Source organism: Sorex fumeus, unplaced genomic scaffold (assembly GCF_029834395.1).
Source record: "Sorex fumeus unplaced genomic scaffold, SorFum_2.1 ptg000034l, whole genome shotgun sequence".
In the NCBI taxonomy this organism is placed as follows: domain Eukaryota; kingdom Metazoa; phylum Chordata; class Mammalia; order Eulipotyphla; family Soricidae; genus Sorex; species Sorex fumeus.
Window position 1 is genome coordinate 39667316 of NW_026606091.1, and position 288358 is coordinate 39955673.

Below are 288358 nucleotides of genomic sequence, written 5' to 3' on the forward strand. Positions count from 1 at the left end.
AGCAGTTAAACTCTACTGATTTAAGGCTGGGGATATTACTCAAATCCCGGGTTTAAAATCCAACATCACACAAAGCAAACGAATACTGATTTAGAATGCACTATTAAAAAGCCTACACAAAAGTCACTAAAAAGCCTACATTAAAATAACACTATTACTTCTTCAAATACAAATGACATATAACTCCAACAAATAAATTAGATCGTCCTAAGTGTAATTAAGTTCAAATATAAAATGTGGATCAGGCAACTTGGAGTAATTACTCAAACAAATCAACAGTAACAGAACCTGGAAAGAAAAAAAAAACTGGAGAATCGCATGCATAGTTTTTTAACCACCAGTATAGAATCGCTACCAATTAATTTTGAGAAAGAATAAATTTATATGTTTGTAACTCTGGAACAAAAGTACGGTATGTCACAGAAAGTATATTCTACATCCAAATTCCATCTACATTTCCAGCTATCAGTGTAGGTAAAGGAGATTACAGCAAATAATAAGAAAAGATCCATGCTTTAATGAAGTTTACTGTGGAAGAAATAGGAAAAAAAAATTAAGCACATTATGTTTTTTAGAATAATACACATTTTTTTTGTTTGGTTTGGTTGGTTTTTTTTTTTCTTTTTGGGTCACACCAAGCGATGCACAGGATTTATTTATTCCTGACTTTGCACTCAGGAATTACTCCTGGCAGTGCTCGGGGAACCATATAGGATGCTGGAAATCGAACCGGGGTTGGCCAAGTGCAAGGCAAACACCCTACCCATTGTACTATTGCTCCAGCCCCTACTAGACGTTTTAAAATTCTGAAGGCAGATAAAGAGAGAAAATGTTTTTAAACAGAGAGAAAGAGAAAACAGTGGGTGAAGGATTTTTCTTGCATTCAGCTGACCTGAGTTCAATCCCCAGCAACACTATGGTCTCTACCAGGAGTGATCCTTGAGCACTGATATGCCTGGGTTTGGCCCAAACTCCACCAGAAAAAAAAATGGAAAGAAAACTTAAATAAGCTCAGAAAATAAGATGAAAGTAAAAAGATCACACAATCGTGAATATTATCCTTTTCATTTTTATTTTTAAACTATGCCTACTTTAGTTCCACTAGTTCAATTACATTAGTTCAACTAGTCTTAAGGAAAATATAGATAAGCCACACAACTTATTAGTTCTTAATATGTATGCTATCAATTTAGACCTGAGGTCAAGACTCAATAGATCCAATTCATAAAGCTACAAGTGCAACGCCTGGCACTGTCCCACATACTAAATGCAATCCCAGCAGCACTGCCATTTGGGTCTTTAAGCAACATGTGCAATCACCAAATTGTGTGAGTACTGCAACCAAAGTGCACAACTCCAGCAAGCACTGCAACTCAGAAGGCAAGAACCACATATTAATGTGGGAACCCTGGACATTCTGCAAAAGAGCACAACCCAGTGAGTACTGATAGTAAAGTACACAAGATAGCCAGCGCCATGGTAACAGAAAGCTGGGTGTTTGTCTTGCACGGGAATGATCCGGGTTTAATCCCAGGAACCTTATATGGTATCCTTAGCCAGGAGTAATTTCTTAGTGCAGAGCCAAGAGTTAGGAGTTATACCTGAGCACCGCCAGGTATATTCCAAAATTTTTTTAAAAGGCAAAAAAGCCCTACCGAGGTCACCAGTTGCCCCCCACGAGCGGCTCTCCGGCACGGCCATGGCTCCAGAAGCACAAGGACTTAATGCAGAGCCCAGCAGCTTGCAGCAGAAAAGTGAATGAACTATGTGTTAATCCACGCCACCACGCCTGCCCGGAGGGGAAAGGGTGTTGGTCCCTTCCACCTTCTGCCCTCTGGAAAGAAAGATGGCAGCCGCATGGGAGCCTTGTGGAAAGCCAGGTACGAGCCGGTGGTGATGGAGCAACTAAAACCTCATGGGAAGGAGGACATTCCCGGCTCGTCCTTCATGCCTTACCAAGGTCACCAGTTGCCCCCCACGAGCGGCTCTCTGGCACGGCCATGGCTCCAGAGCACGGAAACCAATCTCTTAATTATCTGACTCTCAGTAGAAATACTTTCAGGGTTAATAAGTAAAATAACAGAAATCCAAAACTACGTGGCCACGATAGCGACCATGCGACATCATTTAATTCTTGAACACAGCTGTAGAAAGCAAATCACTTCACAATGCTTTCTCAACATGTCTGATTTGGGGGTGTAAAATCTAAATAATAATGATGCATCTTTTATCGAAACAATGAATCTAGTCAAAGTAGATAGAGTGTTAACTAGAATTCATCTGCCTCACAGGCATTGGGAGGGGTGAGGGGTGGCGGTTTATTGGGGTTCTTCGTGGTGAAAAATAAGTATTGGTAAAGGGAAATGTGTTTGATATTTGCATGACCGAGACCTAAACCTGAAAGCTTTGTAACTTTTCCCACAGTGATTCAATAAATAAATAAATTATAAAAACATAAAAAATAAATAAATAAATACATAAATAAAAAGGCAAAAAATAAAACAAGGCGTGCACAAGCACCACAACTAAAATATGTAAGCACTTGCAACCAAGTATATTTAATCCCCTTATCAATGCAACAATAACAAAGGGAAAGGAGAAAGGACAAAATTAAGAGGCCATTTCTGAAGTTCTAATGAATCAAAATATAAAGCAATGTTTGACAGTATACTAATATCTTTCATCACTTATCTTTAAAGGCAATTCAAAAGAAATGGCAAGGGAAAGAGATAGCTGTTTTCTAATATACAATAGTTAAATGTGAAAAATCAGACTAGGATTTGAAATAGATAAAGAAATATTATGTTAGTTTCCCACATTTATGGTTTTTGGCCCAAAGGAAGTCAGTGTTGCATAAGATAAAACTGATTTAAAAAATCTGCTCTCTTTCTGATCTGAAGGAATAGTGCACACAGATTGGGACAAGTACAATCAATCTTAAATGACAGGCAAACAATAAAAATGATACTTAGAAGAAAACAACTGAAAGCTTTTGCTCTAAGATCTGAAGCCAGATAGGGACATCAATTGTCACCAATTCTATTCTACACATGAAAAGACCTCCCTGGCCACAGTAAATAGGTGAGAAAAAAAAAGAATCAAGAGTTACCTAAATCAAAAGGAAGGAAGACAAGAAGTATCTATCTGCATATGACATAATGTAAAATCCTCAAGATTCACAACAATACTACAAAATTAATTCAGCAAGGTTGAAGGATAAAATCAATGTCAAAATTTCTATGGTGGCAATAAATAATCTAAAATGAAATAAAAACAAATTCATTCAGGATAACAACAAATATTAAAAGGCTTGTAAACACACTGAACAGAGAAAGACTATAAATCACAGATGAAAGAAACAGACAACAAAAGAGGAAGAGATCTGATGTTCATGAATTGAAGAAACTTTTAAAATAATCATGCTCTATAATACTATAAGTTCAGATAAATCACTGAAAAGGGAAAAATACTGTTTCATAATCAAAAATATAAGGTACTATATATAACCTAAGGCTATTTGAGTCAATATATCTATAAAAAAGATAAATATTATAGAAAAACTAGAAAAAAACACCTAAAATGCACATGGAAACAAAAACTTTGAATAGTCACCACAATCATAAAAAGTACAACAAAGATGAATATGCAAAAACCTCTGAAAAATATGAAAGGACTTAAGGTATGCAACGTTCTTGTGTGGAACTAGAGCAGATCTTTCTATTCACAGATGAAACCTCAGAACTGAATATTGAGGGAACGTGTTTGCTAAAAAGGATGAACATTATTTTCAGCACAGATGCTCATTTAAACCACTTGAACAGTGCATGGCCTCCAGAGTTTTGCTAAATGCAGCTCTGCCACTGTGTCTCCTATTGGGTATATAACTTTTCCTTAACATGAATCTCTATTCTCTTTGCTTCCTCCTTTCTTTTACCTTATTCCAGCTTCCTTTTTCTTATTACTTCCTTTCTTCTCCATTTCTTTTTCCTCCTTGTCCTTTCTTCCTGCATTTACTTCCTTTCTTTTCTTCTTTCCTTCTGTCCAGAGACCTCTTTAACAGCCCTTTTGAATTGCATGTCTATGGCTGTTGTCTTGTCCAGCAGACCCTTCTCTGATAAAAGAATGTGATTTTCTTTCAACAATTCAACATTTCCTTCCTTGTGAGTCCATGTGCTGTAGAGGAGGCCAACCCTATTATCTGGAAATAGAAAATATGGGAGAGGGATTTAAAGACGTGAATCTGGTCACCATCACTTCTTTCAGCACAAGTGAGTTGGCCACGCTAAAGAACTGGATCCAAGAATATTCTCAGTATGAGAACAGAGGCACTCACTCTTCCAGGGTTGCTAAACAATTAAACTGTGAATCCAGAATCTATATATGCTGTTAAGTCGGAAAAAGCTCGTTGGAGACACAAAGCAAAAAAAGGTGGGGGACTGTGTTTGATAACTGTATTTTCACTGATCTGTTCTTATCACAAATCACACAAATCACAAATCATCCTGTTATTCGTCGATTGCCTCGAGCAGGCCCCAGTAACGTCTCCTTCATCCTAGCCCTGAGATTATATTCAAGGCTCTTTAGGAGAATGAGCCCCATCATTGTTACTGGTATTTGGCATATTGGGTACGCCACGGGGAGTTTGCCAGACTCTGCCGTGTGGGCAGGCTACATTCGATAGCCTGCAAGTTTGTCCAAAGTAGGAATGAGATAATAAGATGTCATAATAAAGTTCCGGGAGCTGGTTTTTATAGTCTCTGAGTCTTGGCCACTGATAGGATTACACAGCGCCAGGGGGCCAGTTGGTGGGTGTGACCCCCGCCTACTGGAATTTGGAGGATCTGGGTGGAGGATGCTCGGCCCCAATCCGAGTAGGCTTGGAGATCTCGGCCCCGGAACCCGCATGGCTTTGTCCCTCTGTTCCTATCAAATGCATAATTATTCACTTTAAATTATATGAGTCAATAACTTACTTACTTATGTGTCGTTGTGTTGGTTTGGGTGAACACATCCAGCATGGATCAGGTTTTATTCCAGGTTCTGTGCTCAAAGATCACTCCTGATGGTAGTACGTGAAGGACCATATGCAGTGCCCAAGATCAAAGGAGTTCGCTGAATGCAGGGCAAGCACCTAAAGCCCTCTATGAACTCTCTAGCCTGATAAGTTATTTATTTTTTTTTAAAAAACTAATATTCAGTTGGACTTTTATTATTTAAAATACAAGAGCCCTGACTACAGTATACCTTTGAACGCTTTCTTCTCAGAACTTATATTTTTAGGCTTGCTCTTCAAGTTCATGTTCTCCCTTAAATATGTATTTTGCTTATATGTCTCAGTGTTTCTCTGCTTGCCTATTTCCAATCTGAAAAAGTCTGTGTTCTCTCTCCAGCAGGTACTTCTCTCTTTTTCTCCCCTCACATCTTTCTAAGTAAGTTTCAATTAAAAACTATCTTGCTTCACCCAATTAAAAAAAAACATCTTTTTAGGGAAAAAATTATAAATACTGTTGGGATCGGGAGTTCCCTGGCCCTGGGAGGCGCGGAGAGACCAGATAGACACAATTCCTGCAGGAGTAAAAACGGGGTTTATTTAGACCAGCATGCTGGGGCTCCGCAGCATACCCCAAAAATGGGCAGTGGCTGAGAGCCCCGAACTTCTTCAAAGGGGATCTTATATAGGCCTTCACTGGCCGTTACAGCAAAGCCCGCGCATTTCATAGCCAATAGATTTGTAACATATACTTTCTTAACCAATCCATTTAAAAGTACCTCACTCCTTAGCCTATAGATTCAAAGATCAGCATTTACGTACATCGATTGTCAGCACAAGCAAGGTTATAGCTGGAATCATTAAGCCTTAGGTAATCTCCCTTGACCATCCTCGTTTTGTGTTACCCAAGTCTGCAGGGTGCTTTAGTGAGACAATACATTCCAGGAAAGGGCAATTTCCCCCAACCACCAGCATCCTGAGTTAGCCTTTACCCAAATCTGCAGGGTGCTTTACTGAGACAATACATTTCAGGGACAGTAAATACACCTGAATCTTGTAGAAAGAAGTTATGCCCTGTTCACTTTGCAAGTCCCCTCTCCCCCAGGTGCAAAGCAGCCAAGCAGTTTTACAGAAAGCAATGTTGCAAGTTAGCTAAAGTACACAAAAATTTGATGCCCTAATATGGATTCTTTCAGTTACAGATAAACAAAATAATGGGAATGACTCGGTAGCACTGTGATGGATGCAACCTGATAAACCTGAATGCCTTGTACTCCAACAATAGAGGAACTATAATCAGTCATTAAAAAATAAAAATTAAATTCCACTGCTCATGGTATCTACTAACTCTGTCACTTCACATGGACCCTCCTGCATCCTTTTTTTCTGTTTATTTCTTGTCCGGCTATCAGAATGAGATTGTTTACCCATTTGATAAGAAAAAAAGATTTCTTCCCAGTGCACCCCCATCTCCTGCACCAAAATAGTGGATGCCTAACTTAAAGCCTTCCTCAGCATGGTCCCTTCCCAAATGGAGGGTGACTTTAACCCCCAAAGAGACTGCAATCTCTACTCTTAGATCTACAAGAAAGGAATTCAGGGAGTTTTCAGAGAAAAATACTTCCTCATCAGCGATGATTTAAAAATATTTCTAAATCACAATCTACAATCACCTTAAGCAATGTGTTCTCTTCATGAAAATGCATCAAGTTGTATACTTTCAATGAGCAATCAAAGTACAAAAGAATTCAACCTAGGGTTTGTCTTAAAGTTGCAACAAATTAGAAAATTAGAAACTGCTATTCAGTTTTCAAAAGAGAACGGTAGTCCAACAATCATAAAAAAGTACATTTGTAAAAATAAAATGTACTTTTTTTACATTGTCTACTTAAATGTCTTCCAAACTGAATACCAAAATAATTCTAAAATTTCCACTAGTCTTAGAGCACACAGTTGCTCTTAAGCATCTCCCACTACTACTTCCAAATATACAATCTTCCTACTGTGTTCTCTCTAGTTGGTCTCCCCATGCCACGTTTCCTTGATCCACGTAAACACCTATAAGCAGTGTAAGAATCAATTCTCTGACAGCAAAATGTTCAGAGAAAAACTCATTTAAAAATATTGAGAGTGAGGTTTGGAGATCTAGCACACCAAGAAGGGCACTTGCCTTGCACACAGCTGACCTGGCACTCAGGTGGTCTCCAAGTTCCCCAGGAGTGATCCAGGAGTGCAGAGTCATGAATAAGCCCCGAGCAGAGCTGGATACAACCCCACCCCCCGCCAAAAAGGAAAAAAAAATCAGAGAGAGTATTAAAGTGTGTTTTAACCTAAAAAGGAGATACAAGTTTTATGCTAGAAAATGCTATATTATTGATAATGCTTATATTAGAGATAGTGCATTAATAAGTAAAAGATTATATTAAAAATCTCCATAGACTCAAAAATCACCTTGAATGGGCATAGAACATTCAATAAAAATGAAACATTAATTCAATTTTGAAAAATTATAAAATCCCTTAGCAAGCTAGAAACTTACAAGCCATTCTAAATCTTATAGATGGCAACCCTAAGCTCTATGCGCATATTTCATACTCAATGACAGGTTGCTGAGAATTTATATTTTATAGGCCTATTTAGATTTTCCCTTAAATTTCTTCTATTTTTTTTATTGGTTTGGGGGTTTGCCACATCCAGTGCTGCTCAGGTTGGTCGCACGCAAGGCAAACTCAGGGCTTACTCCTGGCTCTGCACACAGGGGTCACAATAGAGATGTTACTGGGCCCGCTCGAGCAAATTGATGAACAACGGGAGAACAGTGCTACAGTGCTTCTAGCATAAAATCATTCACACTATTTTAAACTTATATACCTACAGCGGGTAGGGCATTTGCCTTGCACACAGCCTACATAGCCAACCTGAGTTCGATTCCTCCGCCCCTCTCAGAGAGCCCGGCAAGCTACCGAGAGTATCTCGCCCGCACAGCAAAGCCTGGCAAGCTACCCATGATGTATTCAATATGCCAAACACAGTAACAACAAAGTCTCACAAAGGAGACGTTACTGGGCCCGCTCGAGACAATCGATGAACAACAGGAGGACAGTGACAGTGACAGTGACATACCTACAAAAAAGAGAACAATATTAGTTTAGAAAGAAAATATTTTTCAACCTATCATTGATTTGCAATTTTGTAGGCTTACAGGAGTTTAATCATCTATATGGGTGTAGGTGTTACCAATGCCACTGTGGAATTTACACAGAAAGGAAATAACAAATGGTCAAAGTTACAAATATCAAAAAAGTCAAAAAATACTTTGTCTACAGAACTGAGTTTAGTCTAGGGTCGTGACTGAGAGGGGTTCTTGGTGGAGGGGAGCTGGTACTCTGGAAAAGAGTGTGGTATTAGAATGATATATGTATATATGGGGAAGTATAATTAACAGTAGTGTAAATCCTGGTACTTTAATTAAAATGGCAAAAAAATTTAACAAAGTGTAAAAGAGAACTAGGAAGAAAATATAGAATAATGTATGGGAAAAGTGCTATTAAAATTTTTTAAGTCCAAATTATTATCTTACAACATTGTTTGCCAAGTTATATGTCACTTTTATATATCTGAAAGGTTAATACTACAACATTATTTTTCAAGTTATATTGCTATCTCTCAAAGAGGAATCGAAAGAACTATGCTTGGAATAATATCACGATTCACTCAAATGAGAGATAGAATCCGGAATTCTGATCTTCGTCAACGCTCAAGAATCAGGGACGCTGTCTCATTTGCCAAGACATCAAAAATCAGATGGGCTGGACACGTAATGAGGTTTACAGACAACCGCTGGACTAGAGCCATTACTGATTGGATTCCACGGAACATCAAAAGATCACGTGGACGCCCACCTATAAGATGGTCAGACTTCTTCGTCAAGACCCTAAATGATCGGTTTGAGGCTCTGCATGTTCCTAGAATGAACAGATACCATTGGGCTACACTAGCACGCAACCGGGATGAATGGAGACGTTACTGGCACCCGCTCGAATAAATCGATGAATAACGGGGATTAAGTGATTAAGTGATTGCTATTACATGTCACAAATGTCACCTCTTCACTACTCTATAGTCCACTCCAGGAAGAACTTTTTTAGTGTGTCTCTGTTATACTTATTATATAGCATTACATTTATTCAATATAGAATAGTTAAAAGCAAACAAAAACTTCTACAAACTGTAATTTTTCATTATTGTTGTAGTTTAGGTAACATTGTAACAATAGTGTTAATATGATTTTGACAGACAGCTACTGAAACTCCATCAAGAAAGTACCCCAGCGCCTCCACTAAAGTCCTTAGATAATTTCTAGTATGCCTCTTCTTTTTGTCCCTGCCCTCCCCACTGCTTGGTAATTTTCCTTTGGGGAAAGGGAGATGGTTGGGGCCACACCCAGCCATACTCAGGACTTACTCCTGGTTTTGCATTCAGGGATTACTACTGGTGGTGTTCAGAGGGACACATGGGGCGTTGGGAACTGAACCAGTCCAGTCGCATGCAAGGCAAGTACCCTACCTGCTGTAGTATCACTCTGGCTCCTCTGCTTGGTAATTATCAGTTTTGCAATCAAAGGCCAAGGGCTTATTATCGTTTGATAGTCTATTCCCTTGTTCTACTTCCCTCTATACCACGGACAACAAGATCATAATTTTTGCTTTACTTAACTGTGAACTCTGTTAGAATATACATTTTTCCGGACATCAAATGGGAACTTCTTTGTACATGTGTACTATTTATTTCAGGGTCCTTCTAAGTATCAGAAGAAGAGAGGCATTTATTTCAAAGTATGTCAAAGAAATCCATGAATAGTATTTTCTATTTTATGCTGAAGCTAATAAACCTATCTTTTTAAGTAAATGCAGGTAGGGCGTTTGCCTTGCACTCAGCCAACCTGGGTCCGATTCCTCTGTCCCTCTCAGAGAGCCCGGCAATCTACCAAGAGTATCCCGCCCGCACAGTAGAGCCTGGCAAGCTCCCCTTGTCATATTCAATATGACAAAAACAGTAACAACAACTCTCACAATGGAGACATTACTGGTGCCCACTTGAGCAAACTGATGAAAGATGAAGGGAAGAACAGTGTTACAGTGCTTTAAGTAAATAAACTTACATTGCCTAAATAAACCTTGTCATTACAGAGTCTGCATTTTTCCTAATATCATTCCCTCCATCTAAAATTGTCCTCTATAATCTACATTAAAAATTTATAAGGTATATCTTGAGAAATATTCTTCTTATTTAAACCTTTTATTATCATCCTAACAAGATTCCACTTAATCATCCAGCAAGTCAAATTTCTATAGCAATCTATTTGAGATTGGTGGTATTAACTTTTAGAAGACTTGTTCTCTAGTTATATGCACAATATGTCTCATGTTTCATTTGAAGATTATTTCGAGATTATTTGGATTATTCATTATTTGTAAATTTCATGCAAATTCAAATAAAAATAAAAACTATATGGGCCAAGTGCAATAACACAGCGGGTAAGGCATTTGCCTTGCATGTGGCAGACCCGTGTTCAATTTCCAGCATCCCATGTGGTCCCCCAAGCACCGCCAGGAGTGATTCCTGAGTGCAGAGCATGGAATAACCCCCGAGCATTGCTGGATGTGACCCAAAAAGCAAATAAATAAATAAATCACAATCACGACCATACTGTTGTTCATCGATTGCCTCAAGCAGGCCCCAGTAACATCTCCTTCGTCCTAGCCCTGAGATTTTTTTAAAAAGTGCCATATTCAAGGACCTTTCAGGGTTAGGAGAATGAGACCCATCGTTGTTACTGGTATTCGGCATATTGGTTAAGCCACGGGGAGTTTGCCAGACTCTGCTGTGTGGGCAGGTTACATTAGGTAGCCTGCCAGGATGTCCAAAACAAGAATGAGATAATAAGCTTCCGGGATCTGGGTTTTATAGTCTCTGGGTCTTGGCCATTGATGGGATTACACGGCGCCAGGGGGCCAGTTGGTGGGTGTGACCCCTGCCTACTGGAATATGGAGGATCTGGGTGAAGGATGCTCAGCCCCGATCCGAGCAGGCTTGGAAATAAATAAATAAATAATAAAAACTGTAACCAAATAGTTTTAAACTAGCTAAGACACATAAAGCATTTGGGGGGGGGGGATAAAAATGTCTACAATTTACTTCAGAATCATAAAAATAACATGGATATAATAGAGGACTATATAGATAAGTAAACACATCTACATGAGGTGAATAACTGTAGTAAAATATAAGTTTGGGGCCAGAGCCATAAAATAGCAGGTGGAGCATTTTTCTTGCATATAGTCTACTCAGGTTCAATGCCAGGCACTCCACATGGTCCCTGAGGCTGCCAGGGTTGATCCCTGAGGCAGGAGTAACTCTTTTTTTTTTTTTATTAGTGAAGCACCATGAGGTACAGTTGTAGATTTGCAAATCTTTGTGCTTGGATTTCGGTCATACAATGATCAAATACCCATCCCTCCACCAGTGCCCATTTCCCCCCACCCCCCCTCCCACCCTGCCTCTGTGGCAGGGCATTCCCCTTTGTTCTCTCTCTCCTTTGGGGTGTTGTGGTCTGCAAAAGAGGCATTGAGTGGCAATCATGTTCAGTCCATAGTCTACTTTCAACATGCATTTCCCCTCCTGGGAGGATCCTCCAAACACCCTTTATTTGGTGTTCCCTTCTCTATCTGAACTGCCCTTTCCCCTAGAATACCTGGCTGGCCTCTAAGCTATGGAGTAATCCAGGCAGGAGTAACTCTTAAGCACCACCAGGTATGGCCCAAAACCCAAAAATAAATACATAGGATGTTTTAAAAATAAAGTGTTAGTCGTAGAAGTGTTATGGATAAAAAAACAAATGTAAAATTGTTTCAATTTTTTTCTATGTTTAAAATATTTTATAATAAAGGCCCGATCAAAACCCATCAAGAATATAGTTCTTGAAAAAATATTTTATCTAATATTTAAATTGTATCAAGGATATATATTTGATCCAATAAAAGTAGCATTATAAACTCTCTGAAACTTTTAGAAAAAAAAAGTTTCACTACTTTAAAAAAGCAAAACTTTTTAATAGGTTATTTACCTCTGTTAGAAGAGAGAAAATGAAAATAAATGTTAATGGTCCCTGTGAAACTTAATCTTCTACCCCAGTCTCTTATCAGGGCTTCAGCTGCTATTCCTAGGGGATAGGAGCGAGGGGAGGATTAAGAAAGTAGATAAAAGAAATATTCCTGAAGATTCTCTAGCACTAACAGTGAGGCAATGAGGAAAAAACATTTTTTTTTGACAAAGTGTATTTGCCATGGCCTTTTCCATGTTTTTTTTCCCACTATTTTTTTAGGGTCCTACTAATTCTAAATTAATGTGAAAAGTATATAGCTCTCAACAGAGACATTCAGTTCTTCCTATAACATGTACTCTGGAATTTCACATCTTCAATCTTATTGTTCAGCACAGCGGGTAGGGCGTTCGCCTTACAAGCGGCCAACATGGCTGACCCGAGTTCGATTCCTCCGCCCCTCTCGGAGAGCCTGGCAAGCTACCGAGAGTATTCGATATGCCAGACACAGTAACAACAAAGTCTCCAATGGAGACGTTACTGGGCCCGCTCGAGCAAATCGACGATCAACGGGAGGGCCTTTACCTTACCTTACCTAATCTTATTGTTCATTAATTTTATGTTATTTCTACATAATTTATATGACAATTACTAATGTAACTTGGAACATTATTATCTAAAATAATGAAGTTTAATAAATACTCACATTTTCTAAGGTCATTTTTATATGTGGGGCTTTAGTAAACATTAAGAAGTTGAAGTTTATTCATATAACCTATAAATTGACCGAATTACCTTCATTCTATGTTACTCAAAATCACACATGAGGGGCTGGAGTGATAGCACAGCGGGTAGGGCGTTTGCCTTGCACGTGGCCGACCCGGGTTCGATTCTCAGCATCCCATATGGTCCCCCAAGCACGGCCAGGAGTAAGTCCTGAGTGCATGAACCAGTAGTAGCCCCTGTGCATCGCTGGGTGTGACCCAAAAAGCAAAAAAAAAATCACACATTAAATGGAATACAAATAATAATTATTAAGGCTCTATACATTGAGGAAAATATGAGTTTTGTATTATAATTATGATTCAGGTGCTTAAAGAATATAAGAATTACGTTATTATGGAAAAACTGCTTTAAAATGAAGAATGAGAAACTCACTTTAATAAAGACTTTTATTATGTTTTATTATTTATTTATTTAAATGTTTTATTTATTACTTATGTTTTTATTATGTTTTTTATTTTGTTACTGAGTGTTGAAATTATAGTGTACAACTCTTCAGTGTTCCAATATATAGATGACATTAGTGTTTATCTTAAAACAATTTTCCAAGATGTTAATTTATAAAACAAAAATTGTAAATATATATTTTTAAATATAAAAATGATAATTGAGTAAAATTATTTGCACCGATATTCACAAATAGTGTCCTCTTTATTCTTTGTATGTATAATCCATTTACATCATAAAGTATGATTTCTCAGGAACACTGAAATTCGGGGCTGGAAAGAGAGAACAGTGAGTAAGGCACTTGTCTTGCACACATGCTGACACTCATTCGATCCCCGGCATCCCATAAGGTCTCCAAGCAATACCACCAGAAGTGATTCATGAATACAGAGCCAGGAATAATTCCTGAGCATCACCAAGTGTGCCCCCCAAAATAAAAAAAAAAGCAGGTGCTGGAGTGATAGCACAGCAGGTAGGGCCTTGCACGTGGCCTAACCCAGGTTCAATTCCCAGCATCCCATATGGTCCCCCAAGCATGGCCAGGAGTAATTTCTGAGTGCATGAACCAGGAGTAATCCCTGTGCATCGCTGGTGTGACCCAAAAAGCAAAAAGATTAAAAAATTTAAAAAAAAACAAAAAGAAACTCTGAAATTCAGACTCTAAAACTTATAAAAAGTGACTATGAAGTTATTTTTAAAACAACATCTTAAAAGCACACTGATGCATAAAATAAAGGAAGCAATGTTTTTAATTATATAAGTAAATAAACAAGTTTTAAGTTAGGCAACATAATGAAATACAGTACAAAGTAAGTTAATGGTAAAATGAATGCCTTGAGGGAATGTGCAAATTGGTCTAAAAACACCATGTATTTTAAAAAAGTGAAGTCTAGAAATTTCCCCCTCTGCTCCCACCCACCTCTCTCCTTCTCTCCCCTAGCCCCCCTTTTTCCCTTCCTTCCTCTCCTACTCTCTTTCAATGAAGCTATATTTATTCAGTTAAACAAACAAACAAAAAAAGCAAAACCCAGGAGTCAGAGTCATAGTAGAGCAGGTAAGATACTTGTTCTGCATGCAGCCAACCCAGGTTCCATCCCTGATACCACCACATACAGTCATTCAGTCTGACCAAGAGTGATTCCTGAGCACAGAACCAGAAGTAAGCTCTGAGTACAAGCTAGGTATAACCCAAGAAAACAATACTAAACCTGAAATGTGAAGTCCCGTCTATTTTTTAATAATGACTGCACATATTAAACATAATAAACATATGTTTATTAAACATAATGTTTATTAAACATAAACATATGTTTATTAAACATATTATGTTTAATAAAATATGTTTATTAAACATAATAAACATATAAATTATATAGTATTTAATTTTCTCAAATTCTTCAAAATTAAGAACAAAGTAAAATGACATCAGTGATAGAAGAGTTCTAAAGTCTAATTGCTCTTAGAAAATATATACAATCATAGAATTATGTGCCAAGCCAAACTTGCAATAGAGAAAGCAAAATAAAGACATCTTTAGGAAAAAAATCTAAGGACAATTTTTCGATGCAAAAAGCTCTAGAAATGTTCTATAATTAACAAAATGGAATATAAATTAAATTGTAAACAATGAAACTAGAAAAAAAGTGAATTAATCAAAGCTATCACTACAAAGGGTCAGAGCCATAGCACAGCAGGTAAGGCATTTGCCTAGCACACAATGGACCTGTGTTTGATTCCTCCATCCATCTTAGAGAGCCTGGCAAGCTACCAAGAGTTTCCTGCCTGCACAGCAGAGCCTGGCAAGCTCCCTGTGGCGTATTCAATATGCCAAAACCAGTAACAACAAGTCTCACAATGGAGACATTACTAGTGCCCGTTTGAGCAAATCAATGAACAATGGGAGGACAACGCTACAGTGATATCACTAGAAAGAGAACAACCTTGCAATTGGAGTATTTCAATATTATTTAAATAAAATCTTAGTACAGATAATATCCATGATATTATCAATAAAGGGTTGGAAACAACTGACTTTTTAAGGTACTTGGAACTCGGGGGGTGGGGGGGTTAGAGGTAACTAGAGTCAAAACAGTTAAAAACACATGGCAATTGCGTGTATGTGCGACTTTTCACATAAATAATAGAGAACTTAAATCAAACAAAATTGTTTATAAAATGATGATGTACAAGGAAAGGAAGCAAATGGTAAGAAATACCAATGAATATAATCCAATTAAATTGCCATAATTTAATATTAGATGTCAATATTGAAAAACAATAATCAAAATCATCTTCTACAAGTTGAATTTCTAAAACTCTTCATCAGTAGTTAAAATTTCATGATGAAAATTTCTAAATACAATTGATAATATAATGACTATTAAATTAACACACAAAAGAATTACAGAACCAAGTAGCTCGCTGCAGAGATGTCTCCAGACCTTGCAATAGATTGATTTCACTCAGATGGGAGCAGGTGCTGTCCCTCCGCCTGCCCCCTAGGAATCCCAGTGGCCACCAACTTCCAGAACCCAAAGAGAAACCTAGGTACACGGGAGCAGTAATGGCAAATGCCAGGCCTCACAGGATGTGGAGTTGGTTGCTCTCATCCCCTCCCCCACACCCCCCAGAACCGATGACACCCACAAACTGCCTCCTGCCGCTATTTAAGTTCCTTAATGGCCATGTTCCAGAGACACACAAAAGAAACTCCAAACTGAGCAGCTCGCTGCAGAGATCTCTCCAGACCCTGATTACCTAAAATTTTAGAATTCCAGGAGCACATGCATAATTGCCGTAATTTAATATTATGCACATCTTATCCCATTCACAACAAGCAATGCAAAATAAATTATCTAGCATTGTCTTTTCGGCAAGTATGAGAGGTGGCAGGAAAATTCCAAATAATAATGGTGGGACCTGTGTTGAAATATTGAATGCAATTAAAGTAGAGAGAAAGTATTGTGGAAATTGTCTCCCACAGAGGATTGGGAAGGGTTGAGATGGAGAGGGATACTGGGGATTTTAGTGGTGGCAAATGTGCACTGGTGAAGGGATAGGTGTTTGATCGTTGTGTGATGGAAACTCAAACATGAAAGCTTTGTAACTATATCTCACGGCGAACCAATCAATCAATCAATCAATCAATTAATAAAATTAGTGACATAAGAAAAGTTTAGACTTAAATATATATTCGAGCGATAGCACAGCGGGTAGGGCGTTTGCCTTGCACGCAGCCAACAGGGCCGACCCGAGTTCGATTCCGCCGCCCCTCTCAGAGAGCCCGGCAAACTACCGAGAGTATTCCATATGCCAGACACAGTAACAACAAAGTCTCCAATGGAGACTTTACTGGGCCCGCTCGAGCAAATCGACGATCAACGGGAAGGCCTTTACCTTTGCCTTTTTACCTTTTAATAAACTAATAATCAAATTAGCTACAAAATTTTAAAAATCCCAAAATAAGTAAATATGGAATCGATAGTTTAGCATTTTACAAGTACAAACTATATATTGCATTGTTAATATATTTTCTAAGACTATATAACCCTCAAACATATAAATGTTTCATTAAATGTAAACAGTTTGAAAAGTTTCTTTAACTGTTTTTATAAGCCTGACATAGAACTGAACCAAAACTTGAACAGGAACCATATGAGTGTAGGATAACACTGATTTGTCCTTTCTACTTTGCCACGGGGAGCTTAGGTTTATTGGGCTACTCCCATGACAGTGCTCCCATTCCTCTGTGTTTATCTGTAACTTCTTTCTTTGTGCTCTGCTTCCTCAACTGCTCAATTACCTGTATCTCCTAATCAGACTCTATTAACTTGTAAATATTGCTTTTCGCTTCCTCTTAAGTCCTTTGCATAGTTAATTCAGAACAATGTCCTTTTTGTATAGACACAAGAAGACAGTTAATGCTATGCTTTTGTAACTTGGGAGTTAATGGACTCTGAATGATATTCACTCCTGCGCATCTGTTCTCTCGACTTAAGCCTCGGTTTCCCTTACTTCCTAAATCCCTCAAATCAGGGTCCCGATGAGGGACGAGATAGACCCAGGGCAAGCTGTGAGCTGCCCTGGCATCAAAATGGGCCAGGCCAAAGCACCATAATACTTAACTATAAGTTAAGAGCATGATCATGGACAAATTCTGTCATGATCTAAAAAGTATAACTAGATTAGGACTCTGCTAGGGTTAGGAAAGATTAATCTGGCCTGAGTACTGTAATCTGAGATCTATAGTGAGACACCCCCAGGAGAGCCACCCTACAAGCTTAATGTATTTCTTACTGTGTCCACACAAAATAACTAATATTAACAAGTAGAATTAAGGGGCTGGAGCAATAGCACAGCGGGTAGGGCGTTTGCCTTGCACACAGCCGACACAGGGGTCAATCCCAGCATCCCATATTGTCCCCTGAGCACCACCAGGAGTAATTTCTGAGTGCAGAGCCAGGAGTAACCCCTGTCCTGCGGATTGCCGGGTGTGACCCAAAAAGAAAAAAAAAGAAGAAGAAGAAGAAATAGAATTAAAGTAGAATTAAGATGTCAATTAAGTTGTTGGACTAATCACTTAATCACTTAACTTCCCGATAGTTGTCGATTTGCTCGAGCGGGCACCAGTAACATCTCCATTTGTCCCTGTCGCATGCTCGTGTAGCCCAATGGCATCTGTTCGCTCTGGGAACATGAAGAGCCTCAAACCGATCATTCATGATCTTGACGAAGAAGTCTGACCATCTGGTAGGTGGGCAGCCACGCAGTCTTTTGACATCCCATGGGATCCAGTCGGTAACAGCCCTAGTCCAGCGGTCGTCTTTAAATCTCATTACGTGAGCAGCTCATCTGATTTTTGAAGTTGTTGGACTAAGGAGAGGAGAAACACCCCTAAGTGGTATTTAGCCCCTTGAGCAGAAGAAGGGCTTCCATATGTTAATTGTGCTACCGGATAGGGTGTGGTGACTACCCCCAATGCAGGAGATGGGGAGAGACTAGAGAGAGACCATGGTGGGGAGTGGGAACGCAGAGCGATGAGTGAGTGAGACAAGAGGAGGCGGGAATGAAGGGTTTAGTGAAATTGAATAAATGGCAACCCATCACTAACCAGCTTCACTCTCGTTTCCTCCTTCGTCTACCCACAGCATCAGCCGTCCTGGGTGGGGGAGTAGCTTGAGACCCCCAAAAGAGAGCTGGGAGTTCCCTAGCTACATGGATATTACACATATGAGAAAAAAATTAAGCATTATAAGTCATTTATAAACTCAGATAGAAAATTTACATGTAAAATACTAGCCATACAATGTAAGGAGTTACAAAATAATAATGGCTAACATCAAGGTTAACACCCTTTCCAATTCTTTCCATCACAGAAGGATGCAAAGAATTTTTTAATTTTTTTAAGTTTTGGGTCAGGGGTTACTTCTGGCTTTTTGACTCAGGAATTACTCCTGGCAGTGCTCAGGGGACTATATGGGCTGCTGGGAATTGAACCCAGGTCGGTCGCATGCAAAGCAAATGCCCTACTCACTGTACTATCACTCCAGCCCAAGGATGCAAAGAAATCTTAACGTTAGAAAATATATTAATATAACTTACCATAGTAACAATCAAAGGAGAAAAGAAAATGATCATTTCACTAACTGTAGAAAAAAATCTGACGGAATTAAAAGGCATTCAAAAATTAATTTAGCAAACTAGAAACAAAAGAATACTTCTTTAACTTATCAACTTATTAAAAGGTATTTTTAATTAACAAATTTCTTAAATTTTTTTTTTAATTTTTATTAGTGAAACACCATGAGGTACAGTTGTAGACTTACAAATTTTTGTGCTTGGGTTTCAGTTATACAATGACTTTAAAAATTTTGAAAAAATTTAATACTGCACAGAAATCCTTCCCAGCAAGTAGAGAAAATGGGAGTATGATAAATGAAAGAGAAGGAAAAGAGGAAGAAAAAGGAAAGAAGAAAAGGGGAAAATAGGCAGAAAGAGGGGAAACAGGAAAGTGAGGTAGAAGAGATCTTAAAAACTGGAAAACAAGAAACAAAGTAGCACTATTGCCTGAAAATAAGACTTTCTATGCTATGGGTTCACCTCTGGCAGTGCTCAAGAAATCAGTAAATGGAATGGTGGGACACACAAGTACAAACAGGCAAGCAGCCTACCCAACGTACTACTTCTCCAGTCCTGAAAATAAGATTTTCTGTGTAGGAAGAGTTTAAAATAATGCAAGGTAAAGGTAAAGGCCCTCCCGTTGTTCATCGATTTGCTCGAGCGGGCCCAGTAACGTCTCCATTGGAGACTTTGTTGTTACTGTGTTTGGAGTATCTCACCCGCACGGCAGAGCCTGGCAAGCTCCCCGTGACGTATTCGATATGCTAAAATAATGTAACTTAAAGAAATCTTTGATTTTAAGATAAAAGGATCTAGCAAGACTGCTAAAAAGAAGGTCGATAGAAAAAATTCAATAGAATTTTTGCAGCAGTTACAAATGGTTAGAAAACATACTTACAAAACACCTCAGAAGCATAAAGTTTGGCTCGTCCTGGAAAACATCTCGGTATATATCTCAGACTATGGTCCTCAGGCCAGGTTGGTCTTTTCTAACCCCAACATGGTCCTTATTCAGTAATCTTTATTGGGTCAAGACATAGTTTGTTCCATGACCGTGCTCTTAACTTAATACTTCTTATGGCACCTAGTTTGTCCCTCTCCAATGTCATGCTAGCTTACAGCTTGCCCTGGGTCCATCCAGTCCCTTCATCAGGACCCTGCTTTTGGAGTGCTAGAAACTAAGGGCAACTGAGGCTTAAGTAAAGTAAATATGATGGATGGCCCAGGAGTAAATAGTATTTCAGAGCAATTAGCCCCCCGCTACAAAAGCATTGCATCAACTGTCTTCCTGTGTCTATACAAAAAGGATATTGTTAAACCATGCAAGTGACATAAGGAAAGAGAAAAAGCAGTATAAGATTATTAGTGCTTGATGGAATTGGGTGTTTCTCAGGGGCACTGTTGTGGGAGTAATTCAATAAACCTAAGCTTCCTATGGAAGGAGCAGGGACAACCCAATGCTATCCAACACACAATAACAATAAAAGCGTAAAATACCCATGAATAAATCTATAAAAGCTGCATAAGAAATTTGTGAAGAAAATGATAAATCTTTATTAAATCATGCAGAAGAAAACCTGTCACAAACTGAAGAGCTGTATTTGTTCATGCTAGGAAACTCAAAAACAGAAATGTTATTTCACTGCAAATATGTCAATAACTTTAGTATAATTCCAATTAAAAGTGGGATTGTTTCAATACCTAAAGTTTATCTCATAAATCAAATTGAATAGTAAAGATCAAGAATAGATAAGACAATGTTAGAATATGAACCACTTATTTATTGCACCGAATGTCAAGTCATGAATAAAATTACAATAATTCAGATAGCATAATATCAGTACAGCTAAACATGAATCTATTAATGAAACAGAGAACTCAAAAATGACCTGGTTGCATATTAAAACATATCACAGCTAAATGAAATGTAGTATTAGTATCGCAAATTAGTAGGGCATGGATAAAATATGTAAGAAATTGTATTTTGGTATGGACCACTAATGTAAAAAAAGATCAGCTAAACCACAACCCTATACTGTAACCAAAATAAGTTTGGTACAGTTTAAATGCCTAAATGCCAAAAACTAAACTGTGAAACACCTCCATTCACAAGAACAGAAAAGCATGTCTCAAACAAGCATACACCAAAAAAGCATAGCACAGCACTGTCTGTAGCACTGTCCTCCCGTTGTCCATCAATTTGCTCGAGCAGGCACCAGTAATGTCTTCATTGTGAGACTTGTTACTGCTTTTGGCATATTGAATATGCCACAGGGAGCTTGCCAGGCTCTGCTGTGCAGGCAGGATATTCTCAGTAGTTTGCTGGGCTCTCCGAGAGGGATGGAGGAATCAAACCTGGGTCAGTCATGTGCAAGGCAAATGCCCTACCCGCTGTGCTAGCACTCCAGCCCTCCAAATTAGCATACACCATAAAAATTAATGATTCAAATTTAGAAGCATCTCTATATCAAAATGCTAAAAAAATTGAACAGTATCATAAATAAAATACTATATAAAGAACAAACACCACACCCACGAAAGTATTTGTATCTAGAATTTGGGAAGGATCCTCCCAAGCAGTGTTCAGGGGATCTAAAGGTCATGTCCAGCAATATTCAGCAAACCAGGCAGATGGTTTAATGTTCTGGACCGAGCAATGTGGTGCCATTCAGGCCCAGAGGTGTTGGGATCTCCAGGGCTATACCCAAGGATGTTGGGAAGCTTGGGGAGAAGGAGGAAGGGAAGGCAGGTAGGAGGGACATCTGGTGCCACAGATCAAAGTCAGATGCCTGGGCATGCAATGCATGCACACTCTCACCACTAACCTGTGAAATCCCAAGCCCTGCGAATATTTTTATATCTATCAAATTAATAAGGATAAAAAGATAAGTGACAGAACTGGAGAGACAATATAGGAGATAAAGGCACTAGCCTGAGGGGCTGGAGTGGGCATTTGCCTTGCATTCAGCTGACCCAAGTTCAATATCTGACATCCCATATGATCCCCTGGAGCCCTCCAGGAGTGATTCCTGAGCACAGAGCCAGGAGTAAGCCCAGGGTATAACTCTGTGTGGTTCCAAAACAAAACAAAACAAAAGGCACTAGCCTTGCATGCAGCTGGTCTTGTTATGAATCCCTGGCGTTGCATTTGGTCCCCCAAACACTGCCAAGACTGGTCCCCGAGCCAGGAGTATACCCTGAGCATCTGTGATGTGACCCCAAAAAACAAACACAGAAGGAAAAAAATGTCAAATGATATAACAGAAAATTGGGCAAAGGAATCTCAAATAAAAGAAAAACAGCATGATTTCTAAAATTATTTAAAGATAAATCACATAAAATCAGAAAAATTTAATTAAATGAATGCCATTTTTCAGCTAAAATATCTGTAAATACTAAACTCTTATAAGCGTCATAAGAATGCCATAGAAGAGGTCACAGTGATAGTACAGTAGGTGGGGCATTTACCTTGCAGGAGGCCAACCAAAGTTCAATCCCCAGCATCCATACGATCCCCCTACTACGACCGCTAGTAATTCCTGAACGCAAAGCCAGGAGTAATGTATGAACAGTCCCCTGAGCATCGCCAGGAGTAATTCCTGAGTGCAGAGCTTGAGCATCACTGTGTGACCCAAAATGAAATAATCAAAAAATAGAATACCATGGAAACCTTGGGGGCTGGAGATAAAACAGTGGATGATGCTCACGTTTTGCATGAACCCCACCTGCATTCAATTTCTGGCACCACATGGTCTTCAGCATCCTGGGTGCAGACTGGAGGCATTGCCAGAGTGGTCTGGGGTATCCCCAGGACTGGAACCCCGGGGTCTGACCTGCACTGTGTCTCAGACCCTGCTTTATGCCTCTGGCCCCTGCAGTGAATGGCCAGCGCAGTTGCCTGCAATAATTGGTAGGATCCTGGGCTTCCTGAGATCACTTGAGAGGTCCCCTAAAAAGGAGGAAATTCAAGGCACTGCGATTGAAATTCTAAGTCAACTATATAAAAAGTATGGAGTTGATTCATTAAGTCTGCATGCAGGTGTATTCCCAAGGATACATGTAGAAAGTTATTCTTTGATACCTTATTTATAAACACAGTGGAAGATTTGAATATCAATATTGCAGGCCAGAGAAACAGTACAAAGGGTATTGTTTTGTTTTGAAACTAAACAAAACATTTTAAATGAAAAGAAAAACGAAACATGGAAACAACAAAACTGAGTTCTGTGTGTCTACAAAGCTATTCTGAGCACCACTATTTCTAGAAGTTGAGCGTGCTTGGCCTGCACACATGTAACTTGGGGTTTGAACCCAGCTCCCATATGGTCACCTGAGTCCAGCCAAAAGTGAACCCTGAGCTCAGTGCCAGGAGTAAGTCCTGAGTCCAAGCACCAGAAAAATAAAACCAACAACAACAACACAAACAAAGTCTTTCCTAGTATTATAGTGCAGCTATACCTCAGCCACCTAGCCTGATCATGGCTTCAGTCCTGGAAGAGCCAGGGAAAGATCTAGAAGAAGTGAAGGTACTGACAGAATAGATCCCAAGGAAAAGAGTATGTGTTGCCTTGAGAACCGAAACAGAAACCAGAAGCAAGATGCATCAGGAACTACAGAAGAAAACTGGTGACAATGAAGAACCTGCTGGCCTGGGTGCTCCTATGACAACAGGGGACCCATGAAAATCAATAATTATGGATGTGATTGGTCAAACAAATTTGTGAGATCAATATCATCTTCACTGGAGTATACCAGGCCACCCCTAAAGCATGGAGATGTCATTTGCTCTCTGGTAAAGAACCTAAGTGGGAAGAATCACTTGCTGCTTGTGAACATACTCTTAAAAACCATCTCTGTGGAAGGCAGTTCCAAAAAAGTCAAGACAGACACAGTTCTTATCTTATGTAGAAAGAAAGCAGAAAACACACCGGTGGTGGCTGACTCAAGAAAAGAAAGAAGAGCCCACCTATGTCACCAAGACAGATTCTAGTGAGGGACTGATGAACGTTCTGAAGAAAACTGATAAAGAGATATGAAACAAACCATTAATAAGGTCTGAGTGGAATTGGGAAAGAAGCAAGTCAAAAGTGACACAGAATTCGGAGGCTAAAAAGTCCAAATCTGGGGACGTGTAATGTGGAAATATTGATGTTTTCAATAAAGATGTTGCTGAGTATCACCACAATACATATGACAAAAATGTGCATAGTCTTCTAAGTTAAAACAATACAATTTTCCTTTCCTTTAGAGCTTATTTAACATGTTTTTCGAAAACTTCACCCAAAGGTGGTTTCCAAAGTACATAATTTTGTTCAAAGAATGATATTGCATTCTCATGGAAAATTCAAATAAACAAGTCTTACAGTTAAAAAATAGTATGAAAAAGTATAATTTAACTATATGACAGTCAACCAGGATCAAATTAAATTATTGCACCATATCTAAACTTCTCATTTTGTTACTTTTTGAGAATCTATTTTTTTCTGTTTTAATCTGTAAAATAGAAATAATCAACTTCAAAGTAAAGTGAAAATAGTAAAAATTAAAGCAAAATTTATATCTCACAGTTTTCTGTGTCAAGCACATCTGATGTTCTCTTGGCTAGAAGGAGATATCAGTGACATTTTCTAAAATAGGGATTAGAACATGATATAGGACTTGAAGTAAATATTTATTAAAATCTCTTTAAAAATAAGAAAGGCAGCTGACTAGTAATGAGGAAAGAACTAACCAGTCAAATGGGCAAGAGGATCCTAGCTCCCTTTAAAGAGTCCATTTAGTAGGAGACTAACACCCAAGAGTGGCCGAGATTAGTACCAGGAGGGTACCAGGAGGTTTGCTCCATGGCTTGGAGTCCAGCCACACATGCTAGGAGAAAAGGCAGATCAGATAGAGAAGGGAGCACCAAATAAAGGGTGTTGGGAGGATCCTCCGAGGATGGGAGATGCATGCTCAAAGTGGACTATAGACCAAACATGATTGCCACTCAATGCCTCTCTTGCAAACCACAGGACCCAAAGGGAGAGAGAGAACAAAAGGGAATGCCCTGCCACAGAGGCAGGGTGGGATGGGAGGGATGGGGCGTGGGAAGGATACTGGGACCCATGGTGGTGGAAAATGGGCACTGGTGGAGAGATGGGTATTTGATCATTGTATAATTGAAACCGAAGCACAAAAATTTGTAAGTCTACAACTGTACCTCATGGTGTTTCACTAATAAAAATAAAAAAATTTAAAAAAACATAGTAACAAGTATACCACATTTTAAGTAATAAATAAATAAATAAATAAATAATAAAGAGTCCATTTAGAATATGGCTGGAGTAACATGGCTGGAGCAATAGCACAGCGGATAGTGTATTTTCCTTGCATGCGGCCAGCCCAGGTTCAATTCCTTCGTCCCTCTTGGAGAGCCCGGCAAGCTACCAAGAGTATCTCGCCCACACAGCAAAGCCTGGCAAGCTCCCTTGGTGTATTCGATATGCCAAAAACAGTAACAACAAGTCTCACGATGGAGCCCACTCGAGAGCCCACTGGTGCCCACTCGAGTAAATCGATGAACAACAGGAGGAAAGTGTTACAGTGATAGTAACATGGATCCATCAATATGCCTCACTCCAAAAATTGTATAGGCTCCAAGGTAGGGAACTAGCCAGAGGGCTCTGCATTCCGGAGCCCCAGGTTTTATCTCTGGGACTAAATGGTCACCTGAGTAACAATGGGAGAGAGTCCCAATAACCAAACTAGGATTAGCCCCTGGGTGCCCTCAAGTGTGCCTCCCCTCATCACCATTCCTCCTAAATGGCTCCATACCAACTGAAATTAAATTCTAAATACTCTAAAAAAGGTAATTCGATGGAGGTTGCCTCTAAAGTTACTATTTTTCATTACTTTTTAACTTCTATTTTTAGGTTTCATTCTCTGCCAAGAAGTAGCTTCAGATGACTTTAAGTACAAAAATTGAATATCTTTTTGCAATATTCAGGATCTTTACACATAAAATCATCTCCAATGTGGGCTCTACTTAGAGGAACATTGTTAAGTTACTTGAGAAGACAATTTAGAATAGGTTTTCAGAAATTTAACCTGAGTAATGTTGATTTCCTAAGAGCTCTTTTTAAAGTATAAGGATATTTGAACATAGATAATAAAGCATGTTTAAAAAAATCCAGAAGTGTCTGTAAAAGGACAAAAGAGATAACAGAGCCTCTTATTAAACACAATGCTGAAAACAGGTAATAAATTATGAAGATACTACAAAAGCAATTGATGACACACAAGTAAAACTAAAATATAAGCAAGTAAATCAACAACTAAATTAAGACCTATTTCATATAGCTGGAGAGATAGTACAGCAGTAGGGCATTTGCCTGCGCACAGCCAGCCTGGCCGAGCCGGGTTCGATTCCTCTGCCCCTCTGAGAGAGCCCGGCAAGCTACTGAGAGTATCTCGCCCGCGCGGCAAAGCCTGGCAAGCTACCCGTGACATATTCAATATCCCAAACACAGTAACAACAAGTCTCAAAATGAAGATGCTACTGGGCCCACTCGAGCAAATCAACGAACAACAGGAGGACAGTGTTTGTGGACAGTGTTTCGTATAGCTGTGGAGGTGAAGAAAAATATACTGGACAACACTGAGAGACAATGGGTTTTCATTTGAATGAAGACCTTCATGGAAAAATTTACAATCTAAGTATGAGTCCTAAAGCTGAAAGATGCTTCCGAAGCAAAGAAATCAATCATATTTAGCACTGGAAATCTGAAATACCAGAAGTCCAGAAATACCTTCGCCTAAACATTTGTCCAAAATTCCAGGTGTATCTGGGTGGAGGGGGCCCCAGTCCCAATCCGAGCAGGCTTGGAGATCTATGTCCCGGGTTCCACACACCTGGGTTCCTCTGCCAGTTCCTTCATGCGTGAGGCTCGTCCGAACATGTGGAGAGTGGTCTTAAGCATGACTGTGGCTGGAACCGGAGGTCTTCAGCTGTCGAGGCTCTGCTCGCGGTGAGGGGGAAACTCAACCCACCCTTCTCCAAGGAAGGAACCGGCAGAGGAACCCAGGTGTGCGGAACCTGGGGCGTAGATCTCCAAGCCTGCTCAGATTGGGACTGGGGCCTCCTGCACCCAGATCCCCCATCTTCCAGGTGTTACCGACCAACTGCCCCGGTGCTGTGTAATCCCAACAATGGCCAAGACCCAGAGACTATAAAACTCTGCTCCCAGAAGCATGCGGCCGCACTTATTTTCTAGGTCTGACTCTGGAGAACCTGGCAGGTTACCAAAAGTATCCTGCCCACACGGCAGAGTCTGGCAAACTCCCCGTCGTGTATTCAATATGCCAAAAACCAGTAAAATGATGGGTCTCATTCTCCTGACCCTGAAAGAGCCTCAAATGTGGCACTTTTTCAAATCTCAGGGCTAGATGTTACTGGAGCCTGCTCGAGGCAATCAATGACCAACAGGATGACAGTGATACAGTTGTGTCTAAGGATTGAGCAAAGAAAATAGACTTTCAAAGCCTACATTAACAATTGAATGTAAAGGGCGTGGCTTTGTACTACAAGCATAGTCTCTGGTTCTCATGTGCCTAGTGAACGTTGTTGATGTTCTGACTAACTGTCCTCTGTCTGTCAACTTAAACAATGGCTCACATGTTGGGAATCAGGGTGGGGAGTGAATTAATGGCCAGTCCATGAGCTCACTGATGGCTGCCCAGGCAATCATAAAACTTGAAAATAACAATGATAACAAATGAATTTATTGAAGAGAGATTTAACGATACCATTGGAACTAACTTTTTTTTTTAATGCAAAACATACAGAAAGACAATTTTCATTGGAAATTTAAAAGAAATATACTGCGAAAAATATCAAGCTGTTGCTTAATTTTATAATAAAATAATGTAATTAATATCATGAACAATGAATCTGTAATAGATTTAATACTTAAATAGTCACCTGCCTGTCCCCCTGCTTGTTAATTCTGGGACTTAAAATGGCCGTTCAAGAAATATTGAGGGACTGGAGGGATAGCACAGCGGGTAGGGCGTTTGCCTTGGGCGCAGCTGACCCAGGTTCTATTCCCAGCATCCCATATGGTCCTCTGAGCACCGCCAGGAGTAATTCCTGAGTGCAGAACCAGGAGTAATCCCTGTGCAACATCGGGTGTGACCCAAAAAGCAGAAAAGAAAAGAAAAGAAAAAGAAAAAAGAACAAAAGAAATATTGAAAAGCTGAAGAAGCATCAATTTTTTCCTTACTCAAAGCACTTACTTCAGTGCTCAACATACAATAGGTGCTTAACACACACTTACAGATATCATTAAAATCGAGAAATTAGTTCCAAGAACAACAGACAAAAGATTATTTTATTGCCATTTCCATTAGTAAAACAACTAATAAAATACCTAATATTTCATATTTAGTTTTTCTATAATATATAATCTGCTATAACAACCCCCCCAAAATTTTAAGTTAGCCCCATTCTGAATACCTCATGTGCTTATTCGAATTCAAAAAAATAAAAGTCAAGGACCTGCTGAAACCAAAGGAATAAAAACTAGTCTATAGCACCACCTAGTGGCTGACAGAGTAAAGTGCTTCAGAGCCGCTTTCCCTATGAACAAGGAATACTGCCTCCAGCAGGCTGAGCCCCACTGGCTACAAACCGTCTTCCATATGCCCATGGGCATGAGCCAAACCTTTGAAGCAATCCCTGATCACCGCCAGGTGTGGTCCAACAAACACAAACAAGCAGCAAAAATAAAATAGTCAAGAAATTGCGACACACCCAGAATAAAACTAAGGGTGGGGGGGAGGAGGGGGGAAAAGAGGATCAAAATATGGCATAAGTTTGAGGAACAAGATATCCAGAGATATAGTGTAAGAATAAGGTAAAGGTAAAGGCCCTCCCGTTGATCGTCGATTTGCTCGAGCGGGCCCAGTAACGTCTCCATTGGAGACTTTGTTGTTACTGTGTCTGGCATATCGAATACGTCATGGGGAGCTTGCCAGGCTCATATTTTTCACAAACTAAAGACCTTCCATGTTGAGACAATCTTCTGAGACAAAATGGGTGAAAAGACCCACTCCAAAGAATGTCCCTGTGAAATTTCAGAAAAATCAGACCCAGGAAACATAACGAGCATTTTCAGAGAAGGAAGGAGATCACATACCAGGATTCTGAATGGCATGAACTGTTCGCCACAAGCTGCAATGTTGGGCCAGAGAGGGATCTCAATGGGCAGAGGATCAGGCTCAAACCCTGGTAACCCCTGGAAGGGATCCCCCAAACACACTTATAACAGGACGGGGCACCAAGGTGTAGATGTGGTTCATATCTGACCCTTATCCCTCTCCCCCCCCCCCCAAAAAAAACACACACAAAAACACCGAAACAGACATAACAAGACACAATTTGGAATTTGAAGGTGATTGGTAATTATGGGGACTAGAAATCAGGGAGATAGACTACAGCACAGATTTTTTTTAAGCTTAAGGTATTATCTGGCTTTAACTCGGTGTGTTTTCTTTTTTACTTGATTGGGGTTTTCTTTTCTTTTCTTCTTTTTTCTTTTTTACACTTTGGCATTTTCACATCTCACTTGATGTCCCCATTACTCTGAGAGCCTGCCAGGTAAGTATGAGTCCCCCTTAGAAAAGGGGAAGGCTCCCGATTTTTGTCATATTGTCCATCACATGGGGCATGGGAAGGATCCCGGGCAATGGGGTCCTACAAATTCCTGTTATTCCACAGACACGCTCAGGTGATGCCATAGAATGCCACGTTCGTTTTCTGCATATAATCACCCCGAGCACTGCAACCGCGTGCACGAGCAGCTGAGCAGAACACGCTCAGAAAGTTGAACCGGGGCCCATCTCCGCCTTCAAATAGTTGCAACAGTAGCTCTGAGGCCTGCTGAGAACCTGTGAGATATCAAAAGGGAGCAAGGGGTCTGGGGGGTGGGGGGAGGAAGAGGAGGTGGGGGGGGGGTCCAGAGCACAGCGCACTGCGACGGGCAGGGGGCCAAGCCTAAGCGGGTCCAGGCACCAGGGACGGAGCTGCTCCTCTGGCCCTGCCCCGAGCTGTGCCCTATCCGTGGGGGACAGTAGCAGCCGGGTACCCGAGGCTGCACGTCTTTCTCATGCCCATCCTCTGAAACAGCCGCCAGGAGGATGGGTCTCCAGTACAACCTGCCGGGTGACGCGCGCGACGCGGTGCGCAGGCGCGAACTAGGACCTGTCACTCAACGTCCCGGTCAAAGTCCTGGTGCAAGTTTTCACTCCCTGCAAATGGCATGGGGCAAAAATCAATGCTCGGGGAAGATTCCCTTACCAGTGACTCTTTGCAACCGGCTGGCAGATTGCCCTGGACTTTTCCGAGAGCTGGATGCCAAGTGGCCAGAAAGAAGCCTCAGGTGGGGTCGAGTGTGGACCCCAAACCAAACAAACAAACAAATTTGGTTTCTCTGTTTTTTACTACAGAGCTAACATATATTAAATCGTGATCATTAAAAAAATAAATAAAAGAGATTCAAAATATCATTCATTTCTCTGTATTTTATAAAATATTAAAATATTTGATTGCCTCGAGCAGGCCCCAGTAACGTCTCCTTCATCCTAGCCCTGAGATTATATTCAAGGCTCTTCAGGAGAATGAGACCCATCATTGTTGCTGGTATTTGGCATATTGGGTACGCCACGAGGAGTTTGCCAGACTATTCAAAATAATCGAATTGGTTATTAAGAGGCTGGATAAAATGTTTTAGACGGATGAGAAATCCATCAAGCCATTTAAGATTAACGTTATTGACAAAGAAATATACATTGTTTATTTTTAAATGTTATTAATATACCATAATATGATAGTATAAACCTAATTTGATTTTTGTTTGGGGCCACAGTTTGGGGTGCTCCGGGCTTACTCCTGGCTCTTCGCTCAGATGATCACAACTGGCAGGGTTGCTGGGGGGGGGGGGAATGGCGTAGAGGGTGTTAGAAACAGAACCTGGGTGGGTTCCATGGAAGGCAAGCGTCTGGCCTGCTGTATATTGCTCTGGCCCCTTTCTGCAGTTTCTGTTCTTGGGCTGCATGAGGGTGCAGACTGTAACGCTGCTGGGAGACATTATCTCCGAATCCTGGAGTAGTCGCATCAGGTAAGCTACTTCGTGATTTTGAGAACAAATAATATTCAGTCAACAGCTTTACCCGCCTTCTTAAGACATGTTTCTTTTTTTACTTCTGGAAAACATTAACTTCATCAGTTCTCGGCAGACTATGCTCTGGTACCTTACATCAATGTCATCTTTAAAATATCCCCATGGACATAGAAGGCATTTCATTAAGTGCTACTGATATGCTTACTAAGAGCACTTAATTTCTCCCAGGAGTTTCACATTTGTATGTGAAAGAGGTGGGGAGTTCATTTTCTCTGTTTCTTGAATTCTCGAAAGCCAGTTCTGCCCATCATTGCCCAACATTAGAATACAGGATACAGTGAACTTCCTCCAGGGCATTTCAATATTAGATATCTACTAAAAATAGTTGGTATTACTACATTTCATTTCATTTCATTTCATCATCCTGTTATTCGTCGATTGCCTCGAGCAGGCCCCAGTAACGTCTCTTTCATCCTAGCCCTGAGATTATATTCAAGGCTCTTTAGGAGAATGAGACCCATCATTGTTGCTGGTATTTGGCATATTTGGTACGCCACGGGGAGTTTGCCAGACTCTGCCCTGTGGGCAGGCTACATTCGATAGTCTGCAAGTTTAATACTAATAATAAAACACTGGTATTACTACATGATCTTTCTAATTGCTTTCAGAACATCTTATTCTCTCTTTTTGATAACCCTTTGTTTTTGTAACATCTTCGAGTCAACTAATTTATATTTCCAGTCTATGATAACATTTTTCAATTATTTATATGTTATCAAACATTCCCTGTGTTTGTTTTCTGAGGTTTTGGATCCTTTTGTCAAATAAAGTTTATTTTTTAATAACAAATGAGATCTACAGAGTTTTCACTAGGTTTTTGCTATGGAAAGGTAGCCTGTCACCTATATCATTTTTATTTATTATGTTTGTCGCAGTAATTCTTAACAATTTACTTTGAAAATACTTGTTTTGGATCCTGGCATTAAAAAATCATTGAAATCTCTCTGCTTTGTATGCTGAAATGTCGTCGTTTACTAATTTTGCTATTTTAAGTCTTCATTTTGAATCACAAACAAAGATACTAGGAATATCTGCTTGGATTGTGGTGGTTTCTTCCCCTCTTTTTTGTTTTTGGGCCACACCAAGTGATGCTCAGTGCTTATTCTGGCTCTGTGGTCAGGGACCCTTACTAGTGGTGCTCAGGGAACCATGTACAAAGTCTACACTAGAACAAGTGTCAGCCACATGCAGGTCAGGCACCGTAATTCCTGTACTATCTCTCTCCCACCCAGAACATTTGTTTTAGTGAGATATGTATGGTTAATAAATGTTTGCTTTAATAAAATATCACACATATACAATGAATGTACATACTGTGTTTTAATTTTTTGTCCACTAGAATCACTGCTGTGTTGCCAAAAGGTAGTAAGATAGCAATAATGCACTCTTTACAGTAAACATTATTATATTTTCTCAAGTAAGCAGCATGTTAAAAACCGCACAAGGATAATTTCCTCACTACAGTCATCACAGATGCGCTAGGACTTTTTATAATCACTTTTAGTCATGTGCCTCATTCTTCTTAAACCCAATCTGGTACTCTCAGCTCTCACTGTAATTATATTTACAGCTATAAATTTTTGCAGCTATATTTTTATATAATGTATATATTGGAATACAACACAGTAAATTATGAATTAGCTATCTCAGAAAAACTGTTAAATGCTAATCAGAATCGCAATCAGTTCATTTAACATGTCTTTAGATATTCAAGGAACAGATAAGAATGGGGAAAAAACACCCTAACCCTTGGGACAGAAATCTACCAGACAAGCTGGGGCAATGGCTTTCAGTTTTGACAAACTCTTCCATCTCGTGTTTCTCTGAAAAGCTATCACTTGGGAAATTCAGTGGTAGTGGTATTAATTGCAAGCAGTATGGTGTGAGATTAGCTCTATATTTAACACTGTGTGTGAAGAAACTGAACAACTGCTTCTGATTTTCCCTTTTCATTCCTCTTTAGATGAGCTTTTAGCAGAGGCAGATGCTCTTCAATTCACTCTGTAGCCCTGATGGAGATTTATAAAGCAGTAGAAGAACAGACATATCTCAGATTAAACCAGGTCCCAGACAAAACTGGAGAATAAGAGAGAACAGGCTTTACGCCAGGGATGAACTGCAGATGTTTTACTTCGCTCATCAACTTTCAGATTCGGGACATAAGAAAAGTGATCAAAACTAAGAACACTGCAAACAGGAAACAGATATGCTCTTCTCAAAAAGAGAGTCAGTAAGGATCAAGGAATGATCAAAGCAACTGATAATCCAGTAGAAAACATACAAACATAAATATCAGGTATGTAGCCTGGGGAGAGGGGATGTCTTTTTAGAAACTGATTTTATTCAAAGTTGAAAAATTATCATTTTCAAGTAAAAAACAACATGAAAAATCAGGACTGGATTCTATAGAGGGTAGGGTGCTTGCCTTGCATACAAATGCCTTGGATTCAATTCCTGGCACCACATATGGTCGCCCTAGTCCCACCAGGAATGGTCCTTGAGCACAGACCCAGGTAGAAGCCCTGAACACAGCCAGGTGTGGCCTCAAAACAAGATAAAACAAAACCCTGAATGTTCAAATGTAAAACTGATTTCACTGAGTTACAAAAAATAATAATCACCCAATATCAAAATAAAGGACTGGAGCGATAGCACAGCGGGTAGGGCGTTTGCCTTGCACACAGTCGACATGGCCAACCCGAGTTTGATTCCTCCGCCCCTCTCGGAGAGCCCGGCAAGCTACTGAGAGTATCTCACCGGCACGGCAGAGCCTGGCAAGCTACCCGTGACATATTTAATATGCCAAACACAGTAACAACAAGTCTCACAAAGGAGACATTACTGGGCCCGCTCGAGCAAATCGATGAACAATGGGAGGATCATGACCGTGACTGTGACCAAAATAAAATTGTTCAAATTGCTCAAAGAGTGGCCTAATGGCTATTTTGGTGCACTGCACTGTTCTGGACCTTAAGGGTTAACACGTTACAATTTTTTATTCTTTTTTTTAAGGGTGCTAGAATTGGTGAGGGTTGTGGTGAGGCTTATGCACAATTGCAAATGTGAAGTTATACTTTTTTGAGTTTAATTTAATTTAATTTTACAAAGCTGTTCATGGTTGGATTTCCATCATACAGTATTTCATACCCATCCCTCCACCAGTGTGCATTTTCCAGTACCAGTGTCCCCAGTTTCCCTCCCATCACCCCCCACCCACACCTCCTGACCCCCTGCCTGTCTCTATGGAAGGCACTTTTCTCTTCTCTCTCTCTCTCTCTCTCTCTCTCTCTCTCTCTCTCTCTGCCCCTCTGTCTCTGTCTCTGTCTCTCTGTCTCTCTCTCTCCCCACTCCCTCCTTTTGGGCACTGTGGTTTGCAATATTAATCCTGAAAGGTTATCCAGAATATGCCTTACCTACTTTTAACCCTCAGCTCTTGCCCAGCATGATCATTCCCAGTTATCATTGTCATAGTGGTCTCTTACTTATCTTACCTACCCTCAGCCCCAATAACATGTTATAATTTACATACAGGAAGGACTGAAGTGGCTTAATACATGTGGAAATGTTAATCTGGAAATTACTCAAACAAGTTATTTTGGCTGATGAATCATCTAAAAAATTCCAAGCACATGATTTTATCTGGAGCTGCCATAAAAGCCCACTACACAAGGCCTTATGCAGAACCCCCATGACTGATATCAGTAACCTGTGTGAGATAAGCAGAAATAACTATTATATTCCATATAAATGATCCACCCTTTCCAAGTATATACTAAGTAGCTCGGTCTTGGCTGGCCAAGATCACTACTGCCAGTTATGGTTTTGCATTAAAAACAATTAAAGAATAAACTAAGTGATCGGATATATCACTAGCTACTTCAATGTACTATCAAGTCTGTACCTCTTAGTCACATTCCTTAGTCATGTCTTAGGAAAGATAGGCTACTTCAAGCATTTCTTGAATACTTCAAGTGTTTTTGCTTGCTTTATTGGCATCTTCGGCTTTGATTCACAAGAAGAGACTGGGAATGACAATCACCTGAGGAAAACCTATCATCCTTAAAAGAATAGCCTGATATTAAAACAGACTGTGTAAATGAATGGATAAAGAAACGATGGCATATCTACACAATGGAATACTATGCAGCTGTCAGGAAAATGACGTCATGAAATATTCCTATAAATGGATGGACATGGAGAGTATCATGCTGAGTGAAATGAGTCAGAAGGAAAGGAAGGACAGATATAGAATGACTGCATTTATTTGTGATATATCTGTGTGTGTGTGTGTGTGTGTGTGTGTGTGAAGAAGAATATCCATGGCCAGGGTAAACAGGAATTAGGAGGACTGGTCAATGATGGGAACAAACCACAAGTGTGTGTGGGACTGAGGGTATGTAAGATAGAGAAGAGACTACTATGACAATAATAGCTGGGAATGATCACGCTGGACAAGATCTGAGGGTTAAAAGTAGGTAAGGAATATTTTTCATAACCTTTCCAATATCAACATTGCAAACTACAACGCACAAAACGAGAGAGAGGGAATAGGAGGGGGAGAGAGAAAGAGAGAGAGAGAGGAGGAGGAGGAGGAGGAGGAGGAGGAGGAGGAGGAGGAGGAGGAGGAGGAGGAGAAGGAGAAGAAGAAGAAGAAGAAGAAGAAGAAGAAGAAGAAGAAGAAGAAGAAGAAGAAGAAGAAGAAGAAGAAGAAGAAGAAGAAGAAGAAGAAGAAGAAGAAGAGTGCCTACAAAGAGGCAGGAAAGGGTGGGGGTTTTGGGGTGGCGGGAGGGAATCTAGGGATACCAGTGCTGGGAAATGTACCCTGGTGGAGGGATGGGTGTTAGAATACTGCATGACTGAAATCCAATCATGAACAGTTTTGTAATGCTCTAAGAACAAACAAACACAGACTGTGTCATATGCAGTCACCCAGCACCATACCCCAGAGAAGTGTCTACATTCTTCATTTAGATGAATTTCCTCTTCAAAAGAGTTTCCAAATTAGACTTGGAGAAGTGTACAACTTGTCTTCCTCTAACGAATTCTGGCAATCTTTTAATGCAAGAACTCTGCCTATAGGCCTAATAGAAATTAAGGAGGGAATGGAAGAGACCTAAATCTAATTATATACAAAATAAGACATGAAGGAAAGAACATTGGTAGAGTAAATATTATCCTCCATCCCACAAGGCTTATGCTGAATGATGTCAATTCAGTCCACCAGTAAAATCATCCACCCATGTGTTCACTCAATGAATATTCCCCACGGATCTATTATGTGCCAGACACTGTTCTGTATGTTTGAGGGTCTAGGGTTTAAAAGTTTTTTAAAAAGACCAAATTGCTGCCTTAGTGGAGTTTCATTCTTATAGAGAAATTTGATAATAACTGTATCTTAGCCAGAAATAAAGAATTTAATAAAGAAACAGTAAGTGGGGAGAAGCGTACAACTCTTTTCTGAGATGATACTTCTTCCAAGGCATAAATGATTAGAAAGATTTGGGGAAATATTTGGGAAGAAATAATAATACAAGCAAATTCAGTAGGAAGTGTAAACACAAAATCCCTCAGAAGAAATGTGCTTTCAGCGTTTAAGGAACAACAGGAAGTAGTGTGGCTGGAGTGTGATGAATGAAGGGGATGAAAGGATAGAGAGGCAGAAGCCAGATGACAGATTTGAGAAAAAGTCTGGATTCAATGCTCATGCACTGGAAATGGCAGCAAGCAGCAAGATTCAATGAACATTTAAAATGAGTATGAGACAAATAAATCTCAGAAGAGAGCAAAAGCTGCAGAGATGCCTCCAGACTCTATGCCAGGCTGAGTCTCATCCAGGGCACCCTGTAGGGGGACAGGTAAACCCACCACCTCCCCCCAATAGAGCCCTGGGAGCCAAAAACCTCTGGAACTCAATTGTCTCCTGGCTCACAGCCAATCTCCACAGGTTCAGGACAAATCTCACGCATGAGAATGAATCTACCGAAAAACTCAGGTATGAGAGTTTTATGACCAAAATCTCCAGGCTCTCACAGAGTAGGGAATGGGTGACCTCCCCTATCTCCCTGTTTTTCTGGGAGCCTAGTAGTCACACCCACAAACTGCCTCTGGTGCCATATAAGCTCATTAATGACCATGATCCAAAAACTCACAAATAAATCTTGGAAGAGAGCAACAAGCCACAGAAATGCCTCTGAATCCCAAAATCACAATTGAGTTAAAAATTTATTCCAGCTCTATCACCCTATTTAAAATTTTAGAATTCCTGGAGTTCGCGGCCATGCAATATCTTATACTCTACACCTCTGATGTATCAAGAATAGCACTCCACATTTGATAGGGTAGAAGGTAACCAATCTTGATTAAAATATATTTAAATATTAGCACTCAAAGCTCAATCTGTAACAGTAAAGGCCCTTGTTGGCTGCCTGCAAGGCAAACGCCCTACCGCTGTGCTGTCGCTCCAGCCCCCAAGTAAAGGCCCTCCCGTTGATCATTGATTTGCTCAAGCGGGCCCAGTAATGTCTCCATTGGAGACTTTTTATTGTTACTGTGTTTGGCATATCGAATACGTCACGGGGAGCTTGCCAGGCTCTGCCGTGCAGGTGAGATACTCTCGGTAGCTTGCCCGGCTCTCCGAGAGGGGCGGAGGAATCGAACTCGGGTCGGCCAAATCTGTAACAACATGTTAATAATCTCTTATATAAGGGCTTAATGGCTCCCGGGTGAGATACAACAATCTTCACATGATTTTTCTAAGGAAACTTTTTTTGGATCATTTTTAGTGGATTATTCAAGCAAGCAATACAAAATAAATTATTTAGGATCTGCTTTGGGGCAGGCTTTAGCAGTTGTGGGAAAATTCAAAATAATGGTGGTGGGTAGATGTAATGGTGGAACTGGTGTTAGAATACTGAATGAAATACATTATTGTGAACAACTTTGTACAAATAAAAAACTTAATAAAAAATAATAAAATGAGTAAGAACGGGAGGGGGTGGTGAAAGTGAAATGCAAGGAGTCCAAGGTCCTTGGCAGAGCCCCAAGGTGACTGTGAGATCATCACCAAGTCATGCCACAAAAATTAATGAGGTTGAGCACAAGATGGTTGTGGGTAACAATAGTAAGAACAGAAATGCTAAATGTGACAAATGTTGGTTTTAACTAGCGTTTAAGAATGGGTAATACTATTCTTTGCAATTAATGTTTGTGTAGAGTTTTAAGTCACGGAGAGAAAAATCCTTTCCACTGTGAGATTCTTGAGCACACCTTCCCTTGTTCCCTTGCATACTAAACACTCTTAGTCTGCCCGGCCTTTCTTTTCTCCTAGGGCACAAAAGGCAAACACATACCTGGAAAATGTGAACCATTCACTATACAGTTCCAGGGCTGAGGTTCCACGCTGGACTAATTGTCAAAGGGTGGTAAGATCACAGCTGAATACCAGGGCAATACAGATAAACACAGCTGACAGGACAATCATAACCAGAAAATTTCTGTAAGTTAAGAAAAAGGAAAGGAAGCATTAGAAGAAACAGCTCATAGAGCATCAGTGAAAGTATTCTGGAAGAAAATAACTAGGGGAAGTAGATCAGGGTCGTTATTTTGCTTTTTTTAGTCTTACAAAACGATTTAAATTCCAACTGTATGTTTAAATTTAATTTTTTTCATATTATTTGGGGGGAAAAGCACCTCAAGCTGTGCTCAGGTGACCCGGTTGAGGCTCTGTGTGCCCCAGGGTCACCCAAGATGCTGGGACCTCATGTGGTACCCGGATTCTAAAGGGGCCAAAGTAGGTCAGCAGCCCATAAAACTTTCACAAACTCTGTTATAACTGTCAGTCCCTAACTTTTCCCTATCTCAGGGGCCCCACTTCTACAAGCTCCTAAGAAGTGCAATCCAAATCATGATTGGGGATATCATAAAATCGAAACGTGGGTAACAGAAAGCAAATGTTAAAAAAAAAAAAAAAGGGAAGGCTCTCTGGGCTCCAGCGCTGCTTAAACCACACCAACTAAAAACCCTGGGGGTAGGGAAAAAAAAAAAAAAGACATGCATGAGTTTTGAAGCACTTCCGTCTACGTGCACTTCCACACTCGCCTCTCCAGGGACACGCACCAATGGCATTGCCCACACGTCTTGACAACACACAACGCAGCTCTGCACGGCAGTCGAGGAGGGGGGATGGGCTCCGAGGTGGGCCGGGAAGTTAGCACCGGGTACTCGGATCATCCTAAAGTCGCTTCTGGAGTTTGGGGGTGGGGGGTGGGGGGTTAGAGCTAGGGGCAAGCGCGGGGACGCACGGTTCAGTCCAGCGCTCCAGCAACGCGCCTGGCGCCAGAGCCCGCGCTGACCCCGCGGCCTCCCGGGGCGGAGCCGCTGCCACGCCCCGAGCCCGAGTCCACAGGTTCACGCGCGGCCCGTCCGTGGCACCCAAGACCCCCACCGCGACGCCCCGACGGCCGCGTCATGCTCGCCCTGCGACGCAGCCTGGCGAGGGCTCTGGCTGCCCGCACGCCCCCGACCCCACAGGTAGGGAGGGAGCGCGGGTGGGCACGGGGCTCGGGCACCAGGCAGGGGCAGGGCGCGGCGTGCCACGCGGTGCAGGCGCCTCTGCCTCCCGGTCCGCCCCGGGAGCGCTGATCGCGGCTAAGAACACTGGAGGGCACGCAGATGCTGCTCCTCGGAGACCTCCCTAACCAGCCGACCACGTGGCCAAAGAACAGAAGGTCTCGCAGGCGGCACGGCGCTCCGGCACAGCTTTCATTGTTAGCCCGGCCTCTCCCCAAAACACAGTGCCGTGCTCGGCCGCTCTATCACTCATCTGCAGCCACCAGGGCGCTCGGCAGCGCTGCTGGGCCAGCTAGAGGCGCAGGACGGCTCCTTCTGGGCCTCCCCGCATGCCAGCCTACACCTAGCCAGCACCCTGCCCCCGCTGCTGGACTTCTTGTCCAGTACCGTGGCGCTTCCCGAAAGGGACCTGTGCCAGAGCTCCTCTTGCCCTCTCCAGCCTGGGCTGGAAGGTCAGCAGAGTTGTGCCAGCTCAGGGATCAGTCCTGGTCGGCCTCTGGCAGGGCAACTCATGGGGTGCCCAGGATAGAACCTGGATCCACGCGTGTTAAGGTTTGAGCTGTGCCGGCTGTACTCTCTCACCAGGCCGTGAAATGAGGCACTTTTGGGCATTTTGCAGTTTCCATTAACAGACTCAGTGAGAGTCAGGCTTTGCCCAAGTCAGGCAGGATGTGGATCTTCCTAAGCCAAGATGATAGATAACAGACAAACGTTAACTGATTTAACGTTAAACGTTAAATCTACAAAACTGGTTGGTGGTGATTCAGCCTAACCTAGGGAATTGGCCCTTGCTGTGCATTTAAACCTAGAGGTTATTTTTCCTTCTGCGTTCAGGCTTTTCATTTATTTTCAAGAGACAAGGAAGGTAGCTTTTTCTAGAGAGGAGGAACTCACTGGTAAGAAGAACTCAGGAAGAGCCATAAATGTCCCTTTCCCCCAACGTTAGCAATGTAGTGTTTGTTCTTCTGATCTACAGGGGGAGGGTCAATAATTGTTCCTTACATCTTTATTCTGTACTTTGACTTTATTAAACGTGGACCAGTATGTGAATTGGACCTGCTGTTTACCATGAGCCCAAGGGGAGGATAAGAGAGCTTGGAGCACTCATGATTCAGTTCCCTAGTTAAATTCCCTGTTAACTTAAAATGCAATTATCACAATTATCTCGCGATCTCATGAGCCATTTCCTGATTTCTGCTTTAGATAAAATATTCTTAAACTATAGAAGCTGGGCAATTTTATGACATAATATTCTATCTTAGAATTTGGTAAATCTCACAAGAGAGAATGTCTACCAAACATAGGGGCTGTTGTACCCAATTTTGATGGCAAGCTTAGTCAGTTGGGCAGTAAAAATGTAATTCAATGAGCTCAAGATACAAAAATTATAAATGATCCCTATAAACAATGAAATGTATGTGAGTGCACGGGGAAGATAGTTCAAGGGGTTTATGCACATGCCTTTCACATGGCCAACCCCAGTTTGATCCAAGGCTCATCACATAGTGCTCCCGAGCACTTTCAGGGAGAGTTTCTGAGCACAGAGCCAGGATAAGCCCTGAAAACAGCTGGGTGTGACTCCAAACCTAAACCCTCATGCTCAAAAATAAGATATATGTTAAAGAAAGATGCCTACCTCTTTTCTTCAACTTACCAGAGTATTTTCAGTCGCTATTGATCAAAATTCATCCATAGCCTAGAAAGTACTAAAACTGTTTTAATCGATCATTCCTGTGTAATCAACTTTAGGAAACACGCACAGGCTAATGACGTTAGAATTAACTTAATGAGCATATGACTATTACAAAAGGAACTAATAGTTATTCAGGGATATTTTCATCAACCTGGTATAATTGGGCGCCTTAAATACCCTTCAGATTGCATTTGTAATTAAAAACTAATGATTCAGACCATCCTATTGATTTTTCCTTTTTCTAGCATTCTCACAGTATATTGCCACATTACTATACAATGGATCGGCCATAGTTTTCTATTACCTATTACATTAATTGCCTCGTCCAGTTCTGTTTTAGCCATTGTCAGCTTCACTGAATTTAGGACATGCCCCGCAATTCCTATTATCTTATGAATCAAAGAATAAGAATTTCCTGATAGTAGGCAATTTCCTGATAGTAGGCATTTTTCAAACATGCCAACCACATACCAGTATATTTTGTCAATTTCTTTTATCTTGTTTCTCTTTTTTCACTTTTTTTTTTTTTTGCTTTTTGGGTCACATCCGGCGATGTACAGGGGTCACTACTGGCTTTGCACCCAGGAATAACTCCTGGCGGTGCTCAGAGGACCTTATGGGATGCTGGGAATCGAACCGGGGTCGGCCACATGCAAGGCAAACACCCTACCCACTGTACTATCACTCCAGCCTCTCTGTTTTCACTTTTTAGGACTCCCATTTGGTGACGCTTGGGGAGGAACAACCCCCATCCCAGTGCTCAGGGGTCACTCCTGTGATGCCATGGATCAAACCTGGCCTCCTACATGCAAAGCATGTGCCCTACCTGTTGAGTTATTTCTGTGCCTCCTAAAATTCTTTTTAGATGCTTAACTTTTACACACAAACTATTGACTGAAGAGGCAATGTTGACAAAATTTTTTAAAAGACTATAAAATCCTAGTTCTTAGTTTATAACTGAAACCCAAGCACAAAATTTGTAAGCCTATAACTGTACCTCATGGTGTTTCACTAATAAAAAAAGAAAAAAACAACAACAACAACAAGAAGAATAAACAATATCTACCAGACCTTCTTATGAAGTGACTATGGTGATCCTCTGATAAGCTACTTAATATCTGTTGAATACATACAAGTACTTACCTTTATTGCCATATGTCAAATATCTATGGAAAGAGACAATGAATGTAAGAACTTAGATTGTGAGTATACTGTGTCCTTTATTTCTGGACTTAAGAGTTGGTTGTAGTAAGCCATCAGAAACCCTAACTTCCCCCAATATTTAAACTTACTTATCTTTCTTCAGGTACGCTCACCTTTTGCTACAGGCCCCAGACAGTGTGATGGAACATGCTATGAATTCCGTACCTATTATATTAAACCCCAAAAGATGAATGAGTTCTTGGAAAATTTTAAGAATAATGTTCATCTTCGGACTGCTCACTCTGAATTGGTTGGATATTGGACTGTTGAATTTGGAGGCAGACTGAATAAAGTATTTCATATTTGGAAATATGGTATGAGTCATCAGATTAAGTATTCACTATAAATGTTCATCGAGCCTGATGTTATGTAACACTTAGGTTTTTGGATCTATGCTGCTATAATTACGCACAAATTTAATAAAAGTTTAAAAAGCAATTTAAAAATAATTCAGTGATTAATTCTTTGTAGTAGACATTAAAAGTCCATGATTGGAGCCTTTAATTATCATATAGAAATGTGATACTGGGAAAAATATACCTCAAACTTCACATCTGAAAAATATGAATGAGGTTATATTCTCAGAAATATTTTAGTGTTGCTTTTTGTGGGCTGGAGCGATAGCACAGCGGGTAGGGCGTTCGCCTTACAAGCGGCCAACATGGCCGACCCAAGTTCGATTCCTCCGCCCCTCTCGGAGAGCCCGGCAAGCTACTGAGAGTATTCGATATGCCAGACACAGTAACAACAAAGTCTCCAATGGAGACGTTACTGGGCCCGCTCGAGCAAATCGACGATCAACGGGAGGGCCTTTACCTTTTTGTGTAAGTGGCTTATTAAAAAATTTAAAGCCGTGATTACACACACCTAAGCCAGTTAAGATGGTTAAGGAAAGCAGAACTTTTTCTGTATCCTGGGGGGTGTCCTGGGGACACTCCTTGCAGTACTTGACACAACAATGTGGACCATCAGTGCAGTGCTGTGACCCAGCTGTGTGGTCTTGCTGGGGCAAAGTAACATTGTAGATGACTATAACTACACCTGGCAATGCTTAGATGTCGAAATGTATGAGAATCAACATTATTTCTCTGAAATAAGATATTTATACAAAGAGGAATCTATGAAAGTACCACCTCATTTCATGATGTAAAATTTAATTTAAAGTGTGACTTGACCACTCATCACCAGCACTGGAGAAAAATTTTTTTCTAAACTGGTACCATAACTTAAGTGGCTCAATTAAATTAATAAGGGCATACACTGAGTTAACTTTTTGCTTCTTTTATGTACAAAGCCATTTAGTTCAAAACAATCCTGGAGGCCGATGCTACAGGTGCTAGTCACCTCCATTTTACAGAGTAAGAAACAGGACCAGAAGAAATTCAGTAGCTCATTAAATCACACAAATGCCTGCTAAGTGGCAGACCTCTAAAGCCCTTTTTATGACACTGTCATTAATTTACGTTTCAGTTCCTCTTTGTACCATGAGCAGCTTGGAGACAGATGTACAGACGTGTATGAAGAGCACAAACACGTACATGTTGCTATCTCCAGTGGTGTATATCAGTGTCTTTATATGGACTTAATGCATATATGAATGAAACAAAACCTAGAAAAATTGCAAGAGCTTTAAATTGAATCTCTCTCTTACACACGCTTCTTTCCTTCTTCCTTCCTTCTTTATCCCTCCCTCTCTTTCTCTCCCTCCCTCCCTCCCTTCCTTCTTTCCTTCCTTCTCTCTTTCTTTCTTCCTCCTTCCTTCTCCTTTTTCTTTCCCCTAGATAATTTTGCTCATCGAACTGAAGTTAGGAAGGCATTGGCCAAAGATAAGAAATGGCAGGAGCAGTTTCTCATTCCAAATTTGGCTCTAATGGACAAACAAGAGAGTGAAATCACATACCTGGTACCATGGTGCAAACTAGAAAGACCTCCCAAAGAAGGTAAGACATCTTTTCCTGTCACAGTGAATCTTGATGGAAAAATGCTAGAGATTTTAAGCTAAAAAATCTGAAGTTCTCAATGTAAAAAGAGGAAATTTAATCCTTTTTTAAAATATATGAACATGGGTTGATTGGTTAGGTAACAGAAAATTGAATCCCTTAGATTGTCCTTTAAAAATAATCATTAAATCATGCAGTGTAATTTCTAACCTTTAGAAAATCATGAAAATGTTCATTTATTCAATAAAGATTGAGAAGGTGGAACTTAGGAGCAGAGAAAAGATATGTGGACAGGTAAGGGATGATGTGTGATTTCTGTCATAATTAAAAATAATATATGGGGCTGGAGCAATAGCACAGTGGGTAGGGCATTTGCTGTGCACGCGGCCGACCCAAGTTCAATTCCCAGCATCCCATATGGTCCCCTGAGCACCACCAGTGGTAATTCCTGAGTGTAGAGCCAGGAGTAATCCCTGTGCATCGCCAGGTGTGACCCAAAAGGCAATATATATATTGTTCATATATACATATATGAACTTTTAAAGGTAAAATTATTTGCCTTAAATCTCAGCTAATTTTAGACCATGAAGTATGTCTTTGCTTATAAAATTGACTGCTGGGCAAGTATGTTAACTGAAGTTGCCAAGCTGTATTAGTGCAGTCTAACTTTTGTGTCTTCCTCTTTTTGTTTCTCCGTTTGAAAATAATTCCTAAAAATTTGACTTTTCACTACTTTTACTTTTTGCTGATTTAAACAAATTATTGTCTCAATCCAGTAAGTAAACAAAGGTCAGTTAGGAAAAAGGATATGCTAATTTAAATTTAATCTTCTGTGTACATGATTTCCAACACTGTTTATGACATTTTGAATGACAACAGATTCGAAAAGTCTTTTTTTACCTTTTAGTTGGGGCAATGTCTAAATGAACTAGTTGAAACTGTGTTAGAACTAGCTAGACTGTGTTAAATCCTTGTTCTGTTTCTTCATATTGTTCATAATTTTTGATAAATTTGTATTTTGTGCTCTGAAAAATGAGGATTATGTTATACTGTCTAACTCCAGGATTGTTTTTAGATTAAGTTAGCACATGAAAGATGATTGAGACTATTGACTATTATCGATATATGCTTTTATGTAATTGAGGTATTTACTTACAGTGCCAATTTAGAAAAAGACTACTTTGGAGATCGTGGCGGGGGGGGGGGGGGTGATGGTCAAGTATATAAGGGAAATTGATATTTTTTTACTAACTCCTCCTTGAATCAAAAGTTTCCTTCTACTTCTCAAATCTTCTCCATCACCAGTTCTCTCTACCATCCCATATTTCTGTCAAGAAGTTAAAGTATTTCTTTATGAAAGAAATTTATTCAGGTGTTTGGGAACAACAAAGCTCTCTCCTTTCTTCTCTCATTTTTTAAAATTTTTCCCATAAACTCCACTCTCCCATCAAGTTCATGATTTGTTTCCTGTTCCTGCAAGAAATGGAAAGTTATGGGGGAAACAATGCAGATAAGCATTTTCTCCCTACTTTTGAAAGAAAGGAACAGGGAAGATGGGGACATATTCTTCTTACACATTCGTTTTTGCAGGGAGCCACTCCCAGTGGTGCTCAGGGGACCATGCACTGTCCGGGATCACACTTGAGGCTCTCATATGCAGAGATTGCCCTCCAGTCCTCTGACCCCTTTCCCTGGCACCTCTTATTCATTTACTACCTAAAATTTTAGATGGAAGTATCTCAAATGCTTCCTACTCCTGTTACAGATTCTCAATGCTTGTTTTATGGAAACATTTTATGGATTTAAAATATTTCAGGACCTAAAAAGTTAGTACTGTACTGTAAGTAAGATGTGCCAGCAGATTTGATCCCCAGCAACCCATTATGATATTCTAATCCCTGATGAGTGTGATCCTTGAGCACAGAAACAGGAGTAAGCCCTGAGCGCCACAGGTGTGGCATGAAAAAAAATTTTAAGAACAGTTTATCAAGCTTCCGGTCCTATATATTTGTTTCTATAAAAATAAGCCTAACAGTGAACCATTAAAATAGGACAAGGACTATTTAACCATACAAGCAAAATATCAACTAATATAAAAATTGATAAATAAAACTACATAAAAATTTTGTATGATTCCAGAAATTTATTTCTGTAGATTAGCCTTCACTAGAAGCAGATTAACTTGGTTAAAAAATGCCCTTATTGATGTCTTTTGTAAATTTTTGTTCTTATTCTAGGAGTTTATGAATTGGTTACTTTTCAGATGAAACCAGGTGGGCCAGCTCTCTGGGGTGATCCATTTAAACGGGCAGTCAATGCCCATGTCAATCTAGGCTACTCAAAACTAGTTGGTGTTTTCCATGCAGAATATGGATCACTTAACCGAGGTACGATTGTTTGTTCCTTTTCTGAAATTATCAAGTATATTGCTGTCTTGGTGATCTGCTAAGTTCTTTGAGTTTGTTCTTTGAGTTCTTTGAATTTGTTTTATATCCACTGAGATGACTAAGTGTCTACTTTTCTGTGACATCACAATCAATCAATCACAACCATCCTGTTATTCGTCGATTGCCTCGAGCAGGCCCCGGTAACGTCTCCTTCATTCTAGCCCTGAGATTTTTTTTTAAAAAGTGCCATATTCAAGGCTCTTTCAGAGTTAGGAGAATGAGACCCTTTATTGTTACTGGTATTTGGCATATTGGGTACGCCACGGGGAGTTTACCAGACTCTGCCGTGAGGGTAGGTTACATTTGGTAGCCTGCCAGGTTGTCCAAAGTAGGAAACTTTTCTGTGACATATGTTCTAATTTTTTTTCTCAAATGTTTAACTTTTCTGTTGATGTAAGGGCCAGAAAAACTTGTTTCACATCTTATATATTTATAATGTAAGCACTTTATGAAGTCTTTTTCAAGTACTGCTTTGGTAACACATCAAATTTTAGAAATTAAAAAAAAATTCAAGGAACCTCAAGAATCTGCCTGTTATTTTCTTCTTTGTTGCCGCTAAATATATTTGTGTGTCTTATTAACAAATATAGGCAGTGCTTGAATGATTATGAATTTAATAACTCATAAATACTAAGGGCTGGAGCGATAGCACAGCGGGTAGGGCGTTCGCCTTACAAGCGGCCAACATGGCCGACCCGAGTTCGATTCCTCCGCCCCTCTCGGAGAGCCCGGCAAGCTACCGAGAGTATTCGATATGCCAGACACAGTAACACCAAAGTCTCCAATGGAGACGTTACTGGGCCCGCTCGAGCAAATCGACGATCAACGGGAGGGCCTTTACCTTTACCTTTTATAAATACTAAAAGCTCAAAGAAAAGAAAAACATTACCCACTAACCTATAGGCAATATTGTTAACTTTTACTTTTTTTTGTGCTGGAGCGATGGCACAGCGGTAGGGCGTTTGCCTTGCATGCAGCCAGCCCAGCCGAGCTGGGTTTGATTACTCTGCCCCTCTCGGAGAGCCGGGTAAGCTACTGCGAGTATCTCACCCATGTGACAAAGCCTGAAAAGCCACCTGTGGTATATTCAATATGCCAAACACAGTAACAACAAGTCTCAAAATGGAGACGTTACCGGGCCTCTTGAGCAGATCGATGAACAACGGGGTGACAGTGACAGTGACAGTCCCTTGGCGTTTATTTTTTTGTAAATTGTGATATATTTCAAAGTTTGGTGTATCCTCACTATTTTAAAAAGTTAATAGTTTTGCATAACAGTAATACACATAATGGGAAAGTGCTTAAATTGTGAATATTTTCAAATAGTCACTGAGATGACTAGGTATATTTATTCCTATTGCTAAGATGTTTTATTTTTTTTTTTAATTATATTGAGGTGACATAGCACAGCGGGTAGGGCGTTCGCCTTACAAGCGGCCAACATGGCCGACCCGAGTTCGATTCCTCCGCCCCTCTCGGAGAGCCCGGCAAGCTACCGAGAGTATTCGATATGCCAGACACAGTAACAACAAAGTCTCCAATGGAGACGTTACTGGGCCCGCTCGAGCAAATCGACGATCAACGGGAGGGCCTTTACCTTACCTTACCTGAGGTGACATGACTTCAACAATGTACTTGCAATGCTACTTATGTCCACCACCAGTGTCAGTAATCCTCCACTGTCATCTTAAGTTCCCATGTTCCCTTTCTTTTTTACATTTTGATTGTCTAATTTCTATATTTAATAGGCATATGTAACAGAAATTATACATGAATATATAGCATAGAAATAAGGAGCTTGAAATGTGATTCACATTTATGCAAGGAGTAATGTATATGCACAGCTAATTAATTCCTAACATATCAGATAAACATAAATATTTTAATTATATAACGAACTCTTAATTGGGGGCATCAGGGATCAAAGCCAGGGATTCATATTTGCAAAGTATCTGAATTTTCTTTTTGCTACTGAAATAAATCCCAGCTCCAAATTCATTTTACTTATAAAGCTCAAATCCCCTGAAGTCAGAATTTCAGAGAGCTTTTTGTGGCAAACCCTTAAGAAATATGTGGAAAGTTTATCTGGAAGAATAAATGACTAAAAACAACTAATGCGGTACTTGAAAGACTTATATACATTTCCCTCCAACATAAACAACTCAAGCTTCTGATCTTTACCCAGAAACTTAATTTCTGGTGATGTATACCAAGAAAATTATTAGAAAATAGAGAAAAATGTGTCTTCAAGTTGGACTATATATATGAACATGAAATTATGAAAATTATTTTATGACTAAATCATACCATAGGCCAAAATGACAATGAAAAGAATAATGGATTGCAATGTAGAAAAGAAGCATTCATAAAATTGCTAAATAACATTGCAATGAATTTGATTATATGGATGAGGACTAACATAGAGATTTATTTATTTGGCTATGTGGATGAAAATATTATTTCTAAGCCAAATAGAAAATGTAGAGTTGAAGGAAAAAAATGTCAACAAAGAGTTTTATTTAAAGTCCAAAACATGTGCCTTAACCCCTGCAATATCTTTATCCCCACCTTCTGAAAATTTATCACTTATTAGTTTCATCTTTTTGATACTCACTATTTTGAATAAAATATAAGACAATATTTCTGATTCACTTTTCTTCATTTCTTTTGTATGGTACAGTAAAAACTACCCTTATTCAACTAGCTACATTCAAGACCCCAGTAGATGCCTGGGTCTTCAACAGCACCAAACCCTATATATATAGTTTTATCCAAACCTACCCAGAATAAAGTGTCACTTACAAATTAGGCATAATAAGAGATAAACAACAATATAGCACTGTCCTCCCATTGTTCATCAATTAGCTCGAGCGAGCCCAGTAATGTCTCCATTTTGAAACTTGTTGTTACTGTGTTTGGCATATTGAATACCTCACGGGTACCTTGCCAGGCTTTGCCGTGCTGGCGAGATACTCTCAGTAACTTGCCAGGCTCTCCGAGAGGGGTGGAGGAATCGAACGCGGCTCAGCCGGGCTGGCTGTTGGCAAGGCAAACGCCCTACCGCTATGCTATCGCTCCAGCCCAAACAACAATATAATAATTTAAAAAAATAGTTATCCTGTAATAAAAGGTACGTGAATGTGGTCTCTCTCCAAACATCTGGTAGTATTGTCAGACTATGGTTGGTCACAGGTTACTGAAACCATAGGTGCTGGGCTGCAGTGGTCTTTAAAATCCGTTTTTGCATTCTTTTTGCAGTTCATGTTCTTTGGTGGAATGAGAGCGCAGATAGTCGTGCCGCGGGGAGACATCAGTCTCATGAGGACCCCAGAGTGGTGGCAGCTGGTAAGCAACTTCATGAGGCATGAATTATTCTTAGAATAAATTTGGTTTAGTCAATAACTTTGTATGCCTTCTTGTGACTCTTTTTCAGTTCGGGAAAGTGTCAATTACCTAGTGTCTCAGGAGAATATGCTTCTGATCCCCACATCATTTTCACCGTTGAAATAGTTTTCCACAGAAACACAAAGCATTTCATTCACTGCCGTAAAATGTGTCTGCTAATAGTGCTTAAATTTTCCAAGCGATTCTTTTATTTGAAGAAAGTGGTAAGTTAATTCACTGTCGCTGCATTTTTAAAGTCACCTCTTTCCAATGTTATTACCACCTGAGGAAATAGTTATATTCATTTTCATTCTGATAACATATTTCTCATTTTGAAATGATTTTGTGCGTGCAGTATTTTAAAATTGCTCCTGTGGGGAAAAAAATGCGCCTATGTATCTACTCATCTTGTCTGCTTTTCCTGAAATTTAAAATTTTGCCCTTTAAAGTTTATTTTGTGATGCCGCTGGAATTTATTAAATAGCAACTCAGATATATTTATCTCGAGACAGGATAATATCATCTGTGTTGCTTGTATTAATTCTGGCCTTCAAATTATTTGTCACTCTAATTTGGAAAATAATATAATTATACCTAAGTTTGAAACAACTTTAGGAAACTTGCCTTATATGCTGAAATGTATGAACTATAGTTACATTTGTTGATTTTATTTTGTATCACTAACAAAGACTCGACTCATGTTTTTAAGATTTTTATGGCCTTGGGAATGATTGCCCTAATAAAAACATATACCTATTTAGGTTTTTTAAATTTAATTTGTGTTCTATTTTTATATTATCTTCTGTGGAATTTTCACTACTCTGTGGGTAAAGACACAGTTATGATTTGTCAGCTTTATTATAGATACTGTTATATCAAGAAAATAGCATAGTAGGAATTCCATGCAGGGCATGCCAAATTGGGCTACAGGCCTGGAATAGAGTTGGTAGTGGCCAAGTGTGTGTGTGTGTGTGTGCGTGTGTGTGCGTGTGTGTGTGTGTGTGTGTGTGTTGGGGGTGGGGAGGAAGGGTTTACTTGTGTTTTTAAAACAAGGTGAATTTCCCAGCTACATTGAGTGACTAGATTTTCCGAAAAGAGGGCAGTTGGTGAAATTACTTTGGTAATCACTGCCACAGACATGCTAGTTTTCCTTGAAAAACCTTTAATTTCTATTTTAATTGAGTGCCTCTGCCTTCTGTTAGTCAATTTTTATAGCTATGTTATTTTTATATTTCTAAAACGCTTTGTAAATGTTGACTTCTATATTATAAATTTATCAAGTGGAATTTGGAAAACAGAAAGTGCAGTGTATAATCTTCCTAATTGAAGATATATCTGTAGCACTGTAGCACTGTCATCCCATTGTTCACCGATTTGCTTGAATAGGCACCAGTAATGTCTCATTGTAAAACTTGTTACTGTTTTTGGTATATTGAATATGCCACGGGTAGCTTACCAGGCTCTGCCATGCGGGCTAGGTACTCCCGGTAACTTGCCAGCCTCTCTGAGAGGGACAGAGAAATCGAACCTGGGTTGGCCACGTGCAAGGCAAACACCCTCCCTGCTGTGCTATGGCTCCGGTCGGAAGATATATCTAAGGGATTAAAAAAAATTAAAACATTTGAAAAGAGTGATGAGATTGTGCTGAATGTAGCTTCTGCTATTAATGCACCAGAAAAGAACCCACAAATTTTGTAAACCAACTGCAACTTCAAAGCAGAATCTTCTCTAGAACTACTTCCTTTCTAAGAAGACTTCTTCAGCACTACTTCCTTTCCTTACTCTGATTCTTCCCTGAACTCAATCCGTTTAGACCTTATCCTTATCAGTCTGCTGAAATTACCTTCTAAAGATCACCATCAGTCTGCTTTAGAAATGACCCCTTTAAAGGTCTCTTGTCTAGTCAAATCAAATGATCATTTGCTGTCTTTATTTTGCTCATCTCGCTGATGCTGGGCACAGTTGACTACATCTGCCTTCCTGAAATCATTCTGACTTTCACTGTGTTTTTCATACTCACGGAAGATCTCACTCGTTTAGTTATGAGGTTCCTGCACATTCTGGTTATAGTACTTGCCAATAGTCATGCTACTGCACTCAAAATTTGCATATCTTTTTAGTTTGAGTGTCTATTGTGGTCCCAGACTGTTGTGGTGCTTGGGGTCCCAAAGAGCAGAGCCACCTGGACCACCCAGCATGTGTGGGTGGCACTGGGGACCCAACTTGAAGCTTCATACTTACACAGGAGCCTCTCTTTCCCAATGATCTGACCCATGCCCACCCACCCCCCAGCTGTGTGACTTTGAGCAAGTTCCTAACCCATATATTCATGTGAAATGGTACCACGTATGACACAGAGGAGAGATTAGTTGAAGATTAAATGAAGTGCCTGATTACACAGCAAATTCTTGAGCAAGATAGCTTTTTTTTTTTAACTTTTGCATATTGATCCTGAGGCCAGGAATTTGGGAAGTATAAATGTTTATATAGACACTTCCCTAGAACTGAAGAATACTTTGATCAAGATTCATGGGTAATTTATATTTTTTTTATAATTTTTTTTATTGAATCATCGTGACAGCTGTTACAGAGCTTTTGGGTTTAAGTCTTGGTCATACAATGAAACATCCATACCTTCACCAGTGCCCATTTTCCACCATCAAAAACCCCATATACCCCCATTCCCACACCCTCCCCCTACCTGTGGGGCAGATGATTTCCACATTACTCTCTCTCTACATTACTCTCTCTCTACTTTGATTACATTCAATATTTCGACACCAGAACCACCATTATTATTTGGGATTTTACCCCAACACTCAGATCTGCCGAAAAGGTAACAGTAGACAATTTGCTTTCTATTGCTGGTTATGAATAACATATGATGTTGTGCGGCCACAGTAGTGGCCACGTAATTTTGAAATTTCAAAATTCCAACAATCAAATCTGGAGGGATTTCTGCCCAAACCTGCTGGGTTCCTAGATTTGTCCCTGAGTCCCTGGGATCATGGGCATTAAGCAGCTTGAACAGGAGTCAGAGAGGCCATTTGTGGGCGGCGACTCAGGGTCTCATGTGTGGGGGGGAGGAAAGGGCTGGCTCCACACCCATCCCGTGAGACCTTATTGCGAACCTAAACGTGACCGTCCAATGGCCTCTGGAGGATGGTGGCCACCGAGCCGCCAGGGGGAACAGGCCAAGGCACAAAACCTATTCCTACCTGGGATGGCCTCGCATCTGTAACCTACTTTAGGGACCGGATGCATTTCTGCCAAAAGCTGCTAGGTTCTGGGATTTGTTTCTGAGTCTTAGGGATAATGTCCATTAAGAAGCTTGATCAGGAGCCAGAGAAGTCGTTCATGGGCAGCAACTTGGGGTCTCATTGGGTTGGGGAGGAAAGGGCCGGCTCCACCCCCATCCCATGAGGGCCTGCGTGTCTTGTCACTGCGGGCCCAAACCTATTCCTACCTGGGATGGCCTTGCATCTGTAACCTACTGTAGGGACCAGATACATTTCTGCCAAAAGCCGCTGGGGTCTGAGATTTGTTTCTGAGTCTCTGGGATCATGGCCTTTAAGTAGCTTGATCAGGAGCCAGAGAAGCCGTTCATGGGCGGCAACTTGGGGTCTCATTGGGTTGGGGAGGAAAGGGCCGGCTCCACTCCCATCCCATGAGGCCCCACGTGTCTTATCACTGCGGTCCCAAACCTGACTGTCCAGTGGCCTCTGAAGGATGGCATCCATTGAGCCACCAAGGAGGAACAGGCGGAGGGACAGCACCCTTTCTCCCCTGGGGTGGCCTGGCTACAGTAACCTACTGTGGGATCCAGAAGCATTTCTGTCAAAAGCCGCTGGATTTTGAGATTTGTTTCTGAGTCTCTGGCATCATGGCAGATTGATCAGGATCCTGTTCTTGGGTGGTGACTGGGGTCTCATCGAGGTGGGGAGGAAAGGGCCTGCTCCACCCCATCCCATGAGGTCCCGCATGTCTCATCACTGTGACCCCAAACCTGACCAACCAGTGGCCTCTGAGCCGCAAGGGGGGAGCAGGCAGAGGGACAATACCCTTCCCCCCTTCGTGGCCTGGCACCGGTAACCCATTGAGGGGACCGGATACATATCTGCCAAAAGCCGCTGGGTTCTGAGATTTCTCTCTGAGTCTCTGGGATCATGGCCGTTAAGCAGTTCAGGAACCAAAGTCCTTGTCTCCAATTACATAGCTGAGCCAGAGGTGGTTTGTGGGTGTGTCTCCCACATACCTGACTTTTGGCCATTTACTTTCTTGCTAAACTTTGCCCCAAGTTTTTGGGGTCTGGCCAAAGGTACAGCAGCAATTTGGGGGTATCTGGAAGTCTGAAGGTGCCATCAGGCTGCTGATGCACTCGCCTCACAGGTACAGATTGACCTGCTGGTGGCACCATACCCCCTTACCCCGGGTAATTTATATTTTAAACTAACTGCCTCTTCATTTTTCACAAAGAAACAATTTTCTTACATAACACTGCAGTCACTGTAATATGAACTTTACTGGGACAGACAAATAGTGACCCTAATGCACAAGGTCAGGCAAGCTCTCACTCAAGTCGAGATCCTTCCGCAAACCACAGGTCAAAGTCTTAACCTCCACAGCAGACAGCTCAGTGCACAATAACCTTCCAGAAGAGTTCATGAGTGAAGCCAGACTTCTGCCCCGAATAGGGGCTGTTTGATGAGAGTTTTTCAGGTACCAATGTAAGGAGTTACCATTTCTGAAACTATTCACTGGTAATGAAAACTATACCTATGTGTCTGATCATAGTACCACCCATCATTTTTTGGGGGGTGAGAGGTTGTGGGGAGTCATACCCCAAAATACTCAGCAGTTACTCTTGGCTTTGTGCTCAGGGATTGTTCCTGGCAGTGCTCAGGGGATCATATGGGATGCTTGGGAACAAACCCAGATTGAGTGCTTGCAACACAAGTAGCTTACCTGCTGTACTATTTCGCCAACCCCTAGTACAACCAATTTTGAGCGTGGCCCTTACCATACTATTTTCAGAAGAGAAGATGCCTCCAATGTTAGTCTCATCTCTCTGCCCACAGCTTTCTATTTTTTCTGTCCACTCTCCCGTGGCTACCAAGTCCAGCACCTTGCAATAATGTCCTTGTATTTGGGGTTGAGTAAACTCAAGAGCCCTGAAACTTGACTTTTTAGTTCCACCAAAACATAGTGCAATAGCCTTTTTATGAAGCTGAGAGACAGTATTTTTAGAGACCTCTGCAGCTTCTAAGTCATTAAGCAAATTAAGTTTATCTAAATACTTCTAATATAAGGATGGTGGCGATAGGTCTAGGGCACCTTGGTGATGTAGGTGGTGCAGTAACATTGTACATCAAAACCATAATTGTCAACACTATTGGAACCATATTGCTTACATTTTAAAATAACAATAAAAACAAACCAAACTCCCCCTCTCAAACTTACAGTTTCAAATATTATCTTAATTAAATCTTGGGGCTGGAGCGATAGCACAGCGGGTAGGGCGTTCGCCTTGCACGCGGCCAACATGGCCGACCCGAGTTCGATTCCTCCGCCCCTCTCGGAGAGCCCGGCAAGCTACCGAGAGTATTCGATATGCCAGACACAGTAACAACAAAGTCTCCAATGGAGACGTTACTGGGCCCGCTCGAGCAAATCGACGATCAACGGGAGGGCCTTTACTTTACTTTACTTTTACTTTAATTAAATCTTGAGAGTGAAATATAAGTCTTATTTTCAAGTAGCTCCCAATTCTTCTGTGCTTAGCAGGACATTTAACTTCTTCTAAATGTCTATGTTTAATCCAAATAGCCTCCCTTTCCCAGTCATTTCTTACTCTCGTAATGGCTTTATAACACTTTAACAGTAGATGGTGCTACGAATGCATGAAAATAAATTGAGATAGACCAAGGACTGTCACAGCTTTATTTCGTGACTCATTACAACATAGAAATATGCCTTTTAATACTTCATATAAAGTTATTAACAATACAAATTTTTTTCTTATTTTTTTGTTTTTTAATGAAAATGATTTAACTTAGAAATCTACTGTGAAACTTTTGTCTAGTTTTGCAATTCTCAGATATTCCAGTGCAAAAATAGATCCCATTACAGCCAGCATAAAGTGCTTGGAATGAAGGGCCAAAGAAAAAGCACAAAAACATAGCTTCAACCTAGGATATAAGAAGAGAGAATAGAATATTTAACCCTGTGGAAATATAAACATTCTATAAAAAGGGATGCAATTTCGAAAAGAATTAGAGCTAAAGTACTATATTACTACAAGCAAATAGTTACAACAATATGAATTAATATCTCAATATCAAAGTGGTTCAACATTATATAACACATGGCTCTTTGGAAAAGTTTTTTACCTGATATATACAACATACGAAGAAAACACAGATAAATCCCTTTAGTTAACAACTACTCTACAGTGAATGATGTGCAACATTTAACAGTCACAATGAATACACTTCCACTACAGATATTGAAATACAGTAGTCTGAGGTTTGATTGTTTTTTTTTTAAACAATGAACTGTGCTGGGTGTTTATGTATAGAGGACTATTTTGTGGTTTTATTTTAAACTTTTCATATTCACAGTTGTTAATAAGTTTTTCAAGGTATCCAAAAAGAAGCAAAAGCAGAAATCTGAACACTGACATATTTTGAAACCCACATAGCTGCATTTCCACAGGGAATACACAGAAATTTCGCTAGACTGAAAACAGATGGTAAAATCTTCTACTGTCATTAGGTTCACACAGGACATGTAAAAGATTAGTTGGATAATCTAATAGGTAACACCATAAAGTCAATGTGATTGTTTCTAGCATCATGAGACCCTTTTAAATATATGACGTTGTGTCTTTTCCAAAAAGAAATCATAGTGCCTTTAGATTTTTTTTTTAAATATGGCCTTGAAGTAAAGATTAATTTAAGCAGGGAGCGATTCATTTTTAATGTAATGGAAATTAGAACATATTCTAGTGAAACAGAAAAACTAAGAGGTTGGATTTTGAAATACAGTAAAGAGGGAAAGACCAAATAATTTGAGGACTTTTAAATCATTAAATATAATTATCTCATGCCAACAGTTATTGGAAATTTGCCTCCTTATAATTTTAGAAAATGTAATTCCATCCATCTCTAAATGTTTTTTTCAAAACAATAAGTTTCTTGGAAACATTCTATACATTTTAGAAGAAAAGATACATATTAATCTAAAATAAGTCAATATTTAAATTTTAGAAAAAGGAGAAAAAACTAGAAATAAAGCCTAAAGATCACTTAAACTTCATAGATGGTGGTGCTCTCATATTTCTCGACACATGACAATTAAACACTAATTTTTTTTAAGTGTTTACTGACTGAAAAACTAAGGTTGGGTTAGAAAAAAAGATATGTTGGGGGCAGAATGGTAATATAGCAGATAGGGCATTTGCCTTACATGCCACTGATATGGATTCGATCCCCAGCATCCCTAATGGTCCTCTGAGCCCACCAGGAGTGACTCCTGAGCTCAGGGCCAGGAGTAAATCCCTGGGCACTGCCAGGTGTGACAAAATAAGAGATGTACTTCATGTGGCAGCATTTGCTGCTTTTTTGTCCAAAACAGTTTAGTGATTAAAGACATAAAGATTTTAAAGTTGTCAGGATGATGTGTCTAAGACCTTCAAAACCAATTATTAAAAGGTACTAAGTGCTATAAATACAAGTTGTATTGTTCAACAAATTTTTAAGCTAGCTATGTGAAAGAATTCATCGTTTACTGCTGTGACAATTAAATACTCTTGGGGTATTGCATTGTTGCTATTTTTCAAAGAGTGGGCTGCCCACCATTCTTTCCATGGGCTTCCATAATCACAGTCACAAAACAACCTGTTTTTGTAAACCAGTTAGCTCAATAGCATGGCACAGGAAGAGACTTCATTCCCACCCCACCCCCACACATACATAACACATTCAGCTAGAACATACACTCCAAAAGTACTTAATTAATGAACCAAAAAAAGTATCTCAAATGCTTTTAAACTCAAACATAATGCTGTCATTATCTAGGCCATCACATTGTTTTCTAGTGCCTATTTCGATGATCCATATGCACACAGAGATAAGAAAATAAAGCTAGTGAGACAGGTCACTCATACTCCTCCATGCCATGGAGAAGCCATTCTAAGGTATCAGAAATCACTGACAGACCTTAAAATCCCAAATAGCAATAAAAGCACAAAGATTTTTGCCAACATACAACTTCAACTTTTCAGATCCTAGATGAACTCAACAGAAAGAAACCCAGAAAATAATACTATATTTGTGTCAAACAAGATCTTGAGATGCAGTGTACCGTGTTAGTAGACAGGAAAAATGGACACAGGCCTCCCTAGGTTTGAACACGCAATCTCCTTAATCCTCCCACCTGGTCTCAGCAGCATGAAGTCCCCACAATGTTAGCTGCTGGCTCTTTGCATCGCCCCCAGCATCTAAGTACATTTCAAGAGTGACTTTATACGAATATGAAAGATAACTCTGAGGACCCACAGCTCCCAGAAAGAGACTGTGGAGTCAAGTCACACTTGTCTAGAGCCCCTTACATTTTGCACGTTACCACCACCAATGCAGCTCAACATAGAGGGAATGAAAGCAGAATTTTCCCCCACATGGCACCATTTTTTTTTTCACTTGATATTTGCTGACATTGATAAACTGGGCAGAGCAGCTTCACGAAAGTGTGCGGGACACACCAGGGTCCTTAGGTTTCATGAGCAACTTGGCACCAGTGATTGTGGTGCCAACTCTGCCAGCCATGGTTGTCATCAAAGAGAAGTTAGTCTCTCAGCCTGGCATGGGTCATACATGGCGCTGCACACACCTTCTGAGTCTGATCATCACTGACCGCGATTCCTTCACGACTTGTTGCAACCCCCGTGAGAACACAAATAATAAAATATGATTTCAAACCCAAAGGTCCGCCAGGTTCCATACAGAGTTTCACATAGGTACAAGGTAATACACTAAATTCAAGTCTTTTTTCACCGAGAGCCATACAACACATTGGCTACAAAGGCACTGCCCGTGTAATGGAATTTTGTTTTCATTGCATTGAATTGCATTGCATTGAAGAGTATCAGTACAGTTTCCAGTTTACTTCTTCACACAAAATAAAAACTTCCAGCTCTTTCCTTTGGAACAGTTTCACATGGCACAAAGGTAGCTCAAAGTTCCTTCTTTCTTTCAGCCAACTGTATGAACAAGATTCTTCATACATAACTTTCCTTCACTTTCTCATCCTGTAGAAAAGACGTGAGAACTGCAACATCCACAACTGTCTGGTTTTTGTGTAATGACAGGTCCTTTAAGTGGTCATCATCACTTTGGTCCTTGGCAAAGTTTACAAATACCTGTCAAAAGGAAAAATGGACTTTGGTAAATAACTCTTGACTTGCTCTTTCTTCAGTAGCACTTTTCTGATGTGGAAACTAAGTCAGGGAAGAAAAGACAATATGACATTAACAGATTAACTAGAAAACACCATGAGAGGAAGAGGGTAATTCTTGGCGGGGTCTGGGGGGCAGAGGGGATATTAACTATGTAAAAGTTTATAAACAGCAGACCAGAGATGTGAATCAGCTCAAAGAGTATTTGCTGAGCATGCATAAGTCCCTGGGTTTGATTCCTGGTGCCACCAAAAATTAATATAAAAACCTGTATTGTCAGGTTAAACCCCAAATGGTCAAATGCTCAATCATGTATTTACATTGGCCTAAAGAGGTTTGATTAAAGGGACAAAGAATAAAAATAACTTTTCCTAAATACCTCCTAAGTGCCAGAATCTAGTTTCTATTTAAGACTTTGTAATTTAAATGGGGTAAGTTATGTGGCAAAATGTCTAGTCCATGATAAATACTGAATAAATGGCAGTTGTTATCCATTTCTTTATTATATATTCTCCAAAACTCTCACAAAGTAGGGTTTCCATCTCAGTTTTCAGAGCGTGAGAGGCTCAGTATAAAAGCACAATTAGTAGAAGAATAAGATACTCAAAATCAAATATTCTGCACTGCTGTGGGGCCCAAAATGGGGTTGGAAGAAAGCAACAATCCTCCTCTTGAAAAACAAATATAATTTTGGTCTGGAAAGCTTACTTGGTCAAGTGTTGTCTGAGAAACAGAGTAATCTTCTATGTGGAGTCTCTTTTTACTCTGGGAAAGGATGCTGAAAATCCTTGCCAAGGAAGATAATGAGGATGGAAGCTGGTACTGGAGCATGTTCCGGTGCTTCTCTTTTAAGACACTTCCTGGAAAAGCAAGTCCAAAGAACTCCTGGACAGGCTTCAGATCAGGGTTGGATCCTGCTATTCGTACAACTATCGTATAGCCATCTCCAAACCTGAAAGCGGAAATACAAAGAGGGGATCTCTAATGAAGGACCTACAGGAAACTCTTCAAAACATCATGAAGCCTGAGAACCCAATTTGTGCCATGAAAACCAGAAGTTTTTGATAGAACCAAACACTCATTTTTGGAATTAGTTGTCATTTACTGAATGTAGTGATGAATGTATTCTCACAGAGAATACCTCTGTGAGGTGCCATACGGGGTGTTTCTAAATTCTAGAGCTCATATACCAACTCTCCATCCCAAACTTGATTCTGTGGTCGTAGTTACATGCAACTAATGCCTCTTTGTCCATGTCTTCTTTTTGGTTATTCAGACCTACAAGAGGCCCAATGGCTTTCATCCCTGCCTATATTCCTGCTCATTTATCTTATATGCATATGATTACATCTGAACTCTCGAATATGACAATGTTAGAAAGGGAAGCCCTTGGTGCAGAGCTCATGGTAAGGCCAGTTATTTGTAGTTAATTCCAGAGCCATGCTCTGACCACACTAGCATGAATACAGTTTTGGTTTTTTACCTGTGTAACAAAGCAAGAGGGTAGATACTCTGAGGAAACTAATTCTCAGAGAGGTTCAGTTACTCGCTCAAAAGTATGCAATCAGTAAAGAGTGATATTAAATGCGGCTCTGCTTGACTTCATTCTTTCCACTGTACCATTCCGTTCAGTTTATTTCCTTTTATTTTGGAGCCATCATTTTATACCCTCACAAAAGAATAAACACAAATGTTTGTGGTTTTTCTGGGGGGTGTTGCGTTGTTGTTATTGTTGTTTGGTTTGGGAGTCACACCCAGCAATGTTCAGGGGTTGCTCCTGGCTCTGCACTCAGGAACTGTATGGGATGGTCCCCCAAGAACTGGTGATCAGACCAGGAATCAAAACCGGGTTGGCTATGTGCAAGGCGAGTTCTCTACCCACTGTACTTTCACTCTGGCCCCACACAAATTCTTCTTAGGCAACATTCTGATTAAATGATTGTTGTTACCTATTTTTCAGATGTTGAACACTACCAAGACATCTGAACCTCCCATTGACCATAATTGCCATCCGGGTGCAAAGAGCTTCACATTCTTCCATACTGTGGGAAAACAGAAGGAGATTTACTTTAGAGAGATGCTCTCTAACTATCCTTATGACATCTAGCATTTCAAACAGATTCTTGGCTTTCTAGGGCATAACTGCATTCTGTTGCAAATACATGAAGAATGACTTTATTACTGCAATGCAATGGCAAAAACTAAAACTGGAAAGAATCCAAATTTATTTTTTATAAAGGGTGGATGTTAAATAAATTAGGATATAATATGATTAGGGCTGGAGCGATAGCACAGCGGGTAGGGCGTTCGCCTTACAAGCGGCCAACATGGCCGACCCGAGTTCGATTCCTCCGCCCCTCTCGGAGAGCCCGGCAAGCTACCGAGAGTATTCGATATGCCAGACACAGTAACAACAAAGTCTCCGATGGAGACGTTACTGGGCCCGCTCGAGCAAATCGATGAACAACGGGAGGGCCTTTACCTTTACCTTTTATAATATGATTGGAATACCATCTGGTGTGAGAAATCATAACTGACTTGGAATAATCTTGACAGTGTATTAATAAATGTTAAAGATATAGCAAGAAAAGATAGAAAGTCAAAATGCTATCAGTAGTTGTCTTCCAATAACGCAGGCTCAGGAGATTATAAGTGTTTGCTTGCCTTTTTGAAATTTTCTAAGTTTTACACAATAATCACATAAACATTTGGAAAACTAAACAATGGAGAACATAGGCCAGGTGCTCACTACAGACCTATGAGATGTAAGCACCACTGATCTCCCCTCCTTGACCACACTGAGGGCACAATTCCACAGGAACCGCCGGGCTTTGGGATCCATGCCTGTAGTGGGTTCATCCTGTAATAAGAACAAAATAACAATTCCTCTATATGGAAAGCATTTGATATGCAGGCTAATATATAAGTACATGAGCATCTTTGATATAGTCTAAACATACATTTCTCTAGGTTGTTTGTTGGCCCAAAGAACCAGACTTTACATGCAAGAGTAAATTTTATAGTTATTTATAAGTGGTATCTCACTTTATTTTGTTTGAGGGCCGTGCCTGGATGTGCTTCAGGCCATTACTGATTCTGTGTTGAGGGGTCATTTCTGTGGTACTTGGAAGAACATGCAGTTCTGGTGATCAAACTCAGGCTTCCCACCTGGAAAGCTTTTGCTCCTTACTGCTAACCTATCTCCCCAACCCTATTAGTAACTCATTTTTTTAAAAAACGTCTCACTGGGGCCATCTTATCTTTTCATAAAATTAAATTTCTCCAAATAAACAGAAAGAGAAGCAGGAAAAGTCATTTACTTTCAATCATCTTTTTATGACTGACAAGTATATATTAAAATTTTTATGTGACAGCTTTTCTGAAGTCAGTATAAAGTTTGGGTAAAATTAATTTCTCTTTTTATTGTAGCTCATTCTAACTTAGCTTGTTATCTTATCCTTGCTAGACTTAGAGAAATAATTTCCAGCTCTACATGATCTGAACTACATAAAAGGCTCGATCCAAGGTTCCTTCATGCAATAATTCCAGTGCTCTTCTGCTCTAGAAAAATGGTCAGAGGCCACTGTCCAATCTACTTTTCCATCTTCTGTCTGGATCAATAAACAACTGCCCAGATGCTACTTTTGGAAACTTGAAACTCTCACTATTTCAGACAGTAAACAGAAAGATAATCTCTTCGAAAATTTCAGAGAACAAGTCATATATCTAGCCTCAGCCATTCTTATTGGGATTTTCCATGCCAGAGAAACAGGGAACCTAGGGTGAATTCCTTTGACACTGAGAGAACAGCGCGGCCATCCCAATATGTGTCAAAGAGAGGAACAAAAGTCTTCCCTCCAGGGATTAGAGCGATAGTACAGCCTGTAGGGCATTTGCCTTGCATGTGGAAGACCCTGGTTCTATCCCTGGCATCCCATATGGTCTCCCAAGCACCATTCCTGAATGATTCCTGAGTGCCGCATAGTCAGGAGTCACCCCTGAGCATTACCGGGTGTGACACCCCCACCCCATCACGCAAAATCAAAGAATGTTCTCTCTGATTCTGAGGATGCTTTGATGTTCCTGAAAGGGGGGGAGGGGCTTGCCTCTGTCAGGTTAGTTGTGCAATGTCCCTGCAAATCCAGAACTTTAGAAAAAGTATGTTTTGCATTTAGGCCGGAATTCATCATTTTTCCACTCACGGCCCACTCACCAGGAACACCACAGGCGGTCCGCCGATCAAAGCCATGGCTGTCGAGAGCTTGCGCTTGTTACCTCCACTGTAGTTACCAGCATATTTTTCTCCGTATTTCACAAGGCCCAGTTTCCGAATTGCCCACTCACCAACCTAGAGTGATAGGAAGTTTTGGTCACTTTTTTTACACTTACCTATTAAAAAGTCTCTCACTGAATAAGACCAGATTCTGTCATTCTAACCCAGCAAATTCCAGGAGACAAAAGCAATTGGAAAGGGATCTTGTGAGTGAGAGCAACAATCCTTCCCTCTCTGTACCACCACCACCACCACCACCCCACCATCCCTAAAACCACTGCCACCACCCCCATGGATAGCACCCTGGAAGCAGATGTCAGGAGCCAGCAGTTCAAATTGCTCCCTCATGAAAAGAAACACCTCATGCATCAAAGGCAAAGTGTGAGGCCTTGTATCAGGATGTCAGAGCAAGCAGGCAAGACTTATAGGGCCCATGGTACCTTGCCGACTTCCTTCTCCGGGACTCCCCTCAAGAGGGCAAAGAACTCCACATGTTCTCTCCCAGTTAGCAGCTCTGTGATAGCATCAAATTGAGGGCAATATCCCATGTTCTGATGTACTTCGTGGATGTTTGATAAGATACTTCGAAGAAGAACAAAATTGGTCAGACTTTAAACATTAAGAGCTATTCCTGTCAGATAGTCTTTCTTGGCATTCCTATAAAATTTATTTGTTCATAATAGAAATATCAGTGAACACTTGCTGGGAGTGGAAGGAGGCTTTCCCATTGGATGCCAGCCCCTTCTGACAGGGTGTTTCTAAATTCTAGAGCTCACACACTAACTCTCCATCCCAAACTTGATTATGTGGTTGTGGTTACATGCAACTAATGCCTTTTTACTCCAATGTCTTCTTCATGGTTATTCAGACCTACAAGAGGACCAGTGGCTTTCATTCCTGCATATATAAAAAGTACTCTCAGGTACATCATTTTTCACAACAACTATGATTCATGTGTTCAAGGAAACTGTATCTGGCCTTTACAGTTATACTACCAAAGTTAACTCTTCCAAAGTCACTGACTGTGACAACCTTAGTTTCGGCAATTTATATTGTCTTCATTACTCTTGGTTCCAAGAGTCTATTGCTAGAAATAAGCATGAGGAAGCAGGTAGCTATAATTCTAAGATTTCTGGTGTCTGATGAAGGCAAATGCCTAAGTCCCTGTACTGTCGAGGCCCTCAAGCAGTATTTTTAATGATATGGTAGAGAAGAACAAAAAAAAAATCAGAGTCTAACACAAATAATAAGAGTGGGTATTGTTTTAAGAAATTTCAAGTTATATGAATGTTTATTAAGTCTTTGTTTTTATTGGGTTGATATGTGTGTGTGTGTGTGTGTACACACACACACACACATATATATATATATACATACATACATACATATGTATATAAGGTATGTGTAGCTCATATCAGAAAAATCAAAGACACTGATGCCTTGTAGCATTTTCTTATTAAAAATGAAAAACAGCCCCATGTTGAGGACTCAAGAGCAATACTGCCTGATTGCTCTCTAAAGTGTAGGTGTACTCCAAAAGATCAGACAGCACAGAGCCCTGTGTGTTCTAGGAGTGTGACAGTGATCTCACCAATTGGGAGAGAAAATTTACAAAAACACAATCTTACATCATATAGGAATTTTTCAAGATGATATAAAAAGGTATAAAGGACATATTTACATTGTGAAAAAACTTATCAATAAATGTTTGATAATAAGGGATTAGTAAAATTATAGGTACATGTACATAAAAGAATTATAGATAGCAATGTAAAACTCTACCTCTTAACCCATTGGGAAATTTTATCATACAGTCAAGTAACAAAAATTTTCTTTTTCCTTTTTTCGGTCACATCTGGCAGTGCTTACGGACCATGTGGTACAGGTGCTGAGGACCAGATCTGGGACTTATGCATAGCCCTTTGATTATCTCCCCAGTCCCCCCAAATTATATTTATACTAGATACCATATTATTTTATAATATATGTACATATATGCACACATGTACACAAAAGATTTGGGTAATAAAAATGTTCTAAAATTGAATTGTGGTGATAGTCACACAACTCTATAAAACCCACTGAATTCTCAAAATAATCTATGGTATATTAAATTATAATAAAGCTGTGAAAATATATAATCAAACTAAGTATAAATAGTGGTTCTCTTTAGATAGTAGGATAATGAATATTTGAGTTTATTTTTTTGTATTTCAACATTTTAATAAACTCTATAGTACTGCTGTAATGAGAAAGATTGAAATACAGTTTATTGAAATACAGTTCTTAAAAAGTCTTTGGGGCAAAATATAAGTCACTTTCCTCACCTGTTTTTGTTAAGGAAAGCATCTCCTCTTGTAACAGAAGTATCTCCAGTTAACATCTTGAAAGTTGATGATTTACCTGCCCCATTCACTCCCAGAAGCCCAAAACACTGAAAGTATAAGATAGCACAAGTCACATAAGCAAATTACTAAAGATCTGAATGTAACTGACCACTACATAATAGTCACCTCAGCTTCGTTTTATATATTAATGATTTATAAACCATGATTTTCATAAACCAGTCAAAAGAGAAATATTTTCTTGGTATTAAGAAATTACAGGTAAAGGTAAAGGCCCTCTCGTTGATCGTCGATTTGCTCAAGCGGGCCCAGTAACGTCTCTATTGGAGACTTTGTTGTTGTTACTGTGTCTGGCATATCGCTGGAGCGATAGCACAGCGGGTAGGGCGTTCGCCTTACAAGCAGCCAACATGGCCGACCCGAGTTCGATTCCTCCACCCCTCTCGGAGAGCCCGGCAAGCTACCGAGAGTATTCCATATGCCAGACACAGTAACAACAAAGTCTCCAATGGAGACGTTACTGGGCCCGCTCGAGCAAATCGACGATCAATGGGAGGGCCTTTACCTTACCTTAAGAAATTACAGATGCTTAAGCAGATGTTCTATAATGGGATCAATTTAATGTGGGTATACTGATAAACAGAGAGGCCAAAGTTAATATGTATAAAAAACAGAAATGAAAGCCAACAAGTGAAATTTATCATTCAATCTGACTAAAGGGCATGAAAGAACACAAACATGGATTAAAAAAGAGAGAGAGAAACATCTATTTTTTTTAATCTAATTGAATTTTATCATCATTCTGAGAAGATCACAGAAACTGCATTTTGGATATGCGTGCTTTTCTTAAGCTGCTTGGCATTTTCCAAAATCATTCTATTTTGACAGATGAGGTCCCTATCTTCTCGATGACTGATTGTTCCACATCAGCATAAATAGAGAAGCCTTTAAATGACACTTCTATCCCCAACAGACACTGCTGTCTGATTGGGTAGACAGAGTCTGAATAAATGGGAGCAAATGCAATATAATGTGCCTTTACCTCTCCAGGAGGAATGCCAACACAAATTCTGTCAACAGCAGGCTTCCTCTTCCTTCTATATATCTGCAGTAAACAAAAGGTAAAAATTTACAACCCCGGTGGCTTCCCAAGCAACTGTAGAAGAGAAAATGAGAATCCAAACACACATGAACTAACACTTATGGCTAAGTAGAAATCACCTCATTGATGCGCTAAGTGCCTTGAATTGTTTCTGGGACAATTCTGTGACTAAGAATGAATGACTGAAGCTCAACATAAAAGTAAATGTGTCTTGAGTTTTAATATAATCAACCTTAAAATTTACATTGGTCAATATTAACATTTTCTGCTTACCTAATATAAAAAGTGTCTTGTTAAAAAAAAAGAAATTCTATTGGGTTGCAATGTTTTGTAGTGTGAGTATTGCACACAAGGGCAAGGAAGATGACACAGTGACTCAAAAGGCTAACTCACATGCTTTGCATGCAGGAGCCTTAGGCTGACTCTTCACAGCAGGTGGTCTCCCCAGCACTCAGGCAGCAGTAGCTGCACAACCCCCAAACAAAACCCAGGAAAAAAAAGACAGGTTTAAAAACTGCAAACCTAGGGGCTGGAGAGATAGCACAGCGGGTAGGGCATTTGCCTTGCACGCTGCCGACCTGAATTCGATTCCCAGCATCCCATATGGTCCCCTGAGCACCACCAGGAGTAACTCCTGAGTGCATGAACCAGGAGTAATTCCTGTGCATCGCCAGGTGTGACCCAAAAAGCAAAAAAAATAAAAAAATAAAAATTGCAAACCTATTGAAAAGTACTGGAGTGATAGCACAGTGGGTAGGGCGTTTGCTTTGCATGCGGCTGACCCGGATTCCTCTGTCCCTCTGGGAGAGCCCGGCAAGCTACCGAGAGTATTCCGCCCAAAAGGCAGAGCCTGGCATACTCCCCGTGGCGAATTCAATATGCCAAAAACAGTAACAACAAGTCTCACAATGGAAACGTTACTGGTGCCCACTCGAGCAAATCGATGAACAATGGGAGGACAGTTCTACAATTCTACTATTAAAAGAGAAAATTATTGTGATTCTGGAACCCAGAGAAAGCTGGATATACATCTGCTACTGAACAATGTGCAGTCATCAGCTTTCAAGACTTATTAAAAGGAAAAATGGACCCGATATTCTCCCTACTTTAGTTTTACCTAAATACGCAATACTGTAACTTTAATAATGAACTTATAGATTTAAGGATGAGAAGCAATTAAGCAAATATACTTGAGAATTCAAGTATGAGTTCACATCATAAAAATATTCTCCACAGATGTCTTTAATTAAGAAGTCTCCATGGTGTATGAGAAATAGAACTGAGGATAGATACACATTTAGGGACACTCTTCCTCCAAAAAAAAAAACAGCAAAATATAAATATCCAACATAGGAAGCTGAAAAAAACAACTCTAGGTCTTCTAGTCTGTCTTTGTTGTCTCACCTTGGTCAGCTCCTTGATTTCCAAGATGTCATTCTGTCCTCCTCCATCGAGAATTCTCTGCCTTTCCCGCCTGACATCTTCATCTTCATCATTCAGAGGTAGAAGCTTTGTATTTACAGATCTTAGGGATAAAAAAATATTACAAAAAAAATCAAGCTTTCAAGCTATTTTTCAAATGATCAAGTTCCAAAAGTAGTTCTTTCAAACCGAGCCCCATAGTTTGCCGAAGGAGCAGTGGTGGGGGGTGGGATGCCCGTATTAGAAAAGGCAGTGTCATTACCGGCTTTGAGTTTAAGCCGATCCAACTACCACTTAATCAGAAGGGCTTGCTTGTGTTCTCAGAGACCCACCAAACAGGTAAATTCTGAGAAAACTCTCACCTGGGTCTGATGAAGAATCTGTACTGGATGAGAACAGTGATGAGGAAGAACACCACCCCTTCCACAGCCATGGCGAAAAGGTTTCGACCCACCAAGTCCCAAGACAGAGGTGAGACAAAGCGATTCTCTCCTGGAAGACACAAGGTCGGGATCCAGTTAGAATGGAATTACCGTCCTCAAATTCGGGCTCAAATTTATCTCCTTTCCTGGGGCCAGTACAGCACATAGGGTGTTTGCCTTGCACACAGCTGACCCGGGTTTGATCCCTGGCATCCTATTTGGTCCCCAGAGCAATGCCAGGAGAATTCCTGAGTGCAGACCCAGGAGTAAAGCCTGAGCATCACTAGGTGTGACTCAAAAAGTCAGTTGGGGGGGGGGGGGAGAAACAGTGACAACTAGTTAAAAAAAAATTATTTCCGCTCCTGAAAAGACCAATGGTAGCAAAAAGACTATTTTTAAGTGTGTGTGTGTGTGTGTGTGTGTGTGGGTGTGTGTAGGGTGAGGTGGGTGTGGGAAGTGCAAAGTGACCATTATTTTAGAGAAAGAATTTAGGAGAACATGAGCGATAGCACAGCGGTAGGGCGTTTGCCTTCCTTACACGCAGCCAACATGGCCCACCCGAGTTCGATTCCTCCGCCCCTCTCGGCAAGCTACCGAGAGTATCTCGCCCGCACAGCAGAGCCTGGCAAGCTACCTGTGACGTATTCGATATGCCAAACAAATAAGAAGTCTCACGATGGAGACGTTACTGGGCCCGCTCGAGCAAATCGATGGTCAACGGGAGGGCCTTTTAACAGCAATATAGTACCATGAAAATTTCAGAGTCAACAGCTATTAGATCTCTATCACTTTATCTAAGCTGTTAATGTTTCCATTTTAATAAGACATGCCAACAATCTTCTTTAAAAAAACAAAAAAACAAAAACAATCCATGGGAGTTCTTAGGATAAAATACTTTCACAACTTATTTCACTAGGGAAAATGCAAGAGTGCTTTTTGAGTCTCTTGGTAGCAACCCAATGTAATCTGTGACTCAGTTAAATTACTCACTTTCATGTTAATATTAATTAAGTTCCGTATACATCTCTTGAACCTCCAAGTTGAAAAAAAAAAAGGAAAACCACATGCTCTTCTATGTCCATTAAATACCATGGCCCATCTAACTATATGAGCCAGTGGATAAAGAATAGTTATATGGTCATAGGAGAAATATTTTCAAAGATTATAAAGGAAAAAGAGCTACAGTAAATTGCCTTTTCATAGACTGTAAAAGTAATATATGGCCTTTGCAGGTCATGGTTTTCCTAACAGTTCCAAAGTTCCTCCGCCCCTCTCGGAGAGCCCAGCAAGCTACCGAGAGTATCTCTCCCACACAGCAAAGCCTGGCAAGCTACCCGTGACATATTCAATATGCCAAAAATAGCAACAGTAAGTCTGACAATTTGTTGTGAGATGCTACTGGTGCCTGCTCGAGCAAATTGATGAACAACGGGAGGACAGTGCTTCCGTGCTACCAAAGTTTACCTCTTTCCTTCTCATTTCCTGGCTTGCATCTAATTCTAAAAGCCATAGCTTGAGTTTTTCAGTGACTTTGACAAACCCAATCAGTGGCATTGGGCCTTGGGTCCAAGTTAAAGCCAACATTCTTACCTTCAAAATGATACCCTCATTTTTCTCAACTCTATCAGAGTTGTATCACAAAACCCATACCAGCTACATATGAGAGTCTCATGCCCAATGACCAGCCAAAATGAAGGCCAGAGTACCAAGTCCCGTGCAAATTGCATCTCTTGAAAGCATCTTGAGGCCACTGCTATTTACTCACCAAATCTTTCCAAGGCATCCGCCATTGCCTGGTTCTTCACCATGTCAATGAGCCCCCGTCCCAAACAGAAGTGTGGGAAGATCAGGAACACAGACTTCAGGATATCATTGATGTTATTCAGCTTCTACAAAAATCAGACGGAGAGAATGAGCCAGAAACAGAGAGAGATTGAATGTCATTTGTGATTTAGACTGAAAATGTATCAAAGTCTGAAGTTATGGCAGCGAAGGAAAAATTCGATTCCCTAGAGTCAAACCGAAACTTTGAATTCAGGTAACAATGAATAGCAGCAGTCACAGCTGATGATATATAACATAATACAATTTTGCTCTTTAAAAAATTTCTAATAATGCTATGAGTGTGGGGACGTATAAGTGAAGTTTAGAAGCACAGCCATGTTTAATCATAAGAAAACCCACAATAAAATATTTGCTTAGCATTTCAAAAGCAAATTGTTCGTGTCTAGGTCAATATTTCAGCTTCAGGATTTTGCTGGAATTTTAAAAAATTCATCTCAAATACAAGAAGTCAGAGCCAACTGAATATCCAGCACTTGTGTAAATGGCAATGCACTAAATGCAGTGATGGGTAGGGCACAGGAGAGGCAACAGTCAATAAAGAGTCTCTACTCTGAGGAAGAGACATGACATTGGGAATTGGTACATGATTAGATATGTGTCAGATTGGAGGCATGAACTGAGGGCTTGCAAAATAGGGAAAATAGCACCTCCAAGGAACAGGTTACAAAAAAACTTCACGATTCTTGAGGAACAAGTAAAATGCTACTGTACTCTGATGGAGAAAGGATACCGGAAAGTTACGGGGTAAAATGGAACATCTCAGCTTACATTTTTAAAGTCTTGGAAAGAGGTGTGACCTAAACTGGCCAGGATAGAATTATATTATACCTCTAAAAGGCCTGGTACTCTTTAACTACAATGTTTAGGCAAAAACAATACAACATAAAGAGAGATAAATAGAGATTATTTAGATCTTTAATTGGGGGAACTAAGAAAGTAACCTGTTGATTATGGGACGAAATCAAAAGAAATTCCGTTTTTTTTTTATTTTTTATTGAATCATTGTGAATAGTTAACAATTCTATGTTTTGAATCTTACCCCGTTTGGGTGACTGGATAGACAGTAATGTCAACCACTGTGACTGAAATGGCAAAAGAACTAATAGGTTCTCAGGCGGAAAAGGTTATAAGGCCGAATCTCGGGTATCTATAAATTATCTAAATGAAACCAACCATGATAGGGGTTAAGAATGTGAAACTAGAGTTCACAGTACAATAAGGGTTACAGACAAAAGGCCGGAGGATCTAGAGAGAACTGCCTTAAAAGACACTGAGGTAGAGGTGGGTAGTGGCAGCATCCAATACAAATGGCATCACCCAGCCAAAGCAACTTGACAGGAAAGCAAATATGGCTGAAAACCAACTGCTAGAGGAAACTAACACTTAGTGAGACGTATAAAACATGTTCAAGATAACTGCAAGTTTTGGGAAATACAAGGGAAAGGAGCAGAAGGAGATGCATCGTAACATCAAGCAAAAGAGAACGGCAAAAATGGACAGAGCGATTAGTGGCATCAATACCATAGACAAGTGAAAGGAGATCACGATTGAACACTGTCCTCTGGCTCCCAGGGACACCTAACCCAGGAGGCAGTGCTCTCTTGGCAGAACTCACATTGTTGGTGAAGAGCTCCAGCACAAAAGTAGCCACGCTGCCATTGATGCCAATGAAGAGGTTCACGCTGGTCAGGACCACATAGGCTGTGCTGGGGATCTTGAACACGAAGGAGGCAGGGTACATGAGCGGGGTGATCGACCACCTGGTGAGGCACAAAGACAAATGTTTACTGGGTGTCCTCTGCCTTCCTTTCGCTCTGAGACTGGGTACCATATGTCTCTGCCACCCAGCCACCCCTAGGGTCCCTTACCCATACAGCAGAAGGAGAAGGGCTAGCACAGGCAGGTTAGTGGAGGACACATAGGATTTTTGCTGGAAGCAGATGAAGATGATAATGACCAGCGTGGCAGGAACCACATAGTTGCACTGAAAGGGAAACAGAGAAATTAAGTTCACTCCTACATCAAAGACACAGTGACATATCCGAAGTCTTCAACATCATCGGACAAGAAAGGGCAGATAAACATATTGGAGAATAATTCTGAATTAATGAAGGCACATAAACTATTAATCAAAATACCGGACAATACATTTTGACAAGCATTTTACCCTTGGCTGATTTTATAAACTGCATGCCCTTTCTGTCTTTCCAACAGCTAAGCCAAGGTGTCACGCTCAGTAAACTTACTGAACGATGGATTCCCAGTCAGAGTAATTTCAATTTCACAGGCAGAAAATAAGCTTCCATTATTCTTCCCGAAAATGATTGTGTCTGTCTCATCATTAATGCTATATTATAGTCTGCCCAAGTTCAATCTCACATGTAATCTATTTATGAGGTAAGTGCTTATAACATGAATGCCAGAACTGTTTCATCACACTGAGAATAATTTTAAAGTCTACACTGATGGTGTATCAAGCATTAAAATGCAGAAATAAAGACCTGACCATAGGACAATTATGAGAATTCATAGCGGGAGAGTAAAGCCTAGGCAGGAAGATAATAGAGGGCTTGTCAACTCTTAGAAGAAGTTAAAGCTTCACAAGGCTCTGCCTGAGTCCCATCCTGTTCGATGTATTTATCAACATCTTCAATGAAGACATGCTTATAGTCTATTGCAGAGGCTTTACAGCAGAGAGGAGCATCTAACATATAGGCAGATAAGTTATGCTACTCAGTCCCAGGACTTGATCTTTCATCTCTGATTCTCCCATGCTTCACAGAATCAGGCAATAATGAGCGCTCAGTATGTTTTAACTGAATGAGGTAATTACTGAATCAAGCTAAAAGCAAAGCAAGTGGATACTAAACAAGATGCAATTTAACAGGAATGGATTTAAAGTTTCGATTCTGAAAAGCCAGTGGCATCAATATGAAATCAGAAAGTCTCCATAAACAAGCCTTTGTATGGGTGGAGATTGGGCTCCCTACCAATTCTCCAGCAAGTGAGCTAAAGAATTTTCCAACAGGTAATACCCTTAGCTGAGTAACAGAAGTATGGGAAAAAGAGCAAGTCCCTCTAGATTCATAGCCATTCAGACCACAGCCTGAATACAAGGCTAATTCTGGAATTTGATTTTCAAATGGGGCATTAACAATATGGAGCATGGCCACATGAAAGCAATCAGACCAAAACAATGACATGTCGCAGAAGCTTTAGTGTAATCAACCCCCACATCACCATCCTCATGATCACTTACACTTGCTACAAAGTATGTTTTCATGTATCATATGGGGGTGACTTCAGATACTACAAAGTATGTTTTCATGTATCATATGGGGGTGACTCAGGTTAAATAAAAATTGTTCCCAAATATACAAGGGTATGTGCATTGGGAGAAAAATTAAATCTGCTCTGTGTGATTTAAGAGAAGTCATGCGGAGATATATTACCATCCATGTTATGAAAATTCTTCATAATTCTCTGAACTCCTTCACATTGGTCTAAATAGAGGAGGCGTATGTGAGCTGGAATAAAACCATATTGGCAACTGGTAGAAAGTTTATATATATATGTATATACACATATATATATATAGCTTTCAAATGAGAAATAGATTTTCTAATAAGGCAAGAAGACCACCCTTGAATCTCAAGGTTAAAATCCACTAAACAAGAGACATTTGTGTTTCACTAAGAGTGTTTCACCTCAGTCTTCAAAAAGGCTTCACCTAGGAAATGCATGGCGGTGGTGGTGGTGGTGGTAGTGCTATTAACTATTATATGCTGGGGACTAACTTTTCTCTCTGGTGTGAGGTTAGCTCTGTGTATAATAATATATTTGGTCTCATGAAAGTAAATAGCTGCCTCTGCCTTTTCCTTTTTCATTCATCTTTAGCCTGGCTAGAACATTTCCCACTGATAGCCAGCGGCTCTTTCATCCAACACTCGGACTGATGGAGATTTATAAAGCAGCAGTCCGGGGTTCTTACCATGTCCCAGACAAAATTAGAGAGCCAATAGATGACGGGCTTCACTCCACTGATGAACTGCAGGTGCTTAGCTTTGCTGACCCGCTCCTGGATCAGGAATACAACAAAGCTGGCTGGGACAAAGGACATCGCAAAGATGACACAGATGGACACAAGGACATCCACTGATGTGGTCATCCTGAGAGAGAGAAGGAGAGGATTAAGTGGAATCACTGATGCAACTGATGATCCATTTGAGGACACACACACACACACATACACACACGAGTTTCTCCTATATAGGGAGAAAACTCAATTTGATGAGTATGTTTTATGTCAATTTAGAGATAATCATTTTTAAGTTTAATGGGGAAAAAACCCCGATAATTCAAATTCAAAATTAGTTTCAGGGAGGCCTCGGAGTCTCTTGCCTGGGTCTGGGAAATGGCTCAGGGGCTTAGTGTGCCTGTTTGTGAAGAATAAGGCTCAGTCCCAGTGCCACAATCCTGATGGCTCTGCTATTTGTGCCTGGCAGCTCTGTTGTCTGTGATCCCTGATGCTGCAGGTGATTTATGGGCACATCATATCCAGACATGTGCAAGCACCTTAACTAAAGGATGCTACTCCCGGCATGGGCTGGAGTGATAGCACAGCAGGTAGGGCGTTTGCCTTGCACACAGCCATCCCAGGTTCGATTCCTCCATCCCTCTCAGAGAGCCCAGCAAGCTACCAAGAGTATCCCGCCCACATGGCAGAGCCTGGCAAGCTCCCCATGGTGTATTAAATATGCCAAAACCAGTAACTACAAGTCTCACAATGGAGACGTTACTGGTGTCCACGCGAGCAAATTGATGAACAACAGGAGGACAGTGCTACAGTGCTACTCCCGACAAACACAACTAAAATAAAATGAGAAAGTGCCATGGTCAGCAATGAGACTCCAGCAAACACTTTAACTAGTTACGCCTGAGCGCAACTTAAAGAGTGTAACCTGCAACCGGCACCACAATTAATGTGCAAGGCACAACCAAGCGCGTGAGCCACCTCCAGTTATCCCAACATCATCAACGGAGAGAAGGGACGTGGGGGAAAGTCCACTGCCATAACCAAACTTTCTACGGACATCTAAGATTTGCTTCGTGACATTCACTGTTGTTCACTATTCCTCACATCCTATGAGCAATAGGCTGCAACTTTCACATGAATAGTTTTACAGTAAAATAAAGTAGAAATATCAATGTGAAGCAATTCAAATAGGCTTACTTGGGGTCATAAATAAATCTGAAAACAAAGCAATAATGTGTTACATGTCAATCTAACACATACAAAATTAGATCAGATTTTTAATGTTATAGTTTAATAAGCTTAAGTAAAGGTTCTCCCGTTGTTCATCAATTTGCTCGAGCGGGCCCAGAAATGTCTCCATTGGAAATTTTGTTGTTACTGTGTTTGGCATATCGAATACATCACGGGTGTCTTGCCAGGCTCTGCCGTGTGGGCGAGATACTCTATGTAGCTTGCCGGGCTCTCCGAGAGGGGCAGAGGAATCGAACTCGGGTCGGCCATGTTGGTTGCATGCAAGGCAAACGCCCTACCGCTGTGCTAAGCTTAATAAATTGTATATACTATAATGTATATACAGATATATGCATACACACATATATGTGACTTTATAAAATAGCCTGGTGATATATATTGCATTTTATGTGAGTAAAGTAGAAGTGATAATTGTGCTGTGCTCCATTCACAAAAAAGGATCTGCTGTTGATAGCTTTCAACAATGTGCTAAGAGCTGGACTTAGCAATTTTCCGAAGATTCCTCGTTTAACATGACACATCTAAAAATTCAGAGTATGACTCAATCACAGATTTCTACCCCTTCTAATGGCTTGAAAATCAGATCATATTGGTTTTAGACACACACACACACACACACACACACACACACACACACACACACACACAAACACACTATTTCAAATTAGAAATTAAAAATACAAGCTGCTAAAACACCAAGCCTAAAGCCAGTTGTTCTAAAACTGAACTGATTTTTATTAAATATTGGGTTAACAGCATGTATAATTAGTTTAGGATTTTATTAATATATTTTCACTTTAGAAACTCACTAAATACAATGTTCTTAACATAACAGAGTTATTTATCTTCCACAATTTTAATCTGTCAGCCAATTTATAAACTGATCATTTTCTGCCTAGAGCCTTATCAATCCAGACATACCATAATATAACTGTCTCCCCAGCTGTTACTCTACAACCAGATTCCCCTGCTTTAAGATTTTCCCAGGCCCCTCACTTCCCCTCCTCTCCTCATCCCACTACTCAGCCCAGTCACACTTACAGAGCCACTTCCGAGAGCTGCTGTTTGGTGAGGTTCAGCGGGTGGTTGAAAGCAGTGATGCCATATTGGCCAGGCTTCTCTCCCTTCTGCAGGTTGGCCCGGAGAATTGCATTGTTGATGACGTTCAAGAAAGAGCTGATGGCATGCCAGCCCTTGTTATTGAACCACACCTGAAATAAAATATACCAGGGTAAAAAGTAATGCTCCCAAACCCTACTCTTGGAAGTAGACACACACACACACACACACACACACACACACACAGTCACTGCAGCACTGTTCTCCTATTGTTCATCGATTTGCTTGAGCGGGCCCAGTAACATTTCCATTGTGAGACTTGTTGTTACTGTTTTTGGCATATCGAATATGTCACGGGTAGCTTGCCAGGCTCGGCCGGGCTAACTGTGAGGAAGGCAAATGCCCTACCACTGTGCTATCGCTCCAGCCCACACACACGCGCACACACACACACATACACACACACACACACACACACATATACACACAAACTCACTCACATAAATTTCATATAGAACTATCCTCCTGTTGTTCATCGATTTGTTCGAGCAGGCCCAGTAACGTCTCCATTGTGAAACTTTGTTGTTACTGTGTTTGGCATATCGAATATGTCATGGGTAGCTTGCCAGGATTTGCCGTGCGGGCGAGATACTCTCGGAAGCTTGCCGGGCTCTCCGAGAAGGGTGAAGGAATCAAACTCGGGTCAGCCGGGCCAGCCACAAGCAAGGCAAATGCCCTACTGCTGTGCTATATATAAATTTTGTAAATTCTACTCATATGCCATGATAAAACATTATAGTCAGAAAACAAAGAAGTGAGTGACAACAGCCGGAGAATGTTGAGAATTGACCAAGTACTATGCTGACTTCCTTCAGCAAGCTCAAAGACTGACATGACCACTCCATTACATTCATTAGGAAACTGAGGCTTTGGTAAATTAAAAATCTTGGTCAAGGTCACAATGATTCACTTGTATATGGTAGTAAAGCAAATGTTCCTGGGCATTATATAGCATGTGCCCTAACTGAAACTATTACTAGTTTTCTTGGACACGAATACCCCTCCCAAAGTTGCCATGAGCTGAAACTACTTGAGTATTGATATATAAAGAGTATAATAAATAATATAAAGAGAATGGTTCACTAGAGATTTTACCTTGACGTTATTTTTGGTGTCCAATCCTGTCATGAACCTTCCCAAGCTGCTGAGAAACCGATCTGCCGAACTGTCCTGTGAACAACAAAAACTTGACTCACTGGGGGTGATTCACCAGAAATATGTCTTCCTCACAAGAAACAGGACAACTCTGTGAAGAGCAACACTCTGCCCACCTCACACATGGGAATGGCGCTGGAAGCCACGGACTCCTAACAAAGAAACCAGAACCAGAAAAAGCACAGTCGCTGCCATAAGCCACAAGTCTTGCAGGACACCTCACTTGGGGGTGTCCCACTTGGGGGATGTCTGGCTCTCCATGTTGGTGATGAGGATTTTTCAAAGTACTCTCCTGGGTCTTAACTGTAGGAGTTAAGGCACTTGCATGTGTATGACCCTGGTTCACTCCCTAGCAAACAACAACGGGAGTGATCCCTGAGCACAGAATCAAAAATAGTCTCTGAGCCCCACAGGGTGTGGCTCAAAACAAAACTGTCTGTAGCACTGTCCTCCCGTTGTTCATCAATTTGCTCGAGTGGGCACCAGTAACGTCTCCATGATGAGACTTGTTGTTACTGTTTTGGCATATCGAATACAGCACTGGGAGCTTGCCAGGCTCTGCCATGCAGTCGGGATACTGTCAGTAGCCTGCCGGGCTCTCGAAGAGGGACAGAGGAATCAAACCCAGGTCGGCTGCATGCAAGGCAAATGCCCTGCCTGCTGTGCTATGGTTCCAGCTCAAAACAAAACATGAAGAAAAAAATCTCTACTACACTCAGAGAGCAAATGAATCAGACCCACGGGCCATAATATTTCCAGAGACACAGACCCTAAGATTAAACTGTCATGATTCTAGAGTTCATGACATCTGATGGTCTTGACTCTCATTTAAAAACAGAAGATCTGATACACAGGGAAATGAAGTGACTACTTCTCTGGTCCTGAAGCATGCCACCACCTTAAAGAAAATGATTAACACTTTCTGTCTAACCAATAATGTTCTTAAAAAGCATATTTGAAGCCCAGTTTATTTACCCCACTGGCTAAATATATTAACAGGAGTTATTTTGAGAGCTTTGAAATTCCTGAGCTTGTTTCTGGTCTACACCTCAAATAATAAATATATACTCAGTAGTTCGACCTTGGCTGGTGCACAATCACTAAATACAAATAATAGCTTTGCAACTAAAAATCTAAATCCAGAAAAAGGTAAGTAAGGGCTTACATTGACCTACCAACTACTCTCAATACCAGAAACTCTCACTGCCTTTGGCTGATGTGTGCTAATGAGATGGATACTATACCTTGGCCACCTTTAAGTGTTTCTTCACTTGCTTGATGGCATCATTAACTTCTTGACTTGGAGGAAGTGACTGGGAATTACTGGCACCCAGAGAAAATCCACCATACCTAAAAGAACAGTTCACTATTAAAATAAAGCATAACAGACTATAACTGTCTACAGCAGACTTGACTGTGTGCATGTTTCATTGAAATGACTTGCATATTCAAAAGAGAACCGAATAAGCCTCAGAGAAAAATTATGTCTTGAGCTTCCCACAGGGGATTCTGCATCTCTTTTTTGTTTGTTTGTTTGTTTGGGGCAACACCCAGCAATGCTCAGAGCTAACTCCTAGCTCTGTGTCCGGGGACCACTGCTGTCCACAGGCTCAGGAGGCCACATGGGACGATGGGTATTGAACCCTGGTCAGCTGCATGCCGTGCAAGTGACTTATCCTCTGTACTATATCACTCAAGTCCTGGGTTCTGCATCTCGTAATGCTAATGGTTTCTGCCCCAGTGGAAGGGAACTGAATCTGATTATGCACAGAGTAAAGTGTCTAAAACATTAGGAAAAACATGCTCATCACCTCCCAGATGCTCTCCACCCTAGGAGGGTGAGGTTCTAAATGAGAAGCTTCTCAAAGCAAACAGATGGGGCCTCGGGATGAGGAGTGAGGAATAATGGCCAAGGCAGTTATTAGGGCTTTTAGACAGGTCACAGTTCTTTTCGAGCATGAGGGTCATCATCTCTGCTGTCTACTGATTTTATCTCTGCTGTCTACTGAATGCAGTGGGCACTGACCCTTGGGGAAAAGTCAAAGAGGGAAGCAGGGAAGCCAAGAGAGATAGCTAAATTTGAGGTAGCCATACAAAGTCTCTCATTTTTAATAAAGTAAAATTTGGCTTCATGGCTTCTTCCTTCCTTTCCTCTCCTGTTCTGTTTTTTCAAAACGTAGAGGGAAACATTAATTTGAATCCAGTGGAAATGGGACGAGAACTCTTATTTGATCCAAAACCCTCTGATCTCCAAATTAAAAAAAAATGGAGTCCTTGGAAATCTGACTTCATGGGGAGATGGGTGGGGGTGTGTAACTGGTCCAAGTATTCTCCACACCGCATTGTGCTTCCTATTAAACACTTAGAGACTGCTAAGAACCAGCTAAGTCTGGGGCCAGAGAGGTAGTTCAACGGGCTAAATGTATGCTTTGTCTGCAGGAGGTCCAGGTTCTATCTCCATGTAGTATGACTGAGAGTCAACCCCCGCTAGCAGTATGCTTTGAGTAGCCCCGGCTCAGCAAGTATGGCCCCAAAACCAAAATAAATAAACAAAAATGGAAACAACCGAATTTCCTCAAGGAAGTCAGTGTGTCCCAAATGCCAAAGGCCTCTAAAAAGCAGCTGGGTACTTAGCAGAAACATTCAGAGCAAAACAATTCCCACACTAACAACTTCCTGGAATCCAAGATACCTACAACACAATCATCGGCTTTAACTACAGGACTCAAGGGAAACCAAAATAAATTCCACTTTAAGGTCCACTTACCTAAATTCATTCACCCAAAATTTGTTCTTTAGGCTGCGAAAGATAAAGACAAAGAAATCAAAGATCATTACGAGAAATTAAAAATCAGTTCAAGGAACTTTGTTTCTATTCTTGATGGAAAAAAAAAGTCAAAATCTATTTGAAGATACAACATGGAAAGAGAAATAATGCTGTGATCAGGGTGAAAACATCATAAGAGGGATTTATCACTGGAGAGAAATCCTAAACAGTATACCCTATCTTCCCTCTTAAAACTAATTTTTTATGAAAATAAAATTTCAGTTATTAAGCCAATCCCCAAATCACCTTACACACAAAGATTAGACTGAATTAGAAACTCATGGAAAATGCCTCTTTCCTCAGAAACTCACAATAATTATTCTTGTCACAGGCATATTCTTGGCATTTAAAGGGGCTAAGAATCCCTACCTAAGAGGCACAACTAACCAAAAGAAATCAGAACAAACATGCCCCCAGCGTCCACTAAGTTTTCAATGCTGTTGAAACTTAGTGTTGCCACAGGAAGTTCCATGGCTCTGCAGTTAGGCAGGTGATTCAGGGTTGGTTCAGAGTTCTTCTAGTGTCACATAAGATCATGTATTCTACCATGAGAAGCACTTCCAAGACATGTTATTTCACCCTCCCAACAAACTAATTAAGGGCACCACTGATACCATGAGGGCTAGAGCGACAGCACAGTGGTAGGACGTTTGCCTTGCAAGCTACCAGCCCAAACGAGCCAGGTTCGATTCCTTCACCCATCTCGGAGAGCGTGGCAAGCTACCAAGAATATCTCACCCGCACGGCAAAGCCTGGCAAGCTACCTGTGACGTATTCGATATGCCAAACACAGTAACAACAAAGTCTCACAATGGAGATGTTACTGGGCCCACTCAAGCAAACTGATGAACAACGGGAGGACAGTGCTACAGTGCTACTGATATCATATTTGATACCAGCTAGGCCTTCAAGGATAACCAGCTGACCCCCAAGCAGCAACTCAAAAAGTGGAAAAATTTAAATATAATTCAAGTTAAAATTTGAATCCAGAGTTCTTATTGCGATATATCTGACACACAGCATTGTTTAAGGTATAAAAGATGTGGATTTGATATATTTATATTACAATATGATTACCATGGTAGTGTTAATGAATACCTCCTTCATATCCCATAATTATCACTTCTTTTGTGTGTGGTAAGGATATTTAAAATCTAATTGCTTAGTGACTTTGAATTATAAAACTGCTATGTTATTTATAGTTACGATGATGTGCACTAGATCTCACCACACCATGACTATACACCAGGCAACCTCAACCTTGAACTTAACAACCAAATGTCCATAATTCTTATCTTTTCAAATCTGGTAGATGCTTCAACTTCCAAGACGACATAAGACAAAAAAAAATAGTGCCCCCTCCTCGTCCTCCCCCACTGTTCTGGCTAATACTTTTAGACCTTCAATTCCTCTAATAAATATGGATAAAGCAAGAGCCAAGATGAGCAAATAATGACCTTTTGGCTATGATCTGCACATAAGTCTTCACCAGATAATCTGAAATGTTTCTCCCGGATAGGTTCTGAAGAATGTCCGCTGTGTTCTGTCTTCTCTGTTAGCACAGAAAAAGCAAGCGTAAGTCTTCAGTGTCATAAGTCACAGACCAGGTGCAGCAAATAAAACAAGGACTATCATGACACATGTCCCTTGAACAAGCCCTACCGTGTAACTGGACACTGCCCACGGGCAAGGCATTGGCATCTGCCAACCCCTGAGCTCTGCCTTCAGCAGTCATCACTCATTTACATCCAATCTAAAGAGTTTTCCAGAAAATTGCAACACTTTGGCCAATTAGATATTAGTAAATTAGATGTGTATAAATGATTATATCTATCATATACAAATGATTATACATATATTGTACAACATTAATCATATTATACATATGATTATACATATCATATACAAAACCATTTACATATGATTAGATATGTATAAATCTGGGTGTTCCTGGCCTGACATATCTCTGCGTGCTCTGGATCCTTTCGTGCTGGCACTAGGATTAGAGGCAGGGGAAGCATGCAGAAATCAGGTGCTTTATCAACTGAGCAATCTCCCAAGCTCTAAAATACAATTCTCTGTAGTCAATAAAAAAAGGCTTTTTAAGGAGCAACTTCATTGCCTACACTTGGTGAAATATGTGATTCACGGGAGTTATACTGCCAATATGTCTTGGTATTCTAAAGCAAGGTGATCAGGACTTCTTTATCCTCACTGCAGTGAAACCGCTTACCCTCGCCCTGCAAACTAGATGTTGGTAAAGCAACAGAGATATCCCCAGCAAATCTTTTCCTGACACTGTTCTCAGAAAGGATGAAAAAAAAAAAACCACAGACTCAGAACTGCTCCCACTGTTGGAGGTTCAGAGAAGGTGAGTTAGAAGCTCTCAGAGGTCTGTCTTTTGGGAGAAAAGAGACACTGTTTAAAGAAGTCACCAGGTGGCCTGTAGCAGAGTCGGAAATGCAGCTGGGCCTGCCTTTCTGTGCTGCCAGCACCTCTGTGGAGAGACCACAGAACATCTCCCACAGCTTGAGGACTGGGCAGAGAGAACTGGGCTCCGGTTCTACCTCATACAAGTCTGTGAGCAAGGATGATTTTTTTTCTTTTCCTTTTTGGGTCACACTCAGCAATGCTCAGGGGTTCCTCCTGGATCTGCACTCAGGAATTACTCTTAGCGGTGCTCGGGGGACCATATGGGATGCTGGGAATCAAACCTAGGTTGGCCACATGCAAGGCAAATGCCTTACCCATTGTACCATCGCTCCAGCCCCAGCAAGGCTGAATTTTGGAAGACAGAATCCGACACACTCTACTTCCTCCCTCAGAACCCACATGTCTCTCCCTGTGAGAAGAATAAAGCTAGGAATCAGAAGGGATGCTCCTGACATGGCGTGCTTCTTCCCAATCCTTCTTCCCAAGCAGAAGCTCTAGGCCTACCCCGCACTCCTGTCTGTCCATTTGCTCTGCTGCCCCGCCGCCCAGGCAGAGTGACTCACCTGTGGAGGAGGCAGCCCCCCTGCTCCCAGCGGACACACGGGCAGCATCTTCTTGATTCTGTCATTACTACACTGGCAGGCGGGGGAAGGGTTGTCCATGGTCCAGTTCCCATCTTGGAAGAGGTCCATAATAGTCTGGGGAACTGGGGCAGTCGTCCACTCCTCCTCCCCTACCAAGCAGGGCGTGTCTCTGGGAAGGGAGAACATCAAGGGTTACATTCCCCCGGCCAAGGCCTCCAGCACAGGATCAATCCATGACAAGCACAAATATGGACCCATCCCGTCACCATTTTGGAAAGCACAAAACATGATCTCGTAACTGCTGGATGCCTCCTGGCCTCGCCAAAGCCTCCTGAGCTGCAAACCTGTTTTATAGAAAACGATGATGGGACCTGAAAGCTCTAACTGCTCTGCTGCTGAGGGCAAGAGAGGAAGACAGCAGCCAGAGGAGACTAATGTGGAGAAAAGATCTGAATTTTATGCTAACAGGCTGAAAAGGGTGGAGAGCCAAGGTTCCGTTTATGTTTTAAACAAGTAGAAAACCTTAAGGTGCTTGGAGGGCCAGAGTGACAATAAAGTGGGAAGGGCATTTGCCTGGCTCTAGGCTGACCCAGGGCTCAATCCCCGGCACTCCATATGGTCCCTGAGCGCAGCAGGTGTGATACTAAGTGTAGAGCCAGGAATAAGTTCTGAGTACTGCTAGATGTGGCCCAAAGGCAAAAATATATATATATATATATATTGTTCGGTGCTTGGGGTGGTGGTGAGAATGTATGGTACTTAATCCGGTAAGAAATGCAGTCTTAATGCTTGACTTGAGTTCTAAATTAAACAAACCCATATCTGCCATCACTGAACATGCCCAGGTCTCACCTCTTTTCCCTGCCTTTGCCCATGAAGCTCTCCAAACACAAGCACGTACCCTAACCCTCTCAGAGTCATCTGTGCATGCATTGGATTTGTTTACGTACTGTCTGATTTTTTTAAAAGAAGTCTTGCAAAAGAAATTTTGAAGCAAATGTTAAAATAAACACACAACTCTAAAAGGACAGAAATTTATATGTATTGTGATAGGAAACTGATACATCATCTTTTCGGGTGATGAGAAGCCAGACTGCAAATGGTATGTAATAAAGGCCTATCTCTGTCTGTAGGAGCAGCAGATGGGAGGAAGAGAAGACAAAAGCATTTGATCAGTATAAAGTATCACTTAAATATTAATTCCACAGGAGTAAACAAACATCTGCAGTGATCCGCTTTGCAGAGTCCTAGGGAATCTCCCTCCTCTGCTATGTTTTTCCTTGAAGATCTCGTAAGATTACTATATCAGCTTTTTAACGTTAAAGCAGGTTCATAGGGCAAATAACAACATTCATAATGTGTAAAGTATTCTGCTGATAAATGAAAAGTATTACGAGATAGCACAGCGGTAGGGCGTTTGCCTTGCACGCAGCCAACATGGCCGACCCGAGTTCGATTCCTCCGCCCCTCTCGGAGAGCCCGGCAAGCTACCGAGAGTATTCGATATGCCAGACACAGTAACAACAAAGTCTCCAATGGAGATGTTACTGGGCCCGCTCGAGCAAATCGATGATCAACGGGAGGGCCTTTACTTTACTTTTACGAGATAAACTAATGACAAAACAAGTAGACATCATGGTAGTTCTGATAACCCAAGGGGCACTCACGGGATTGGGTGTCCGTCCATACAGCGAGTTCCAAAGCCAGGTTCTCTGGTGAGGGCATTCAAGAGTTCCTGGGTGGCCATGTCTTCCGGAGCATCATTACTGTGGAATAGGAGGAGAAGCCAGTTCAGCAATTCACTGAAACCAGGAATCAGGAGGACAAAATATTTTTTTTCTAATTTAAACACTCTACTAGTGTTTAAATTAGTAGATGTTACGCTATTAAAATGCAAATGAATTATATACATAATCAAACATAAATGAGCTCAAAAATCTGACCACATATATGGCATCAAGGGATAGCACTCCAGGGTGGAACTTAGGTATATAAGTTACTCACGTGAAGTGTGTGCAAGTATATACATGAGCTTGTACAAGTATTTCTACAGTCACATACAATTAAAAGTATATTTCAATATTAAGTAATCTTTAAGGATTAGTGTTTCAAAAGTACTTTCATGATTATCTCTTAGACACAGTAAACCACAATTTTCTAAGAAAGGGCAGTCAGATTTTGTTGGCTGAATGTATGCACAGACAACTAGAAAACATAATAAGCACAGGTTATAAGCGCAAAACAAACTTATGGTCTACTGTCTAGCGTTAACAACTGGTAAAGAAAAGATAAAGTGAGACGGAATAGGATGGAAGCTGTGGTTATAGAAAAGAGACCAAGTGACATATTTATTAATTTTTTTGCTTTTTTGTTTTATGTCACTGGCATACTTCCTCCATCTAAAGGTCTACAAATTCAAGCACTGAAGAAAACTTATGTATCAAGACAAAGTCTTCTTCACTTTCTTTTGAAGCATTGGATACATTCGCTGCTGTTTTCATCTGAAGAACACAAGTTAAGGTCTATAACTAATGAACATGTTAGTGTCTATAACTAATCAACCTGTGAATTTTATTTTGTAAACCCAAGAACCTAGTAATGCAATACTTTCACAGTATATAGAAACTACAAAATTAAAAAGACAGCTAACATTCAAATATAGTATGGCTTCATGCAAGGTCATATTGTTCATGCAGAACACATGACTGACAAGAGCAGTTGAGTGGGGACAGTTCAGAGGCAGCAACAGGGGTGTTGGCCACTGGCTTTTAAACACTAATCCATGAACTGTAATCAGTCCACTTATGTAACAGGTTGAACACCCTCACTCAACCACTCCTTGCTATTCACTGCTGGCTCATAGATCAGTGCTCAGGAAGTAGCCAGGCCTTAGGCATAAAAAATTTTGAAAATTACTGGACTATGCTATTATTCCAGGTTTTGCTCCCTGCTGTCTTTTGTTTTGCAATAAACATGAGCTTGTTTTTAATAAATATAGAACTGTACATTATAGAATTATATATTAAAGAATTATATATTATAAATTATGGGATTAGCTATTAGGAGTAATAACAACCAATAGAGAAGTTATCTTTTCTCCATGGATGATAATAAGATAAATATCCAAGGACCAGTTGGATATTTATCACATCACTTGCAGGCCATATAAAACAGGTAGAGGGGCTGCAGGCAGCTGACAACAAGCATCCGAATCTGTCCGATCATGAGCCAGGGCCAGACCACATGATTTTGAGAGCCTTGAACAGGCCACAGGCCAGACCTCTCCTACTCTTATAGGAGTTTGAGTGACAGAGAATAAAACCCATTCCACTGTGAGACTGTTGAGTCCTCTTCCCTCTGGCCTCCACATACTGAACATCCTTGACCTACCCAGGCTTTCCTCTTCTTTTGGCATAGAAAGCAAGTATCTACCTGAAAAATGTATACTGTTCATTGTACATCCAGGGCTGAAGTTCCAGGCTGGGGTACTTGCCAAAGGGTGGCACGATCAAGCTGAATACCAAGGCAATGCAGACGAACACAGCTGGCAGGACAATCTATAACCAGAAGTTATGGGGGAGTGAGAGGGGGGACTGCAGGGGAAAGAGCAAGCTTCATAAATAAAAAGAAGGGGGAAGGCCTCCCTGGGTTCAGTCAGCTCCCTACCTTGCTAGCACACAAATGAGTACAGAGCTCAAGGCCAAGCTCTACCAAGACTCTTGGTGGGTGAGAAGCAGTAAAACCTTTTCCCCACCCCCTCTCTGGAAACTGGCAGTACGAAGGGAAGGGTCATGGCAGTAAGGCAAATGAGACCTTCACAGAGTAAACAGTGGAACATATCAGGAGGACTCGGGGGACCTTTAAAATTCCCGCTAAAGCCTGATTCTGCCTTGGCTACAAGCATACCCTTAAGAATTCATTCCATCATGGTTTCTCTTCTCATTTGTAGTGGGTGAACTGACACTAGATGACCTGCTCAGGTTCCACACTCAAAAACAAACCCCAGCAATGGTGCCAGTGTAAAGTGACAGCCATCACTGTCTCTCCCTGGATGTCCCCAAGAAGCATAATGGTCTAAGTCCTTCTTGAGCCACCTCACTCTTAATACGCATACTTTCTCTGAGTGCAGAAACTCTAAACTCGTATTTGTTGCTGGGAAATTTATCCTTAAAATAACAAAGATTCAAAATTAGGTCCCTGGTTCTAATGCTCTGGAGTTATAGAGAGAACATACCGAAAGGGAACTGAAATATGGCAAAGTACTGTAATGAAAATTAAATCATTTCAGTATTATTAAGGCATTCCCTCCCTCCCTCCCTCCCTCCATCCCTCCCTCCCTCCCTCCCTTCCTTTCTCTCTTCCTGTATCCCTCCTTCCCTCCTCTCCCTCTCTCCCTCCCCCAACACCGGTTTTAGTTGTTATGGTTTTTCTTGCCATTTTTTAACCAGGTCTTTTTGTTATACTTTTTCTCTGTTTGCAGGTAAACATCTAGTTCCACGAAATTCTTTTGTCAGATTCTCCTGCACATACTGTTTCTCACGCCTTGAAAGTATAATTTACCCAGTTTTTCTAAACTTTGCCCTTTTATGTTCTCCTCTACGGTCACGGTCACGGTCATGGTCCTCCCGTTGTTCATCGATTTGCTCGAGCGGGCCCAGTAACGTCTCCATCATGAGACTTGTTGTTACTGTGTTTGGCATATCGAACACGTCACGGGGAGCTTGCCAGGCTCTGCCATGTGGGCGAGATACTCTCGGTAGCTTGCTGGGCTCTCCGAGAGGGGCGGAGGAATATTCTCCTCTTCAATAAAACTAATACCCCCCCACACACCCACACAAAAAAAAACCCTCAGAGTAATTACTACTACAAGGCCTCTTCTAAGACCCACTTCAATTCTCATAACAACCCTGTCATGGGTATTATTCCCCACAATTTACAGATGAGAAGACTGAGCTACAGAGAGGTAGAAATGTGCTGTGCCAGAAAGCAGAGCTGGGAATGAAATGCTAACAATCTGGTCTCAGCCTCCTTCTCATAACCATGCCATCCTGCCCCATAGTCAGAGAGTCGCACCCACAAAGCCTGCGCTCGTGGCCCGGAATAGCATTTTCACCTGAGCGAAGAATCCCTTCCGGCTCCTTCGGGCGATGAGCAATCTCTTCCACAACAGGGCCACAAACTGCTGCTGTGTGAGCTTCCAGCCCTTCACCTGATAGGAGCCTTTGCCGTCCATCCCACTGAGCAGGTCTGTCTCTCTGGATTCTGCAAGAAGTCAGCACTGAAGGTTACCTATCTCAAACGCTTTTGACCTGCTTGCGCTCCTCCCAATGGAATCTTCAGCTTCCTGGAAGCTTGCTTTTGAGATGGAAGGACCTTAGAAGTAACGGGGTTGACAACAAAGCCATGTCTAAGGAAAAGTCCAACTCAAAATGTCCCAAAGACACAGAACTGTCTTTCCGTTCTTATCTGATAAATGCAGATGGTTTGAAACAACTAAGGGCAGAAGTTCACATCTGAGCAATTTCAGATCATCCAGATGAATAGAGCCATCCTCAATTTCCTGTCATCAATGAAACACGACATATATCTATAGACTGATACATCTATATATCGCAAAGGAATTTTGTCTGCCATCTATCCATTCTAATTTTCGCAAGTTAGATGTGATGATCCAAGTACCAACAATGTCTGATGTCGGGGAAACAAGCAGCTCACACTCACACAAGCAGCTTCCCGGAGACAGAAAGGTCTAGATAGTTTACAAAAATCCTTGTCTCTTAAAGTCAAAGATTCCTAACTACAAAAGACATGAGGTGCTTTGACAACTCACTAATATTTGACAATATATAGTCTCTCTTCTCCATCCCAAATACACAGACACACACAGACACACACACAGACACACACACAAATACACTCTCTCTCTCTCTCTCTCTCTCTCTCTATATATATATATATATGTATATATATCGTTCTCTCTTCAGACAAAGAGAAAAACCTAGGGGAACTATTAATTTTAAAAGCAAATCCACCTAATTCTTTCAAAATCATCAAAAGAATGTTTAGTCATCAATTACAATCCTAATGAAAGTTAGACATAGAACTGAGAAAAAAAATGAATTTAAAGAATTTCTCAGCTAAATGAGGACTGGCTCTGGTTTGACAAGATACACAAGAAAAGGGAAGGTGGTTTTTCACGTATTCCCACTCTCCCTGGGGTCTGAGAGGCATTGATCACCCTGGCTCCAGGCCATCGAGAGAAAACACTAGGGGAAAATGTGAACGAGAGTCTATTTCAAAGAGAGATTCATTGCAGATCTTGCCCAAACTGACCTGGGTCTATGTCGGAATCATTGGGATCCATCACATCATCTTCAGTGAATGGGCGAAGACAGCTCTGCTTGTCCCCAAAGGCCCGTCTATTTCGTCTTGCTGGCAAGGTTCCATCTGAAGGCAAAGGGAAGAAATCCACATTTCATCTGTTACAAAACAAACCCTTGACATCTAGTACACTCTAAAGACACAAAAAGAAGAATGTGATGAAACAATTCAAAAGCAAGGGCACCACATTGCTGAGCTAAGACAGCCTACAGGGGGGCGAGGGGGCCAGGACGGCCAAAGGGTTACCTGAGGTCTCTGCATCCACTCCACTTTCTTCAGCCACTTTGAGAAATATCTGAAATATAAAAGTAAGAGTACCATCAGCCAGTGTTACCAGAATGACAAACCCTTCCAGGATTATTACATTAGCCCCCAAAGACAAAAATGTAGAAACCTCATTTATTAATAACACTTTGTCAGACCCAGTTGCTAGTGAAGCATTTTTTAACCAGAGGACATTTCCTCAGAGGTGAGAGAAATCAATCCAGATAATTATTTTCAAATAAAAGCTACGATGTGGAGGGCACTGCAGTAGGGGTGAAGGGGTGTGTGTGTCAGATGGGGGGGGGCAACTTATCCAGTACCCAGAGGGAAAGAATTCAGTGAACTCAGTGGCTCCTTCCACATCAATTGCCCTAAATCTCTGAATAGGCTAGCACTATGATCAATTATCCAGGACAGAATGAGTAAGGGCCAACGGGTTCCCCACCAGTAGAAATATTAAGGATTCAAATATCAGAAGATCATATGAACTAGACCCAGCATTTCCATGATGGCCATTTTTCCTGCTTGGCCAGGTCACCGTTACACCCGGGAGCAATCTTAATTCCTCTCGGGCTGGCCATTAAGGGTTCACTGGGGCCAGCCTGACCCAAAAGTCAATGCCGGGAGGGCTCCATGGCAATCCTCTTCCCGGTGGAAATGTTGGACGGCTGGCTGGCCTTAGAATTTTAGGTCCTGCATTATTCTGAGTCTGCCACCGAGCTTACTTCTTCTAGGGTGGTCTCTGAGATGCCATAACTTGAGATGCCCAGATCTGATAGCCTGTCATCGATCTCATGGAAGAGCTCCACAAAGGCCCCCTCTTTGGCAGCTTCATAGGGTAGCACGTATGTCAGCTCATGCCCAATGTCCTCTACCAGCCGGGCCTCGGTCACATGCTTCCTGATGAGGTTGGAGATAGCAGAGACATCTGTACGGACCGAAGCACAAAGACAAGATGGTTCAGCCGAATCAGAGGTCCCACGTTCAGGGCTGGCCACCTTTCACGTTCTCCCTTCACCTACTCTGCAGCAGACTCTGCTCACAAGATGGTCCTGATGGTTAACACATTCTACATGCCCCTCTCTCTCTAACTGGGAAGCTCCAGGGGCAAGGATTAGATCTTATTCCCCTTCCTATCACCCATTCTCAACACACTGCAAGCTCCCAGGGCACAGAGGTAAGGCCAGATGAAGAGGTGGGTGGATGGAGGGGTAGATAATCCTAGGATAAGAAAGTGGAAATAAGGGAAAAGGAGGGAAAAGCCTGATATCTACCACATAAATTTAAGAGTTCCTCTATGGAAAATGTTAGTAAAGGAATTTAAATTTCTCCTAGTTCCCTAATCTTAAATTAAAAAAAAAAACAAGCACCTTCCATTGATATTACTAATTGCTAATCACTCCACAGAAAGAGAAATCTTCCTGGGAACAGAGAGTTGTTAGGGCAGGGCAGATTATTCTTGGGTAAAGGTTCCAATTCTGTATTGTAACTGGTGACACCGGCCTTCTAGACACACCTCTTGAGGAAACGCAGCAGACTGTTTCTAAACTCCCTGATGAGAGCCTCCTTGGACACTGAAATCCAAGCCCTAACCATTGGCACGGCCTCCCACTCCTCACCCCTGGACTCCTGTACCCTCAGCCATCGCCCCATCCTGTCCACTCTCTGCCAGCTGCACCGCCAGCCCCCACACCAAGCCCCCGCTCCCCAGCAAGCGTCTGCCACCAAGCTGCCCCTCCGCCAGCCTCCCAGCCCCAGCCCCGTAGCAAACCTTGAGTCAGCGCCACCAGCCTCTGCACCTCTCCTCCTCTGCCTCCACTCTGCCCAGCTGGGAGAAGCTCAGGCACCACCTGAATAAGAAACCCCAGAATGCTTACCGATGGTCAGCGTGTCACTTTCATGGTCGCTGCCCAGGCCAGCATCAGAACTGCTCTGAGAAACACTGTCCTCCTAATGGCAAAGAAGGAGGTGAGAACGGGTCAGGCACCGAGCGAGGCACAGCCACCACCACCTGCCTTCGCCTGTGGAGGACTTGCAAGAGGCCTCGAGTGGGTGCCAACTGGAGCAAGAAGCTGTCCTGGAGACAGGCACCCAGTGGCCGCCGTGGCTTTCAAGGCTGCTCCGTACACGCGTGCCAGGTGGGCTGCAGTGGTGAACAGAACTGTGGCCTGCCCAGGAGAGCCACTCTGTGGATGACCAGCCATCGTGGGCATAGATTTACCATAGCTCTCTGTCGTTTTAGTGCTCTTCAGGTGTTAATGTGTGTTGAATCACCCACACCCGTGGCAAAACAGCAGCTTCTGATGTGCAAACTCTATGCTGGGCCAGGGGTCAACACTTCTCACCTGCCCTCCAGTAATCCTAATGCCACAGAACATGCTAAGAGTGGCTGGTAGAGAGATACATACATGCACATGGTATCTAGACTGGAATTTAAATAGTTCATATGTTCATCAAAATAAGTCCCCAGGCATGCCCTGGGGTAGAGGAAAAAATGTACCTGGTGACTATTATTTATTTATTTTTATTTACCCACTTGCTGATCTTGGGTAAAAGATCAAATCAACCTCACCTCACTCATCTGGTATAACAATTAGAGTACGACTGTGCATGGTTCCTAGCACTTTTTTGAGATTTTAGATAGATTGATAGATGTTAAAATCTACAAAGAATTTTCTATTATTATTAATTATTGTTATGCCCGGAAGCTGCTAGAATGAATGTCTAGCAAGAAGCCAGAGCTCGGTGGTCGGTATCTGCTACTGACCAGATCAGTTAGAGTTAAAGGTTATGAGCAGAAATAACAGGGCAGGGCCATGGAGACTGGTCACAGGGCTGGAACGTAGGTCTGGCATGTATGAATGGTGTGATCCCCCAAATACCACCAGGAATAGCCTGGGTGACTCCCAATACAGCTGGGTCCGAGCAGCACGGCATCACCAGACTCAAGAACTGAACTATGGGGATTGGGGCAATAGCACAGTGGGTAGGGCGTTTGCCTTGCACACAGCTGACCCGGGTTCGATTCTCAGGATCCCATATGGTCCCCTGAGTACTGCCAGGAGTAATTCCTGAATGCAAAGCCAAGAGTAACCTCTGAGCATCACCAGGTGTGATCCAAAAAGAAGAAGGGAAAAAAAAGGAATTGAACTATGGTCAACACGAATGCTTTGAGAGTCGCTGAAGTGGCCCCCAGACCCTGTGAGCATTGCTGGAAAGGCCCCTCACAAATCAGCAGGGCAGCAGCCAGGCTTCTTCACAAATCTCTTTCCTTCATCCTGAGTCTTGCAAGGATCTTCACCAGGAGCCTCCGTAGGAGATGAGGCTCAACAGAGCAGCACAATGGAAACAGGGATCTACCGAGCTTGAAACAATCGCAGTTTGCTCTGATTGTGCAGCGACCAAAGAGTGAGGAGATGCTGACCTCCGGTAGCAAAGAGGGGACAGGGGCAAGGGACAGAGGTGGAGATGCCATCCTGGTCAAGAGTCCTGACTCCCTACACCCAGCATGACCCCAGACCTGGGATGGCGACTCACCTTTTTCAGGTATGACACAGTACTGCTGCTATTTCTGCAGGAGCTGAGCGAGGAGTCCACGTCCTTCTTGACCAAGGTCAGGTAGTAGCCTGTTCCCAGCTGGTTCTTTAGAAAGAGGGAGGAGCCCACACAGCACAGCTTCCCGTGGGAGATGATGGCGATCCGGTCCCCTAGGATGTCTGCTTCGTCCATGTGGTGGGTGGAGAGAATGATGGTGCGACCTGCCCGTCACAAACACAAGAAAGGGGGCAGGACAGGCCCGTTAGTTCTCATTAGCTTAGTCTTCTAAGAGGCAGGTACCACTATGTGACGCCAAGAAACAGGCAAATTAAGTTAAATGACTTCCCCAGATCTTGTGCCTGGCAAAGTTCTGAAACCATAAAGTGGTAACCTCAATCCTTTCTGTAGCTCTGCTTTTTTTTTTTTTTGGCAGGGAGAGAAGGGGCTGGGGTGGAAGGTGCATGCTCAGTGTACTTAGGGATCACCCCTGGCTCTGTGCTCAGGAATCACTCCTGGTGGCGTTCAGGGAGTCATAAACGTGTCGCTTCTGCATCTGTCAGCAGGAAGTCGACCATGCATCTCAGTCTCCATCCATTCATTCATCACTTTTGCCCATGACTTAAAAAGTTAGTGCATGCCGCTGGGGACAGAGGTAAACAATGACCCGGCCTCTGTTCTCAAGAAGCTCAGTCTATAGGGAACACGGTTCCCCAACATGTGTCCTTTATCATTTCTCTTCGTGCAGGCCCCTAGAGGAAACATGAGCTTTCCCTTGTAAATCAGGCGTTCTGTCTCCAGACGATGGGTGAACAGAGTTTTGAGGAAAAAACTTCTGCATTTTCTCTAAGAACCAGTTCTAATAAGAACAGTCATGGGACCCGTTCGCCTACTCAAGAGGCTCTCAGTTAGCAAGCTTATAGTCCAGAATCCGCACCCAGCAGTTACCTTGCCGATACTTAAGGAGCAGCTCCCATATTCCCCTGCGGGAGTAGGGGTCCACGCCAGCTGTGGGCTCATCCAGAATGACAACTTTGGATCCCCCGACAAAGGCCAAAGCGACAGACAGCTTCCTCTGCATTCCACCTGCAAGGACAAGAAAGGTTGCCAAGGGTTGGGGACAGAACAGTTCCCTCCAGACTGCTAAAAGCAAAGGTGGTGAGAAACATCTGGGGCAGAGGTGAGGCTGGGGGGGGGGGGGGGCGCATCATGCCACAGCTGCATTTCTAACCCACTCAACCCAGATGGAGGTCCTGGGGTGATTTCCGGTGTGTGTGTATGTGTGTGTGTGTGTGTGTGTGTGTGTGTGTGTGTGTGTGTGTGTTAGGTAGGGGCATGGGGATGGAGAAAGAGGGGAGTAGGAACATCTCTGGGCCTCACCTGACAATTGGCTTGTCTTGCTTTTCAGTTTGCTGGGGGGCAAACCCACATCCAGGGCCATCTGCTCCATCTCCGCCTTCACGTGCTTCTCTGAGAGCCCTTTCAGGCGAGCATAGAACCAGATGTGTTCCTCAACAGTCAGCCTAGGGACAGGGGCACATCAGCTCTGGGCCAGGGGCCCTAGGCCCTGCAGAATATCCCAAAGTATGATAACTCTTGACCCAGATCAGAAGAGAACAGGCACACTGCCCCTACCCTTTAAAAGAAACTTCACTAACTTAGGTGGGGGGTGGGGGGAATAACACCCAGGAAGAATTCCACAGCAACATATGATTCTCTCAAGAAGCCCCAAGTTGAAATGCAAGGAGGCGCCTTCAACCAATTCCTGGCAGCTTTTAGTACCAGGCATCAGCTGATCCAATTTTGAAACTACAGGTCCTCCAAGGGACCTCTCACCCATCAGTCAAGAAGCTGGTGAGGAAATAACCTGGCCTGGTCCTAGAGGACCACTGAGGATCCCTGTTGGAACCTGAGAGAAGGGAGGCCCCTGTGAGACCAGGAGCCCAAGATGCTCAGGTGATGGAAACGAGGGTCCCAAAGGGGCTAGTTCTTGCCCAAGATCTTAGCGCTCAGGTCTTCCTCGGGTACCTGGTTTGGGTATGTGAGAGGGGATGGCAGCAGAAAGAGGACGAGCAAACGTGCCCTACAGAATGACAATATCGGAATGTCCCACTTCCCAAGCCCTTACAAGGCTGCTGGACTGAGGTCACAGTCTACCGCTACAGAATTCACCTTCTGTTTATCCTTATGTCAAAGGACATCAGGGACTCAACACGGCCAGGTGGCCTGACCTGCCTAGCCCAAGAAAGGCAAAAGCTCGAGTCCCATTGATAGCACCCACAGCCCCAAGAAGTCAACTCTGGACTTACATGTCAAACAGCACGTTGTGCTGGGGACAGACACCCAGGTTCTGCCGGATCGTGCTCATCTCCGAGCGAATGTCTTTTCCCAGGATGTAGGCAGTGCCTGAGGTGGGCGGGAACAACCCGGTCAGGATTGACCTGAGGAGGAGAGTTTAAGACAGCGGGAGTTTAGCATTCATGGCTTCTTCACCAAATAACACAAAGTGACTGAGCCTGAGCTGAATGCAGATTTCACAGTTGCCACGGAGAGGAAACTTTCAAGCACACATTATATATCCTCACATCCTGGTTGCTGGGATAAAATGAACGTGAACAATCTATTTCAAAATAAATATTTTTTTCATGGGTTAGGTAGAACGAATTTTGTGAGTTTTTTAAAAATTACTAACACAATGCTCATAAACAATAATTTTGCATTGATAACAACAAAAGTGATGGAGGGAAAAAATGTAGAAGGTCACAACTCCAAATATATATCCTGTGCAGTAACTGAAAGGCACCCAGGCTAGCCGGGCTCCTATGGCCCAGACTCTTTTTTAGAAACCACCCATTTGAAGGGTATCTATGGGTCTGGGACAGGATGATCAAAGAGTCAGTGTCCAGCAGCTTCAAAGATCTGCTGAGGGACAGAGGTCCTAGAAATTGCTACCACCGTGAACAGATCTAGCCTGCTACATTCCTGCTTCAAGCTTCTGCCCAAACCAGCTGGCTCAGAGCTGTTCCGACCAGAGATTCCAAAACCCGGGGGAAATTCTAAAATCTACATGGAAAAGGTCACTATAAGACCCCCGCCTGGGCTGGAGTGATAGCACAGTGTGTAGGGCGTTTGCCTTTCACGTGGCTGACCAGGGTTCAAATCCCAGCATCCCATATGGTCCCCTGAGTACTGCCAGGAGTAATTCCTGAGTGCATAAGCCAGGAGTAACCCCTGAGCATCTCTGGGTGTGACCCAAAAAGAAAAAAAAGACCCCAGCCTGTTTTGAGCTAAAGAAATAAAACCTAACAAAAATGACCACTGGAAAAGCATTCTTGTGATTAGAAAGTATATTTCTTATTAATGTATTTTTTTATAAGGAGCCACCAGGACCATAGCCAGCAGTGCTCAGGGTGTGGTACTGGGGGTCGAAACCAGAACCTTGCACATGCTACAAACATACTCTCTCACTCAAGCTGTATGTCCTCTCCCTACGCTCATCATCTAACTGTGCTACAGAAGCATCCTGCGGCTGAATCCTGACAGGGTCACACCCTCTTCTTACATGGTGGTGGTCTTCCCGGCTCCATTGTGGCCCAGGAAGGAGGTGATCTGTCCCTCGTAAAAGTTCAGGGCCAGACCATCCACAGCCACCTTCATGCCATCTCGATAAACCTTCATCAGATTCTGGATGGACACGCCCAGCTTCAGGTGTGTGGGCTCCTCCTCCATGCAGACTATGAAGAGAACAGACAGAAGACAGCAATGAAGCCAGGAAAAAACAGGAAGTGCAGGGTCACGGACAGGAGCCCATGTCTGCACTTTGAATATCGCCCCCTCTCTGTGGTCCCTTCAAGTTTCTTGGGAATAGAGGCAGGGTGTGAACATTTCTTTCGTTAGGGTCAGTTAGGCAGCAGAGTCACTGATGGGAATGCAACAATAAAAAAGAGCATTCAAGGTAGATTGGAGGCAGGGTGGGAGAGACTTGGGAAGCAATTAAAATATAGGATGCTCACAGATGTTTAGAAAACAGGTCGAGAAAGATGCCACGGAACTGTGGTATACTACCTAGTTATGAAAAAGGCATGAGCAATTGCTACAAAACACAGTTGGGGTGATCTCAAAGGAAATATATTGAGTGGGCTTCATTTAAATCACATTCTGGAAAGAATGTCGAAGTGGAGGACAGATTGATTTGTCGGCAGGTGTCAGGGATGGGAAGGAATAGAGGTGAATTGAGTATCTGGGAGGAGCAGAGGAGGTTTTTGGTGATGAAATAATTCTGCACCTTGGCTGAGGTAGTGAGTTATATGGATCTACAGATGTGAGAAAAAGACTGACCACAAACATGAATGAGTGGGTGTAGCACTGTGAAAGTTGAAGGATGTCTGTGAAATGTATCAAGGTCATGATGTTGGTTTTTTCTGTTACAGTAGGATTTCATGCAAGGTGCTAACATCTGGGATAACAGAGTGAAAGATAATCTAGCCCAATCCATTTTGCAAATTCCTGAGTGCAATCATTTTTGAATAAAAGGGGTTTGTTTTTCAATGGTGTCAAGGAATTTCAGAGAGAGAGAGAGAGACCGCCTGGAACGCAAGGAGGTAAGGGATGTGGGACTAGATCTTGAAGAGTAGGAATGTAGATGGCAGGAGTGTTGGAGAAAGGGCCCGAGGAGGACAGGTCACATACACACAAAGACAGAGAAGAATGGAAAAACATGTATGTTTCGGCAGCTGTGAGCAGTTCTAGGTGAGTGCTAGAAAAATGAAGTGAGAAAAGGCAGCTGTGGAAGAAGAGGAACATAGGACAGGCGAGGGCTGTTATAAGACGCCGAATGCCCCGGCTAAGGAAGATCGCGCTGCTGACGGCGGGAGGCAGAGAGTAGCAGAAAGGGGTCTTACCACTCAGAAGGCGCCACTGCACTGTTTCTCTCCCAGAACCTTAGCAAACAGCCCAGAAGGCTTGTGAGCTGTGGGCATCGTGACCAGCAGCGAGAAGTCAGAAGACCAGAACTCAGGGTAATGAAGTGGGGGTGGTGGGGGGCACTAAGAAGCACAGGGCTGAGCTCTGGTTGCCACTGGCAACACCTACACAGGTGCCAGCAGCCACCATAATGAGGCAGGCGATGAAGGGATGGTACCGCGGGCAAGATAGTCCTGCCTCTTCCTTCTGTTAGGAGAGGATAAAAAGTGTGTGTGTGTGTGTGTGTGTGTGTGTGTGTGTGTGTGTGTGCGTGCACGCATGTACAGGGGAACAGGAGGAGGGACGGTCTGCCAAATAAAAACCTACCCTCCTAGAGGCCAAGAAATCAAAGTAAATGGCCCTCAGTGGAAAAAAAAAAACTGTCCTTCTGTGATTCCCCAGTTAGTGATTAGTGAGCAGTGCTGGATACAACAGCATGTAAGCATCTGTAAAGGGACATCACTTACTATTTCTCAGTCACTCAATGCTATCAAAGGACAAGACCCAGCCCTTGGCCCCAGGGGGGTTGATGGCACTTACTTTCTGTTGCTCCCTTCTGGCTGGAACCAGGGGGGCTCTTCTCAGCACATTCCTCCCCAAACCAGTAGGACTTGGTGCAGGGAAAATACCAGGGCCTGGGAATCCCGTACTGGCCTGGAAGCAAAGCACATGTGTGAGCCAAGCTGACCAACATCCCAGTATTCCCCAGGTATCCAAGCCAGACCCACTTCCTCCTTGACACAGTCTCTGGAGATGAAATGGACTGGAATGGAGGAGGGGCAAAAGGAGGGTGCATGCTTGTTGAGACTTTCTAAATAGAGCATATACTTTGCATCTCATGGACTCCAACAATGACACCCAGAGGCAGGCAGCATGCCCCTTTTAGAGAAGAGGATAAAAAGAAGTAGTCTGCCAAAGCTCATATGGGCAGTCACGACTCAGAATCTGAATCCAGATCTGCAATCTGGATCTTCAGAGATCCAAATTGCATCTCTAAAGCAGCGAGTTCAGGTAAAGATAATAAACCTTTCATGTACACTACACTGGAGGATACACAGAAGGCACACCAGAAAGTGTTAAATCTTCATCTCTAGAATTTGATCTGAATGGAAATGTACTCAAGGTAGGTACTGGCCAAAGAGATTTATTAAGGGAAGCATCAAAACAAGACTCTAGGAATCCTGATTTGATTAAGTCACAGGCAAAGGCTTAGAGTCAATGAAACTGATTATGTACAGCTACACTCTACACTCAGGAAACAGAACCTCTGCTTATGCTACTTAGGGGGATACAGAATTAGGAAATTGGATCAGCCCCGGGATAACTGACTTAGTATGACCCAGTAGATTCATGTTTGAACACCAACACTCCTAGGAAACTTACTTCTTTGAGTTCTCTCACTGGCAAATGAATGATACCATAACTCATGCCAAGTAATGTTAGGAGGAATGAAGGCACCAAAACATCAAACCCTGGATGCAGTGCCAGGAAAATGGGACTCATGAATAAAGGATTATAGCCATACAAATATTTGTATTTTGACCATCAGCTGCATCTCCTTGAATTATTTGTTTTCTATGGGCCTAAAGTCTGAATCTTTCCCAGGAATGCCCCTGGTCCTGCAGAAATTTCAGCACCCAAATAGGAGAGATCTGCCCTTTCCAATGCACATGGAAGCTCCGTGTACCTGGAAAGACGGCCTCGATGTACCAAGTCATCACCCCATACAGGAAGGTGTCGAACAGCATCATGGTGACTGAGGTGGTGAGGTTGAAGCCATCTCCCTCCACGGGGCTCTCAAAGAGGTTATCCCACTGCACCCCAATGCCCTGCTCCTCAAAGAGGGCAAAGTATTCGCAGCCAAACCCAAAAGCTACAGGAGACAGCAGGCTCTGTGAGAAAGAGGTGAAAGTCATTCATCCAAATCCTCATCACTCCCATTTTTCTATCGTTTTTCAATATAAATTCCACCTGGAGAAATTCTAATTTGCAAAATGGATCAATTATAAGATAGGGAAGTGTTCGCCTACAGAGTCCCTGGAGGAGCCTGGGCTCCTGGCAGCTCAGAAACTGGTTCTATTTATAACTGCTCATTTCAGAAACACATGTACATGGGTGGGGTTGGGGGGGTGAGCTTTTAGAATGTTAGACTTCCAAAGATGCTCAAGGACTTAAAATCCGGCACTCCGCACACACAGGTAACATTCGTAACTTTCATCAAAGTTCTCTCTGTGGGATTGCTGATGGCTCCGGGTCAGAGGATGCTGTTGTCAAACGCATACAGGCTGAAGCCTCTCGGAGGATAGTGTGTCTGGCACTTATAGAGCCTTGCACACCTTCGAAACTACTCCTCCATCTTTAATTAGTTCAGAAACATATTACTCAGAGAAAACTTCACACTGGAGTAAGACTAGAGTTAAGATTCTATCTGACCTCAGAAGGTTTTCCTTCTATCTGTAATTTGTGTCTTGGTCACAGGCTGACCTTGGCCCAACGGAGCTGGAAATTCTACTGTAAAGGTGGCACCCCAAAGGCTACCTATCTCTACCAGGCTAGCTCAAGGGTGAAATCTGGCTCTTTGAACAATTCCCAATCCGTGAGACCTGCCTTCATGGAGAAGACTATGGACAAACAGTGGAAAACACAATGCCAGCCTTCGCGTTGTCGCAAGTTTAGAGCCCAGCAGAAAGTTCCCGGGGGCATCTGTGCTCCATCGGACTACAGAGGGGAGGGGAGGGGAAGCAACAGGGCGGCTGGAACTGCAGCTCCTGCCCAGTGGCCAGAGCTACGTACCACAAAGATCTTGAGCATGAAGCCCACGTGGTCTTGCCAGGCCGAGCACAGGACATAGGGCAGGTACAGTGTGAAGTAGATGATGCCCCCGCAGGCAGCTGCCAGGTTGGCTCTGGAGAAGAAGGTGCTGATAAAGAAGCACTGCAGGATGGTCACCACGGCAAACATGGACAGGAAGACGAACACCACGCTCGGGTCGCTATACGGCAGCAGGTTCCCCAACTGCAAAGAGAGAGACCCATCACCTGTGGTACCTCGACCAGCAGGCATGCTCCTGCACGCTCCCCGGAAGGGGCCCGTTCATCCTCATCTCAGAGATAATGCAGCAGGAGCATGCCGTTCATTCCTCTGAGGAAGAAATCCACATCAAGATCGGGGGTCTAACTGTCCAGGTGCCAACACTGTAGTGGCAGGGGGTCAAGGAAAGAATAGCATCCAGGCAAGATTGATAGTACGGTGGCCAGGGGGCTTGCCTTGCATACAGTTGACCTGAGTTCAATCCCTGGCACTCCATGTTATCCTCTGAGTCCTTCCAGAAGTGATTCCTGAGCACGGAGCTTGGAGAAAGCCCTGAGCACCACCCCCACCAAAAAAGTAAAGAACAGTGTCCAAATTTGATATTAACTATGGTTTAGTTTTGCTGTCATTTCTCCAAGGAATAAATTTTATTTTTAATTTTATTTTTAATTTTTTTAATTTTTAAAAAAAATTTTATTACTGAAACACCATGAGGTACCGTTGTAGACTTATAAATTTTTGTGCTTGGGTTTCAGCTATACAATGATCCAGTACCCATCCCTCCACCAGTGCCCATTTCCCACCACCAATGATCCCAGAATCCCTCCCACCCCCCACCCACCTCCATCCCACCCGCCTCTGTGGCAGGGCATTCCCTTTTGTTCTCTCTCTCCTTTTGGGTACTGTGGTTTGCAAAAGTGGCACTGAGTGGCAATCATGTTCGGTCTATAGTCTACTCTCAGCATGCATCTCTTATCCTTGGAGGATCTTCCCAATACTCTTTACTTGGTGCTCCCTTCTCTATCTGAGCTGCCTTTAAGGAATAAATTTTAAACTATTTCGTTTTTAATAAGGACTATGGATCTTGGCACCAATAAGAGATTTCTCCGTGACTTCTCCCTCCTGAAGTCAATAAAAACAGGCAGGAAATCTTAATGTTCCCTTGAAAACCTGCCATGGGTTCAGCACATCCACAAGGTTGTAGCCCCCTGAGGACCTTACAGGTAGCTCTATACTCAGTTTACACAGTGTAATCTGGGTCTATTGGGAATGGCAGCATGCAGTTTTCTTATCATGATTCTCACCAACCCAACACGGAAGCAACTCCTGACCACAGAACTCGGTCAGGAATCGAGCAGAATCTACTGTCAGATGACCTCAGTGAAGTCTTTAAGTTTCACTATATTTAATGGCCACTTAGTGAGGATCTGATATGACAATACATGTGACCTACTTTGGACAGTTCATGGATATCCGTCAGTGCTCATCTGTCACCAACAGTGACTAGTACTAAGTTAAATATAACTTCCAGCCCTTTGCACCCACCTCCACTCTTTGCTCATTAAAAGCACTTCTTCTTCACAAGACAGATCCTTAAACAAAGTGAGGGTAGAGAAGGAATTTGGCATGAACCTACGAATGTTTAAGGTGGATACAGGCCCACAATGCCAAGGAATCCCTTCAAGAGGGATCTGCTCTCCAGCTATGGGAAGGTGGGTGTCAATTCCTCTGGATTTGTCACAGTTGCCTAGAGCCTCGGCTCAGAGACACACCCTTCACTGATTAATGGGCCTGCAACAGCAGGGAGGAAGGCCTGGGAGGATTTAAAGGGCTGAACATGTTGACTCACTGAGGAGCAACTCAGACAAGCTATCTACACTCCAGTACACCCATGGGGTTGGTCTTGGGGAGAAATTCTGTGGTGAACTTCCTGCAGCCCAGGCTTGCATCTCCCCATCAGTCCCACAGATGCTGACCCTAAAATACCCAGGGGTCAAATCTTTTCTCAACCTCTGCTTCCAGCAGAACCTAGCCCACAATAGCACTGTAGCACTGTCCTCCCATTTTTGATCAATTTGCTCAAATGGGCACCAGAAACGTCTCACAACAAATTGTGAGACTTGTTGTTATTGTTTTTGGCATACTGAATACGTCATGGGGAGCTTGCCAGGCTTTTCCATGTGGGCGAGATACTCTTGTTAGCTTGCCAAGCCCTCCGAAAGGGGCAGAGGAATCAAACCCAGGTTGGCCATGTTGGTCACGTGCAAGTCAAATGCCCTACCCGCTGTGCTATCGCTCCAGCCCATATGTGCATGTGTGTGTGTGTGTGTGTGTGTGTGTGTGTGTGTGTGTATCTGTAAAAAAAATATTTCCTTCTAAGATTGGTTGCCTCCTACTTTAAACCCCATCAAATGTGGTGCAGTAGTCTTGAAATATGGGTGGTTCAAAGTATACGCGGTCATGTAGTTCAGGAATAGGTTCACTATGGGTGAGGCTGGGCCCAAGTGTGTGGAGAGCAGCCCCACAATAACATATTATTTTTCTGATTATGCCTTTTAAAAATTCTGACAGAGAAACTGTGACCTTTTAGAGCTAAAGAGATAGCACAACACACAAGGCATTTGTCTTACACGTGTCTGGACCAAGTTTGATCCCTGCTATCCTATATGGTCCCCTGAGCTTCATGAGGAGTGATCCCTAAGTGGAGAGCCTTGAAGAAGCCCTTCTGGGTGTGGTCCAATGCCTCCAAATTTTGGGGAGCAGAAGTCCCATTAGTAAACCAAAATCACTCTTGGATGTTGCCACGAGTCCCTACCAGACGTTATGGTATAACTGAGGATGTGTTCACCTGAAGCCAGATCCCAGGTTCCTGGTACTTAGTGCCTAGCCAGCTGAGATGACTCTGGCAAATCAGGGTCCCCCTCTGAATCTCCCCTTCATTGACTATAAAATTAGATCGCAAAAAAATAACATGCATAATCCCTTCCCACTTCAAGCCTTTTTTCTTTTCTTCTCACATCGCCTGTGTCGAGCTATTTCCAAGTTCCCTGGCCAGGAGGATCAGAGAGGGAGCCTTACTTTCAGGATGACCACCAGCAGGCCGGCGCTCACAAGCAGGGGGATGAGGCTGCTGATGAACCAGCTGAACCACAGGATGCCATTGTCCAGGCCCATAATGCGCATGGTCTCCTTCAGCCGCGCCTCCTTCTCATACACAATGCCCTTGATGATCACAGCCACGGAGTAGATCCAGGCCAGGGTCATAAAGAGAGGCATTGACCGGCTCACCACTCTCAGGAAGCTGGAAGACCCCGAGAATGGGGGTGGGGAGAATTAAAGGCAAGCATGAGCAAGAGCTTTCCTCCCCGCCCCGACCAGGGCTCCGGCAGCCGAAGACCTCCAGGACCAGCCACCACCATGCTGAGACCACTCTCCGCACACATGAAGGTACTGGCAGAGGGACAAAGCCACGCGGGTTCCGGGGCCGAGACCTCCAAGCCTACTCGAATTGGAGTCGAGCATCTTCCACCCAGATCCTCCAAATTCCAGTAGGCGGGGGTCACACCCACCACCTGGCCCCCTGGCGCCGTGTAATCCCATCAGCGGCCAAGACTCAGAGACTATAAAATCCAGATCCCGGAACATCTTATCAGAATATTATCTCATTCCTACTTTGGACAAACTTGCAGGCTATTGAATGTAGCCTGCCCACAGGGCAGAGTCTGGCAAACTCCCCGTGGCGTACCAAATATGCCAAATACAAGTAACAATGATGGGTCTCATTCTCCTAAAGAGCCGTGAATATAATCTCAGGGCTAGGATGAAAGAGACGTTACTGGGGCCTGCTCGAGGCAATCGACGATTAACAGGATGATGAAATGAAATGAAATGAAATGAAATGAAATGAAATGAGCAAGATGCACGTGCTCAGGTCTCAGAATGAGATACCAAACACCAACAGAAATGAGCCAGCGGTGGGCAGACACTCTGGACTCTGAAACATCGGGGTGAGCAAACGCTTCATAGACAGTGCGCCACAGTGGCAAATGTTTAACTATCTATGTTATCCATGTTATCAAGTCAAAATTCTTTGGACATCTCCATTAGTATCTAGTTATCTTGATATGCCATTAAGTTAAATGTGGCTTATTTTTATGTCCGATATCAAAAGATCAACCCTGTCTTTCATGAGAGTTCAACACCTCCACTACTGACTTAGCTCACCTAACTCCCATCATAGATAAGGCACACCTATAGTCTAGAAAGCTCTTTTTTTTTTCTTACTCCTATCTAGAGTAAATGTTGGTTTAGGAGGATCTTTGGGAAAGTCCTCCTTAAGGGGGAAAAATAATTTATTTCCAGGCGACCTGAAAGAGCTAAAGTGAGCCAAGCAAAGAATTGGCTGCTGAGGGCAAAACGAGAGAGCAAATATTAGGAAAGAAGCACTGTGCTGTCTGCTCTCTGATCTTTACATACCACACACACTCACACACACGGACACACACACATATACACACACATGTACACACACAAATGCACGCACCACCACAACAGAGAGGAAGAGTGTGTGAAAAGTTTGGAAGACATTACAGAATTCAGTAACTATACCTTTGCCCTTTCTGTCTTACAAGGCATTATCAGTGACAATGGTACAGCCATCACAATAAAAATTGGGCAGCTGAGTGACTCAGTGATAACAGTTAGGTAAAAAGTGTAAGGTAAGAAGATCCTGTTCAATTTTATTTGTATTATTGCAAATGCAATATCAGGTTTTTTGGAACTCCTGGTGTGTGTGTGTGTGTGTGTGTGTGTGTGTAAAATGTACTTGCTGCTAGCCATGGGACTACAAAAGAGAAACGACTGCCTTGTGTACGCATGTGTGCATTTCTGTCATGCAGATAACACTGTCAACTGCCTACTTCTGACTTATTTCCAAAAATCTTCAGGGAGTATCAAAAGCAGTATCTGACCAATATCATCATGTAAACTCAAATCATCATAGATAAAGCACAAATATAGTCCAGGAACCTCTTGTGAGTAATCCTTCAGATAACAAACTAGCACAGGAAATTCTGTGATGTTAAAGGGACACAGATAAACCCTAATGTCCCTGAGTGTCTGTGTGATTGTGTATGTTTGTGCATAATCGATCAGGTAAAGAAGGCTGGTGGCATCCTGGAAACTTACATGTCATCAACGTAGCAAGGGTACGGCATCTGCTGCACGTAGACCCCAGTTTTCTTCTCAGTGCCAGTGAGTACCCTGATGATCGCCTGTTCCACTATGTCCTGCAAGTAAGCAAAGCCACCCCAGACGTACCGCATATCTTCAAAGGGGTCAGCTCGAGGACCAGGGTCCCAGTACCTAAATCCAAATCACAGGTGTTCAAGCATTTCAAAAATTCAAATCACCCACAACCCTAGCAATAGAGAACTCACAATTTGATTTTTGGATTTCACTTTCTAGTTGTGTACACATGTATTTTTATATAGATACCATCAGAATAAGCATGTAATTTACCAGTTTAATTTTATCCTCTTCATGGTCTACCTAACATTGCACCAGATATACAAAAATTTATTTAATCATTCCCTTTTTATAATGATGGGTTGCTGATTCGTGTAAAAATAAATAGTGATAACATGAGGAGCTTACAGCCAATTTCTTTTAAACTTTTGTTTTATGGTTGACTTAATTCCTTACAATGAACGCCCTTAAGTAAAATGCTGAATCAAAAGAAAATGACAGTTTATGAACTTTGAGATAATAGTTTTCTACACTGAGCATTCCAGTTTCAAAATCAGGCCACCAATTTACTTTCTGCTGAAATTCCTACCAAGTTATTAGATAAAACAGTGTCTCTAGTCCTATTATCTTAACTGCTCTTGACTTCCCCACGTCTGACTTGAGTGATGGGATTCCACTTACGCATCTTTGATCTTATTTGTCCTCTCCACATTGTCAATGTCCATTCGGATCTTATATTTGACATGATGAGGCAGCTCTGCACTGCCGGGAGTAATTCCGGTAAACACAATACCAGCCCAGAACTTCCTCTCATCCAGCAACTCCATGGACTTATTGATGAGTCGAACTTCTGTTGCTGTTGCTTCCAGCTTGTTCAAGTTGACACACTGATGGAAAAACAGCCTTCATTAAGTACCCTGGTAGCCAGGGAAACAGACAGCCGCCAAAGTAGACTCTATCCTCAGTGGAAAGGGCTCCCACATGGAGTCATCCTCAGGGCTACTGTCCTTTTCTAATACTCCACTGAGAAGAGACCATTTTGTTCTGTGACTGATTTAATGATAGGTAAATTACACCTGTCATTAGGGAAAGGATTCAATCCTTTCACTGATTTTTGTGAAGGGAAAGAGGTTGAGGCAATGATCGTGCCTAATTTTCTTCTATTTTCTGAGCAATTTTGAGTCCTAAAAACAAACAAGGAACCCACACACATATATATGTTATATTTTTTATGTATGTATATAACATATATAATGTATACATATGTGTATACATATCTAACACATATATGTGTGTTATATGGCTGGAGCGATAGCACAGCGGGTAGGGCGTTCGCCTTACAAGCGGCCAACATGGCCGACCCGAGTTCGATTCCTCCGCCCCTCTCGGTGAGCCCGGCAAGCTACCGAGAGTATTCGATATGCCAGACACAGTAACAACAAAGTCTCCAATGGAGACGTTACTGGGCCCGCTTGAGCAAATCGACGATCAACGGGAGGGCCTTTACCTTACCTTTACCTATGCTATATATAACTGATGCATGGTATATATGTTGTATATTATACATATATATTATACATATATGTGTTATATATGCATATACACATATATGTATGTGTATACCTGTGTATTTCAGTGCCAAGAATTGATTCCAGGGCTTCACTGCCTCTATGACTGAGCCACATCTCTGGTCCTATTTGTTCCCTATTAAATCACACAATTTTTCTATGAACTTCTCTTTTGAGGGAAGGGGATTGTTGAGCCAAACTTGGCTGTGTGCAAGGGCTACTCCTGGCTCTGCTCAAGAGTAATTCCTGGTAGTGCGCAGGGGACCGTATGTGGCACCAGAGAGCAAACCAAAGTCAACCGCATAGAAGACCTTAACTTTTCTACTCTCTCTCCAGCCTGTGTTTAGTACTAGATTCTTATGATGCAACTTGTTCTATTATAACTTTTAAAGTTTGGGGCTGGAGAGATGGTACAGTTGGTAGCGAGCACTTGCCTTGCATGCAACTGACCTGGATTCAATCCCTGACACACCATATGGTTCCCCCAAGCCCCCTCAGGAGTGATCATTGAGCACCTCACCATGTGTGGCCTAAAACGCAAAATAATAATAATAATGATTTTTTTTTAAGTTTCTTATCAATGCCTTTTCCAGTGAATGCTTCGTTCCTATTAGGGACTGGAATGTCTAAACAGGTAAAATCGAAAGGACAATGGAGAGATACACTTTTGAGCTAAATCAAATAAAGCTGGTGTTAGGTCCTATTTATTCATACACTCATTCAACTGACACTTAGTACATACCTTTCGCACATCAATCCCCATGTTAGTTTTGAGGGACATCACGCTGTAAATAAAACGATATGATATTTCTAAGCTTTCCTCCAATCTGAACCTTATTGCACAACCTCAGGGAGAGCATCACAAGCCTTTTCTCAGGATGAAGAAACCACTCTCACCTCCATGAAGCGGGATATGGTCTGCACTGCTCGGTTGGTCTCATTGAAGGCTTCTCTCCAAGTATACACAGAGCCATTAGTGGACTGGACATCTTCTGGGTGCTTGGCCAGAAATGTCACAATGTCTTTGGCTGTCCAGCCTACACCATCCAAACGCTGTTCCCAGAAGTGCTCGTTGCCTCTGCTGTCCAACAGAGTCTGCCGGGGCAATGAGAAAAAAGGCCAATGACTAAATACCAGTTACACCCTGAGCACGCTCTGACTTACAAGACCCTTCCACATAGGTCTTTTTTCAAATCTTCACATAAGACTTTGAGGTTGTTGATAATGGTCCCATTTTAAGACTGAAATACAAAGGTTGGGAGAAAATGATTATTTTAACCCGGACTGAGTAGCCCCAGATCGAGTCAGAAAGCTAATAGGCATGGAGCTGAGTCAAAGAATCAGACTATTTGAATCCAGAGTCCCTGTTTTCTCCTATGTCAAACAGCCTCGCCGAACATTATTAACCTCACATATAACAACTACCATGCCTACACTCTACAATACGATACTGGAGGGCCGATCTGCTGCAACTCACACAACCCCATGAAAACAGTTACCTTTAATAGATATTCTTATTTTTTCCTACGGGAAAGAAGATTCAGAGAGTTCAAGTCCCCTGACACCAGGTCACAGAACTAATAAGAAGATAATTTCCCCTAAACTCTCTCTCTCTAAGCTAAACACACTCACTTTTGTTACTTAACTAAAGACAGTAATGCTGTTATCAAAGCAAGTAAAAGATTAAATTTTCCAAAGGCTGAACACATGGCGTCCGAAGCAAAGGAATCCTCTCCCCTATGCTGTGTTCCCCACTTGGGTCAGTGTGAAAGAGAAAAACAAACACTCTGGTCCTCAGGTCAGATGGATGTGGGCTGAGAAACGTCTCCAGCAAGATGGTCAGCTTCAAACCCAACCCAGAGCAAAGAAACAGCTGCCGTTGAGGGATAAAAAGCTGACTCTACTGAAATGGAATCCCAAGGGACCAAACACTGTTAGTTTTTATATTGGTCTTCTTTCTACTAAGAGTATAAGCTTTCATCCCCCACGTGGCTTTCTATTTATTATTTTAATGATAACATAATGGTTCTATAGAGCATACAGACTCTAATTTTATTAACTATTCCCATACTGCTAAGCACCAAAGTCACTTTCTACTCTCTCACTATGGCAATTATTAGAGCAATAACGTTTCTTCTCAGATAGTATCACTTCACTGTAGCACTGTCATCCCATTGCTCATCAATTTGCTCGAGCGGGCACCAGTAACATCTCCATTGTGAGACTTGTTGTTACTGTTTTTGGCATATTGAATATGCCACAGGGAGCTTACCAGGCTCTGTCATGTGGGCGGGATATTCTTGGTAGCTTGTCAGGCTCTCAGAGAGGGACAGAGGAATCGAACCCACATCGGCCGCATGCAAGGCAAACGCCCTACCCGCTGTGCAAGTTTTTAAAAATTATTTCTGTTGAGGATGGACTGATAGTAGAGTGAGTAGGATATCTGCCCTGCATGCGGTGCTTGTAGCTTACCTGGGTTTGAGTCCCTGCATCTCATATGGTCCCCTGAGCCCCCAGTAGGAGTTATCCCAGAGTATAGAACCAGGAGAAAGCTCTGAGTACTATTGGGTGTCACCCAAAAAATATAAACAAATAAAATTTATTTCAGTAGGATACATTTCTGATGGGGGATGGAATGAAGGTATATAAGACAGCACTTTTTAATGACTCATACCATTTTCATTTCATTTTACTTTTAAATAAGGACTAACAATTGACATGGTCATTGGGAAGATGTATGTGTTTCTATTAACGTATAAACTGACCCTCACCAAAGTTCACAAGGGTATTGTTTAGCAGTTCTGGAATGGTTTGTTTGGAGACTTGAACCAAACAACATAAAAAGAGCCAAGTGAAGATAAGAGGTATTTGGGGTAAGGCCTCCCCTGCTGACGTTGACTGCTGGGCAGTAAGGTCAAGGATGGCAGCAAGGCCATGAGAAGTTGCCCATGAGACCACTCACAAAGGAGTAACTGAGGGACCCGAGGGACTCAAGATCAGGCTTCGGAATATGAACCAGAGAGAAAATGCCTTGAGAACATTTGATTTTGTGACTAAACAGAGAAGTATCTCAAGGTTTATGGGCTAGTGTAATGGATGTGGCCAGAGGCAGAGACAGCAGAAACATAAAAAATGATGCAGAGCAGAACAGCAGCTTTGAGAGTAAGGGAAGGTCAAAGAATACAGTTTCAGTTATGCCTGATGAGAAGATTCTAGAGACCTAATGTGTAGCATGGTGACTCTAACAATACTGTAGAGTATACCTGAAATTTGCTAAGAAGCAACTATATAAGGTATGAGGTATACTAATGAGCTTAACCATGATTATTTCTTAATTGTATGTATAGCAAAACATCAAATTGTATGCCTTAAAGACATTTTATTTATATTTGTTAGTTATGGCTCAATAAATGTGGTAAAAAAAAAAAGAAAACATGAAGGCGAGGGAGAGAGCTCGGAGGGCTGGGAGGCGGGGTTTGCAAACAGGATCCCAGGCAGGGTTCCATCCCTGGCATTGCGTGGTTCCTACCAAGTACCTCCAGGAGTGATCCCTAAGCATTGCTGATGTGTACCTCCAAAATAAATCATTAAATGCGTGATACAAGCAACCTCCACAAAAAACAGAAACTCTAGACATAGCCCCAAGCACCAGACACAAGGCTGTGGGGAGGGGGCGGGGATGTTACAGAGAACCCCATGTTGTGGAGCTCACCCCCTTTAGAAATAAATACAATGGAGGAGGGGTCTTCAAGATCCTCCTGCCAACTAATCGCTACTCAGTATCTGCAATCTACCGTCTCCTGCCCTCCTGGTTCTGGTACCCACTAGTCCATGGGAGAGCCTCACCATCTACCCGTCAGAGGAACCATGCTGATGCTTCTCTCTCTTCCAGCCTCCACAGTCAAGCCCTTACCAATGTTTCCCACCCACCAGATTCCTTGGCCCTTCACTGAACAGGTTTCTGCCTTCCACCTTTCTGCTCTACAATCCACCTGACATATTGGGCTTTGTATCTTTACAGTTTCCTTTTGCTAGAAACCTTAGCATGTCCCCCAGAGTTGAGAGCAAAAGTCCTTGACTCGACATACAAGGCCCTCCACACCATGTCACATCTTCCTTCTCAGTCGCAGCACATCTGTGTTGCCCCAGGAGAATTCTTTATGACATGCCTTGCTTGTGTTCACAAGAGCCTTTTCCTGTAAGATCTAGAAGACTATAAACTGCTAGGGCAACCAAGTCAAATTCTCCACTTCACCATAGGTATAAGCATCTCTCTTGCTACAAATCAACTTAGAGGGGGCACCTTCCCCAGGGTCCACCATCATCCTATGAGGAGCAGCAGGCAAGAAGCCCAACATGTAGAAATGTAGACTCCATGGAGAAGACCAGGAAGAAGAGGCTTCCTGCAATCACAACTAGACTTGGGGTGCAGTCTGTGCCCAGACCAGGTGAATACGTCATAGAGGAACTTCTAGAGCCTGAAAAATCCCATATATTAGATCACGGGATGTGATGACTCTTAGTCACCGCACTAATTACTATAACTATGTTTTTCTCACTAAAGTCCCTTGGTTTTTAAAGGCTCAAATTTAAACATTCTGCAGATGTAATTAAACAAATGCAACAAAGGTGACTTTAGCTGCCTCATCATACAAAGGACTCCTGGATATTGTCCTTCCTTTGGTATCAGGGGGCAGTTCTAAACCTGACAGTTCCTTCTAGGTAGGTACTCCCTCTATTCTCCTTCTGGATCAGTAAAGACTGAGACAAGAAATCTGACAAAAATCCATTCCTGCTTCTTAACGGGAACAGAAACAAAAAAGAAGGGGCCTCCCTCACTACCGTAGAGATAGGAAATAGTCTAATGATTCTGTGATTCAGCCCAAGGCAGAAATGACGTGATTAAAATGGCATGCAGGCTGCGGCAAGGGAGACAATCTGTTCCTGCTCTGACTCCTCCGCTTTTGAATCCAATTTTCTGTAGAGCACTTATCCCTTTCAAGCGCTTCTGAGACACTAAGTGCAATTCCCCTCCACATAGTAATGGGGTATCTGCAACTCAGAGCCTTGGGTACGAGTATTTCAGACCAAACTACAGATCAGATAAGGCCTTTATGCCCACATATCTGCCCACGATCTACCAAGACATAGGAAAGGCTACATAAGATTTATGCCGAGCTCTAGAGTCAGAAATGAAAATAATTAGGGGGGCTGGAGTGATAGCACAATGGGTAGGGTGTTTGCCTTGCACGTGGTCAACCCGGGTTCAATCCCCAGCATCCCATATGGTCCCCCAAGCACCGCCAGGAGTTATTCCTGAGTTCAGAGCCAGGACGAACCCCTGTCATCACCAGGTGTGACCCAAAAAGCAAAATAAATAAATAAAATAATGAGGGCCCTACGATCACCAAACCCTTCCTCAAAATATCAGCCCTTACCAAGTTTCTTAGAAAACTGATCTGTCTCTCAGGTACACTGTTGTGCAGGAAATGGTTATCTGCCTTATCACCTACAAGGTGATAGCTCTGAGCTTCAGTCATGCACAACATGTCTACCCTGCATTCACATAGATTCTTATGGCATCGTTTCTGAGACAGTGACCAGAATACCCCTCTTGAGAATCAAACAGGTGCTTGGCAATCCAAGGGGGACTCACCCGGACAAGGTCCATTTCTGAGCTGCTTTCCATGAAGGTCCAAATCTTGGGGCTAAGCTCTTCCCACATGCCTTCCAGATCATGGAACACAGCCAATTCCTGGAAAGTCTTATTCACCTGAGTCAAGTAAGCAGAGACAAAAAAGAATTCATTATCTTCTGAAAAAGATGCTCCAGTATCCACTCCTCCTCTTCTCCAAGAATGTTTGCTTACTGTTATGATTCAAGTACCCAAAGCCCATCATAATCCACTCTGGCCTGGCTCAAACTTGAGCTTCTCGCTCTTAGGAAATCCCCAAAGCGCCATAAGAAGCCTCAATATACTTCCCCAGAGCCATTTTTACTTTCCTCACCCATCAATCTAGGAGGATGCTATAGAGGAGTTCCTGGGGCCAGGAAACTTACCTCAGCCATCACCTGCCTGGTGGCTGGAGTGTCAGGTGTATACAGGATCTTCCCGACTAGCAGAGGCTTGAGAGCTTTCCAGATGATCCGAGAAAGAGGACTGGACTCCAGATTTTTCATCAGATCGTTGCAGTGAGGAGCTATAAAGGTGAAAGTTAAGTATTTAGACGTACGATCATAGGTTTGGAGAAAGACAAGAACTTTGCAGCCAGCCTGCCTGCACTGGGTTCAAATCACAGCTTTCCCTCTTAGGAGCTACGTAACATATAATGATTTATCTGTTCCTCAATTTGCTCTCTGTGAAAATGGAGCTAATAGCACCTTGGTGGCAGAGATGTGAAGAAAATGAACTGAGATGCTATCTGTAGAACCCCTAAAATGATGGCTAATAAACACCAGAGTTTCTTGCAATGATGGAAAACTAACAACTGAGGCAACCTAGAAAAAATGTTATACTTTGCAAAAACCTGTGTAATTGGACTCATACTCCTATTCCCACCACTTTGTTTTCAGAGAAAACAGAAGGCTGAATTCAGGCTTCAGTGTTCAAGCCAAAAAAAAAAAAAGTCTCACTAATTAATAGGCCTCGTCACAGCATCTATATTCAATGCACTAAAAATCAAAATCAGAAAAATCCACAAGCCGAAGCTATAGTACTGTGGATAGGGTGCTTGCCTTTCACATGACTGACCCGGGTTAGATTCATGGCACCCCATATAGTCCCACAGGCCAGCCAGGAGTGATCCCTGAGCATGGAGCCAGGAGTAAGCCCTAACCATCATGAGGTGTGCTCCCCCACCCCATTCCTCCCCAAAGAATGTCTAGACCATCTCTGGGCCAGAGAAATGGTACAGCAGGTAGGATGTTTGCCTTGCACATGGCCAACCCAAATTCAGTCCCCATCATCCCATACAGGTTGCCCAAGCACCTCCAGGAGTAGTTCATGAGAACAGAGCCTGGAGTCATCCCTGAGCATCCTGGGTATGCCACCCCCCCCAAAAAAAATGAACAAAAGACAATACAAAAATTGAAGTGATAACAAATAATCTTGTACACTTATGCAGAAGGATTCCTGCATTGTTTTTAAATTTCCTTTTATGCTCTCAGTAGCCCCTGCAAGCAGCACAGATAACATTTTTAAAAGGAGGACTTGAGCACATTTCTATTGGCTGTAGAAAGGTTTGGGGATTGATTTGCAAAGCAAGGGAGCAGAGAGAATGGCATTTCCTATTACCAGCTCTAATGCTATCCCCTCAGGCTAGCAAAGAAATCTGCCATGTCTGGAGTGCTTTCCTCCAGAGAAGAATAAAAAGTTCTTGTGTTACAGGAACGCACAGGAAGCTGTCCTAAAGACATACCTGTGGTTGCAAATGGAGAAAACTCCCTTGCATCGTGTTTTCAAGGGAAAAAAAGGGCATTGTCTCAGACCTGTAACAGTGGCTGTTCCACTGCCACCAGGCACAGGATATAGATCCCCAGAAAACACTCCTCGTGTGGGAGCAGGTATGAAGTTACAAGGCTCTTTAGCACTGCCTTGAAGCGCTGAGCCACAGACAAATGGCAGATCAAAGGCACAGGTCTACGGGCGCACATGCAACCATGAGCAGGTAGCTTCTGGGTGGGCAGTGTGATTCACAGACAAAAGGCTGACAGCAGGCCTGGCTTCATCTCAGCTCTTGAGGGTAAGAGACTTGGTCACTGAGCCTCTCTGAACCTAGAAGCCTATAAAATGTGAAGTTATGAAGCCTTAGCAACAAGGTTCAATATAAAAATAGTTTCAGGGGCTGGAGCGATAGCACAGTGGGTAGGACGTTTGCTTTGCACCCAGCCAACCCGGGTTCAATTCCTAGCATCCCATATGGTCCCCCAAGCACAGCCAGGAGTGGTTCCTGAGTGCAGAGTCAGGAGTAACCCCTGAGCATCGCCAGGTATGACCCAAAAAGCAATAATAATAATAACAATAATAATAATGGGCTGGAGTGATAGCACAGCGGTAGGGCGTTTGCCTTGCACACAGCCAACATGGCTGACCCGAGTTCGATTCCTCCGCCCCTCTCGGAGAGCCCGGCAAGCTACCGAGAGTATCTCGCCCGCACGGCAGAGCCTGGCAAGCTCCCCGTGACGTATTCGATGTGCCAAACACAGTAACAACAAGTCTCATGATGGAGACGTTACTGGGCCCGCTCGAGCAAATCGATGAACAACGGGAGGACCGTGACCGTGAATAATAATAATAATAATAATAATAATAATAATAATAATAATAGCTTCAGTAGAGCTGGGGATGTGGCTCAAGTGGCCAAAGTATAAGTGACTGCTTATCCGAGGGGTCGGGTTCCACCCCCAGCACCACATGACCACAGGCCCCACAGTCACTGGGAGGTGGCCACACCTGACAGTGCTCATGGGTTATTCCTGGCTTATGAATGGCTCCTAGAGGTGCTTGGGGGATCATATGGAATACACAGTACATTTAGGTTCCCTAAATGTTAGTTTTCATTACAAATGGTTTTAAGGCTTTGAAAAAAAAAGCATACACTACAGGGTGCAGGAAAGGAGAAGAAGCTACTAGACGAATCTGGAAACTACTCTCCTACATCCTCAGTCCCATCTCCCCAAGGAAAACTGGTTTTGAATCACTCATTCATCTTTTCTGCTGAGACATGCTAGAGTGGGGACTGACTGCTGACTAGAAAACCTTAGTCTCTGTGTGAGCACACAGACATGCCACCATCCAGAGCTGCTACCAGGGGAGAAGAGCGAGAAGGGCAACAGGGCACAGCCGAGACTCAGGGCTTCCGGCGCCCACTCACTGGTGGAGTTGTCATAGAAGGCGCCGGCCTCGTCCTCGGTGCTGTTGCCTCCGAACAGGGCCTTGTAATTGTTGTCCTCATACCAATTGAGCGACTTGATCTTCAGGCCTCCCCCCTCGGGGTGGCCACAGACGATGCGGGACACAGCCTGGTATATCTGCGTGGAGGTCCTGGAGCTGTTCACATCGGTCAGGAACAGCACTTCTTGGCGCATGTCACTCCAGCTCCTCATGCTGAACAGCTGGTGTCAGGAAACAGGAGGCCCAGGAGAAGGTGAGAGCAAAAGGGGGAGAGGGCAGAGAAGAGAAAGGCACATTCTAGTGTCTTGATCATCCCATTTCAGAACATAGCTGATCAGGCATCAACGTGCCTCCCTGGCTATCCCGCAGAAGCCTGAAACACATATTCTGACCTGTCAACCTACAGTTTAATCGGAGAACTCAGAAGATGCTCAGGAGAGCATGATGATGGACATAAAAATAAATACATAAATAAATACATAAATACATAAATAAATAAATAAATAAAACCAAACCAAACAAACAAAAAACCACATCTCAAAGCTCCCAGGGCCCTGGCCGTGGGATTTCTCTCCTGTGGATTCTCTCCCCATAGACAGGAGAGGTTGCTCTGGGAGCTGTGCGTGCATCCACACAGACATCCAGAACTGCCCACATGCTGCACTGCTGCCTCCTTTCTAAAACAAGTTTTGAGTTGTTCCTTGCAAGAAAAAGTCCTAGATGAGGCGTTCATCCTGGTCTTGGGTAGAGTTGGGTAATGGAGAAAATGTAAGAAGGTCCCAATCCATGTCTCAGCTAGGCCTCTTACAAAATTCCCTCTCCTGGGGGTGCTCCTTCTTCTTGAACTGCTGAAGCTAAGGCAGAGTATGATGAGAAATAAATGTCCCCAGCACTGAGAGGGCAGTGCACAGAGCCAAGCCGCATGCAGGAAGTCACCCTGGGCACGTGTGACAAATGGGTACACTTTTCCTGATGGGTGGCTCCTCCACTCCTCCTGGAGCTGTTTTCGGTGCAGCTTGTTATGCATTCTTCAATCCTGCCCAGATGCCCTCAGTCAAGTCCCTGACACAGGAAGTCTGGTTGTGCATCCTCCAGACTCAGTTTTTACTCATGGTAAAAACGACATGAACCAGAGGAGCAATTAAGAAAATATTCACTCCTCCCTCAAAAGGATTGTGCTTTGGTGAGGACAATCAACTGTCTTTCCAAACACTGAATGGATAAACAAATGCATTTACTTATTATCTTCCCCTATTCGTCCCAGATAAATAGCAAGTTAGACAATCAGTAACTCGTGATCAAAGAGACCTCAAGAAATTCTATCTGGAGGAGTGGGTGACCCTTGCTTGCTCTGGACTAGGGAGCAGGCAGGGCCCAATGACAAGGACACAGCTGCCAAGAGAGCAGGGAGCATTTCTGCCACATCAGTGATGGAAGCATCCCATGCTTTCAATTACTTTTTTCACCCCAGAAAGGCAGGCAGGCAGGCGAGTGATGTAAGAGTGAACAGCTGTAACCAGACCCTGAGTTTAGAGACCACCCACCTCCCATGTCTTGGCCTCTGCTTGGCTTTCTCCAAGCCTGCGAGGGGATCTGCAAGAGTGCAGGCAGGCCGGTGTGAGCTCTCCGATACCCTCGAGAATGAGCCCTGGATGTTCAGGGCAATTTGTTTCTTCTGCCTCTAAGAGGAACCCTGGCTGACCTAGCTTCTCCGTCTCCAGAAAGGTCACAAGCATTCCGAGTCAGTCACACAGGGCAGGCTGGAAGAGGACTCAGCCCTGAAGGCCCACACTCTGCAGACACTAGCAAGCAAAGTTTGAAAGGAAGGAGAAAAGAGAGTCATAGCATGGCAGCATTCTGCCAGAGGGTTAGCCATGTTTAATCTCCACATTTTCTCTGCTTTCCACGTGTTCTTCAGTTTGCACAACAAACATACCGATGTTTTTATTTTCAGAAAATGCAACATTTCTACATTTCTGTATTTGAGAGCATGATCCAAACACCAACAAATGAGTTCGAGATGCCACTCAAAAATCTGTACCCGGTCCAACAAAACTCTCCCGCTCATCACTGTATGCCTGTATCCTGACATGAAGTCAGCATCAGTTCTGTCCTCTGCTCCCAGGCTCCCAACAATTCCTGCTTTCGGAGTGTGTTATGGAACAAGGCTGGAGGTCCCAAAACTGACCCACGTTAATTAGGAGGCAGGAGAAATGTAAAACTGCTTTTTGCAAGTGTCTATAAGCCATCTGATTCTATAACAGAAGAGGTCATCCTGATACATTCCTCAACCTAGAGACCCCAAAGGCAAACTCAACTCAATATTCATCGAGAGATGACACTGCAAAAGCTAAAGTCTCAAAGGTCAGATATTTTGCAAGGTAAATAATTGAATGAAGGACGCCATGCTTTTCTTTTAGTTAGAAAACAGCTATCTTGGTAAAATGCTTATCTAGTCTTGCTAATGGAAAAGAAAAAACTAAAGTTTCTGGTAAGATAGAAGCAGCATGGGAGGGCTGCAGGCAAGGACGTAGCGGGGGATTATATACTTTAAAATGTATTAGAAACTTGCAAGAAAAAGTAAAATATGGAAGAAAGTTCCCTTGGATTAACTAATTGTCTCTGAGACATCTATGTATCTTAGTTTCTCCATCAGTAAAGCATGGTCCTACTGATATCTTCCCCTTTGGTCCCAAAGAAATAACAACTTTATATAATACATATATATATATATACACACACATATAGAAAGTTATATATGTATGTTTATAACCTATATGTATATATAACTTGCTATATATGTGTATAAGTATATATATATATACTTGCGAGCTATAAAGATATATAGATACCTTTATATTGGTTTGATATAAAGATATCAAACCTACAATTTTTAAGATCTTTGATGCTTAAAAACCTGGTTTTATATTTAATATAATAGAAACTCAGCATTTAAAAACAAACAAAAATAATAGTGGATCATCTGCCTTCTGATCATGAGAAGACAACCTACCTCTTGGGCGAGAGTTCCAAGGCTATCCAGCAAAGTTTTGGTGGCTTCAGCCAGCTCGTTGGTGGGAATGGGAGATGTGGAGTTTAGTTTTACCTGAAATGAAAAAAGCTTTGCTTTTAAGCTCAAATATAAACCTGGATTTTCTACTGAAAATAAACAAGTTAATGAAGAGCATTCAAAAATCTTGATTTTAAAATGCAAGGAAAATACTCCTAACCAAAATAAGACACTAAAATTACTCTAAGTCTATGTTTCTATGTTTCTTATTTTAGATAAGAATTACTAACTTCTGGGGGACAGAGAGCTAGCTCAAAGGGTTGGTGACCATGCGTTGAACACATGAGATTCCAAGTAGGATCCCTGGAAATGTGTGACCTCCTGATCAGTGCTGGGTGCAGCCCAGCTGGACCAAGTACCATATCCTCAGACCTGTACCACCAGGCCAAGCATCACCAGAAGTGACCTCAAACACCATTGGAGAGGTTCCATCTGAGAAAAAATTATTTAATGGCTCCTTCTAAATGATGTAGGAATTTATGTTTTAAACTGGTTGATATTCAACAGATAAAAGATATCTCAAGTAGGGAGTGCCTGGGTTTAATGCAATGCTGATCAGATTCCTAACCTTATTTTTGCAAAGCGGGCAGCATGGGCATGGCCTTGAGAAATTAAAAAAAAAATAAAGAAAGGTAAATTGTAAAGCTGCTAAAAGCATGAAAGAAAAAAATTGGTCTCCCATTCTGTTTAGGTCACCAATATTTCTAAGACTGGAAATAAAGATACAAAATAAGCCCGGCAAGCTACCGAGAGTATCTTGCCCGCACAGCAGAGCCTGGCAAGCTCCCCGTGACGTATTCGATATGCCAGACACAGTAGTTATATCCAGTTTTAATAAAATGTTTGCATTCATTCATTTATATATTTAAATGTTACATGTCACCAAATTACAGAACAAAAATGTTAGGTAAAGGAAAAATATAAATTCGAATAGAAAGCTAGAGAAAAAAGGAAGAAGAAAGTGAAAACACTGAGATCAGAATTGCTACTGCTGAGGAGTTTCCGTTTGTTCTGAGTTTTCAGATTCCCAAGAGAAAAAAGAGGGTCCATTTCATCATTTTTATTGCCTAATGGCAGTGGGGGGTGGTGAGTCCGCAGAGAAAACCTATGTTTGCTTGGCACTTAAGTGCGTATCATTTTATTCAGTATCATCCAACTTTAAAACCTAGACAAGGTTAGACTTGTGGGTATTTGCCTTATACCAGACTGCCATGAAATCATAACACAGACTGCACGAGAGACGATTGAGAGTGTGAGGAGCTCATCGTTGAAGCAGTAGCAGTTTGTGACGTTTCCATTTAAAGGGAAAAAAATCATGCAATTTGCAGCAACATGGATGGAACTAGAGGATATCATGCTGAATGGAAACAGTCAGAGGGAAAGGGAAATACAGAATGATCCTCTCAAATAATGAAACTTAACAACACATGGCAAGGTAGCAGCAAAGGTCCAAAGGCAACATAAGGGGAGAACAAATGCTTACAGATGAGTTGGATGGGGGTTGGGGGGAGTTTGAGATGGAGGAGTGTTGGGATCCTTCAGAGAGGGAGGTGGACACACTAGTAATGGGTGTGGTGCACGAGCAAACACCATTACTAGCGTTATAAACCACAGAATCTCAATCAACAAAATTCTGTTTGTTTTGGGTCACACCCAGGGGTGCTCAGAGCTTACTCCTGGCTCTGCTCTCAGGATTTATTCCTGGAAGTGCTTGGGAAACCTTATGGGTTTCAGGGATTGAACCTGGGTCAACCACATGCAAGGAAAGTGGCCTGCCCACAGTCCTATTTCTCCAGTCCCTATATTTTTTTAAAGAGAACTCCAAATACAGATTAAGTTCATCATTGTTGCCATCATCATCATCAAAAATATTTTTTTTGGCTTTTTGGATCACACCTGGCAATGCAGAGGGGTTACTCCTGGCTCTGCACTCAGTAATTACCCCTCCCGGTGCTCAGGGAAACATATGGGATGCTGGGAATTGAACCCGAGTTGGCCACGTGCAAGGCAAATGCCCTACCCGCTGTGCTATTGCTCCAGCCCCATCAAAAATATTAAGCAAAACACCGAATATATATCTTATAAGATTTTTTCGTGTTCTATGAAACAGTTTGCCAAGCTATCTGTGTGTTCTTCTGAAATGCCTCGTTCACCATACCAGCTGTGGGAGCTCCTGCTCTCCCAGAACTCTGATGGACTCATGGTTTCCATTCAACAACAACCTCAGGGAAGTCTTTCTGTTACAACTCAGAGGATGTGCTGACAACCATGAGTCAATTCATGAGCAAAATTAGGTAGGATGGTTTGGGGTCTTTCCCTTTGCTTCAAACTCACATTGCCTTCGAAGTTGAACCTCGAGAGCACTTGTAATCAGGAAAATGTTTTCCCACATGAAGTCTTTACTGGAATACATGGAGATAATGGACTGCGTGTCTACCAGGAGACTCACAAGAGGACACAGGATTGATGAGCAACATCAAAAAGGCCAGGATAACTTAATGCACATTTTTAAAACTTGAAACTTGGTACTGCGGCCATTTCTTTCATAAAGTTAGAGTAGAAGTAAGATCACCATCCCTGTCACACAACCCCGTCTTCTCTGGCTACTTAGGTCTGAGGCAACTACAGAGCCCTGGGCCATTGGCTCATTTCCCCAACCCGTACTTCCTGAGCTATTCCAGAGAGAACAAAATGTGCACGAGTCACCGTGATTTCATCAGCAATTCCAGGACACATCAACACGCACTGCAGTGTAGGATGTACAGAAGATCCCCACAACTGTAAACAATTTCATCTCTGTCTATCTCTTCCACTAAAGAGACTAACACCCAAGGACAGTAGAAACAAGGGTCAGGATTGGTCCATAGTTGGAATCCTGCCTCAAGGGCTGGGGTAGAAGGCAGTTGGGATAGAGAAGAGACCACTAATGACAATGATGGTTGGAAGGGATCACTTTGGATGCGAGATGTATGCTGAGAGTGGGTGAAGGAACAAACGTGATGGCCTCTCAGTATCCGTATTGCAAGCCCAAATGCCCAGAAGGAAGGAGGGAGGGAGTGAGAGAGAGGAAGAGAGAGATAGAGTGAGAGAGGGGGGAGAGAGAGAGAGAGAGAGAGAAGGAAAGTCCCTTCCATAGAGACAGGCTGGGGGAAATAGGAGATGGCAGGAGAAATACGGGGGATATTGGTGGTGAAAAATGTACACTGGTAGAGGATGGGTGTCATAACATTGTATGACTGATACCCAATCAAGAAAGCTTTGCAACTATATCTCACAGTGATTCAATAAATGAAAATAAATTAAAATAAATTTTAAAAAAACTAAAGGGGCTTCCATTGCAAATATTTCTCCAGTTCTTAAAATGACATATTGCTCTCCCGCTTTTTCCAGGCTCTTAATTCCCTTTCTCTCCTGCTGACTCGCCCTTCCCCCACAGGGCGGAGAGCTAGCATTGTCACCTCAGAGCATAACAGTCACACTCCAGGGTGCTGTTTCTAAAGCTGTAAATACCTCTCAGTGCAAGACTAAGACAGTCTCATTCCTCAAGTCTGAAGATAAATCCTTCTCATAATATTGCAATACTTTCCCTTTCCTCTTGTTTGCAAAGAACAAAAGATAATTTTAAGAAAATGCAACATATATACCATATGTAAATAGTGTTAAAGGATAAATAAAAATAAGTAAATAGAGGCTGGAGGGATAACACCACGGATAGGGCACTTGCCTTGCATACAGCTAATCTGGGTTCAATTCCCAGCACCCGGATGGTGTCCTGAGCCCCACCAGAGTGTCCCCGAAATTTAGCCAGGAATAAGCCCTGCACACCTCTGGATATGGCTCAAAAGCCAAAAACATAAAATAAAATACGTGAATAATTATTATTCACACAACATGCCCCAATGTTGACATTGAAACTTAAAAAAAATTCACTACTTGAGATTATGTATATATATAACAAGTTATATATATAGTATGTATATGACTTGTATGTATATATAACTTCCTTATACACATACACACATATATAGCAGGATTGATTATGTATACGTGCACATATACATGCAGAGAGACATGTGTACATAAACACACAAATATTTATATATATATTCATGGATCATCTTACTTTACTTTTATAGTAGTAATAAAGTGAGTCAACTCCATGGAAGTATTCAACTAAAAAACTGAAATGGACATTGCCAATGGCATCCAGAAGGCACCTGTGTCCGACACTCCCCCACCAGCACTCCAGCAGCACTTACACAAAACCAAAATGATGCCAGAAGCATACTGATGGCGAGTTTCACAAGAGAGGTGCGTCCAGGAGTTCTTGCACCAGAACCACCGTGGTGCTTGTTTACCATGCCGTTTCTCAGCAAAGACTAAGCCAAAATCAAGGCATGTGACCCTGGAATATTAGGGGAGGTCTTGGACACTGAGGTTTTGAAACAGGATATTTAGTTAATCTCCACGCCACTTTTCACAGTGTTCTTTGCAAGAAGGTGGGTGTCCTTTCTCTCTCTGATCCACACAATGTAGCCTGCTTCAGATTGTGAAGCACTAAGAAGGAGCAATCGGTCCTGAGTAGTCTCCAAGATGGTGCAGTCTATGTCACATTAATGGTAGACATAAGACACCAAATGCAAAGCAAAGCTCTGGCCCTTTGGCCCCATTGGCAGTCATCTTGCCCCTGAAGGTTACAAATCAATGAACAATTCACCTTTTTGGACTATGTCTTCCCCATCAAAATGAATTTAAATTTAGATAGTGATTTTGTTTTTCCTTCAGGATTTTCATCTGAATTTCTTAGTATTGAGACAGGCTTACTGGTCTTGCTTTAAAAGCAACACAAAAATCAGCAAAGCTTCATGGACCTAATGCATGATTATTCACCCCACAAACAAATGGTCACAGACATAAGCATCAGGAACTCATTACATCTGCTATATCTGACTTTTACATATTCAAGCACCATTCAGTTCAATATCTTAGCACAGGACTTCAACATCACAGTCTGAGCTTGTTCTTGGTTAACTGACTGACCAACGCTTTGGTCTCTAAGAGAAACACTGGCTAAATGTTTCAAATGAATCTATATCATCCATAAATAATAGGCCAATGCCATCATAAGGATACACAATGTTAAACACACACACACATACACACACTCATGTTTGGCCTTGAACTTATAGACTGGATATTCTGCTAAAACTTCCTTTTACTTTTCTGTATTTGAATATTTATAAATATCAAGGAAAGTAACATAAATCTGTGAACTATTTTAATAGCACAAAATACAGGAGTCAAAAAGGGGCAATTCAACTACTAATACTTGGACACATAACTATTCATGTAAGAAAAATGAATGAATGATTCATATCAAACCACTATATGTAATGAATTTCTTGGGATATTTAAGAGTTATGAACTCAGATGTTTAAAACATAGAAGAGAGAACATACTTATTGACTAGCAGTAGAGAATGGCTTCTTAAAATATAAACTATCAAAATGGCAAAAAAACCTCCAACTATTAAAAGCAAAAATTTTGCATCAAAATACATAATAAACAACATGAAAAAAACAAAATTTTAATAATTAACTCTTTCAGGGTCAGGGGAATGAGGACTATCATTGTTACTGTTTTGGGCAAATCGAGTATGCCACTGGTAGCTTGCCAGGATCTACCAGGCTCTGCCGTGTGGATGGGATACTTTCGGTAGCTTGCCAGGCTCTCTGAGAGGGATGGAGGCTTTGCCAGTGGGCTATACTAGCATGTGACAGGGACGAATGGAGATGTTACTGGTGCCAGCTCGAGCAAATCAATGAACAATGGGATGACAGTGATACAGTGATACAGTGATAATAATTAGTATAAAAAATATACTGCAGCTAAAATATGACAGATTCAACATATATAACATTGGCATCAAAACTTAATGAGTGAAAAAGATAAGTTAAAAATTTATTTGCATATTTATACAATGTGAGCTGCAAACTAATACACCATGCTATTATTAACAGAATCAAATATAACTGGTATAAGGCATAAAAACATGCAATCCCCCAGAGGTGGGTATCTTTGAAGAAGGCAAAAGAAACACAGAGGTGATATCAAGTGTAGTTATAATGTTTTATTTTCTCTTGTTTTTTATTATTTAGAGGCTACCCCTAACAGTGGTTAGGGCCATCCTGGCTCTGTGCTCAGAGGTCACTCTGGGCAGTGCACAAGAGACCACGCACTCCTAGGGACCAAACAGCAATAGGCAATATTCAAGGCAAGAGCTTTATCTGTATGATCTCTTTGGCCTAGTGTTTTGTTTCCTACAAGAATGTGAAGTAAGCATGGCAAAATGATAAGTAATGACACATGAGTGCTCTTCATGCAATTTTCTGTCCCATTTTGTGTGTTTTGACAATTTCCTAATTTTCTTTTTGCTTCAGTGAACGAAAGGTAAGCAGAGCAAAAAGGAGGAAAAGATGGTAAAAATGATATAAGGCAAAAGCATAAGAGATGGCAGGAGAACATATGACATCTGAAAGATGTCTGAATTCTATGAATTTAAAATCCAGAAAAATGCCTTGAAACTAGGCCCCCAAATTAAGTCTGAAAATCACATGCCTGTACTTACTATTAACTATACTGTACTGTTCATACATCCTTGACAAGGGCAGGCAAAGCTTGCCAAATCCTGTTTCCAAAGATCTGTAAACAGTTCAGCCTGGAATTCCTACTATCATTTTTCCTAACTAAAAACATGCCCATAGCAATGAACTCAAACAGGTCCCTGCAGACCACAGGAGACAAATACTTTTCTTGTATAAAATAAGAAAAATGGGGGATGGGAGTGAATAAAACCTTTGGTGAGAGACTCTGTGATCTGTGTTAAACTAACAGAATCCATGTATTATTCAATACTTTTAGGTCATAACTAAATACTGTAGTATCATTAAAGGAAGAATGTACAAGTGCTTCTTGTATTACTAAAACTTTCCCACCTACTTCTACAAAATGTATTCATCACAACATAGCAACACTTCCCAAATGAATGACATTACAAGGTACCCCATGTGACAAAGGTCTTTTTGTCCCATCTTTTCTAGGTCTAATAATAAATGACTTCATTATAGCCTCACTGATTCAATACTGAAATTATTTTTAATTAAAAAATTCAAAGGCATTAACCAATCAAAATCAACTGCAATTCCAAAGTACGGTGCTTTATTTCAGCTCCAGATGTAGCACCATTGCTGACACATTAAAAAATAAACACCCAGAAAATATTCAAGGAAGGAAAATCAAAGGGAAAGGAGAACAAAATGTGGAGGATGAAAAATGCATTGTTATGGCTCCTGCATCAGAGGTCAAACTCTGTTTTGTGTTCATAGAATCAAGTCACTCCCCCTCTGGAGTCTTTAGGTAACTCTCCTGCTCTAAGACGGAGACCTCTGTCAGTCACATATTCAGTCATACACAGTTCCCTTAAATGTCACCTCATCTCTCTACCTTTTCGTCTTCCCCAACTGCAGCTGCTCTAGGCACATGCCATATAGACTATTAATGATGTTCCTTTATATATTTATGTAGCTACCTTCTATTATTTAGGTCCTAACTTAAAGAATACTTTTCTCCCAGTGACTGTCTTAGGAAGCCCCATCTGTTGGCTGTGAAGCACCCAACAGAGTCTATCAACCTCATATCAGTGGCTCCTTTCCTAGTCTATTCCACCCACTCCCCCACCAACAAGGAAATTTGAAGAAGAAATCTATGCCTTGATCACCACTGCCTACCCTGTCCAAGATTTGCATTGATTGGAGCTCAATACATATGTGCTGAATTAATTTACATGTTTGTTTATAGATGATCGCTATCAGAAGTGAAGATGAGGAGATAATACTAATGATGCACTCAAAGCCCCGGACAAATAAAAGTAGAATACAGAACACTTTTAAAGTTAAAATGCAATTGAAAACCTTCAATTTAGAAAAGAATTATCTAAGTTTTTCAAAGACTCTGCTTCTAAATAAAATGAATGTTAGTATACAGATATTTGAATTGTTTGCGTGCAATACACAATGTTTTTTTTTCTTCCTGCAAATACATGTTACAATATACTCATTGGGGCATTTCATACCTCTCTTAAATGCTTCCATAAGTTTAAGTCTCTACTTTGCCCATAAGCAGGAAATACTACTCAGGGCTAGGATTTATGTTTCAGTTTAAATTAAAAAATAAGAAAGTCACATGCGACATACGAGTACTATCACAACCCAGGAGCAACCGCTGTCCCTTTCCAATGACTTATGTGGAATCAAGTTTTCCTTTGGGGAACAATCTAATTTTTAACTGAAACAGGGAATAGATGAACTCATGTTCAAGAATGGTACTAGCTTCTGAAAATAATTTAACTATCTAAATATTAAACTTAAAAGGATTTCATACACTCAAATATTTTTTTTCTGTTACCAAGCAGTTGAATACACCACTAACACACAATTTGGGACAAAAATAAAACTGATTTTAAAATGGTAGCACTTTTCAAGGATGACACAGTAGAACTACATAGCAAATGCATGTACAGATGGAGTTGAGTAGTCATATTAATTAGACTTTAGCACAGTGCTAAATTTATTAATTTAATCCCTCAGTTTTATGCTTCAATTTTCCTACAGAAATCAGGTTAACATAGAATCTGAAGAGTAAATCTGTGAGGTATGTCATCCTCCCGAATATCAAAAGATGAGGAGTGCAATTACTTGCCAAGTGAAAGCATATGCTGTAAACAGGTGGGCATTAAAATCAAACAAAGCCAAACAAAGTATGATACTTCCTACAAATTTGCGATTTCAGGCAGGAGAGGAAAAGCGAGTATTTTTTTCTACCACACACAAACACACACACACACACACACACACACACACACACACACACACTTAAGGACTACAAGTCCCAATAAGCAATGACAAGCCTCATCTATATTCTGTGTCCTTATTAAAGGGTCAAAGAGATTGCAAAGACCCCTCAAGACAAGGATGATTTTGTTCACTCTTCTCCATCTGGTCCTTCCATTTTACACAGCCCTCTGAGCTCACTGATCTTCTGGAAACTTCAGGGCATCCTCACTTCACCGCCTTTGTCCCTTGAATTGAGTTTTGCCTTTGCAAGAATGTGCTGCAAGCATCAAAACACATGTGAACAGAACTCTTTGTTCCAGAGAAACAGAACTTTCCCTTTTAGGATGAAGGTATCAACCGAGGTCAAGACAATCTACCACATGGCTGTACAGTATCCAAGTTCTACTAATTCAAGAATTAGATCGCATTTTTCCCACCTCAAGGATCAAACATGATCTTCACAATCCCGGGACAATGGTGGAACAGTACTAGAACCCAAGATTAGTGACCCTTCCCCAACACATTTTTTCCACTACTGCTCAAAGGGCCCCTTATTGGCCAATGTTGTTGTCACGAATCTGTGTTTTCAGTGAAACTGGGATGGATGGGAGGTTAGCCGTAAATCCACAGACACAGAACCTGAAAGAAGCCCCTTAATTTCAATCTCAAACTTAAACTGGTTCTCTGTGCACACGTGACGCAGAACTTTGTCATTCTTTATTAATGAATATCTCATGTCTCATGCCTTGTTCAGAGATGATGTGTTTTCCTAGGGGTAACGTTTGTTGGGCCTTGAGAGTTCCTCTTAAAAAGTTCCACAGGGTCAAAGAGGGAATAACAAAAGTGAGGGGTACTGAAAAACACTTCAAAGACATGACGAGATACCTGCCATTCGGAAGACGGTAATGGCTTAAACTGCAGGTATGTGGCAATAGAAACCTAAAATAAACATCAAAAACTTTGACAATAGAAGTAACTACACTCCCCCAGCCCAACTTTGCTTGTCTACAATTATGAATTCTTCATTCACATTCCAAAGCAGATTTGAGGTTATTGTAGAATGGTCGAGAGACTTTCATAGAACCCTCTGAGAAAGGTGCGTGCTGTTTCAGAGATATCTGCCAGGAAGTGTAGGAAAGGTTAATATGCCCAGCCAGCCAGTAGAGCCAAATCCTGCTGAGCAGTAAACAAAAGGTGTTACTGCCACATGGCCCTGAACTCCTCCTAGAGGTTACTAGCTCAGTAGTACAAATACTATGAGCACTGAGTAACATCCGATCTCTGTCATAATTCAGTGCACTGGTCCTAAGAGGTAACATTTTACATGTCATCCCATCACTGTACTCATGAGGAAGCCATCTTTGTGAGAATAAGGCAAGGGATGCCAGCCTATCTGTGCTCAAGGTTTACTCTTTACACACTCTTTGTGCTCAGGTATCACTCCTGATGGTATTTGGGGGACCATATACATTTCAGAGGATCAAACTGAGCTCAGTCATGGTTAAATGCAGTACTTTTACCACTGTATTATCTCTCTGGCACCTCAAATCTGATTTTTTTTTTGCTTTTTTGGGTCACACCCAGCAATGCACAGGGTTTACTCCTGGCGGTGCTTGGGGGGACCATATGGGATGCTGCGAATCAATCCCGGGTCGGCCGTGTGCAAGGCAAATGCCCTACCCTCTGTGCTACCGCTCCAGCTTCTCAACTCTGATTTTTAACTGAGTCTTCAAAATTTGTTTGTGAGGAACTAGAGAAATAGCATAGTGGGTAGGATGCTTGCCTGTACACTGCCAGCCCAGGTTCTATCCCTATTAGCACTTATGATCCCCAAGCACTACCTGAGCATAGAGCCAGGCAAGCCCTGACCATAGGTAGGTGTGCCCCCACTGCCCAAAAAAAAAAAAAAGAATTTATTTGCTTGGTGTGATTATTATTCCTCTTCAGAGGAAAATTTCTCTCTCTCCAGCATTTATTTTCCATATACAATTTTTATAAAACAAAGAGATACCATTGGGCTACGCTAGCACGCAACCGGGATGAATGGAGACGTTACTGGCACCCGCTCGAATAAATCGATGAATAACGGGGATTAAGTGATTAAGTGATTAAGTGATACAATTTTTATTACTTGCATTAATTAGGCTATTAACATTTATTTATTGAGCACATGTGTACCAAATCCCATGCCAGGTTTTTCCTATGTTTGGTAACATAATCACAACAAAGGGTCCACTATGCTACCTCTATACAGAAAACAGAATTTGGGTTTACTGGAGCTAATTAAATTTCAAGAGCATGCAACTGGTAAGATGATGAAATAATAACTGAATCCAAGGGTCCCATGTCCAAGCCCTTTCTACTCTGCCACATTTTCTTCCACGTTGTAAAAACACTATTGTTTTCAGAGTCATCAGAAGACTCTAAAGAAGGTATAGGAGAAAAGACCTTGATACCAATTTTAAGGTAAGGTTTGGAGGTGGAAAGTGAGAGAAGGGGAGAGAGATGTTTCCAAGCATGTTTATATCGATAATGTTCTTTTAATCTGGAAACACATATGGGAGGAACAGCTTCTTTCCCCCACAGAGCTGAGCCTGGCATCTGGTCACTGCTACTGTTAGCATTCTTTGGCACACAATTAACTGCCCAAGTACAATAACCTTGCCCATCACACCCATAAGCCATCACAAATGCTGAAATTCCAAATAAATGGTAGGAGTAAAAGGCTGTTGATGTAAATAGAATGATAACTGCCAGTGTTTCAATTAGGCTCTGCTAAGTTAAAAAAAATAAGAATTGCATTTCAAAATGTACAGGCTTCAAAAGATAGCCTCCCAAAATCATCATATATATATAGATGACCACTTGCTATTTTTAATTCAGGAACTTCATTACCTGACTGTATGGAGAAGCACTTTGCAGCAACAGCAGAGAGAGAGAAGTAGATCATCACTTGGTTGTGAACCAACTGATTCACAAGAAACCACACAATAGAATTAGCTATAATGCAGCAGAAGGGGTTAACAGACCAATTTCATATACCCTACAATGCTAGTAAGAGCCTCTGAAGTTGAAATCTAAACTATTCCCATATTATAAAAGCTCTCCCATTTTTCAGGCCTTACCTAAGTGGGGGATTTTACTGCGTGTGCACACAGAACAGGTGTTTTAATGATAAACAGAAATAAAACAACAGATAAAACATCAGTATTAACATTACTTTGTCTCCTAAAGGCACCAAATCTTTACCAGAATCAATCATCTTGACTTGAAAGAGTGAACAATTCTCTCCTATAATGAAGGAAAGCTAAACAAACCAAAGGTTCAAAGAAAACTAGATACTACTTGTAAATACCTTCCATTCTCTATCCCTCCTAATGCAAAAGAAGCTCTTAAAAAAATCTTTGCATAAATGAATCTTCCTAGCTATTTTGAACAACTATCCAGGGCTATACTCATCTCCATGCAGACACTTATCTTACATTATACTATGAAAACACTAACTAGTAGATCACAAGCCACTAAACAGAGCAACTCTGTGTTTTTTTAAAAATAAGGAAACAAAACATTTCTAGTATAAAATTTCTAGTATAAAATACTCTTGTTCTATAATTATACACAATACTCCAGTGACCAAAATATTCAGGCTCATCTGCATTCTTCAATGAAGAATGGATGTGTTTTCAGGAAGCATTTTTATGAACTATTGATTCGCAAAACTGATTCAGACTTTGGCTTTTTTTTCTCTTTGCCTAGGTAATTTTGTCACCAATTTAGCTAATTATTGAATGTGCTACCAACCAATTCCAGGGATTTTCCCACTGTGACAATCAATCCATAGTATCTTCTTTCTGATTTTTAAAAATAACCATATATCTATCATTCCATTCATAGTCCTGAGGTTGTTTTTTTTTAATGATCAAGCCTTCCGTTAAATAAACTCTTATAATCTCAAATGAGAATTTTTTTTAAAACCACACATTTGAAAACTAGGCGCTCCCAGACTGAAATAAGCATAAGGAGCCTTATGCTTGGAACCAGAACCACACCCATTTACGCTTTGGAAAATAATCTGAAAGTTTAAAAGAAAAATTCAAATGCCACTGAGCTAAACTAAAGCCCTAACTCCCAGCAAGCCCTACATTTTTACAAAAACAAAGTCACCTTGCTCAACGGAAAATTTCACATTCCAAAAGCATGGGTATAAAATATCTCCATGTAGCAAGTCCACTCACCACAACTGGCTTCAGGATGTCCATGTTGGCACGAAGGACTCGCTCTGTTGCATCCAGTTTCTCCTGAGGCAGGACACACAGTCTGGAAATATCCTGCTCACCAAGCTTAATCACCTCTTCTAATTTGGATCCATTGCAAAGGTTGGTCAAATGTAACTGGTAGCCATGCAAAAACACCTAAATGTAATTTGTGTAAAAAAAAAAAGACACACAAATGGGTTACCAATAGAGACTGAAAAGCTAACACAGCAGGTAGGACATTTGCTTTACACACACCTGACCCAGATTTGATCCCCAGCACCACGTATGGTCCCCCAAGCCCTGCCAAGAGTGATCCCTGAGCACAGAGCCAGGAGAATGCCCTCAGCACTGCTGGGGGTGGCCTATAAGCACAAAACAAAACAAATAAAGTGATTTTAAAAATATTAAGGTCTTTGATATCACTGGGAGGTCCCAGATGGGGTAGGTGCTGTCTCCCCGCCTTCTCCCAATGGAATCCTTGTGACCATGAGCTTCTACATGGCTCTGGCATGTGGGCACCAGGACTATTTTTCCAAACCGCAATCCCTAAAACGCAAAGTGATCAATGGAAAGTAAATGATCTAGCGTTTGTCCCTGAAAAACAGGCTTGAATGGTGGTGGGAAAATCTGAGCAAAATATAATGCCCAACCGAAATGCATCTGGACTGTCCATTTAACTATGGTGCTATGCTGCCTTGGGAGGGGAAGGGTGTTAGTCCCTCCACCTGTCCCCCTGTGGCGGCGACACAGTGGCCTGCATCATTTAGAGTCTAATGAACAGCCAGGTATGAGACTGCATTGACAAGGCACGAGGGGCCTCGTGGGATGGGGGGTGGAATCGGCCCTGCTCCCTGCCATGACAATGCTCCGGGTTGCCACCCTCAAATGCCTCCTCTGGCTTCTGAACAACCATTGGACCAGAGGCACACAAACCAATCTCGGAACCCAGGGGCTTTTGATAGTAATACCTCTAGGTTTATTACTAAAATATCAGAAATCCAAATTCACGTGGCCACTATTGTGGCCACACGACATCATATGCTCTTCATAATCAGCAACAAAAAACAAATTATCTAATGATGTCTTTTTGGCAGGTCTGAATGTTGGGAAAAATTCCAAATAACAATGTGGGACCTTTTGTCGTAATATTGAATATGATCAATGTAGAGAGAGGAGAGTAAAGTGGAAATCTGTCACACAGGTGGGGGGGTGGGTGGAGAGGGGGTATACTGGGGTTCTTGGTGGTGGAAAATGTGCACTGATGAAGGGAGGGGTGTTTGATCATTGTATGGCCGACCAAGGCTTGAACTGAAAGGCTTTGTGACTGTTCTCACGGTGATTCAATAAATAAATTAAAAAAAAATATTGAGGCCTTCGCAAGAACTACACATCTATTTAGCTTTGAAGAATGGGCACCACTGAACTAGGGCGATGCACTGCATATCCTTACTGAATCTAAGAATGTAGCAAGGTACAATCTAACAGCCTATTTCAAACCTGAGTGCTGTGTTTAACTTCATTCTCTCATCCTTCCTGCAAAAATAAGTCTTGAATCCACTTTTTTTCCCCACAAAGTGGGATGTGTGATTTAGCAAAGAGAAATCCAGAGTCGAAACTCTTGAAGAAACTTTTATTAGCAAGAAAAAAAAATTAAAAAATTCTCATGGGATTGTGGGGAACATTTATATAGTTTATTTTTAGGAACAAATATGTAATTGCTGCTGAGAATTGTGCCCAAGCAATTTTGAAATTTGGGACTCATTGTTCTTGCCCTAGAGCCAGAAAGTCAAACCTTTCATTTTTTCATTGATGAGACTAATGCAGAAGTGGCCTATCTATTTATGATAACATACCTCCTAGAGAACCTCTCTTTGGCCAAAGGTTTTTTAATTCATCATTTGGGAGACTATCTTCTTCTCCTATAGCTTCTCATAAGCTTAATAAGAGAAGAGGCCTTGCTTTTCTTGCTCTCTCTGAACTCAGGGTACTAGAACACACTAGATAAATGATAGTAAATATTATGTAACACTGTAGCACTGTCCTCCCGTTGTTCATTGATTTGCTCGAGGGTGCACCAGTAACGTCTCCATCGTGAGACTTGTTGTTACTGTTTTTGGCATATCGAATATGTCACGGGGAGCTTTGCCAGCGGGCGGGATACTCTTGGTAGCTTGCCAGGCTCTCCGAGAGGGGCGGGGAAATCAAACCCAGGTCAGCCGTGTGCAAGGCAAACACTCTACCCGCTGGCTATCTCTCCAGTCCAAATATTATGTAGACATGAAAATGTAAATACCAGTGGAATAATAGAAAAAATCAGTAAAGGTGATAGTAAATACCAGTGGAATAAATGGATGATGTGTTTTTTTATTACACCGTTTTGAGTTCTCCTGTTTGTCTAACAGGAGCAGCCTGACCTGCTTGTAGTATGACCTAATGGAAGATATGCAAACAAACTTCAGCTATATGTGTTATTCTAACTAGTTAGTTCTTGCTGCTGAGCTGTCAGCCTACCTCTCTAGTTTTGTTAAGAAACTGACACCAGGCTGTCGAGACAGTACAGTGGGTAAGGAATTTGCTTTTTTGGGCAGCCAACCTGGTTTTAATCCCCTGGAATGTATGACTGCATATGGTTCCCTGAGCACCACCAGGCATGATCCATGAGCACAGCTTGGTGTGTCTCCCCTTCCACCAAAAAACGGGGTGGGGGAAGAGGAAGGGAGAGAGGGAAGGAGGGAGGGAGGGAAGTAGGAAGGAAGGAAGGAAGGAAGGAAGGAAGGAAGGAAGGAAGGAAGGAAGGAAGGAAGGAAGGAAGGAGGAGAAGGAGGAGGAGGGAGAGGGGAGGGAGGGAGGGAGGGAGGGAGGGGAGAGGAAGGGAAGGAGGGAGAAAGGAAGGGAAGGAAAGGAAGGAAGGAAGGAAGGAAGGAGGAGGAGGGAGAGGGGAGGGAGGGAGGGAGGGAGGGAGAGAGGGAGGGAGGGAGAGGAGAGGAAGGGAAGGAGGGAGGAAGGAAGGGAAGGAAAGGAAGGAAGGAAGGAAGGAAGGAAGGAAGGAAGGAAGGAAGGAAGGAGAGAAAAGATACTATATAGACTAATTACTCTGCAAGGACTAAACTAAGGATACCCATTATTTTAAACTAATCAGATGTGACAGATATAAAATTGGCTGAGGGCAATGGAAATCAAGCTAAATGCGTATTTTCATAAGCCTGCTGCCTTTGGCTGATAGCCCAACCACACAATTGGTAAACACGAAGCATATTTTTCTAGTTTCGTAAGAACAAGCAGTAAGCACATTTTTCTAATTTTAAAAAACTCTTGATCCTGTAAAGCAAAGATCTTACGTTTGAGCAAAAGCATTTCTACTATTTATGTTTATTGTAAAGATGTGTTAACACACTGATATGAGGTAGCATAAAATAAGGAGCCCCCCTTTCTGCCAGAGAAGAAACTTGAAAAACTTCTCAGATGCACAATAACCACACAATCTGATCTGCTGTCCCAGACAGGAGAGGATGGTACCTAATGATGCCAGATGAAGTTTTCTAAGAACCTCTGGTCAAAATGCCATTAAAAATACTGAGGTTACCTCCTGCTTCTTTTTAATTAACTATTTTTTCTTCCTTAGGCATTTTTTCTCATCTCTCTTTACAGAAATTTTAAGTATTTTAAAATAGACTTTATAAACAGAGCTGCTCCAGATCAATAATATTCAACCAAGCTATTGCCTCAGAAGTAAATGGTTTTTTTTTAATTGTTAAGTGCCTAATTCATCCTAATTCATCCTCTTTAAAGAGAGATTATCTACAAATTCCAGTTGACAGGCAGGATTTGAAATCTGTGTGATTTCAACCAGCTGGCCCATGATGCCAGGTTGCATATTCCTGCATATTCCACTAAGGATGATTTGGCAATGCCCGTCTGCGCAGAGAAATAAACACAGGTGAAGCCGGTTTTAAACTATAAATAGTTTATAACCTCCTTTGGTGCCATTACAAAGACATTACTTCCTTGCAGGCACTCTGGAACACTAGTTGCCATCAGCCCCACTGAGGAAGCCCAAAGGAGAGGCTTACCTTCCGGAGACTAACATCAGCGCCCAGCAGTCTGTCCACAGTAGGCCTTGGCAGAGAGAGGTTGTGATTCAGGAACACAGAGAAGGTTTCATTGTCCCGAAGGAAATCCCGAAGCTTCAGGTCTGTTGAGAAAAAGTATTATATTTTCAAGTAGCTAAAAAAAAATGGGGGCACAAAAGGACAGGTAGAGAAAAATAACTAGTTATTGACTGTCTCGTTCTAAACCAATTGATAACCACAGGTGTTTGACTGCAGCACACATAGAAGAGAGGTTTGGGGAGCCTCACTTTATCAGGAATAGCATGAAATGAATGTTCGCTGAAGGCATGTAGGACCACACGTAGTGTGTCATCTGAACTCAAACAGTGTGAGACACACACTCACACAGTTTGTATCTCTCTCTCCCCTCTCTTCTTTCTCCTCTCTCTTCTTCTCTCTTCTCTCTCTCTCTCTCTCTCTCTCTCTCTCTCACACACACACACACACACACACACACACACACACTGAGTCTCCCCTTGATTCTCAATGGGGGAAAAATAGTAATCTCTCCGATGATCTTCCCATCCTCCCAGAAATGTGACGAGCAGAACATCATAATAAGACCTGCTGGGGTCTGATTCACTTTTCTAGAGATCAGAGTCTTTGGCTATACCACATTTAGCTGATGTTTATTTATCCTCCAATCACCTTCAAGAAACTCTTTCTAAGGCAGGGCTGTGGATTACAAGGGAGCACACATCTCTTCCATATGAGAGGCTGTGAACTAATCCTCATCAAGGCATGATTCATAGAGATGGCATGGAAGGCCCCAGCCTCCAAGCACCAGCAGATATGGGCCCTGAGCACAGAAACAACGACAATAAGAAGCTGTTCCAGGGCCTGGAATGATAGTACAGCAGGTATGGTATTTGCCTTGCATGTGGCCGACTCAGGTGGCCAACTCAGGTTCAATTCCCAGCATCCCATATGGTCCCCTGAGCACCGCCAGGAGTAATTCCTGAGTGCAGAGCCAGGAGTAACCCCTGTGCATTGCCAGGTGTGACCAAAAAAGCAAAAAATAAATAAATAAATAAATAATCAAAACTGTTCCAGATCTGGTTAATGTCTCTCCTCAAGACAATGCCCCCTTCACACTGCCACCTTCCATGCTCCCTGCCATACAGTTCCCTATACTGTCACCCTGGGGTCCACTTCTATAACTCTTGGGGCTCAGAGACCCTAAGCTTTACTTTCAGGAGCATGCTAAGACACGGTCTCGGGGGCGCAGTCCATGAAACATTCATTTCACGCTATTCCTGATAAAGTGAGGCTCCCCAAACCTCTCTTCTGTGTGTGCTGCAGTCAAACACCTGTGGTTATCAATTGGTTTAGAAGGAGACAGTCAATAGCCAGTTATTTTTCTCTACCTGTCCTTTTGTGTCCTTTTGAGTTTTAAAGAGTGGACCTAGAGCAGGACCTCGGAGTTGATATTTCAGACCGTTCTGCTTCTAAAGCAGAGAGCCTGGAAATCATACTTCCAGGATATTGTTTTATGTGCATATTATCTCTACTGGGCTGGAGCAATAGCACGGGAGGTAGAGCATTTGCCTTGCACGCAGTCGACAAGGTTCAATTCCTCCATCCCTCTCAGAGAGCCCGGCAAGCTACTGAGAGTATCCCACCCACACGGCAGGGCCTGGCAAGCTATCCATGACGTATTCGATATGCCAAACACAGTAACAACAAGTCTCACAATGGAGACGTTACTGGGCCCGCTCGAGCAAACTGATTATCTCTACTTACAGTGTCTCTTGGACACGGTATGTGTTTCATCGCCGTATCCTAGCGTTTGCGTCAGGGCTTTGCCAAGATTTACTGATCAGTAAATGGCAACTGAATAATAAATAACAGAAGATGAGAACATTCCAGAAGTATCTGCTCATCCTCTCTAGGGATTTCCTTACAGCTAAGCAGGTCCAAAAGAGGCCCAGGAATGGTCGGATGAGTTCTAGTCCACATTCCAAGCGTAAACAGGACCCCTAGTGGCTGGACTCCAGGGATGGACAGAAATGATATCTAAGGTGTTCCAGTATCTCGGGTCGACTAGAGGATATAAACAGGAAGTAGGAAAATCAGTGACTTCCTCTGAGGCCAGACACAGACCAGAATGCAAACAGAGGAACGCAGGACACCAAGAGTCGGAGAAGCCTGGGCTGTGGATCCGTTTATTTGTCAAGTCACCAGTGGCCTCTCTTTACTGCCTCACCTGTAAAGTGAGGAGTAAACAAAAAAGACCTCTCAGAGTCCTGAAGGTAACAAAACCTACCCAGGTGCTGAGCCTCGCTGACCCGGTGTGTCACAGTTCCTCGCATGAATGGAAGCGGGAGCAGCCAGCACAGCCCACAGGCATTGTGCTGGGGAGTTTTAGCGCCGCCTCCTCGTTCTTGGCAGGGCCGCTAAGTGTGGGAGGCCAACCTAGGCTGCACTTGCCTTGGGTCTAGGTCATGAGCAACACTCTTGAGACCAGCGAGTATGCTCAGCATGTTTATAAGGCTCTCCTGCTACATCAACAGGCGTGGAGGATGGAAACAGCTGGATGCTATCAAACTCCAACCGCCTATCAGCGGATCCCCCTGGATGTGACACAAGAACCAAGGAGCTGAATAATCAGTCAACAGCAACGCTTGGCGGTGCACGGGATGGTGAGGGTGCTGGCTGGGAGGCCGCAGGGAGGACTCAAGAATCTGCCTACAGAGATGCTCAAAGATCTTGCATGCTAGTCACGTGGGCCACACACATACCGACTAAGAGCCACACACCACCTACAAAGGCTGCAGTGAGCATGGGCCCATGACGGCATGATGGAGCAGGTTCCTAGTTCTCCATCACGGACTCCCATCAGACACCCATGGCGAGCTTTCCAAAGTCCCCATGCCGAGACCACAACTGCCATCAACTCATCAGAGACTCTGGGGACCAAGATCCAAGCAGCAGAATTTTATTAAAAAAAAAAAAAAAGTTCCCAGGAGGGTTGGAAATATACACCTGTGGAGCAGGAATTGATGAGCACTGTCCTCTTATTAGGTGCTCAATAAACAGTCATCATTTTGCGATTGTTAGAAAGGGTTTGGGAGGAGTGATATAGCACAGTGGATAGGGCATTTGCCTTACACACGGCCGACCCAGTTTCGGTTCCTCCATCCCTCTCGGAGAGTCTGGCAAGCTACCAAGAGTATTGCACCCGCAAGGCAAAGCCTGGCAAGCTGCCTGTGGCGTATTCGATATGCCAAAATCAGTAACAAGTTCTCACAATGGAGATGTTACTGGTGCCTGCTTGAGCAAATCAATAAACAACAGGAGGACAGTAACAGTGACAGTGTAAAGGACTTTCCTCCCCACACACAGTCTCTTCGCTTTACCAGTGTACAGTGATAATATACAGGATGAAAAGTCAAGGATACAGTTCCTCTCCTTGAGGAAAGCAGATGGATGCCTGAGAAACCCAGTGGAAGACAGTTCATAGAGGGGTGGGATCAAGAAGAAGTTTATCTGCAAGTGTTTCATGGTTGAGAGAGCAGGGAAGGAGAGAAAAAGCCCCACAAAGCCTAATTCTAGGGGGAAAAGAAGAGAGAAAGTAAAAAATTCTCTAGAAGCCTCTTGTGTTGATTGAGATGGTGACACCGTCGAGTCATAGGGCTATGCATTCAGTGGGTCTCAATATTTTGAGGGGGGTGTTGTTCTTTGGGGTCACATCCAAAGATGCTCAGAGCTTACCCTTGTCCCTGGCAAGGCTCAGGGAACCATAAGCAGAGCTGGGGATCAAAGCTGCATTGTTCATGTGCAAGACAAGTGCCCTACCCGCTGTACTATCTCTCTGGCTCTCAATAATGTTTTCAATGAAAATATAAATCAAGATAGGGTCGGAGCAACAGTACAGCAGGTAGGGCATTTGCCTTGCACAAGGCCGACCTGGGCTTAATCCTCGGCATCCCATATGGTTCCCCGAGCACCGCCAGGAGTAATTCCTGAGTGCAGAGCCAGGAGTAACCCCTGTGCATCACCAGGTGTGACCCAAAAAGCAAAAAATAAAAAAAAAAAAGAGAAGAAAATATAAATCAAGAAACACAATAAACAGAGAGACAAAACATTCTTGATGAAGCAAACAAACTAATCTTCAGGAAGGAAGACAGGAGGAAGAGGAAGGAGTGTGGTGTGTGGTCAGAGGTGGGTGGCCTTCTACCCCCATTCTGTTTTCTCTATCCTGCTGTTGGCACAACAGTGAGTAGGGAAGCCAATCAAATGAAGAAGAAGAGCTCTCAGAAGCAGCCCTTCTCTTAGCTGAGCTAACCCAACCTTTTTTCTTTCTGACTTGGCCCTTGAGTCATCTTCAAGCAGCCTGCCCTGAATAATCTGAGTGAGATGCTCCTCTTCCATGCCCTGGTGGCCTCCGATGTATCCCTCAAGTAGCACACGGTTCTCTCTGCACATATCCTTCCTCCCAGAAGACCTGTAGTGCTTTGAGGGTTGGGGTTTTCTAACTGCTAAGCTCAGCAGTGACTATTGATGAGGGCATGTGTGGGATGTGGATACTGCGATGGAACCTGGCCTTCCATCGGGAACCCACTAAGTAAACCATTCACCCATGCTCTCTGCAGAGAAAACCGAAAGTCACCAGCATGCAAAAGGCCAGGAGAGCTTCGTGGCCACACTATATTCTAATAAGGATCAAAATACTTCACTGGCTGAGCTTACTTCGCCTGGGTGTTGCCTGGAGGAGCGAAGCGTGGCTGATGCAGTTCCTGCGAATACTGCATTGAGTGTAGTGAGGGAAGGCAAAGAGGAGAGAAGGGAAAAAAATAAAAATAAAAACCAATTCAGAAGCCCGGAGCCAAAGAAGAAAACAAGTGCAACGTGTGCTTGCGGGCTGGAGAGGAACAACACAGCTCAGAGTCCTCCATTTCTTGCCAATCCTTCTTGCCAGCCTTTCTGAGCAAGCAAAGCATCACTTCCACACTGGGTGGAGGGTGTGGTGGGAGAGGCCAGCCCACAGGGGATGCTTTCACACCATTGCAGTTCCTCTGGCTTCTCTGCAGCCTGAGAGCTTGGTGAGCTCAGCGGAGGACAGAAAGAAGGAGGGGAGAAGAGGGATCGAAGGGGGAGGAGGAGGGAAGCCCTCAGCCACCCAGAAACTGAGAACCCTCTGGGGTTACTCCCGGTCAGTGCCCTCCAGTCCCCAGCTCCGGTTTCAAAATCGCTGTAGCCTTCTTTGTTCAATGTGAAAAGGAATCACAGCAATTGGCTTCTTGAGAAGTGGGTGGAGGAGGCAAATGGACAAAAAGCAATGGAAAGAGAGTTCAGGGCAGCATCCAAGACCCAGATACTCTTCCCCAGCCAATCCAGGGAGGGTCTCCCAGCCCTCACCCCTCTCAGAGGGGGAAGCCTGGGAAGCCTCTCCTTTTTTGTCTCTACTTGGTCTAAGTTTGTCCATCCATATAAACAAGCCCTTAAAACATTTTTCTCCTACAGAAGGACATGTATCATGCACATCCCTTTCAGTGAACTGCATTGCAAACCACAGTGCCTAAAAGGAAAAAGGGAAGAGAGAGAGAGGAGAGAGAAGAAAAGTGTCTGTCATAGAGGCAGGCTGTTGGGGTCGGGGGTGGGAAACTAGGGACACTTGTGTCTGGAAACATGCACAGGTGAAGGGATGGATATTGGGAGACTGTATGACTGAAACTCAATCATAAACAACTTTTTGCAACTGTATATCAATAACTCAATTAAAAAACATTTTAAAGTTCTTTTTTCTTTTCCAGGAAAGGACAGTTAACAAACAGACCCAAGTATCTTTGGGGGTATATTTTGTTGTTTCATCTTGTTTTTTTTTAGTAGGGAGCACTTCAGCCTGGCCTCGGGAGGCCTAAACCCTCTCTGGAAACACTATGTCTTCTCTGGGAAGCTCATAGCTCTGGGGAAGGTGGGCAAGGCTGGGTGATCGCTGCTCCAAGACGTGGTTCTAAGGGCAAGTGAGAGGACTCCCAGAAGCTAGGGGCCTCAGATCCTCAAGATCTCACTGTTGTTCTTGGTGTCTTGGATTTCCTGATCAGTGTGAGTCCTTATTGATGTAAACCAAAAAGCAAACAAACAAAAAAATCCTCCACCAGATAATAAGATATAACCAGAAAAGCTCAGATTCTAGGATCTGGCTAATCTGGTTCCTCTCACTTCCAGAATGTTCCAGCTTGCTCATCTTGGTGAGGTCAGCTAGGTTCTTTGAATGTCCATTTTCCCATATGTAGCAATCTACCTTCAAGGGCATTTTTAGGTAAGCATAAATAATACCAAGCATGTAAATATCTGGATACTCTTACATGCTACAAGAAAAAAACACAAGAGTAAACCCATTCAACCTAAATGTTAGTGTGATCACCGATGGCAATTATGGAGAGCGTTCTCAAGAGAAAGTAGAATATTTAGGGTCATGCTCACTGAACCCTTTGAGGAAGTACCAAAGAGGTCTGAATTCTTTCACAACCACTGGAAATACTGTAACTTTAGGAAATACGTGTTTCTTAAAGGTAAAATGATCTTGCATTTATTCTGTAACTTCTGAATGTTGACTGAACCAAAAGACTAGTGTTATGGTTCAAAGCAGCAATAGTTTGGGATGCCCACTGAAGGCAGGAATCTGTTACAGAACATATGTGGTATAAAAACCATCCCTGTAGCCACAGAGATAGCACAGGGATTAAGATACTGCCTTGCATGGGCAACCCTCAAGTCCTGGCACTCATATGGTCCCAAGACCATAGGACCCCTGAGCACAGATCCAAGAGTACTCCCTGAACACTGATGAGTATAGCCCCCCAAAAATACTACAACGAATTTTTTTGATTAAAGTCAAAACTATTCTAGCACAAGCCTTCCAAAAAGAAAGGATGAAGAGACTTGTAAGCCTTTAGGCCACTCTACTACCTACTGCAGAACAAGTCATCATTGAAACGAGGGGAGAGAAAGGTCCACTACACCTCTATATCCAGTTCTACCTACTAAGGCAAAGCATCCCAGTAGCCTTACTGAGAAGTGGACAGATGAGATGCAGAGGTTGTAGGCGCTGGAAGAGGACTGATTCAGCTGACAGGAAGCTGACCAGCAGCCAGGCCCTGACATTACCAGTGAAGACTGTGACCCCGGAGGAAACGGTGTTTGTACTGGATGGAAGCTCTCCTGTGGCAGGGAGGAGGCCCAGAGTTTGACTGACTTTGAAAGTTCAGAAACAAACAAAAGGTAACACAGCGGAGGCACCACTGGACCGTGTGAATTCTGAACAGAGAGAGGAGAAGAGAAAACAAGGCGCCAACAAGCAAGAAAAGCTTTGAGAGAAATTCATGTGGGCGCCCCGCTGGAAGGACAGAGAGGTAGGCAGATGGGACAGATGCACACAAGATGCAGGGAAGGAAGAGAAGCTAAGAACGTAAAAAGAAAACCCAAGTCCTGAAAAGGGAAAGGCTGAACCATATAAAAAGCAAAGAGGAAACATAAAAGGTGGGCAAGAAAGAAAGGCGAATTTGAGGCACTCGAGGTTTAGTGAGGGGGATGGAGTCTGACCGAAAGTCACACTTTCAACTCCACGGGATGTGAGATTAGAACACGCTGAGGGCCCTGAGATACCTGGAAACATGGAGAGGAAAGGGAGGAGAGTTGGGGAAGTTCCAAGATGGTGGCTAAGAAGATCCTCTCCAGGACTGGACAAAGGGATAACTGCTAAAATAACATGGGCCAGAGCGACAGTGTTGTGTAGGGCACTTGCCTTGCAAATGGCCAGCTGGGGTTTAATCTCTAGCATCCCATATGGTCCTCTGAATAATGACAGGAGGAGCCCGGAGTGCAGAGCCATGAGTAAGCCCTGAGCACTACTGGGTGTGCCTCTCCCTCCCAAATAATGTATAACTAGCTTACTTTTTTTTCTTTTAAAAAACCAAATGTAGGGGTATGGTGCCGCCAGCAGGTCAATCTGTCCCTAAAATAACTTTGGCCAGGGCGAGTGCATCAGCAGCCTGATGGCAACGTCAGGCTTTCAGATACCCCAAAATTGCTGCTGTGCCTTTGGCCAGACCCTGGAAACTTGGGGCAAAGTTTACCAAGAAAGTAAATGGTCAAAAGTTAGGTATGTGGGAGACATACCCACAAACCACCTCCGGCTCAGCTATATAATTGGAGGTATGGCCTCTCTGGTTCCTGATCAAACTGCTTAATGGCCAGGATCCCAGAGACTCAGAAACGAATCTCGGAACCCAAAGGCTTTTGGCAGAAAAGCGTCTTGTTCCTGCAGTAGGTTACTGGCGCTGGGCCACTCCAGGTGGGAATAGGTTTCGTGTCTTGGCCTGTTCCCCTTGGCGGCCCAGTGACCACCATCCTCTAGAGGCCTCTGGACAGTCAGGTTTGGGCCTGCAGTGACAAGACACGCAGGACCTCACCAGATGGGGGTGGAACTGGCCCTTTCCTTCCCATCCCAGCGAGACCCCGAGTCGCCACCTACAAATGGCCTCTCTGGCTCCTGATCAATCTGCTTAATGGCCATGAACCCAGAGACTCAGAAACAAATCTCAAAACCCAGCGGCTTTTGGCAGAAATGCATCTGGACCGCATATAAGGTGACCGCCGCCTCAGAGCTTATTGGAAAGCCTGGTATGAGCCGGTGACAATGGGGCAACTGCAGTCTCATGGGAAGGGGGGACGGTACCGGCTCGTCCTTCACGCCCTACCGAGGTCACTAGTTGCCCCCCACGAGCAGCTCTCTGGCCCAACCATGGCTCCAGAGGCAAAAGGACTTAGTCCAGAGCCCAGCAGCTTGCGGCAGAAAAGTGAATGGACCATGCGTTAAACTACGGTGCCATGCCTCCCCGGAAGGGAAAGGGTGTTGCTCCCTTCCGACTTTCTCCCCGCCCACCCCCCACCTGCAGCAAGGTGGCCACTGCCTCAGAGCTTATTAGAAAGCCAGGTATGAGCCAGCAGTGACGGGTCAACTGCAGTCTCATGGGAAGGGGGATGGTACTGGCTCATCCTTTACACCCTACTGAGGTCATGAGTTGCCCCCCACGAGCAGCTCTCTGGCCCAGCCATGGCTCCAGAGACAAAAGGACTTAGTCCAGAGCCCGGCAGCTTGCAGCAGAAAAGTGAATGGACCATGCATTAAACTCCAGCTCCAAGCCTCCCCGGGAGGGAAAGGGTGTTGCTCCCTTCTGCCTTGCTGCCCCCGGGGCAGCAAGTGGCCACCACCTCAGAGCTTATAGGAAAGCCAGGTATGAGCCAGCGGTGATGGGGCAACTGCAGTCTCATGGGAAGGGGGGCAGTACCGGCTCATCCTTCACGCCCTACTGAGGTCACAAATTGCCCGCGGCTCTCCAGCACAGCCATAACACCAGACGTACAGAAACCAATCTCGTAAATTATCTGGCTCTTTGCAGAAATCCAAAATCATTATATGATTCTCATAACCAGCTATAGAAAACATAGTATTTCACAATGCCTTTTCAGCAGTTCTGATTGTTGGGGTGGAGGGGGGGAATTCTAAACAATAATGGTGCATCTTTTGTTGAAATAATGAATGTAATCAATGTAGAGAAGAGTTAAGTAGAAATCATCTGCCTCACAGGAATTAGGAGGGGTGGGAGGGGGGTATATTGGGGTTCTTGGTGGTGAAAAATGAGTACTGGTGAAGGGAAAGGTATTTGATCATTGTGTGACCGAGACTTAGACCTGAAAGCTTAGTAACTTTTCCCACAGTGATTCAATAAATAAATATAAGAAGAAAAATAAATAAATAAATAAATAAAACTATGAAAAAAAAGTAAGGTGGAGTTCATGCCCAAATCAATCAGCTAATCAGTGGCTGAATAAATAGCAGTACTCCTACATAAAAAAAACAAAAACACCCAAATGTAGGGTGGGGGTTAGCTCTAAGGGCTAAAGGACATGCCTTGCATTCATGAGACCCCTGAGCACTATTGGGTGTGGCCTGCTGGCCCACAGCCCTGAGGCCCCAGTAGCACCTCATCAGCAGCCCCACACAGTGAACATCCAAATCCAGTGAGCTAAGCTTTTCTGAGAGTAATCCAGCCTTCACTGAGCACTGCTTGTGAGCCCTCCTCCCTGCCATATTAATAAAATATACTAAGGAACATGGTACTGCTTTGTGCACAGAGAAAACTGATTGATATTTATCAAGTGTTATGCAGCACACTGTTATTTTCTTAAATCCCTCAGACAGGATTAAGAAAAGGCTATTATTCTTCTCTGTTTTTTTTTTTAATTTTATTTATTTTATTTTTTTAAAAAAAAAAGCAGAAACAACCCCGGGAGGTAAATTTCTTCCTTCGGGTCACAGTACAAGCAAGTGGCAAATTTGATCCCAATCAGCTAAAGATAGAAAAGTAGTCTCTTTCCACTTTGTTTGAATTGAATGAATCAACTAGAAAATAGTTCATCATGATTTGGGCATCAGAAGCTGGTGATGCCGCCCATGCTTACTGGCTGTGGGGTGAGACTCTGCATGGCAGTGTGGTTCAGTGGGCAGACACTAGGCCTGGAGGTCAGACAGATCTGAATGCAACGCAGTTTTACTGTGTGACCTCAGAACAGACATGACTCTTTTCAGCATTAACTTACTCATCAATAAAATGGGCAGGATGATGCCAAACAGCTGGTGCTGTTGCAAGATAAGCCCTCAACTGAACACTGTTGAAATGAAGTGGCATCATTATTTGGGGCAACCAAGTCTGCTGGCAGCGTATGAGAAGACTGCTCTCTTTTGTTTTATGGTTTCAGTTCAGCATAACCAGGGGTTCTCAGGGTTTACTGCTAGTGTTGCAGTCAGGGAACACTCTTGGTGGGGCCCAAGGACCATCTGGGATGCTGGGAATAGAACCCAGGTCAGCCGCATGCAAGACAAGCGCCATATCTGCTGTACCCTCTCTTTGACCCCCAAGACTGCTCTTTCGTGCCTCACTAACAGTGAGTGAGAAGAGGGCCGGAAACAGGGGGTTTATGAATAAAAGCAAACTGGACTGCCAAACTTTGCCGCTCAGGAGGTAAAGAAATCTTACACTAAAAGGCAAGTGTCTTCAGGAAACATGATAACATGATGCTAATAATCCAAACTTTTTGGGGGGGGGGGGCGGGTAACACCTGCTGGTATTCAGGGTTACTCCTGCCTCTGTTCTCAGGGAGGGTGCCTGAGATCGAACCTGAGTTGGTCACGTGCAAGGCAAGTTCCCTACCCATGTTATTATATGGTTCCAGCCCTGAAATTCTTTAAAGTTTGATATTCTGAGGTTTGATATTCTGTGGTACACACTGTCCTGTGAGTGAGTACAATTCTGTTTTCTATTCCTGTCTGAGCAAAGTTGACCTTTGATTCGATTTAGTTCCAGCAATATTTCAACACAGCAGTACAGAGTTGCAACCCCCTGATAGAGCCCAGTTGGGGCCAGGCCCCTACTGGGATGAAAACCAAAGGCTTAACTTTGACAGGTCTGGGAAAACTTTCAAAATGCTGTATGAAACTCGAAGGCCCCAAATGAGAACTTTTGACAAATACGCATGGAGCGTGACTTGCAATCACTCAAAGATTTCAAGGAATTTGCAGTTTGATGACAGAATGTTGACACATATGGTTTCCCAGTAAGAGGGTGCTATATGGTAATGGGGGGGAGGCAGGAATGGGGAAAGGGAGTAAAGACAGAAAGTGAAATTCAGGGTTGTACCCTCTACTTCACCAGCCTTGCCCAAGTATTAGGAGGGGCTCAGGCAGAGAAGAAGTAGCCATGAGTCACAGGATGTTCTTTCTGGACAGGCATTGGGGAAGGCTCCAATACTCATACTCATGGAGCTAGGGATTATGGGAACTCTGGCATTTCCGGAAGAGGCCCTTTTGTCTCTACTGATCTATCCATACCCATTGCTCTATCCATCCATAAACTGCTCTCTCTAGGATACAATGACAGCAGATACGAAAGAGAGAAGTACTAGTGCGATTCCTGCCCCTGCCAGCTATGCATCCTTAGGGAGGTGACTTAGCCTCTCTGAACTTCAGTTCCTTCATATGCAGAAAAAGGAACAAAATTCCCAGCCTCACATGATGTTTATGCAGTGAACTTAAGTACATCTCATTGTGTGCTAGTGACTGTACAAAAGGCTTTACTCTTACTAGCTCATTAATATCTCCCTCTTACACAAACACACACACACATACACACACACACACACACACACACACAGCCCTAAGAAAGAATGACTGTCTCCAATTTGAGGAAACAGAAACACATAGTTGTTATGAAATCATCCAAGGTCACGTAACTGGTTAGCAGCAGAGCTGGAATTTGAACCAATGCAAGCTGACTGCCAAGTGTGTTCTCCGGACGGTCAACTGTACTGCCTGCTGGATGTTTACCAGGTGATAATTTTACAGCCCCTTCTCTCAGCTCCCTGCCACAGTCAACTACCTTACCATGTCACCAAAACCTACCCCACCCTCTTGGGACCATAGCTTTTTTTGGTTTCGTTTTACTTTCAGGCCACACCCAGTAGAACTCAAGGCTCTGATCTCAGGGATCATTTCTGGAGGGCTTGGGGGGGCGGGGCATATGGGATGCTGATATCGAAACCAGGTCAGCCAGGTGTAAGGCAAACACCCCACCCACTGTACTATTGCTCCAGGCCCCCTGGGGACTGTCTTTTTTACTTTCAAAGATCAAAGCAAAATCAAAGGTCCATAGAGTGAACTCAGACTTTCAGCAGCAAGTCCTCCGACAAACAAAAGGCTATGGACCTTTTCTTAAAGTGTGTGTGCTAGTGATTGTACAAAAGGCTTTGCTGTACAAAAAGCATGAATCACACTCCCTGCCCAGGGCTTACTTCACATTCTGGTCAAAACCACATCAAAAAGGCCAAACAGATGTATTTGGAAAACAACAACCATGCTTTGAAAGACAGAAAGCTAACTGAAGGGCTAGCAATGTTCCAGATCCAGGTCACGATGTCTGGACATGGGCTGCCTTGATACTTCCTCCAGTTTCCCCCATTCTCATCCATAGATCTCAACTGGTGGACATCTTTCACTGGTCATCATCCATTGGTGTCATCCACTGGACATCTTCCAAGTCAGAGACGAAATGCTGAAATTTCTCACTGGCTCTTTCCTGACAAAGTTCTGATACACTTCAAAGTTCTACATCCTAGAAAGGAGGCGTTTCAAGTGCCTGAATTAGGGCTTCAGTATGTCTTTCTTAATCTAGTCTTCCCAGAAAGAGCTGAGATGAGGTACTCGGACCACAGCAAGCAGCCGTGATACTGGGCACCATCCAGCTCCAGGAAGCACAATTCTATGAAGGGCCCTTCACGGGAATTGTGTTGTATGTGGCCTCACCACAACTGTGTGATTTGGCAGCCCTCGGTCCAGCCTGAAAGCCATCCTTCAACTGTCCCAACCACCTGGCTTGGTCCAATTCAGCAGGTTCAGAAATTGACCCTTTAAAGTTCCACAGAGCAGCCCTGGGCTTCTGGTTCAAGGCACTGGGGTAGCTATAATTCCACATCACCTACACCAAGGCCTGATCCATTGGGCCAACTACAGCTTATGAACAGTGAGAACCTCCACAAGGCACCACCATAACTCAAGATGAGTTCCACAGAACAGCATGCACAATGGCGATTTGAGAGGGTGTATTCATGGGCTACAACAATGGACAGACACCAGCTAACTGTGGAAAGCCAGGTGTTTGGAAGTTGGGAAACTTCTCACCAGGAATGTAAAGATGGCTTGCCCCAAGTAAAAGCTTTACCACAAAATGTGCATTTCTCAACTTCCACCCAACTGGGAAGCCAGGATCAATGCTAGAAGCAGCACAAATTTGAGAGATGCCTGGGTGCAGGATGATCCCAAATAATGAAGAAGATTGTAACCGAAAGTTCCATCTTCAGGAGAGGAATTAGGTGTGGGGGCAAAGATGATGTCTGCTCATCCTCAATGGGGAAAAACTGAGAGCCTTCCCCCTAAGAACAGGGATGAGACAAGGATACTCACTCTCTCCACTACTGTTCAATATAGTACTGGAAGTACTTGCAATAGCGAATAGGCAAGAAAAAGATATTAAAGGCATCCAGGTAGGAAAGGAAGAAATCAAGCTCTCTCTATTTACAGATGATATGATACTATACTTAGAGAACCCTAAAACCTCTATCAAGAAACTCCTAGAAACAATAGACTTGTATAGTAAAGTTGCAGGCTATAAAAACAATACCCAAAACTCCATGGCTTTCCTATATGCAAACAGTGAGAGAGAAGAAAGTGACATGAAAAAAACAATCCCATTCACAATTGTGCCCCAGAAAATCAACTACCTAGGAATTAGCTTAACTAAGGAAGTAAAGGACCTGTACAAAGAAAACTACGAAACACTACTTCAGGAAATAAAAGAGAACACGAGGAAATAAAAAAAACCTCCTGCTCATGGATCAGGAGAATTAACATTGTCAAAATGGCAATACTTCCCAAATCACTGTACAAATTCAATGTGATCCCTATTATGATACCCATGACATTCTTCAAAGAAATGGAGCAAACACTCCTGAAATTTATATGGAACAATAAATACCCACTAATAGCTAAAGCAATTCTTGGGAAAAAGAAAATGGGAGGAATCAACCTCCCTAACTTCAAACTCTCTACAAAGCAGTAATAATTAAAACAGCTCGGTACTGGAAAAAAGGCAGAGCTGCAGACCAATGGAACAGGGTTGAACATACTGACATTTCCCCCCAAGCTTATGATCATCTAATCTTCCATAAGGGGGCAAGAAAAGTGAAGTGGAGCAAGGAAAGCCTCTTTAACAAATTGTGCTGGCAAAACTGGACGGCTACATACAAAAAAGTAGGCTCAGATCTCTGACTAACACGATGTACAAAAGTAAGATCAAAATGGATTAAAGACCTCAACATCAGACCAGAATCCATAAGGTACATTGAAGACAAAATTGGCAAAACCCTCCATGATACTGAAGCTAATGGTATCTTCAAAGATGTCATGCCACTGGCCAAGCAAGTGAAAACAGAGATAGACAAATGGAACTATCTTAAACTAAGAAGCTTCTGCACCTCCAAAGAAACAGTGACCAAAATACAAAGACAGTCTACAGAATGGGAAAGGATATTCGCTGAATACACATCCGACAAGGGGTTGATGTTAAGGATATACAAGGTACTGGTTGAACTCCACAAAAAGAAAACATTCAACCCCATCAAAAAATGGGGCGACAAAATGAACAGAAACTTTCTCAAAGAAGAAATCTGAATGGCAAAAAGGCACAGGAGAAAATGCTCTACATCATTAATCATCAGGGAGATGCAGATCAAAACAACAATGAGATATCATTTCACACCACAGAGGCTGGCCCACATCCAAAAGAACAAAAGCAACTGGTGTTGGCGCGGATATGGCGAAAAAGGGACCTTCCTGCACTGCTGGTGGGAATGCCGATTGGTTCAGCCCTTTTGGAAAACAGTATGGACGATTCTCAAAAAATTAAAAATTGAGCTCCCATTTGACCCAGCAATACTACTCCTGGGAATATATCCCAGAGAGGCAAATAAGTATAGTTGAAGTGACATCTGCATTTGTTTGTTCATTGCAGCACTGTTTACAATATTGAGAATCTGGAAAAAAAAACCTGAGTACCCGAGAATGGATGACTGGTTAAAGAAACTTTGGTACATCTATACAATGCAGTACTATGTAGCTGTTAGAAAGGATGAAGTCATGAAATTTACGTACAAGTGGTACTACATGGAAAGCATCATGCTAAACGAAATGAGTCAGAAAGAGAGGGACAGACATAGAAAGATTGCATTCATCTGGGGAACATAAAGTAACAAAATAGGAGACTAACACCCAAGAATAGCCGAGATAAATACCAGGAGGTTTACTCCATGGCTTGGAGGCCAGCCACACACTCTAAGATAAAGGCAGCTCAGATAGAGAAGGGAGCACCAAATAAAAGGTGTCGGGAAGATCCGTCCAGGATGGGAGATGCATGCTGTAAGTAGACTATAGACCGAACATGATTGCCACTCAATTCCTCTTTTGCAAACCACAGCACCCAAAAGGAAAGAGAGAACAAAAGGAAGTGCCCTGCCACAGAGGCAGGGTGGGATGGGGGGATTGGAGGGTGGGAGGGATACTGGGACTAGTGGTGGTGGAGAATGGGCACTGGTGGAGGGATGGGTACTCCATCATAACTGAAACCCAAGCACAAAAATTTGTAAGTCTACAACTGTACCTCATGGTGTTTCACTAATAAAATTTTTTTTAAAAAAAGATAATGTCTGCATAAATATGTGGAGCAGGAAGGGGGATAACCAGAAAAGGTCAGTCAGCGAGGAGCAAAAGGGGAAGGAAACCTCGCAGATTTATTGTGTCAACCATGTATTGTGATCCCGCTGTCAGTCATCGCAGATGTCACCACCTACAGTAATGCTCCACCCCCTGACGGTCATCACCTCCATCTCTCAGATAAACTGAGGGTCAAAATGAAAAAAGGACCCATGGGTCACACATCATGGTGAGGAGAGACACAATTTCTTCCAGAAATGAATCTTGATTTAAAGCCTTACACTTTTCCTTTTGTGCCGGTACTTTCCAATCTTCTGCAATGTGTAAACTACTCTCACAGATTTTACCATCTCCATATTAAAAGTACTTTATGAATATTCCCCTGGGCCCAAGACAAAATTGCGACTTAAAAAGAATTAACGTGGGGCTAGAGAGATAGCTCAGCAGTCAGGGTGGCTAATTTTGCAAGTAGCAGACCTGAGGTTGAATCCCAGCACGACATGGTCCACCCCCCCACCCCCCGCCACCCAAGCACCTTTATGCACCACTGTGTGTGTTTCTGGAGGCCCCCTGTGCACTTCTGGGAGGCCTTAGTAGATCCCACATAGTTGGAGAAGCTCTACATCCTCACGCCTAAGCACTGCCCAACCCAGCTGGCTACTGAGAGTGGTCACTGGGGCCCCTGAGATCTAACTGAGAGACACCTCTCAAAAAAAAAAAAAAGAGGAGCAAATGCTTCTCCATGAGCTCTCAGAAATTACATTGTCATCACTCAAGCTGTGCAGGTATAGATTTAGGAAGAAAAAAACATATCCAAAAATTTCTAGTGATGCGAAACTGGGTTATATCCCTTCCCAGGGCTTCCTACATGGCCGGGTTTCTCACAGGATAGTTTCAAGGATAATTGCACTTGTCCATGACTTAATTTTTAAAACTGGAGGCCTTCCCAGTTGTATTATTATTAAGAAGGCATAAGACGGGAAAGAAAGATGGCGGCCGCACGGGAGCCTTGTGGAAAGCAGGTTTGAGCCGGGCTTGGGGGAGCGGCGGGGACCTCATGGGAAGGGGGGCTTTGTGGGCCGTCCCCCACGCCCCACCGAGGTCTCCAGCTGCCCCCCACGAGCGGCTCTCCGGCACGGCCACGACTCCAGGGCACAGAAACCAATCTCTTAACTAGCTAACTTTTAATAGAAATTCTTCCAGGGTCAATAAGTAAAATAGCAGAAATTCAAAACCACGCGGCCGCATTTTATTCTTAAACCAAGTTGTAGAAAGCAAATCATTTCACAACGCTGTTTCAGCATGTCTGATTGTGGGGGGTGGGTCGTAAACTCTAAACAATAATTGTGCAACTTCTATCGAAATAATCTATCTAGTCAAAGTATATAGAGTATTAACTAGAACTCATCTGCCTCACAAGAATTGGGAGGGGTGGGAGGTGGGGGTCTATTGGGGTTCGGGGCTAAAAATGAGTATTGGTAAAGGGAAATGTGTTTGGTATCTACATGACTGAGAACTAAACCCGAAAGCTCTGTAACTTTTCCCACAGTGATTCAATAAATAAATAAATTATTTTAAAAAAAAAAAGGCATAAGACAAGTCCACAGAAAGAGAACTGCATGAAACACAGATGTTCAGCTCTGTTTCATTTCCTTTGGGGTGATACACCCTTGGGAAAGTCACTTCTCCCTTCCAGATCAGAATCTTGTCACTGTCACTATTCACTGTCACTGTTCTCCCGTTGTTCATCAATTTGCTCGAGCGGGCCCAGTAACGTCTCCATTGGAGACTTTGTTGTTACTGTGTTTGGCATATCGAATACATCATGGGTAGCTTGCCAGGCTCTGCCATGCTGGCGAGATACTCTCGGTAGCTTGCCGGGCTCTCCGAGAAGGGCAGAGGAATCGAACTTGGGTCGGCCATGTTGGCTGCGTGCAACGCAAACACCCTACCGCTGTGCTATCACTCCAGCCCCAGAATCTTGTCCAGAGTAAAAATTTTATATGCATAAGGGCCATATTTCTTTGATACCCGTCTGTGTCACAACACTTAGACCAGTAGTAGACACGTATTAGGTGCCCAATAAAGACTGGCTTAAGGATTTGAATTAATGAACTCATTTATTTATAAGAGAAATAAACAGCATCTAAGATTTCAGTAAATACGTGGAAGCCATACAACGCCCAAGTTCAAGGAACAATGAATTTGAGGAGAGTATTTGAATAAAAGACTCCATATTTGCAAATTCCCAACAAATATTCCAATTACTAGTTGAAGAAAGGAACATGATGAATCCTCCCACTAGATCACAGAAGCAAAAGTCCAACAGTCTGGCACTAGTAACAAGCTAAGTTGCTGGCTATCTAAGGAGCTGGAGTCCAAAAGGGTTGTTCATTTATAAAAATTAATCCAAACCTTAGGCCTTGATCCTATAGTCATCAATGGCTTGAATGATAATAATTATTTATCAAATTTCTAGACAACAGAAAATGGCAAGCAGCAGTGTGACCCTATTAGAATCTACAACGGTTTTCGTAGGATGCCAAAAATGTAAAATAGACCGGGTGGTCCTGGCCCTTCAGGGCTGGAGTAACACCACATTCTCTGACCTCACACTGAACCACTGACCCTGCTTTACCGAAAGTCACTGGGCCTCTGGCCCCAAGCACTACTTGGAAAGTCCCCGCCAAAAATGAAAGAGAGAAAAAAGATATTTTATCTTTCAGCTAAAAAAAAAAGTACATTTAATAAATGGAGAACAAATACAGTACAATACTGTGTATTCAGGAGACAGTCAGCTGTTTGACTCAACCTGGAATATAAATTCACAGAGTGACATGGATGCCAAAAGCCTAATGCAATCTCAGCTCTCAGCAACAGAAAGTCAGTGCTGACCAGGGAGGCAAAAGTCCCCTTCTACTCAGTGCTAAAACTCAGTTGTAGTTTCTGGTAAAGTTCAAGAAAGCCACAGACACACTGAAATACAACAGGAAAAATAGAACTTGGGAAGAAACATTCCAGAAGAAGTATGGAGAACAACTGCCCCTGAAAAAACAAAGACTTTAGGAAGGGAGGTAGAAACCCAAGTGCTGTCTTCCAATATCACACAGGAAATAGCATTAGCCTTCTTGCTACAAAGAGTGGCAGGGCGGTGGATGTTTTCTGGTCATGATGGCTGTCCATCCCCAAAATGAGCCGCTGTGAGCAAGAGGGCCCCATCTCAGGAAAGAGGATATGACAGAGGAAACTGCAATGGGCAGGGTTCCAGACTTCACCAGATCTAACATCCTTCCAACCCAGTGTTCTATACCTACAGACCAAGCCCATCATGATGTCAGGAAGGCTATGGATATGGATAATGGGATGCTAAGTCAGATGTCTCCACAGAGAGACCCCAGCCTCTGAAATCTGTGCAACCATTCAAATTCAGTAGAAAGCCACTGACTGCTTCAGGAGCAGCAACATTTTTTGTGCATTTCCTCTAGACAGAGGCCTGGCTCTGTGGTACAGAGCAAAGAGAAGGGAAGTGACTGGATTTGGTGGCTGCAGAACAGTACAGGAGCACTGGGTGCAAGAAGAATGTGAACTAAGCATGGAGAGACTACAATGAAACCAAGCACAAGTTCTCTTCAAAGATTTGCTAACATTTTTGAATGCAGGTCTGGCCAGTTTTCTCCCCACAAAGTCTTATTTCCAGTGGCTTAAAGGCAAAAAAAAATAGTGCTGTGTGTTTGGGGCAGCTGCCACTAATTTCTGAAATTACTGAACACCTTGGTCACATCAGATTGTCTCTTTCTCAAGCCAAGAAAGTTGAGAGACAGAATAGTTGAGAGACTGAAGCTCAGAATGCTTCACGGACCCCTAAGAACAAATCTGGCTCCCATCGAGTGAATAACGTACTGGGTACGAGACACTGTATTTTACATTTGATACTGCAAGTGACCTATTGTTTTATAGCTGAGGAAATTTAAGATTCTGGGAAGTTAAATGGTTGGATGAGTTAAACGGTTGGTCACCACTCCAAAGAAACCATAGCTCTTATTCAGTGTAGTTTTTCGGAGATGTCAGATACTGGAAGCAATAGAATCGGGTTTTGCTTTGGTTTGAGACTCATATCCCTTGGTGTTCAGGGGAACACTGTCATATCCCTGACAGTCTTCAGGGGATTATGCAGTTTCAGGGAGTAAACCCAAGTATCCTCAGGGGGCAGGGGGCAGGGGGCACACACAGAACGATAATACAGCGGGTAGAACACTTGCCTTGCACACAGCAAACCTGAGTTCAATCCCCGTGTGGCACCCCATATGGTCCCCCCAAGCCCACCAGAAGTAGTGATCCCTACGCCAAAAGACAGGAGTAAGCCCTGAGCACCGCTGGATGTGGCCCCCAAACCAAAACAAAAATAACATTAAAAACAAAACAAAAAAAACACAGGTATCCTTATGCAAAACATGCACGGCAGCCCACTGAATTGTGTCTTCAGCCCTAAATAGGTTTTGTTTCTTTATTTTACGTCATTTATCCCTCAGAACAAAGTTTTGAGACAGGCTCCTGTATTACCCCCATCTTAAATATGAGAAGTGTGCACCAGAAGTCACTTCATGACTTATTCACTCAGTCATAAGGTCACAAGGTTCTAAGGGCTATCTCCTGGCCCTGTCTTCTCCGGGTCACCTGTCAGCCCCCTGGAGCATAAAAATCAGCCCAAACTCTGCCTCTGAGCTACCAGGCTGGGTACTTCAGTAGATCAGAAAGAACAACTTTATCACGCTTGCTTCCTTTCTGTTCTGCACTGGGACAGCCACTGGGACCACCAGAGGTCTACAGTACAAGGACACAACAGCCAGTTGGCTGAACCACGCAGCCAGGAGCAGGGAGCTCCAAGAACGGCCACACCCGTCCCTTCAGTGGACAGTGACACCTTGTCCGTGTCATGGACTTTCAGTTCCTAAGCCATCAGCTCCTCCTCCTCTGCCGCCTCTTTTCCTGCCCAAAGCACAGGTCGAGAGAAAGCGACAAGTCTGCTTCAAGCTCAAGCGCTGGACACCAATTCCTTAGTCAAGAAGGTCACAGACTGGGAGGCCCTCAGCCAAGGCCAACCCACCTGCAACACTCTGCCTAGTCAAAGCACTTTCTCGGGAGCAGTGGCAGCAGCTGGCCTGCGAAGGCGAGTCATTTATCACTGACATTGTTTAGAACCACTGGTGCATGGTGATAATAAAAGCAGATCGACTTTTAGTCAGCTTCATTACTGCTTTTCAAATTCTCCACAGCCCCTGCACGCCATCCTAGCCTCTGCCCAGCGGACTGCTCCACCACCACCCCTGCCCCCCTGTGCGGCCACTGGTGGGAGGCTGATCTGTGAGTCCTCTAGCGGGTGCCTGATGCCATGGCTGGCACCCTGCCCGCCCCTCGCACACTCCCTCAATGGCACGCGACAAAGCACCCGGGCGCTCACCAGGTCAAAGGTAGAGCTTTCTTTTTTAAAAGATCACAGTTCAAATGTCCGCGAGACAAAACCAAATGATTAGGGGAAAGATGAATTGCCCTTTCCTTTTAGAAAGAATGTTTGCCTTTTACTTACCCGCTCTGTTACAACTGTGATTGCTTTAATAGGGGCTGACGTAGCCTCTGTCAATGAATTTACCCACTCACTGCTAATCGGCAGTCAACTCCAAAAAAATCTGAAGTTGGCAGCACACCACAGCCCTCACTAACCCTAACTTGCAGCTACTGCTCTTTGGAGATAGGGCTCATCTCGCCGGAATGGGCCATTTTTTTCTGGGTGGCATTCAAGTTGTGCTCAGGGATGCTCGGAACCATCAGAGATGGTCTCAGGGGTCCGTACTGTGCCAGAGACTGAACTCACGCCCTGTCTGACAGAGACCCATAGCTTCCTTCGTTTCTCTTCAATGCCCCACTAAGGAGGAAAGCCCGGTGGCCAGGGGGAAAGACATGGCACAGAACTCTCTGGTGCAGGACAACTTCCGGTCACACCCCACATACAGAAGGCGCTCGCTTACTTGAGCTGGAATTCTCGATCCGCTGTAATGTTCGCAGAACTTTACGGATGTCCTTCATGCTGGTGTCTCTCTGGCTATACAAAAGAAGCCGCTGCGCATCGGAGAAGAGGCGGGACACACTACAGAGGGTGCGAGAGAAACAGAAAAGCCCTTGTTAGGCTAACTGCCTCTCCCACCTGAAGGAATTCCTGCCTGGTCCAAGGGCTCCACCCCCACCACTCTCCACATTCAGCTTTAGTGCTACCCTCATGTCCCCTGCCCACCTTCCTGCACCCAATGTTCTTCCCCATATCTCTATAAAACCAAATCCTACCACCCTCCTTCAACTGAGGTCCCACCCTTGCACCATCTCTCCAGAAGGCCCCCTACGAACATGCATGCACCTCATCCCCCAGACTGACTAATCCCAGAGACACCACAGGCACAGTGCTTAGGGCCCAGCATACTCTTAGGAGGTCCACAAAATTGTTTGAATTTTTGGGCAGAAAAAAAATGAGCACACGCTTTGCACATGAGAGACTTGGGTTCAATCCCCAACACCATGTGGTCCCCCAGACAACACCAGGAGCAACGCTCAAGCAGAGAGAGGAAAGTTACTCATGAGCTGACAATTTCTACCTGCTATGAGACAATTTTTTTTGGTAATTTTTAATTTCCTCTAAAATCAAAATTTATAAACGGAGAATATATATATAATCTGGCTACATTCCTTTTTAGACTAACATGGTTATGAATTAAACATGTTCATGTCTTTGCATTAAAGAAGCTACAAAGTCTAGGGTTTCAGAGCATGCTAATTGGCCCCACATAGCCCAGCTGCAGTTTCCTAAAAGTGTCTAGATACATCTTCAATCGTTCATCCATCAGAACTCACATCATGGTTCTGCGAATTCAGAGAATCTCCATGCTCAGTAGACACTCAGGACAAAAACTCAGTACTCAGTACAGTACAATTCTACAGTCTTGGATTGAAGTCAGGAACCAGGGATACCAAAGCAAGAAAGCAGCATCCTTGCCCTCAAGAAGCATACGCAGTGCCCTGTAGGTAGCGTTATGCACTAGGGTAAGGCAGTCACAGGGATAAGAGTTGATGGCTAGCAAAGAGGACACAACCTGCCATTTGGGCCAGGGCCCCTCCAGGGAAGCCTCATCCGGTGCACAGCTCTGCCTCCCCTGCCTCCAGCTCTTCCAGTCTCATATGCAGTGCCAAACTGGTCTCACTGAATGGAAAATCATCACTTGGGGCGGCTTTGCTAGCTCTCCACAGCCACTTTAAGAGGAATGCCCCCAAACATGTAGTTTAAGGATACATGACTTATTACTCCAAAAATGTACCCAAACAAGAACCCACAGTCTCAAAACTTAGAGGCAATCCTCCTCTCCCTTATTCTGCAGGCTGTGTAACATGCAAAACTTTTACAAAAGTGACCTCACTCAAGTCCATCCATTCAAAATTCTCTGGGGACTGAAAAGGGAAAGAAAAATAACCAAGTATGAGAATGAAAGTCGGACCCAGTCATCTGGTACTTACATGGATTTGTTAAAGTTTCCAACAACCCCAGGAGCCTCACCAGGAGTTGGGTAACGGAAGCAGGGGTTGTTGGCATTACAGATAATCCCCTGAATCCAAGGCAGCGTTCCTGCAGAGGGCATGGCTTTGTTTGGAAAGTGGCCTGTTGAAATTGAGAAGAAAATCACAGGGAGAATCATTAATGCTTTGAAGTGATTTGAGGACTTCATAGGAACCTTTATCTCTTAGTTGCAACCATACCTCTAGACTCCATCCCAAATCCATGAGTTCTATACCCCCCTTCCAGAGAACTACCACCTCTAAAATGAGAAACCTGACATCAGAGTCTGGTCCCCAACCTTTGTGATATCATCTGTAGAAGGAGAACCATGATACAATCTTGGAAATGCCAAGAGTACAGATTAGATCATGTGCAGACAGTGTCCTGTGTGCAGTAAGAACTCAATCATCATGTTCATCTTTAATTCATCTAGAGCTTTCCTGGAGATGACCTAATCCAATTTCTTCCCATTTGAAACTACAGCTCGATGAGCCTCGGGGAAACCATGGACAAGACTAGGAGGACCCCCATCTCTAGGATCCCAACTCCAGCATCTTCCCTGGTACCTGCAGTCCCCTGGATTTCTCAGTTCTTCTCAGACCCCTCTGGCTCTATCCTCTGTTGATCAAACATGTGTTTGCTTCACCTCCTCTATGGGCTCACCACTTTCTCCAGGACATCTAATCAATACACTGATACGGGGTTAGCAAAGCATCTGCAAAGCTATACTGGTGCAAGTGTCTTGCCTCCCTTTTCTCTCCTTCCTCCCTTATGAAGGAGGTTCTGACACAGGCTGACAGGTAGATTGAGGTCTGGTCCCCAGTGTCACAGGCAATTTGGGTATGTGGCAGTCAGATGTTGGGGAGGAAGATAAATGTGTCTAGGAGGCAGAGACTCAACCTGCGGACCAAGCACGTATGAATTCCTCTGGAGAGAAAGGCCAAGGCTTCTGTCTAGTTGTGAGCCCCAACACAAGCCAGTAAGCACTAAGAACTAAGGCTCCAGGAAGCAAAGGGCCAAACAGCTTATGGGACATGTTCAATTCCTGCAGCTCATGAAACTGCACCTTTGGCCAAGTCACTGAATCCTGAACCCTCAGTTTCCTCGCCTAAAAAAATGGGTACAAAAAGGCGATCTACTTCACATTGTTGTAGTGTGCATCTTAGGAATTCTTGGGGGGTTTTACTATTTTAATTTTTTTTAATTTTTTTACTTGTTGGTTTGGGGGGTGATACCCAGCAGTGATCAACGCTTATTCCTGAGTCTCTACTCAGAGATCACTCCTGGTGGACCCAGGGGACCATATAGGATGCCAGGAATCAAATCCAGGTCAGCCACATGCAAGGCAAGTGCCCTATATACTGTACTTTCTCTTCAGACCTACATCTTAGGAATTCCTATGGGTAAATCAGGCAGCAGAGTGAGGTAAACGTCACCTGAGGTAAAGCTCAATGAATGGGTCTATGGCAATGACGTGCCACAAGAGTGGTGAGCCTACAAAAGTAATAATTCTATTCTTACCTAGTCAGTAACAAGCCTTCCAACTTAGAACTTTCCTCCAAAGCAGAAACTTCCACTCATCAGTTTACTTCCATGCATACTGCTACCAGATTCTCCTCTGAAGTTAACTACAGGCAGAACTTGCAAAGCTTATATTTCAGTATGGAAGTCCTTTTATCTCCATCTTTCTGTTCTACCCATATTCCAACCAGAGAGACAACTTGTTACATCCTTGCTTTACAGTAGAAAAAGGATGCAACAAGATCAGATACCCTCTGCAGGGACTCTGACCTTTTGAACATTTGCTTAGTTAACCTCTTTATCTCCCAGTTAAGAGTTCAAGGAAAACCAAACAAGGTCCCTTGCCTAAACAGCTGCTCTTCTTTCAGAGGAGATTTATGCAATCCAACCAAATACTTCAAGGACAAAGGGATTCTCTCTTTATACCTCCTGGGGAGATTGGCACCAACAACTGAGTGGTACTGGTCCAGGAAACAATGAACAGTGGTGGGTTAAGTGAAGATCTTTCCAGATGGATTTTGTCCCCGCTTACTAACCAACAAAAGCATGGTGAGAACTTTTGGTGTGCAGGAAGATAATCAAATAGCACAATGGTGACCCAGGATCCAGGGATCTTATCAGGACCTTGATGGCTCTGGCAAATATTGAGAAAGATTAGTGGCTAAAAATTAGCCACCAATCTTTGTTTCCAAAGACAAGACACTCAGAAAGCTTCACTTGAGCACTGTGTCCTTTCAGCTAGATGGCTGGAAGGTGGTAAGAATAGAGAGCAATTCTGAAAGAAGTGCATAAATTGAGGGTTAAACTTTTATCTGCCTTTTATAGCTATAGGAATTTTACACCTCTGAGAATCTATGATCTGTGTCAAAGGAATCTAGATTCAACAGTTTGACCAATTTGACCTAGATCACAATCTTGGCAACTGACAGAGAAAACCCCAGTTTGTCTGATGCCAACATCTAAGCAGTTTTTCATACCCATCTTGCAAGTCTGTGACGCCTCTACAAAGAGAACAGCCATCAGACTGTAAAGTTGATTTTTCTCTCAAATGTGTTCTTTGGTGGTGCTTAGAGTAATACCTAAGTAAAATTTGAGTCACGGTCACGGTCCTCCCGTTGTTCATCGGTTTGCTTAAGCGGGCCCAGTAACGTCTCCATCGTGAGACTTGTTACTGTGTTTGGCTATCGAATACGTCACGGGTAGCTTTCCATTTACTCAGCTATCAGCTAAATCTCTTTGGGTTCCAAAAGAGAAGACAGAATTACCTTCTAAGCCCACAAACTGAGTGCAAGTTTCATTTCATATTCTTCTTAATTTTCGGTGAAACTAGAAGATAATGTCTAGGAAAGTACCCATAGAGTTCTTTTTTAAACTTAGTACAAGCAGATAATGGGCAAATAACTGTTACTGTGTGATACGAGAGAGACAGGGGTTAAAAGGTGACCCTAGGGCCAAAGACATGAGTCAAAGGGATTCAGCATATGCCTAGCACATGTGAGGCCCTAAATTCTATCCAAGGTACGATGAGCCCCCTTCCTAAGCCCCACTGGGTACAGGACAGGTAGCTCTAAGCAACACCCAGTGATTCCAAGCACTACAGTGCAAAATCGAGCTCTGATTTGTCAGCAGAAAGATGGCTAGGAGTGGCTCTGGGTGCCTACCTCCAGCAGCCAAATACTGACTCGATGGACTCAAAAAAGGGGAGAGGTGATTCTCCTCCCCATCTCTTTCCTGAAGATCTATATCCCACGTGCCTCAGGGGCTAAGGGTGTGGGCAGTGTTGATTCATGACAAGAAATGTCACAGGGACAAAGCAACAGCTAAACCGCCTACGCGATGTTCCTTCGGACTGAAGCGATTCTGCAGTGTCCAGCAGAAAGTCATCCAGTGATTGTGACATGACACTCACGACATCTATAAAAGGGAGCTATTACCCCTCCCCACTTAGAGAGATGATGAAACTCAGGCACCGGGATGCTAAGTCAAGATGGCAGTGGAGCAGTTCTCCCAAAATGACAGAATTAGTAATTGATGAAGCCAGGATTTAAGCCAAGCCAACTTGACCTCTAAAGTGTGAGTCTGTGGCCACATCTCACTGTAGGCTCCATCCTGTGGTCAGTTTAAAGGCCACAGCAAAACAAAGAATTTAGATTCCGATAACTTAAGCTTTTTTTTTTTTAATCTGTCACTTACTGAATATGTGACTGTAGACAAACCCATGCATTATTCTAGAGTCCCAATTTACTTCTCATAAAATCAAAGCAAGTTTATTTAGTTATTAAAGTTTATTAAAGTTTATTTAAAAGTCCCTAAGAGATAGAGAAGGGAGCACCAAATAAAGGATGTTGGGAGGATCCTCCCAGGAGGGGAGATGCATGTCGAAAGTAGACTATGGACTGAACATGTTTGCCACTCAATGCCTCTTTTGCAGACCACAACACCCAAAAGGAGAGAGAGAACACAGGGGATTGCCCTGCCACAGAGACAGGGGGGATGGGGGGATGGGGGTGGGAGGGATATTATCCATGGTGGTGGAAAATGGGCACTGGTGGAGGGATGGGTATCTGATCATTGTATAATTGAAACCAAAACACAAAAAATTGTAAATCTACAACTTTAAAAAAATAAAATACAATAAAGGGGAAAAAAAAAAAGAAGAGGCCACAAAAATAAAAATAAATAAATAAATAAATAAAAAAGTCCCTAAGAAAGTTGACTGAACACGTCTGTTATAAACATCAAAGGAAGTGTCGGGCAACCTGATTTCTACACATATGTTGCTTTAAGTGATATGGTCCGTGATGTGCAACTAGGCAGAAAGGTACAGTGCATATGAAAAAGAAACTAGCAGGGACCACAAGACAGCAGTATTAAGACTCTGACTTCCAGCAGTTTGAATCACCAACCTTCTGTACTATCAGTAAGATTATTTTACCTTCAAGGCTTCAAACATATAAAACAGTGACGACAGTGATCACTGCCATTATCATCATTCTCTAAGACTAAACACTGTTTCCTGAGTTCATAAAGCCTTGTCAGTAAAGTTTAAAAACCTTTCCTGTGTTAAGCCATTTTCACTTATGGTGTTTCCTAAAGATACCAGGTACGGGGAACAGGAGAGGCATGGCAGGGGTGTAGCTCAATGGCACAGCTTTTGCCGTTTGTGTGGGGGACACAGGTTTGATCCCTGTACTACAAAAGAAAGGAAAAAAAGATCTTTGGGGGGGAAAAAGTCAAAGATAGCCCTTGCCCTTTTCTCTCTTCTATTTTTGCATATAGAAAAGCCATGCAGGGGCTGGAGCGATAGCACAGCGGGCAGGGCGTTTGCCGTGCACGCAGCCGACATGCGTAGGATTCCCAGCATCCCATATGGTCCCCCCGAGCACCGCCAGGGGTAATTCCTGAGTGCATGAGCCAGGAGTAACCCCTGTGCATCACCAGGTGTGACCAAAAAAGAAAAAAAAAGATAAGCCATGCATTTCAGTGAGTTGATTTTTTTCAATTCTTTTGTTTCTAAGGAGCCTCTTCTTTAGCATTTTCTAAGAATAGTGTGTCATTTGCAGAGAGTGAGATTTTGATTTCTTTGGTGATCTGGATGCCCTTAATATCCTTCTTGAATGATTTGCTGTGACAAGACTTCCAATACTATATTAAATAGTTGTAGTAAAAGAATATAAGTGATAAGAGTTGTGAGTTTTAAATCTTAGTGAGTTTACTTTTAAAAAAGGGAAAAAGGAAAAAAAAAAAAGTATAGACACGCATCTAGTACCCCCCAGCCCCCAGCCACCCAAAATTAGTCCGTGTCTATTGCCGACATTTTGCTTAACAATGGTGAGTCTCAAGCAGTACACCCCAGATACTCACATTCATGCTGCTCATAGGGTGGGTAGCTCAACCGGACAGAGATCAAGATGAAGAAGATAAACAAAGGCCAGGCCACTTCCAGCAGTAGTTGAAGCTGAGTGAGAAATAAGACAGGGCACTGTGAATATAGAAATAAGATGGCTGCACGAGGTCTCGAGGCATCTGACATGCCACAGAAAAATTAGACTCATCAACTTCTCCAGTCTCTGCTAACATTCTGATTTTAGAACGTTTGCAGTTCTCTCACATTAAAATACACTCCACTCCATGCCTCCATGTTCTCCTTAAAAACGGGAAGATACTTCCTACTCTGTCTCATCTGACTTACTTCTATTCCTTCTTCAAGACTAAACCAGGCATGATCCCCTTCATTAAAATCTCAGGATGAATTAGAAGTTCTCCTCCTGTACATATCACTGTTAGATACTCCTGCCAAAAGCATTATCTTCTTCAGAACCCAAGTTCACACATTTTCTCACCACTGAATTATTAGCACCTTGAAGACGGGTACTGGGTAGAAGTCAGTTTTGCCCACCAGCCTTAGCATATATAAAACTGTTGATCTTTGTTGAATGCAAAGGACCTGGGCAACCTGAAAACCTAAATACACATCACCTCCACTCCTTTATTAGTAAGTTTTAATTAAGATAAGATTAGTTTAGGACATTCAATAGGTTTCAGCAAACATGACATCAACAAACATGACATTGTTATCGTGAATGAAGTCTAGCATCCACCCTCCACTCAGTTCTTTTCCCAATCTCCCAGATTTCTTTCTCCCTTTCCTTTCTGTTTTATTAAAGGTACCTAAAAGCATGCCTTCCCCATGGGGACAAGAAGAGGGTACAGAAAGTAATGGAAATTTACACAGAGATCCACACTGACTTGTATGTACCCAAAAGTGGAAAGACTGGGGGTGACAGCCAGTGTCCTTCTAATCAGGCCTGGCCACCATCGTCTCAGTGGGATAGAAGGCATTTGAACTTAAGCATCATCTACTGGTTTAGGCAAGAAGGTTTCTCTGAGGGAAAAATCTCACCTCAGTGAGTAACAAATGAGCAGAGGGGAAAAAATCTCACCTCAGTGAGGACAAATGAGCAGAGAGACAGAATTGTAAGACATCTCTTAAGTCAACTATTGGTGTTGACAAACCACACGTTATAATGCCCAAAGCCCCTCTCCTCTTACATTCCATTCATTGCTATACCCTGATGTTCTAGTTAACTTGACCAACAAAGAATCTGGGGAGAGAACCAGGATTCTAGTTGTAACGGGTATCAGTGTAGCCTCAGAGAGATAAATCCAAAACATGACTGCTTATGAAATCCTCCCTTTCCTTTAAACTGAATTTTTTCTTGAGCCTCAAATTCATGCATTTTTATTATGGAAACTTTTAAATGAAATAAGATACAGAAAAGAAATAAAAGGTAAGTAAAAGTCCCCTTTAATCCTACCTCCCAGACGTAATTCCTAGTAAATTGAGTTCACGGTGTTTCTGTTAATACTTTTGTCTTTTTTATGAATAATATTATTTCCTTTAAAAATGAGATTATTCAGAATATGAATTTGCATTTTTCTTTTTCTTTTAACATAACACAAGGAGCATTTTTTAAAAATATTCTCTTAATAAAAAATTAGTCACTTGGTTTTCCGATCAAAATTGAATCTTTCTGCTCTTGCTGTTATTTCAGATTATTGTTTGCTTTTACTTTCTTCCTCATTTTTGTTTTTCCCCCCACTATTTTAAGTAATCCATTTTTAATTTCGAAGGTATTTTGACCAAGTCCCACAATAAACTCTTCTTTAATAATAAAACTGCCCTCCCGTTGTTCATCGATTTGCTCGAGCGGGCCCAGTAACGTCTCCATTGTGAGACTTCTTGTTACTGTGTTTGGCATATTGAATACTCTTGGTAGCTTGCCAGGCTCTCCAAGAGGGGCGGAGGAATCGAACCCGGCTCGGCCGGGCTGGCTGCGTGCAAGGCAAATGCCCTACCGCTGTGCTATCACTCCGGAGCGATAGCACAGCGGCAGGGTGTTTGCCTTGCATGCAGCCAAACTCTTCTTTAAGTCGTTTTATCTTTTCTTATTTGAGGGGGTGTGGGGGTACAACTGGGAGTGCTCCAGTTTCATTCCTGGCTCTACATTCAGCACTCTTATCTGGCTGGGCTCGGAGGGCCATATGGGGTAGAGTCTGATGTGTGAAAGGCAAACGCTCTACCCACTGTACTACCTTTCTGGTCCTGTATTCATTCTTTTTAGAAGGAAACATAAAGATGACAGTGGAGGATGTCCTGGGTTGATAAGAACATGGGACATTTTTGAAATACTTTCCTCTGTTTTCAAAATTTTCCCAGAATGAGTATGTATTACTTATCTAATGCAACCACAATAACAACAAAGGGGAAATCTCTGTTGCCATCTAATTACAAAAATTGTTTGTCTTAAATACAAAGCACAGCAGGGTCTCTTCAGGAAGGAAACGTGTTGATAATGGGGTCTCCACAACGAAAGGCAGGACTCCTTCTGCTATTTACTTCTGTAAATAATCCCAAAGAGTCAACACATACTGAAATTTTCCAAACCTCATCTAGCAGCTAAGTTGGAAGTCCCTCTGAGGAACATCCAAGAAATACTGTGTTTTTATCAGCCCTTCTCGCCCCAGAACTTCTCGTCTGAGGGCAATTTTTCCCAACTGAGTCTGTCACGTGATAAGGGTTTAAAAAAAACTGTTCACCAAGAGAATGAACTAAAGTTGCTAGATAAAGATGGAAAAATCTCAGTTGAGTCCTTTAGTAAAGCAATCTGATCATATGTATTCAAAAAGTCATGTATATTCCCACTGACCAAGTAATAATCCCTACAGTTCTTTCTACGGAACTAAATGTAAAATATTTCAAAACTACATACATGAAGTTATTCATTCCAAAATATTGGAAACAACTGCATAACAACAGAAAAATTAAACAACATATTGTGCAGTCATGACAACAATGTTTATACAATATAAGGACAATTAACCATATAATAGTAAACAATATATGTGTGTGTGTGTGTGTGTGTGTGTGTGTGTGTTAACTAAATAAAGCACTGTAGCACAGTAGCACTGTCCTCCCATTGTTCATTGATTTGCTCAAGCGGGCCCAGTAATGTCTCCATCATTGTGAGACTTGTTGTTACTGTGTTTGGCATACCAAATGCGTCACAGGTAGCTTGCCAGGCTTTGCTGTGCAGGCGAGATACTCTCGGTAGCTTGCCAGGCTCTCCAAGAGGGGTGGAGGAATCGAACCTGGGTTGGCCAGGTCTGCGCGTGCAAGGCAAATGCCCTACCCACTGGGCTATCGCTCCAGCCCAACTAAATAAAAATATTTACAAATGTACTTTTAGTTGCTTAATAGAGTTGCGGTCACAATCCAAACTAGTGTCAATTCTTACAGTTTTATACACATATAGTTACCTCACTCTACGGCACTGACGTGTCTAAGACTTTTGACTAATGTCCTTATGCTATTGTCAGTTTGCCTCTTCATTATTCCCTGCCATTTTGTAGAGATATTAACTGAGAGGAATAAAGGTTTTAAAATATAGCTTGATCATAAATAAATTTGGAAACAATAATCAACCCAGAAAAAAAAACAAAAGCATAATTTAAAAATATAAATACGGAAGCTGAAGCAATAGCACAGCATGTCGGGTATTTGCCTTGCACACAGCTGACTTGGGTTCGATTCCCAGCATCCCATATGGTTCCCTGAGCACTGCAAGGAGTAATTCCTGAATGCAGAGTCAGGAGTAGCCCCTGTGCATCACCAGGTGTGACCCCCCCCACACACACAAAAAAAGAATAAGGTAGTCATCAACTTTGAAATACTAAAGCTACCATTTGAACTTTTTATTTATATTGTGGGGGCCACACCCAGCAGTGCTCAAAGCAAACTCCTAGCTCTGCCCAGGGATGACACTTGCTGCTGTTAAAGAGACTATATATAGTTCTGGGTATCAAAATTAGGTTGGCCATGTGCAAGGCAAGCATCCTACCTGCTGTACCATCTCTCTATCCTTCCCTTGTACTTTAAAGATAAACAATAGCTACCATTTTGTTTTGAGTTTGGATACAGTAAGCATATTATATACGGATAATTTCATTTCATTCTCATAACAACTCTGTCATGAATAATTATTGCATCCACTGTATCTATGGCAAGGCTAGAACTTATGGAAAGAGTAAATCACAGGACTAGTCAGTGGCAGGGATGAGATTAGCAGCAGTTCTGCCCAACCTTGGAAGCCAGGTGACGAGAAATTCTACGTGACACAATACATGATTCTGGTAAGAAATATCTCTAATGAGATGACATGGTCCCAAACCATTAACCAATCCTAAGGGATAAAATAAACTCACAGCCTATAGATTTAGGCTGTTATAATCAATTCGGAGCACCTACTACAAGTTTTATATATCTCATCTCTAATATTTAATTCTCACAATAATGCTGTAAGGTTGGCTGAGTCACTGCCACTTAAGAAATGAACTAAAGGGGCCAGAGAAATAGTACAGTGGGTAGGGCACTTGCTTTGCACGTGGCCAACCCTGGTTCGATCCCCAGAACCATAAGGTCTGTGAGCCTGACCAGTTGTGGTCCCTAAGCACAGAGCCTGAAATAAGCCCTGAGCACCTCCAGGTGTAGCTCCAAAACAAACTCCTTCTCCCCCCACCCCCAAAAAAGAAGTGAACTAAGAATCTGTTAATTGGGGAAAGTGAATCACAGGACTAGTCAGTGCAAGGTTGATATTAGCAACTAGTTCTGCCCAAAAGGCATCTCATCTGTGGCACAGATAGCAAAGGAGAAAAAATGAATCGTATCATTTGGGGATGTAGTAGGTATAAGCAGATAATAAATAGATAAGAAAAAAAGAATAATAATGATTAACTCTTTCTGTGGGCTGGAGCGATAGCACAGCAGTAAGGTGTTTGCCTTACATGCAGCCAACATGACCGACCCGAGTTCGATTCCTCTGGCCCTCTCGAAGAGCCCGGCAAGCTACTGAGAGTATCATGCTCGCACGGCAAAGCCTGGCAAGGCTACCCATGACATATTCGATATGCCAAACACAGTAACAACAGTCTCAAAAAATGGAGACGTTACTGGGCCCGCTCGAGCAAATCGATGAACAATGAGAGGACAGTGTTCCATTCTGGAACTCTTTCTATTTTAGGAAACATTCATGTTCTGTTTCATACATATACCTAATCTTTAAATAATCCCATTAGTACCATTATATCCATTACAAATAAGAATCCAAAATAAGACCCATTGTATAGATAACTGAGATTCAGAGTTAATACAAGGTTGGCCAATGGCAGAGCCAGAATTCAGAATCAGTTCAACTAAATCAGTTCCTGCTGTTGGGTGCATTAGACACCATTCACCCAATCTCCTCCCTTCCTGTGTGCTATTACCACAGGATCTAAATTCCTAAGCCTTGCACAGCCCTGGCTGAGTTAAGACACTCACATATGTGAGGGCATGAATGCACTCATCCCATGCCAACAGAAAATTTGTGAGGAAACAAAATTTAATCCCTGCTCTTTTACTCAGTACCTCTAAAGTACCTCTGGTTTTGAACCTAGAATTCACCTTCCAAATTCAAGGGGGATGTCCCAGGTACTTCTCTTCCATAACTCTTCCTTGCCCTCCCCGAAACCTAATTGTCTTCTCCTTGCTGGCTTCACTCCATCATCAAATCAGATTCTTGCCCCATCTCTAAATTTAGACTTTTCCTTCGCAAAGCTCTCTTAAATAGCTTGGAAGTTAGACTAATGTGTTCCTGCTGTAATCTCCTCTAGAAAAATCTTCAAGTCTTACTTTGGCAAATTGTCATCCACCTCCACAGCTCACCCCCCTCAACCCCACTTCCCTCAAGTGGTGAGGCAGATGGAGAGGAACATATTTATTTATGTTTTAATTTTGGGGTCACACCCGGCGATGCACAGGGGTTACTCCTGGCTCATGCACTCAGGAATCACTCCTGGCGGTGCTCGGGAGACCATATGGGATGCTGGGAATCGAACCCAAGTCGGCCTTGTGCAAGGCAGACGCCCTACCCACTGTGCTATCGCTCCAGCCCTGGAGAGGAACATACTTTAAAAGGTATTTCTCACCCAAGTAAAAATTTCAGAAGCTTTCTCTTTTAATAAAGGATATTAAAAATAATAATTCCAGTGTTCACATGGATAGCTACACTGAATTTGTCTGGTACACCCCAAACATCATTTTTCATTTTCCTTTAGATAATATGAGCGAGCACTTTCCAAGCAGGATTTCTTTTTTATTTTTTTAATTTTTATTAGTGAAATACCAGTTGTAGATTTACAAATTTTTGTGCTTGGGTTTCGATTATACAATGATCAAATACCCATCCCTCCACCAGTGCCCATTTTCCACCACCATGGATAATATCCCCCCACCCCCCCTCCCACCCTGCCTCTGTGGCAGGGCATTCCCCTTTGTTCTCTCTCTCCTTTTGGGTGTTGTGGTCTGCAAAAGAGACATTGAGTGGCAAACATGTTCAGTCCATAGTCTACTTTCAATATGCATCTCCCCTCCTGGGAGCATCCTCCAAACACCCTTTATTTGGTGCTCCCTTCTCTATCTGAGCTGCCCTTCCAAGCAGGATTTCTTAAAAACAGCACCATTGACATTTTCGACCAGATCATTCTGAGGGGTTTTCCTGTGAACTATAAGATGTTTGTCCTCCCTCTGTCCTCTGGACCGTACATCCTCACCCAGCCAAAACATGTATCCACATATGATCAACCCTCCCTGGGGCACTTTATGGGTACTAACATACCCAGAAATACCTAATACTTATATTGAAATACCCAGACATCTAAAGACACTGTGATACATACACTACATGAAACAGTTTACCATTAAAAAAATTTAATCAACTCAATTTAAAAATCACTGTCACTGTCACTATCCTCCCATTGTTTATCAATTTTGCTCAAGCAGGCCCAGTAACATTGTGAGACTTGTTACTATGTTCGGCATATTGAATACGTCACAGGTAGCTTGCAAGGCTATAACAGTTTTAATTGAAATGATAAAGTCATGTCTTTTACAAAAAAGGTTTGAATTCTGAGATGATTATGCCAGGTAAAATAAGTAAGGGAGTATTCGCCCTCTCCTCTCTGGAAAGAAAGATGGCGGCCACATGGGAGCCTTGTGGACAGCAGGTATGAGCCGGGGGAGTGGGGGCGACTAAAACCTCATGGGTCGGGGGGCGTTCCGGTCCGTCCTTCATGCCCTACCGAGGTCACCGGTTGCCCCCCACGAGCGGCTCTCCAGCACGGCCATGGCCCCAGAAGCACAAGGACTTAATGCAGAACCCAGCAGCTTGGAGCAGAAAAGTGAATGGACTATGCGTTGATCCAGCCCATCAAGTCTGCCGGAGGGGAAAGGGTGTTGCCCCATTCGCCCTCTCCTCTCTGGAAAGAAAGATGGCGGCCACATGGGAGCCTTGTGGACAGCAGGTATGAGCCGGGAGTGTGGGGGCGACTAAAACCTCATGGGAAGGGGGGCGTTTCGCTCCGCCCTTCACGCCCTACCGAGGCCACCAGTTGCCCCCCACGAGCGGCTCTCCAGCACGGCCACGACTCCAGAACACAGAAACCAATTTCTTGACTATCTGACTTTCAGTGGAAATACTTCCAGGGTCAATAAGTAAAATAGCAGAAATCCAAAACCAACATTTAATTCTTGAGCCCAGCTGGAGAAAGCAAATCACTTCACAATGCTTTTTCAGCATGTCTGATTTGGGGGGGGGGGGTGAACTCTAAATAATAGTGGTGAATCTTTTATTGAAACAATCTAATCAAAGCGGATAGAGTGTTAACTGGAGTTCATCTGCCTCACAGGGACGGGGAGGGGTGGGGGGTGGGGTTTTATTGGGGTTCTTCATGGGAAAGAATGGGTGTTGGTAAAGGGAAATGTGTTTGATGTTTGCATGACTGAGACATGGACCTGGAGGCTTTGTGGCCTTTCCCACGGTGATTCGGTGAATAAAAAAAAAAAAAATAAATAAGTAAGGGAGTTAAAGACAGTTACGGGACGTTTTCATTCATAAGCAGAATATGATTAACTAAAGCAAACAGTCCAGCAAGAGACAATAAAACTCAACTCTAGATTCAGTGCAAACTATGGCGGTTACCAGAGGGAAATTAGAATGGAGTGGGAGGAATGAGCAGAGGTATATTTTAGGTAGTGAAATTACATTGAAACTTAAGTGGAGGAAATGGTGACAATTACATATAGATGTGGAAGTAAATGCTGGAAAAATTCCATAATACTGTAAAGCAATGAGAAAACAATAAAAAAATAAAAATTCTGTATTTCACCACATAATCATCATAGATTTTATGTTCAAAATAAAATTATTTTTGATTTGGGGGCCACCCTCAGCGGAGCTCAGGGAACTACTCCCTACTTGGTGCTCAATTATGTTCCCAGCAGTGTTAGAAGGACTGTGTGGTGCCAGGGGTCAAACCTAGACCTCCCAACCATCCAAATGTTTATATTTTTTTTCCAAAAGAGTGAGATGTGAACATTATGTGAAGGCTTTAAAAAAAATTGTGCTAGTATTATTGAAAAAACAGGGTGTATCAATTATGCAGTGGTAAAGATTATACAGTGAAATGTGGTCATGAGACAGTATTTTTTGGTAACTTAAAAGGTACCTAGATTTAATATGGAGAAAACAGATGAAAAATATCAAAGGCTATTCTGACAGATGAAAGGGAAGGGACAAAGAGCTTCTCCAGATCTCAGAATGCTCATCAAAGTAACAGCAGTCTGGGCTATAGCAACATCACAATAAAAAATGCTTATCAAATGATCAAACAGATTCTCTTGAAACAGCCCCCTACACAAGCAAGATTTGCTAAATGTCCCAAGAATAGCTGGAAATGAATCACGGTTTAATAAAAAGCTGTATGGATAAGAATTGAATGTAAAGAAAAAGTAATTTTTGGATTTACTAATAACTATACATCCCACTTAGGTTTGGGAAAATTAGGGGTCAGAGCAATAGTACAGAGGTCTGGATGTATGTGGACAAACTGGATTTGACCCCTGGCATCCCATATGGTCCCCTGAGTAACACCAGGAGTAATTTCTTAGTGCAGAGCCAGGAGAAACTTCTAAGCATGCCAGTGTAACCCAAAAAAAGTAAAAAAAAAAAAGTGTGGGGAAATTAAAGTGAAATCTTAAGGTATAAATCTGACAAATGCTAAAGGACAAAACAATTTTTAGAATCTGGGCCTGCCCTTACACAATGGAAAATGCTCGCATGCACTGCTGGCGGCTTTTGTAACTGGCTTGATCCTTTGCAAGGACTTGTGATCAGACACTTCAAGAGTCATTTGCCTTTGACCTAGTAATCCTAGCCATGAGGTTTGGGTCTATGGAAATATTATAAAAGCAAGAAAAAGATACATATATATATACATATATGTGTGTGTATATATATATATACACACACACACTTATAACATTTTATTTATAACAGCAAGCACTAGAAACAACTTAAAGGTTGGTATGAGTTTATAAAATATAAAGTGCATTCATGTAAAGGTATCAGAAATGCCAATGGCATCCATGATAGATCTGCGGATAAAAGACTCGGTCCCTTCCCTTACTAACTCCCTAACTTAGCATACATTCTTTTAACAATGAAACATAAGTCATAATTCTGAAAGAACTGCAAAAGACAATGGACACTGAAGTATTCCTAAAATTTAAAATTTGGGCCTACATATCAAGAATCATTATTGTAAATAGGATCAATATTTGAAAACATACATATCAAGTAATGTTAGTGAAAGAAAAAAATGTAAAAGGTTCACCCATGTGTGTAATGATGACAGCTGTGTCCTTTAGCTGTCATCCTTCCAACACTGACGATCAGGGCAGGAACTCTTTATACAGGAAATACTTTACTCTTCCCAATCTGTAAGACCCTGCATGGTCTGGCCCTCCAATTCCCAGCTCACGCTTAACCTGTCTTCATTGTCTCCACCAGAGTCTTTGGCTTTTCTGAGCCTTGACTCAGGAACATGTGTCAGCTTTGGGGTCTTCACACCCTCTGCTTCCACCTAGAATACAGCCAGCTCTGAGCACCAGCTATTCCCTGGCTAACTGCAGGACCTTCTGCTTAAATATTATAACTTTCCATGCTAAACTAAATTACTCTCATCAGTTTGGTAATAACAGTAATAATAGTTTGGGGGTTTTCTTCTTTACAGTACTTATCAGTTTGGAGTCACATTTGTACTTATGTCATAATGGGTTTCATATTTGCTCTCCTCCTCAAACCATCAGCTCAGGATGTGGACATCTGATTTACCACTGTATATCCACACACCATCCCACATATATATTCAACAAACACTCAGTCTAAGTGAAATACTGAATATCTGTGTATTTTAGCAGTCTTTTCCATAGAATGGTGCATTAAACCTCAGGAGAAATTACCTCTCCCTATCCATTGAGGCATATAGTGGCCAAGGAGGAAAAAGAAGTTAATTAGAAAATATTTAGAATTATTATCTATATTTGAACCACCACTGCCAGGCCAGGGCTAAAGCCAGAGAAGAAAAAAAGTTAGGATAAAGCTGTAAGTATAAAGGGTTTGCAAAATTTCAATCCACCCTACTTTTATTTAAAATAAATCTTTTATTTTTTTACTCTTAAAAGTCTCATAGAGGCCTGAAAATGAGGAGTTTTCATTGGCATTAACTTGATAGGTTTGTCTCTTGTCACAAAAACATGCCCAAATTCTGATAGTCAATTGATACAAATATTGGAATATTTTCCAAGCCACACATATAGTCAGATGTAACTGAGAAAGTTCACAATAAAGGCAAAATTACAAAGAAAAGGTCATATGAGCACGTGGCACCCTCTATTCCATGAGATGCTGGCCTCTGGCTCAACCAAAAAGCAGAGGAGGATCTGAAAATCTCTGAAGCTCCTCGCCCTTCCTGTTCCAGGGCCTGTTTGCGCTAATTGACTACCACAAGTTACCTGTTACTTTGGACCCAAACAGAGCTTTGGCCCCAGCTTTCGCAACGTGGCTTCCATGAGCTCTTTACCAAACAAGAACAGTGTGAGTCGAGTCCTAAGCCTAGCAATGGGCTGATGAGTGTGTACAATGCGGGCACCAACAAGGTCCCCAAGATGCATCAGCAAACAAGAACTCTGAGGGAAAAGGGCAAACGCCCACTCCCTTTCAGCACGGTTGCTGTGAGCAGCACGCTTCTTTTCCTGGATCCCCCAAAGTCTTTCTTCCCAGCACACAAGGCCCCGAGAGTGGGAACCACCTGGAAACCTGTCCAGTTAAAGCTGCCTAATACAACAGATCTACAGATACTCATTCCTGAAACACTTAGGAAGCATATCTGAGATCTTCGTCTCTGGGACCAAGTGTGTAAAGATTACGATTATTTGCTTCAGCTGTCATTCTAAAAGTCATCATTCAAGTCCCCTCAGAACCCAGGACCACAAATCCCAGTGTGGTATTATAGCCTCTCTACCTCAGGGACTCTTCTGACATATAAAATACAATTTTTTCCCCCTCTCTCACCTACAAGATCTGGTCTTTCGATTCTAAACCTGGTCTTAAGAGTCCCCAACTAGTCTTCATTCATTCCAATGGCACCACTGTCTTTTCTGTTCCTTCATTCAAGAACCTATGTTAGGTTCATGGAGTTCACAACTCTTAACTCTGTCTAGAATACAATATTCTTGATCTCTGAGCTCTTGATAGTTTTCAGGAGCTCAGAAGTTAAACCATGACTTTCCCTACTTTGTGCGTGGGAAATATGAATGAGCTACTAATTTCATCCCCTGACCTATGAGCAGGGCTGTTTCTGAAGTCGTGAACCAACAATGTGGCACTAGAACCAATGCAGTTTTCATTCTCCCTAAATTATGCACGCTATAAACCCAAGTCAGGTAGACTGGAAAGAAACTACCAGTCCACACGTAAGACACAGGGAAATTAAACTTTAGTGTAGCTACAGTAAGCCCGTTTTTAAAAGATCTATATCTGAACATCAGTAGGATCCATCCATAACTGAGGTGCTCTCACCCCGCCCCCATCCCTGCCCCCAGTTCCATCGACTATACAGGCACAGACCAGATCTTTCCTTCTCCAACAATCCAGGTCTCTACAGTCTATTCAGAAAATGCTGATTTCTTTTTAAATCAGAAAGGAAATAAAAGAGACAAGAAATCAGGTAGTGTTAATTCATCTAAAAATACCCCTTTTTGTCAAGATGTCATGCCCCTACTTACTCCTTCCACAAGAACTCTGCCACACATGCCTACCTAATTGCCTTTGACTAAGGCTTTCACTCTTTTGGTGGGGTGGGGATGAGGGGGTAGTCACACCCAGAAGTGCTCTGGGCTTACTACTGGCTCCGCACTCAGATCATTCCTGGAATCCTTGGGGACTATATGGCATGCCAGGGATAGAACCTAGGGTGGCCATGTGTGAGGCAAACACCTTACCCTTTGTACTATCACTCCAGTCTTCTCTCTTATCTTAACTACTTTTCGAACCCTAAGCAAAATCCTTAAAATAAGTAGAGATTGGCCCAACTGGAAGAACCAACCCCATCTCCTCCTGTTCCAGGAGATTTATCCCTTCGCTGATCTTGGTAAATTCCTTCCCTGCTTTCTGCCTCAGTATTCTCATCAGAAAAATTAGATTTGGACTAGACTACCACTGAGAATTCCTCTCATTGCAATAAGAATATAATCTTCGTATTACTCACTGGCTAATGGACAATCCCATGGCAGAGTAATCCATCACTCAGGCTGCCTCCATCAGCATTAAAAGAGGCAGGGCCCCTGCATCACACAGTGGCTAAGAGCAAAGAAAGGAATAAACAGGCCTTGAATACACCAGGATCTGAGAACAGTGATGGGTATTGGGCAGGAAAGGAGAGGAAGAGGTCAAAAACTTCAAGACTGTGAGGCAAAAGACAGAATAAAATAATGGTACTTCTGAAGAGCAACCTAACATAGTGGTTTAGTAGAGTATCAACTCTGGAATCCAAGATTATCTGGATTTCAACTGTACATCACTTCTGACTTCAAGTTTTGACCTCAGACAACTTACTTCACCTCTTCTGCGCTTCAAGTTCCAGAATTGTAACATCAGGAAATAACATCATTTTATGAGGTCTTACAAGGATTAATCCAGTTAAGGTACCTCAACGTCTTGCATAGGGAAGCTATTTCTAAGTGTTTGCTTTTATTCTATTATACTCTCTTGATATTCTAACATATACAGGATGCGTAAATTCTAATTCCTACTCTCACTGGCAATCTTGAACTTCAAGTTCACATTTATAACTTGAGGAGCTAAGATTCAGAGATCAACTATGAAAGCAAGCTGTGAAACCCAGAAGACCAGAGAGGAACTACAAGAGTATTAAGAAAGGAAAGTAAGGGCTGACATCTGAACTTCAACATGCACACCAGACCTTTCAGATTTTACTTCCACTGTGGCCAAATACCATTCTTCTGTGTATGGGAGGAGCATTTCCCATCCAGGAACCATCTGGGAAGTCCTGGGGTATTCCAAAATGGTAATAGATGAAAACTGTGTAAGTGGGGGTCACTACATGAGCCTAGAGGGCCAACCAGTAGGACAGGGTGGCACAGAAAGGAAACAAAGACGGAAGTAAGCCAAGATGGATAAATGTTGCGAATCACTATGATAGAGATTATTGAGGAATTATTGGCCTGTCTGAAAGTAGACAACTTCAAATGCCTTGCAGAAATAAAATAACCTGCAATACCTCCCAATTTTCAGTGTTGACTGAAGGAAAGTATCCACCAGGACACTAAGAGTTTCGGGCACTGGCCTCTAAGAGCTGGGCCATTAACTCAACTTCCTTTCTACCTCCCCGATATACAGAGGTCTATCTGGTGCCTTTGGACAGTAGGTGGTCCCCAGGGCTGTGGCAGAAACCAAAGACTAGGATGTAGCATTGTAGCACTGTCAAGCGGGACACCAGTAACATCTCCATTGTGAGACTTGTTGTTACTGTTTTTAGCATATCAAATACACAACGGGGAGTTTTCCGGGTTCTGCCTGGAAAATATTGTAGTTTGCTGGGCTCTCCGAGAGGGACAGAGAAATCAAACCCAGGTCGGCCGCATGTAAGGCATATGCCTTACTCGTTGTGCTATCGCTCCACCCACAGACTAGGACAGTCAAGGGTTTTTGTGCCAGATTCCAGAAGTCAGAACTGAGTATCTGAACAAAAACCAGAGCTAAATTTCCCATCTGGTTCCAAATCTGCACTGTATGATAAGGGACGGGACCATTTCAGGACTAACAGTCAAGGCCAGAGGTATTCGAACACTTTGGAAAAAATAGGGAGACTCCTGTTCCCGTCTCCCTGACTCCAAATCGAAACCCAGCAGAAAAGGATGGAGGACGCCTCCGAGAGACCCACACTTACTGTTTGTCTTCTTCGAAAAGTGAGATTCTTCCACAGCAACAACCTTAGCTGAGGCCAACAAGCCATGTTACCTCAGCTGGCACCCACGACAACTGGTGTGCTTGGAGTCCGGGGAGCAGTGGCCGGAACTCACAGCAGGGAAGCTGTAGCTGGTCATTAACTGAAAGATAAAGAAGGAGAGAGCGCTGTGAGTTGGAGCTGCAGAGTCCAACGCCAGGGAGGGCTGTGCTTCCAGGAATCTGGCCTGCAAACTCTACACCCAGCTCTGCGTCACGACTGCTCCTCCTGGCTCATAGATGCAGACCTTCCGTGGGGAACTCCAGTCCACCAACATTCTTGAGGTTTTTCTGGAAGTAGCCTGTGAGCTAGTCATTAGAGTCGTAATCATTTCAGCTCTACTGGTGGAACCATTGGGGAAGAGGGGGGGAAAAATGCACTTAAGTAAATAGACTTAAGTAAGCAGTCTTGAGGCCAAAACACTGAGGCTGCAAACAGATGATGGAACTCCCGATGACTCTCCTTCTTTCTTCGGGCAAAATGCCTGCCTACCCATAAATTGTCAACCGCATTAATAAAGTCAGCCTCAACCCTGGAGTGACTTATGAGATTCCCTGAAAGCCGCTGTGACTACATTCTCACCTGGCCACAAAGTGGAGTTATCCAAAAAATAAATGGCAATGTCAACCACCCCCCAATGCGGGAAGCCACAGTGTGTTTGGGATGACTGTGAGTGAATAAACACCAAAGAAATTCCACCAATACCTGGCTCCCAGGTGCTGGGGCCAACCACAGGGCTGTGTGTGTCTGTGGAAAGAAAACAATCCTGTGGAGGAACAGGTCTGCTAAGACAGGTGGAAGAGCATCGCCTGTGGAACTGACAAGCTCCCACTGTCTGGACATATGCATAGTCTGGCGTGGCTCCAGGCTGCTGCTGATCAGGTGGCCCAGCTGCCTTCTTGCCACATCTGCCATGCTGCGGGATGGGGAGCGTCTCACAAGCGGGGGGAGGGGAGATAACAGTCTCCAGGTCCCAGCAAGCGACGCAATAACTAAGTATTTCATGCTGAATGAATTCCAAGTAATCATACAGAATTTAAGAGTGGCAAGGGGTAGAAACTGAAAACGGAGAAGAAAGTGATGCACAGGGTTAACTCAAGGCACTGCTGACACTTTGGAGACAGAGGGCGCCAGCAGGGCCAGAAGCCAGATTTCCTTCCCAAACGGCGGCGCCGTTCAGGGCCAGGGAGATGGCTCACATGCTTTGCAGGCAGAAGCCCGAGTGTGATTCCCATCACCACTCAGTCCAAAGAGCACTGCCCAAGATGCAGCTCAGAAGCCCCAAATAAATAATAAAATAGTTCAGTTGCTATGTGGCATAGAGAGAGAAGGATTAATTCCTGAGTGCAGAGCCAGGAGTAACACCTGAGCATCTCTGGGTGTGACCGGAAAAGTCAAAATAATAAGTAAAGTAAAGTAAAGTAAAGGCCCTCCCGTTGATCATCGATTTGCTCGAGCGGGCCCAGTAACGTCACCATTGGAGACTTTGTTGTTACTGTGTCTGGCATATCCAATACTCTCGGTAGCTTGCCGGGCTCTTCGAGAGGGGCGGAGGAATCGAACTCGGGTCGGCCATGTTGGCTATATGCAAGGCAGACGCCCTACCCGCTGTGCTATCAATGATACAGGCTTTTAGACTAAAAGGATGGAGGAAAAAGTGGACAAATAAATTAAAAGAGAAGAGTATAGTGAACAAGATCATTGGATCCTTACTGGTGAATTTAATGCAGTATAGACAGATATAGACAATTTATAATGACTCATGCCTGTAACTTATGTTATAATAGGATGCTATTCAATAAAAATATTTTTTAAAAATCAGATAGAATAAGTTCTATTAATCATCCAGGCCTCAAGCAGAATGAAGGAGGGATATTAGAGATATAGAGCAAATAGCAAAAGAAGAGTCGCAAATGTAATGGCCACTTGTGGATACACAACCAATTGCTGAACTGAAACTCCTGAATGAAAAAGGAGACTGCAAAGCAAAGGCCAACTTTTGGTAGGATTTTACCCTTTTGTCCTCCACCCCAGAAAGGACTTGCTTTAAAACTTCCAGAAAAGAGAGTGGAAGAAGTCTGCAGTGTCAGAGAAGGAATGACCCTAGTATTGTGTGTCTGAATTCATTCATTGATAATCCAACAAAGCAGGAATTCTTCTGAAATATTCAAGTCTTAAGACCTACTTTTCATTATCACTCACTCAGCAAACTTCTAGAAGGGCACAGATCTCCAGTTTCTCACTCCAAAAAAGAGAAAGAATTAATACAGCTCTGTACCCACTTCTCATGTGTTGTCTAAAGATACTACCTGGGCTCTCATGGGGAAAGCCAGAAAACCAATGGGAGGGTCCTGGGTGTAATCACAAGTTTGTTTTCTAAGTGCATCTTAGAAACACTGAAATAAACAGCTAGACTTTTCTCACGCAAAAGTGTTCTCCAGGAATCACTTAATTTGTTTGGAAACTACGTGAACCTTTTCAGGTCTCCAAAGTTACAAGGGGAGGTTGGGACACAAGTTTATCATTAAAACAGGGAAGGAGTTAAATGAGTGGAAAGAACTGGGTATGAATTAACCCCAGTTTCACAACCATGTGCTCTAAGCCAAGACTTTTAAGCTCTCTGGGTATCCATTTCCTCATTATAAAATGAGAATGGCAATGTCTACTCTACACAGATGCTTTAAGAATTCAATGGGGGAGGGGTGGAGTGATAGCACAGCGGATAGGGTGTTTGCCTTGCACGTGGCTAACCCAGGTTCGATTCCAGCATCCCATATGGTCCCCTGAGCACCACCAGGAGTAATTCCTGAGTGCATGAGCCAGGAGTAACCCCTGTTCATCGCTGAGCATGACCCAAAAAGCAAAAAAAAAAAAAAAAAGAAATTCAATGAGATGATAGAAGTAATACAGAATATGGCAAACTGCTTCAACTGTTCCTTTCTTTGTTTTTTTCTGGACTGTGGGTAACTTCAGAGAAACGGTTATGCCATGACCAAAAACCCTTTCTTTATTATTTCTAGCAAAGCCACTGTGGATTTCTAGGAAGGAAGGAAGGGAACAGTAGGAGTGAGGAATCTGAAAAGGCTCATGCTGGAGATCTGAGGGAGCAACCAGAGCTCGGAATTCCCTAAGCCTGAGTGGAATATCTCAGCAGAAAAGAAAACACATCTCTATAGAATGTGTGCAAGGAGAAAAAGGCCAAGTGAGAGGGTTTGGGGAGAGTTTCCACGTATGGGTTTTAGTCCCCGGAACCCCCACCCTAAGACACACTGGGAGGGAAAGCAAGAAGCAGCCCTGAATTCTGCTGGGTAGAGGTGGGAACCAATTTTCCCACCCACCTCGGTGCCAGATTCCTGCTAACTCCCTCCTCCCACCGCAGAAAACAATGATTACTGCTGGGAGAGATCCTGTCCAAAGAGGAGAGTTTGGCAATGTGCAAACCCCTCTGTTCAGGTATCTGAAGCCAAAGGAACATTTCTTCATCAGTTTTTCAAGGAAGTGCACAAACAAACCAAAACCAAAAAGGAGGTACTACGGACTGGATTTCCCAACGTTTCAAAGCTAGTAGCGTGTTCACTGCTGCCCTTCTGCACATTTCCAGTTACTGGCTGGAAAGGGTCCCACTTCCCAACCGTGGCCAGTCAATAAGTCACTCTCATCCCACTCCTGGCTGACCACAAGAGCCGTTTCCCAACTTTCTTCTTGCCCCCAGCCCATCCATTTATCACGAGAGCAACTAAACATACTCAATTAAACCAAACAGCCAGGGAACCACTCCCCCACTTAAAACACTTTGCCAGCTCCCCACAACCCTCAAAATAAAGGTCAGTCCTCACAGCACTTTATCAGGTCTCCCTGCTGCGTCCAGCCTCTCATCATTCCCCACCCACTGACTGATGCCCTGAAGAGCTGTTTAGGGCTCTGAGGAAGATGCCTTGAGACCACCTGCTGTCTTGAAACACTTCCAAGCTGCTTGATTAACTCTTCCTCTGCCTTAGAGATCCACACAGGATCCTGCCCTGCCTTGCCACTGGCTTGCGAGACTCTCTGGGGACTCCCACAGAGGCTACTTTGCTCCCTTGCAGAGTTTTGCTCTAATTCTGAGCCCGACCTAAAGCCCTTACTATTTCCTTCATCTCTGGCTCCCCTAATATGCAAAATGGTGCGTGGTCTCTGCCCAGGGACTCCGGGCTTAAATTAATCAACTAAGAGATGGACATGAGAAGCAGGGGTTCAGAATGGAAGGGGGTGGCATTCATGGTCCTGTGGTAACCGATTTCTCAAGCTTGATTAACTGATTCAAGCAAAGTGTCCCCAGAGAGAGCTCTGAGCCTCCTACACTTATTACTGATGGCCATAGAGGACTTCTGAGCTTCCCAGGTGACTCTCGGGCCATCTGGGAAATGTAATTGAATCTACGTTGGTTTTCCATAAATACCAGGCTTATACTTGGAGGCCAAGAGTCATGAAGTCTGCTTTCCACCAATTTTCAAGCTCAAGGGCCAGATGTTCAAGTCTACACCAAGCCTCAGCATAAGCCATCCAGGTGGGTTGCCCTTGGCCAAAACTTAAGTTTCTAGGCCTGAGAGACAGAACAAGAGATAAGGCCTTCCTTACATGTGGCTTTGGCCATGACTCTAATTCAAATCCCTGGAACCACATATGGTCCTCTGAGCACCACCCAGGGTTACGCCTGAGTATAGAGTCAGGAATAGCCTCTGAGCATTTCCAGGTTTGACACAAAATAATGATTATTAAATTTTTTGTAATGTGACTGTTTCCACACCTAAACCTTCTGCTCTCCAATGATTCTAAAAGAAATGACTTAAAGAGATCTTTTTTTAAAAAAATTCACTTTCAATACCAATACTAAGGGGTATTTTATTTGCTCCTAGCTCTGTTCAGGGATCACTCCTGATAGGCTAAAGGGACTATAGGGGACATAGGGGATAGAACCGAGATTGACTGCATGCAAGGCAAGCACCCTATCTGCTATACTATGACTCCGGCCTCTGTCACAGGGTGTTTTAAAGTTCTTAATCTCTAACAGAGTCAACAGAATGCTTAAATGTAACTTTCTCAAACATAATAAAATCTATCTCAAACAAGAAAAAAATCCAACATCACCATTTGTAGAATCTCAGTAACAGCAGAAAGGCAAATTAAACCCCCCAACAACCAACAACATTAAGGTATTAGCAATTGTATGGAGTAGCTCTAATACTCACAGACTACAAAATGGGACGGACCCTTTTTGTAAAAAAAACAATGGAAGGAGCCATAGCACAGCAGGTAAGGCACTTGCCTTGTGTGCAGCCAATCCAGGTTCAAACACTGGCATCCCATATGGTCCCCCCAGCCAGGAGTGATTCCGAGGGAAGAGCCAGGAGTAACCCCTGAGCACCACCAGGTGTGCCCCTCCCCCTCCAAAAAAAGGAAATGGTTCTGTGGTTTCTTATAAGGTCTAGTCAGCTTGTTCTCAGCTCTCCGTGAAAATGAGAACCTAGGCTCACACAAAGCTCTGTACATGGGTGTTATAGAAGCTCGATGCAGAATAGCCCCAAAATGACAAAAGACAAGAAAGTTAAGACAGGAAACCACTCATCAATAAAGAGGAATAAATTATAAGTAGATGCAGAGATAAATCTAAAAAGTCTTAAAAGACAGAAGTCAGACACAAATGACTACACACTGTATGAGTCCAAGAATATGACATTTTGGGAAGGAGAAATAATACGGACAAAGTCAGATGAGTGGCTACTAGTGGCTATGAGTGGGAGAGAAGACAAAGGAGCAAAGGCAGGGGTGCCTGGAGTGACCAAATTAGGATATGCCATGACTGTAGTCATGTTTATACAACTTTATACATGTATACATTCAAACCATCCACTTGAGAAATATTTTTCATGCAGATTATATATTCTAAACCTTCCCCTAAAACTGTTATTTTTAGCATATCTCCCAAGTCCAACCATACATTGGAAGGCCTAGGATGTTCCATAAAGCTTGAGTATGACCCTGACAGAAGTTAAACAGTGGAAGTTCACCACTTATTTGAGCAACCTCCACGGCAGCCTTCACTCTACCATGCTCCTCTAAGCCACAAAAAATACAAATTGAGGGGCCCGTTATGTACCAGGTACTGTTCTAAACGCTAGACAAAAATAAGTGTGAATAAAAGGGACACAGTTCATATGCTCAAGGGACTTTTGCTCCATCAAGCAGGTAGCAAACAAATGGCCAAGGGTTGTGGAGGCATGGGATGGTGAGCATGCTGAAGAAAAAGGACACAAAGTAAAGGAGCAGAGAGCAATATTGGGGTAATGAGTAACACTTGGGGATAATGAAGTGAGGAAGTGGACACACACTACTCATCAAAAGTCAAGCGATAAAATCAGTGATACTCGCAAGCAGGGAGAAACGAAAAGGTTTGCGTCAAGCTTGGGGCAAGGGTCAATGATGATCCCATCATCAACTACCACCCAGCTCTCCAAGCCCCCTTCCTCCCCAAAATGGCCCCCCTGAACTTCACCTGGAAGTTTCAAAGAGAAACATGAACTATAAAGGCGAAATAAAGAGACAAGAGAAGGTACAAGAGTTTGGGTGGTTTTTTGGTTTGTTTGGTTTTTTTTTTTTCCTGTACTTGGCAAAGCAAGAAGGAAAATAGGAAGTACTGCTCGTGACTGCGGTCTACCCTTCCAAAGCATTAAATCTGCCAACAGAAACGTGATGAGGGAAAAACTGCTCATGCTTGCATTACTACCAGAAACTCCTAGCTTGAGCAGCAACAAAGCGGATTGACGGCCTCTTCCATCCCGCAAGAACAATGCTGGCACTTCAGGTTCTGTCCTCCAGCTTCTGAGGCTGTGAGTCACCCCTAACGCAACACTAGTTGCCTCCGAAGACACTAGTATCTGGATAGCAACATTGCACACTGGGGAGGGACCCAGCACCTCCACATAGAAACAGTGGTTTACTCTCCACAGGACCATCTTCCAGCTGATGGTAGATTAGTAGATAGGAGAGTAATATATAGGATTTTCAAGACACAACTCCCCTCCCACCTCCCACCCACCCAATCTAGTGAAGCTGAGGCTCCAATGAAGTAAATGTCTTGCCCACAGTTGCGCCCTAGAGATAGATTCGAAGCCCAATTTTTCCAACAACTATCATGTACCCGTCCCGACAAGTCTCCTAAGATTCCGCTTCTTCTTTTAAACACATTTTCTCTTGCAACTTCTAGTGGAAGAGTTCACAAACCCAGATGTGCAGTCAGCAACTTGTTTTTCTGCTTCAAAGACGGTGGCTTATGACTTCCGTTTCTCCAAATGTTAAAATAAATGTGTATGCATAAGGTCTGCTATGCTGGGCAAATTCCAGTGGTTAACATAGGTGAGAGAGTGGGTGAAATTTGTGATCAGACTCTCTCCTGCTGATATTGCGGCTATATGTTTTATAGCAATAAACAGCCAGTCAGTAATCTTCAAAGAGAGAGATTTAAGACAACATTTAACCATGAATTGAATGCACTGGCCCTAAAGTTTAACTGATTGCCTATTCATGAGATGTGGATGCAAAAAGCAAGAATCAAAGAAGTTTATGCATTCCAGATCCAGCAAAAGGCGAAAGGTCCTGTAAAGTGAGGATGTGACTCTTGTAAGCCTGACACAGCATGCTTGCTTTGGGAAAGACCTATTCTTAAACTGCCTCTCCCAGTGTGTGTGTGTGTGTGTGTGTGTGTGTGTGTGTGTGTGTGTGTGCGTGTATGTGTAGGTGTGAGCACACACACCAGAGCCATCTTTAGGGAAAAGGCTAATGAGGTGATTGACAGGCTGAAGCAGGTTCCCTATAGGACTCAAGATGGGACACGATGCTATGGAGGAAAGAGGGCAGTTATTGTCTCCCATGATTTTTTTTCTAGGCCCTTCCATCAACACTATTAAGCCTGAAGCTAATTTAACTCTGTGTAATGGTCATCCTTGCTAGGCCCAGACTTCCACCTCTCATTCTCCTACTATCCTGTTATCCACAATTTCAGTGAAATCACTCTTATTGCCACAAAGTCCTTACAGCATATAGAAAAGTTATGCCTAAATCTACTGAAACCATAACATTTTTTTATTAAAAAATTTTTTTAATAGTCAGACATCATGAGGTACAGTTGCAGACTTACACATTTTTGTGCTTGGGTTTCAATTATACAATGATCAAATACCCATCCCTCCAACAGTGCCCATTTCCCACCACCACGGATCCCAGTATCCCTCCCACCCCCCATCCCCTCCAGCCCACCCTGTCTCTGTGGCAGGGCATTCCCCTCTGTTCTCTCTCTCCTTTTGGGTGTTGTGAGAAACCATAACATTTTCATATTGAAACTTAAGGAGACAAAAAAGTATAAGACATCTTTCAAAGCCAAGAATTCCCAAAAGAAATTTTGTCATTCTAGAAGCTATGCTAACATACTACCTATTTTAAAAATATAGATCAAAATAGAGAGACAGATAGATTCACTGATTTCATTCACTCTAAGGCAGGAAGACTTTTTTAAAATACCAAATCAAGCATTACACTTAGTTGATTACTACTGATAATAACTTTAGTGACAAACATAAATTCTTTCCCCTGAAATACATATTCAATTTCTTATAAAAATTATTGACTAACAGCAGAGTTTCTAAATGAGAGCTATGAAGTGAAAATAAAGTCAAAGAGATCCACGAATAATATACAAATCTGTACCTAGCTTTTGATAAGAATCATTCTTCATGCTGTCAGCAATTCTATTTTCAGAGAGCTTCAAAATATTTAAGTCAATTTCTATCATGTCACTGTTGGATAACGAAACATACTATTTTTCATTATCGATATTCTTGATTCTACCATCTGCAAGTCTCGGGACTATGAAAATCACTGAGAGTCAGGATTACTGAAAGCAAATCTTTCCTCTACCCAAATTCTGTTTCATCTTTATAGAATTAAGAGAAATTCTAACACAATGCTAAGAGATTGCCCTTGTACCCCTGCTGATTTCCACTAAACACAGTAACCTTCAAAGGAAGACTTCAGCAAACAATACCGCTATTTGCTTTCTTCCTAGTTGGGGGCTATGTAATACATGGCGGGGAGAAAACCTTTCCCCTCGAAAAGAAAACAGCCTGTCAACATTGTATTGCATAGAAAAATAATCAAATGTTTTCAACTGTAAATCATCACGCCAAAATAGGAGGGACTGGATGGAAGAAACCATTTTGGTCATAAATACCCTAAGCTGTAGAAACACAAACAAGCAAGGATGCAGGAACAGTCAGTTATTTGCAGCAAAATGTGACTGGACAGATAATGTTCCCTGTTGTAGGAGAGTTTTCTAAGAGCATATATTTTGTTTGGTTTGGGGACCATGCCCAGCTGCACTCAGGGATCACTCCTGGTGGGGCTCGTGAAATCATATGGGGTGCTGGGGATCAAACCTGGATGGTCTGCTGCCAGGCAAGAGCTTTACCAGCTGTCTTATCATTCCAACCCCCAAGTCAATATATTTTTTTATTTCCCATACCCCCTTCACTATTCATGGGCTGGAGGGATAGCACAGCGGTAGGGCGTTCACCTTGCAAGCGGCCAACACGGCCGACCCGAGTTCGATTCCTCCGCCCCTCTTGGAGAGCCCGGCAAGCTACCGAGAGTATTCGATATGCCAGACACAGTAACAACAAAGTCTTCAATGGAGACGTTACTGGGCCCGCTCGAGCAAATCGACAATCAACGGGAGGGCCTTTACCTTTACCTTTACCCCCTTCACAGCCATTGAAGTTGTGACTGCAATGACTGGGGTTTCTCACATCCACCTGGCTAGGCCTTATAGCAGTCACGCATCAGGGTGCATGGCTCACACACTCAGTCAAGGGGCTGCCTGGGGATCAAAGGTCACAGTGCTCTCATTGTGGTGTTCACTTGCCTGCTCTCAGGCGTTGTGCTGGAGCTGTGATACCCCTGTTCATTCTGGCTGTCAGGCTCTCTAGAGGGCAGCTGGAGTGCTCACACCTCCTGGCTGTAGCATCAACCCATCTTGCAGCTGCAATGCTCACCAGCAGTCACGCCCCCTTGCGTGTGGTTTATGGGGCCAGCATTCACAGGCAAGCACAGGACATGTGGTGGACTGGGGACTGACCTTGCGACCTTATGACCTTACTCTAGCACAGCAGGCGCTCTAAACCCCAGAGCTGTCCCGATGGTTTCTTCCCGAGAGAATTTTCAAGGAAATAGTTTCATGGCTGTATTTATAAAAACTAAATTGACCTCCATCTCAGAAAGGGCATCATCAGTGTTTGACCTATCCCCCAGCCTAAGGGGTTGATTTTTCTGAGTGTTCAAAGCCCTTGGAAAACAATGAAACTCAAATCCCATCACTGCCTTCCTCTTCCTTTGGCCCTCCTCTACTAGGCTATAAACACCTTCCAGAAGTCATGACTCCTTTTTTTCCCTAGAAATTAGTTGAATTAGTAGAAAAGGGAGATTGTGGAGTCAGAGGAAACTAGGATTGAGTCCTGAGCTACTCCCCAGCTCTAGTATCCTAGAGAAACTACATCCCTATGTCCTTTCCATAATATAGAGTGACTGGTGGATATATAAAACATTGAGCCAGTTCCTGGAATAAAGTAAGTGTCCAGTAAACAGTGGTCATTATGATGACTAATGCTGCTGACTTCATGGAGTAAAAGCATTCATCAAGCAGGGGACACAGAGGGGCAATTTATGAAAAGGATCTCTCTTCTTTGTCCAAAGGAGGCAGAGCACCCCTATCATGCCCCCCCCGCCCCCGCCAAGACCTTTCCAAACTAAGCCCAAGTTCTCTCTGATGCCTGACTCAGCAAAAGAGGCAAAGTGGTAACCTACTATCTTGTGCCACTTCTGCCACTGTGTCACCACCATAAAACACCATTCAGAGCTTGGAAGATAGTTCAAATGATAGAGTCATATCCAGAGCCGCTGGATATGACTCTGGTGGCCCCCGGCACTGCTAAGCCTGTGAATCCAACAATCAGGCCTGCAGAGCCAGACCAAGTGGCCCCTGAGCCCTTGAGAATTGCTTGGGAGACCCCAACATTTTTTTAAACCCTTTGGAGAACACACCTCCCCGCTCCAACGCTTCCATCACTTCACTATCCTCTTCACCCTCTCCACAGTTAGCTCCTGTTTTCTCAGATAGATGCACTGTGCTTTCCTCTTGGCCAGCACCTGGTTGAGTCTTCCCCTCCAACCCACTCCCCCTCTTCCTGAAGCTCTATGCCAATCAACTACATGCCATCGGGGCACCTCTATAATCTCCCCCAGGGCACCAATGTAGCAGGTGGTCCCAGCTAACTTGAGCAGCAAGCTACTGTGTCGCACCTCAAGTTCTCCCCTCTACTGAGAGTCCAGAGTTCAGGACGACTTGTACATCAACCTGTGTGGAATAAAGGGAGACTTTCAGAACAAGCGAATATCCTCCAAGTAGGTGCACTACCGTAACAAATCGGATATTTCATTGACAGTAAAGGGTGGACCAAAACCAGGACAGATTTCCAGCTGTGTTCAAAGAAACACAAGTTCAAGACTCTGTGAGTTCAATTTGGTTTCTCTCGTATTCAGTTGGCTGGGAAGAACGTTCATTTTTCTTGACCTCATGTAAGCAAAGAAGTATCTTGAGGCTATAAGATGAAGCTGGGGAACCCCTGTGAACATATCAGATATTAGGGAGATTCCCCCTATGTACCTGAATAAACGATGTCACCTTTGACCAGGAGCCTAAGATCTCCAAAATCACAGGCTTAAGTTTTAACTCTTAAGTCCAGAAATTGTTCAAGGATGCAAAATTCACCCCTAGATACGTAATCCCCACCTCAACACTCTATTTCCTTTATTTCTGTCCAAAGGAGGCATCTAATATGCAGGTGTTAGTCCAAGTCCAACCCAGAGAGTATGTAACCAAGCCCACAGACTTTTCGAGAATGACCCCTTGCATGAGTCGGTCCCCAGCAGGGCCAGATTGCACCATGGCCCCAGACACTTCTGTTTCTGCCTTGTGAGGGCCAGCCAACTGGTAGGTGAGAATTCAGGGGAGAAGATGTGGATCTCCCAGGCAGTATCAGGAGACCAAGCTGGGCAATATTCAGCCTGGTAGTCCTTAGGCCCCTCGGTGCTAATGGCCGCCGGGGCTGCCCTGAGGTGCTCAGGGGACTCTTGAGATGCTAGGAATCAAGCCCAGGGCCTCCACATGCCAGACAGGCATTCCAATGCTTTGAATTAACTCCCCAGTCCATGATCCCCTTTTTCTGAAATTTTAGAGGAAAATAATAATACAGATATTCCAAGACTATTTTCCCAGAGGAAAAATTTCTATATTATTCTGAGGTTATCATGATTCTGAGTATTTCTTCTAGAATGCATTACTGTCATCAAGTTTTTCACAAACTAGGGGTAAGAGAGAGACAACTCAACAGGCTGGTACACAGACTTTTACATATAGTTGGCCTGGTTTGATTCTAGCACTGCATGGTCCCCTAGGTATAGCCTCTGGTGACCCCTGAACACAGAACTGGAAATAACTCCTAAGTACTCCTGGTTTAGGGAGAAAGAGAGAGAGAGAGAGCGAGAGAGAGAGAGAGAGAGAGAGAGAGATACAAATTATGTATTTTACATCCCAGAGAAAAAATGTGAAAATGTGTTCAGAGAAAGATCAAACCAATAAACTAGAGGGTGAAACATCAACTAGTCTGGTTTTCACAACTGTGGTTTTCTAATGGCATTTTAAAATTCACACAGTACAATCTGCCCAAGTGACTGTGTGCTAAGTACTACATCAGGGGAGTAGTGGAGTTCCCAAATAAAGCTCCCCCCAAAACAGAGTGCCTAGCTGGTCTCTGCAGCCCCCAGGGGTTCAACCATTCCCCTTAATGGAGAACAGCAATTTGGACGCAATGTCTGACAACCCTTCATTTACCCTCAGCAGAGGAGAAAGCCACACTGTGATCATATGTGAAAGGTGACTGGAAGCGGAAACTGGCAAATGGCATTAATTCCACTAAATTTGCAAGTCCTGTGACAGGACTGACAACTGAATAAACACCACTTGACCAAAGACTTTCCTTAGCTCACACTCAAGGTCCTTACTGCAATTAACACAATGATTAAAGTAAATAAATAAATAAATAAATAAAAGACCCCCTGCCTGGAACCTCAATTAATTTTAACTAGCCAAAATCATCATAGAGTTTGTGTATTTTGTATAGCGGATACAATTCCTAAAGAAGCCTCCATACTCATAAAGTCTGTAAGATTTTCCTCCTAGTTGAACAAAGAACAATTTGTGAGAGAAGAATCCAGTTGAAAAACCTCTTTAAGTTGTATACACAGGATCAACAGAATAAATAAATAAGGCCAGTTCAATATTCAAGGATTCATCATCCATTTTGCACTGGAAAGGACTTGACTTTTATAGAAACAATTTCTCTTTCTCTCTCTTAGAGGACCTTGTAAATATTACCCTAAATTCTGATACAGCAGCAAAAAGCCTGGATTAAAGAGGCAAGATGTCAAGATATTAATTCGCAGTCAATGATAGCTGGGGAGTAAATTCTAATTTTTTAAGCCACAGAACATAGAATAAGACTTTATGATGAAGAGGCTCATTGTAGATGATCTTCTTAGTCTAAGAAAATGGTCTTAGAGATTGGCAGCAGGTGAACTGACCCCAGCTCTGCAGGAACAGATTTACATAGAACTGGACAAGTGAAATCTCTTAGGAACATCCTCCAAAAAGGAGGAACAACCATAACCTTTACCAAAATGTGGAAAAGTTTTAAGGAGAAAACTGGGGAGGTACTTATAAGATTTTAGCAGATGAACCGATATGAGTACTAAATATTAAAACACTGAATCACATAATGAGAGAATTTTGCTCTTTTTAGCCTTTATAAAAATTTGATGGCATTAAGAAGAAAAGTTTCTGGTCTTCAGAGCATGCTAATTTCCTTTTCTAACAAAGTGAGAGCAAGCCTTAGAACCAGCTAGTGTCTTCAGAAAACAAGATTACAGAGAAGAATGTGAAAAAAAATTTTTTTATCCGTATCTTAAAAAATTTTTTGTGACAACTGATGCCAATTTTCAACTTAGAGGATTAGTAGATGATTGATTTAAAATATATATATGTATATATATTGATACTTACCAAAAAAGTAAGATAATTTTTTTTCTTTTTGGGTAACACCCAACAATGCACAGGGGTTACTCCTGGCTTTGCACTCAGGAATTACTCCTGGTGTTGTTCGGGGGACGACATGGGATGCTGGGAATCAAACCCGGGTTGGCTGCTTGCAAGGCAAATGCCCAACCCACTGTACTATCGCTCCAGCCCCAAAGTAAGACAATTTAAAAATGAACAGCAGCAGAGAACTGTCTAAGCAAAGGGTACAGGAAAGACTATCTTACAGTGGGAGAAATGCTGGCTCCCACCAGACACTCATCTACCTGTGGTCAAGGGGCAGAACGTCAGTTACTGAGGAATTTGAGTAGGACACAGAGCAAGCAAAAGCAAACACAGCAGAGATGTGAGACTGCAGAGCAGTGAGGAACCAAAACAGAGCAAGAGATTCTAAAAAACAGAAGTCAGAGAAAAGAGGAAAGTCTGTAGCAGGAGAACATTGAACTAATAGCTGAACTAATCACTGAGCTAATCTGTGTTGTGCTGAGCACTGGTGAGAAAGCAGGTGTTATTCCTGGAATAGTTCCCCTTAATCTGGGAAAAAAGCTATAAAAATAAAGCCAGTATGATGTCAACAGTCTTGAACTCCAAAGCTCAAGATCACTGATGGCAGCAGATCCTTAAAGTATTTTGACATTTAGTCTAGCAGACAGAATTCTCATCAAGTGTTTGATAATTAGTTGCTACGCAAATAAATTTAAGTGTAGTGGCAGTTTTCTGTATTGACATATTTAACTCATGCATAAACATATTTTTTAAGATATACTTCCGCCTCCCCTTCCTATTAGAGTGAGAGATCACATCTCACCTATGCAAAGGTAAACACATACCTTCATCCCAAACTCCTGTATCTGGAGAAAGGGCTACAGGTCACTCTAAACTCACTGCCTAGGGCTTCACTTTCGGCCTTTCCAAGGGAAAGCGGTTGCTTCCAGCACTATAGACTTCCCATCTAGTGAGATCGCAGAAAGGCAAGATCCTATTGGTTTTGAGCTGCCTCAGACATTTCTTCAAGAAAAGAAGTTTGGCTTTACTCTTGGCAAAAGAGCATCACTCCAACCTGCCATCCAACAGAAAATTTGCAAAATAAGTATAGAGAGGGAGCAGAAATACTTCTTCGAAACTATTTCTCCTCTTCCTAGGCTCTTCCCTTCATCTGCAAATAACTGGACCCTTCAGCCCCCCTCCGCTCCCTTCTAGTCCCCTGTCTATTATGCTTCAGAAAGCTTTTGCGTCTTGTCTACCTACCCCCAATGACAGTCTTCCTCTTGGAAGGTGAGTACCATTCTCATCAGCATATGAACAGTGGCCCTCTTCTTGAAGGATGAATCTCAGGAGTCAGCAAACTTTATCTCTTACCAAATTTGGTTTATAGGGCTGTAACGTAAGTGAAAAGAAGCAAAAATCTATATCCAAAAAGGAAATGTCCAGGATAGACATCCCAACAAGTATTTTTTTTTCAGGGAGATTTTTTTCAGATGATAAGAAAATGAGAAATGTGTTTCATTGTGAAGAACTAAATTAAATTTGCCCCACTAAAATGTGCTGAGCTGAAACAACTTCTTAACATTTCAGGTAAGAATTCATTTTTGACTGTGATTCACCTCTTTGTCTCAATTTCTCCAGTTTTAACTCCCCTACCAGCCTTTCCTCCCATCATCTTTCTTTCCTTAATCACCATCCTTATCAGGCACAAGATCATGAACTTCCTTAGTGCTTCCCCTCCATCTTTCATAACCTACATACTCTGTTACACTAAGCACATTCCTCTGGACATATCTTTGGGCAGCTTCAATGAGCCATCTTTTTCAATCCTAACTAGAGATCTACAGTTAGAGGACTTACCAGCTCAAAACTCTCTTTAAAAGTTATGTAACTTCAGGCTTTCTGCACCTTGGAGATTTGCCCACAAATCAATTCAAGATGTATATTCTAGGTTTTCACCCTTGGAGAAATCCATGCTCTTTTTTGAACATAGATAGATAGATAGATAGATAGATAGATAGATAGATAGATAGAGCTTTTTTATTTCAAAAAATAAAGATCATGTAACTCCAATCTCTTATACTTTGAAAAATAAGATCCTAAATTTTAGAACAGCAAAATGACTTTCCCAAAATCACCAGGTTTCTTTGTAGCTTTTTGTAATTAATTATACATAAAATTCTATGTAAAACACAGCACTGTAGCACTGTTCTCCCATTGTTCATTGATTTGCTCGAGCGGGCACCAGTAACGTCTCCATTGTGAGACTTGTTGTTACTGTTTTTGGCATATCAAATACGCCACGGGGAACTTGCCAGGCTCTCCTGTGCGGTCAGAATACTCTCAGTAGCTTGCCAGGCTCTCCAAGATGGATTGAGGAATCGAACCCGGTTCTACCGCATGCAAGTCAAACACCCTTCCCACTGTGCTATCACTCCAGCCCTTGTAAAACACAATCATAACGAAATATAGTTACATAGATAATCATATGCAAAGTCTAAAGAATCCGTAGTTTGTATCCTATTCTCAAGGTAGTAACAGTCCTTTCTACACATACACAAAATATATGCATTAAATATACATATTAAAGTTCCCCTAAAAAACTCAACAACTGTCTGTTATCCTAAAACATTTTGACTTCAAAACTAGCCATATAAAATGCTCTTCCTTCCAAATACTTTTTGAAAGTTGGATGTGGCACAGAAAATATTGCAGATTCTGAAATACGTACAAAGAATGAATAAAAGTATAAGACTTGCAAATAAAAGGTTATTTGTTTAAAAGTAAATCTCTAAACCGCCTAGTTAATTATCTCATTCTCACTAATAAAAATAAGTTAATGTGCAAATCAAAGTACTTGACTGTGAAATGTCACAGACCATAGCAGTTTCTCCAACCACAGCTGCCTCAAAAACGGAAATGAAACTAAATGGAACCGAAATTGTTTATCCTACAAAAAAGCTGGCCTAAATAATTTAAGTAGGCACTAAAATTTCACAATCTATCATAAGCCTAACCTTAAGTACAGTTATTTCTCACACAATTTCTATTTTGAAAGTGTCTCTGTGATTATCCCATTATTTTAGACTTTTAGGCTATCTGAAACAAATAGGAGGTTCTCCTTTCTTCTCTTTGTCTGACTTGTTCAAGTCAGCATTTATTGACCCCCTTTATGGTCAAAGGAGCGTGGAAAGAGTTAAAGGACAGAAGAGAACAAATCCTAGATCTCCTCCTAGGGAAACATACACTAGGGAGGATGACAGATGCCAACTATACCAAAAGACACAATTAGAGACATGATGTAACAGAAGTCTTGTATGCAGTATACCCCAATCAGACCCCTGGCACTATGAGCCCTGGAAGCCCTGAGGACCCCTGGGAATGACCTACATCATTCCTGGCCACATCCTGCATTGAACAGACAACAAGCTGGCCCTAGGAGGGGTTCCTCTATGTCCTGTACACCCACCCACCCCCAATCCCCACCAAATTCAGGTCCGAGAGTAGGTTTTCAAAGACTAGAAGAGTTTTGTACCAAAATTCTTTTTGAAAATGGAAAAAGATGGGACGTCAAGCTTCATTTTGTTTCAGGAACTAAGTCTGAGGCACCTACACTTTTAATGAATGTTCTCTGCATTAATAGTTCGTGGTCTCAACAGGAAGCAAACAACTCGAGGCTCTATCTGAAAGCAATTTTTACATTTACAGAGATTTTCGTTTTTTGGCTTTGCATATTTCTAAAACGCTTCTTCTAAACAGCATCTAAGCTGGCTACTTATCCAGGGAATTTTTTTCGGTGGAAAATTTTCCAATGAAATGGGGGGATCATTCGATTTATTGCTAGTATTTCATTTGTCAAAACTTTGATAATGCGACCTAGTCCTTACCCTGTTATTGGAAAAATCCACGGAAACCAAATTGCCCTGCATGCATCCTCATATGATTAATTCCATGATTGTGTTACTCTCTATACCTTAGTTTCCCCTTCTTTAAAACAAAACTGATTATTACCCATTTCATAAAAATCATTACAGGTAAAAAGCTCCAGGCAAAAAGAAACATATAAACAACAAACAAGAAGTGTTCTGGCACTAGAGTTATAGTACAGCATGCAGGGCGCTGCGTTTTCTTTGCACATGGCCGACTCAGGTTCAATCCCAAGCACTCCCTCAGGTGCCCCAAGCCTCATCAGGAGTGATCCCTGAGCACAGAGACACCAGACGCAAGTAAGCCCTGAGTATTGCAGGGGTGGCCCAAAAATAAATTAATTAATTAAATGTTTTCCAAAACTTTGTTCCTAATCTGATACACTAATTTAATAGCTTGTCATGCTATTTTATTTTCTTAAGGCAGGTCTGGAAACTTGATTTCAGAGAATGATACCTTTGAAAAAAAAGGCAAAATTAGATTCCTAGACCATAAAGTCTTTACAGAGAAACTTAATTTTAAAAGTCCCACAACATAATTATGAAAGGAATAGAGATCCTATTGCATCCAAAAAAATGAAGAAACAAATCACCAAAGTTTGGATTGACAATTAAACTCATAGTTTAGGAATGAAACTAAATTATTGGGTTTAATCCCCCTTTTTCTTTTGTTCCTTATACTTTTACAGTCAAATACTCTCTCATCCTATTTTCTCTGTGACACACAGGAAATTAACAACCTACTTACAAATACTTAGCTGAAGCAAAAGGAAAGTTAACCCCTTCAATCCAGCTGAGTTCAGTAAATCTGTCTATTCTGTCTACGGTGTTGCAGTCCCACAGCAAGCAAGGTCGCACTGAGCTAAAGAGAATTTGGCAGTCCAAAACAACTGGGAACCATGACACAGGCTACAGGTTCTGATAAGGATTATTGCCCATAAATGTACCGGGACACAGTGAGCATCCTTGGAAAGTCCTCTGCTCTCAGCAGCTAAAACTGTACCACTTCCTGCTTCGTAGCAGAGTTCAAGTTAATTCTGTAGCCTGCTGGCTGGGTTCAAATCATAGCTGGGTTACTCGCAAAGTACCTGGTCAGGACAAGTTATTTAGCCCCTCAGTTTTCCTAATCTGTAAAATGGGAATAATGAGAGTTTGTCACAAAGATGAATTCATATTTGGAATAGCACATGGCACACGGTACAATTCAGATGTTATCTGTTAAATATTGCCAAAATGTAGGTATTTATGATTACTTCCATATGCTAATATAAAGAGGGTCAGAGATTTTTAGCCGAGACCCTCCTTCAGAATAGGTAAATAAAACATTTTTTCAAAAAGAACTTTTAAAACTAAATGCTGGTATAGCTGATCATAGAAGCATTATACTTGTGTTTGGCCTTAAAACCCAAATAACAAAAACTATATCTGGATTTCAGAGGAGTTTAGAAATGCAAAAACTGTCTACTGGAATATATAAAGGGTCCATAATTAAATATTCTAAACCATGTCCATTGAATTATTTTAGGAGCTAAAAGTTAAAACAGTGAATATACTAACAACTGGGTCTCTGTAAAGCAGGATAAGCAGAGAAGTATATGGAAGGGAAGATCCTTGAAACAAACAGTACTGGAAAAATAGTCCAACTGCTTTCCATATAAGGTAAAAACTACAGAGAAGAATTTTTAAAAAAGCTGTATCACAGAGTTCCACTCAGTTTCATTCATTTTTAATAGTATTTCCACCTTGCACTGAGACTTTCTTGAACAGAGATTCAAAACAACCAAGCCCTAATCACCCTTTTAAGTTTCTAATCATGGTCTCATGTGGCCTATAAATACCTGCTAAGTCAAAATGTGCAGTTGTCTGTAGCAAGCCTCTATTTAGATGTAAATCGAAGTACTTGGAAGAGTTGTAATTTCTAATGCTCTTGTGGAAGGGAGACACTTAGTACGGGATCCCTAGCACACTCAGATGTAAGTCATTCTGAAACATTGGGCAGCCCTTCAAGAGTGAACAGTAAATAATTCACAGGATAGTGAATTGCTGTGACTATACTAGCAACTATTATCCCCAAAATGAACTGAGTATCCTAACCCTGATTGTTATGATTCTACAGTTCTTGCATAAATAGTGTCCTGTTCAACTGTAAGCAACATTTTCCCAAAACTCCCAATGGTGAATTATTTCCATGCTTTTTAGGGGCACTTAGGGGAAGGATAAGATGGCAATGGAGACTATGTACTTGAAAATTATAACTACATGAAGACGGCTTTCATACTTCCTCAAATTTGGGGGAAAAAGTGTCTGAGAAAATAATATGAACAGCATATAATCTATTATTTTTTTTTGCGGCAGGCATAAGAAAAATAGGAAGAAATAAAAGAGGAGCTGAAAAAAAAAAGTTTGGGGGGAGCTGATACTTAGGTTCTGTTTTAAACTAAGATCAAAAGTTAAATTTGGATTTCGAACTATTGTTAAAAAAATCATTAAAATTTCTCTTTTGAACTTGGAAAGTTCTGTGCAGTTGTTCTTTGGGTCTGGGTACTGTAGAGTGGGGGAAATCCAGCCTTTAAAAAAAAATGATCTGCTAATCTTCATTATCGAGGAAGTTTTCTTTTTTAAAAAAATATATGTCCTCTACTACATGAATGTATATATACCGCCCACTCTGGGAGGCGCCAATGGATTTTAAGAGCTGATGCTTATCAGTGCTGCAAAACACCAAAGCTAATGACTTCCAATGCCAGATGCTTTTGTTTTTTTTCTTGCTTTTCTATTTCCTTGTGTTCTCCTTTCTGATACATGCTGAGAAAGAGGCTCTGACCCAGAACCCTGGCCCCCACCCACGCCCCCAAAACTCTGGGGATTAGCAAAACTCTAGGACTGGAGAAAGAGACTAACAGAAAACAACCGGTTGGGCTTTCTCCGGATCCCCCCACCCCCAACCCCGTTTCCCTCCCAGTTCTGCAAGGACCAGTCGGCCCGGGATCTCGGTCGCAACCGGCGAGCTCAGGGCTTGCAACGCCTTGGGAGGCTCCGGCCACGCTCCGGCCACGGGGCGATTCCCTGGCCACTCGGCCAGGAGGCGCTGCGGGCCAGTCCCTCGGGGCCACCGGCGGCCGGCGCCCAGCCCTCCCCACCCCCGCGGCGGAGCCCAGCTCAGCGCCGGAGCTGCGAGCTCTGCACCGCCCGCCGGGGTTACTCGCGGTCATTCCGACCCGCCGTCCGCGCCCAGCCCGGGGCTGCCCAAAATGACCGGCCGCCTAAAGGGCAGGAAGATGCGGTGGGAGGGGGGGCAAGAGCGTGCGAGAAACTGCATCTCAGGTCCCCAGGCGCTCCCGTTTTTAAAAACGAACACGACTTGTCTGCTCCCCCCCCCCCCCGCCGCTCTCTCTTTCTCTCTCTCTCTCTTCTTTCCTCTTTCCTCTCTTCTTTCCTCTCTCTCTTCTCTTCTCTCCTCTCCTCCCCTTCTCTTTCTCTCTCTCTCTCTTCTTTCCTCTTTTCTCTCTTCTCTCCTCCCCTCCCCTCTCCTCTCCTCTCCTCCTCTCTTCCTCTTCTCTTCTCTTCTCTCTCTCTCTCTCTCTCTCTCTCTCTCTCTCTCTCTCTCTCTCTCTCTCTCTCTCTTTTTCTCTCTCTCTCATCCCTCCTACACACCCCGCTACTCCAGGGACCAGCCCTTCGGTCAGCTCAGGGCGAAGCACAGGCGAGACCCCCCCCCACCCCAACCCTCCCCCGGGGTCCAACAAAGCCCCCGGGGTCTCAAAGCTGCTGCAACTGCGCCACGAAGCCCAACTGGGATACCCCATGCTAAGAGTTTGGGGGGGTCCCACAAGCACGGACCGATTCCCAGGTCAAAACACAAGCCGGCTTCTCACCAGCGGAGCTGGGACACGGGGCCGGCACAGTCCGGGGGGAGTGGGGGGAGAAGGGGTTGCAGTTCCTGCCTGCAAGGGGGTCTTGCAGCCGCTCGGGGTGCTTCAGCACAAAGGGAAGAACCGAGTGCCCGGACCTACCGTTCTCTGCACTCCTGCGGCGGCGCCCCCAGCAAGCGCAGCCTCAGCCCCGCTGCGCCCCAGGTCCTGCGTCCCGGTCCCCACGCCCGGAGATGCTCCCGGGACGCCCGCGGCGCCGCCGGGGCTTCGGGGAGGACCAGACTCGCCTTCAAGGGGCAGCCCCTCCCCGCGCCCACCCTTGGGTGTCCTCGAGCCCCTCTTCCCGCCTGCCTCGATCTGCGTTGCCGGAGGTGACAAGGGGGTTTGGGAGTCGCACCGACGTCTCCCGAAACCCCCAGAGCTTCCCAAACACTCCTGCACCCCGAAACGAAACAATTACCAAAAAAAAAGCCACAGCCTCTTACCTGCTTTCCACTTTTGTATTTGCGTCTTTTTTCCCCCCCCACCAACAACCCTTGAGAAAGCAACAACAACAAAAAACAAAAAACCCTTCCGGAGAAGGGGGTGGGGAAGAAAGGATGGGACAGTTTGGGGGCGGGGGGCAAAGGGCAATGCACCCCGAGAAAGTGGCTTCGGCGGGCGCGGGACCCGCGGCGCCCCCTGTCCTGCCCACCTGCCCACCTGCCCCCCGAGCAGAGGCGTCGGTCCGGCTCGGCCGCTCGCCGCCCCTCGCACGCTCCCTCGGAATTACCGGGGTTTCGCGGCGACCGGTTCCTTTTATAGATTCGGCTGCGCCGGGCGCCGGGGTTACTCTCGGTCAAAGCCTGTTCTCTCCCTCCTCCCCGCCCCCGTCCCCAGCCTCTGTTTATGTAGTTCAGTCACTCCGCAGAAAGCACGTGGAGCCCAGGCCCGCCCCTTAAACGGGCGACGGCCCGCAGCTCCCTGCAGCGCCGGGTCGCAGCGGCCCAGAGGCCCCGGGGGACCCCCGGGAGCGCGCCCTCTGCCCCACCCCCCACCCCACCCCGGTTTGCCTATTCTGAGCCGGGAACTGGCATGTGCAGTTGTGCCCGGAGACCCTCGCGCAGATCCACCCTCTCTCTGGGCAGCGCTCAGGGAAACGGCTTCCTCCCAAACTCCTGCAGTCAGCAGCGCTGGTTCCCCCCAAACCCACACTCCACCCCACCCCCCCACCCTCATCCCCTTTTGCTGGTTTACTGGGAGGCACGAAGGGAAGGGAAGGAAGGAGTAGTCTGGGGCCGAACCCCCCTCGGCACGTCAGGTCTTTTTTAGGCTGACCGATCCACGGCTCAGGGTGCTGCATGCAGAAGGAGAAGTGCCCTGGGAGAATGGGCTGGAAGTATTTTCCACTGCGAACGCTGACTTAGGGATTTGGTGGGTGACCCTCTCACTGGCTTGGGGACTTGCTGCCGCCGCTGGCCGTGGCGCCTTGCAAAGCCAGGACCAAGCATTTTGCTCCTTCTCTCTGTAACCTGGGGGGAGATGGGGTGGCAGAGAGGTCACAAAAACCAAATAATAGACCTAAAACCAGAAAAATGCCGGCCAGCCCTCTTCTTATTTTCATTATATCCCCTGTGATAAACCTAGAGGGCTTCTATAGATGTGCAAAGTGAATGAACAAATAAAAACTAATCCAGTGCTCCAAGCACCTCCTCTAACTGACTTGGAGAGTCAGGGGGAAAATGGTTTCTTGAGTTTTGAGACCAGATACCAAAAAGCCTAAAGAATTAAGTCTGTGTAAATAAAACCCCAAATGGCTCTAGCCTTGACAAAATAGCTTTGGAGCAAGGCTGAAAGGCAGGCTCACATGGAAACTACTTAGTGTTTGCTGGGAGTCTTAGCAAGAAAGGGGAGGGGAGAGGTGTCTCCAGACTGCATGTGGACCCCTGCTGTACAGACCCTCTCAGCAATGCAGTCGTTAGGCACTTTTGGGCAACACTTGAGCCCAGGGGCACATGTCAATAGTTCTCTCAACACTCGGAACAGAAGAGACCCATGTAGGCCCTGGAATGCACTTAGGGGCACCAGGCAAGGACTTCTGGGGTCCCAGATATGCACAGCTCAAGGAAGTGTGACCCTTTAGCCCCAAAGACTGTTTATTCTTATGATGACCAAAGGCTGGGGGAGGGCTAAGGGTAAATCTTCTGAAGTCCAGAGCCTATAAGAGAGGTTCCTCTTGCCTAGGACTGGCCAAGGAACTGGGTGTTGGGGCTAACGTCTGACTCACATGATCTACAACTTTCTGCCTCCATTTCTTCTTCTGTAAAGTGGAGATCTGGGGACCAAGTGAGTACCCCTTTGTGGTTCGGGGCACCTGCCTTACCATGCCTGATCACAGGCTTCGATGGCTGATGGTCCCACATATATTGATCATTATCCTCCTGAGCCTCTCCCTGTGATTCCTGGGGTCACACGTGGTTTCCAGCAAACCATAGCCAGGTGTGTATAAGCACCACCTCTAAAAAGGAGTGGAACTCCCTGTCCCCACCCACCCCCCTTTGCACAGAGTTGTACAAATACCACCCACCGCCAGGAAGTGTAAATTCTGCTGAGTATGTGTATGAGCACCACACAGCTCTTTTGTCAACCTTAACCTCTGTACTGGATGAAAAGTGCAGTTCCTGGCGAGAACGTGTGTACAAGCAGCAGAACCCTGCTGAGTTCTGTGCCCTGCAACCTCATGTGTGACCCCAGCAAACACCACCACTCAGGGTGTAGACTCCAGGCATGTGTGGAGCTTTCGGTCATCCCAGCATCCATTCCAACAATCATGAAGAAATGGGGGAGGAAAGAAAGAATGAAAAATTATTTTTCAAATGGAAAGACTATGTACGGTGTCACTGGCTTCTAGGGGTTTTCTGAACATTTGTTTGAGTTCCTTGGGAAAGTAGCCCTATAAACAAAGAAGGTATTATTAGCTGATGATTAATGTTATTTTCAGAAACCAGCTACGGCCTATAAAAATTTCCACATACCACACTTTTAAAACTCCAGGTCCAGCCAAGTGATCTTGACCAGAGAGATAACTCAATGCATGCTTTGCATGGAGGAGACTCCAGCACCCCAAATACCTCTTTAACCACTGCATCAGGAGTAGCCTTTATGCACGGCTGGGTTTGATGCCAAGAACAAACAAAAAAATGACCTCTCTACCAATAAGAAACCCACAAAAAAGGTTAAGTGTTTTGACGAGTGACACGTGGACAGAATTCTGCTCACACCAAACTCATACTTCGCATGTGTGACAGATTCCTATGATATAAAATTACTGAATTCTAAGAAGACATACGAGAATATTTCTGAAAAAAAAATGACAAGAATTTGTTTCCTTCCAGACCTTGAAGGTCAGAGGTTAATTTGCACCTGAACATGTATCTCTGAGCTTTTCCCCGTGTCTTTAAAAAAAAATGTTATTAAAGAACAGTGATCTACCAAAAAATGTGATTAAAGAACAGTGATCTACAAAGTTATTGATAACTGAGTTTTAGATACACAATGTTCTAGCACCAATCTCTCACCAAGATCACTTCCCTCTATGAGGGTTAGCATATTCCCTCCTACCCCCACCCCCCCAGTCTCTTTGATTCCTGTTTAGAGGAACACCAAAACCCCAAGTGTGACCCTTTCCAAGTAAGCAGAAAGAGTCTTCTTTGTCGCGTCTGCTCCTGAGAAGCAGTTTCTGTAAACGTAGCCCGGGTGGCTGGAGATTCTATTCTGAGATGACCCTGGCATCATCTAATTACAAAATCACCCTTCAGGCAGCTGTGGCCTTCAGGACCCTGCTAAAGGTCAGGAAGCTACAGAGAAGCTGCATTTTTAGCCTTTCACGGAGACTTTTAAATTGGGGATTACCGAAAGGGCTTTGCTTGGAGGTTCCTTTGATGATATAGAAAATCTGCTAACTACTCTACATAAATGTTCAGCATGCTTTGTTGAAAATATAAATTATCCCCACACACGCTTCTTTGTAGTGGATGTGTGTGTTCTTTGGTTTTTGACAACAGAAAAAAAAAATTGAGGATTACCAGAGTCAAAAAAAATTAATGTTCAAAAAAAGAAAACTGTTTCAAGTTGAATTGAAACTATAACTAAGAAAATCCAATAGCTGGATTTTTTCGAGGATTCCTGAAAAATGATAGGTACCTTGAATTTTTTAAATATGTTTTAATCAATCTATAAAAAGGAATAACAAGATCTGCAGGCACATTTTGTGTCAATTTAATTCCAATACATTGTTAGACAAAGAAGCAAATCAAAGAGTCAATGCTCATATTAAAAAATATAAGGCATCATCTTTGTGTAATAGAACATGTATAGAGCAATCTCTCAATACCTACAAATTCAATATAATTGGATCACTGTATCCTCCTTTAGAGTAACTGTGACTTCTACTGACATATGAACAAGATCTCAGACCACTACTGCTTCTGGAATTGAGAACGACATTTGTTCTACTTGTCACTGAGATTAACAAATTAGGTGGGTTATGGACAGATACAATACCCTGAAATAGTGATTGATCATTGAGTCATAATTCTTTTTTAAAAGCCATTTTTCCAAGGTGTCTCTCTTTGAGTTCTCCTTTCCCTTAAAAGACAAACTGCTAGAGAGATTTAATCTCTACTACTGTTTTCTTTTCCCTTTCAGTTCAGACCTTTACCCGACTTCTATATGTCTCATGTCAAATTCATTAATGGTTTGCCTTGTGGGGAGAGAGAGAAAAGTAGAATATGTGTTTTCTTGCTGCCATAATTTTTTTAATGTAGAACACCAGCAAGAAAAAACATCTCAAGTACAGAAAGACTGCTTGATTGGCAATGCTGGTGACCTCCTTTAAGTCCTTAGGCTACCTTATCTCTGGTATTTGACACTACTGGCCACTCCTTCCCCTCCAAAAACCAGTTCTTCTCTTGTATTTCATGAATCTCACTCTCTTTTGATTCTCCTATCTCTTTAAACTCTCTCTCTCTCTTTATCCCGTGTGTGTGTGTGTGTGTGTGTGCTTGTCTGTGTGAGTATACAAGTTTGTACAAGAATGTATATGTGTATGTATATATGTGCATGTATGTATATATCATCCTTATACATGTATCACTGTCATCCTGTTGGTCATCGATTGCGTTGAGCAGGCCCCAGTAACATCTCCTTCGTCCTAGCCCTGAGATTTTAAACATTCGAGGCTCTTTCAGGGTCAGAAGAATGAGATCCATCATTGTTACTGGTGTTTGGCATATTGAATACTCCACGGGGAGTTTGCCAGACTCTGCCGTGTGGGCAGGATACTTTGGGTAGCCCACCAGGTTCTCCAGAGTAATACATGTACATGTACATAGATGTACAAGTACATATATGTGTACACATACACGTATATGTATGTATATGTGTATATATAGATGTGTATACATACATACATATGTGAGTGTGTATACACACACACACACACACACACACACACACGTGCCCTGGCTTCACTTAAACCCTGTTTCTTCAGCTCCCATCTCTCTTGACCCCCCTAGATGGAGTTTCTAAGGAACCCTACATAAACTCCAGCAGGACTAGTGGCATGCTAGAGTCTGTTCACATTGGCTCAGAAAAGCAGATTTCTATATATTTCTTCCCAACGCCCACAATAAGTGATTTCCATAGTCCTTGTGTAAAATTCTTGGTGGTGGAAAGAGTTACGCCATTTAAAGTTGGACCAAAGAATAGGGCTTTCTTGTCTTTCCTTTTTTTGGAAAGTCAGCTGTTAACATTTACTAGTACAACGCTGAACAGGACATTCTGCAAGTAAACCTCAAACCAGTGTTCTTATCTCCTCTTTAAATCTCCCTCCTCCATCTGCACTTTATTTTTCTTATTTTATTTAATGACATCATCCACACACTGACTTGGGGAAATCGCAGTCTCGCTTGCTTAGCTATTCATTTCTCTGTTCCCATCTTTCTTTTATTATAAAAATCACCAAGGCTGGGTCAAAGGAGCCTCCTAATTATCTCTCTGTCCCTTCCCTTCCTTTCCCACTGCTTAAATCCAAGCCAACGTTCTGAGTTTCTGCATTCACTACACTCCTGCCCTTTCAGAGTCTCCCCTTCCCCTAATTATTTTGTTCTCCCTACCAGTAAAAATGGAGTCATTTTTACAGGGGGGATGGGAGGAGGAGGAAATTAAGCAACCAACGAAAAACCAAAAATTATTTAATCATATCAAAGAAGACATACCCTTAAGTTCTTTAAGAATACATAAAGAGCTTTGTAAGCATAACATTTGAAGGCCTTTGAAGCCTAATTGCATGTCCTGCATCTCTTCCAGTCTTTCCATCCCTACATCCCCCCCTACTGGCCCCACCTCCAGCCCTATTCTACAAACTCCTCAAGGCTCTGCCAACATAATTTTCCATTACTTGGAAATCCTACCCCTCATCTCCACCCCTATCCCCCGTCCCGTGTTCCCCTGCGTTAAAGAGCCTTGACTAATGTAGGAGAATGAACTGCATCTTTAGAAACTTCTTTAGTCTATGTATTAAAGAAGTTAGATGGGATTAAATAACTAACTCTGTTCTGTGCTATTATTTGAAAAATAGAGGGCAAGGACAGAAAAGTGAAAAGATACAGAAAATTCTTCCCTTCATTTCATGCAAAGTGTGAGGTAGATGAGAGAGCTGCGGGAGGGGTATCTTTTAAGTATCCCAAATAAATAGTACCTTTAGTTCAGCTTCATTAGTAAGTGCCAATTGATTCCACTGACAGTACCTTTAAGCTTGAAAAGAAAATAATTGGACTCTGGGGATTAAGAGAAATCAAGCATTTATTATAAAAAAATGATGTGTCTGCATTCTTCTCTCCTTATTCAGTGTGTGTTTTTGACACTTGTTAAAAATCTGCATTCCTGGCTATGATTTCAGGAATGAAGGAATGCTTTGTCTGTTGGCCAGAATTTCCTTTCCCTCTGACATATTAATAAGAGAATATATCATTAAAGAACAAGGCAATCGAGACAATGTTCCACATTCCCCTGGTAGGCCTCCTACACAGACTAGCCTCCCTTCTTCCCGTTGGTATTTCAAGAATGAGTCCTTCAGAAGCCCATGGTCCTCTCTTTGTAGCTTGAATCAGTGGGAGCGAGCTGGTTGGTCCAGTCTCACAATATTTCCTTCCATGTCTTCTGCAATTGTCTAGACAGAACAAAATGCTTTTTGCCTCCTCGATGGTTAAATAGCCAGATGTTGTGCTGGGAGGAAACTTTTGTTTCCTATCTTTGTTGCCATACTTCTGGTGACTGATTCTGTCTAATGAAATCAAAGAAATTTCTTAGTTGGTACTTGTCCCAGAAACCTACACCAGCACATCCACCCGTGGGAATGTAAATTAGCAGGGATGCCTCCCTCTTCACAGATCACCTCCGTAGCTGAGCTTAAAACTGAACTCCACAAGAGGGTGTATAACCCTGGCCTCACTACTAGAATGAGAAAAGAAAGCTAAGGGTCTAGCACTTTGACATTACAGAAAATAAACATTGAAGGTTAAGAGAGGACGAAAAGTAGGTGGAAAGATAGTACAGGGGTAAGGTGTTTGCCTTGCACACAGACAACCTGGGTACAATTTCCCCAGTATCCCATGTGGTCCCCTGAACCAACAAAGAGTGATTCCTGAGCACTGCCATGTATGGTCCAAAATCAAAAGAAGAGAACAGAAAATTCTGTGAAAATAAAGATCATAAAAACCTAAGGAGTGTTATGCCATGCAATTTAGCTTTTATTACTTGCAAGTGTGAATATTTACAAACATTTCATCATCACAGAGCCAGAGAGATAGTACAGGTATAAGGTACCTGCTATGTACCTGACTCAACTAGCTTGATTCTCAGGACCACATGTAGTCCCTGAAGCACCACTAGGAGTGAACCTTGAACCATTTGTAGGCCTCAGCAGCACCTCAGGGTGCAGCCTAACTGCCCTCACTTCAATTTAATCATATAATGACAAGAAAAATCTAAAATAAACTATAGTAAACTCATAGACTTGCATATTGTCATTAAAAAAATTAAAATATTCCTAGGGTTTTGGGGAAATTGTGTGATAACTGTTTATTGATAAAGTTATAGTTATATGCATATATCATTTATCTTTAGTAAAAGTATTCATTAGTATAGTTTAAATAATTTTTATTTAATATGTACGTATTAAAGAACGTATATATTAAATAAAAATGAACAAGAATTGTTGTTCAAGAACAACAGCAAGAACACAAGAATCCTTCTTAAAAGTATGTTGTTTTCTATGGAGACTGGGATTAAAAGTAATTTTTTCATATGCCAAAGTTTATAAAATTTCTAGGATAAACATCATTTTTAGCTCAAAAATATCTTCATACAGAGACTGTATATAAGAAGTGGGAAGAGATAGTTTATAACTGCAGAAAAGCAAACCATAAATTACAGTACAAAAACAGTAAACCCTAGTATATTTAAGGAGATTGTTGCAAACAAAAAGAGCAAACAAGAAGAGTTGAAAATGGTTAAGAGAGAAGTCTGGGAAAAGTAGACATATAAATTGTAAGAATTAATGAGATTTAAAAGAACAAAACCAACCAATGTTGGTATGTTGAATGTGAGGGGCAGAGATTAATAGAAACTTCCTCAAAGTAAACATACAGATGATCAAAAGGTACATGAATAAATACTCTAATATCACTTATAATCAGAGAAATGTATATCAAAACAACAATGAAATAGCATCTCACACCAGTGAGACTATCACATATCACAAAGAATGAAAACAACCAGTCTTGGCGTGGATGAAGGGGGAAAGGGACCTTATCCACTTGTGGGAATGTTGACTGGTCTGGCCTTTTGGGAAAACAGTCTGGACACTTCTCAAAAAAACTAGGAATTGAGCTTTCATATGACACAGTAATTTCCTCTCCTGGCATCTACACCAAGGGCCCAAAAACTTTATTCAGAAAAGTCATTTGTACTAATAGTCCATTGCAGTACTTATTTACAAGGACCAAAATCTAGAAACACCCCATGCATCCAATAACAGATGGTTGGATAAAAGAAATCACAGTCCATATATACAATGGAATACTACTTGTATCACTTGTATCCCTTGTTATTCCGTTGATCATTGATTTGCGCAAACGGACGCCAGTAAAGTCTCTATTCGTCCCTGTCGTGTGCTAGTGTAGCCCAATGGCATCCGCTCGTTCTAGGAACACGAAAGTCTCCATTCGTCCTTGTTGCGTAGTAGTAGCTAGTGTAGCCCAATGGCATATGATCATTCTAGGAACACGAAGAGCCTCAAATCAATCGTTCAGGGTCTTGACAAAGAAGTCTGACCATCTCATAGGTGGGCGGCCACGTGATCTTTTGAAGCCCCGTGGAATCCGGTCGGTAATGGCTCTAGTCCAGTGATTGCCTCCAAATCTCATTATGCGTCCAGCCCATCTGATTTTCGACACCTTGGCAAACGAAGCAGTGTCCCTGATTCTTGACTGTTGATGGAGGTTGAAACTCCGGATTCTTTCTCTCATTTGAGTGAAGTGTGATACTCCAAGCATAGCTCCTTCCATTTCTCTTTGGAAGACCCGAATAGCGTTCTCACCCTGTTTTCGTAGGGCCCAGGTCTCTGAGGTGTATGTTAATGCAGGAAGAATGGTGGAGTCGAAGAGATGTGCCCTGAGCCGGAGGTTCTTCATCCTCTTAGCTATTTCTTTAATGTTCTTGAAGGCATTCCATGCCGCTCTCTTCCTCCTGCTCAACTCAGGTGCCAGGCCATTTATCATGTTGACTTCTAGACCTAGGTACACATAACTGCTGCATTCAGAGATGTTCGTTCCGCTGAGAGCAAATGGAACGTCAGGAACGAGTCCATTTCTCATGAACATTGATTGTCCTCATGAGATTCAGCTGAAGTCTTCAGCTGTACCTTCCCACACTCACAGTAGAAGTCGGCCAGCATTTGTGCCACTTGACTAATGTTTGGTGTTATTATAACGATGCCATCAGCGAAGCAGAGGTGGATAGTTGCCGACCGTCTATCTTCACCCCCATTCCTTCCCATTCCAGTCATCGCATGATGTTCTCGAGGGTGGCACTGAAGAATTTTGGTGAAATGACATCACCCTGCCGAACTCCTCTCTTGATGTCAGTGATCACTTCCTTGTAGAATGGTGAGATCCTGGCAGTGAATCCGTAATACAGCTCGTGGAGGATCCTGATGTATTGAGTTTGAATGCCCTTTTTGACTAGGGTTTTGATGACTGCTTCAGTCTTAACAGAATCAAAGGCCTTCTTTAAATCAATGAACATTAGACAGAGAGGCATCTTGAACTCCCAAGAAACCTCAATGACCTTGGATACCTTATGGATATGGTCAAACGTGTTAAATACTTTGTCACTAACTGTCACTGTCCTCCTGTTGTTCATCTATTTGCTCAAGCGGGCCCAGTAACGTCTCCATTTTTTGAGACTTGTTGTTACTGTGTTTGGCATATTGAATACGTCACAGGTAGCTTGCAGGTTTTGCCGTGCAGGCAGAATACTCTTGGTAGCTTGCCGGGCCCTCCAAGATGGGCAGAGGAATCAAACCCAGCTCGGGCGGGCTGGCTGCGCGCAAGGCAAATGCCCTACGGCTGTGCTATCACTCCAGCCCAAATCCTCCTATGACTAATTTCACTCAGCATGATACTCTCCAGATAGATCCGCATAGCAGCAAATTGTGTTAAAATTCTTCAGTGCCACCCTCAAGAATGTCATGTGACGACTGGAATGGGAAGGAATGACAGTCAAGATAGACAGTCGGCAACTGCACTACCTCCACTTTGCTGATGACATCGTTTTAATAACACCAAACATCAGCCAAGCATCACAGATGCTGGCCGACTTCGACCGTGAGTGTGGAAAGGTCAGACTCCAGCTGAATCTCACAAAGACAATGTTTATGAGAAACAGTCTTGTTCCTGACGTTCCATTCGGTCTCGACAGAACGAACATCTCCAAATGCAACAGTTATGTGTACCTAGGTCTAGAAGTCAACATGACGAATGACCTTCCACCTGAGTTGAGCAGGAGGAAGAGAGTGGCATGGAACGCCTTCAAGAATGTCAAAGAAATAGCTAAGAGGATGAAGAACCTCCGGCTCAGGGCACATCTCTTCGATTCCACTGTTCTTCCTGCATTAACATACACCTCAGAAACCTGGGCCCTACGAAAACATGGTGAGAACGCTATTCGAGACTCCCAAAGAGGAATGGAAAGAGCTATGCTTGCAGTATCACACTTCACTCAAATGAGAGAAAGAATTCGGATTTTCGACCTCCATCGACATTCAAGAATCAGGGACGCTGTTTCGTTTGCCAAGGAGTCAAAAATCAGATGGGCTGGACACATAATGAGATTTGAAGACAACTGCTGGACTAGAGCCATTACCAACCAGATTCCACAGGACGTCAAAAGATCACGTGGCCACCCACCTACGAGATGGTCAGACTTCTTTGTCAAGACTCTGAACGATCGATTTGAGGCTCTTCGTGTTCCTAGAATGATCATATGCCATTGGGCTACACTAGCTACTACTACGCAACAAGGACGAATGGAGACTTTACTGGCACCCGCTTGAGCAAATCGATGAGTAACAGGATATCAAGTGATCAATGATATTTTAAACTATTCCTAGGCACCTACTGCGAATCAAAAATTCTTGCTTGTAAGTTCTTAGTCATTTTACTCTACTTCTCTTTTCCTCAAATAGAGATAATGGTAGAATCTCTCTTACAGGAAAACTATGGGTATTAGATGAATTAGTACATGTGGTTTTCTGTATCCCAACATTCCCAGGGGGAGGTTAGTTCTCCCCGCTGACATACCTGGGGCCTTTTTGGAATTAAGGCAGAATTTCCTCCCTTCTGGCTAGGTCCTGGCAACCTCCAGGCCTGAACTCCTCCACATCAACAGGCCCAGCTCCACATCTTTTTTTGAGTTGCATCTACTCATCAAATCTCACATTGCTCAAAGTTATACTTTTTGTCACTAGGAGAAGATAAGCATGGAAGGAAAAGATCCATTCCCAGTTTAATCGTTAGAGGCTTTGAAGAGGCAGTGGGGAGGGAGGCCTAACTACAAAGACTGCCCTCAACACAGCAGGATTGAAAAGAGTAACATGAAAGGTTCAGCCAGCACCAACCTGCTATGCAAATTCTCAGAGAATGACTAGTAACACCACCACGTTGGGGAATTTTAATGAGCTTAAAGTAACAATGCCACAAATAGAAAATCACAGGAAAGTGTGAGAGCTGAAATAAGGAAACTGCAATCAGAAATGACAGAAATGAAAAGTATGATAGGTTCAGGAAGTTCTGAGCTGTAGGACTACAGCAGCTGAGAAAAAGATCAAGGAGCTCCAAGATGAGATACAGGAAACCACTAGACAACAAGATGGGGAAAAATCTGAAAAAAAAAAAAAAAACTTGTTTCCATACACGTACAAAGCTTGTCATCCTGACATGACTTATTTCCCCAGTCCCTCTAATTTCTTTTTTTTTTTTGAGAAAGTAAAAGCACACCATAGTGCTTACTCGTTATATTTTACATACGTCTTTCTAATAAATTACTTATATTATCAGAATTAGACCATGTGGAGGGTCTGCATTGTGTCTGGCAGATAGTAAATGCTCAATAAATGAAAGTCATTACTATTATGACTTACTATTGTTACTATGATTATTAGCCCAAGTAATAATACAATTGTTCATCAATGCCCAGAAACTCAATAAATGTGACTCTTCCAAAAGTCCAATTTGTGAGGTGCAAACTTTTATTTGTTTTATGAGGGGAGAGTGTTGAACCACATACTCAGTGGTACTCAGGAACCATTCCTGGATTTGTGCTCAGATCAAGGTCTTTTGCATGCATGACAAGTGCCTTAACCTCCTTCCTATCTCTCTTAATCAGATTTTTAATTTTATATTTTCAAACATAGTAAATGGTTAACATATATATATCTATATTATATATATATCACTTCACTAGGCCATATATTTTAAATTAAAAAAAAATCATTCAGTCCCCACTTGCCCATTAGCCAGAATAAGTCTTTCTTGATATCTGCCTCCCTCTAGCTCTCACCACAATTGCCTGAGAGTCCTGGAACTTTTAAAGACCTAGAAAGGCCAAAGAGACTCTAATTGGTAGCAGCCAATTACTCTGTCACTAGCACAGAGCTCCACCACTGCACTGGTGTCTTTAAAGTCCATGTGCCTTTGTTTCCTGCTGGAATTATGTCCAGTCTAGTTTTGACCTATACTACCTGCCCCATTCCTTTCTATTTCTGAGACTTTGCCCCCAAATTCCTCACCCCTTAGCCTGGAAGTTTGTAAGGGAGAGTAAAAAAAGACACTGGTGCATTATACACCCATATAAAGTGCTGATGAAATGACTAAGCATATGAGTAGAGTACACTGAGGCAGAAAATAACCTTAATTTTGATGAAATTCAACCTAGCTGGAAGTCCTTTTATGATTTAGCAGAACTCTAATTTTTACATCAGTGAGAATCCCATCTTCTCTTGAAGATTATAACTCTAAGTTACTACTTTTGCTATTTTGAATTGGATATTTCTAAGACACACTTTTATAATTGTAACTGAACACAGTGTGAGTCACAAAGCAATAAAAGGCATTACCACCTCTAACAAAAGCAACACCATGTCCTCCTGAAGCTCACCCTTGACTAGTATCAAAGGCCCAGTAAATCAGCAGGGGAGAGTCAAAGAGGTCAGAAACAACACTCTCTTTGGGTAACTAAAAATGAGACCAAAGACTTATCCAAAGCCATAAAGTACAAAGTTTGTTCCAAGCCTCTTTGTTTAGTGAATTAAACTCTGGCTATAATAAAGGAAGGAAGATGAAAAACAGCCAGCACTTCTCTGGAGGTGGACAATAAGACAAAGCCAGAGAAGAAAAACATGTGGGCAGCTGGAAGAAAAAGGATTCCCAATGACTGTTCCATGTGTGGGAGAGAGTTTTGAATGACCTAGATTGGCTGTGATAAGAGCAATTATTTCTTTTGCAGACACATGATTTGCCGCCTTATATTTCTATGGAACGACCTGTGTGCCATAAAAAAAATATGATACAATGAAGACTGAATAGGCAGTTTCACACTTTTTTTTTCTTAAAACCACGCAAAGGCGAATAGAAATATGAGACATGAGACTTTAAGAAATCTGTAGAGTCATAGTAATTTGACTCTAAAAGCAGATCCCTGACAAGAAGTTATATTTAAGTCAACCATCAATCAGGACTCAACTTCTGAATTGAGTCAGAGATAATTTTTTATTTTATCCTTTCAATCATTATGTGCATAGAACAATGCTTTATATCAAAGTAGGTAAATTATTTGACTTTTAACCTTGTGTTTGTCCATTCTCTAAGAATTACATTTTAAGCATCAAAGATAACTCCTCAAAATCAAACTAGAAGTTAGTAACCCACACATATTGGAGGAGGGAATTAAACAGGAAATGATATTGCTGGCCTGAATAGTCCTATAAATATCACTGTCACTGTCCTCCTGTTGTTCATCAATTTGCTTGAGTGGGCCCAGTAACACTGTGAGACTTGTTACTGTGTTTGGCATATTGAATACGTCATGGGTAGTTTGCCAGGCTTTGCTGTGTGGGCAATATATTCGGTAGCTTGCCAGGCTCTCCAAGAGGGGCGGAGAAATCAAATGCGGGTCGGCCCAGTTGGCCACGTGCAAGGCAAATGCCCTACCTGTTGCTCCCAACATGGCCTATAAATATGTTGCTGAACAATGTTTTTTTGTTATATATTTGGGCAGGATACTTTTGTGAGGTGCATAATACACAAATTGACCTACAAAATAATGTTCAAATTCTCAAAATCTAAGTTTGTGTGAAAATAAAAATAAGTTTTCAAACAAAATCAGAAAATTATGATCATAGTCAAATGTTAGACTGTCTGTAGCACTGTCCTCCCATTGTTCATCAGTTCGCTCAAGCCGGCACCAGTAACATCTCCATTATGAGCCTTGTTGTTACTCTTTTTGGCATATTGAATATGCCACAGGGAGCTTGCCAGGCTCTGCCGTGCAGGTGGGATACTCTTGGTAGCTTGCCGGGCTCTCTGAGAGGGATGGAGGAATCGAACCCGGGTTGGCCATGTGCAAGGCAAATACCCTACCCACTGTACTATTGCTCCAGCCCTGAATGTTAGACTATGCGAAGGTATATAAAGAAGTCTGAAAAAGGTAGAAAGAAGAAAATGGGAACCATTTTAAGCCCACTTTTCAAAGAAGTTTTTGGCCAATGTATCTGTTGAACATTCTTTCAAAATAATTTTCTATGAATTACTACACATTTAGAAATATATTTTCCATTAAAAAAGTAAAACCAAGTCCATGATAATGACTTCAGAAGCATCTTCACCGATCCAATACCATTAGTGAAGAAAGAAGGAGCAAAATAAACAAATGGGACTACATGAAATTAAAAAGTTTCGGCCCTGTGAAAGAAATTATGGCTAGAATTAAAAGGCACCCGATTGAGCAGAAGAATATATTCACTCTGACAAAGAACTAATGTCTAAGATTTAGAAAGCACCCACAAAACATAAGAACAGAAAGAAAAGTAAACTTCAAAAAATGAGGAGATATGAAAGAACAGGACGGAAGAGCTAAATATAATATTTCCTCAAAAATGGCAATAGGTATATGAGAAACGCTCTTCATCACTGATCAGGGAAATGCAAGTCAACAGTAAGATATTACCTCAATAAGATATTACCTCATACCAACGCGAATGGCACACATCAAAAGGATGTAGCAAAAAGGAACCTCATTCACTGTTGATGGAAATGTTATCTGGTTCAGCCACTCTGTCAATCAGTATGGAGATTTCAAAATATAAAAAGTTGAGCTTCCATATGATCCAGTGAATCAACTTTTTGGCATATTCCCGAGAACATAAAGATATTAATTTAAAAAGACATTTATATACTTATGCTTATTGCAGCATTATTCACAACAAATAAGATCTAGAAACAATACAAATGTCAACAATAGATAAGTGGATAAAAGCACTGTGATATATATCCATATATAAACACATAAACGTGTGTTTATATATGGATGTATATGTTTATATATGGATAAATATACATATTTATGCACAGTTGAATACTACTCAGCTATAAGATAAAAGTTAAAAAATCCTACAATTTACTGCAACATGATGGAACTGGATGGTATCATCGTAAGCAAAGTGAGCTAGAGGGAGGACCAATACCAAATAAGTTCTCTCATATATGTAATGTAAAGAAACATAGTTGAGAGTAAACACTATCCAATGATAATAGATAGAGTTGGTCAATTTAAATGAGTTTTTTAAGCCAGAAGTGGGAATGAGAAGGAGCCTAGAGACAGTGATAGAAGAACACTGATACTCTGGTGGTGAGTCTGTCTAGCAACGTTATATTCCTGAAACATTATTGTAAATTGTTAACATTATTGTAAATCATGGTAGCCAAATGTCTAAAAATCAACATTTTTAAATTAAAATAACAAGTTTAAGCCATAGAAGCAGTCTGCAAACTACTATTTTTGCAATATAACATATTATGGGATATAGTCTCATGCAAACAAATATAAATTTATCATTTTCAATTAATATGTGATCATCCATATAAAATGTATATACATATTATAACTATAAATTATCTCCCACAGATAGAGTTTGCTTCTTTTTATAACTTTTTCTTTCTTCCTTTGTGGTGCTGTGAATCAACTCAGATCTTATGTATGCAAGATACATGCTCTTCCAAAAAGCCACATCCCCGACCCTGTACCTTTTTTAAAACCATAAAGTAAAAACAGCAAGGAACATCTTTGCACTGCCTTTGTACACATGTCCAAGGACTCCTTAGAACATTTTCGCAAAAGTGGGATTATGATACTTTTCTAACTAATATGACAGACTAATATGACAGACTTAACACTTTAATAGATATAGGTAAATTATTCTCAATAAAGTTACTATCAATGCATACTCTCATAAGACGAGTATCAAAATGCCAAAATTTGTTGTTGCTTTAATCATTATAGAGTCACTGTCACTGTCCTTCCATTGTTCATTGATTTGCTCGAGTGGGCCCAGTAATGTCTCTATTGTGAGACTTGTTACTGTGTTTGGCATATTGAATATGTCACGGGGAGCTTGCCAGGCTTTGCCATGCGGGTGAGATACTCTCACTAGCTTGCCGGGCTCTCGGAGCGTGGCGGAGGAATTGAACCCGGGTCAGTAGGGTCAGCTGCACACAAGGCAAACGCCCTACCGCTGTGCTAACACACTATAGAGTAAAATTCATTTTTTTTCGTACATTGTACTGTTAACCTTAACACACACACACAAACATGCACACACAGTTTACTGTTGCCATAATCAGAACCAGAATATTTTTTCTTCCCAACTTTTCCTGGATCTAACCCTTTATAGACAAAACCTTCCTCCCCCATCCCCCACAGATAAACCCTTGGCAATCACTGATCCTTTCTCTGTACTTACACAGTTTTTAATCTTTTTAAGAAGGTCCTATGAACAGAGTAATACAGTACGAAATTTTAAAAGGTTGACTTCCCTCACTGCAATGTTTTTGATACTCTTTTAGACTCATATTTGTATCAATAACTCCTGTGTCTTTTTCATTTATAAGTAGTATTTATTTTATGTATGCTACCACAGTTTTTTTTTAATCATTCACTCACTAAAGAACCTTTTCCAAGTTTTTTGGCAATATGAATAACTATAAACATTCTCACACAATCTTCTTGTGTATTTGTGAATAGAAGCTTTCATTTCTTCAATACAAATACACAGGAACAAGATTTCCTGATCATGTGGTTGTTGTGCCTTCAACTCTACAAAAAACTGTTTTCCAGACTGAATGTATAATACCCAACTACTCCACATTCTTGTCAGGGATGTGTTGTCAGTATTTTTCACTTTAGACATTTTACAGATGTTCACTGGTATGCCTTAGTATTCACCCTTTTATCAAAATTCTTATCAGTATGTAAATCATGTTTATTCTTATTATTGTCCTGAGTTTTGTTTTCTTGGATTTCCAATATTAGCAGACATATTTTCATAATTTAATTTCATTTTTATATAACTGTTGGTCTCTTTTCTTATTTATTTGTTAAGAAAAACTCCCACCTGAAGTCAGAGAGATAGTAGAGGAGTTAAGGCACTAGGCTTAAATGCAGCAGATCCTGGTTCCATCTCCAGCACCATATATAGACCCTTAAACAACATCATGAAATAAACTGTAAATACTGGAAGGAATGACCCAGTGCCAGCCCCCCACATTGTAAGCCCAAAAAAGCCAATCATATGTTTCAAGAACTTGTATAAAATATTAAAATTTATTTTTAATTTAATTTTATGATTAGCTAACACCTTGATTCAACTTGATGGGACAAGGTTTTGGAATAGTCATCATTGTTTAAAAATTAAAATGATTTCCCAAAAATGTTTCTCCTAGGAACAAGTTTTATACAACTTTGTCAAAATATTATGTTAAGCATTCTACTGAGTTTTAAAGTTAAATGTTAAGGGATTTTATAGGTGGGGACATTTCTCTATTTTTTTTTGTGGGAAGAAGAAAGGTGAAGTTAAACAGAGGTGATTACTGATGTAACTTTGCCAAGAATCTCATTTTTTTAACCCCAAAAAGCAAAAAATTAGTCAATTACCAGAATTGTAGATTTAGACCCAAAGGACAATTTTAGTGAATAAAAAAGATTATTACTGACAAAAAAAATAGGTAATCCTACCAATTATATGAAGGGTTAAGGTAGATGCAGAGGGTTCTAGGACAAGGATATAAGGTTGAGAAGACCGGGGAAATAGGGCAGAAGAAAAAAAGAACCAATCTTCATAAGCAAAACTGCATCAGGGAAGAAAACAGAATAAAGAGAAACATGATAGAGAACGGTGTCTATGCGGATCTGGAGCAAAGAGATGGGATATTGGTGCATTTACCGTTAGAGGTGGCAAGCTCCAAGGCAATACAAAAGAAAAGAGAAAAGAAATTATCACCTGAACCACAATGACCCACGTTTTGTGGACAAGGGATTGAGAGAAAGAGTAGAGATAGCTGCAGTGAAGGCAGAATTTATAATCCACTGTCACTGTAATACTTTGGTAAAATTATTTCTATTTCGTAAATAATTTTCAAAGTAATCCCACTTGCTAAGATCATTTAAGACCCTCATATGCTTATTAGTTATGCTGGAAATTTCAACCTCTTGTCATGTCTAAGATAGAAACAATTTGTCCTCCTGTGCTGCACACCTGTCTACTTGGTAGCATGAAAAAGGAGGGTTTACATGATTGGCTGAGAAAATACAGGTGTTTCCTGTATATATTTTTATTGCCAACATATCATCATCATCATTAGAGCGGTTGCTGAATTTATATTTTAGTATCATATCAAATAGTAAAATATTTATAAGTTTTCAACAATTCGTGCAAACAAGTCAAAATAAGTGAAAGACTTGAACAAAGTTATCAAGGTCACCAGAACCCAAAATATAATTCTTAATATAAGAAGATCGAATCCCCCAAATGCTTCTAAATATCAAATGATGGTAACACCTGCTTCAAGAATTTTTACCAGTAAACATTTGTGGAGCACCAGCTATGTGCCAGATGCACAATGCTTTGCAGGAGCTCACAGCTGAGTGACAAGGGACCAGGAAAACAATTTCAATAGTACCTGAAATTAAGTCACATTGAAAGGGAAAGCCAGGTGTGGAGGAAGCATGAACAAGCAACAACCCAGCCTGAGAGGTCTGACAAAGTTTCAGAGAGGAGCTGACATTTGAGCTGAGTCTAAATAGAAGAGGATTTTTTCCAAGCTTAAATAAAGAAGGGTTTTCTCAGATAGTGTGGAAAGACACGAAGAACCGGGAGCTGGGAGCTGAGGTTAGAGTAGAGTGTATGTAGGCCCTAGTCTTGCACACGGCCAGTTCAAGTTCAGTCCGCCGATAATGGTTGCCAGAGCCCTATCAGAAGTGATCCTTGAGCATGGCTGGGGTTTAATAATATAAAAGTTGAATTTAAAAACAGGAATGGGAGTTGAGTAGATAAAGGTGGGTACCGCATTGCCTATATGTCTAAAGCATATTGGTAAGGCACTCTGGGATGAGGTGGACAAGGAAGAAATGTGCCATCAGAAAGGGCTGCATGCTATGGAGAAGAACCCGGACCTTCATTCTGGGCATGTTTTGGCTTGAAATAAGCTATAAGTAACAACCCTCCTTTCTTCGTGTACCATGTGGACTTTTAAAGTGACTGTGAACTAAACCAAATAGTCTCATTTCAGATTCCACACCTGACTAGTTCAGTGACTTTGGTCAGGTTACTTACACCTGTGTGACTCAGTTTTCTCTTCTATAAAGTGAAGATAATAAAAGTACTTGCCTTGGAGCCAGAGAAATAATACTGAGGTTAAGGCAGACGTCTGCCTTGCTTGCAGTCAACCGACTTCAGTTCAATGCCTGACACCAATGTTCTTAAATTAATGATGTACTTTAAAAAAAAATCTTATTTTATTTATTTAGTTTTTTGGGTCACACCCAGTAATGCTCAGGGGTTACTCCTGGCTCTGCACTTAGGAATTACTCCTGGCGGTGTTCAGGGGACCATATGGGGTGCCTGGGGATTGAACCCAGATCGGATACATGCAAGGCAAATGCCCTCCCCGCTGTGCTATTGCTCCAGCCCCTAATGATGTACTTTTTTAAAGTTTTTTTTTCCATCAAATGTTTTTCCACAGACCCTCTGATTAGATCCCACCTGGCTCTTGTTTTCTTTAAACAAACCAGCTGGGCAACACAGACCCCTCACCACCAGCCCCCACCCCTCACCCAGGACAACATCATCGCTTAGAAATCATTTCTGCAGTGGAGGAGCTGCAGGTGGCTGTTGTCAGGCTGCTCGGAGGGGATCCCTATCTGGCCTGGAACTAATCAGAAATGAATGGGCAGTTCACAGCCAGTTCAGCTGTGCCACTCTTGAGAGCAGCCCTGGCGGGGCTGTTAACCGGAGAAGCCGCAAGTGGAGGCTCCAGAGTCAGGGCCGGTGGGGTGGGATTTTCCCCTCTAGAAAGCAAGGACACGGTGAATCACCCCGCCTCAGGAGGCCCTGCACTTAGCCTCTGGACCAGCAATCTGCCAACTCTGGGAAGAAGCACAAATAATAAAAAGGTGTCAGTTATAAAAGTGCAGGAGGTGAAATCCGAGGCTAGCCAAGGGAGACTTGCGACCGCAGGCATTTTGAGATTTGTTCCAAACTAACCACAAATGGATGCAGTCGGTCGCCAGTTTCACAAACTGTTTCACAAACTGGTACAGTGGGTGGTCAGTGGACAAACTGTGCCTCAAGTCCCAAGGGAATACCTGCAACAGAGTCCACAAAGGCATGGTGACTTGAGGACCCAGAATCATCAATGGAAGAGTCTCTCAAGCATTTAAAAGAGAGCCCCCGGGTGGGTATACCTGCAGAATCAGCAAGAACAGCACTTCCTTTCAGTTCCAGAATCTGGCCATGACTTGGAATGTTCCTCCTAAAAAAATCAGAAGAAAAAGAGGTTCTCGAGCCCAGAGGCTACTTCTCAACTCCAAAATGGAAACCAAGTGACAGATGGCCCAGTCTTTGGGCCTTAGTGTGTCCCACAAAACTTTTCGAAGAAAGAATTCTGGTTACTTTAATTTTAAATAAACTTTCTCTTTCATCACCATCCAAGGAAAGAAATGGAGGTCCCGAGAAGTCAAGTGGTTTGCCCATGATTCTCACTGGTCACTGCTCTGGAATTTTTGATCCATGGCAACCAAGATTTTTGCTACTAGTTGATTCAATTGCGTGGACACCAACCCAGCTTCCAGTGCCTCCATGTACAAAGTAGGTCACTTGACAAGATCTCCTCAGCACTGGCAGCTGTGTCTCTCCTGTTCCTTCAGGAATGTGACTCTCGCCGAAAGACTTCCTCTATCCGGGGTCTTTTGATTCTCTGCCTTGCTCAGGATCAGCCTACAGTCCATCAGCTCCTCCTGGGGTCCAAGATGGAATGGAGGGCTCAGAGGATGTGTCCTCTATGTGAGCAACCTTTGGCCAGCTTGATCCTGAAGCAATTCTATGTCCCTCCTCCTCCATCACCCCATGTCTTCCTACACTTTCACAAACGTAGACTCTCTTTCACTTGCCCTGGCATAATTTCCACAGAGGCTCACATGAGGGAATGAGCCCAGGGAGGGAAAAGTTCCAGGTGGTTACCTAGATACTTCTGGTCTCCTTATCTTTCCTGGTCTTTGTTGTTCTTTACACCTCCTCACATGACTCTTTACCAAAAACAACAACAACAACACACACAAACCCAGCAGGTGCAAAAACAACTAATACCTCCCTCCTCAACCACGCCAAAAAAAAAAAAAGGTGTCCATGTGTATGTGTTTGTACTCATACAAAGAGGTCTTTGGATGGAAGTGATTGCCTAAGCAAAAACACTAGAACCATCCAAGTCTCATCTCTGTTTCAGAGATCTGACACCTGTCAGAATCCTATCAGAAACCAACCACATGCTTAAATTCCTCAAAAGTTTCTAAGCAAGACCTACTTTCACTTGGGTTGCCTCGGAAGTAAAAGCTGAGAAAGAATTGGGCAAAAGGGCTGTGTTACTTTAAGACAAGCCCAGAATGTACCAATGAGAAGGCCAAAAAGCAAGAGAAGGAGGGAAGCATCACTAAAGGGATGTGAATGGGCAGGGATAACTATGAATGGCTGGGCCTCCATCTTGCTGCAGACACTCTACGGCACTTCTCTCTAAATCAGACAGGACTAAAGAGTAGTGAGTGAGCATGGGAAGGGGGGCGTTCCAGTCCGTCCTTCACGCCCTACCGAGGTCACCAGTTGCCCCCCACGAGCGGCTCTCCAGCACGGCCACAGCCCCAGAAGCACAAGGACTTAATGCAGAACCCAGCAGCTTGGAGCAGAAAAGTGAAAGGACTATGCGTTAATCCAGGCCATCATGTCTGCCCGGAGGGGAAAGGGTGTTGGTCCCTTCCGCCCTTCTCCCTCTGGAAAGAAAGATGGCGGCCACATGGGAGCCTTGTGGACAGCAGGTATGAGCCAGGGGTGTGGGGGCGACTAAAACCTCATGGGAAAGGGGGCGTTCCGGTCCATCCTTCACGCCCTACCGAAGTCACCAGTTGCCCCCCGCGAGCAGCTCTCCAGCACGGCCATGGCCCCAGAAGCACAAGGACTTAATGCAGAACCCGGCAGCTTGGAGCAGAAAAGTGAACAGACTATGCGTTAATCCAGGCCATCAGGTCTGTCCGGAGGGGAAAGGGTGTTGCCCCAGTCGCCTTCTCCTCTCTGGAAAGAAAGATGGCGGCCGCATGGGAGCCTTGTGGACAGCAGGTATGAGCCGGGAGAGTGGGGGCGACTAAAACCTCATGGGAAGGGGGGCGTTTCGGTCCGCTCTTCACGCCCTACCGAGGCCACCAGTTGCCCCCAACTAGCAGCTCTCCAGCATGGCCACGACTCCAGAGCACAGAAACCAATTTCTTAACTATCTGACTTTCAGTAGAAATACTTCCAGGGTCAATAAGTAAAATAGCAGAACTCCAAAACCAACATTTAATTCTTGAACCCAGCTGTAAAAAGCAAATCACTTCACAATGCTTTATCAGCATGTCTGATTGGGGGGGGGGGGGGGTAAACTCTAAATAATAGTGGTGAATCTTTTATTGAAACAATGAATCTAATCAAAGCAGATAGAGTGTTAATTAGAATTCATCTGCCCCACAGGGACTGGGAGGGGTGGGGGGTGGAGTTTTATTGGGGTTCTTCATGGTAAAAAATAAGTTTTGGTAGAGGGAAATGTGCTTGATATTTGCATGACTGAGACCTAAACCTGAAAGCTTTGTAACCTTTCCCATGGTGATTCAATAAATAAATAAATTAATTAAAAAAAAAGAGTAGTGAGTGAGATGAAAAAAATACAAATATATACTCAATATCAATGTCTGCCAAGATCAAATGGTTCATTTGTTTGTTTTGTTTTGTTTGTTTTCAGCAGGCAGGGAGACCAAACCCAGGGTATGATGTGTCGCACATGCAAGGTAAACGTGAGACCAAGCTAATGCTTGCCCAAGGTAGTCATTTAAAAGCAGAGTGACACCACTTCTCCCATTCTTAATCTATCTAAAAAGTATTAGCTTCCATTTTCTTTCCAAGACTTATTCCCTGAAAAAGTTCGTAGTTGTGTGTGTGTGTGTGTGCACTTACTGGTGGCAGCTTTATATGTTAACACTTTCGGTGAAACTGGAAAAGCTCTCTCTTCAAATACTATTTTGGAATTTGTTTGTTGGTCGGTTTGGGTTTGTTTTAACTTTTTGGTCTAGGCCTGACAGTACATAGGATTTACTCCTAGCTCTGTGCCCAGGGATCACTCCTAGAAGGGTTTGGGGGACCCTATGGTGTGCTGGGGATTGAATCCAGGTCAGCCACATGCAAAGCAAGCACCCTACCTAGTATACTGTTTCTCTATGTCCTGATTTGCTTCTGGACCACACCTGGCAATGGTTAGGGGCTACTCCTGGTGGTGCTTACATGTCCATATATGGGGTCAAACTGAGCTCAGCTGTCTGTGAAGCTAATGCTTAACCCCATATACCTCTTTCTGGCCCTCTAGATGTATCACACACCTAAAGGTGCCTTCTCTGAGAAGAACCATAATGTCCAGGTTTCAGTCTGGCCAAGTCCAGGGTCACAGTTATGGATCTGTTGATTACTTCATGCCTCTACAGACAGCCCTCATTAAGAGACTGCCACAGTAATCCTGAAGATCCTAGAAATATTTTGTCTGAAAGTCTAATCAGAAAGAATAAGAAATGTTGCTAACTGGAATTCACAAGGGTAGCTCTTTAGTAAGTCAGCACATCACATAAAGAGAAGCAATATAGCCCTCCTCAGAGAAACACATTTGGCAGAATTCTTTCATTATCCATAGCTTAGATTCCCCGCTTCATCAAGAAGAGTCGGGAGACTGGGTGTTCACAGATGGAAAAACGAACTCTGCTTCAGAGCCAAATGTTCAGCAATTCTTTGACACCAATCAATACGTAATTGAATTGCCACTGTCATTATCACTCATGCATTATAATGAACATATTAAAAATATGTGTGGATGGATATACTCAGCTTAATAGTTAATGAGAATTTAATATTTTTTAAATCCCCTCCCCCTTCTCTTCCTATTTGCTGTTGCTGTTGTAATGATCAGACGTTGCACGCATGCCTGGTACACCTTGTTTTTTGGCTTTCCTGTGGTGCTCACCAGAACATTGCACATCCAGCAGTGATACCTGCACACTTGGCCAAGGTGATCACCAAAGCTGAATAGCTTAGTTATGGTGCTGAAAGGGGAGGTCAGAGTCTTATGAATCAAGGCACTCATGAGTCAAGGCACAAAGTTACTGTTGTGGCACTTGTCAGAGGTCTCAGAGGTATTCTCATATATTTGACACGGGTTATACTTCCTAGCTGCAGTGCTCAGACATCTTTTTGGTTGTGATATTTTCCAGAGGTTATAATCCTTTTGCACTGCTTATACATATCCGGCCAAATTGTGGCTAGAAATCATTTGCAGCATTTGGGGTCACAGACAGCAACAGTGCTAGGAGCATGCTCTGTAGATATGGCTCACCCAGGATTTGGACTCATAACCATATGCCTGCAAGGCAGGTTTTCTAAGCTATTGTTCTATTCTTCCAGGCCTTATTTTGTTTGTCATAAGAGCTGTTCTGGGACTAGTCAATAAAATATTTTGATTCCTTTTTCACATATTCAGCAAACATAAGAGCCCCCTTATGTGTGGTACTTGAGAAATAAGAATGAGTAGCTCAAAGTTTTTACTCTTGGGGAATGAAAGTAATAGGACAGAGCTAAACTGTTGAGGGAACATCTTAGGGTGATTGTTAGAAGCAAAGGGAATCTATGCTCATTCAGTATTTCAATAACTCATTGAATTAATAGATTTTATATTCTTTATAAGCACCTATGGATGAAAATACAAGAAAAAGTTTTTTAATTTACCAAGCAGTTTTTTGGCCACTATTTTCATCTTCATGGACTTGGAGCATGTAAGTGGCCATACTTGAAGCAGGAGACATACCCTCCCTTCAAGTTACATACAATAAACAAATAAAACAAATAGGAGGACCAACTCCCAGAGTGAGTAGGAAAGACCCCGACGTAACTGTAAATCTATCTCCCTCCCACACACTGGAAGAAGAGCTTTGAGGGGAAGAGGAAAAATCCTTAGAATTCCCCAAGTCATTGTGAAAATCATGACCGAGTCACTGTTCCAAGTCCCCTCCAGCTCTAAAAGTCTGTGTGGATGAGATTTAGTCGCTTCCCTGATAGCTGAGTGACTCTAGACCATGACTTCACCTCTCAGGCTCCCTGGAGACTGACTTGCAGACACAATACCCATTTGTTTTTTCTGTGCTGTGAGTTCCTTTGCATAGAAACTGGGTGTATTCAACTGCACGTCTCCGATTCCTACTACCAGGTCTGGCACAAAGAAAGTGACAGGACTGGACATGGCATGAAGGCATGATGTACCCGAAGATGAATATCATTTCCCTGGGGGATGGCACTTGGGAAGTAGAAGTGTACAGTTATGGGACTGGACATTTGTATTCTCCCCCGCCCCCCCCAAAAAAATGCTTGTGTTGAAAGCCTAACTCCGAAAGTGATGATATTAGGAGGTGGGGCTCTGAATGAAAACTGGTTCACAAGTAACCCTTGTGGATGAGACTCACACCCTTACAAAGGGAACCTCAAAGAGTTCTCTAATCCTCTCTCTGTCAAGTCAGATATAATAAGAAGACCACTGTTTCCAACCCAAAAGAAGGCTGTCAGCAGAACCTGGCGGTATGATCAAGCCACACTAATCTCAAATTTATAGTTCCAGAATTGTGAAAAATGCATTCCTGTTGTTCATAATCCATCTATTCTGTGGCATTTTGTTGGAGCAGCCCAAACTGACTAAGCTATTGGTTTCATAACCTCTCAGCGACCTCCTTGTCTGGATGTATACACACTGACACGTGCACACATGCACAAACATGCAAGCAGCCACATGCAAGCACACATGCATGAACACAAGTCTTACAACGCTCCCGGGCACAAGAACCATTCTGGAAGGCTCTGATGGGGTCCTTTTCTATCCTCGGTAACTTCTGCTCTGTTGTTCCTTACTATACCTTTCTATTTGCTGTTGAAGTCTCCAGGAAGCTGACCTATTCACAATCCCTCCCTTTTACTTCCAGCCTTTTCTCCTTCTTTCTTGTGCTCTAAGCAGGCACCCCGCACATGTTGGCATTTCCCTCTATTCATTCAAGCTTTGATGGATCTGCTCCAGTGTGACGATGTCATTCCTGAAATCAGGCACATGGGTCTAGATGCAGTACTAGTGATGAATGGGACCAACAGAAAGGCCAGGGAGAGGGAAAGTTCCTATAATAAAGAGGCTACTCATCTACTATTTAGCAACTCTTTTATATAGTTGACTCATATTACATTAAGCTGTGAATCGCTTGACTAACAAGCCTGGAACTTCTTTCCATGGACTTAAAAGAAGTCACTTCTCTAATATCTTTTTTTCTTCTAATTTTAAAAATTACAAGCAGAACTTTACATTTGTCCTCATTAATAATTTTCCTTATTAATAATTTTTCCTCTTTAATAATTGTTCTCATTATTTCTTAGTTTGAGGTGTTGTTCCACCTTGTTTTATTTTTCTTTAAAAGTAAAGAAAGGGTTGGGGTTGGCGTGATAGCGCAGCGGGTAGGGCGTTTGCCCTGCACGTGGCCGATCCGGGTTCGATCCCCAGCATCCATATGGTCCCCTGAGCACTTCCAGAAGTAATTCCTGAGTGCATGAATCAGGAGTAGCCCTGTGCATCACCAGGTGTGACCCAAAAAAGAAAAAAATAAAGTAAAAAGGGTTGTCTGGGGAGATGGCTCCAGGGCTAGGGCATATAACTTGGCTATTTGCAATGTGGGAGTCCCAGGTTTGAACCCATAGTACCACCTGGTCCTTCAGCGCTGCCAGAAAAAAAAAATCCCAGGATGACATGCTGGGAGTCATCCCCGAGGTCCACCAGGTATGGCACAAACAAGTCTACCTCTGTCCTTTCCTACACCGCTGGATGCCTCCCTTTACCTATTTGGCTCTTACTTAAGTAGCAACAAATCTGTCATGTTAACATTCTGCTGTGTTTGGGGCAGCTTGTCTTTTAATCTTACTTTAATTACTTCAATCTTGCTAAAATCAAGATAGACAGGTTTTAAGGAACTTTTTTCTATTACTATCAGCCCTATTACAAAAGGGAACAAGGTTAGTGCAGCCTGACTTGCTTTCAGTAATCTCACGCTGTTTTCTTTGCTCTGTGCTTACACACCATCTGTTTCACCATCTGATACTTGGGATCGAACATCAAGCCCACCACTTCCTGAATTTACTTTTCCTTATATTAAAGGTTAAATTTATTATGTGCAAAACTGAATTGTGTTTTGTTTTCATTAAAAAAGCAGAACCCATCTGGGTCAGACTTTGAATATAATGAATTTATAAATAAAAACATATGAGAATATCTTGCCAAACCAGCTGATTTTTATCATAACATGAGAGTTGAGAAACATGGCATCGAAAGCATGCATTACCCTCCTCGGTCAATAGGCCACTCTTCCCATCATAACGTTTATATAACACAACTTGGTGTCCTTCACTATGTCTCAGACCCGACAAGGTCCAAACATATTATGGGGCATAAATGGTTTTGGAAAGTGAGATAATAGAGGAAAAAGTCATTCCACTAAGAAGCTACCAGTCAACCAATAATAATCGAGGGAACAGAGATATGGCTCAACAGGCTGAGTATCTGCTTTGTATGCAGGAGGCTTATGTTCGATCCCTGCACAGTCTACTCTAAACCCACTGGTGAGATTCCTGAGCATAGAACTGGAAATAGGGCTTGAGCACCACAAGGTATAGCCTCCCCCCCCACACAAAAAAAACCCAGCGATTATCTAGTCCAGTATGATGACATATCGGGCACCTCCAATGAAGATGAAGAAAACAGAGAAGATGATGGTTTACTCCATCTTGACCCCCAATATGTAGTGCTGACCATTCTATACTTCATCAGATGAAACACAATAACCTTAGCCCCCAAAACTTAAAAATGCTGTCTATATGTGTGTGTATATATGTGTGTCTGTGTATATATACACATATATGTATACATATTATACAGAAAAATGATTGATACAATAACTTAACATCTATCATTATGAAAAGAACAAAATTTCAAAGTTAGAAAGATAATTTTTTTTAGCATATGTGCTGCCGGAACAGCAGTTTCTAAGGGTTCTCGGTGAGAACCAATACAGCAAAGGCACAGAGGCACAGGTGTGCCTTTTTACAGTGATGGGAATATATTCTACCTTAATTTTTGGAAATGGTTGTCTAAGGGCATTTTCAAAAACCCTAAAAATACACAGTACACATTTCTTCTGTATACAAATTTTCAAATGAATAAGGTGACATCGAAGGAAAAAGGATAGACCAGGATTCAGGTGAATTATGTTCCATTCCTGCTAAAGCCATTCCCCTTTGAAGCACTAAAGACAAAAGATATTCTTGCTTTGCCTCTTATCACTTGAAACCTTTTAAAAATAACTCTAGATGAACCAGCCTCACAAAGTAGAAGATACAAGACAGAAATGTCCATTTTCTTTGACATGTGTCTGTCTTGGGGACTATCTTTGTATCATTTGGGGGCCCAGCATGGCACCACAGCCTCTCCCAGATAAATACATTCACATCCCTGTCCTCTGCTGGTGTTTTACACCTCCACAAACCACCGCATGTTAGTAAATTTTACCAAAGAACTAATGTACATACTTATTCATACATTTCATTATAAGCAAAGTTAACAATTATGTTCTTCCATGCAACTAAGGAGTGCGAATCATCATGTTCCTGAGAGTGACATATGCGTGCTTGTGGTTAGATTCAGCAATATACATATCTATGCTGAGTTATCCTCCTGTGCACATGCTACACGCCTGTGTCTCCTGTTAACAACTCTTATGGCTAAGTAGGAGCAAGGATAACTTTCCTATCATGATTGTTTCTCATGCAGAGTTTGAACTCCTGTGTAGAATGCTCTCCGTAATAACAAGTATTTTTGTTATTATTTATAGATTTGTAAATAATTTTTCTTCGGCATTTGTATCTGATTATTCCCAGGACATGTTTGTGTCCCATTTACAATATCTTTTCTCTTGCTACTTACTTAGTTAAAGTACAGTTGTGTACGTTGGTACACAAATGATAGATGGTAACATACTGATTGACTGTGGTTTTCAAGTAAAAACCTAATTCTCCAGAACCTTAGGTGTCTAAGCATGATAAACATAGAGATAAGATTGCAATACTTGTGTTTTTTTAATGTGGTACCCAAGCTCCAGAATTTCTGGCAAAATAAACTATATCCATCCACAAAATGATGATGGGAAGCTAGAGAAGGAAGTTATCCTTGACCTCACTGTCATCTTTCTCCGCTTATTGAATTTTGTGTCTTTTCAACTCCCTCCATTTTCTGCCCTGCTCTTTATTTCCACGGTTTTTATCCCTGGACATGACTCCACTCTTTAGTATTCTGAGACCCTAGCCATTGATCTTAGACAGAACTTCTGAAACTTTTTCCACTCACAATTCCGTTTTCCCCCCAAGAAATGCAACAGGGCCAAACACTGCACAGATTCATTACTTGTTCATATCAATTTAATTTTTGAACATTGCATGTTCATAAATCTTTTACTGTTGGCCAAGTTTTTCACAACCCCCACATTTAATTCCCCATATGGGGTCCCCATGGTTTAAGAAGCTAGAATCAAAGGAACTTGGTCAGTGTGGTGGCAGTTATACAATGCACTAAAGTAAAACTTGATAGAAAGTTTTTGATAATTATTGGATGATGAATGTATGGAGTATGGATAAATGGACAGATGAATGGATGAATAGATGGATGGGAGGAATAAGGGTGGGAATGAAAAAGGGCAGCAGAGCAGAAAGATAGAAAGGGAAAAAGAAGGTACTTTTTTGTCTTTTAGATAAATACTTGCAAATCAGAAATGACCATGCTGTGGAGTACACTTAATTTCCTTCAGCTGGGAGAATAAACCCCTCACCCCTGTAATAAATTCTTCCCTTCCCTATTCCCAAGGGTTTCAGTGTGTATATGAATAATTAGCATTTGAGGATCACTTTAAAAGTTTATCAGCAGAAGTTAGAGAAACAAAACACTCTCTCACGGGAGCATGAGGGAAGGAGACGCAGCAGCTGGTAGCTCTGGCTGGCAGTCTTCCTGCACTCCCTGTACATGGGGCTCCATATGCCACCTGCACACAGTCTCGTTGCTGCAGGACTCACTGTGACCTCAGTGAATTGCCTAGTGCCCCTGAGTTCAGGTCAAAAAGTCCCACCATATGCCTTCCCTGGTCCTTCTCTGGTATGTGGTTCCTTTTCCTGACTGCTTGGAGGTCTGAAACCCTGGATCTACACAGCCTTGCTAGCCAAGAGAGAAACAGCTTCAGTGATGAAATGATAAACTCAAGAAACAAAATGGAAAGCAGAAATGCACTCTTAAGGACATATCTCTCTCTTTTTCTCTCTTTCTTTCTCTCTCTCTCTCTCTTTCTCTCTCTCTCTCTCTCTCTCTCTCTCTCTCTGGATAGGAATGAACTCCTAGCATTCAACAGGGTCAATCCCATCTCTGTTGATGAAAAAATGGCTTTTTATAAACTGGTATTTCTTTTGGTTATATGATAAAACTTTATCATGTTTATACAGGTGAGTAGTTTTTAACTTTACAGTGTACGGGGAAAAAACCATAAAATGAATTCCAGTGTGTAAGTGGGTGGATATTATTGGCTGTGGGTCCTGCCTTGGTGATTGTGGCTTGGTGAAGTTCTGTGCAATGGATCTAAGCAAGAATGACCCTACCTGCTTTTGTGTGATTCTTTGAAACAAGCTATGTCCATCTTATTCCCATTAAAACAAAAACAACACCACATGTTGAATATTAGCTGAACATGCTTTGCATGCAGAAGGCCCAGGTTCAATGCCTGACACTGAAATTGAATACCCGAGCCCCAAGCAAAGAATGGCACCACAAAATATAACCAACCTCAATAAAAATACATTCAAATTAATATTCCAATTTAAATTTAGTCTTGTCTGCCCCTTTAAAATGTGTATCTCTTACTAAGTTGCTTGACCCCACAACATAATAGCAAAAGTAAACAAAAGATTTTCTTTTATTGACTGAGGTACTATGATTTACAATATTGTTAATGATGGTTTCCCATGTGTGTAATTCCAAGACCACACCCATCACCAGTGTACCCACCTCCCTTCCCCAAGAACCCCAACACCCCTCCGTTTCGAGCCCATCCCTAAACTCAGTTGTGTGGATCTGTTCTCTTATGTTGCCTTTGGTCCTTTGTTGCTACTTTGCTGTATACCTTTATGTCCTATATATGAAAGATCATTATGTATCTATTCTTTTCCCTCTGACTGGATTCACTTTTTTAGCAGGATATTCTCTAGTTCCATTCATGTTGCAGAAAATTTCATGATTTCATTTTTTTCTTAGAGTAGTACAGTATTCTACTGTGTATATATACCACAACCTCTTGATCCATTCATCCACAGTTGAGCGTTTGGGTTGTTTCCATATATTGGTTATTAAACTAAGTGATGTGATGAACATTATTGTCTATATATCACTTCAAAATAATGTTTTGTGTTGGGAGTAGTAAACGTCAAAAAAGTGTTATTGCTAGGTCATATGGGAGTTCTATACCTTTTTTTTTTTTTGGAGGGAGGTGGTTTTTGGGTCACAACGGGTAGTACTCAAGGATTACTCTTGACTCTCTGCTCAGGATCGCTCCTGAAGAGACTCAGGGAACCATAAAAGGGGACAGGGATACAACCTCAGTTTGACTGTATGCAAGGCAAGAGCCCTACTCACTCTAGTCTCTCCAGCCCAAGCCCTATTTCTTTGATAGATCTCCAAGTTGCTTTCCTCAGAGACTGAATCAAACAATTTTCCACCAACATTGGACAAGTCCTTTCTCACCACAACCCTGCCAACACTGATTCAAATAACAACAAAAATTTTTCAAAGATCAGCTAAGAAAGTAAAACAGCATGAAAGAGAGCTTTCCTACTTTCAGCCAGACCATGTACTAAGGTTCTGCTACATTGGTGGTCCAAAGCCCTGAATTCAAACATGCTCAACAATCTAGGGGTTACAAAAGCAAGACCAATAAAGCTGGACCAAAGAGAAAGACTGATCAACCTGAACAACTGGTATTACTTTATGAGCTCTATTAGACAAAGACAACATCTATATAAAACTCATTTATTAGACATGCAATAGAGCACTGTGAAAATATTAGTACCTAATTAATATACTTTGCTGACAAATGAATGGGCACACACATCACTTGAGAATCTCAGAGGATCTGTGTGATTCAAGGTATGAAGGCGAAAGCAGTGAAGAGCCAATGTGTTTTATAAAGGGTTAACTCCAAGTGCTATTGTCAATTGTGATTGTAATGTGCTACAAAACTTATAAGGAAAGGGGACTAAAACTTTTCAACCAAACTGAATTTTCACAATGAAGTATATACAATAAAGCAAGATATAATATGTTTGCTGCAGCTAAATTTCTTACTATTTTAATTTTTTAATCATCCATACCTTTCTATTTTTTTAAATTCAGATATAATATTACAAATAGAACAGGTGTATAACAGCATAATGATTATATATATATGTATTGCTGAATGATCACCAGTTATTCTAGTTAATAATACCTATCACCTTACAGTTATATAAATTTTTACTTTGAAGAGAACTTTAAAATAAATCATCTTAGAAGCTTTTAAAAATACAATATAGTAGTTATTAAATATAGTTTCCCAGAACTTTTTTCCTTTGTGGGGGGGGGCCATAGGTGGTGGTAACTGGGGCAGTCATATACAAGGCAAACTCTTTAACCAACGCCTGTATGATCTCTCTAGCTCAGGACTTTTAAAAAATAACAAAAAGATAATACCATTTGACCCCCTTTATATATATTCCTTACCCCCAGAAGCACGTTTCCCAAAATTGAAGTTATGGCAGAGGAGCAAAAGAGACAGTTATTTGAGAATTTAGCTTAGCGACCACTGCACTAGTATCTAGGATTAAAATTGAGTAATTTGCCCATTTTGATTGGAAGGCACCTACAGAGAGATGAGATGCGTTAGTGCTTAAAATTGCAGCTGCTCAAAGCAGAGAGAGAACACAGGGGATTGCCCTGCCACAGAGACAGGGGGGATGGGGGGATGGGGGTGGGAGGGATATTATCCATGGTGGTGGAAAATGGGCACTGGTGGAGGGATGGGTATCTGATCATTGTATAATTGAAACCAAAGCCCAAAAAATTGTAAATCTACAACTTTAAAAAAAATAAAATAAAATAAAGGGAAAAAAAATTGCAGCTGCTCTCTGCATCTGCCAGAGACCTGTGTGAGGGAACCATATTCTCAGCCTTGACCTGTCTTATTCCTATTATAAAGATTCTTGCCAGACTTACGTAGGCTTCTCAGTAAGTCGGGCAAGAATAACAGATAACTGTGATCTCACTACCAGTCCACCTGTGCTGCAGCACTTTCAGCCTCTGGCAGAAAGCTTGGTAGATAAGAAGATGACCATCAGTAGCACCTCTACCTGCCTTAGTTTTTGGTGCTAAGGAATTCTATCAGAACAATGCTCTCTAAATTGAATTATAAATAAATTCAGGAAGTTATTTTTAAAAGTGTAATTTCAGTTCACCAAGCAAATTAATTCATTGTTTTCTTTTGCTTTTGACAATTGCTAGAAATTATATTTAGAGAACAAATTAGTTGAAACTGCCTTCAATTTTATTTCCTTCCTTCCCCCTGAATTTAGAGCTTTTCTTTTGAGTGAGGCAGGGAGTCATCTGGTTATGTTCGGGGCTAACTCCTAGCTCTGTGCTCAGGAATCATTCCTGGTTGGTGCTTAGGAGACTGTGGTGCCAGGGATCAAAGTCAGGTTAGCCACACGCAAGGCTAAGTATGCTATTTCTTATCGCTGGAGCGATAGCACAGCGGTAGGGCATTTGCCTTACACGCGGCAAACATGGCCGACCCGAGTTCGATTCCTCCGCCCCTCTCGGAGAGCCCGGCAAGCTACCGAGAGTATTCGATATGCCAGACACAGTAACAACAAAGTCTCCAATGGAGACGTTACTGGGCCCGCTCGAGCAAATCGACGATCAACGGGAGGGCCTTTACCTTTTTACCTTTAATCTTCTGTATGTCTTTTGTCCTTGCCTCATCTGAAATTGTCCATAATTGATAGTAAACTGTGTATGTTCCAAACTTTGCATAAGTATTCGATATGCCAAACACAGTAACAACAAAGTCTCCAATGGAGATGTTACTGGGCCCGCTCGAGCAAATCGACGATCAACGGGAGGGTCTTTACCTTTTACCTTTACCTTTATCATACTAGCATTGTAGATAACCACTCTGATTTTTTCTGTACAAATTGTGTTTGAGATTAGCACATAAATGTTCACAGAATAGTTATAATTCATTTATCTTCACTCATCAATAGTACTCCACTAAAGGAGTTGATTTATATATCCATTCCTCTCCTGACTTTCTGGAGTGATAGCACAGCGGGTAGGGCGTTTGCCTTACAAGCGGCCAGCATGGCCGACCCGAGTTCGATTCCTCCGCCCCTCTTGGAGAGCCTGGCAAGCTACTGAGAGTATTCGATATGCCAGACACAGTAACAACAAAGTCTCCAATGGAGACGTTACTGGGCCTGCTCGAGCAAATCGACAATCAACGGGAGGGCCTCCTGACTTTCAATATTTTATCTTGTTTTAAACTTTGACTCACATCACCATTTTTTCTATGTATTTTCCATCTTGTTACTTCATAATTGTAAGAGTTTCTCTAGAATATGTACCCAAGTGGATTTAATAATTTTGGATTTGTGATACTGCAAACTGAACCAACTTACTATAGTTAAGGAATTTCTATTATTCAGTGTCATTGACAACTTTGAATATTATGTATAGCTCTTACTAATTTTTCCAATCAAATACATGAGAAATGTGGTCTCTAATTGTTTTTATTATTATTTCCCTGATTACCAGGAAGATCAAGTTTCTTCTCATTATCTATTTCCTTCTGAGAACTGCCAAGACCAACCTGGACATATTTTATCATTACATTGTATTTTTTGTCTTTGTGTTGCTAATTTGTCATCCATAAATATTTTGGATGATGATCTTCAGTTTCCTATTAAGTTGTAAACTTCTTCCTAATGTTTTGGGGGGTTTTTTTGCCTGTGCACTTGTAGTTTGTTAAGCATATATATTTTGTTTGCTTATTTGTTTACTTGTTTTTAATATGATCTAATTTACCTATCTTTTCCTCCATGATTTGAAATTTATAAGATTTGTATAAGAAATTCTTTCATAGACTTAAATTCATAGATATAAAGAGGAGAATATTTTTATTTTAGAATTTTGCTTATCACAGTTATCTCTAATTTACCTAGAATGTATTCTCTGCGTTACTTTGGAAGATAGACATCTACTTTTGTATAGTTAGCAAATAATTTCAGGCAACACTAATGGAACTATTTTATCCCAGGGATCTCCCAAATAAGTCTCATTTAAGCACAGACCCATTCTGTTCTCTATTTACAGAATAGATGTAATGGTGTAATAACAATATCACATTGTCTATTATTTGCTGCCCAATGTTTAAATTTAAATTTCTAGTAGCGAGATGTTAACATTTAGTATAGCTAGTATATACGCACAGCTCACAAAGTATGTAGTTCAGGGCTGGCAAGATAGTACAGTGGGCAGGACACTTGCCTTACATATGGCCAACCTGGGTTTGATCCCTGTCATTCCACATGTCATTCAGCACTGCCAGAAGTGATGGAACTAGGAGTTATTTTTGAGCATCATCAAGTGTGCATCTACCCCCCCTAAAGAATGTCATTCATGGGGTTCTGGAAGGGGGCCCAGGAATGGGCTCAGTAGTAGAACACTGACCTGGCAGACACTAGCCCAAGACTTAGATGCCTGGCCCACATCACCAAGAGGAACCTGGAGGCACTGCTGCTGTGATCTCTGTGCTAAGACAAGTGTGTCATCCCTGGTATTCTGCAGCCAACTGTGAACATATCATAACTAAGGTGGAGCGATAGCACAGTGGTAGGGCGTTTGCCTTGCATACGGCCAACATGGCCGACCCGAGTTCGATTCCTCCGCCCCTCTCGGAGAGCCTGGCAAGCTACCGAGAGTATTCGATATGCCAGACACAGTAACAACAAAGTTTCCAATGGAGACGTTACTGGGCCTGCTCGAGCAAATCGATGATCAACGGGAAGGTCTTTACCTTTACCTTTTAAAGTGGGTAGTCCCAGATATCACATCAATAGCAAATGGAGGGCAAGAGAGGGGATGGAAAAAAGCAAAAAAATGAAAAGTATATTATTTATGAACCATTATTCTTCCACATAAATTTCATAATAAGCTTGCCAATGAACACATATAGTCTCTAATACATTGAATAAATATACGTAAACCAAAGTCACTATTGAGAATTTGATTTGGGTTGTATTAAAAGATTTGAGGTACCCAGAAAAAAAAAAAAAAAAAAAAAAAAAAGATTTGAGGAAAATTGATAACTTTAGACTTTCATTCATTCATCCATAAACATGATCCATTTATGTATATTTTAGGGGCAGGGGGGTGTAGGTCAGGAATAGAGTGCAGGCCTCATCTTTCTGAGACTCTAAGATTGATTTCAGGGACCCTTTCTTTATAGGAGATTAAATTTAAAGTAGTAGGATATTGAACAAGGAGATTTAATATTTTCTTCAGTTTTTGGTAAAGTTTTCTATTTTTCTTCACAAAAATCTTGCACCTCTTTTTCTTAGATTTACTCTAAACTCCAGATTTCTTTGTTGTTGCTACCATAAGTTGTATCCTTTGTCATACTGATGTTTGTCCTTTGTTGCTGGGGACAGGAATAATATTGAGCATGGCATATTGCTAGCTACACTCTCTTTGAAATGTTAATGATTTGTAAGTTCTCTTGAAATGCCTTCTGCACAAGGCTTTTGTCTTAACATCATATGCTTCCTTGTCTTGTTCCGCTGACTAAGACTTGATAAAGGGATTGTTTAACAGAAGAGTTGAAGGCCAGAAAACTTGCTTTGTTCATGACTATAAAGAGAACACTTGAGAATTTAGGGGAAGTTTGAATATTACCAAATATTGTAAGGCTTGCTTTCTTCACTACTTAATGTTGCAGACTGTATGGAGGATTTGTTCAGAGCACAAGAGCTACTCTAGCTGTTTCAAAAATCACTATACATCAACGATTATTCCCATTATTCAGTATGACTGTTGCTGAGCTCCCACACACAAAGAACAAGTGAAAAATTATATGTCTTGTAATTTTTTCAAAACGGCCAATTTTATAGTATCCATAAATGCCACATTAAATCAACTGAATGCTTACACAGTCATAAAACAGTAGCTGAAGTCCTGATATCCAAATTTCAAAGAATAAAATCAACTCTAAAACTATTCTGTATTCAAATTTTCAATTGATTCCCTTTGAGGCCTTTAAAATGTATTTGTCTGCAAAAACAAAAAAAAATGAGTTATTAGCATAAGGAGGTTGTTCATTACCGGCTACAAGAAAACCGTGTTAGGACTTGAGGTAAGAAGAGGAGGAAAAGTCTTAAATTTACACAAATTAATTTGCTGCCATGTGGATACATGTGTACAGTATCATGTTGAATAAGTTAGTTAATGGAAAGGGACAGACACCGAATAATCTTTCTCATTAGTGGTATATAAAGAAACAAAGCAGAAAGATAATAAACACCCAAAGTTAAAAGAAATTGAGAATTGATCTTTAGCAAAAAAGTTCCACTAGAGAGGGACTCGGCTGAATGCTTACATAGTCAAAAAACCCATAGTCAGAGAGGGAAGGAGGGAACTAGGAGTGGGTAGATACTGGGACATTGCTGGAAGGTTCCACAGGAGAATGTCTTATACAGGAAGCCCTACCATAAGCAGTATTGTGAACCACAGTGCCTAAAATTTTAAAATAAATAAATAAACATTATTGTCATGCATCAAATCAATAAAACCTTGTAGGTTCTTATCATATCAAAGTCACTGGCCTCTTCGAGATTTCCCGTATTGTGTGGCCTTAGGACCCCACTGGAACTTCAGTAGCAGTCATATATCTCTGTCATCCCAATAAAATCAACTTTTGTTTTCTTTACTATGGCAAGAGGCAGAAACAAGCAATTCTAAACCTCTTCCTTCCATCTCCTAGTTGAAATTGGGTTTCAGCTGAAAACGGCGTTTAGGGGTAGGAGTGATAGTACATGGTGAAGACACTTGGTTTGCACACCAAGACCCTGGTTAAACCCTGGGCAGGGGTGACCCTAGAAAACAGAGCCATACCTTGCTGCCTGGCCCACTCTCCTCCTCCCTCAAGTAGATCTGTTAAACTTGTGCTTTAAAACTACATTTGATAGCTCTTTTATGTCAATGGCTGAAACTCAGTAATGTGGAAAACTGATCATCAACAAACATTTAATTTTTCTCAGGTAATTTACTGGCCATTTCAATAGACTCCTCTCTTATTCCTTGCATTCACTAGAGAAAGTACGTAAAACAAAGGAACAGTCACTGCCACTGTTGGGATCGGGAGTTCCCTAGCCCTGGGAGGCGCGGAGAGACCAGATAGACACAATTCCTGCAGGAGTAAAAACGGGGTTTATTTAGACCAGCATGCTGGGGCTCGCAGCATACCCCAAAAATGGGCAGTGGCTGAGAGCCCCGAACTTCTTCAAAGGGGATCTTATATAGGCCTTCACTGGCCGTTACAGCAAAGCCCGCGCATTTCATAGCCAATAGATTTGTAACAACATATACTTTCTTAATCAATCCATTTAAAAGTATCTCACTCCTTAGCCTATAGATTCAAAGATCAGCATTTTCGTACATCGATTGTCAGCACAAGCAAGGTTATAGCCGGAATCATTAAGCCTTAGGTAATCTCCCTTGACCATCCTCCTTTTGAGTTACCCAAGTCTGCAGAGTGCTTTAGTGAGACAATACACTCCAGGAAAGGGCAATTTCCCCCAACCACTGCATCCTGAGTTATCCTTTACCCAAATCTGCAGGGTGCTTTACTGAGACAATACATTTCAGGGACAGTAAATACACCTGAATCCTGTCACACTTGGTTTAGAAAGAAGTTATGCCCTGTTCACTTTCCAAGTCCCCTCTCCCCCAGGTGCAAAGCAGCCAAGCAGTTTTACAGAAAGCAATGTTGCAAGTTAGCTGAAGCACGCAAAAATTTGATGCCCTAATATGGATTCTTTCACCACCTGCAAAGTAGAGAAGAAAGTTGTTATAGCATGATAGGGAAAATCATTTTACAGATCTGTCTTATAGATACAGCCTAAAACAGTTCAGCTGTTCGCAGTTTTTCAGTAAGGGAACAATTAAGAATTTGTGGGGCCGGGTGCCACAAGCAGCTAAGCCTGAGAGAAACCTCCAAATGTGCTTAACTGTGGTTTGGTTTGTGCTCTTCGCAGCTTCAGGAACCAAAACACACTAGACGCTGCCACGGCTCCAGCTCACCCCAGTTTGCCTCATCCCCGGCCACCAGCTAGGGCCGCTTTAAGACGTGGTGGGCCTGAGGGCCCGCCCACAGGCAGGCGGGGCTGGCGCGGTGTCTGCTGGGAGTTGTAGTTCCAACCGCCCAGCCCTCTGTAGTCCTTCTTCCTACCCACCCCTGGCCTCCTATGGCCTTGGAAGCTGCTATGCACTGAGCACCAGGCACAAGTGGAGATGACAGGCGAGGATCACGGCCTTGAATGAACTTGTCACAGCACAGGCGGCGCGCGTGCGTGGGTGGTCCTAGCCCCCCTCCCTTTCTCACCCAGTGGCTCTGTGGGCTGGCTGGTGGCAGTGCCATGGGTTGGGCTGTTTGTGATACAATGGCTTGTGGCCTCTGATGTTAGCACGCAGACGCAAGGACAGTGGAGGGGAGGTGTCCAGTGATCAGGAAATATTCCTCAATCTGCCTTTGAGTCTCTCCCATCTCCAGCTTTTCCTCAATTTGTGGAATTGTAGCTTTTCTCCCCGACCCAGTCCCCTTTTCCCTCCTGTCCTCTCTTCCACCGCCCTGCCTTCCCCCCAGTCGCTCCGTGGGAAGCCTTACTTTGGGCTGCATTGTGAAATCTGCTCCAGCTTTTGGCCAAGGTCTTTTAGCCCGCCTGGAATTCAAGCTGGCCCCTTCCTGCCAAAGCCAGGTCATGTGAGGCAGCTGAAGGTTTGAGGCGCTGGCCTTACACAGCAAGGCCCCTGTCAGCTACATTCAGGGCTCCCTGCCAGCACTCCCCTTGCACAGCTGGGGCCCGGAGCAGATGGACAGAGGGATGGAATGAATCATTGAGTCCTGAAGCCGACAGGGAGTTTTCAGGGCGTCCTTGCTCTGAAAGATGCCACCAGTACATAAAAGGGCAAGTGAGTGAGCCAAGAACAAAGGATTCGACTCAGGGCACAGCACTGGCCTAAAGGGCACTGGTCTGTCCTCTGCTCTTCCCACCTGGCACAGATGTCGCTGCTAGAGGAGGCAGCTGGCTGGGCCCCTTGGGAGTGGGCTAAGAGTGGCATTGGAGGATCCTCTGATGGATGATCAGGTCCTGGTTCCCACCCACCACACACACACACACACACACACACACACACACACACACCTCTGTCTTAAATTGCTCTCAGCAAGGAGCCCTCCACCAACAGCATTTGGCCCAGAAAGATGTCGTATCAGAGTGAGTGTGTACTTGGTGCTGAGTTCTGGGAAGAAACCCATCACTTTAGCTACAGAGGTGAACAACATCCTGCTTACCTGAGGCTGTGTAAGACCAGGAAGTCATGTACATGACAGGACACTTAGCTTTGCCTCTGTGGCATGGCCCAGTGAATGATGGTAGAAATATTCAAATGGCCCCTGGCTTAAAAGGGGACTGTCCCCAAAGAAGAAAAGAGTATTGCAGGCACCCTGCATTTCCCAGAGAAGGACACTGGGGACACTCTGGGGGCTCTTGTCTGACTGTCTCAGTGTCTGCAGCACTGTTTTGTTTACCGTTGTATCTGCAGTGCTAACACACTGTGCCTCTTCATCAACGTCAGATGAGGAGATGTGGAAACCCAGTATCTGCCCTTCTGGTCTGTACCCCGAATCAGAGCACCAGTGAGGAAATCAGAGATTTTCATTTTCTACAGTGCATTTGATAACCTGACTCTGATTTATTTTTATTAGCTAAAATAGAGATTATTTCAACTTTCTTTGTTTTTCTCTCCGCTTCCTTTCTTTCCAGAATCCCACCTGACCTTTAGTTCTCCTGCCTCTTGGGCGCCTGCAGTCCTGCAGGCTATGACCGAGCTTCAGATAACACTCACATTTTGAAGATGGCAGGTCAGGAGTTTTGTAGAATGCCCTTCTTGTGGAATCTGATGTTCATCTCACGATAAGATGAGAATTTGGGGTTTGAGAGGAAGACACTAGAGGGAAAAGGCCATTTTCATTCCATCAGTTCATGAGCTACATGCTTGCAATATGCTTCTCACTGCTGTTGAACCTGGTAACCTGGCCAAGGTGTGTTGTCAGAGAAACAAGGTATACTAGAAAGGTTTCTGCCTTTGGGACAGAAAGGGAGAAACACAGCTACCTGACGCCATCACTGAAGATGCTAAACTATAGTGGTTTTTTTTTTCAATTTTTATTCAGGCACCTGATTTACAATACTGTTACTGATAGAGCTTCAGGCAGTGATCCATCACCACAACCTACCACCGCAGTCTGAACCCCTCCGGTATATATGAATTCATATATATGAATTGCCCCTCCGGTATTAGCAGATAAGAAGTGAACACAACACCAAGATCCAGAGAGACAGCTCAAAGGCTAGAGTGGGGTGGAGGTATGCTTTGCATGCTGGAGACCCAGTGGTTGCCTGGAGCGTCACAGTAGTAACCCCTAAGCACCCTTGGAGCAGGCCTCAAGCACTGAGTTTTGATATCCTGAGCACTAACAAATCAGGGAATAAAACCCCCTGAAGTCCAAGAAGTTAGTACACCAAAACCCCCCTGTGAACTTTGCCCCCAAAAGGTGCTGATAAAAGACTTCAGGTCATGTCCCTACCCTCCTCCAGGTGACCATCTGAGGAATCTGCACTTTCTAGGGACCTTGATTTTCTTCAATCATCTCTGGAATGCACTCTGTGGAAATCTTTTCCTTATGGCACATTCCTCTGGATCTCTGGGGCACTGGAACATCCTGTTCCTTCAAGGATTTGGCATTTAGGAAGAGCCAGAAGTCATTTTGGATGAAGGTCCAGAAGATGAGACTATCCGGCAACACAATAGCCGCTGTGGAAATTTGGGAGTAGGTCTGGATTATGTAGAGTAGGGTTTCCCCCTCGATTGTGTGGGTGTTCTGAATGTAGGTGCATTTTCCTGAGGGGTTCTATCTTTGGCTTTTATCATCTTCCCCAAGGACTCGGTGATTCTGAAAAGATTAGCAGCAACATCAACTGCAGAGTGAAGAGATCATATCTGTGTGACTTGTGAACTGACTCTGAGGAAAAGCCATGTGCTCGGAGAGCCAAAGAATAGTTCCATGTTCCCCATGCAATGTAGTGTGTGGTCTTGGGATTCCAAAGCCCCCAGAACCTCAGGGTTCTCACAAAGTGAAATGTTCAGCGTGGTATAAGAGAGTGTCTGTTGATGATTCTTGCTCTGTGACTCCATGAAATCCCAGCAGTGGAATTCCACGCTCATGACTAGGAATGTAATGCAATGTTCCCAGGTGAAAGCTTCAACAGCCCTTGTTCAGGTGTCTGTTGGCACAAGTGTGTTTATTAAAAGAAATCAGAACTGGGAATCTGGTGAGAGAGAAAATGGAGACTCCAAAATTCAGCCAGATTTTCTGAGAATAGTACAAAAAATTTAGGGAAAAAGCTCCTCAAACAAGGGGAGCCAAGGCAGAAGAAAGAGGGGGTTGGGAATACCAGGCTGCCAGGAAGAGGAATCAGCCCAGAGATATGGCACAGGAAGCCACAAGGTTCTGGTAATGCAACTCAGTCTTCAGAATGACCAACTGGAGCAGACAGAATTGAAGCAGTTATTTCGCTAGGAATAAATCCAAGGCAGCAGAAACACCATTCTCGACCCAAAGTGATCTGAAACTATGCCAGGAGCCTGGTCCTCAGGACCAATCCCAGGGTCCGCAGCTAAAGACTTGACTCCATGTGCAGAAGCAGAGACCTTGGGTCAACTGGACCCAGGGAGAAGATGCAGAGATGGTCACCGGGTATCACCACCAATTTACAGCATCCAGGATGTATGCCAGGACCCCACTGGCTTTAGTCCCACACTCATTGGTCCCTGGCTTTATCTCCCTGCCCTGTGTGGGTGCATTTCTACATTACTTCCAGTTCTTCTTTCCTTCCTGTCTTTCTGCCTAGTCTGAAGAAGAGGGAGAGGGTTGAATAAGTTCCCACCTTAAGAAACTTGCACAGTTTGAGTATTGTCCCACTTAAAAGTAAATGACTAAATGCTTAGTCAGCTGGCAGAAAAATAAAACATTCTACAAGACAAAGAAAGCTCGGTTTGTGCATGTGGTAGGATGAGGGTTAATAGTGCTTCCCTGTTTTTCACCTTTTGCAGAGAAGGGAAACTTCACACCACTTCTCACCAAGAAAAATGTGTGGAAGAACCCCAGGCTTCTGGGCCTAGGAGAGAGAACTCACCTGATTGTGAAGTTGTTCCAGCCTTTTCTTTCTGTCCTTTTGAAGTTGGCCTGTCCTCTGGACAGGGGCATTTTTATCTGCCCCGTGGTGAGCATGCCAGCAGGCTTTGCCCTTCAGAAGGAAGCCTGCAGCTCTTCTTGGTAAGCCAAGGCAGGGCGAGGGGGCATTTCAGGAAACCCATTTGGCTGCAGGTCAAGCCACACCATTCAAGTCAGCTTTATCAATAAATAAAGCTGACATTCTGTTCTCCAATGCTCTTTTTTCTGGTTTTACTTCTGCATTCCAAACTAAAAAAGATAAAAACAGGACTCTTCTTTTTGGCCTTCCCATCCCCTGTTATGGGGCAGAAGATGTGTATGTGTGTGTGAAGGGGGTGGGGTGTTGTGTTATATGTGGGTACAGGGACCGCTGGTTATTCTGCACTGAAGCTTTGGCATTAAGCCATGGAGAAGCTAAAACCAGGTCTGATCTTCTAACTTCAAATATCTCTGAATACTCAAGACTAACACTTAAACAACAACAACAAAAAGTGGATAGTGAGGGTTAGTCTCCACATCAGTTTTTTTTTTCTTTTTTGGGTCATACCCGGGAATGCACAAGGGTTCATTGCTCCTGGCTCATGCACTCAGGAATTACTCCTGGTGGTGCTCAGGGAACCATATGGGATGCTGGAAATCGAACCTGGGTCAGCCGTATGCAAGGCAAACACCCTACCCGCTTTACTATCGCTCCAACCCCTCCACATCAGTTTTTACAGTAGCCCAAGGTAGGAAAGAGAAGACAGCAGAGGAGAGGGGTGAGGAGGAGGAAAAAGCTTTTGGCCTTTCACTTAAGCTGCTTTTTCTTTCTGGAATTTCTTCCCTCCATTAATTGCACCTACAAAAACCCAAACATGGTACATTTTTTCTCAGAAATGCTGGATTTTGTTTCTAATTCCACACTCTATCTTTCTAATCACCTCAATTCTTACACATCACACTTTACTTTAGACTTGCATACCTGGGATCAAAGCAAGACTATAGCAGGTGACACATTTGCTTTGCATGTGGCCGACCTGGGCTCAATCCTCAGAACTACATATGGGCACAGCCAGGAGTTACTTCCAGATGGGACCCAAAAAACCAACAAACTAGGCAAAAGTACTTGCATACCTGTTTCAATGAACCCCCTACCCTACCTTTCCTGCCCCACCCATGGGCTCAGTCACCCACCTGGTCCTCTGAGCTCACTGTACATTCCCCTCTCTCAGCCACAGGCCTTTGAGTCCTGCCTAGTCTGGTCTTTCATTCCAGCTCTTGCTCCAGTTCCAGCCCTATCTTAAAACTTGCCTCAAAACCTTTCATCTTCTCCACAACTGCCTAGCGAAGGCCCTCCTCTTGGGATAGCTTGTCCCCTCGGAAGCCTTCCTTGATCCCACCCAGAAATCACCATCACCTCATTCCCCACTTTCAGCTTCACAAACTTTTACCACACCTTTCATGGTACCTAATGCTCTATTGATTTTTGTTGTTGTTGTTAGTACATCTTTTTCCTGAAATCCACTTGGCTTTCTTGGCAAGGCGACAATTGTTTATGTCATTCTTGAACTTGGACTTAACACCTAAATACAGCCTAAAATGGATGAAGGGACAAATGGTACAGAGTGTTTGCATGTGCTCCTCCCCTGTTAAGTATTTAGGAGTCTTGGCTCATTTACCCTTTGCTCTTTTTTCCTTTTGGGTGAGGACTCCTAAGCTGTGCTCAGGAGACATGGGTGCCACTCTTGGTGGTACATGGCCAAGAAAGGCAGCTAGTTTAGATCTAGGTCCAAAGATATATGACAGTCCAGGCCCTGTGGTGTCAGGGCCCAACAGGGGCACACCATTAGGATTTCGGGGCTACACTAGATAATGCTGGTGGGGGTGGAGAGGCCTGCCATGCTGAAACCAAACTGTGGTTCTGAGAACGCAAAGCATACTCTCCCGAGCTCTAGGCTAGCTCCCTGGCCCCTTATCCTTTGTTCTTAATAGATAGATTCATGCCTGGCATATAGTAAGCATCCAGAATGTTTTGAAATGAGTGAATGTATGATTGAGTGAGTGAGTGAGTGAGTGAATAATATCTTTTTTTAAGTTCCCCAACACAGTACGCACTTTCACCTCTGCATCTTCAGGACGTTTCTTATGCTTCTCCAGTAGCATTGTTTTTAACTGTCACTTATTTCAGTTTCTCACTGACATTGCCCTTTGACTCCCTTCACTCCTCCCACCTCGCTGCACCACCATCACCAATGCCAGCATTGGTCTTGATGCAAGCATTGGTCTTCCTTGTTGTTCCCTGCATTGTGTGCCAGAGTGCCAGGCATATGGAAGACATTCGAAGTTGAGAATCTCTGAGAAATATCAAAGTCCATGTCATTCAGAGTTCCTGGTGCAGCAGAGAGATGCTCAAATACACAAGCTCCACATATTGAATGCAGAATCTTCTTATCTTTCCTGCCAACCCCACCCCCGCTGTTTTGCTTTATACAGGCTTAATGTAGCCTACTTCTGGGTGATAGGAAGGTTAAGTTAAAAAGACCATGGTCTTCTTAAGTGAAAAAAGTCAGAGGGAGGAAGGAGGATAAATCCCAGATGATTTCATTCACAGAAACAAAATTAGGGAACTAGGTAAAGGTTTCTCATCTTTTGATCTACTGTATGAGAAGATGACAAACCCTTGGCCTTGGATTACAAAACTGAGGTAACGAAATAGTAGAGAGGGAGTGGGGGAAGGAAGAGGAGGACTAGAATTCATATAGAGACTCTGGCAGAGGGTCTTAGGCACTTAGATGGAGGCAAAGGTGCAGTTACTAACTTCATACATCAAAAAGATATATGTTAGCACTGTAATAACCATGTTACCTAAATTATAATAGCAATTGGAAACTTTTAAACAATAATAAAAGAGGAAATTGAGCTTATGGTTAAAGACAATCTTCTGTAAAGGAAAAAAAAAGGAATGGATTGTGTTTTTCTCAGCTCTAGTGCTCAGTGCTAGAAGGTGCCAGTAAATATAATGTCCAGATCAATAAAGGATATGAAACCTATCAAGAATGAATGAGTCCAAAGACACAAAAGAGTGGCTAAGAGATGAAAATCACATCAGTCAATGAGGAGAAATGGAAAAGTGTGTTCTCCCTCCGGGAAATGACTATAAAAGGATTGAAAATCATGTTTTTCTCCATAAAAGACTGAGTGTAATATGTGCATTTCAACTTCAAATGTGGACACAGCTACAGAGAGAAGAGATTAGAAATAAGACACTATTAACATTTGCTAAAAATGTTTTCATTTATAGCCTTTTTCTCCAGGCATTCATTCTTCTTCTTGTTTTTCTTGTAATCTCCCTATTTGTTCTTTCCATTTTTCTTTACGAAGCAAATACTATGGGCTAGGTACACCTTATTTTAAGTGGTTTCTTTGCATTCATAATTTTTCACACCCCTCGGGACAACTCTATGAGGTAGGTATTCAGATCTACCCTTGAAATGTTACAAAACATGAGCTCACCTTCAAGAATTGATTGCATTCAAGTAACTGCAAGTATTTATTTGGATAAACCTCAATGTCATTCTATTTTTCAAAGCTTCTCTCTCTCTCTCTCTTTACCCCGCTCTTTTTTTTTCTTTTTGGGTGCACAGGGGTTACTCGTGGCTTTGCACTCAGGAATTACTCCTGACAGTGCTCGGAGGACCCTATGGGTTGCTGAGACTGGAATCCAGGTTGGCCACGTGCAAGGCAAAACGCCCTACCCACTGTACTATCACTCACTCCAGCCCCACTCTCTCTTCCTCTTTCATGTCACAGGGTCTTTTGCTTCTGTTGAAAAGTGCTGAAGTGTAAGGCTGAGTGCTCACAGAAAGGATTAGGACTTTCATATCAATTTTAAATGCTCTTGAGGGAACTAACCAATGTGTTTTGATATCAAAGTGGCAAAGTGATGTGTTCAACGCCATGTACACTGCTGCCCCCATTAAATCAGACAGCTGTGAGAGGACCCTAAGATCGTTTAGAAAGTGAAAAGTATAAAACGTGAAGACTCGTTCTGCCCTATAAAAAATAAATTCCACTATTTTTATATTAGCCTTGAAACCAGAAGTCAATTCCAAAAGTGATTTCACTAGTTAGATCAACCACTGAACTGATATTGACATCGAAGGTTGTACATCCATCCATTAGTCTTGCCTAATTCTTTCAATGTTTGAAATTTTCTACATGTGGCCGACCCGGTCGGCCCAGGTTCGATTCCTCCGCCCCTCTTAGAGAGCTCGACAAGCTACTGAGAGTATCTCGCCCGCACATCAAAGCCTGCAAGCTACCCGTGACATATTCGATAAGTCAAACACAGTAACAAGAAGTCTCACAATGGAGATGTTACTGGGCTCGCTCAAGCAAATCGATGAACAATGGGAGGACAGTGCTACAGTGCTACACATAATTTTCTAGAGGAATTTTAAGTTCATAGCAAAACTGATTTTAAAGTACAGAGTTCACATGCATTCCTCCCTTCCCCTTCCCCCACAGAACTTCTTTAACTGTCAACATCCTTGACAAAGTTTGTTAATCTAATATTTAAATCAGATTTAGAGTACATATAATTCGTTTATCAGATATTCATTTCACCATTTGCCGGGCATTTTGCAAAGACTAGACGTGAGAAGAATATATGCTTATTTGTTTATAATCAAGTGGGAGAGAGATCCATTAAAGGCCCTCCCGTTGATCATCGATTTGCTCGAGCGGGCCCAGTAACGTCTCCATTGGAGACTTTGTTGTTACTGTGTCTGGCATATCGAATACTCTCGGTAGCTTGCCGGGCTCTCCGAGAGGGGCGGAGGAATCGAACTCGGGTCGGCCATGTTGGCCGCTTGTAAGGCGAACGCCCTACCCGCTGTGCTATCGCTCTAGGATTTATATCCATTAAAGAAATAATTAAATTAAAAAATGCTAGTTAGATCTGATGAGGAGTGGCTAGAGAGAGAGAACTTCGGGCCGATGCTTGCCAGGCACGTGGACAACCCGGGTATGGTCTCCTGCACCCCACAAGGACCTCAAGCCCATCAAGAGTGACTCTGAGCTCAGAGTCAGGGGTAAAGCCCTGAGCATAACCCCATGTGATCCAAACAGAAAAAAATAATCAAAACAATTCTGAAGAGCAAACTCAAGTATGTATCCCAGGACAACTCCCCAAGGTGGAAGTATTATTTTGTTAAGAACTGTTTTCTACTCCCTTCCCAATTATTATTTTCTCTTGTGACTCACTGAGCGGGCAACTCCCACACATTTTGTTTTCTTTTCTGGATGTTTTGTCTCCTCCATGTTAACTTGCTTAACAGGTTTATCTAGGTCTCCTTCCCTTACCTAAGGTCTTCATACGGAGGCCCAGTGGTCACGGGACACACATGTTCTCCAACCTTACACAGTAGAAATTCACATTCAATTCATGATACCAAATTCTCCAGCCCACTGAACACTCCAGATGTATTCCCTGCCTTCTCTTCCTAAGGAACCTCAGTGATTTGACTACTGTTAAAAGGGTGACCCCCCCAGACCATCAAATTCTCTTATTTCAAGACTATCCCCTCTGTTTCTCTGAGGCCTTTCTAATATTGCTTCTTTTTCATTGCAACCAACAACAATGGACAGGGCTTTTTTTTTAATCTATAAATTGTGTCATTTAATCCCCACAATCTCTCTCCCTAGCTCCTTTCCTCACAACTGGCCTACCAATCATCTAAACATTTGTGGAACTAATGAATGAATCAAGTTACTGGGAAGGATAAGACTCTCCTCCTTGGACAGAAAGCAGATCTTAATTTCTGTCTTTTAAATGTTTTAAAATGCTTAAAAGTTTTAGAGATGTTTAAGTTTTTAAAAATAGTTCAAAAAATTTTAAATGTTTAAAAAATTTTAATAATAATTAATTTATAACCTATCAGTAATTTCAAGCTGTTAATCCATTTATAATTATATCTTGTATGAATCACTGTATATAAGTATGAACTTGCTATTCTCAAGTGAATTCTTGTTTTAATCAGAGGCAAAATTATACCCAAACATTGCTATGAAGTAACAATTAAAAATGAAAAATGTAAATTACCTACTGCCTCATGGGGCTCTAAAACACAAATCCAGATTTTTAGCTCCAGCTGTCTGTTGCACGTATCTAGATAGTTGTTTTATAACTCTTCGATGCCTCTTCTCAGGTTACACTGAATAGCTTATCTCCTCCCCTATAGATGGTACCATATTCCTGTTTTGTGTATTTTGGTAGCACTTTATATTTGTAAAATGCATGGTAATCATATTCATTAGTATTTCTGCAAAGTCCTCCTCTGTGCGGTAGCTCAGCATTATCAAAGCTAAGCATAAAAATAAGTATGCACTTATTGAGAAGATGCTGATAGGATCCAAATGAAATGTCAATGAACACTAATGTACAATATACAAAATGCTATCTTTTCTTCAGATACATTTCATCCCAGCTCTCAAAAATTCCTTTGCATACCATTTTTATTTCCAACCCTAGAAATGAACCTCATTTTTGCACGAAATAATTCTGACATTAGAGCTTAACTTTAAATGTTAGTTAGGATTTAGCTTGCTATTTAAAACTTAAGTACACGCAAGTTTATGCCGGGGTTTCAAGTCAGTATTTCACTTTTGAAAGCTCAGTTGCATTTTTGGTCAGAGCAAGTCAGATTAAGATAAAATCATAACGAGTCAGATGCGGTGCATTTCTCTTGAGGCTCCACGATGCTGCTATCAAGAACTCAAATTTCCATTGTCTTTTGGTTTCACCAAAACACTACATCTGGCCTCATCTCACAGTTCATAATGGGACTCTACCTCTAGCCTCTCACCCTAGCTCTCACCCTAGTTTCAGACGAAAATATAAAATGAGGAAGAGGAGGTGCAGGTGAGGGATGAAGGAGAAGAGGAGGATGCGGGAGGGGGGTGCAGGGGGGAAGTCAGATAACACTGAGAAGAGAAAATAAAGACTTTTCATTTGCCACCCAGAAGATTTGGGCTAGACTACATACTTCACCAATGAGAGTCCCCTGGTCCCACACACTGCATGAAAGAGACAATAACGCGTTTGTTTCTTAAAAACAAAACAAAACAAAAAACTAGGCAATTGCCATTCCCAATAAAGCTGGCATTCTAGAAATAATGGGGGAAAAGGACAAGTGCTTTTTAGATAAGAACTACCAATGTCTGGCATACCTGCTGTTTTTCATGTGAACTATACAGACAGCTGAATGTGAGGTGCAGAGAAAGAGCAGGTCGGTGACTGCACAGCTGGAGGAGAGCTGGTTTCTGCATATGGTTCCTGGAGTTTACCACCCTTCATGTTGTGAGAGAATCTTAATAAGATCTTAGACCCAGATATGAAGTTCTAGATAACGGAAGGAAAAGGTGGTACTTGACGGAGAGTAGATTTGAAATTCCCACAAGTATGAACAAGAGCACTGTTTCAAAATGTTCACCCCAGAATTATTTATAAGAGGAAAACCTGGAAGGAATCAAATGTTCGTCAACAAAAGGATAAAGTTTGTTTGAGTCATCTAAACTAATTTACAATGGTCTAAAAAGAAGTGAAATTTGGAGGCAGGGGTTTGGAGCACTTGTCTTGTGTGTGTGAGACCTGGATTTGATCCCTAATACCACCAAAAAATGAAAGTAAAAAAAGTAAAATTTGGTAAAACTATTTACTAGGCAGCAAGATATTTTACTCAATTTTTAAAATTTTCTTAATGATTTTTAAAATTTTTTTATTTTTAATGAATCACTGTGAAGTACAATTACAGACTTACAAACTTTCGTGATTATGTTCCAGTCATACAATGATGGAGTACCCATCCCTCCACCAGTGCCCATTCTTTACCACCAATGTTCCCAGTATCTACCAACCCCGCTGTCCCCCGTCTCTGGGACAGGCACTGTAGCACTGTAGCATTGTCCTCCCATTTTTCATCAATTTGCTCGAGCGTGCACCAGTAACATCTCCATTGTGAGACTTGTTGTTACTGTTTTTGACATATAGAATACACTACACGGAGTTTGCAAGGCTCTGCCGTGCAGGCAGGATACTCTCGGTAGCTTGCCAGGCTCTCCAAGAGGGACAGAGGAATCGAACCTGGGTCCGCCACATGCAAGGCAAACACCCTACCCACTGTGCTAATGCACCAGTCCTGTGACAGGCACATTCTCTTTTACTCTCTCTCTTCTTTTGGGTGTTATGGTTTGCCAGAAAACAGACCCAGAGAACTGCAAGAACACCCCCCACCCCCTCGGCCACAGTGGCCCCCAGCACCCAGGCCAGAGGGCTTCCCGGCAAGCATTAAGACTGCATCAGAAGTGGGACTTTAATTCTGCTCGGGCACTGACATGGCCAACTTCCTCACAGAATATTTAACTCATATTTGTTTTTCTGTATGATTAAAATATTTCATAATTGGGGGGGGTTGGGCCACACCCAGTGATGCTCAGGACTTACTTCTGGCTCTGTGCTCCAGGATCACTTCTAGCAGAGTTGGGGGACCATATGGAATGCAGTGGGTCAAGCCCAGGTCAGCCACATGCAAGGCAAACAACCCCACCCACTGTACTATCGCCTTGGCCCATGATTTCATGATTTTGATTTCACACTTTTATAATTATTTGGTCCATAATCCACCTGCATCAAAATCACTGCAGCCAAAGTGTTAAAATGCAGATTCCTTTTGTGGACTCCCACGACCAGTGTGGGAGACCCACGGCTGAGCTCAGCAGTCAGTGTTGCATGCGAGGCCATCAGCTGATTCTGAGGAGCACCAGCAGAGTCTGGGAGAAGAAAGAGCTGGGTGGGAAAAGGAAGCTGATGTGACTTCTGAGCTGGAGCATTGAGTCATGTGGAGCCCCGAGGAGGAGGGCTGCCACTAACCTGGTTCTCAGCAACTGGCCTGGAACACGCAAGCTGCCACCACTCAACACAGACAAGGAGAGAAGTCCAGTGATAATCAGGGCCTACTGGTATTGAAGTGTGAGAAGTGGAGATTTCCAACAGCAGAGCCTTAAACAAGCAGCCTTGCATTTCCTGCTCCTGTGGACGAGTGCAGGTAGCAAAGATGCAGAGTTCTGTACTGTCAGGAAGTCAGATTGGTTCTATCCTCCTCCTCCACCATATATGGGGTAGGGGACATCTCTGCCTCATGCATGGTCTAAGATGACTGTTGAGTTTTTATCTATCTATCTATCTATCTATCTATCTATCTATCTATCTATCTACCTGTTTGCTTTTGGGGTCATACCCAGTGATGCACAGGGGTTACTCCTGGCTTTGCACTCAGGACTTACTCCTGGCCATATGGGATGCTGGGAATCGAACCCGGATCGGCTGCCTGCAAGGCAAATGTCCTACCCACTGTACTATTGCTCCAGTTCCAACAGTTGAGTTTTTGCCACCTTTGCCATTGTAACTAATAGGAAGGTAGAAAAAGAGAGAGGGCAGAAACCACTATTCAAGTTCAGAATGGCATCTTGTGCTCATAAAGAATCAAAAGAGAGTTCATGACATGTCTTTATTTTTTTTTTTATAGAATCACCATGGCAAGCTACCTGTGACGTATTTGATATGCCGAACACAGTAAAAGCAAAGTCTCCAATGGAGACGTTACTGAGCCCGTTCGAGCAAATCGATGAACAACCATGAGATGCAGTTACAAAGCTTTTATGATCGAGTTTCAATAATACAATGATCGAACACCCATCCCTCTACCAGTGTACATTACCCACAACCAATGTTGTGGGTCCCCAGTATCCCTCCCACCATCCACCCACCCTCACCCCACCCCCTCCCTCTATAGCAGACACTTTCTTTTTTACTCTATCTACTTTGGGGCATTATGGTTTATTAGGGTTTACAATACAGATACTGAGAGGCCATAATGTTTGGTCCTCAGCACACATCTCCCATCCGAGCAATCCCTCCAACCACCATTGACTTAGTGGTCCCTTCTCTTTCTCAGCTGTCTTCTCCCCCAGCTCATGAGGCAAGCTTCCAACCATGGAGCAATCCTTCAAGCTCTTGTCTATACTGTCCTTGGATGTCAGTCTCATACAATGTTATTTTATATTCCACAAACGAGTGCAGTCATTCTATGTCTGTCGCTCTCTTTCTGACTCACTTCACTTTGCGCCCAACTTGAAGAAAGGAGCATAGCTCTCCCACCATGGAGGAAAGGGTAGAATGGAGGCAGGAACCCATAATGAAATGTATATAAAAGCCCAGGTCCCCAAACTCCATACCCTGCCCTAAAGATAGCAAAATCAGAGTCACACAGTGGTTTCTGGTGTAGCTAGTGAAGAGACAGCCTGGGAGAGGTGCAAAGGGCCCCACTCTCCCTGCCGGATGCCAGTCTGTATTTAAACAGGATCCCCAGCACCAGCATAGGAAAAGTTAGAAACTAGGGAAACTTGTAAGCCTATATTAGGGAGTAGAGGGGTGAGGGAGAGATGGTGGGTCTCCTGTGAATGGGTCCCCTGTGTATGTCGGACAGAGGGCAGAAGAACCGGACATAAGGGACACAAGTGGTAAACATTGCCAGCAATGAAGCACAAGGAAGAGGAGGAGAGACAAAGGAGCAGGAAACTTGCAAAGATTCCTTCCAAGGGCAAACCCCACTCTTAAAAAGAATCAGAGAAATGTGAGCCAAGTGTCTCTGCATCAAGGATGAGGAAGCACCAGATTCTTACCACACCCAAGTCGTCAGTTCTGATTCCCACCTTGGGTGTTGAAACAGAGGTTCCAAGATGTTGACTTGCCAACATCATGCAGCTCAGGATTAATTCAGTTTACAAGAATACCTTGTAGCCATTTGGCCAAGTTCCAAAGCACTATGATATGCGTTTTCTAATTTAATTCTCATAATTGCTCTGACGCAAACTGAAAGTGACTGTCATTTTAATTGTGCATCTGAGGAATTCAGTACTTTTGATTTGGCCCAATTCCACCCCACCTCCAGTTAGGCTTCCTGGTTTCATGACCTATGGTGATCATGAAGGAAAAAAGGGGAAAATGGAATTCTGGTGACTGGAACAGTGACAGTCTTGCCCTGTGGCAGGAATAAAAGAGATACCTTCTCGTGTAATTTATATTGTTATTGCTTTGATTACAACAATTGGTTTTGTTCACGAGGAAAGTGATATTATGAAAGTAGGTTAGTGAAGTGAGGAGTACAGAAGCAAGGTAAGGAATGGAAATTGAAGTCCTTGGGTCGGCAAGAAGGGAAGGCATTTTAAATAATGCTGCAGAGCATGCTCTTAGAAGCCATACGAGCTGGGTCCACATGCCAGCCCCATATTTGAAATGATGAGGTGGGGCAAATTACTTAACCTCCCTTTGCTTCTACTTCCTCATTTTCTAGATTGAGATAAATACTTTATTGGGCGATATTATGAAGATTAAATGAGGGAAAGTCTCTAAGGTGATAAACTCAATGCTCAGAAGAAAATCAATGTTCAATAATAGTAGCTTTTGTTAAGTCCAGTTATGGATCAGAAGAAGAGACTGAGCAGGAAGTTAAAGAACTGGAAGGCACAAGCGCACAGGAAAGAGATGGATAACCTACATTAACTGCATTGAGCGCTTACAAGTTTATGCACTTCATGTTAACTTTAAATTTCAAAAATGACTCCCTCTTTTCCTCAGACCCAAAGTCTTCACACACTTATTACAATGAAATTTCTCCCTGATACTGCTGCTTTTGTGACCAGTGTTTTCAAATTGTACCTGCTAAGTTTCTGCCATTTTCACATTTATTAGATAACTCTGAATCTAGCAAAGGAATACAAGGGAGATCATGGAAATCAAGGACAAATGCCGTGGAACTTGTATTACCTCATTTATGAGAAGCTTTGGCACGGCTCTTGAAGGTGACAGATGTTCTACTTCCTAGAACCTTTTTGTTCCCCCTTGAAAATCTATATTTTCCTTTAGTACAGTGATTTCTTGTTATTGATCAGGAATAGCTATCAAATATCTTTATTTGGGTCTGAGGGTGCCAGAAAGTGAGAAGGAAAAATACATCAGTACTTAGTGAAGAGTTGAATGGCAAAGCTGAAAGGAAATTTGAGAGAAGGTAGTCTTGTCTCTTTATGTGGGAAATTATTTGCTATTTCAGCAAAGGATAGAGAGACTTGCTGGGGAAAGAAAGAGGGAGCAAATGGAAAAATTACATCTCATCATAAGTCAATCCTTTGATGGATGGAGAAGCTACTTTAATAGCAGAGAGCACTTCTCCAGTGGCCAGCTGGCACTCCCCACCCCCCTTGTTGGAAAGATTCAGTATAACAAATAATAGAGTATGTGATAACAAACCAGTAGATACAAACTAAGAACAAATTGAAGTGTTTTTCTTACCCATTTTGGTGAGGGACCACTGATTTTTCCTTTGAAGCAAGGCTCAAAATATCCTGACTACCAAACTATAACCAGAAACCAAGCTGACTGATACCAACAATGTACCCAATAACACTTTCCTCAGCAATAAAAATGACATCTCTATAGTATATTTATAGTTTCGAAGGAAGCTCATTTCCTTGTCTTAGTTTGTCTTATAAATAACCCTGTGAGCTAAGTGTCATTATTCTCATTTTCTACTCGAAGAAACTAAGGCTTAAAGAAGTTGAGAGCAGTATCCACTTCTGGGCTGCCTTACCATGTGACCTTTCTTTGGCTCCTTCAATGAAGGTCAATCTAAGGTCACATTTGGTACAAAGGGTCTTTGAGGGCACGGGATGGGGGGTGGGGGAAAATCCCACTGCTGCCAAGCATCCCCTAGGTTTCAGTAATATTTTCTTCCTCCTGGCCAGTTCCATTGTAACCTTGACTTCTTTAAGACTGGGGGTGTGGGGGACCTAAAATAAGAACGGGCATTAGGTGGGAACAGAGCAGACCAGTCCTACCAGGAGCTAAGGTACAGCTTCCCTGACTTAGGGGTTCCCTGTGTCTTCGGTGCTCAAGGACACTGTGCAGCACAAACCTCCTGCAGTACCCTCTCTGTGCTCCAGTAGAGTCCGTCCGGAGTGACCCCTGAGTATCCCAGTGCTCAAAACGTCTCTCTTCTGGACCCTTGAAAAATCTCAGTCAGTGTGACTAGAACAGCAACCACTGATTGCAAACTACTATTATGCTACAGAAGTTCCTGCACAGCAACAAACATCCTAGAGACTAGCAGTCTTCTTCAGTCACACCAGCTTTTTTCTTCCAACCTCAGCACAAAACCTCCATCCATTCTTGAAGCTCCTTTTCTCTTTGTTCCTCCTCTGATCACAGCCTGATCTGGAGGGAATGTCTTCTTTTGTCAGTGGTCAATGAGTTTAGAATTGGGTCCATGCCTAGAGGAGGGGAAGAAGCCTGGTTTTCACATTTCTGGCATCACAGAGCAAAGTAACGCCAATTATAACTGCATGAACCACTCATACCAGTTAGCAAAGATTTGGCCTGAACTTATTCCAGGCTGCAGCATACTCTAGCTATGCTGCGTTGGGCAAACAACTTGCCTTCTCTGTGACGCAGTGTGTGCATCTTTTAATAGGGTGATGATAATACATATATAGTGCTTCACTTGATCAGTTGACATCCCGTTACTCATCAACTTGCTCGAAGGGGGCGCCAGTAATGTCTCTATTCATCCCTGTTGCATGCTAGTGTAGCCCAAGGGCATCTGCTCGGTCCAGGAACATGAACAGCCTCAAACCCATCATTCAGGATCTTCACAAAGAAGTCTGACCATATCATAGGTGGGCGGCCACACGATCTTTTGACGTCCTGTGGGATTCAGTTGGTAATGTCTCTAGTCCAGCAGTCGTCTCCAAATCTCATTACGTGTCCAGCCCATCTGATTTTCGACACCTTGGCAAATGGAACAGCGTCTCTGATTCTTGATCGTCAACGGAGATTGGAACTCTGGATTTTTTTCTCTCATTTGAGTGAAGCATGATACTCCAAGCATAGCTGTGTTGATTCCTCTTTGGGAGACCCGAATAGTGTTCTCATCCTGTTTTCATTGGGCACAGGATATGTTAATGCAGGAAGAACAGTGGAATCAAAGAGATGTGCCCAGAGCCAGAGGTCCTTCATCCTCTTAGCTATTTCTTCGACGCTTTTGAAGGCGTTCCAAGCTGCTCTCTTCCTTCTCGCAACTCAGGTGCCAGGTCATTCGTCATGTTGACTTCTTGACCTATGTACACATAACTTGCATTCGGAGATGTTCATCCCGTTGAGAGCAAATGGAACGTCAGGAACAAGACTGTTTCTCATAAACATTGTCTTCGTGAGATTCAGCTGTAGTTTGACCTTTCACACTCACAGCCAAAGTCAGCCACATCTGTGCCGCTTGGCTGATGTTTGGTGTTATTAGAACAATGTCATCAGCAAAGCAGAGGTGGCATAGTTGCTGACCTTTTATCTTCACTCCCATCCTTCCCATTCCATTCGTTGCATGATGTTCTCAAGGGTGGCACTGAAGAGTTTTGGTGAAATGGTATCACACTGCCGAACCCCTCTCTTGACATCAATGATCATCTCCTTGTAGAATGGTGAGATCCTGGTAGTGAATCCGCAATACAGCTCACGAAGGATCCTGATGTATTGAGTTTGAACGCCCTGTTTGGCTAGGGCTACAATGACAGCTTCAGTCTCAACAGAATCAAAGGCCTTCTTTAAATCAATGAACATTAGACAGAGCGGCATCTTGAACTCTTGAGAAATCTCAATGAGCTTGCTTACTGCATGGATATGGTCGATCATGCCGAATCCTTTTCAGAACCTGGCTTGCTCGCATGGTTGTCCTTCATTTAGTGTTCTGCCAATCCTATTCAGGATGACTCGAGTGAACAGCTTGTAGACAACAGACAACAGGCAGATTGGGCGACAGTTGCCAATGTTGTGGATTTCTCCCTTCTTGTACAGTAGTATGCAGTCCTGCTGGTTTTCCATTGGGATGGAACCTTTCATTCAGACAGGTAGCATATGAAGAGCCGAGCCAGTGTATTTATGAGTACTGATGGCAGGTTCTTAGGTGTTCGGGTCTAACCTTGTCTGGTCTGGGTGCTGTTCGCTTCTTTACCAATGAAATGGCATGTCGGATTTTGGAAGGGAGAACGTTGGGAATGACATATCCATCCTGCGGAATTTGCTTTGTGGGCAGGTGGACGTGGCTATCGAAGAGATCCGAGTAGAAGTCATGGATAATCTTCTCTATTGCCCTTCTGGAAGATGTGATAGATTCATCAGGACGTCAGAGGGCCGTCATCTTGGTCGTGTAGTTGGCGAAAGACAGGCAGGCCTTGCAAATGCTTTTCCCAGCTTCTGCCACATCTACCAGCATTGCTGCTCTTCTCTCTTTGAGGTCTTCCTTTATTGCTTCTCTGCACTGCTTTGCAAGCTCGGACTTTCGCTTGCAGTTGCATGAGGCTTTTGCCAAGCCACGCTGGCAAATGAGCTCGAGAGTTTTCAAAGACAGGTGTCTTTTTGTGGCGATCTCTCTCTCTCTCAGCGTTCTTCACACAATCATGGAGGTGCTGAACCATTTGATCGTATTCCTCATCAATGTTGTCAATGACGGCATCTTCCCATGTTGCTGCAATAATGCCCAAGAGCTCTCAGTTGGTGGTCGTTCTGGGAGTTCTCTTTTTAAACTTTGCAGCCCTTTCTCCCCACTCCATGAAGTAGAATTTTGCATGAAGGAGACGGTGGTCCAATCCCATTTGGAATTTTAGGACAACAATGACATTGGTCAGGTAAAACCGTCAATTGAGTATGATGTGGTCAATTTTGTTGTGGAACCGTCCACCGGGAGACTCCCATGTCCAACGTTTAAATTCGGTCTTCTGGAACTGTGAGTTACCATGGATGGTCTTGGTCGACATGATGAACTCAGGCAATCTCTCACCCTGTTCATTCCATTCTAGGCCATGGATCCTGATGTGGAGTTCTTTGGCTGATCTTCTTGGTCCTATCTTGGCATTAAAATCACAGACAATGATCTTGTAGAAGGTGTGGTCTTCTTTTTAGAACTTCTCCAGTCACATGTAGAACTTCTCAATTTCTCCTTCATCATAATTGGATGTTGGTGCATATACAACAAAGATAGAAACTGCCAGCAGTAAGCCACATCTATTCAAGTGTAATCATCCAATTTGTGCTGTTAGGCATTCAAATGAATCAGTGTTTTTATTGCCAAGTTTGTGTTGACAAGGACACCGACACCACCGACGCCTCTTTCGTCACATGTTCTGATTGAACAGTTCTTCTCCAGTGTGGAAAATGGCATGATGTGACTGATGCCTTCTCCTCTCGGTCAGACCAATGATGTCATACTTGATTTTTCGTGCTTGCACCATCAGGTCCTCAATGGATGCATCCGATGCCAGTGTACGTTCATTGAAAGTACAGACAGTCATTTTTGTCCTTCTTCGTTTTGGCAGCCTAGTTCGGCCCTGAGATTTTATCAGCCTCTCCTTCCTCATCCTTTTTTTTTTTTAATTTTATTAGTGAGACACCATGAGTTGTAGACTTACATATTTTGTGCTTGGGTTTCAATTATACAATTATCAAATACCCATCCCTCCACCGGTGCCCATTTCCCACCATCACGGATCCCAGTATCCCTCCCATCCTCCATCTCCCCCATCCCACCCTGCCTCTGTGGCAGGGCATTCCTCATCCTTTTTAACGCTGCTCTATTGGTGGCTCTTTCAGGGTCAGGGGAATGAGACCCATTGTATTTACTGGTTTTGGCATATCTAATACGCCAGGAACAGCTTGCCAGGCTCTACCCTGAGAGCGGAACACTCTTAGTAGCTTGCCAGGCTCTCTGAGAGGGATAGAAGCTTTTAGGGCTGCCTCTAATCATCCTTGCAGAACAATAGATCCTTAGATCCTCAGTAACACTTTATATGCAGGTATATAAAGTGCTACTGAGGATCTAAGGATCTATTGTTCCTACTGTACAGAGAAACTATACACATAGAAATTAGATCTAGTAAATTTTTTGGTGGGTGTGTGTGTGCGGGGGGCGGGGGGAGGGGGAGAAAGACTTAGCAATACTCAGGGTTTACTCCTGGCTCTGCACTCAGGTATCACTGCTGGTGTTGCTCAGGAAGGCCGTATGAGATTCCAGGGGCCTAACCTGCGTTGACTGCATGCAAGGCAAGAACTATGTCCTCTGTAATATCTGGTCCCTAGATATACTGAATTATTTTTCATTGTCTATATTTGTTTAAGCTAAGTTCTTTATATCTTAAATTCAGCTGGAATTACCCTAACCCTTCATGTGTAGATAGTGAGAGTTTCAGATGTCCCTTTCCACAGATCGTGAGGGGTGGGCGTGGGAGAAAACAGTAAGTTTATAGACATTTCACAGAATTCCTAAAAGTTTTCTTATATTACTTTTTTTTTTTTTGCTTTTTGGGTCACACCTGGTGATGCACAAGGGTTCCTCCTGGCTCTGAACTCAATAATTACTCCTGGTGGTGTTCGGGGGACCCTGTGGATGCTGGGGATCGAACCCAGGTCGGACGCATGCAAGGCAAACATTCTACCCACCGTACTATAGCTCCTGCCCACCTTTTTCTTTCTTTCCTTACTTCCTTCCTTTTTCTTTTTTTCTTTCTTTCTTTTTTCTTTTTTTGAGGAGAGGATTTGAAGGCCATACCAAACAGTGTTCAGGGTTACTCCTGGCTCAGTTACCAGGGATTATTCCTGGTGGTACTCGAGGGATCATACGCTATTCCTGGGACAGATCCAGGATCAGCCACAGGCAAGGCAGATAATTATATTTCTTGATTAGCTCAGCTTCTAATTATCCACTTCTTTGGAATTATTCTGTTTGTAGATTATTTTGTTGTTCTGTACAATTGTGACCCACAAATGTTTATCATATCTATATCCATACAAGGGTCACAGAGATAGTATAGGAGCACAGGGGTTAAGGTACTAGCCTTGCATGTGGCCAACACTGGTTCTATCCCTGGAACGGCATGTGCTCCAGCCTTCATCGCTGCCAGGAATGATCCCTGAAAACAAGTGTGCAGAGCCTGGAGCATTGCCAAATGTGCCCCCACCAAACAAAACAAAATAAACCAACCAAAAAACCTGGCTAAATCCTTAAAGGTCAACACATTAGTCACAAAAAAACCTTGCTTAAAATTTAAGATTGTCCTTTCTAAGGACTTCATTAAATTATTGGCTGAAGATAAAACTCGCCCTTTCTGTTTCGAGGACAGTGGGAAATAGGGAGAAGACAGTTATTAAAATGCATTATCTTAATTACTTCTCACAGTAATGCTTTTAGGTAGGTTTATTCTTCCCATCTTATCACTAGGAAAATTGAGGCTCAGAAAAGTTAAGGCAGATACCCAAGGTTACTGAACTGGAAAATGATGAGAGGCAAGAACATATCAGCCTGGCTTGGAATCCCTCATTATTTCCCCTTTGTTTCCCCTGGACCTTAGGACAGAAAGTATCCCAAATGCAATTCTTCCTCTGCCTGGACCAGTTTCCATTATGCTCCTGATTGTTTTCCTATACGAAGTGTCCCTGACTTCATCTATGGTGTTGAACCTGAGCCCAGCCTACCAGGTCAGATCTGACCCACACACAAAGGAGCAGAACCCTCCACTTTAGTCTTTACTCTGGATTCCTAACCATGCACCCCACGGTCCTTATAGCAACATAAACCCACACTGAGAGCTGAACCATCCCGAATTTTTAGTCAGTGGAAACCCCTATTTACAAAGATCCTGCTTGAGCTTGGGAAGCAGATCCAGGATGAATCACTGTTTCACCACTTCCTGCAAGAACGAGACAGTTCACCTCTCTTGATAAATCCTCAGTTCCTTGTTCCAAGGAAGCAGTTCTAAAAATTGACATGATTTACCTAGTATAAGAAGAATTAAGAGAATGAGTGCAAATAAGGTCCTAACCCAGGACATGAAATGTCACAAAGTTCACTAAATATTAGCTGTAGCATTAATGCTAAGTGCTCATTCTCTCCCCTATCTCCAGACAAATCAGATCTTTCCACTTTATTTCTCCCGCCTTCGTGCATGCTGAATACACACACACACACACACACACACACACACACACACACACCCACACGCCATGGAAGGACTCTCTTAAATCCAGCAGCCTGGCCTTAGAAATCTTGGATCCAATTTTATCACATACTCGCTGTATGATCTTGGGCCAGACAATTAACCCCTCTTTATTTCCAGTTTTACTCTGTAAAATGGAAACTATAATTTTGAACTCTCAACACACAGCACTATCATAAGGATTGCATAAGTACACATGTAGGAAGCTCTGTGTTTACCTTATTTCTATTGTCTTTGTAAAGTAAGTTAGCAGGTTTTCTTAAAACTTCATGCAGGACTTTGTATTATCCTGATGCACTAAAAAATATGGAGTAACTCAGATTAACATTCTAAATGATTCCTCTATGTTCAGCTTTCACATGTCTCATCCTTATGTGATATATCTCTAAAACTTGAGTTTTAAATGAAGCATAGGAACTCTATGCTTCTGTTAGACAGATTTTATTTTCATTAATAATGTATTTACACCAATTGGCTACACTTTATACTGTGCTAAGAGTAAAGGCAGAATCAAATAAATGGAATTTGTCATGTGTACCTTTGCATGTCTTGGGGAAATGACCTAAATATTTAAATCTTTAGGTTACTGTCTTGAGACAGCTACACAACCCTTCAAAGAAACCCAGGAAACCTCAAAAGTTCCTGTCACTGTCGTGAACTTTAACTGATGGTAATTCTCTTTAACAGCTTTGCTGCTGGTCCTGTTTTAAAAGAAAAAGAAAACATGACCTGAAGCTGAAAAACTTAGGTTTCAACAACTAACCTTAGTGCTAAAGGCTCTGGAGACAGGGCAGGGCGTGGTTAAGGTACCTCTACCTGTATTTTTCAGGGGAAGTTATTGATCCTGGAGAAGTCTAGTACTGGGGGTGGGCTTGTTGCCCCGCCTTAACTCCCTGGGTTGCTGGAGACTGGTTGCAGGAACCAGTTGATAGTGTGAGGAGAGAACGAACGCAGAGCGACTTTGCACACATCTGGTTCTCATTCCTCCTCCTGGAACATGCTCCCTCCGAGAGTCAGTGGGCTATCGGGGGAGGGAGTCCCCCTCACCCCCAAAGCATAAGAGATAGCAAGAACCCCAGAAATCCATCCCTGAGGCTTGGTGGTTGCACACTGAAGATGTTTCTGCCTATGTGGTTTCCAAGGGCCAAGACGCCCTCTTCCCTGCCCTCTTCGCACACCATCCCATCCCCAACCGCCGGGGTGCTCTCTCCCCGCCCCATGCCCGGCAGTAACCCCGAGGCAGGCTGCAGCCTCCCGCGGTCTTCACCGTAGCTATTTGGGGCAAGTTAAACACACACATACACACACACACACACACACACACACACACACACACACAGAAAATGTTCTCCTTGGGGCAAGTTAAACACACACACACACACACACACACACACACACACAAACTCACACACACACACACACACACACACACAGAAAATGTGCTCCTTTTCCTTGCAAAGCTGGTCGCTATTTGGGGCAAGTTAAACACACACACATACACACACACACACACACACACACACACACACACACACACCCCGAGAAAATGTGCTCCTTTTCCTTGCAAAGCTGGTCGTTAGGTCCCGGCCCCTCCCGGGCAGCTCTGGCAACAGTAACTCTGCGCCCACGTGGCTGCTCCGCGGGCAAGGGTTCTCGGAAGCCTCGGAAGCCCAGGGCTGCTGCCTCCCCGCCTGTGAGAAGCCGAGAAGAGGGGGGAAGGCAGCGCCAAATCGCGGCCAGCAGTGGGAGCAGAGGGGCTGGGGGCGGGGGGGGCGTGAGGCCGAGGGATGCTGGAAGGGGACCCGAGAGGCACGGGGCCCGCACGGGTGCCAGGGGCACCGCGCACGCGTAGGCACAGCCCCGCCAGACCCCGAAAGGAGGACACGTGGGCCCAGCCCACACCCTGGGCTGCAGAGCGCGGACCGAAGCCGCCCAGGATCGACGCTCCGGGCGCGCGGCCCGGGGGCGGGGAGGCGGCGAGGCGGCGGCGCGCAGGCGCGCGGGGCCCCGCGTCTGCCCTCTAGTAACCCCGCGCGGCGGCCCGGCGCACTAGGTGAAAGGTAACTCTCAGCCACTGCTCCCGCCGCCCACAGCGCGCGTGCGCAGACGGCCCGAGACGCACCCGCCGGGGGCCGCGCCTCCCCCCGCCCCCGCCCCCTCCCCCCCCCCCCCCCCCGCCGCCCCCAGCCCCGCGGCAAAGGCCGTCTAGGAAAACGGCGACCGTTTGACTGTGCTGGGCGACTGTGCTGGGCGACTGTGCTCGGCGGTTCATTTCTCCCACCCACACACCCTTTACAAAGGAGGCACCGTGGTGTCTCGGAGGAAACTGAGGCTCGGCGAGGTCAGGGAACTTGGCCCACCGGTGTCTAGTTCATAAAGGAGAGTTCCCCTACATCAGGAGTTCAGCCATCTCTTTAGGGATTTCTTTTATGTTCCCCCCCCCCCCCCGCCCTTGGGGATTTATTGCTTTTTGTGGTGGTTTTTATTGGTTATTTTCTTGGTTATTTATTGGTTTTATTGGTTATTTATGGGGGGCGTTGTCTGTCTTGTTCTGGTGCTACTAATGGACCTATGTAGCACATTCTACAAGGTACCCTCAAAGGCATTTTATTTGAGTTTGGATTGTTTTGAGGGCACGCCCAGCAGTGCTCAGGGCTTACTCCTAACTCTGTGTTCAGGGATCACTGCTGGCAGGAACCATATGTGGTTCCAGGGCTCAGGATAGAACCCAGTTCACCGGAGTGCAAGGCAAGTGTATACCCACTCTCCTGCCGTTTGTACTTTACCTTTCCTTGCTAGAAACCTATGTGGTAGGTACTATTTCACAGAAAGAGAGAGAGAGAGAGAGACAGAGAGACAGAGAGACAGAGACAGATACACAGAGAGAGACAGAGACACAGAAAGAGAGAGAGAGAGAGAGAGAATTCCTTTGGAATTAGAGATTAGCCTGGGTTTTTTGTGTATGTGTGCCCCATTTTAGAGGAATAAAAATTCAAAAAGGGTAGGTTCCTCCACCCCCATTCCTCAGACTAAGGGAAAATAAGCACTTCAAACCTCAGGCCCAGGCCATGAGAAAGACAAAGATGTTCCTTTGATTGTAGGTTTCCAACACAGAATTACCAAGTTAAGTGACCGCCCCTCCTAAGCACTAGTTGGGTTGTTAGCTCATTGAGAGACGGGATAGACACACTGTTCATTGTTGAACTTGGTATTTGCTGGCTAAGGTTCTGACTCAGTGATCACATTTTCAAGCCCAGACTACCCTAGAGGGAAGCTTCATCTGGATCCGGCAAGAAGTGGGAGCTTTGCTCTGGGAGAGTTCTTGAATCCATTTCCCTGCACGTTCTTTTCGCCAAGGTAGGGTGGGGGGGGGGTCGGGAATGGGAGCAAGAGAGCATTATCTGGTTGTGCCAAGGGTGTTCTCCTGCTCCATGCTCAGGAATCACTCTGCTGTGTGCAAGGCAAGCACCCTACCCGCTGTAGTCTAGCCCCTCCAAGCAATTCTTAGCACCTGGAGCTTCAGAGGGCAGCAATGCTTTGCTTTCCTGAAAATCCCACTGAGTCTCAGGCACCTCGGAGCTTATTCACCACTATTCTCACAGAAGCAACAGGATTTCCCGTGAGGCGAGAAGTGCATGACCAGGACAGGACACGGGACAGATTCTCACTCCTTCCACCAGTTCTTTGGGCCCCAGCTGTCCCTGCGAGTCACACAAACAAAAAGTAGCTATGTGCCTCTCCTCCTCGTAAGGCCTTGGAAACAGGCAAATAACTACCAAAAGGGAAGCACAAGCGAAACAGAAAACGCTGCAGAGCAGTCAGCCAGCCCTGTCTGGCCCTTATTTCTTTCCAAAATCCCCCTCCCTTCAGTGTCCAGTCAGAGAATTGGAATGTCAGAGTCTTATGCCCCCAAACTGCGCTGCTGCTCGGACTGATAAGACAAAGGCCACGACTAGGCTGTCGTTTGCCCTAACAGAACCCTGCCTGGCTGCCTCCCTGAGGTGGCCGGGGAGATCGTGTGCTGCCCGATGATGTCAAGATGCCACTGTGAACTTCTCCACTGACCTGTACTGCTGGCAGGAAGAAAGAGGCCTGGTGTCTGACATCATCATTGTGGAGAGTCTCATGCACCAAGAACTTTGCGCCAATAGGGCGGTTGGTGCCACACTTTCACCTGAATCCCCCCAGGGTCCTCTCTAGTGTGGTGAGTGCTGTGATCCCCCATCGGAGAGGTTGGACTTGAGGCTCATGAGCTGGTGAGTGCTCTTCCTACATTACAGAGCCAGTGCAACTCAGCTCCTTCCCTTGCTCTATGTATTCGGACCCAAACGTTCCGCCCTTCCCTGAGTCCACGATGAATAGGTATCTAGTACTGGCACAGAAAACTATGCGTTGCTTCTCTCTTTCTTCCCTAGTTTGGTTAAAAGAAAACATTAAGCAAAACAGGCGAAACCCCCTGCCCTACACACAGCTTTAATGAGTGCCTAAAATGGATGTCAAGAATGAGATGAGATGAATTATCTAGAACTGTGCATGGTACATAGTAGATATTCATTTTTAAATATTTTCCAAATGAATTACTAAAGGGAAAAAATAAAACATAAGGAATGGAAACATTTTAATGTGAGGAGCAAAGATTTTAGGAAAACAATTTTCCAGCCTTAAGTTCACAGATACATATCAGAGTCCTATTAAAATGTTGCTTTTCCCCATGATAGGAGAAGCAATCTGAAAGTAGACTCTAGACTGAACACGATTGCCACTCAATGCCTCTTTTGAAAACCACAGCACCCAAAAGGAGAGAGAGAACAAAAGTGCCCTGCCACAGAGGCAGGGTGGGATGAGGGGGATGCGGGGGGGTGGGGGGAGGGATACTGGGATTAGTGGTGGTGGAGAATGGGCACTGGTGGGGTGGAGGGATGGGTACTGGATCATTGTACAACAGAAACCCAAGCACAAAAATTTGTAGGTCCACAACTGTACCTCATGGTGTTTCACTAACAAAAAAAAAAGTTGCTTTTGTTTTGTTTTGTTTTGTTTTGTTTGGGGGTCCCAGCTGTCTGTGCTCAAGGACTATACCTGGCTCTGTGCTCAGTGATCACTCTTGGTGGGCTTGAGGAAACCAAATGGAGGGTCAGCAATTCAACCCAGGCCAGGTACATGCAAGGAAAGTGCCTTTCGTGCTGTACTATTCTTCCAACCCCTTCCTGTTGAAACTGTTGATTCTTTACTTTAAATTAGAGAAAAAAGGTGTACTGAAGGTCACCAGTAGATGATATACAGGAAGTGGACACAGATACAGGCAAACCCTGACCCACAACCTATTTTCTGTTAAATCACCTCTTTGTGTTTTCTTGGATGAAATTGGTGGTGCTGGCTACTCTGAGTAGGAAAGACCTTTGATGCCAGTCATGGACATAGCCCTCTTTCTCCAGCATACAATATATAACATACTTCCTTACTCCCTCGCAGGGAAACATGAAATTTCGAGTCAAAGATCCCAGGTTTGAAAGTCTGCCTTTGCTAGCACATTACTTTAGCTCATTATTTAACTTCAGTAAATCTTGTAAAATGAGTGTTAAATTACAGTCCCAGATAATTTTAATAATAATACATATGTAACGATTTAGTGTCGAAAAAAATGTAAAACATTCAAAAGGGGAGAGTAGCTAAGTAGCAATGGGCATAAATTTTATTCCTAAAGAATATAAGGAGTTTCATCTCAGACATGCTTTGGCCAGACCTCTCCAGGGCAGGGCAATAGAGAGTGGTGTACTTGAGGCTTAAGAGGGATTCCAGCCTGCAGGTAGCAAGGGGAAGAGGAGGAGAAGGAGGAGGAGGAGGAGGAGGAGGAGGAGGAGGAGAGGAGGAGGAGGAAGCAGAGGAAGGTCATTGCCCAGGAACAGGGCAAGAGCTAGACACACGCTGTCTACGTCTTTCCTACCCAGATATCAGATATTGATGTGTTGCATGAATCTGGTGGCTGCCCAAGAAAGAAGCTTCCCCAAAGCAGCTGCATGGGGCAAGAACATCGTGTGCTCACTGTACTTCAGGGTCACTGCCCCATCTGCTCAGCCTGGGCTCACGGCAGCCAACATTTCCTGGGCCTTTGCTGCATGCCAGACTTGAAAACTTCAGAGCGGGCCTGATAAAAATAGAGGATTTGTAAACACAGAATGACCTGAGGTTCAAGAGGTGCGAAATCTCTCCCAGGGTCGGGAATGTTTCCAACCCCAAGGAGGGAACCTTGGGCTGGGGTGTGAAGCCTAGAACCAATTTTGCCCAGGAGAGGAAAATTCAAAGTGGATTTGCACCTTTTGACAAAACACAAGTAGAATCCTACTGTGGCCAAACCAAATGTTGTGTTTGATTTACCCAGAGAATTCAGAGGGCTGCAAAGAGAGGAAGACTAGGAAGTCACTGCATCTTGTCCTGGAAGGAAAGGAAGCACTAGGTTTCCCCAGACAGGTTGGACTTGTCTGCCAGTTCCTTTGCTATTCAGTTTTCCACTATGCCAGTTTTTCCATCAATACAGTAAGGATTCTCACCTTAACTCATAGTGCCAGTGTGCCACTTGGAGAAGATGATGAAAGGAAAGCATCCACAAGGAAACCAGAAACATGATAAAATCTGGGACAATGGCACCTCCTTTGTCCTTCCTCACCAGGGAGGGTCAGGGGACTGAGCTTCATATGTCTTCAGTCACAGGGCCTCCTTTAAAATTATAGACCCAAGAAAAACTTCAGAGCACCGTCCTAGACCCAGAAATGTTTGCGTTCTTTCTTCTAATCCACAGGAAACGTGTGCAAGTGTTTGCTCTGGGGAACAAAGCAACTCTGTTAATTAAACATTACTCTGTTTGAGACTATAATTATTCTCCCATGTAGATGTCTTGCCCTGAGACTTCCCCAGCTCCCAGGGGTGACCTGTCAAAGCCTGGCTTCCTTAGGGTAGAGATACAGAAGGTCTGGGATCTTAAAATCCACCCATAGAAGACAAAGTCTGGTCCCACAGGAAAGTTACTGTAAATAATTAGTGAGAGTCTCATTTGTTTATTTTGCCACTTGGCAATTCCAAGGACAACAATAGAGAGGAAAGCCAAGTCTCAGAGGCATTTCCTGAATAATGCAAAGTGCTCATGTGTCACAGAATTCCCCCACACTAAGGATCTAAGTCTAATACAATCTTCTCCTTATCTTACTCACACTTGAATGCACTGTAGGAGTACACAGAAAATCTTTATTCCTCCACCTAACACTGAGGAAAACTGTTAAGGCTATTTTGTCCGTTTGTTTGGGGGCCACACCAGGAAACTTCTGTCTCTGTACTCAGGAACCACTCCTGGCAGGGCTTTAGGGGACCATATGAGATACCAGGGATCGTACTTGGGTTGGCTTTGTACAGGGCAAGAACACTACCTGCTGTACTATCTCTCTGGCCCCCCATGTTTTCTTTTTTTTCTTTTTGGGCCACACCCAGAATTGCTTACTCCTGATGGACTTGGAGGACCATATGGGGTGCTGGAATCAAACTCCAGTTGGCTGTGTGCAAGGTAAATGCTCTACCGATTATACTATTGCTTCAGCCCCGTGTTAAGGCTATTTTTTCTTTTATAAAAAGAAAGCAAAAAGTTTAATGTTCCTTTGGGAGATGCAACAATGATTTCTTTTTCTGGGAGTTGGCTCTCAGACAATGTTCAGAGAATCTGAATTCAGGTTCATTTTAATGATACTTGGGGATCTGAGGAGGACCTTTCAATGTCGGTGCTTGGGAATACTGTTCTTCTGGTGATATTGGGCAGAATGGAGGGTGTGATACTTGGACTGACTCCTCACGCCAGAGACTAATTAGGAGAGGCAGGTGTTTAGAGTCCTAATACGGTTTCTACCTCTAATATGACTTAAGTAAACCGTTTCTCTTCTGTGAACTTCACTTCACAGACTTTGAACTTTGACTTTTGCAGCACAGATCCCTGACTTCCTCTCTCTCACGCACCTCTGATGAGTGATTAGAGTGAAGCAACCTGCCAAAAAAACAGGGTGATTTTTGAAAATAGAAACCAAGATTGCTGAGAAACCTCGGAAGAAAGAAGTCTGTCATCAGACTCCAAGGAGAAGCACCACTCACAAAACAGAAACAAAAGTTCAAGTCAGGAAGATATGTACTTGGGAATATTGGAAGTACGATTTATTTCTTTACCAAAACTTCATTAACAAAAACTAAACTCCTTCTTTTAAAAAGCCAATTTTATTTGTATTTATTTTGCTGGGGCTGGAGTGATAGCTCAGTGGGTAGGGCGTTTGCGTGGCACAAGGCCGACCCAGGTTCAATTCCTCCATCCCTCTGGAAGAACCCGGCAATCTACAGAGAGTATCCTGCCCTCATGGCAGAGCCTGGCAAGCTCCTCGTGGCTTATTTGATATGACAAAAACAGTAACAACAAGTCTCACAATGGAGATGTTACTGGTGCCCGCTTGAGCAAATCAATGAACAACGGGAAGACAGTGCCACATGCTACAGTGCTACTTATTTTGCTACACATTTAGTATGTTTTAAAGGAAACCATCAAATTTCATTAAAAGATAGAACAGGACCAACTTTTACTAATTAGAGAAAAATAGTGAATTTGTCTGCTTACCTTTCTGCACTTATATATGCATTAGCAAAAGTAAATAAAGAGGAGCCTTTGAGAAACTAGGAAGGAGAAACAATGAATCGATTTGTGAATTAACGTTTTTATGCTAATAAAACAAGGAAACGGCTGGTTGGTGTGATGGACATGTTGGTGTTCTCTTGGTATCTGTCTTCCCCAGCTGTTGATTGTTCACTCCTGAATGGTCACAATAGCATAGATTTTCAGGAGAATAAACCCACAGTTTATAAATTCCTGTATCATATTATATATAACCACTACTGGACATTGTGTACGTATGCGAATGTCTGCCGTAGGCTCTGCTTCTTGGACGACTGATTTGGTATAAGAATATGCTGTCCTCACCAGAGAGCTACTGCAGAGGTTAAGGCAAATGTCTTACAAGTGTCTGGTACTGATCCCAACACGAGCACCACCACCACATTGCATTTGAATTCCAGTTAGGTTCTTTGAGCACTGCTTGGGAGTCTCTACCAGCCCTGAGCAAAAGAATGTACTGTTATTATAGGCAGTCAATAATTAAAATTGCCGGGGCTGCAGCGAAAGCACAGTGGGTAGGGCTTTTGCCTTGCAGGAGGCCGACCTGGGTTCGATTTCCAGCATCCCATATGGTCCCCTGAGCACCGCCAGGAGTAATTCCTGAGTGCAGAGCCAGGAGTAACCCCTGTGCATTGCTGGGTGTGACCCAAAAAGCAATAAATAAATAAATACATAAATAATAATAATATTAATAATAATATTACTAATAATAATTAAGGGCTGTAGCCATAGCACAGCAATAGGGCGTTTGTCTTGCACGCAGTCAACATGGCAGACCCGAGTTCGATTCCTCTGCCCCTCTCGGAGAGCCCGGCAAGCTACTGAGAGTATTGCGCCCGCACGGTAGAGCCTGGCAAGCTACCCATGACGTATTTGATAAGCCAAACACAGTAACAAGTCTCACAATGTTACTGGGCAAGCTCGAGCAAATTGATGAACAACGGGAGGACAATGATACAGTGATACGCAATAATAATTAAAACTGCCTGCCTATCTTTCATTATTTCACTTACTTCATTAAGAATAATGTTTTATAAATCAGTTACTATTTCAGATACTAGAGAGATACTAGATACTAGATATTTTACAATGGGAAATATATTACTTTGAAATAAATAATAAATTCCTTTTTTTTTTACAGTGGTAGGCCATGATAAAGTCATCCTTATATTATGCTGAATGAAGTGTGTCAGAAGAAGAAAGACAAATACTGAATGATCTCACTTATCTATGGTATAAGAAGACAAGAGAATGCAGGGTGTTAAGGGTAGGGATACCTAGATTCCCTGAACTATAGAACTGAGGATAGGGAAGGAAAGGAATTGAACTGAAGTGGAGGTAGGGGAAGTAAAGGGAGTAAGAAGAAGCAGATGAAGGGTAATAGGGACAAGGGACAGGGGACTCGGGCACCTTGGTAGGAGTAGAGGTGTTTGTTTTACAACTATATATCTGAACCATAGAACCAACAACACTGAAAGCAGTAGACCCCCAAAATAACCAAACTTGATTCTGTTAAGGACACAGGGTTGAGTCAGGAGGGAGACTGGGAACACTCATGGAAGAAGGTTGACAGTGGGTGATGGGATAGATGTTGGGAAAACCATATACTGAAACTCAACTATGATGATTTTTTAAATCACGGTCCCACAATAATTTTTTAAAATAATATATTTATGATTACTATGGGCTGGAGCGATAACACAACAGATAGGGCATTTGCCTTGCACGCGGCCAACCTGGCTGACCCGGGTTCGATTCCTCAGCCCCTCTCGGAGAGCCCAGCAAACTACTGAGAGTATCTCACCCGCATGGCAAAGCCTGGCAAGCTACCTGTGATGTATTCGATATGCCAAACACAGTAACAAGTGTCACAGTGGAGACGTCACTGGGCTCACTTGAGCAAATCAATGAACGGGAGGACAGTGACAGTGACAGGATTATTATATCAAATAATTTTAAAAGATTTGTTTCTAGACCATTAATCGATGATCATTAAACTTTATAAATATTTTCCAGTATGCATTTTTTTCTATTGTATGTCCTCGATTTGCTGATTCTGTTTTGATTTGTTTGTTTGTTTGTTTGTTTGTTTGTTTTGACCACACCTGGTGGTGCTCAGGGCTTACTCCTGGCTCTGCACTCAGAAATTACTCTTGGCAGTGTTTGGGATGCTTGGGATTGAAGCCATGTTAGCCACATGCAAGTCAAATGACCTACCCACTTGTACTATCATTTTGGCTCTTCACTGATTCTATGTAAAAGAACCAAGGTACAGATGCACAAGTATATGTGATTAAAGTTATGTATATAGGGCTAATTTGGGCCTCATTGCTTATAATAGCAATATATAGGTAATAATTCAAACCTTCATCAGTAGAGGACTAATTGATCATGTTTAATTCATAGTAGAGAATATTATACAGCCATTAAAATTTGAAGTAACTATATATTTGTCAATGTGAAATGATCTCCTAGAAATATTTCTAAGTGGAAAAAGTATAAAACAACATAGCATGAAACTCTTCCATATGTGACAGAATGAATACTTATACACACATACTCATACACATACATGTACTCCTACACCACAGAATCTGCAAATTGTTAATAATGTTCCTGTAAAGAAGAATTAGGTGTTTTGGTTACTTTTCTTGAAGGCTTGGAACACCTTCAAGAGCGTTGAAGAAATAGCTAAGAGGATGAAGAACCTCCTGCTCCGGGCAAATCTCTTGATTCCACTGTTCTTCCTTCATTAACATACACCTCAGAGACCTGGGCCCTACGGAAACAGGATGAGAACGCTATTCGGGTCTCCCAAAGAGGAATCGAAGAGCTATGCTTGGAGCATCATCACACTTGACTCAAGTGAGAGACGGAACCTGGAGTTCTGACCTCCATCGACAGAAAATAATCAGGGACGCTGTCTTGTTTGCCAAGTCGTCGAAAATCAGATGGGCTGGACATGTAATGCGATTTGGAGATGAACGCTGAACTAGAGCAGTTACCAACTAGATTCCACACGACGTCAAAAGATCACGTGGCCACCCACCTACGAGATGGTCAGACTTCTTCGTTAAGACCCTGAATGATCGATTTGAGGCTGTTCGTGTTCCTAGAATGAGCAGACACCACTGGGCTACACTAGCATGTGACAGGGATGAATGGAGACTTTACTGGTGCCCGCTTGAGCAAATCTATGAGTAACAGGATGTCAAGTGATCAAGAGATTACATTTCTTATGAAATTTTATAAATATATCTATGCATTATTCAACAAACCAGTTAATTATAAAAATACTACATGTCACGCAGAACCATATAACATATAAAAAATAAAATCACTTATAATCCCGTCTGTCAGATATTTCATGTTTGTATTTTGGTCTGTTTCTCTTCAGTTTTCTTTCTATTAGAACTTACCAATTTTTTCTTATAAACTGGATTGTAGTATGCAGTAAGAAATACTCTGAATTTTTACTTAACATTATATATTAAGTAATTGTCTATACCAATCAATCTTATTCTAAAATATCACTTAAGAACCAGAGAGATAGTACAGGGGTTAAGTTACTAGAATTGTAGGTGTGGTCAAACTGGTTCAATCCCCAGCACTGCATGTGATACCTCTGCCACTGCCAGGAGTGATCCCAGAGCACATTGCCAGAACTAAGCCCTTAGCACCACTGAGTATGGCCCAACACCCTTCCCCAGTGATGTGAAATGGGTGTTTAGCATTATATTGTCTAAGTGGAAATATTAAATTAAAATTCCAATTGTTAGCCATTGAGATTGCTCCCATATATTGCTATTATACAATGATTATAGACTATTATGAATATCTGTCACCATAATTCCCTTAAAATAGGTTTCCAGATATCTATTACTAGTCAAAGACAGTGGATATTTTAAAACTTAATGATATAATAAATGGTCTTTTCTGCACTTTTTATCTATTTACGGTTTCCCCAGCAGCAAATATGATTATTAATGAGACCTCACCAGTAAGTACAAATGGACTCTTGACATTCTCGGGTTTATTATTCTCCAATTTTTACTCCTCAGAAACTTCTCAGAAGATGCAGGACATGTGGTAATTGCAATTTGTTGAAATGGTTCTGGGAAAGAGTCAGAATTGGCTGAGAATGTTACTCAGCACCAGGAAGTGTAGCTGAGTCTGCTGTCTACAGTGAGAACATTTATTAGCAGATGGCCTGCTGACTTCATCCTGCAGCGTGGCCATTTCTTGTCACTACCTCCATTCCTCAGTACATTACTGGGCAGCTGTGGCTACTGGTTGCCCACTTTTATCACTGAGTTTGTGTTCATTCAGGTAATCTCATGGCTTTAGTATCACGGTCCTCCTGTTGTTCATCGATTTGCTCGAGCAGGCCCAGTAACATCTCCATCTTGAGACTTGTTGTTACTATGTTTGGCATATCGAGTACATCACGGGTAGCTTGCCAGGCTCTGTCGTGCAGGTGAGATACTCTCGGTAGCTTGCTGGGCTCTCCGAGAGGGGTGGAGGAATCGAACTTGAGTCGGCCATGTTGGCTGCGTGCAAGGCAAATGCCCTACCGCTGTGCTAGTGATGCCATATCATACTAACAAGTTTATTTCTGTGGCAGAATTCATGTTTAAAAGAGTTATCAATGAGTTTCATCTAATATTTATAAAATTATTAAAAGTCTTCTGATATTTATCAATTTATCAGTTAATACGTAACAAATTTCCGGGAAGAAATCATGTGCAAAAGTGAAATATGACAATGTGGAATCTTCAGACTCTTACTAAGATGTTATTCCAAATGAAATGAAATCTCAATATCTGCTTTTGGTGTACATAGAACCTATCACATAAAGTGCTTCTAGTGTCTTCATCTGTGTCTTTTAGACCAGGTGGTGTGGGTATGTATTTGTGACCCTTATGAACAAGCTATTAATTATTCTAGTAAATACAAAATATCACGATCACTATCACTATTACCCGGTTGTTCATCAATTTGCTTGAGAAGGGCGCCAGTAACGTCTCCATTCATCCCTGTCAGGTGCTAGTGTAGCCCGATGCATACTGGGGGCTCTTTCAGGGTCAGGGGAATAAGGACCATCATTGTTACTGTTTTTGGCATACCCAATATGCCACCGGTAGCTTGCCAGGCTAAGCCATGCAGGTGGGATACTCTCAGTAGCTTGCCGGGCTCTCCGAGAGGGATGGAGGCTTTTGGGGAAGCCTCTAATCACTTTACAGGTGTCCCCAGTCAGGAATATATGCGGGCAGGATACTTTTGGTAGCCTGTCAGGTTCTCTGAGAGTGAGAGCTAGACGATAAGAGGTTGTGCGGCCACATTTGCAGCCATGTGCTTCTGGGAGCTTGGTTTTATAGTCTCTGGATCTTGGTCATTGATGGGGTTATATGGCAGTTGGTGGGTGTAACTGTCTAGCTTCTGGAAGACGGGGGATCTGGGGAAGGAGGCCCAGTCCCAAACCAAGCAGACTTGGAGATCTCAGCCCCGGGTCCTGCACACCTGGGTTCCTCTGCCAGTTCCCTCATGCGTGAGGCTGTCTTAGTATGTGGAGAGTGGTCTCAGCATGGCTCTGGCTGGGTCCGGAGGTCTTCAGCTACCAGGGCTCTGCTCAGGGCAGAGAGGGAAACTCAACCCACCCCCCTCCAAAGGGTCCCAGTAAGGACCACCAGGTGCAGGGGCAGGAGATTCTGCCTTGTTCACTTCCGGGAGCTTCGTTTTATAGTCTCGGGATCTTGACCATATATATATATATTATATATATTTATAATACATTATAAATTATAATATATACATATTTTATATATAAAATATAAATATATATTTATATATATAAAGAAAGTTTGTGGCATACACACAAACACACGTATATGTGAAAGCCTGGGTTCTAGTTCTGGTTCTGACCCTGACAAGCTAGGTGACTATAGGCAACTCACTTCTCTGGGTTTTTTAGAAGTTTATTCTCAAATGAGGGGAATGAGACCCATTGTATTTACAGAACCCGGCCCAGACAAGGTCAGACCCAAAAACCCTGAAGAATCTGCCGTCAGTACTTATCAATACATTGGCTCGGCTCTTCATATGCTACCTGTCTGAATGCAAGGTTCAGTCCCAGTGGAAAACCAGCAGGCCTGTACTACTGTACAAGAAGGGAGACATACACGACATTGGCAACTATCACCTGATCTGCCTGTTTTCTGTCTTCTACAAGCTATTCACTCGAGTCATCCTAAATAGGATTGGCAGAACACTAGATGAAGGACAACCATGCAAGCAAGCTGGGTTCCGCAAAGGATTCAGCACGATCGACCATATCCACATGATAACCAAGCTCACTGAGGTTTCTCAGGAGTTCAAGATGCCAATCTGTCTAACGTTCTTCGATTTAAAGAAGGCCTTTGATTCTGTTGATATGGAAGCGGTTATCGAAGCCCTAGCCAAACAGGGTATTCAAACTCAATACATCAGGATCCTCTGAGAGCTATATTATGGATTCACTACCAGGATCTCACCATTCTGCAGGGAAGCAATCATCCATGTCAAAAGAGGGGTTCAACAAAGTGATACCATTTCACCGAAACTCTTCAGTGCCACCCTCGAGAACATAATGCAATGACTGGAATAGGAAGGAATGGGAGTGAAGATAGATGGTCGGCAACTACACCATCTCTGCTTTGCTGATGACATCGTTCTAATAACATCAAACATTAGCCAAACGTCACAAATGCTGGCCGACTTTGGCCGTGAATGTGGAAAGGTCGGACTCCAGCTGAATCTCACGAAGACAATGTTCATGAGAAACAGACTTGTTCCTGATATTCCATTCGCTCTCAATGGAATGAACATCTCCGAATGCAGCAGTTATGTGTACCTAGGTTGAGAACTCAACATGACGAACGACCTGGCAGATGAGTTGCACAGGAGAAAGAGAGCGGCATGGAATGCCTTCAAGAGCATCAAAGATATAGATAAGAGGATGAAGAAACTTCGACTCTGGGCACATCTCTTCAACTCCACCATTCTTCCTGCATTAACATATGCCTCGAGACCTGGGCCCTATAAAAACAATGAGAAAGCTATTCGGGTCTCCCAAAGAAGAATCTTAAGAGCTATGCTTGGAGTATCACATTTCACCTAAGTGAGAGAAAGAATCTGGAGTTCTGACCTCCTTTGACAATCAAGAATCACAGACGCTGTGTTGTTTGCCAAGGTGTCAAAAATCAGATGGGCTGGACACGACACTTAATGTGATTTGGAGATGACCACTGGACTAGAGCAGTTACCAAATGGATTCCACAGGACATTAAAAGATTACGTAACAGCCCATGGACAAGATGGTCAGACTTCTTCGTCAAGACCCTGAACAGTTTGAGGCTCTTCATGTTCCTAGTACGAACAGACGCCATTGGGCTACACTAGCACGTGACAGGGACAAATGGAGACGATACTGGCTCCCGCTTGAGCAAATTGATGAGTAACAGGATGTGAGGTGATCAAGCGATCAAGTGATTATTCTCAAATAATAGTTCCAACTGTGGGATCCCAGAACCTTACTGAAGTCTTGAAAAGTATTAATGAATAATCATAAATGAATGCATTTATAATATTCTATTAGAATCTAATATTATATAAAAATATATATATAAACCACTGGCTAAAAACAAGAGGGCTCTTTTCTTTATCTGAAATATAAAAATTTAGGAAAGCTCACTACAATATGAGATAAGTAATACTACTATCAATGATTTACATATAAGGAAACTCAGGTACAGATCATTAGGGAATTTGCTCAAGGTTAGATACAGTTACTGGTGGAGGGAAGAATTAAACTCAAGGAATTTGATTCTAGGACTAACAGACACAATGCATACAGCTAATTTTAACTAGCTTATACCAACTGGAATTCTCACTTGATCACTTGATCACTTGACATCCCATTACTCATTGATTTGCTCCAGTGGGTGCCGATAAATTCTCCATTCATCCCTGTTGCATGCTAGTGTAGCCCAATGGTGTCTGTTTGCTCAAGGAACACAAAGAGCCTCAAACCGACCTTTCATGGTCTTGACGAAGAGGTCTGACCATCTCATAGGTGGGCGGCCACGCATAGAATTTTGACGTCACGTGGAATTCAGTCAGTAATGGCTCTAGTTCCAGCGGTCATCTCCAAATTTCATTACATGTCCAGACCATCTGATTTTTGACACCTTGGCAAACGAGACAGCATCCCTGATTCTTGACCATCAGTGGAGGTTGGAACTCCGGATTTTGTCTCTCATTTGAGTGAAGCGTGATACTCCAAGCATAGCTCTTTTGATTCCTCTTTGGGAAAACCGAATAGCATTCTCATCCTGTTTTTGTAGGGCCCAGGTCTCTGAGGCATATGTTAATGCAGGAAGAACAGTGGAATAGAAGAGATGTGCCCAGAGCCGGAGGTTCTTCATCCTTTTAACTATTTCTTTGATGCTCTTGAAGACTTTCCAAGCCACTCTCTTCCCTCTGCGCAACTCAGGTGCCAGGTCATTCATCATGTTGACTTCTGGAGCTAGGTACACTTAACTATTGCATTCAGAGATGTTTATGCCATTGAGAGTGAATGGAATATCAGGAACGAGACTGTTTCTCATAAACAATGTCTTCGTGAGATTCAGCTGGAGTCTGACCTTTCCACACTCATGGTCGAAGTCGGCCAGCATTTGTGCCACTTGGCTAATGTTTGGTGTTATTAGAACGATGTCATCAGTGAAGCGGAGGTGATGTAGTTGTTGACCATCTATCTTCACTCCCATTCCTTTCTATTCCAGTCATTGTGTTACGTGCTCAAGGGTGGCACTAAAGAGTTTCGGTGAAATGGTATCACCCTGTTGAACCCCTCTCTTGACATGGATGATTTCTTCCCTGCAGAATGGTGAGATCCTGGTGGTGAATCCATAATACAGCTCATGGAGGATCCTGATGTATTGAGTTTGAATACCCTGTTTGGCTAGGGCTTCGATGACCGCTTCCGTCTCAACAGAATCAAAGGCCTTCTTTAAATCGAAGAACGTTAGACAGATCGGCATCTTGAACTCCCGAGAAACCTCAATGAGCTTGGTGATCGTGTGGATATGGTCGATCATGCTGAATCCTTTGCGGAACCCAGCTTGCTTGCATGGTTGTCCTTCATCTAGTGTTCTGCCAATCCTATTTAGGATGACTCGAGTGAACAGCTTGTAGAAGACAGAAAACAGGAAGATCAGGTGATAGTTGCCAATGTCATGTATGTCTCCCTTCTTGTACAGTAGTAAAGTCCTGCTGGTTTTCCATTGGGACTGAACCTTGCATTCAGACAGGTAGCATGTGAAGAGCCGAGCCAGTGTATTGATGAGTACTGATGGCAGATTCTTCAGGTGTTCAGGTCTGAACTTGTCTGGTCTGGGTGCTGTTCACTTCTTTACCGACGAAATGGTGTGTTGGATTTTGGAACGGAGAACTTTGGAAACAACATATCCATCCTGAGGAATTTGGTTTGTGGGCAGGTGGACGTGGCTATCGAAGAGATCTGAGTAGAAGTCATGGATAATCTTTTCTATTGCCCTTCTGGAAGATGTGATAGATTCATCAGGACGTTGGAGGGCAGTCATTTTGCTCTTGTAGTTGGAGAAGGACAGGCAGGCATTGTGAATGCTTTTCCCAGCTTCTGCCGCATCTGCCAGCACTGCTGCTCTTCTCTCTTTGAGGTCTTCCTTTATTGCTTCTCTGCACTGCTTTGCAAGCTTGGACTTTCGCTTGCGGTTGCCCGAGGCTTGCGCAAGCCACATTGGCAAATAAGCTCAAGAGTTTTCGAAGACAGGCATTTTTTTTTTTTTTGTGGCTATCTCTCTCTTGGCGTTCCTTGCACAATCATGGAGGTGCTGAACCAATCGATTGTATTCCTCGTCAATGTTGTCAATGACGGCATCTTCCCATGTTGCCGCAATTGGAATTCTGGAGTTAGAAATTCTCTAATTCTGTGTCTTCAATGAAAATGAAAACTCTAAACATTAATAAATAAAAATAAAATACAGTTTGTTTGGTCTGCAAAACCAAATCAGATCAGGTCTCTACAAAGAAAGCAATTTAAGGGGTGATGGGGGAAGTCTTTGTAGTTAGAGGAGTATCTCTGGCATGTGCCAGGACTGAGTTTGAACTCCAGCATCATGTGGCCCCACAAGGTGTACTCCAAGTACTGCCAGGTATTACTCAGGTGACCCACAGCACACTGGCCTGAGCAGCACAGGATCACCAAGTCCAAGCATAGAACTAGGGAATAACCCCAGGACCTCCTGAGCAGTAGCTTGGGAATACCCTCACCAAATATAAGAGATATACTTTAAACTATTATGAAAACCAAAAAAAGGAAATATTGGAGCAGTCTGGATTAGATGGTACTCAAATTTCCTTCTCTTTCTAATGTTCTGTAAGATTTAGGAGGAAATATGGATATTAAAGAAAAGTAACTACATGAAACATTACTCAGAGTGGTACATTTATATTCTAAAAATAATCAAAATACTATTTTTTTGTTAAATGGTGCAAACACGTTTAATTTTAAAAACCGATAATCAAATGAGAGTCAGTGAACTTGACTATTGAGAGGTTTTAAAGTCAAGAGCAGAAGTGCCTTAGAAATGCAATTTCATGGTTGATTTTTTAATACATTAATACTGTAGTGGGGAATAATGACACAAAGTTCTTACATAGTGCCTGTCAAAACATTTGAACTGCTTTATAAACAT

The 288358-nt window shown here is 42.6% G+C and overlaps 2 protein-coding genes and 1 pseudogene across 4 annotated transcripts; 2 read left to right on the forward strand and 1 right to left on the reverse strand.

Moving 5' to 3' along the window:
• The first annotated feature begins 23419 nt into the window (after positions 1–23419).
• On the forward strand, positions 23420–24051 carry LOC130026649 (calcyclin-binding protein-like; annotated as a pseudogene).
• Positions 24052–39429: 15378 nt separating this feature from the next.
• NIPSNAP3A (nipsnap homolog 3A) lies at positions 39430–51170 on the forward strand. Its single transcript, XM_056117379.1, has 6 exons — positions 39430–39688; positions 42727–42937; positions 44405–44563; positions 46801–46950; positions 50269–50355; positions 50444–51170. Exons 1-6 carry the CDS (start codon positions 39626–39628, stop codon positions 50518–50520), a joined length of 747 nt encoding a protein of 248 aa, XP_055973354.1. The 5' UTR covers positions 39430–39625; the 3' UTR covers positions 50521–51170.
• A 5150-nt stretch (positions 51171–56320) lies between these two features.
• Positions 56321–205172, reverse strand: ABCA1 (ATP binding cassette subfamily A member 1). Of its 3 annotated transcripts, none has more exons than XM_056117375.1 (50): positions 205057–205172; positions 182496–182655; positions 167955–168048; positions 162530–162671; positions 160999–161117; positions 138610–138731; positions 134519–134695; positions 121336–121428; positions 118303–118543; positions 115490–115629; positions 115086–115202; positions 110327–110524; positions 108543–108748; positions 107802–107978; positions 105693–105915; positions 102597–102818; positions 101491–101695; positions 100344–100457; positions 98404–98575; positions 97151–97282; positions 96222–96364; positions 95790–95927; positions 94845–95065; positions 93079–93157; positions 92033–92235; positions 91290–91338; positions 90996–91109; positions 89776–89924; positions 88095–88219; positions 86330–86428; positions 84642–84831; positions 83103–83197; positions 81586–81618; positions 80063–80168; positions 78759–78833; positions 77586–77755; positions 75249–75426; positions 73126–73241; positions 72873–73017; positions 71178–71301; positions 69353–69482; positions 68973–69093; positions 67509–67571; positions 66449–66555; positions 64562–64703; positions 64062–64196; positions 62605–62708; positions 61798–61890; positions 60557–60800; positions 56321–59812 (listed from the first exon to the last, which is right to left on the reverse strand). In XM_056117375.1, exons 2-50 carry the CDS (start codon positions 182559–182561, stop codon positions 59672–59674), a joined length of 6792 nt encoding a protein of 2263 aa, XP_055973350.1. In that variant the 5' UTR covers positions 182562–182655; positions 205057–205172; the 3' UTR covers positions 56321–59671. The 3 variants fall into 3 exon arrangements, with proteins under 3 accessions (XP_055973350.1, XP_055973352.1, XP_055973351.1); XM_056117377.1 differs by lacking the exon at positions 93079–93157 and adding an exon at positions 93185–93257; XM_056117376.1 differs by lacking the exon at positions 205057–205172 and adding an exon at positions 204713–204797.
• Positions 205173–288358: the final 83186 nt, after the last annotated feature.

What these genes read in the sequence shown, in the direction of transcription:
- NIPSNAP3A (XM_056117379.1), top strand. Translation starts at nt 39,626, where the DNA reads ATGCTCGCCCTGCGACGCAGCCTGGCGAGGGCTCTGGCTGCCCGCACG. An exon ending in ATTTCATATTTGGAAATATG is followed by an intron (nt 42,938 to 44,404) that starts GTATGAGTCATC and finishes TCTTTCCCCTAG; the next exon opens with ATAATTTTGCTCATCGAACT. An exon ending in ATATGGATCACTTAACCGAG is followed by an intron (nt 46,951 to 50,268) that starts GTACGATTGTTT and finishes TTCTTTTTGCAG; the next exon opens with TTCATGTTCTTTGGTGGAAT.
- ABCA1 (XM_056117375.1), bottom strand. Translation starts at nt 182,561, where the DNA reads ATGGCTTGTTGGCCTCAGCTAAGGTTGTTGCTGTGGAAGAATCTCACT. An exon ending in TGCTGGTGGTCATCCTGAAA is followed by an intron (nt 102,819 to 105,692) that starts GTAAGGCTCCCT and finishes CTCTCTTTGCAG; the next exon opens with TTGGGGAACCTGCTGCCGTA. An exon ending in CAGAGACCACCCTAGAAGAA is followed by an intron (nt 91,339 to 92,032) that starts GTAAGCTCGGTG and finishes TTTATATTTCAG; the next exon opens with ATATTTCTCAAAGTGGCTGA.